This window comes from Ruditapes philippinarum, unplaced genomic scaffold (genome assembly GCF_026571515.1).
Source record: "Ruditapes philippinarum isolate M1 unplaced genomic scaffold, ASM2657151v2 ctg2624_1_1_1_1, whole genome shotgun sequence".
NCBI lineage: Eukaryota > Metazoa > Mollusca > Bivalvia > Venerida > Veneridae > Ruditapes > Ruditapes philippinarum.
In genome coordinates, this window is record NW_026856741.1 from 1 (window position 1) to 212,056 (window position 212,056).

The 212,056-nt window shown below is 32.5% G+C and overlaps 13 protein-coding genes across 16 annotated transcripts; 6 read left to right on the plus strand and 7 right to left on the minus strand.

The window, feature by feature from the left end:
- Positions 1–47: 47 nt before the first annotated feature.
- LOC132747564 (deoxyhypusine hydroxylase-like) lies at positions 48–1,037 on the minus strand (the record flags this gene model as incomplete). The annotated part of the gene is given in 2 exon segments (XM_060736979.1): positions 48–124; positions 641–1,037. Coding segments are annotated over 2 exon segments (348 nt in total), but the record flags the coding sequence as incomplete, so codon positions are not given.
- Positions 1,038–20,667: 19,630 nt separating this feature from the next.
- Positions 20,668–21,651, minus strand: LOC132747565 (uncharacterized). Its single transcript, XM_060736980.1, has one exon. The coding sequence runs from the start codon at positions 21,485–21,487 to the stop codon at positions 20,735–20,737; it is 753 nt and encodes a 250-aa protein (XP_060592963.1). The 5' UTR covers positions 21,488–21,651; the 3' UTR covers positions 20,668–20,734.
- A 6,171-nt stretch (positions 21,652–27,822) lies between these two features.
- LOC132747567 (uncharacterized) lies at positions 27,823–50,437 on the plus strand. The gene is made up of 10 exons (XM_060736983.1): positions 27,823–28,006; positions 38,527–38,586; positions 42,137–42,173; positions 43,771–44,027; positions 44,798–44,952; positions 45,715–45,857; positions 48,120–48,338; positions 48,598–49,155; positions 49,652–49,813; positions 50,187–50,437. Exons 1-10 carry the CDS (start codon positions 28,004–28,006, stop codon positions 50,420–50,422), a joined length of 1,830 nt encoding a protein of 609 aa, XP_060592966.1. The 5' UTR covers positions 27,823–28,003; the 3' UTR covers positions 50,423–50,437.
- A 3,278-nt stretch (positions 50,438–53,715) lies between these two features.
- Positions 53,716–64,418, plus strand: LOC132747568 (uncharacterized). Its single transcript, XM_060736984.1, has 6 exons — positions 53,716–53,793; positions 55,308–55,358; positions 57,735–57,834; positions 59,279–59,480; positions 60,012–60,132; positions 61,751–64,418. The coding sequence occupies exons 4-6, from the start codon at positions 59,307–59,309 to the stop codon at positions 61,948–61,950; spliced, it is 495 nt and encodes a 164-aa protein (XP_060592967.1). The 5' UTR covers positions 53,716–53,793; positions 55,308–55,358; positions 57,735–57,834; positions 59,279–59,306; the 3' UTR covers positions 61,951–64,418.
- Positions 64,419–69,215: 4,797 nt separating this feature from the next.
- On the minus strand, positions 69,216–105,720 carry LOC132747569 (hippocampus abundant transcript 1 protein-like). 3 transcript variants are annotated; one of them, XM_060736985.1, is made up of 14 exons: positions 105,543–105,720; positions 100,121–100,168; positions 89,466–89,561; positions 88,148–88,210; positions 87,590–87,717; positions 86,373–86,487; positions 84,759–84,977; positions 83,870–83,983; positions 83,295–83,366; positions 82,517–82,629; positions 82,087–82,184; positions 80,823–81,016; positions 80,189–80,336; positions 69,216–79,655 (listed from the first exon to the last, which is right to left on the minus strand). In XM_060736985.1, exons 1-14 carry the CDS (start codon positions 105,615–105,617, stop codon positions 79,594–79,596), a joined length of 1,545 nt encoding a protein of 514 aa, XP_060592968.1. In that variant the 5' UTR covers positions 105,618–105,720; the 3' UTR covers positions 69,216–79,593. The 3 variants fall into 3 exon arrangements, with proteins under 3 accessions (XP_060592968.1, XP_060592969.1, XP_060592970.1); XM_060736986.1 differs by lacking the exon at positions 100,121–100,168 and having other exon boundaries at positions 105,543–105,719; XM_060736987.1 differs by lacking the exons at positions 100,121–100,168; positions 105,543–105,720 and adding an exon at positions 95,738–96,325.
- A 1,772-nt stretch (positions 105,721–107,492) lies between these two features.
- On the plus strand, positions 107,493–108,797 carry LOC132747566 (neuronal acetylcholine receptor subunit beta-3-like). Its single transcript, XM_060736981.1, has one exon. The coding sequence runs from the start codon at positions 107,493–107,495 to the stop codon at positions 108,795–108,797; it is 1,305 nt and encodes a 434-aa protein (XP_060592964.1).
- A 4,028-nt stretch (positions 108,798–112,825) lies between these two features.
- Positions 112,826–122,466, minus strand: LOC132747572 (mutS protein homolog 5-like). The gene is made up of 5 exons (XM_060736991.1): positions 122,154–122,466; positions 119,259–119,401; positions 117,445–117,582; positions 117,074–117,147; positions 112,826–114,195 (listed from the first exon to the last, which is right to left on the minus strand). The coding sequence occupies exons 1-5, from the start codon at positions 122,464–122,466 to the stop codon at positions 114,090–114,092; spliced, it is 774 nt and encodes a 257-aa protein (XP_060592974.1). The 3' UTR covers positions 112,826–114,089.
- A 4,866-nt stretch (positions 122,467–127,332) lies between these two features.
- LOC132747573 (proton-gated ion channel subunit pbo-6-like) lies at positions 127,333–128,094 on the plus strand. The gene has a single exon (XM_060736992.1). It carries the CDS (start codon positions 127,333–127,335, stop codon positions 128,092–128,094), a length of 762 nt encoding a protein of 253 aa, XP_060592975.1.
- Positions 128,095–128,761: 667 nt separating this feature from the next.
- Positions 128,762–132,724, plus strand: LOC132747570 (uncharacterized). Of its 2 annotated transcripts, XR_009628142.1 has the most exons (5): positions 128,762–129,107; positions 129,528–129,808; positions 130,271–130,493; positions 131,031–131,189; positions 131,510–132,724. XR_009628142.1 is itself a non-coding variant. In XM_060736988.1 (3 exons), exons 2-3 carry the CDS (start codon positions 129,607–129,609, stop codon positions 130,444–130,446), a joined length of 378 nt encoding a protein of 125 aa, XP_060592971.1. In that variant the 5' UTR covers positions 128,762–129,107; positions 129,528–129,606; the 3' UTR covers positions 130,447–130,928. The 2 variants fall into 2 exon arrangements, 1 of the variants encoding a protein (XP_060592971.1); XM_060736988.1 differs by lacking the exons at positions 131,031–131,189; positions 131,510–132,724 and having other exon boundaries at positions 130,271–130,928.
- A 5,400-nt stretch (positions 132,725–138,124) lies between these two features.
- LOC132747574 (mutS protein homolog 5-like) lies at positions 138,125–185,908 on the minus strand. Its single transcript, XM_060736993.1, has 28 exons — positions 185,849–185,908; positions 181,342–181,464; positions 179,570–179,617; positions 178,406–178,505; positions 174,435–174,512; positions 172,027–172,148; positions 171,067–171,119; positions 169,707–169,795; positions 168,780–168,896; positions 167,861–167,874; positions 161,834–161,920; positions 161,481–161,543; positions 157,192–157,263; positions 156,544–156,600; positions 151,847–151,919; positions 150,594–150,703; positions 149,962–150,051; positions 149,442–149,487; positions 148,483–148,524; positions 147,611–147,707; positions 147,022–147,111; positions 146,529–146,655; positions 145,336–145,485; positions 143,939–144,013; positions 143,201–143,344; positions 140,809–140,946; positions 140,243–140,316; positions 138,125–139,636 (listed from the first exon to the last, which is right to left on the minus strand). The coding sequence occupies exons 1-28, from the start codon at positions 185,906–185,908 to the stop codon at positions 139,531–139,533; spliced, it is 2,445 nt and encodes an 814-aa protein (XP_060592976.1). The 3' UTR covers positions 138,125–139,530.
- Positions 185,909–189,976: 4,068 nt separating this feature from the next.
- On the minus strand, positions 189,977–195,188 carry LOC132747575 (uncharacterized). Its single transcript, XM_060736994.1, has 2 exons — positions 195,088–195,188; positions 189,977–190,715 (listed from the first exon to the last, which is right to left on the minus strand). Exon 2 carries the CDS (start codon positions 190,643–190,645, stop codon positions 189,977–189,979), a length of 669 nt encoding a protein of 222 aa, XP_060592977.1. The 5' UTR covers positions 190,646–190,715; positions 195,088–195,188.
- Positions 195,189–195,260: 72 nt separating this feature from the next.
- On the plus strand, positions 195,261–199,493 carry LOC132747571 (transcription factor Jun-like). Its single transcript, XM_060736989.1, has 2 exons — positions 195,261–195,401; positions 197,746–199,493. The coding sequence occupies exon 2, from the start codon at positions 198,004–198,006 to the stop codon at positions 198,826–198,828; it is 825 nt and encodes a 274-aa protein (XP_060592972.1). The 5' UTR covers positions 195,261–195,401; positions 197,746–198,003; the 3' UTR covers positions 198,829–199,493.
- A 3,763-nt stretch (positions 199,494–203,256) lies between these two features.
- Positions 203,257–208,099, minus strand: LOC132747576 (uncharacterized). The gene is made up of 4 exons (XM_060736995.1): positions 208,035–208,099; positions 206,097–206,215; positions 203,991–204,151; positions 203,257–203,517 (listed from the first exon to the last, which is right to left on the minus strand). Exons 1-4 carry the CDS (start codon positions 208,040–208,042, stop codon positions 203,257–203,259), a joined length of 549 nt encoding a protein of 182 aa, XP_060592978.1. The 5' UTR covers positions 208,043–208,099.
- Positions 208,100–212,056: the final 3,957 nt, after the last annotated feature.

Here is a 212,056-nt window from a genome sequence, read left to right on the forward strand (position 1 = left end):
CATACAACACAGTGTATATAATCAATATTTTATTGAAACATGAATACCTCTATTACAGGGTCTTTTGAATATTTCTCCAATATTGGTAAAACTTCTTTATTTCCTATAGCCCCAAGAGCTTCTCCTGTATAAGAAAAGTTAAATTTAGTGTTATCTGTCTTTAAAGTTTTCAATTTCTGTCATAATGGCAACAGTGAACTAATGCCATGAACATGACATGGACTAGAACACGACAGTATATAATATATTTTATTGTGTTTGATCTATGTTATGATATTATTGGACTGATGTGATGTTCCAGGATATTTTTAGGTAATTCAGTGGTAGGTTTGCATGTGTTATAATTGCTATGTTGCACCATGCCTTTCATCTGTCTAGACAGAAATGTTGTTCAGTCGTCTCCATCTTAATAAAAAATTCAGTTAAGTAACCAATGGTCACTGCAATGGACTGATTTTCTTCTTTTGATAATTTTAAAGAGAAAAACAGATACAAATTTATCATCTTCTTCAATTACTGATGTAATATTTTTTTGTTTTACCTTCATCATTAGCAAGTTTTAAAAAAAATAAAGCATGTGTATCTGAAATAAAAAAACATCCGACTACTATACCACTATCTATCGTGTTAACTTAAGTACCTGCTTCATGACGAACCATTGGTTCCTGTGATTTATCTTCGAGAACTTTAACCAACGTTGGAATAGCATAAGAATCTTGCATCTGTCCTAAACAGTACGCTAGTTCGTGTTTCAGCAATGCAGATTCATCGCAAAATGATTGCGCAATCAAATCTATTGCATCGTGTCCGCCGAGATTTTTGAGGGTAAATAGAGCTCTAAAACGTTCTTTTAGTGGCTGTGAACTATCATTCAAAACTTTTCCTATAACTTCTTTGTCTGACACCGACATTTTACTGAATAAATATATCAAAACCGTGAAAATGTAATGAATTTGTGCTTCAACAATAATTTTGTTTACAACATGCTTCAAGCGTACCTTAAAACCTGTCTAAAATACGTATTATTTCCGGATAAATTTTAAAATTCGTCCCATTAACAGCTCGCCACATAATGACACGCACTACGTTTATGACGATTTGCTATGCACAAGTGACTATTTTCCCAGCTTTATATTAATTCTCCTTTTTAAAATAATTTGTTAAGAAAGGAAGAGATAATTTTAGCTCTACTATACGAAGTATATGGAGAGCTGTCCTACTCGCCTCGGTGTCTGCGTTAAAGTTTTGGTGCAGTAAAATATTTTTCACTATGTATATGTTAGTGTTCATCCGTGCTGTTCTACAGAAATAAGAAACTTCAACGGGAGTGATCCATCTTATGTCAACTGCGGTGTGCCACATTTTGCATCGTCGGATACCTACGGCCGAACCATTTACATTTTTTAATGCGTTTATTTAAGATCGCCGCCGGAAAGCCCAAGTACACTCAAGTTGGGCATTCCTAGAGCGCCCCGCCGAGATTTTTCGTCGATTTTTTTCTAGCTTTAATTGGTGGAGGAAGACCCCAGGTGCCCCACCAGGCATTTTTTCAGGCACGAGCGGGCACCTGGGTAGAACCACCGACCTTCCGTAAGCCAGCTGGATGGCTTCCTCACATGAAAGATTTCGACCCGAGTGAGGATTGAATCTACAGCGTTGAGGGACCTGTGATCTCAAGTCAGCGACCTAAACCACTCGGCAATGGAGGCCCCCTGCATTTACATTTATCAGTTATGTCATGTTAGATGTTAATCAACCATGTGTATCCGACGATGACATTGAGTTGTTAACACTCTGCTGGTCATTTAGTTTGTTTACACTGTACTGGTCACACTTTTGCCCCAATTGTCACACAACATCGTAAGAATATGTGTGACAGGTTTTGCTCATGTTTGAACATGGATCACCTTGGTTGAAAATCAGAAGTAGATCACAGTAGCCAAAAAATAGAAAAAATGTTTTAGCTCAATATTGTAAATGGTTCATCTAAAGTTAAGCCTGATTATGGAAAAAAACTTGTTAACTTGCTGTCCAATATAAATTAATTTCTTGGAAAGGTTGTATATGAAGACTATATGTAACAATTAATGAATAATGAAACTATTACAGTACATTTGAATTGTTTTGATTATAGTTTTCATTTTTATTAATAAACGATAAAGTAATGCATTTGAAAATTAATGTGTAGAGATGAATAACAAAACACACCAGAATATATGTATTAATGCATCAAAGTTCAGTACATAGATCTGTAACATGACAAGCTATACAAAAGGATGTACTATAATTTGGTAATTAAGTCTTGTAGGATAATTTGAATTGACTTTGTATAGAGTTCAAGCCAGGTCATAGTCCAACTAATTAGACTTGTCAAAGAGACACCGAGATAATTTTGGACGGGCGCTGTCTTTTTCCAAGTCCAACCACGAACTGCATTTTTATGCACGGACGCTTCCCAATTAGAAGTTGTTGGGAGCGAAAACTAAAAAAGTTTCAAAGAAACGGTCATTTTATGCAAGGTTCCAAATTATCATACTTCAAAGTCGAACAGAAGTCTAAATATTCCACTTTAATTTTTTAATCGTTGAAAATTATTGAAAGCGGCCATATTTGAAAGCGGTGTCATGGTAAAATTGTAAATTCCATGGTGTAACACAGATATCGGCGGCAATCGATTGTATTTGCCAAGCTTTATTATACAATTTGTTTATGTTATTTGTAGGAATTATTGCAGGAATAACTCTTTTATTCACACACAAATATTTCAGCATTAAAAAGAGAATGTGGAAAGGAAATTCTGATAACCTTACTAAGAAATTAAATAGTTTATGATGTCCGATGTCAGATCATACTGCATTTAAGTCTGTTTAAATTGTCAAATTAGATATTATTAAGTTGGATTTTTTAAACATCTGTGATCATTAGGTGAAATTTCTGAACTACCTTTTTATTTTATAGCCCTGCCATGATTTCCCACATACGAAAATACAATGTAATTGTAGGTACATCTTAATGAATTATAATTATACTATACATGATGAAGCAAAGAAGAATTTCAATTTATATTACACTCCATATCAATTTCTAGTTGTTTTATCTTTAAAAGAAATTGAGGACGGTTGTGTAGGGGAAGAAGTTCAAAACAACCAAAATAACCTTAAAATTCTGAAGAAAAAAATCTTAAAATTTCAAACTATAAAATGGAATTTCAGACAGTCCTCAGTAGAATACAAATGTCGCACAGATATGACGGGTTTATGATAAAAACGCAGCAAGCGGAAAACTAGTGACCGTTATTTAGACGTTGAATAGCATAACAATGTAAGACAGATGGGAGAAATGTTAGAACGACTGTCGCAAAAAGACACCAAAACCTCTGATAAATTTAAAATTCCATGTTATCTAGTTCCCGCTTTTCATTGAACGGCACCTCGAATGTGTCACATTGAAAGTTCCATGATTACCGCCGTATTATGTACACATCTGTGGATGTTGATTAAAAATTTCAACATTATTATGTTTAAGTTATCAATTCTGTTTAAACCGGCGAAAGGGAGCACTTGCACCTATCAGAGCCGTCTTTGGCACTCATGTGTATTTATGTTTCGATTTTGCAGTTTCAGGCGTTTTTGGTGGGTTTTTTTTTTTGGAGGGTGGATACATGTATGTGGATAAGTTTTTTCTGGTTTCTGTTTAATTTACATTTCTTTGCTTGCTTGCCGAACCTTGTATTGATAATCATTATCTGTTACGGTTCGGAATACATGTATACAATATGATAAGCAAGATGAACAAGGAAAGGCGACGTTCAATGAACGCACCCCCACACGACCCAGGAAAAGAACCATTAGCAAGGAACCCAGGAGGATCCTAAATTAAAACGGGACAGGGCGCAAGGGAGAGCACGGTCAGGCTTATCACTAAAATGTAACCGAGAAGGAAATCAAAGAAAATAAATAAATGAATGATTAATAGGACCACTAAGTTAACGGGCACAGGGGAAGGGGATAGGAAATTCGGGGAAGGGGGAGGGGCGAAATAAAGAAATAAAACTAGGGGCAAAGGGAAGATACTTACCAAAGACGAGAAAACAACAAGGGACACAAACAAAAGTGTCACCAAAACAGTATGAAACAACAAGACATACACCTTATACATTTATAAGTCTCTTAATCTGTTCATTTGAAAATTCAATTTGAAAATTTATTAAAAAATAATGAATAGATTTGTTTCCCCGATATTTTTGCAAGTTAATCTTCCTCCGTTACCCACACTTACCTGCTAGACACACTGGTAGGTACTACCAGCTTTCACGGAATCGATTTTTTACGATGACGTCATAACTTGTCCGCCAAAGGTAGTGTAGACAGTACAAATTTGAAATAAATCGCATGTATGCGTTAAGACAGGTACAATCTAATATTTTTTGTGGAGAAGTTAGTACTAAAATTTATATTCTATTAATTTTTAGAGGACATTGAAGTTACTTTCAGGTTAAAGCAGTAAAAATCAGTCCAAACTATCGATAGTGTTGCCGGTAGATTTTCCGTGCGTAAAAATGACAGTTAAAATTAGGCGTAACGGTTTGACAGAAAGAAAAGAAAAGTCTGTAAAATGGGTCAAACCGTTCACGCCGAATTAATTAGCCTACCTTGTCTCATAAATAACTTTGGAAGAAAAAAGCCTTGGTGTGAGTCACTTGTTAGGGACATTGACCTTGGTCAGAAAATGACCCCTATTGTTTTTGAGGTCAGTAGCTTAAAATCAACTTGGCCTTGATGACAAAAATGGATTATATTATCAAGCAATGTATACTTCAGTACTTTCAGTGCTTTGATTCAATGTGATATCGGTATCGTAACGTACCGGTCATTGACCGAGATGACGGATTTTAGAGATATATTATTCTTCCGGGTACGAAAACAAACTGACGAACGGAAGCCGAAACTTAGTAAGTTACAGCGTAAAATCAATTGCTGAAAAAAGTTTGCAAGTTGATATTTGCAATTAATTGCATGACTGGTCAAATGAAATGAGTTTACCAGTTTGATCTTGAATAATATTTTGAGCAGGCAGAGATCGATATTTCGGTCTATTCGTCCCCTAGTTAACTCGTAACTACTTTCTCAATCAGATGGATATTATACATTCAAAATTTCAAATAACAGTCAGTTGATTAGTTTTTTTCTCAATTTTTTTCATCTTTACTGTATACATAATATATAGGTATCAGTCTAGTGCAATGATAGTGCAGTTCAAATTACCTACTGTCAGATTGACATGGCCACAAAATCGACTGGTCTCCAAGGAAACAAGACATCTAATCCCCAAACACTTCATCTCTCTATATTTAAATCCAGGCTATTGACCTTTTCGAAACCTAGCTAAACTCTGTTTTCCCGTACGTTTCGGATTTAGCTCTGGGGAATTACACATAATAAGGGGGCAGGGGACATATTCGAATGATGGCCCCGGTCAAATTTTTTAATAACTCAGACATGGTGTTTTGAAGGTACTGATAACTTCTGATATTTCTCTGTCATAGTAATTCTTTCTTGTTTGTGTGTAGGAAATGAGATATATTTTTGGGTTTTTACCAGAAACTAAGCATTTTGGTAGCTTTTTATGTATTTCTGACTCTCCGAATGGAGGTGAAAAAGTTAAAAATCAGGCTTTGACAGTTGGCGCCAAACAAGTAAGAAATTTCAGATAAATTTTGTGAAAAATCTAAACATATGACAGACACTTTATTTGTCATTTCTGAAAATGCCATAGCGTGCACTGCGTGTTACTGATATTTTTAAAGGAATCGGGCGGATTCTGGAGTATGCTGCACCTTCATGAAGATTGCCTATATTGGTATATTTTAGGTGTGATTTTGGCTGGGTGGGGGTAAATATAAATTGCTGTCAGTCATTTTTTGAAGGAGCAATGCATGCAAACTATTATTTTCTTCAATGTATGTCATATATCATTGAATAATGCTGTGCAACTGGTTATCTGCCTGTGAAACAGATTTTGAAATATTTGGAATTGTGTTTCTGGTCACACTGAAATACAAAATTTTTCATTTTTAGGTCCCCTGCCCCCTTAAGGAAATTTTCAAATTTATAAAATGTGTTGGAATTGACCCAAATGTGCCCATAAACATTCCTTCTACATTTGTTAGTCAAAATTGGATGTGATTGGTAGGATTTTTCAAGTTATGTAGAGTAAGTAGACTGTCAAGTCAAGGGAGGTAATAAAAATTTGGAATTTTGGCAAACACTGTACTTCACAGAATGTGCACATTTCTCCAGATTTAACAGTTTTATATTGTGCAAATTGACATAATAATGCATAATTGAGCACTTTTAATTGTTACAAATGTACATAATGTCATATAAGTCAAAAGTGGTATCTTTACTGCATTTTTAGGTGTATGCCAGAATAAATGGGGTCTGGTTTCCTGTGAAATTCATTTTGGGACATTAAATGTGGCTGTAACATTGTTTTTCTTGCTATAATCTCCTTCCAAAAGACTTTAAATACTCTGAAAATACTTTATGGTATTTAAATGAAGGTGGAATACAGAAAAATAACCATCTCACAGGTTCCTGGCACTTGATATTAAGTAAATCATATAACAGGCATGGTCATTGTACTAGTTACTTCCCCTGAAATAGGGTCTTTTTTAAATATTTGATTAAATACAAAGTAACCGCAGTATTCACTTTTCGAAGTTAACGTTTAATGCGAAATACTCCATATTTTAAGAAAATAAAAGGAAACGCTTTAATGCGGATCACATAAAAAATCTTAAGGGGGCAGGGGACATATTCGAATGATGGCCCCGGTCAAATTTTTTAATAACTCAGACATGGTGTTTTGAAGGTACTGATAACTTCTGATATTTCTCTGTCATAGTAATTCTTTCTTGTTTGTGTGTAGGAAATGAGATATATTTTTGGGTTTTTACCCGAAACTAAGCATTTTGGTAGCTTTTTATGTATTTCTGACTCTCCGAATGGAGGTGAAAAAGTTAAAAATCAGGCTTTGACAGTTGGCGCCAAACAAGTAAGAAATTTCAGATAAATTTTGTGAAAAATCTAAACGTATGACAGACACTTTATTTGTCATTTCTGAAAATGCCATAGCGTGCACTGCGTGTTACTGATATTTTTAAAGGAATCGGGCGGATTCTGGAGTATGCTGCACCTTCATGAAGATTGCCTATATTGGTATATTTTAGGTGTGATTTTGGCTGGGTGGGGGTAAATATAAATTGCTGTCAGTCATTTTTTGAAGGAGCAATGCATGCAAACTATTATTTTCTTCAATGTATGTCATATATCATTGAATAATGCTGTGCAACTGGTTATCTGCCTGTGAAACAGATTTTGAAATATTTGGAATTGTGTTTCTGGTCACACTGAAATACAAAATTTTTCATTTTTAGGTCCCCTGCCCCCTAATTCACGAATTCGAAAACCTAGCTAAACGCCGTTTTCCGGTACTTTCTGTACATAGCTCTGGGGAATTCACCTAATGGAGTGTCATAGCGAACTCGATGTTTTCGGCCTTTTTTAAAATTAAATTGAAATAAAAGAAAATAATTAAATATCATTGTATGAATAATTCCATACAAAAAATAAAGTAAATATACAAGTTTACGCAGAAAATAACTTTATTTATTATGGAGGATTCCACTACGTCTGTTTGAATTTTATTGATTTTCATTATAAATAATTTTTTTTTTTTTGAATTATTTGCAATAGATATTAAAGGAATATTGATAATTTTCAAAAACATCAATTTTATCACCTTAAACGCTTAAATAATATTAGAAAAATAGAAATATCACGTAACTGTGTTATGTACCTCATTTGGTGTAATTCCCCAGAGCTAAAACGGTAACATACCGGAAAACGGTGTTTAGCTAGGTTTTCGAAAAGGTCAATGAAGTACATAACACTCTAACATGATATTTCTGTTTTTCTATCATTATTTTACTGTATAAGGTGGAAAAACTTGATGTATTTGAAAATGATTAATGTTCCTTTAATATCTATTGCAAATTTTTCAAAAAATAAATTGTTTATAATGAAAATCAATAAAATTTAAACAGACGTAGAGGAATTTTCCGTAATAAATAAGGTTATTTTCTGCGTAAACTTGTGTATTTACTTTGTTTTTTGTATGGAATTATTCATACAATGATATTTAATTATTTTCTTATAAAGAAATAATTGTTTTTTTTCAATTTAATTTAAAAAAAGGCCGAAAACATCGAGTTGGCTATTACACTCCATTAGGTGAATTCCCCAGAGCTATGTACAGAAGGTACCGGAAAACGGCGTTTAGCCAGGTTTTCGAATTCGTGAATTTAACCCTTTCCCTCTTGAGCATATTGTGAAAAATGGCTGTTTTCATTGAAAAGCCTCCTGTTACAAATTCAAACTGCTATGAAACTATGAAAAATGCTTCAATACTAATCAAACTTTTCATAAATGCTGACTGGACCATTGCCTTTGTAACAAGATGCTCAGTCTTAAATTTCCTGTTACCATGGCAAGGACGGGACATCTCAAAATTGCCAAAAATCACTATTTTGCGTGGATTTTTTCCATCAAAATTGATGTCAAAGTGCTGCAACATCTCAATGGATTGAGATAGAGTAAAAGGCTTTTCAGCATTGGTGACACATTACCTTATGATCGACCTGGGGTCATTTTTAGCCTCTCACAAGTCTAAAATTTTCTTGGCGATGAGGGGGACTACCCCTCCCCCCCTTCAAACCCCCCAAACAGAAGGGGGCACGTCCCCTAGCAACATTTCCCAAACGAAAAACAGTGTTTGGGGCCTAAATAGTGTATTTTTCACTGTTTGAGGCCTCAAAAAGGGTGGGGGGTCGAAAAGGCGTCAAAACACGTCTATATGATGACAGGGTGGTCGTTGTCTGTGAAAATTCTAAAATGCACCCATTTGACCCGTCATATAATTACCTCACGTGTCATTTTTGACCTGTGATAATTTACGATAGATGTAAGGAAACTTACCTGTATGTGAATCAATATGTGCTGAAACAAGAATTTCGTATCAACAAGGCAATTAGCACCGCCTATCAGTATAATAGGCATTACAAATTATCTGCATGAAAGTGGTTTAAGCCAATCACTGATGGGTTCACTCGCAGTTTGCATCTGAAATCATAGCGAGAAATAGAACTGACTGTTGCCCGCTAGTTAATATACGTCATATGATGTGTAAATAATAATTTTCATTAATTGGTAAAGTTTAGTAATTATGTACGCATGCATGCCAATACGTCACACTTTCGCATGAAGATTGAACTGCGGAAATTGTAATTTTACTGATTAGTAGGAAAGGCTTTTGAAGTATTTTTTTTTGCGGGTGGCTAATTTTAGCCTACCATTATGGTCTGGATCCATACTGGTCGCAAATGCACTACATTGGTTTTGTCAACACACGGCTCATTTATGCATTTTAAACAATTTAGAGTTGTACTAATGATCTGAAATGTTGTGTAGCATAAAATCATTACAAAGCAACTTCTCAACCAATTGAATTCCCAGATAGTATGAGAAAGTACAAAATGTATCTGGTTCATACAGAGGTTAAGGATCATTATTTATAAATATAACAATCTTCATACTTTTTACAGTGATGTTGTTTTCTTTGTTAATAGTATTTTTTTCTGTAAAGGGATAAAAAATACTACATGATATGTTATGTAAATTGCATCCATACCTTAGTATTGATACTGCTGTTCAGTGGTGTTTTAGTGCTGTTCAGTGTACAGTCGTTAAGATCTCAGTCTTTTCCTTTTCTGTAAGACGTGTAAGTAAATGATGTAAATCAGTTTTGGACGGATTTAAACACTTTGTCCATCATAACATGATTACAGTTCAAATATAATTTTCATTTATTCTGTTTTCATATTTTATAGTGTAAATTGAATTAAAGTATTTTATATTGTTTCAGGTCATGGTGATCCATAAAGTAATTAAGAGGCTTCCCCAAGCCAAGGGCAGACATTCCTATTTTCCATGAACCATTTTTGGGGTTTTGACCTTTTCATAACCGTGGCAACTATTCTAAGCTTATTTAAAACGGATAAGGGTGCATGAATCAGGGCCCAACTGTTTGGTTGTGTTATCCATGGCAAGGTCATAAAATTTCGCAGATTTTAAATCATACAATGACCATGGATTCCCAAGTTGCTTTCCATCATATGATAATGTTTTCTGCATTTTGCAGCGCATTTTTCTAAAAAATCTGAATTTCCCTTAACTGTTTTTTCATAGACAGGGGGCTGGTATTTGGATTAGGTAGTAAAATTTATCCCTATTCTATGTACCACCTGTTTTAGTTACACGATCTGTTAAAGTTTTCCATGTACAGTATTCTATCCATTTTTGTTTGCTTTTTGGAATTTATTCAAAAACCAATTTTCCCCGTCCGTATCCTTTTACACGCAAGATCTGGCAGCTGTCATCGGTTGTGTCTATATATTCCTGGCTGATTATACCTATTGCACATAGAATGTACCTATATTATGTGCGGCAGGAACGTCCAGCAGACGGCACAGCTCGCTGGGACCAGAGTCTCGAGGACCACACAACGCAAATGATCTGGTTTTTTACAGCTGGGTTCTTTTTTGGATCTGATATACCTCAGCGATTTTTCCCAGGGAAATTTGATTTCCTTTTTCACAGTCATCAGATTTTTCATGTGTGCATCATGTTCATGAATTTAAAGCAGATTGACGGAATGTACACGGATATACACGAGCATCTAGAGAGCATTAAGAAGTTTGAAGACACGCCCACTTTATGGAACACGTTTGGAGCCGTGTTCTTTGCGATCATTGTCAATGCTTTTGTTATTTATATTTTTCATCATGTTGCAAAAGAAAGAATTCGTAGGGAATCAATGGAAAAAATGAACGGTCATTAACATAATAGAGTAGTCTGTTTGACTTCAGGAATAGCTTGATTTTTTCGCTTGTATGGGTGAAGAAAAGTTAAACTTAAATGATAAAGCAAAAATATATGTTTTGAATTTACTTAACACTTAAAAAAACCTTATATTTTCCATTGGTTGAAGTTTTCAATGCTTTTTACATAAATTAAGAAATCCCTATAATGTTTTATTACTTGTAGTGATGACTTAAGTAAAGTAAAATATGTATTTTCATATCAGGTAAAAGGTGTACCAATCTGTAGGTTTTTGCTCATTTACACAGACTGTAAATTTAAGATTGATAAGCTTCCAGGAAAAATCTGACAGTTTATGATGTTTTATAGTGTAATGTAAACAACAATTTAAATTTTATGAACCAGTGCTTTTAATGATGATGTTATTCTAGCTCTACTTTGAATACAAGTTAGTAATTATGATGACGTAAGTGTGATTTACTTGTTTGTTCATGAAAGCTGAAAGGATATGAACTGTGAAATGTTTTATCAAAAGTTTTGACACCCAACTGGCATGTTTTTTTTGCTGGATGTGTTATATATGTATATTGAATGATGATTTCTTCAGTCGTCACATATTGTATTTAATGTTAATGTTGGTACATTTTGTACTTAAAGTGTCACTTATGCGTTTAGTGTTTATACCGGTACTTTAGGTGTCACATATGTATTTAATGTTAATGTTTGATGTGTCACATATGTATTTAATATTTATTAGTTCATGTCTCACATATGTATCAAGTATTGTTTTTTATGTGTGACATATGAAGCAAATGTTGATCACATGATAGGTGACATATTTAGCAAATGTTGATCACATGATGGGTGACATATGTAGCAAATGTTGATCACATGATGGGTGACATATGTAGCAAATGTTGATCACATGATATGACACATACAAATGTATGTAGCAAATGCTTATCACATGATGTGTCACATGTGTAGCAAATGTTGATCACATGATGTCACATACAAATGTATGTAGCAAATGTTGATCACATGATGTGTCACATATATAGCAAATGTTCATCACATGATGTGGCACATATGTAGCAAATGTTGATCACATGATGTGTCACATATATGAACATGTTTATGAGTGTTAAACTTAAAGAAGACAAGAGTTTGTGTGTGAAAATCAAAACTTGTGCAATATTCTTTTAATTCAGTGAAATTTCAAACAAAGCAACAGTAATTGTTGGAATAGTTTTGTATGAAATATGTATAGATGCTTTATCACAAATTGTTTTTCTACATTTTGTACCACCAAGTTTGATTTATTTTCACATTTTTACCGTACATGTACATGCATGCTGGTATGTACTGGAGAAGATCATAAACACTAATATATATAAACAGCAATTTTAGATATACGGAGATTTGCACAGAGATTTGTACTTGTGCATAGCAAAATGAATCATAAATATCTAGTTATTAATTTAATTATATGTTGTTAAAGTCAAGATTCAAAAGTTTATTGTATAATCAGGTCACCAGCTCATACATATATTACAGACTACATATAATGTACAATCATGTGCAGCAATAGCATAATACTATATTTTGTCAAGTAACTAAACAATAAAGACATAGTCTGCAATACAATATCAATTTAAATTGGTATCCTAGTCTTACATGTAAGTTAGAAATTTTATTCTTTCTTTTGTTAAAGTAATAAGTACATTTTTTATGTACTTAAGCAGAATGTATGTGATAACTATTGTATTTAGTTTATTTAGACCAATATTAAAGCAGGCTTCAGCTTTTTTAAAGGTTAAATATGTTATTTTTAGATAAATCATTTCATATAATAGTCTAATCAAAAGAATTAAGACGGGAAAAGCAATTTGCCGACGATACCCCTTGATACCTCAAATCTACTGGTCTTTTTTCTCTATTTAAATTAGTAAAGCAGACAATTTGTTTCCTGATCTTCTATTTTTAATGTTATAAATAAATAGCTCTGGGAATGCTGTTTTGAGGAATGCTTAACAGTGTTATTTCACTTTTCCAAGATAAAATTACTAAAATACTTAGTTTGAAACAACATAGAATTGTTTGTCCATGTTCAAACAGAAAATAAAAGAAGCTTATATGTAATCTCACTGTTTATAGATCAGCTATTCTACTTAGTTAATGCTTTTTTTTATTCAGATAACATTATTATATATTTCAGAGCAATAATATAACTAGTTTTAGGCATTTGCCCATCGGTAAAATTAATTATACTACTAGATATCACAGATGGTTGATTTTTAGATATAGATTTATAACATTTAATTGTTAATGATACACCTTTGAAATAATAAACAACATAACAAAGAGTTTAAAGAGGCTAGAGGGAGTTTTTGTAAGCTGTCATGCTAAAATCTAGAGCCTACATTTGTGGATAAAACATAGTTCTGGACATTGCTACATATACATGGATGTATTTTAAATGGACTTGTCCACATACAGTTCATCTTTCTTAGTATGTTTTGAATGAATAGAGAACTGGGCAGATCATGTGCTGGATGATTATTGGTCCTCACAGATGAAATAGAAAGAACTGGTTTAAAGGGTTTAGTGAATAGAAGTATGATCTTGACCCCTAAATAACATATTCTTTACCTTTAAAGGGACTCCACTGTTTTTTTGTGTTTTTTTTACATGACAGGACGGAAAATACTTTCCCAAGATTTGTGTACTAATTGATTTATGTCTTATCCAATAACTTGTGTGCAATTTTTCAGCTCATTCCCCTATTTTTCCAGAATAATCATTTTTATTGTGAACAATTTTTGGCCTCAGTAGAGTTACTTTAACATCAAATTGTCAAAATTTAGAAATTTTTGGATTTTTTATTTATAAGCAGATATAGGCCAGTAGCATTATTATTTTCACCTATCGTTTAATTGGCACACAGTCGGACGGTCATGTACAGGTTACATGACTGACTAAGTGGGTAAAATGTGTGCTGTAACTGAAACTGTGTATGAGTGTGGATTGATGTGTTGTTTTTTTTTTTGCAGTTTTTTTGTACAAATTTAGACTGTAGCTTGTTTTATATTGTATTAATGTTGTAAACATATATATACATTATTTACATGGTACATGACTTCTTGCCTAGACAACAGCTGAAAATTTTTGAATTTTTTACCTTTTTTTTTTTACTTATTTTCTTCTCATATTGATTGCTGATACTGATTTTATAATGAAATTGTAAAATTGTTTTTGTTATATTGTTTATTTTATTTGTTTGTTATAGCTGATACATGCATATTAAGTTATTTGTTTGTTTCTATAGTTTTCAATTATTATTTTATATATAACTCAAGTCTGGCTGAGCCAGAAGTACAAATGTACCTCCACCTTTTTTTTATTGTATTGCATACAGTATACAGTGTATATTGGTAGATCTCATGTATACCACTATTATCCCCCACCCCCACCCACTACATAAGATGTTGAGGGCTGTACTGGAAATCACTTTGTTTGCTCTATAAATCTTTTCCTCATTGTATGATTTTCCTTCAAACTTGGCTCATATGTTCACCGCAGCAAGGCGATGTGTAGGAACTATGCCACCACTTTGTTGCCTCAAGGTCAAGGTTACACTTGAAGGTCAACTGTCAGACAGTTTCATGTCTATGTAAACCCAAACATTATGGATTTTTTTTCTTCAAACTTTGCTGAATTGTTCCACAACAAGGTAATGTGCAGAACTCTTCCCACCAATATATTGCTTCAAGATCAAGGTCAAATGTCAGACAATTTGGTACCAACTTTAAACTTGACACACTTGTTCACCTAAACAAGGTGATTTGTAGGACCCATGGTGCTGTGCAGGCTCAAAGACAAGGTTTCTTTTAGTAGTTATACTCTAGAAATTATAATGTGATGTTTGTACTGATATGATATATTTCAGTACTGGCTGCTGCTGTGAAAAAAATATTTATTTACTGCTGTGATGTACTAATATATGACTGTTTTAATCTGAACTTGTTTGCTGATTCTTAATACTTCTGACTTTTATGATATGATTGTTAGATTTATTTTTGAATTTAAAACTCTAATTGACTTTTGTGTATTTACACCAGATAAATTTGTAAGTTATTTTTTGTTTTGTTTCATATTTTATATTAGATACATGTTTGGGAGTAGTGATTAAACAAAAGTAAAAGTCTTCTAATTTAATTCAATTAAGTTAAGGGCATCTGAAAGTTTTTTTGTTTTTTTTTTGTTTAGTTTTTTTTAAAAATATGAATAGTTTTAAATCTAACTTGCTCTCAATAAAATTTATACAACTTTCATCCATGTAGTGAATGGGAAAGGAAAAGCATTTTTTTATGCCCTTTGTGTTTTTTTTACGGCTGAAACTTTGGTTTTTACAAATACATTATACAATAATGATTATGCTTTATGATATTACAGAGTTCAGCAAGTATATAACCATTTTTTTTTTTTTTTTTTTTAGCTGAGTAAATTAAATCGTTTCTCTTTTAAGGATGACGGCACTCCAGACTTCTTTTGTTATAAAATTATTGTGGTTAAGTTTAAGTTTATTTATTTTCTTATGGTAAAATTTATTGACAGATGCTCTTGATTACTTGTTACTATAGAAATAATGTGAATTTTTAAATAATGAAAAATATATGTATCTTTTTATATTTATCTAGAAATCCAGTAAACATGATATTGTGCTATTTCTTGGAAACAGAGTTAAAACTTAGATAATAATTATAAATGTTAGATTATAGTTATAAATGTTAAGTTGCAAATGATTGATTTCAGCCTGTATGTTTTTCTTTCATAGAATAATAGTATACTTATTTTATTTGCCACTCTTAAATACCAAAGAATACCATCTGTCTGATAATAAGTACATGTATTTACATGAGCAAAAGTAAAGGTGAAAGCAGAAATCAGATTTATGTCTTATTCAATCAAACTTTCAGTAAGACAGCTTCTAAAACAAATTATTCTAAAAATTCTTTTTATCTGAAATGTCAGAGTAACAGTAGTTAGAAAATTGGCTGAAATGAAATTGACCTAAATGAACAGCACTGTAAAAAGGTCAAGGTGACTGGAATAATTTGCTGAAATGAGATTGACCTAAATGAACTGAAGGGTAAAAGGTCAAAGTGACTAGAATAATTTGCTGAAGGTTTTTATCTCTCTCTCTCTGACAGACTATCCAGGTTTAATTATGTAATTCAGTATTTTTAATCAGACTTTTTTGTTATTTCTTTTCTTTTTTTTGTAGCATGTATTGCATACTTTTTAAGCTCACCTGGGTACAAAATTCTCAGAGCTGAGCTTTTGAGATAGCATGATGACCACCGTGTGAGTTATTAACAAAATATCCTTATCCATCCGAATTTTCAAAAAAAAATGTTCCCGCCCAAATGAAGTCCACTGAACTTCTACATTGAAGAATTATTAACTAAGCAATTGGTCTTAGGTGAGCGATTTAGGGTAATCATGGCCATCTTGTTTTATATATTATTTATTCAAACAAATATTAAGTTATTCGAATTAAGTGATAGTTTTTTTTTAGTATATAACATTTGTTACTTTTCTACATGTATTTTCTAATTTGTTATCAAGTTTGTAATATTGTTTAATCAAAGTGCTGCAGCACTGAATGCGACGGACATGCAACCGGAGAGACATTAAGGTTTCTTTTAAACAAAAACAAAACACAAAATATATAACAGAGAAAATTTGTTCCGTACAAGATCGAGATTTGTAGAGCAATTTATTGTGTCCCAAACTGATATAATTCAGATTTTCTACTTTCAAGCACTTAAATACAGAATGAAATTCATGCCTAAAAACTCTGGTCAAACTTGTAAATCAGTGTCCTTATCGATTTATTCTAAGAAATGATATGTAAATAGATAAAAAAACTGTCAACGAAATATTTCTAAAATAAATCCAGGCAAATAAACTTCAAACATAATACATTATACATTTGAGAATGCTGTTTAGAATTGCTTCGTGTTATATCATAGTGGGCATATAGACAATAAAATATAAGTCATTTGTATTTTTATTTCTCTTGGATAATGTCTCATTAAAAAAAAATTTGGTTAAAATCATCAGCAATTAATAGTGATTTTTTTAGATTTTTTTTTTTATTTACAAGGTAAAGATGTAGAGGCCAGAGCACATCGTTTTTATTTTAATTTAAATGTCACTTAAGCACTACAGTGTTTAGTTGTCCTTTTCAATATTTCACACTAAATTCCATTTTCAACTTGTTTGCTTCTTACAATTGTATAGAATTTCTAAAAGTATTGCATGTAATCCGCTGGTTTATAATGTGTACTCCCTCATCGCCTGTCCAAAAATCAGAACAGGTAAAGCAGAATCTATTTTTAGAATAGCGAAGGTTAATTCATATCATGACCTAGAAAAATATGTAAACAAACCACAAGAATCGGAAGTAGAAATGATATTATAACTTCCTTACCATGAAAGACTACATGGCGGTAAAGTTTTGAAAAAACTCTCTTCTTACATGCATTTTCAAAAATAGATATTTATACTAACTATTGTACTGCATCTAATATATTAATAACTGCTGAATATTCAGCTAAACCCGCGGTATGAGTCACGAAAATAGTTCTTCTTTTATTAATGCGCGAGTTATCCTAGAGAGACGAAAAACTTTTGATTTGTTAATAATAATGTTTTGTATAATGTAGAAATATTTATTTCCTACTAATAATGTCTTGGAACTCAGAGGTTACACCTTTATTGTAGTATAATTTGCTGTCCTACTTTTTCGACAGCGGTAAATCGTTTCAGCAGTAATTTGCATATTGCGCAATAATACTACGGGACTACAACGTTTTTATCAATAATATACGTTCATATTTTAACTTGGATGACTTAATTTGAAATTTAAAAGGCTAAATATGGAAGACATTAAGATATCCAGACAAAGTATGGGAGTTTTGAAGGATCAAATTCATGTACTATTTCTTGGGCTGTTAATCGGTTTAGGACACATTGCGCGAGTGTAGCCAACGAAATCCCATGTGTAGATGACTTAGCTCTGAACGCGCCTGAGGGCGCGTCCGTCGCAAAAATGTGTTAACTTTGTGCACATAATTAATGGTTATTGTGAAATTAAATACAGAAAATGATGAATGGTTTTGTTTCATTAAATTACCCATGTTTAGCAATTTTGGTCAATGTGGAGAATCAACTGGCGATAGCGAAATGAGTTGATAATTGAACAGGACATGGTTGTTTCTACTGTAAGATAAGTAATGTTGTACAATTAGCACAACAATGCCATTTAATAATCAACATTTGCACTTACAGTAGAAATATCAATGCTTTAGACATTAATGACCGAACATTGCTAGATGTACACGGGTCATATTTATTTGGAAAAAAAACATTGCATATTCCATGGCCGGATGGTTTAAGTCTCTAACTTCGAACCACTTGCCCCTCGCTGCTTTTGAATCAAAACCCGCGGGAGAATTTGGATTCTTTCAAGTGAGGAAACTCTCCAGCTAGCTTACGAAAGGTCAGTTGTACTACATAGATGCCCGCTAGTGTCTGCAATACTACACAGAGAGTCAAAGAGACACCTGAGGTCTTCCTCCTCCACCAAACATGTCAAAGCGCCGCATTACCTATATTTGTGCAAAGCATTGATTCGTTTAAATCCCAACCAGCCAAACCGAATTGTATTTCATTACGAAAGGCGAAAGAACAGTTAATAAAGAAGGTTCTGTACTGTTTTGAAAGTTCCTTGATTAGTGCACATCTAAATTATTAGATATTGACTGAGAAATACATTAATTAAATAGATGAACCATGTAGCAATTAATAAAACTTTCAATACTATTTGTTCAAAAAACACTTGAACAGTGGAATGGATAGCGCTAGAACTCAAACGGGATGCTGTTTGGGTTGAAGGGCAAACATCGTACCTATAATTAAGCTATGACATGCACTTCCCATTATCCTATTATCAATATCATCGGCAAATGATCATAATACTAGAGAGTTATTGAATAACATACAATTACCTTGTACTTCAAACTGAAGTATAAAACATCATCCCTCAAAATAACAATGCTGGACAGTGAGTTATAAACTGCCATCAACAAAATAACAATGCTGGACAGTGAGTTATAAACTGTCATCGACAAAATAACAATGCTGGACAGTGAGTTATAAACTGTCATCAACAAAATAACAATGCTGGACAGTGAGTTATAAACTGCCATCGACAAAATAATGCTGGACAGTGAATTATAAACTGCCATCAACAAAATAACAATGCTGGACAGTAAGTTATAATCTGTCATCGACAAAATAACAATGCTGGACAGTGAATTATAAACTGCCATCAACAAAATAACAATGCAGCTGGACAGTGAGTTATAAACTGCCATCGTTAAAATAACAATGCTGGACAGTGAGTTATATTCTATGCTGGACAGTGAGCTATAAACTGCCATCGACAAAATAACAATGCTGGATAGTGAGTTATATACCATGCTGGACAGTGAGCTATAAACTGTCATCGACAAAATAACAATGCTGCTGGACAGTGAGTTATATACAGCCATCGACAAAATAACAGTGCTGGACAGTGAGTTATATACCATGCTGGACAGTGAGCTATAAACTGCCATCGACAAAATAACAATGCTGCTGGACAGTGAGTTATATACCGCCATTGGTGAAATAACAATACTGGACAGTGAGTTATATACCGCCACCGGTAAAAAAATACAATGCTGGACAGTGAGTTATATACCGCCATCGGTAAAAAAATACAATGCTGGACAGTGAGTTATATACCGCCACCGGTAAAAAAATACAATGCTGGACAGTGAGTTATATACCGCCATCGGTAAAAAAATACAATGCTGGACAGTGAGTTATATACCGCCACCGGTAAAAAAATACAATGCTGGACAGTGAGTTATATACCGCCATCGGTGAAATAACAATGCTGGAGAGCGGGTTATATACCGTCATCGACAAAATAACAATGCTGGACAGTGAGTTATATACCGCCATCGACAAAATAACAGTGCTGGACAGTGAGTTATAAACTGCCATCGACAAAATAACAATGCTGGACAGTGAGTTATAACCCACCATCGGCAAAATAACAATTTTGGACAGTGAGTTATAAACTGCCATCGACAAAATAACAATGCTTGATAGTGACTTATAAACTGCCATCGACAAAATAACAATGCTGGACAGTGAGTTATAAGCCGCCATCGACAAAATAACAATGTTGGACAGTGAGTTATGAACTGCCATCGGCAAAATAACAATGCTGGACAGTGAGTTATATACATGTACTGTCATCGATAAAATAACAATGATGGACAGTGAGTTATAAACTGTCATTGGCAAAATAACAATGCTGGACAATGAATTATAAACTGTCGTCGGCAAAATAACACCATGTGAAAATTAGGCTATGTACACTGTGTACATTGATGTTTCTATAATAATTAAATTGCACGTATGTATTTACTTTCTGTATAACTGTAATTTAACGCTTGAACACACTATAGGGTCAGTTCACGTATTGAAATAATACGCAGTTCCGTCCCATTTTTCGACCTTTTTAGCACTCGCCTTCAAGGAGGAACTATCCCGAGCTCAAAATAAGCATATATTATATGATGTCCCTTTAATGTGATATACAGTGTATTTCTTTAATCATATAAAACATACTTTTTTCCCGTAATTCTAAATAAATATTTCCACTTTGTCTAGATGCAGAAATAAGTCATCACCATGTATATAACGCCCATGGTCGCAACGGAGGGACTGGCAGCCAAATCAGAAACGGGACAGTTAGATAAATCTGACCCGGCGTTCTCACAAACAACAAAACATGACAGTTGTTGCCACTGAGCATTTTCTGCATGCCAACATGGATCGTTGTCGAGCCCTGGCGGAATACCGGGAGGTGCTTGTCGACGATATACGTGGTTAGAGACATCCCGACGGCGCCTGCCATTTTCACCATTCTTGACATCCTGCCCATGAAAGCAACTCAAAATATATGGGAAATCGAATGTTGCTCTATAAATGTATGGTCCAAGGTAAGTGTGACCATGGCAAACATCAAGCTCCGCAGACGTCCATGTTTTACCAGTAGCATCCATAGGACCATAGATTGGATATCCGTCTAAAGCAACACCGAGGAATATGTCCTCGTAAGGTTCCGTATATAAACAGCTTGGTATTCTATGATAGTGATATGTACCATCGGGTGATGGATGTCCCCAGCAGTTGTCAAGTGTCTCCGCACATTCTCCTTCTACGGCGTTCCACCCAAAACCTGTGTACGGATTGTAAAAGGCTGCTCCGCTGATACCGAGTCCTATGAAGAGAAGTGGCACATCCCTCACTTGCTGCAACAGTTGCCTCCAGTGGTAAGTTGTATGAATGGTTGACCATGATGGCGGTGTTCGGATTGTCGCCCCAACCGCCATCAAACGTGTGATTCGGGTAGCCATGATGTTCTATAGTTATAGTACTGTCACTTTCATGTTTTGTTATAGTAAAACCATTTGCTTGCAATACGCTAAGTTCCGCATCTGATAGAGCATTTTCAGCTGTAATTACAGAAAAAATTGCACAACATACTAGTGCTATATCGAGGACCTTGATTAATGACGTCATAATCTGAAATAATTTATAAAAATGCGTATTATTTTTTTTTATCATTATTATATACATGTACTTATAAATGAAATATTGAGAAATATTGATGAAATAAAATGGGTATTTTCATTTTCCGTATTTTCACTGTAATATTTTTTTTTTCACTGCAGTGAAACATATTTTCCGTATTTTCACTGGTGTCTTTTCTTTTAAATTTTGCCAGTACACAAAATTTAAGTAAGTCTTTTAAAGTGTTATGTCAAAAAGGAGAAAAATGTTTATCATAAACAGAAATTCAAGTTTTTTTCTATAAATACATGATTTATTTTCATCTTGTTCCGTGAAAATTACGATATTTCACTCGTGGCTACCGCCACTCATGAAATATTTATTTTCATACCACCTGATGAAAATAAATCCTGTATTTATTTATAGAAAAAAACTTGAATATCCTCTATTTATAAAAATGCATATTTTTTATTTTATTTTTCAAATAAGCTGTTTATTTTTGATGTCCTGTTTCAGTTTCCAAAAGTGGCTCGGCGGTTATGTAGCTTAGACATGAGCCGCGTCACGACAAAACCAATTAACATAATAGGTTTGCGACCAGCATGGATCCAGACCAGCCTGCGCATACGCGCAGTCTGATCAGGATCAATGCTGTTCGCTATCAGTTTCTCTACTTGTAATAGGGTTTGGAAGCGAACAGCATGGATCCTGATCAGACTGCGCGGATGCGCAGGCTGGTCTGGATCCATGCTGGTCGCAAACGCACTATGTTGGTTTTGTCGTGACGCGGCTCAAATATTTTACTTCTTTTTGCGTTTTGATATATGCATAGTTTAACAATATCTTTATATGTAGTATTTTGTACTGTATTCAAATAACAACTTTATTTACATTTAAATACCTATATCACAGATTATTTCACTTTCAGTCCATTTTCGTTAGTTGATAAATATCTTACATTTTCTATATCCATTTTTGCAACATTATAAAACTGGTGTTTGCATTTTCTACAGAAAGACACAAACAATATTTCCGAGGATTAATGTGCCTATATTTATTATCAGTCCGTATTAATTCTAATAATTTTGAACATTCATTCAACTACTGAAAACGCTCAATTTATTCTACTTTCCCTATAAAATAATTGAATAATCAAAAGAAGTAATTGAAGTTGGTTCTACTATCTACATAATAAAAGTCGCAACTTACCTTTTGTGGACGGAGCCCGTTGAAAATTCTGCGAAAACCGTGAAACTTTTCCGTTTAATTAAAACGACCAATGAACCTACGGGTATACAAGTATTTAGATACATGTGTATAAGTTTAGAAATATTGTGATGCATCGATCGGATATCAAATTTCGTTTAATATTTAATCACTAAATATGTCAATATATGATGAATCGAATTCGTGACTTTGAAACAATAGCAAAGATAAAATCAATAAAATTATTTTACAATATCATATTTGCATAAAACGGTAGCCGGTTTCTATTATCTTAACTCTATTTGCTATGATTTGGTCTAAATTACGGTCATTCAAAACAGGATTAATAATGATTATTAATGATTAAATCACCCGTGGGATAAGTGAATTAAAGATAGAAACATTTTTCTTATAATATTTATTTCATTTTTCTTTTAAACCATTGGAAATAGAAAATAAATAAAAGGTCATTCAATTTTACATAAGTGTAAAAAACTTAAAACAGTACACATGTACTTCAACAACGGTCAAGTTTCTGAATGTATTCCATTTTTCCACGAAGATGAAATACCGCTTTGCATCAGTTTTATATAATAATAATAATAATAATAATAATAATAATAATAATAATAATAATAATGATAATGATAATGATAATGATAATGATGGTGATGGTGATGGTGATGGTGATGATGATGATGTAATGTGATGTGTTATGCTATGCTATGCTATATGCTATATGCTATTTGCTATGTTATGTTATGTTATGTTATATGTTATGTTATGTTATGTTATGTGTTATATGTTATGTTATGTTATATGTTATGTTATATGTTATGTTATGTTATTATGTTATGTTATGTTATTATGTTATGTTATGTTATTATGTTATGTTATATGTTATGTTATGTTATTATGTTATGTTATGTTATGTTATGTACTTTTCTTTTGTGTTCTGTTATATTATTTTGTGTTCTACTCTGTTCTGTTCTACTATGTTATGCATGCATGCAGTATGAATAAACAATTATGATTCAGCAGAAAAACAACAACACTTTATCTATCATGCACCTCTTACATCAACTTATTTAATCAACCCTACCTGTACCACATATACAGGGTGTGAAAGAAAAATTGTTTAACCAAATTGTATTTAAATTTTTATCTTAAAAAGATATCAACGATAGGGGACATTTGCAATAGAAAGCGAAATGATAAATAAGAAAAATATAATTGGAATGTCAATAAAAATCTGACGGTGACATTCATAAGACATTTGATAAACAATTTATTAACGATATGCATGCTTCTTAAATCGTAACACATTAGTTTAAAGGCACATTATGCCTTAGAAATCCTTTATTTTTGTGTAAATTCTTTAGTAATGTCAAACATGCGTTTTAAATGTATTAATAGTGGATTTAAAGCATGTTAGATGTTTAAATGTTTAACAACTGAAGAAAAAAACGCTGGGCATGCAGTAATGTGTGGTAAAAGTAGCAAATTGTAAATAATGTAGTATTGTAACTTCCATACAAAATATTAAATCACAATAATTGTATCAACAACAGAAGCAAAAGGTAGTTCATCTACATGGCGAATGAGTATTTGTTTGGAACTTGAAATACGATAGCAAAAACAAAATGTTTTAAAGAAATAAAAAATGATAGCATATCTGCGGCATAATGGGTCTTCAAAAATTAATTTTAAGCTTTTTTGTGAGAAAGCTTTCAGCATATTTAAACCATTTCTGACTGCGCTTCTTGGAAATAACTTTGTCCCTAGCACCGCTTGAACCCAATACCTACTATGTAATGCGAGCCTCTGGCGACCATAATACTATTATATTCAACGAGTTCAATAAATAAAGTAGTCAAGTTATATACGAATATAATATTCTATTTATCACATTCCTAAAAAGAAACTATTTTTTCCAGTTAAAACAATCAGTTTTTCATACGCCCGCTGACATTTAGTGCGCTTTACGCTGTGTAATGTCTGTAAGCAAGTGACCTGACGGCCGTGCCATACCATTTTTTTGGGAGTCGTAAAAGCGGCATTGGTATGTGATTCATTGCACATTTTATATGTGGCAATTTTTGGACTTATAGAATGATTATCTTCATCAGCATTTATAAAATGCTGATATATTGTAAGTTACTTTATAAGGATACGCATGCCTTTTTGTCAAGCTGTAAAAACAGTGTGTTGTTTGAATAGGTAGTAATCATGTTGAATAGGTAGTAATCATGTTGAATAGGTAGTAATCATGTTTATCTACAATAAAGCAATGGAAAAACTCGAAAATTATACTTCTGTGCACACAAATGTGGTGATTAAATGAACCATTTTAAAATAAAGTGTAAACCAATTAATCACTCTCTCGATAATTTCTCGGCATTAAAAAGGAGGCGGGTGATTCAAATTGCTTTATTGACGTGATTTATGACTTTACCTTTTAATTTCATCTGAGTTTTGTATGATTGAAAGTAAAAAATACGACCCAGAAAATGCTAATCATCAACAAAAGGTGAATAACTTTTCGAGGGATTGGAATTAACGACCCGAAAGCATTAAGTCTTTGCCATCAGTATAGAGCCAGACCAGTCTGCACATCCGTGCAGTCTGACCAGGCTCTATACTGTTGGCTGACAGATTTTAAATATTCAAATTGATATCCCTAAAACTGATAATGGACAGTCCCAAAAATGGAAGTGGGACAAGTCCATTTAAGATATTCAGCATGTTCAGGGTTAAAGTCACACTGATCGCTTTAAGGTCTCAACTGACGAGTTTACACTAGTGTGATATTTCATCGCGGGTTTTGTATTCCAACGAGCAATTATTGTAAACCTGATCAAGTTTAAAAAACTTTAAGACATCTTTATTTCATCATCTTATTTTTATCATGATGGAGTCTTGAGCTTAGTTGAACGGCTTTCGACTCTTTGTTAATTAGTATTGCTGCCATATGATCAAATAGTCTTGGACCCTCTAGGGTTTGGACCCACAATCTAAAGGTAATGAGAAAAACACAATAGCCTCTATATCACATTTTCTCTAACATGTTGAACGTTCTACAACTAAAGTGTTTTGCTTTTATATTCTGATTTAAAACGTTCTGTAATCCATATCTTCTTCAACTACAGACGAGTATTTTTAACATATTTTGCTTATGAAAAATTCCACTGTTTATATATGAGCCGCGTCACGACAAAACCAACATAATGGGTTTGCGAACAGCATGGATCCTGATCAGACTGCGCGTATACAAACATCTTTGGTCATATAACCTGACAAAACATCTTTGGTCATATAACCTGACAAAACATCTTTGGTCATATAACCTGACAAACATCTTTGGTCATTTGGTCATATAACCTGACAAACACATTTGGTCATATAATCTGACAAACACCTTGGTCATATCACCTGACAAACATCTTGGTCATATAACCTGACAAACATCTTGGTCATATCACCTGACAAACATCTTTGGTCATATCACCTGACAAACATCTTGGTCATATAACCTGACAAACGTCTTGGTCATATAACCTGACAAACATCTTGGTCATATAATCTGACAAACACCTTTGGTCATATAATCTGACAAACATCTTTGGTCATATAACCTGACAAACATCTTTATAAGTAATATGTGCAATTTTTAATAACATTGTACAGCTAGTGCGGTCTGCAACTAGAAAAAAATGAGTGAATTTCTTTAAACTTCTTTGATAATCCTCAATTCAGAAATTATTATAAACACATTTTGTAGTTTGATATTTTAATAAAATTTTCAATCTTTTGAATAAATCTAAATCGAGTGAAAATCACTGTTGAAAAAATAGTTTTTCATTCATACATCAAAACAATTTTTGAGTTAATCAAAACTAAGAAGGGAAAAAAACTTTTTTTGAAATGACTTCAAATTTATGAAATTACAAATTGGCATGAGGCGTTTCTATTTAATATTCATGTTTTCTCCGTATAAATGTTGTTTTTTTTACAAATTGTTGATATTCTAATGATAATTTAGCAGACGAACACAGAAGCAGTTAAGAATGAAATACGTCAAACACATTTTTCAATTTAAGATTTCCTTTGTTGCTTTCATTACATATGATGTGATGAAAACACCCGATAAAATCTAGCAATGTTAATTTCACGAACTTGAAAAGATGAAAACATACAGTCCTCGTGCTGTATAACTGAGCAAAATTGGGCATGGGTGGCTGACCGTACACTTATTAATGTAATATCAAACCTTGTTCACGCGACAACGATCTTAAGTATGAAACATCCCCAGTTTTCTAGTGAAACTTTGCTATTTAACAGAATATTTCGGAATGGTATATGGTTTAATATTGTGCATATCTTAATTTTGTATTGGATATAAAAAGTAGTTAAATACTACAATTCACTGGTTATCCATTGTGTTTAAATGTCAAACACTTTTCACGTGTATTTGTATTTAAAAAGTCGTTTGCCATGAGGTTTACAAATCACGTAATTTCAATTGTACAAGGCAAGACAAGACAATTTGTTTATTTAAGTCTCACTTTTGTACATACATTAAGAAAATATAACAAAATTATAAAACAAGTACGCGAACAAAACCACTCTAAAGAGTTATTAGAGACCACTCTAAAAGAACATGATCATGACATTTAAATGTCTGTGTAATTTACAATTCAAACAGTAAAATACAATCAATCAGTCAATCAATGAATCAATTAATTAATTAATTAATTAATTAATTCAATCAGTCAATCATACAAAAATCAATCAATCAATTAATCATACAAATATCAATCAATGAAATCAATTCAAATCAATCAATCAAGCATACAAAACCCAATTAATCATACAAAAACCAATCAATCAATCAATCAGTCAAACCAATGATTTCTTTATTGAGTCGTGTGTGAACGAGGCCTTGGTGTGAATTACTTTCAATTACATAGATTGCGCCTATTACAATGATGATGCTGTTTAATTTAGTGCCGCGGCTAATAAATATGTCGGTTTGTCAATCATCATACAAATGCAGCCCATTTTCTGTAGTGCTATAATTAACTAGGAGTAAACATTGAAATAATCATTTTTTATTTGGAAAACAGACACATAGGATGTAAAATAATATAAATATGGTATGTAAAATTATCTACTTTATTCTATCTATTTGAGAATTTTGATACAAATGTTATATCTATACCCTCGCAAATGACTTTTACATTCAAGTTAAGTTTATATGTTATTGTTTAAGTATTTAACCATAAAGTTTTGCAATCGCACAAAATTAGAATAATTATCTACAAATGAATCAACATATAGAAGAAAAGTCCTGTACTCCATTCTTATTTATATAGATATAATTATTGCGAACTATTATTTTGCACATAATATGTAAGGCTTTATATCAGTAGCAAGGTTTAAATTTTCGAAAATATAAAAAAAACACCAATCGAGTAGGACCATCTACCTATCTTCTTTTTTAGCACCGGAAATTGCAAACCTGATTTGAAGGAAAGTTCGAATATTTATATTTCTAAACTATTTATAAGTTTCTTGAAAGTTTTATTTTGTCCGTTCCTTTGTATACGTAAAGTTTTAAACTAAATGAAACCGTAGAGAAAAATAGTTTTTAACAAGATCATCTAATTGTGAACCAGACGTTAAAAGTTCATACGATGGGCTTTTTAAGCAAACAATGTACAATCTCAACTATAAATAGTAGTTCAGATTTTAATATCTTTTTACATGTACACGTAGAAATGAAAAAAAGGTTTTGAGATTGCAAAGGAAATAAGATTATTTAGTTTTATTTTATTTCCGAACAGTTACCCCTGTTTTTGTCCCTGTCGTACATGCTTATTTATTATTTAGATTCAGAGTGAATGTCTTGTGTTAACCAGTGTATGAAAACGAATTTAAATTACTAACATTATTATCATGTTTTTATAACGATGCTTTCAAAATATCATCTCATTTTTTTTTGGCTACAAACTTGGATAAAGTGCATCATTTATAACAACATTTCATCTCTCTCTCTCTCTCTCTCTCTCTCTCTCTACATAATATTATACATATACACATTCAATATATACATAATTTAGTTTTTAAAAGCCACATGCCTCCAGATAAGACAAAATATTTCAAGAAAATTAAACTTGAGAAAAATTAACTTAGATTTTAAGGAAAGCAGAAATATTTAAGATTCTTGTAACAATTTACATGTTATGTGTGTTTAATGACTTATTTTGCAGTACTTATAACCATATTTCAACTGTGTTACTAACGCAAAACGGGCTATTTTTTGCCTTTTTTACCTCTTTTTTTTGTTAATTAACACGGATTGCAAATGTTGTTTGCAATATGAAATTGTTTTCTTTGTTAACTTCTCAATATTTTACTTTTAAATACATTTTTGAAATTTACATGAAAATAAGCATTAATTAGCTTTAAAATGAAGAAAAAAAAAACTACACCAGAAAATAAAATAGCTTCGTTTTAGATACTTTGTTTCAGCTGTATATATTTAAACTACTAGTACATTGTAATAAAATTTTTAGGTAATGAAAAAATAACTCTTAAGAATTTCGCATTGAAATTTAGTTGATTAAAAGTTCAATTTCACTTCGTATTAGAACATTGCGTTTATGAGAAAAATAAAAATATTTGTAATTATTGTTTATGATTAAATTTGTAAAACTTTATAGCATTCTTTTCAGAAGAAAGTGAAATTATGTTCTGATAATTACACAGTGAAGTTATCGGATTACAGCTAATTTCACAGTAACCGAACTTTATTTGAATTCGGATGAAAGTAATAATTAAATAAATATCATAAATGAATAAAAAAAATGTCAGAAATGCGTCAATACATCGTGATAAATTTGCATTAAAATTAGGGAATTTTTACAGACTTATTTCTAATTATGACGTCATAGATGAAAGCACAAAAATAGTCAAATAATTTTAAACTTCTACAAAGCGTGAAATAAATATATTTTTTCTTAAATTTCATTTCACTCATGTTGTGATATTTCCATTCCTGAATATTACATCCGGGTAATATACTAGTAGAATTCTATCTAAAATAGACACAAGAAAATGAGAATGAAAAAAATCAAGTTTTAAGTATGTATTAGTTTTCTTGATCGATGCTTGTTGTTTTAAGTTTCAAAAACTATTTTTCTTGGACTATATTTGTATATTTGGGCCGCGTAACAACAAAACCAACATTGTGCGTTTGCGACCAGCATGGATCCAGACCAGCCTGCGCATCCGCGCAGTCTGATCAGGATCCATGCTGTTCGCTTTTAAACCTTTTAACAAGTAGAGAAACTGATAGCGAACAGCATGGATCCTGATCAGACTGCGCGGATGCGCAGGCTGGTCTGGATCCATGCTGGTCGCAAACGCACTTTGTTGGTTTTGTCGTGACGCGGCTCACTTATATCATACAAAAGAACGGTGCATTGACTGGACACAAAGCAAGATCGCAGGTTTGTTACATCTTAAGATATTAAACATATTAGAAATAGTTTCTTAAGATGTCAGAAATAGTGTCTTAATATTTGTGAAAAATATTTTATATCATACAAAATTTCGTTACTCTTTTTAAATTATCCCGTATCAGCCTTTGCTAATACTTTACCTAATATTAAAGCCCGTAAATTCCGATAGTTATTGACTAAAAAAAAGTTCAAATATTAATGGGCTTTAGGTTTAAGGAGTAATTCTTTATATACATAAACGACATGACATTATGAAGTAATGGTATCTCTTCTTTCACAAGTTGCAAATTGGACAAGATCTTTCTCATTCAGATGCTTGATATGATTCTACATAAAACATATTCAGTGTCATTAAGGCGCTTGACGTTTGTTATATCATATCATAAAGCACATATCTGTCGCTAAATAGAAAATGTATTTAATTTAATAATTCCGTAGCAAAAACCTAAACTGAAATTAAATACTTACAAACCCCGTTATGCTCCGGGGACTGAGAATATTATTCGACATTATATAAAAAATCTGAAAGATTCTATCTACTGTAAAATTAGTGAAATAAACCTAAAAAACATGTACACATGTAGCCTACGTTTGAATTTCACATATACGGAATATATTTTAACAAATTATTTTCGGTAAATTTTGACAAAATATGTATCTAACTATAACATGTGTGGGTTTCTGTCCTATTGATTTACAAAAAAAAGATTCATCAGAATAATTCACCAACAACAAATGGACGTGACGTCAAATGATATGTCACGCCCCAAAATCAAAACGTGACGTTTATTTAAGAAATAATACATCATCAACAGTGATTTCATCACTAAATAAAATCACTGTTCGAAGTTCGGATTCGAAGAATTATATCATTTCAAATCAATATGGAGGATTAATTATGTTTAAAACTAAGACGTATCTCAGATCTATATAATTTGAGAAAGTACTACATACAATGTTACGGTGCAGCATTGTTAGATAAAGATAAATTGAACATAACATTTTCTTTTTTTCCGGATACCAGTATATCAATAAATCTAAACATACTAAGTGATGTATAGTAGTATTGTTTTAATCTATATATTGTTTTTCTTTTTTAAATCAGCATAACAATGTCAAATTATAATAAAAAATGATATTCGTCTTCAATATCACGCAGATTACAATGCAAACAATATCTTTCAGATCTAACAGTTCTATTCATGGCATACATTTATTTATCCGCTTTTCATTTAAACTTTTATTTTCAGCAGTATATAACACTTTAAAAAAGAAGAAGTAATCAAAAATAACTCTATCACATTTCGGGGAAGCTTGAATATTGTAATGGACAAATTGCTGACATAATTTGGCTTGTCTTTTCACATTAGAGCACATTCAATGAATCACCAAAAACCTCTTTTGGTACACAACAAAGTGGGCACATTGTAGAAATTAGGCGAAACTTGATAAATTGATGTAAATTAAAGTGATCCATAGACCACCGAGAATGTTACATCGAATATCACAGGTATCTTGTTCCATAAATGAATATCAGATGTCATTTTTTTGTAAAGAATATGACTGCATTTTAACCAGATTAGTTTTAATGACGTACAAGTAATAGAAAGAGCATCGAAACACGAGGTTTAATATAAAATAATGTAGCATTAAGTCATAAAGTACCAATATGTAAACAAAGTATTATTTTGACTTCCATACAAAATACTAAATCACTATAAGTGTACTGATTGCCAAAAAGCAAACGAAGAAGGAGACAGTTAAAGGTACTTGGCCAGTGAGTAACTTGTAAGAAACTATAAAAGAATACTGAAAATTTTAAGATTTTGAGAGATGAAAGCACTTCTGGGGCTTTATGGGGCACTAACTTACTGTGCATGTATGGGTATACGATTTAACTCTGACACATTACAATAGTAAAATCCAAACTATGATACAATATGATAACCTCATAATTGTATGATTTTTGAGAATTTGACTTTGATAGTTATTGTCACTCTCGGTCAAAAGTCATATTTTGATTTCGCCAAAAATGGTAGTCTTTGTCCAAGAAACGAAAACGTGGGATTTAGTTTAAGCAATATTTATTTTATTGGCCCACAGGGAGACAGAAATACAGTATGTCCCGATCTTTGAATAGATATGTATACAGCAATTAAAGTAAATGATTTGCAAAAAAAGTCAAATGTAGGGAAATATTATTTAACAAAATGTCAAAACGGCGTTTTAGATTGACGCCTTTCCGCCATTTAACCAAAATCATAAATACCATTATTTTATGTTATCTAAGGCAATAAATTTTTATTGAAGAAATTATCTGTATAATGAGAAATATCGTTTATATCTCACAGTTCCCGTCGTCTGTTCCACGCCTAATGAACTTTTTAAACATTCCTTTTCAAAATGTGTTTGATATTAACATTAAGGGCATTAGTTGCTCCATTTAATTTATTACTTTACGATGAGAAATTACAATGACATCATTTCGCAATAAAACGAAAAGTCTTTTTAAAAGGAGTTTTAAGACGACGATTAGACACTTAAATTAGAATGAAAATTGCAATACGTTCTTTTTGTATCTTGTTGAGTTAAAGGCACATTATGCCTCAGAAAAAAATATTTACTTCTTTAGAAAGATTATTATAACGTTTTACAATGTTTAAATAATGGTTTTAGAGCATGTTAGATACTTGTTTATGGAAAGCCTTGACTGTCTTATTGTGTCACTCTTTCTTTATACAATGTGCACTCATGAATATATTATGTAGATGCATCCTTAGAACAATATATGATGTCAATGTGTCTTTATATGATGTCGACCAATCATTATACGATGTGCATTTATGAATATATGATGTGGTAGAATCATTATATACAGTCAACTTATCAATATATTATGTCAATCTTTCATTACACGATGTGCATCTATTACTTATACGACCGCTGCTTTATATGGTGCAAACATCATTATATCGTGTGCTTCATGGGGTTAAATCTACCGGGTTATATCTCACTATGCACCGTTCGGGAAAACTCAAAGTAAATTGTATCATAATTGTATTGTTAAGATGACTCTATATAAAGACAATTCTACATAATAAAGTGTTGTTTTGACTCTATATAAGAATGGTTCCACATAATATATTCGTAATTCCACATCATATAATGAAAGACTGACATCATATAATGATACATACACATCATATAATGTTAAGTTGACTCTATATAAAGATTGTTACACATAATATATTCATTAATGCACATCGTATAATGAAAGACTGACATCATATAAGGACGTGTTGACATCATATAATGTTAAGTTGACTCTATATAAAGATGGTTTCACATAATATATTCATTAATGCACATCATATAATGAAAGATTGGCATCATATAAGGACGTGTTGACATCATATATTGTTAAGTTGACTCTATATAAAGACGGTTCTACATAATATAATGTTATTTTGACTCTATATAAAGATGGTTCCACACAATATATTCATTAATGCACATCGTATAATGAAAGATTTACATCATATAAGGACACATTTACATCATATATTGTTAAGTTGACTCTATATAAAGACGATTCTACATAATATACTGAAAAATACACAGTGTATATTGATAGATTGACATAATATAAGGAGACATTGACATCATATAATGTTGACTCTATATAATTATTATTCCACATAATATATTCATAACTTCACATCATAAAATGACAGACTGACATCATATAAGGACAGACTGACATACTATATTGTTATTTTGACCTTATATAAGGGTGGTTCAACATAATATTTTCAAAAATGCACATCGTATAATGATATATTGACATCATATAAAGACACATTGACATCACATATTGTTCAGTTGACTATATATAAAGATGGATCCACATAATATATTGATGAGTGCACGTTGTATAAGGAAAGGTTGACTCAGTATATTGCTATTTGGACATAACAATGTTCAGGTTTATAATTATAAGACAGTCAAGGCTTTCCATACTTGTTACCTGAAGAAAATAGGGCTTAATGTAAAATAATATGTCATAAAGTCACGGAGTACCAAAATGTAAACAAAGGAGTATTTTGACATAAAAAACGCAGACAGTTTCAGGCAATCGGCCAATGAGTAAATTGTAAGAAACTTTAAAAAAAATACCAACAATAAAAAAAATTTGAAAACATTTCTGGGGCATAATGGGCCTTTAAGTATAATTATTTTAGATCGATTTATATGAAAGTTTGAATCTTAATTTAAAGATTCAAGGGTATTAGTCATAGGTGTTATCTGTACTTGACAAATAAGTAAACACGGTAGTACTCAAACCCACGATTTATCACACACCCGTGCCGATTTTGCGACTCCGTAAAAATGGTATTGCACGGCCGTGCATATATTTTGACGTGACGTCATTAGCGTTATACAAACATAGTGTAAAGACGCGCTAAATGTTATCGTTATACTATAGGCGCGTCAATGAAAAATGACTCTTTTTTCACTTTAAACGGTCTTTATTTTGGGTATGTGATAAATAGAATATTAAATTTGTGTAAGTTCATTACTGAATTTATTGCACTCGTTGAAAAAAATAATATCATGCTCGCCAAAGGCTCGCATGATATAATTTATTCAACTCGTGCAATAAATTCAGTATTGAACTTACACTCATTCAATGTCCTCTATATCTGGGTTTAAAGGGGATTGGTCTACAAAATGCAAATTTTTAAATCAGTATTTGAAATATTGATAAAAACAACAAAAATGTATCATTTGAATATTCTTAAAATATTTGTTGACAAAGGATTTTTTATTTAGTTCCAGTTGCTTAAGTATGGACATTTATATGATTAATAATTTTTGTTCTAGAACAGTTTATTATCTGCTATATATAGATATGTAATAGTAGGTCATGTATCTCACACTTACCAACAACATCTGCATATAATTATTTCATGAATACAAAATGCTATTAACATAATTATATGGTAAAACGAACCTTCTGTAACTGACCAATTCACTTTAAAGGTAAACAACTTTGCCACTAGACCACCGCTCCTTTCGTTTCTCATATTAAACAGTTTTACTTAACGTTACCATGATCTGTATTTATCTTGTGTATGTGTATAAAAATTGTTGAACGAAGATGGAATAATATAAGAGAAATCTGATCTATTATAGCAAATTGTTAAATGTAGATGGAAAAATATTAGAGAAGACTGACCTATTAAGTAGTGGGGACCATTTAACCAAATAGCTGATTCACACCAAAGAATAGGGTATTGTCATGTAAATGGTTAAATATACTTTTTATGCGATCATCTATATCCAATATGTCATTTCAGTTTAAAGCGAACAATAAAAGTAAAAACACCATCCCCTGTTATAGCTTGTATAGTAAAGACATCAATATATATACCATCCTTACAAACCATCTGATTTTATTTGACAACTTTTATGGCATATTATTCTCGTTATTGTATTGAATAAAGACGTCTAAAGAAACGAACATTTCTAAAGTACGTGATATACAACAATTGCCCAATATATGTGTGTATGTTCATATAAAATTGTACTATTAATATTATATACTAGAATTGTACTATTAATATAACTAGAATTGTACTATCAATCTGCAAACATGATGCAAACACGGCTTGAAATAGAGCTAAACTACAATGCTGATGTTACAAAAAATCATTTTATATAATGTATCTACTGTAATATATCTACTGTAACAAATCTACTATACATAATATATTTAATGTAACATATCGTACAAAATCAACTAAATGAACTGGTAAAATCGAAAAATATTGTTGACAACATAATTCTTTAATTTATTTCCCTAGACCAAGTCTGAAGATAATTAAGCCTTTGTAAGACTTTAAATGTACGTTTATATCTACATATTTCCCTTAAAATATATATTTTATTTATCAATGTGATGCAACTCTTTGAAGTAAATACATGTATTTTGAGTTACCAATTATTTTCAAAGTAAAATTCAAAATAAAAAGATATTTACTTCCACCATAACAACATAATGAATCTAAAAATAATAGATACAAAACTAATTAAATGACGATAATTGGTAATATATAAGTAGATAAGCTTGGCAGAAGGCAGAAAGAAAAATAAAAGAAGTTTGCTGTTGTTCAAACGATTTCTTACATGTAATATGGTCATGTGTAATTGGCTAGCGACGCGGGTTATATATACACCCGTTTACGAAACCATATAAACTTTGTCAAAATGAGCTTTATCATTATTAATATAACAGGCTGGTTTTATTCATTATAAATACTAATATTTTATACCAAAACTATTCTTCTTTTATTCATATTTTGAAATGACTTATTTCTATCCAGCTAGCTTACGGAACGTCGGTAGCCCGTTCGTGCTTGAAATAATGCACGGAGGGACACCTGAGGTCTTCCTCCACCAGTAGAGCTGGAACGTCGCCATATGACCTATACTGTGTCGGTCTGACGCAAAACCCAATTAATCAAACAAGAGACTTGCTTATTTTATTCCGGACTAAATAACTATTTAGGTGTAAAGCACATGCCTAAATGCATTTTCATGTTGCCCGCTTTCATTGACTTACATCATTTGAGGTTTTAATGTAACAGTAATGCATTTTCTTTGATATGGTGTTAGATAGAAACGCTCCAAGTGTTATCTTATTTGTAGTTTCACACTCTGTGAATAGTGATAGGCAAGTATTAACTGAAATGAGGCAGGTCATCAACGTTTGGTCAACCAAACCAAATTCACTACAAAATCTTCTTATTGTTATTTCTTTATGATTTAAAGGCAGTCTTAAATCTTAAAGTACAGCCATATCGTTTCACAAGCCAGTGGGTTAAAGATGAAAAATAAATTTAAAAAAAAAAGTTATTTTTTTATCTAAACATCATAGATCTTGCTCCATTTATTCGAGTAATTGGCAATCACCTATGACATCAGAATGACATTAGCAATCTTGATTTTTTTACATAAAATTTTGCTATCTCAAATTGATTAATAATGCGTGAAACATATACTACAAGGATAAATGAGCAATAAAAGCATGTGGGCATTTTACCCATTTAAAAATGCATGACAAATATAATTTCGTGCAAACCTTGCTTGTGAGGTCATCTAGTGTTATTGCCAATAAATTCAGAATAGTGAGAAAATAATATAGTATATTAACTGATTTCATTTTTTCAAGGTTTGCTTAATTTTTTTTATAATATCGCAAAACATCTTATTTATGTAAAATATGCCGATTCATATTGTTTTGTGAGCTGATGAAAACACAAATGCTTCAACGCCTGTTTTTTTTTGTTCTTCTTGTTGGATAGCAAAGAAAAAGAACAGGCTGATACAAGGGTTATACTATATATTTAGTCCACCATTTATTCAACAAAAATGAATGCCAGTAATTTATCAAAACATGACAACTAGCATATGTACGCATATTAATTCTATTTATTTCAGATGTGATTTTCCTTTTACTTTCTTGATTGAAATGAAATATTTGTAAAGACACGCCATTAATCATCAAGTTAAATAATGAATTTAAAACGAAGTTTTCTTCAAAAATTGCCTCCCAGTTATTGAAAGATTGATTGAATAATTACAAAACTATTTAGTCATATTAAATTAGCTCGACATCAATACATATCAATTTTAAAATTTTTAAATGGTAAACGTGCTGTACGCATTTTATAAACAGAAATTTGCTATCAAAATGTTTTTAAATAGTTTTTCTTTGATACATTAAGATATTATGCTTGCACGTGTAAATACGTGTAATTTTAGTAAAGCTCACGGGAGGTACATGTCTTTATTTTGTTTAAATTTATTCAATCTTAATAGACATTTCGCCGAAACGGTTCCCAAAATATTATGACAAACTACAATCTTTGCATGCTTAACTTTAATGTTCAAGAAATTGATTTGGCCTCTGAATTTCTGAATATAACTGATATGTTTTGCCGCCTTATAATACATGTATATGATTCTATTACTCAATGGTTAAAAATTATGGCATGTTAGTCATTGTAAATCTAGTTTTTATAAAGTGAAAATAAAATCTACAAATTATTATTATGGCATATTCATTTCTTTCTTTTTTTTTCTAGATATTTAGACAAATACAAATGCCGATGGTGCCTGTGTGGTTTCTGATTATCAGCAGTTTGGTGAGTTACTGTTCGTTTAGTAATGATTTTAACACTTATATTTATTTTTGTTCCTTTTCGAATGAATATGTGGCGCTATCCTTCAAGTAACAATAGCGTCTAAAACTGGTTTGATAATTACACCTTAACCTGCTGAATTTCTTAAATATTCTTGTCCTTGATTAATTTTGCTAAGTTTTAGAGATTTTAATTTACAAAAGACAAAGCTACTAATCCCAGCCGTATACAGCCAGGTTAGACTGCACATTCTACCAGGCTCTCTACTGGTCATAATCGTAGAACATCGGGTCTAACCGGTATACTTCGGATAAAGGTCTTGTGCGTAGAACACAAATACACCCATGCTATTCGCCCTTGTTATTATGCAGTGTTCGTTCGCGATAAAGTAATACAACTTCTGCAAACTTTATCAGGGAAATTGGCTGTTATCAAAGTTAAAATATCAGTGAATATCATTCTTTCTTCCATTATAAAAAGAAACATACATCATTTTTGCAATAAAGGTGGCTCATGGAGGTTTCCATTTTACCACGTGACTGCAAGTAGTTCCAATATTTCACCTTATTAAGTCAGCGGTCTGTTGCGAAGCTTACTAGCCAAGAGATGTTGGTTTTAGCGGAAAGCTACACGATTTAAACGAAAGCAAGCACGTATGTGTCCAAGGCAATTGATATGCAATTACAAAAGTATTTCAATATCTTCATGGAAAAATTATTTCAAAAAATAACTTGTTTATAACATCAGTAAGAAGAGTGAATCATAAAATATGGTAGATACTAAAAGCACCCAAACATATAAAAAAAGAGGCCAACGGATTTAGATAAAAAAAAATTTATGTACCCACATTAACATGAAAAGGATATTATATGCTTTTTAAGTTTCGTAATACATTATTTTCATCTAAAAAAAAACAAAATTTATAAAATTTCAAACCACTAGTCAGTCAAGCATGCATAGAAATAATTCAAAGCGTCTTTTATTTTATGACATGTTTATGTCATCGTTTTAAACTTTATCAAAGGCACTCTGACATATCCAAACAAAATAGTTTTCAGATCATATCTTCGTATCAGTTGATATAATCAAAGTCCAACCATTTATCATGTGGTATGAAAATATAGGATCTTGTCGCATTTAACATTTTAATGCATCATTTATTATTAACAGTTGTTCGTTATCAGTTATAGAAAAGTTGCCTCGTTATCAATTATGGAATAGATGACTTGATATCAATTATGGAATAGTTGACTCGTTATCAAATATAGAATTGTTACCTCATTATCAGTTATAAAATAGGTTCCTCGTTATCAATTATGAACTAGTTAACTCGTTATCAATTATAGAATTGTTGACTTGTTATTAATTATAGAATAGTTGCCTCGTTTCATATAATAAAAGTTGCCTCGTTATCACTTATGGGATAGATAATTTGTTATCAATTATAGAATAGTTCCATCGTATCAATTATAGAATAGTTGCCCCGTTATCAATTATAGAATAGTCACCTTATTATCAATGATTGAATAGTTGCCTCTTTATCAATTATGGAAAAGTGTCTCGTTATCAATTATAGAATAGTGTCTCGTTATCAATTATAGAATAGTGTCTCGTTATCAATTATGGTAAAGTGTCTCGTTATCAATTATGGAAGTGTCTCGTTATCAATTATGGTAAAGTGTCTCGTTATCAATTATGGAATAGTGTCTCGTTATCACTTATGGTAAAGTGTCTCGTTATCAATTATAGAATAGTGTCTCGTTATCAATTATGGTAAAGTGTCTCGTTATCAATTATAGAATAGTGTCTCGTTATCAATTATAGAATAGTGTCTCGTTATCAATTATGGTAAAGTGTCTCGTTATCAATTATGGAATAGTGTCTCGTTATCAATTATGGTAAAGTGTCTCGATATCAATTATGGAATAGTTGCCTCTTTATCAATTATGGTAAAGTGTCTCGTTATCAATTATAGAATAGTGTCTCGTTATCAATTATGGTAAAGTGTCTCGTTATCAATTATGGAATAGTGTCTCGTTATCAATTATGGAATAGTGTCTCGTTATCAATTATGGTAAAGTGTCTCGTTATCAATTATGGTAAAGTGTCTCGTTATCAATTATGGAATAGTGTCTCGTTATCAATTATAGAATAGTGTCTCGTTATCAATTATGGAATAGTGTCTCGTTATCAATTATGGAATATTTGCCTTGATTTTAATTATGGAGTAGTGCCTCGTTATCAATTATAGAATAGTCACCTTATTATCAATGATTGAATAGTTGCCTCTTTATCAATTATGGAATAGTGTCTCGTTATCAATTATGGTAAAGTGTCTCGTTATCAATTATGGAATAGTGTCTCGTTATCAATTATGGTAAAGTGTCTCGTTATCAATTATGGAATAGTGTCTCGTTATCAATTATGGAATAGTGTCTCGTTATCAATTATGGAATAGTGTCTCGTTATCAATTATGGAATAGTGTCTCGTTATCAATTATGGAATAGTGTCTCGTTATCAATTATGGAATATTTGCCTTGATTTTAATTATGGAGTAGTGCCTCGTTATCAATTATAGAATAGTCACCTTGTTATCAATGATTGAATAGTTGCCTCTTTATCAATTATGGAATAGTGTCTCGTTATCAATTATGGTAAAGTGTCTCGTTATCAATTATAGAATAGTTGCCTCGTTATCAATTATGGAATAGTGCCTCGTTATCAATTATGGAATAGTGTCTCGTTATCAATTATGGAATATTTGCCTTGATTTTAATTATGGAGTAGTGCCTCGTTATCAATTATAGAATAGTCACCTTATTATCAATGATTGAATAGTTGCCTCCTTATCAATTATGGAAAAGTGTCTCGTTATCAATTATGGAAAAGTGTCCTGTTATCAATTATGGAACAGTGCCTCGTTATCAATTATGGAATAGTTACCTCGTTTTCAATTATAGAGTAGTGGTAGTTTTGGAACATGGAACCAATAATTTCACGTGCTTTAACAAAATGACAATTATCTTTTATTGTTTTCTAAAGAAATGGGTCTTAAAGTTGGTATTCTTTAGTCTTTGTTATAAAAACACATGCAAAGTTAATCTGTACAATTTATTATTTGTCAATTATCATGCAAATATAATGATTATAAATAAAATATTGTTTAAAATAAAGTTTGCGTTTGTCATGCGAATTACGACTTTCAATGGTTTTCGGGAATTTGCCATTGCAAAAATTTTTTACCATGGCAAAAGATGTCTACCATGTCAAATATTTTCTTTATTTTCGATTGTAAGTATGCAATGTCGAACTTTTTAAAACTGTTTACTTAGTTTTTTAAAGATTAAAACAACTAGCACTCAAAGGGTTAGGGAACAATTTTGTAGGAAACAACTATCCGTTCGTGCGTCCGCACGTTCATCCATCTATAAATCGCCCATGCAATAATGACATTATTTCTAAAAGGAACTGTGGTACAAGATATATAAAAATAATTCAGTGACATTCAATATGATGCATCACTTGACTGTTAAATTTGATTTCTTATTTCAGGTTTCATTCAACAAGATGTATGGAGATGCAATAGATGGTAATTTATTAGTTCATTAATTCGTAAAAAATGCTTATTTGCACAGAAACAACCCTATTTCGGGATGAAATTGACCAATAGCAACAAAACAAATACAAAAAAAATCGGCTCAAAAAATGGATCAAATTTTGGATCAGGATCAATATTTGGATAAACTCTAAAATGCCCATATCTTGTTAAATGAAAATAAATTTATTCCAAGATTTCATAAACATGCTATTTTAAGTACAATTCTATCAAATTAATATTTAATATTAATTCTATGAGGATAAACAATGGAGAACATTTGAGTTTTTAAATTAGATGACGATCTTGGACATATTCCATAAATCTTAGTGAATACGGGGCTTCGATATTAGCCATGTCATTATGAAACACGAAATGTTCATTACCGAAGCACTTTGCATAATTGAGCCGCGTCACGACAAAACCAACATAGTGCGTTTGCGACCAGCATGGATCCAGACCAGCCTGCGCATCCGCGCAGTCTGATCAGGATCTATGCTGTTCGCTATCAGTTTCTCTACTTGTTATAGAGTTGGTAAGCGAACAGCATGGATCCTGATCAGACTGCGCGGATGCGCAGGCTGGTCTGGATCCATGCTAGTCGCAAACGCACTATGTTGGTTTTGTCGTGACGTGGCTCACATATGATTAATAGTAGAAAATGATATATCCTACGATAAATTTATCTTGATAGAATCTTAATGTTATGCTCATGCTTCTTTTAAAATTGTTTAATGAAATACACCATAGATGTCTTTTTTAGTCTATCACGTTCATCATTATATAAAACAGTGATTTATTACGACGAATAATTTATGTTTACTTATAATAAAACTGGCTAGAATGACTGAAATCAATTGAAGTTTGCTTGTTTTTCATAAAAGTTAGATGCTAATAAGAAGATAAATAAATAAACGGTTTCAACAGCTAAAAAGGAACGACGACGAAGCAACAGTAGCTGTTTCTTTTCTGATTAGTGTCTCGCTTACCTTTGCGTATGCACGCGCTTTTTTATTCAGATAGACGCGATGTTTAACTGAACGGTTAAATTAACTCTATTAAAAACAGTGTAAACGAAATAGACAACGTGAAATTTTAGATTTACATCTCTCATTGAACGAAAAAGTAGGGCATAGACTAAATATCAATGATTGTCCATAACTCTTGTGTTTTTTTTCAAAGGGAAGTAACTAATACAGCAAGTAGCCGTTGAGTAACGCAGCAGCAACAACAATAAAAACAATAAGGATATCCCAATTCTTCTCTATTTATAATTCTTTGTATTTCTTTGTTATTTTAGTTATTATTAATTTAAACAATCCGCCCGTCCATCCAGATATCCGGACATAAATCACCCATATCGAATAATGGCACCATTTGCCAATTTGTCTATTTCCGTTTTTAAGTAAATGCCACAAACGTTTTCAATTTGATTCACTGTAAGGTTCGAAATTATTAAATATTGTTAAAAAAAGAATACCTACTGCATTATATATTCGAAGGAAAAGATGATAATCTTGCTTCTACCAGTATCGTTATAAAATTTACATTGTAATCTTATAGTGAATCACAATCTTACATTCAATTTCAGTGACACATTTTTGCTATGAAGTAACAGGTCAACCGACCCAGGTGCGTTTAGTTGTCAATATTCTGGTAAAAACAGGGGAAAGCTTTGCTAAGGTTTATGCGTTCGATGCTTCATCTGGGGACACGACGCAATCCGCCAACCGGATTGCAGATGCAGCCTGTATCAAAGACGATACCGGTATATCAGATACCTTACCCATCACATACGATATGACTATCACGACAACAGACGCTAGTCACAGTTGTGGTATACAAGTGGTAATTATTATTATTATTATTATTATAATGATTATCATTATTGCATGTATTATGGTCATGATGATGAGTGTCATTATCATCATCAGCATCATTTTCATCATCATCATCATCATCATCATCACCATCATCATTATTATCATTATCATTACCACCACCATCATCATCGCCATCATCATCAGCATTGTCAACAACAACATCATCATCATCACCACCATCATCATCATCATCGTCAACAACAACATCATCATCATTCTCATCAACATTCTCAAGAGGCCGGACAATGTACATATAATTTTCTAAGTTTCTAACAAAGTGCTATAAATCCTTGCTAGGATTAAAGGTATTTGATTTTTACTTACAGTTTTGTTTATGACATGTGCAAATTTTATGTGAATACATTCAGTAGGGATGAGGACTGATCTCGCGAAGAAATTGTCTAAGTTTACAAAGGCTACAAATCAAGCAAAATCTGTGACAGAGTTATGGGCCCTGTAACAGTTACCTACAATTATGATTCCTATTCAGACATTATGAAGTTTCAAAAGAATTCATTCATTAGTAGTGGAATAAATGGACTGATGGTACAGGCAAAACTTTAATAAAGATTTGTTGCACATTCATAAAGGACTGTAATTCAAGCAAAACCTATGATGGAGTTATGAGTATTGAAATTTGATCTACACCTATCCCAAAGACACACAAGTTTCAAGATGTTATATCTAACATATATATTGTATAATAATTCAATAAGTTTGTTTCTTATTTAACAGGCAACCGAAGGCTCCGATACCGTCGTAAAGTTTGTATTTCGTATATATACGAATAGTGAAACAGTTAACCACCCAGACGATGTAACGTACGAGGCGACTTGTAAGATGAGTGACCTTACAGGGATTGAAATACCCACAGCTCAACTTGAAACTACGTCAGTATCTTAATTGCAGGTTTTTTTTAAATTTTTTGTAAATTTTTTCTATACAATATTAAACTACCTAGTATTATTTTAACACTTAAATAAAACATTATGAGTAAATTAATCATTTTTAACAACGGTTAATATGCATGTAGGTTATATGTGTAGCCAAATAAATACAAATGATGGCGGGATTTGGCTTTAAATATTTTTGGATTTAAGACCCGCCAGGAATCTGCACAGGTTATTGTTAAAAGAAGGTTACTTGATTCATACACACTGAAAGTGGTCTGTAAAAAAGAAAATCCCCGACCTTAGCAAACGTAATTAACCGTTGCTGGGTACAGTCGTGCCATACCATTTTTACGAAGTCGCAAAACCGGCACGTGTGTGTGATAAATGTACATTTGTATTTCAAGGTCTTCAACCGAAGATTGACGAAAAGGGCTAAAATGTTGGGATTGGAATAAGATTTGAATAATATATTAATGTTTTATGATATTTTGATGGGCAAACTAAAATCATTATTATATTAAACTAGTCATCAGTAAAATTTAAATTATATTCAATAATATCATTTATATAAATGGTACATAAAATGGCGTATTTCCCAACGTATATACCAGCAGAGCAAATTGAGCAAAAGATAGTTGATGTTTATAGCAAATTTAATTTCTATTTCAGTTTAAATTTGAAGTGTGATACTGCACATTTTACGTCACTTCCTTTTTTCAAAAGCTTTATAAATCTACATGTAGTGTTTACTTTATTCAGTAATCGTGCTAACACAGTTTCGCAAAGACAGGCGGATGGGGCTTTTCTCACTTTGGTCGATGATGAAAACAAAGTAGTGAATATTGCTAGGGTTGGTGATAAAGTCCGTCTGCAAGCGGAATACTATCCGAACCTTCAAAAGGGTATAAAACTTGTTAGATACGTTTCTTAAACTTTAAAGACTATTTACGGTTCAGTTTTTTGCTATTTGCTTAGAACGTTTGAAGTTTATTGATATTTACTAATTGAATTATGTTTTTTTTTATTTCATGCTTTTCAGTGGATTACAGATTTATCCGTGAAAATTATATTTGATAATTTCACAGTGAAAATTATCAAAATATAATTTCACACTTTTCAATGACGAAATTACTTTTTTAAGATTTTCCCCTTGTGATACCTCAATTTTATGTTTGCTGACAATTCTGACAATGTCAGGCTGTTTAAAGAAAAGCAAAGCTGAAATTGATAAATAACTTAAATGTCAAAGTAATAAAAAGAAGAAAACTTACTTCTATTCATTCAAATGAAAAATCACCAAATATCGTCTCTTTAATTTTTTTGTTTCATTTTTACAATCTTAAAATTACATTCCTTCCACATGCAAAACTGCTCTTGTTGACATTTGGGCATATTTAAGTATCCTACGAGCAACAACTGCCGTATGCTTTATGAAAAATTGAAAAGCAATGACAGCCATCAGCCCGAAGAATAAGTAAACAACCTAGCGTTCGTAACGCTTCCAAGTTTTCCAATTTCCTAGCCGATTTTTAAAGGTTTACACATCTGTCAACACTTATGTATTGTTTGTTACAATCCTCAAATAAGATTTCTTTCTTTTAAAAAGGTGTATGACTAACAAATCCAAATGATATCCCTCTGAATCAAACACAATTATTTTCCTCCGGTGAAATACACAACTTAGCGACCGTTTACATTTAACAAAGCCAGGTCTAATATAAATACGCAGTAAGTAACAGAAATATGGATGGATGGTTGGACTTTCTCTCCTATTTCCTACTAGAATTGTTTGTTTTTATTATTAAAACAAGAGATCATTCATATTTTTTAAATAAAATGAATTATATCACCGCCATTTAACGTTGATTGTCGGACTTATTTCCAGCCCAAGACTTCTTGTATTTAATGAGAAATTCGACTTTTCTGAGGCTCTCAATGGGGACAGATTTTAATATTTACGTTAATAATAAGGAAGTTCGTTTTAACTTGATTAAAGAATAAAATAAGAATAAAATTTGTTTGTTTGTTGTGTAAGATGTAATTTTATTTCATCTCGTGAACTTTAAAAACAGTATTCTCACTCGTGACTACGCCACTCGTGAGAATACTGTTTGATGAAATAAAATTTCATCCTACACACAAACAAACAAATATCCTCTATATGTTTTTTTTGTTGTTACAAGCTGTTTATGTGATAGTTTGGAGTTTATGAATTACCTCCCTGTAAAAGAAAGATGAAGAGAAAAAAATGACAAAGGCAAGTGCAAACTCCTCCAAATGATTTGATCAAATCACTGCATTCACAAACTTCAAGGACCATGGAAAACGGCACGTGATGTCAAAATGGAGGCTTCTGTGACACACGAAACTGTTTTATTTGAAATAAAAATGTGTTTTTTTTGACAAAAACAAACTAACGGTATATGTCAACTTTAACGAAAAGAAAGCGAATGGCACTTATTCATCGACCGGATACAATTTCAGGCAAACAGTATTAAGTGATTGCAGGCACCCAACTTTCATTTCAGAAGCACTTTATTCGCGAAAAGTTATTTTTCAATAACATCACTAACAAAATATGTTTTTTCTGTATCGTGTTTTATAAAAATTTTGATAAAAAGCTTTAGTTGGCAATGGTGACATATATGTTCCGTGACATATACGTCCAATAGAAGCATAGCAAAAGGATTGAAAGTAGCAAAAAGGTTGAAATGATATTATATTCAATCTTTTTGCTACTTATGTGCTATATTATGATAATATACTGTTATAAATGTGTACAAAAAATAAGCTAAATGAATAAAATAAAATAATAAACAAAAGTGACAAAGAAATGACAATAAATATGCTTTAGACATTACATAGTAATATATCATAATTCTATGCAATTTGTAAATTTTCATCTTTGAATTTATTTTTTCATAAAATATGTTGGTTCAACAATTTCTAACAATGAGGCATGATTACCTGTATTTTCAATTTGAAGCATAGATAGGAAATGTTTTTATGTGTCAATCGTATGAATTAGTGTTTATACGACTGTGTATTAATGGTAACTTAACCGACGAAAGACGGACATTAGTGAAATATAACAAATGCAATTGATATTATTATTGTTGTTGTTGTTGTTTTTGAATTGCAATGGTTTGTCTTTTGTAAAACAGGCCCAGACAATTGCGGAGACGACTTTTACGTGGGTTTTCTTGGAATCGACCCGTTAAGCGGAGTTTCTGCAAGTGAACTGTATGTCATAATAACTCCAAAGTATAACTTAGACACCGATGTCGTAGTGACAACCAAACATGGGACAGCAACATATAACTTTGTAGATGGCAATTCCCAGAAAATTGTGTTCCCCTCAGATCTCATGGGCTGCTCTGATGGTATGTTAGTGAATATTGTTGTAGTTTAAAAAGATAATACACCAGTCTGGCTAAATCAAACATTTATAAAGAAATGCTAAAAATATCATCAGTTTTCTTACATTTACCTAGAACCAGTGTTAACTTCGTGTATACAAACCATTAATTTGGAAAAGTAAAAAAAGAGCGGGAAAATAGAAACATATCGACTTGAATAAAATACAGTTTACAGCGTGTCCTAAGATAATGCAGAAATAAATATTACAAGTATCATTTGTAGGTGGAGTTTCAGAAATTGAAGATAAAGGCGTACACATTCAAGCACTGTCACAAGTTCGAGAAATCTGCGTGGTCGTCTGCAGTAAGGAGACAGGACTTGGAGACTGCTACGATGCGTTACCGAATGACGTCCTGGGAACTGATTATATCGCTGCTTCAATGCCGGCTGCAGACGAATCTTCCGAGTTTATGATAATATCCCACGCAGACGACAATGAGGTCACTGTTGACATTCCTGATGGCTATTCACATATAATTGAATTAAGCGGCCAAACTACAACTGCTGCCGGCGGGACCATAACATTTACATTAAATCAAAGACAGGCATTTCATCTTGCCCAAACGAGTGCCACTGCAAGCATGTCTAATGTAAATGGGTATCACATAACGTCTACGAAACAAGTGTCTGTGATCAGTGGTAACCGGCTTTACGGATCTAACCATGCTGTAACTCAACTTCCGCCGACGACTAAAGCCGGCGAAAAGTACGTTCTTATTCCCGTCGATATAGATTCGGATGGTAGACTTACAACTTATATCATCCAACCCGTGGAAGCTGGTGAGAACATTTTTAATCATCTTTATACACTTGTATGTTATTTTCTTGAATACTCATCATTTAAAATAAATGATAAACATCTTTGTGAAGACGAAAATGGTTATTATAAGCATTGCTTCTTTGCCGTACAATTATCAAATAAAGACACGGGTACATGTAGCAAAGGATAGAATATTTTTAAAATTTACGTGATGAAAATTGGGTATCACCACTTTATTCTTAATCTGTACCTGAAATAAAGTGACTTGTTCTTCTAGATTATTTTCAAAAGCAATAAAACATTTCAGAGGGCATCCATAAAAGTAACTACTATGTAGCAACCTTATTTGTACCCCTTGCAAAAAATATATAAAAAAAATCACCCTTGTTTGTGCGTGTGTGTAATGTAAAATATTTCTTATAAACTCTCTAGTATATAATATGCAATAATTGTAGCTTATGTTATATTAAAATGTGCCACGAATATCACTAAATATGCAAACCAATGACATTTTAGGTGATACTGAAGTGATAAGGTATTTGACGGAGACAACATCAGATTCTTATACTGTACCATACGGCGAGTATCTTTCTCTGGAAGTTGACACTACTCCTTTTGAAATAACGTCGGACAAACCGATTTCAGTCACTCAAATTGTAAACGGACCTATAAATTCAGGTATGGAAACAAATAAAATTTTCGTTTTTCTTCATATCTATTATCTGTGTCTGAAAAGTATTTCGAGCATTAAAATAGAATACAAACAAGATTATTTACCTGAACTATTGATTTACTGTATAATTTATGCCAGAGTGTGATCACCCAAGAGGGCTAAATCAATATACATGTACATGTTTATGTATGTATTCACTATTACACAATTTACACTTACATTTTTATTACGCTTCTTCTTATTGAGCTTTATAATAACGCACGTTTGTAAAGTCCCTTTTCATTGGATAATCGCGTCAGATGTTTGTATCCCCCAACCACAAAATAACAAAAACAAAATAAAGATAAAAAATTACATGCTATAATGATTTATGAACAGGTACTGCCGGTTCGTCAATGACATGGATACCTCCTGTGAATCGCTGGTCTTCAGTTTACACAATCAGTCATCCTGAATATGTCACCACTCCCCTGACTGTGTTTAAATCCCAGGAAGACGCCGATGCATACAGAGTAAAAGTCGGAGATGGCAACCCTATTGCTATTACTCCGCCTCGCGTAGATGTTGCAGGTTTGAAGTTCATTTTTCTAACATTCTCGGTAGAATTTAGATAAATTCCTCTAAATGCTGTCTTTATTTTGAGAAAAAGAAATAAGGAAAGAAAGAAAGAAAGAAAGAAAGAAAAAAAGAAAGAAAGAAAGAAAGAAAGACAGACAGACAGACAGACAGACAGACAGACAGACAAACAAACACAGAAAGAAACAAAGAAAGAAACAAAGAAAAGAAAATGGAACACTATCTAAAACATTACCACTGGTGTGTCTAACCATGTAGCTATACGACAAGATGTCTTTTATATGGTATTTTTATCCACAATGGTGTATTACTCAATTAAATTGTATCATAGTTTGGGGACCTTTCTAGAGTTAATTCGTATACATATACATGCACGTACGGTGCGTTAACTGATGGAGTTCATGTTTTAGTTACCCGCAATCCAAAGCATGCGGCCATTGATTTTTTCTGGGGTTTACTTATTTAATTACTCTATATTGTCAATATACCATGACGTTCCCATTGCTTATATAAACTCGCTTGAAATAAAAAAACCACAGACACACATTTTTGTCCCCCGCCTTTTCGAAGAAAAAAGGTCTCCGTCCGTCTGTCCATCCGTCCGTCCTTCCGTCACACTTTCGTGTCCGGTCCATAACTTTGTCGTTTATCAAAGGAATTTGAAACAAATATTTGTTATAAATATTTTTTTTATAATTAAAACGATGTGTCCCTACGCAAAAAAACCAAACCCCCACCTCCAAAGGTCAAAGGTCGCAAAGGGCCCCCATTTTTTATTTGAGGGTTTTATGTCCCTTTCCGGGGCCTTTAAAATTTTTTTATCTTTGGGAAAGGATTTTGTAAAACTTTCCACAATTTTTTCACCCAAAATTTAACCCATGTTTTCATGCGCAACAACCGGGCACACAAACCCCAAGGGTTTTACCTTTGAGGTTTTAAAAATTAAAATATGTTACAGGGGATATCTTGTGTCCCTTTAATTAAATGTATTTAAAAAATTTAAAAAGATTTTGAAAAATTTTCAAAAAATAGTCAAATATAATTTTAAAACCAAAGTTTCATGCGCAAAACCTTCATCCCCACACACACTTTTAAAGGGGAAAAAAAAACATGGGTTTTTTATAGGGTTTTTTATTTGTTTCCATTAGAACTTCTTCAAGTTAAGGGAAATTTAAAAAAACTTGGTACAAAATATCCAATATAAAATTATATGTTAAAGTTTCAACAAATTGAGGGCCCCACCCTTTTAAGGGGCATTGGGCACATTAAATAAAGATTTTTAAAGTTTTATAGGGTTTTATTTTTGTCCCCGCCCTTTAAAATTTTTATTTAGATTAAAGGGGGTTTTAAAAAAACTTTGCAAAAAATAAATCACAAAAATTAAGGGCGATAATTAAAGTAAGGGGCCCAAAAAATGGGTCCCTACCTCAAAGGGCAAATTAACAAATCAAAGATTAAAAAAATTTTTTTTGTAGGGGGTTTTATTTTGTTTTTTCCGGGCTTATTCTTTTCATAGTTTTTAAGGGATTTTTTAAAAAAAAATAGGGGCCCAAATAGTTACAATAATAAGACGATATGCCATGCACAACACCTGCACCCCTACCTCCAAGGTTTAGGTCACACTTAGAGGTCAAAGCTTAACATGATAGATTTTAAACTCCGGGTTTCATTTTATTTCTTTAACAATTTTTTTTGTAGATCTAGCATTGATCATAATTTTGGACCGAAAGTCTTGAACTCTTTACCTCAATCTTTTGAAATAGCACAATTTTATGCTTCATATAAAACTTGGGCGGGGGACGTTGGTAACTTTGTTACAAATTCTTTTTCTTGCTTTAAATAACGTGGTTGAAGTCTCAGCACAAAACAATGCCTCATTACTCTCTTAAATGTTATATAAATGAATTAAATGGCCGCCATTTAAATACAAGCAAAAAAAAACAACGAAAAAAAAAACGTTTTGTTTCTTCTACATTATTTAAAGGGCCCGGGGGGTTTCATTTTGGGGACACCCCCACTTCAACCGGGAAAAAAACACTTTTATTTTTTGGGTGGGGTTTGTGATTTCCCCTTTATTTATGGGATTTCTTTAAAAAAGATCCTTTCAAACCCCGGGTAACATTTTAAAAAGGAAACGGAATTAAGCTAAGTTTCTTTGGAGAGGAAAGTAACAGTTCCCATATGTAGGGAATTTTTGTTTTAGTGGGAGGTTTGTTTTTTAAAATGATTAGCGGAAAAAATTCTTGCCTCTTACAAGGGAAACACTTTCTTTATTATTTTATGATTTTTTTTTGTACCCCATTATGTTAATGTAAAGAAATTTCAAAAATTTTTTTAAACTAATCACTTTTTTGGAGTTAAAACCCCAATGGTGAAAATATCGAGAAACTGGTTTTCCCGCCCCGAGGTTTTGGGTTTGAACCATGATCCCTGGGTTTCCATTATTTCCCCGGGTTTGAGGAAGAACTTAACCACTAGGCCACCGCTCCCCTAATTTGAGGAGAAATTTAAAAAATAACCCATAACCTGGACCCTGTAATCAATATTAAAAACAATGTTTCGTTTTGAAAATTTTTTTAAAATCGACCCATTTTGTGACTTTGAAGCATATTTAAAACACATTAACCCGCCGGGTTTTTTTGAAACTTTACCCCGTGCTGGTTTAAAAAGTTTTCCTAGTAGACTTTCAAAACCAAGAATTCCCCGGGTTGAGGATAGGCGTTGGGCAAACCCAAAAAATTGTACCATTTTTAAAACAAAATTTTTAGAGGTTCCCGTCTCTAATTGACTAAAAAAGCCTAATTCTAAATTTTGAACTTAAAACCAGCCCAAACCAAAAAATAATTTCTCTTAAAGTTATAAGCTTCCAGGACAAAAGTCGAACTTAAAATAATAACGTTTAAAGTCAGCGCTGTAGCCAGTCCATTCAAAGTCTATTACGTCACGGGTCAACGTAAATCAAAACAATTTTACTAGATAACTCAAATTTGAAACAAAATATTAAAAATCTAGTAAGTCGAAGCTGTTATTATTTTGAAGTTCAAGAAACAGAAAAATATCCACTTCAATTTCAAAAGTGTATTTTTATTGTAATACTTCTTTCGCTGGCCAGATCAAAACCGATCAAATCTTTCAAGGGTGTTGACTCTAGGACAGGGACGAATTTAGGGCACCCGACGATATTTTACGTCATAATTATGGCGTGTAAGGAGTCGTTTCTTTGTTGTTGTTTTTTTCTTTGTGCGGTGCATATATCACTTGATAGCCCTATTTGTTTAATAAATGAATAGCGTAAAGCGTGTACGAATCTATCATTTATTATTTTAGTGCGTAAAACATGGCCGCCGAGCGGATTTATATGATAATGATTGTGATGGTGAAGTCGATGAGGAATTGTTAGATTCAATAGGTAAATATTCATACGTCCATAATAATGATATACGATCTTTTCATCTAATCACTTGTGTCCCTTTAAATGCTCGAAATGTTGCAAACATTCCTTTTGTTTATACACGTATATATTACTTTACTCAAAGGGATACGGCTCATTGAATGTTCACAAAGGTAGAAAACATTTAACCTAAGTCAGAAATGAATTCTAAGTCCATTCCCATTACACTATATACTAATATATAGTCTATATATTAGTATATAGTGTAATGGGAATGGACTCTGACTTAGGTTAAATGTTTTCTACCATCAAATACATATTTTGTGAACATTCAATGAGCCGTACCCCTTTGACTTTACTTGAATAAATTAGTAAGATGTTGGCATATGCCCATACTGACTTTCAAAATTTGACGAAAAGATATGTTTGCTACACTATCATGGTTTGCATTAAATAGAAATTTAATTATTATTTGAACTTTGGTTGAATGGAAACAGTTGATTATTGATGAGTGAATGTTGCAGAATTGTGCTTTTTGTAAATGCATTTTTGCCTATTGATACATAAATTTTTGATGGAACATTCAAACGTCATGTCAAGTCCATGCAGTCTCGAACACTTTCGTTGATCCGTAGATGGGATGGACGCAACAGATACTCAATAAATTTCATAACAAGACAGAAAAGGCTACAAAAATTAGTTCTGCAATTCCTACTTTTCATATTTTCGCTTTTTACACGAACCCGAAGTTCTGATAATTGACAAATTTCAACAAAAATGAAACAATCGTGTGGTCAATACATTTTTGCATTTTTTAAAACCGAAATTGCCACTATTTTGCTCAAGTAAGTATGTAAACAATAGCCATGCACTTTCTTTGCTACTGGGTTTATTTACTTGTAGTGGATTCTATTAGTCATAAACTTTAAAAAATTTAACATCGGCGTTATCATAGTTGTAAATTTTATGTAATGGTCTTTATTTATGATTGAACCTAGAAAGCATGTATGTCAATATTTTGGTAAATTTTACACAAATAATGACGACAAAGTGGAAAACACCATCTCACGATAAAAACTGCCGAACTAAGGAAGCAAAAGTTGCCAATTGCATTACGAACAAAAACGACTTTCTAAATCACGTTTTCGTTACATAGGGGCATCTTTTTATCGTGTTTATTGTAATCGTAAAGATCAATTGAAAATAGAAAAAAACATACCTATTCTAGACCGGAGACCTTTAAATAATAATGATAATAATAACTTACACATTAAATATATCGTGTTTTTTTTCTCTTATTTGTTTTTTTGTATTTAGCGCATTATTGTATACTTACTTTTCTTTTTCGCGTCTATGCATTGCTGTTTTTTCGCATCATTACTTACACGTAATCTACATTATTTGTTTTCGTTTGAATAATTTAAGATGAATGTTTTATTATATATACATATATGAATGTGTTTCATTAAAAATAAAACACTTGCAATTTTGTATTTTGAGATTCAACTAATCAATGTCTATCTTATTTACAGATAATGATGGCGATGGACTCGTTGACGAGGATGTAAGGGCATTTTTAGTAGGTAAATAATAAGTTTCCTCTTATTCTTTGAATTATCTAAAACGGTAGTTCATAGTACATGTACTTCACGTAATACTTATCTCGAAAAAATACATATAATCATATAAAATCTACTAGTATATATATTCATACATTTTTTTTCCTTCTTTTTTGCAGCGGCGGGTCTTTAAATAATACCATTTGCATGGTGATTGGGTGATATAATCTTATAAAAATGTTTAGAGTTTGGGTCTTCCTAGGCTCCTTGCCACTGGTTCTTGTTGCTGGGTCCTGTGGGGGTTGTGTTCATTGAACGCCGCCTTGTTGATTTTGTTTGACCTCGGTCACAAACTTTGAGTAGTTTAAGGTCATATTTTGTCTAAGCGGTCATTGCCAGAAGAGCGAAATTGTTGTTAACTTTTATTTAAAGAGAGAGAGAGAGAAAGAAATGAGCCGCGTCACGACAAAACCAACATAATGGGTTTGCGACCAGCATGGATCCGCGCAGTCTGATCAGGATCCATGCTGTTCGCTATCAGTTTCTTTACTTGTTATAGGGTCTGTAGGCGAACAGCATGGATCCTGATCAGACTGCGCGGATGCTGGTCGCAAACCCATTATGTTGGTTTTGTCGTGACACGGCTCAAATTTATCTCAATTTGACATCGTATGATACGCATTGTATAATACGCACAGTTGACTGTCGCATTGTAAAATATAAAGCAATATACTTAAAATGTAGTATTTCGTGACGTCATGAATATAAAAATGGGGAATCTATTGTCATTGACCGCATCGTTATCCTGGTTATGATGATGGATATTTTGCTTTCTGGCCCAAAAACGGTCTGTGTATAATCTCAAATGCCACCTTGAGACATCTTATTTCGTCATATCCACCCGTTGGAACGAATTTAACATTGTCGGTTAGACTAAACAAAATTTTAACAATATTATGTCATTGCACATTGCTCAAGAGAATTTGTTTAGTGATTATTTTGCTAATATTTTATTTTGACAACTGTAAAAAATTATATTATATAGAAAAGATAAGTCATAAAATCTTTTGAATTATATAATAAAAGTAATGTTACGACCTTGGCAACGAAATAAATGTTGCTAAATCAACTGAAATGATGATAAAGAAGTGGTAATGTAATGCAAGGTATATTTGCGTAATTGCCGTGTACAAAACGTATAGCATTTACAATGTAGCTATAATAAGTGATTATGTGTGCATTTGATTAATTGATATCATATAGGATATTGTGATGATTGTGATGAGTGCTTGATTGTAGTTAAAAAGTTGCATTGAGCTTAGCCGATGTAAGTTTGCGGAGTACGGAAGTTAGAATGCTGGCAATTTGCAGATGCTATTCAACAGTCGATCCAGGCAGAGTCCAGGCAGAGCCCCAGCAGAGCCCAGGACGATCCAGGCAGAGCCCCGGTAGAACCCCGGTGGATTGAAAACGCCCGAAAATGATAAACATTGATACATAATTTTTATTTAATATAATATCTATTGTTCCAGAATAGTAATTCATGATGATTTTCTGAAAAATTCTTATGCCTTACTGGATAGAAGGGAAATGGGAAGGGTTTACATACAAACAAGTGCAATCATCGCAAATTGTCGTTATTCTTTTAAATGATCCGGGCTTTGCCGGGGCTCTACCGGGATCAACCGTAGCTCTACCTTTATCCTCCGGGGCTCTGCCTGTAGTTAACGGGGATCTGCCGGCATATACCGGGGCTCTACCGTAGCCCTACCGGCTATATCATACCCCGGATCATCCCCGGTTTGTGCCGGCAGAGCTACGGTGCTTCCCCGATATAACCTCGGTCGTTCCCGGCAGAGCTAAGGATGAAGCCGGCAAAGCTATACCTTCCCTGATCATCCCGGACCACCCCGGTGATATTAAATATTTTATTCCATCCGGGGTCGAATGCCGGATGTTCCCGGATCATCCCGGACGTTGCCGGCAGAGTTACGGATGTACTCCGGTTGTTCCCCGGTCGTTCCCGGATCACCCCGGACGTCTACCAGGGCTCTGCCGGGGCTCTACCGGGATGTAAGTGAGACTGTAGCTTTAATGATGAAGTAGTGTTATTGTGTATGTGTAATTAATGTTATATAATGAATTAGTGATTTTTTATGATGTAATGTTATATTACAATGACGTAGATCTATTGTGACACAGCTAAAAGTTATGACATGTACTGATGTAGTTATACTATGTGATACAGTGTTGTAGTGTTATAATATGCTATAATTTATTAAAGAAAGTGAAGCAGTGAAGTGATGTAAAGTTATAATTTTACAATGTAAAATGAACATAAAGCTATGTCAGAGATGGTTTGTCCTACAATGAAGTCATTTTACGTGAATATATTCACAGAATACTCTGGTGCTGTTGCTATTTCTCCTAAAAATTGTTTTGTGTCACCGGAGTCTGGTTTTCCTGACAACAACAGAGTCCAAATAACGGGAGTCGACGGGTACGTACTGTTATTATATCGATTTAAGTAATAATGACTGAGTCCCTATGCTTTAAAAGCTTGAAACGCGGCATATAAAAATCGCACCGTCCGTCTGTCTGTCCGTATGTCACCACTTAGATTCGTGCTGGGCTGTAACTTTGTCCTGCATTAAAGGATTTTAAAATAATTTGGAATAAATATCTACAACATCAAGATGATGTGTCGAGTCCAAGATCAATGTCCCTGTCTCCAATGTCAAGGTGGTAAGTTTGCTATGAATAGCACTTCATTTCACAAGAACAATATTAAGCAATTAGTTACTTTTCTTCTCTTTTCTTTTCACGTTGCCTTTATACTTTTGAAACCTTTTTGGGGGCATTCGTCACTTTTATGTGACAGCTCTTGTTAGAATAAGATTCATGCTTGGACAAAATAACACCAAAGTTTGACTTTGACCTTAAAATGGCATTTACTTTTCAGGCAAAATGAATGAATTTGCTAAAATTGGCCATAACCTGTTACCGGATTATATTCTTTCTTGGGCATATTATTTTTGGTTAATATTTTCAAGTAGGTACAACTGAACTTAACCTTGATGTTTAAGGTAGAAAAATATATTTTTAAAAAAAAATGGCCATTGTTTTTATGCATTAGTATCTGATTACCAAGAATCGGTCTTGAGCTGCCGTCTTTACGCTTTGTCTGTGTCCGCCTTGTCTCTGAGCGGTTGTACCATACAGATGTTACCTGTGATAAAAGTGTGGTGTATGGTATGTGCCCCTCCCCGCTCCTGCCCCAGCCCCCTTTCTTCCAAAGCCCGCTGCAGCTCGGACTCACTCAAACGCCGTCTTATCATGCATGGTCATATCAAGTTGATCAATGTAAAAAACAGTATAACCATAAATTAATCTAACCAGAAATATCGGCGTACAGAACAGAGCATAAGGAAAAATATGTGTCTCTGTTTCCACTAATAACCAAGTGCATGCTTTCCGTTGACCACCTTGCGAGACATATCCCATAAAACCTTTTGCATTTAGGTTAGGGCTATCTAAAATTGCTGAATCCTTTTTATACTTTTTATGATATAGTGAGATACGTTCGGTGCTTAACAAAAATTGAGTTTGTACCTTTTTTACGAAAACAGGAAGTAGACATGTTTATTCACTGTGGACTTTGAAATATGTCGCCAAAAATAAAAAATAGTATTATAACAAAATTGAAATACAGCATGCATTTATGATTTTGAACAATTAACAAATCACCTGCTGAAACCTAGAGTGAATAACCTTTGGTATCGGTATAGAGCCAGACCAGCCTGCACATTCGTGACTTTGGTACATGTTAGTAGCCAAATTTTGGTATTCTGGTATAGAAATCTGCAGTGTTCAAGTTTCAATTCTAAGCAAATCCCATTTCACAAATTCAACATGTAAAAGACAATAGTTTCATTTACCTTCAGATGCGCTGTATCGGGGAGTATATTTGCTATGGCTGGAGAGTTTACGCCCTTTGATTCGGATAAAACAGGCTCGGATATCCAGCCTAAAATACTTCGCAGTGGACTATTCAGTGTTGCTCAGTATGTGGACCACCCTATGCTCTTTTTCAAGTGTGATATTGCAAAATACTGTATCTCAGCGTCCGATACAGACTGCACCACGGTTAGTAATTTGTAGGAGTAACTTACATAATTTATGTAATGCCTGTAATTTTCCATTGTCATTTTTATTAATTTATATATCGAGATTGCATGTCTCTGAATATAATGTATTTGTATTTAGATCTAGATACAGTTATGCAGCCTATTTTCGCAGCTGTACATGTATCTTTTTGCGTTTTGTTTTGGTATACACGTACAAATATATAATTTTATTGTAAACTGATATTTTTGTTTTTGATTTATGTATCTAGCATCTAGCAATTTCTAGCACTTCTGGTTTCTTTTTTATTTATTTGTTTAAAATAGTGTCTTATCATTAGATTTTTGAGGAACTGAGTTAAGTTCAACATTAAAACACATGTATTCTTTAATTAAGATTATGTATTATTAAAGGGTGTAACTAAATCATGCTCTTAATTACATTGTATTCATAGTTACCTACTGTGCTATATTCATGTTTATTCTAATCTTTCTAATGTACTCGTTTGTTACTATACACAAACTTTGTCATAATAAATTGAATTTCTTGTAGGCCATTTGTGACGGTGGCCGGAAGCGAAGACAAGTAAATTCGGAGAATTCCGTTGACAATATAACAACTTCTACTTGGGTGTTCCCCTATGACATATCACCAAGTAAACCAACGATTACAGGTTATTGAATAGTATATTATTATTATAAGTCATTTTATATAAAATCACAAATGAGCAAGTTATTGAAAGAATTTGTTACAAAATTTCATGCGTATCGTATTTTAAACTTGTAATACATACATGTATACAGTAGTTTTTAAAAAATGATCTTTGGTGGAGCTTAATTGGGCCAGACGGATGTCCCATATGTTAGGGAAGGAACCAGCATGTGGTCGAGTAGTCGTCCATTTTGCTAAACACTGCTTCTTTGTAAATTGAGCCTTGAAAATTAAATTGTAAAATGATTTTATGGGCCGGACTTTCTTTATCCCCTTCCAAAAAGCGGGGGGAAATGAAATAAGTTGGCATAAGTGATCACCATCATGAGAAAATATGCAGAGTGCACAAATTGGGTTGCTACCCCAAAGGTCCAGGTCACACTTAAAGGTCACGTGTTAAAATGTCTACATTTTGTGTCCGCTCTATAACATTTAAACCTCTGCAATGTTTTTAAAATAACTTGGCAGAAATGATAACCATTATAACACCATGTGCAGAGCACAATAATCAAGTCACAGCCCTCAAGGTTAGGGTCACACTCAAAGGTCCAATGTTAAAACATCTGCATTTGTATTTTTCATGTCCGTTCTTTAACTTGACAATTGAAGAGTTTTAAAATTACTTGGCACAAATTATCTAGATTGCTACCCACAAAGTACATCCAGGGTGCTACCCCAAGGTCAAGGTCACACTTAAAGGTCGACTGATAAAGTCCGCATTTTCCTTTCCGCTCCTAAACTTTTGAACTACTGAAAAGTTTTTTTAATGACTTTGCACAAATGGTCACCATAATAACATGATGTGTGGGGCGCATATTTCAGGGTACTACCCCCAAGGTTAAGGTCACACATAGAGGTCAAATGATTATGTTAAAGGTCAACAATTATGTGTCCTCTTCGTAACTTTTAACTACTAAAATTTTGCAATTATCTTGTCACAAATGATGACCATCATCACCTACAGAGGGCAACAACTTGGTGGCTACCTCCAAGGTCAAGGTTATAACATAACCAGTAGTCTTGTAATTCTCGTCTGAATGACTTTTAAAATATGGAAACTATAACAAATAGAACATTAGAGTCCCAATCAAAGTATTGTTAGTTTAAAAACAGGACATATCACTAAAGCCCACAGAACAGAAATTTTGCTAAACCAAATATGTAAAAAACACTATGTCTATAAGACCTTGACCTAACAATTCAAATTCAAATAAAATTAGAGGATCTACTTAGGTATCCTTCTGAATATGGAAGATTATTGGTCAATAACTGAAACAGACTTTTGTGATGAGCAAATGTGCTCAAAACATCAAGGTCATGGTTGGTTAGATAGGTCAAGTAGTACTCATTCAAGTCCGCTTCGGAAGGGGATTCAGCTGTCCTTCAGTTTAAAAATAATCATGTTGAGATGTGACTTTTGTAGTTTTTCTGTCAATAGTTCGTATAAAGTTGTTAAAATTTCGTATCTTTATTTCATCTGATCTTTGCAAAATACCACGGAATGTGGCGATATTTACCGAATATTCACGAATGATTTTTATGACAGTATATTATTTTAAAAGTAATGTCTGTATTCACAGAAACCGTGCAGGATCCCTCGAGCTTCAAGACTTGTTTGGACAACACGTACGTGCAGATATCTTACATACTTCTGCTTATTCTAATGTTAATCTCGTTCTTCACGGCGCTGTGTTTCTGCTGCCTCTTCAAACGTAACAGCAGGCGAGAAAAAGAAATCGACAAAAACTTTTACAAGCAGAGAACAAGACCAACGTTTTAATGAGTCTATTGAGGTATATTGCCAACAACAACAACGAAAACAACAACAATCACAGAAAATTTCTTAGAAACAGAGAGATTTTGTTCATTAATGTTCAAAACAAATATATTTATTATAGTAAGTTCGTTGTGAATAATTAAAATATGGTTATGTCGAAGATTCACATGTGATGATGATAATTTCTATATAAACTCAATGGCTACAACAATGGATTTTGACATACATTGACATACTATGTATAGTATGTCTGCGACTTAGAAGGTGCCAAATGTCAATATTCGACAACATTCGTGTGTTGTTTTAGTGCTGTATTTAGTAGTCAATATACAGTTTATTGTTGAAAGCTCAAGTTAAATGTTAACAAGTTAAAGATATGAATTTTGTATTTATTTTATACATATGGTTGAATTCATGGGATTATAATCTGTATCACTCAGTGTATACGTCTTTCACTTTATTATAATGACTACATGTGAGCCGCGTCACGACAAAACCAACATAATGCGTTTGCGACCAGCATGGATCCAGACCAGCCTGCGCATCCGCGCAGTCTGATCAGGATCCATTCTGTTCGCTATCAGTTGCTCTACTTGTAATAGGGTTTGTAAGCGAACTGCATGGATCCTGATCAGACTGCGCGGATGCACAGGCTGGTCTGGATCCATGCTGGTCGCAAACCCATCATGTTGGTTTTGTCGTGACGCGTCTCATATGTTTTTTGATGACCATAACTTAATTTTGTTGTTAAAAACCCATAGAATAACTCATCTTGCTTCATATTTAATCTATTGTTCCCCTCTAAATGAGCAGAAAAAAATGTTACTTTTTTGTTGTTTTTTTAAACATTAAAATCAGTGAATTTGTTTCCATAAAAAAATACCATAAAATATCTAAATTAAAAAAGCATAAAATTATTGTTAAACTGTAAAAAAAAAACTCATAGAATTCTTGTTAAACTTAAAAAAAATCTTTAAATTATTGTTTAAGTTTAACAAAAAAAAACACAAGAAATAACGTTTTGTTTATCTTCAATAAGCATGAAATAACCTCTTTTATTATATAAATGAAATATTGATGAAATAAAATGCGTTTTTTCATTTTTCGTATTTTCACTGTAGAAATTTATTTTTCACTGCAGTCAAACATATTTTTCTTATTTTCACTGATGTCTTGCCGAACTACTTTCTTCTAAATTCAGCCAAAACATAAAATTTAAGGGGGAAAAAAGAAGACAAAAATGTACATACATGTACTAAACAGAAAATTCAAGTTTTTTCCATTAATCTCATGGCTACCGCCGCTCATAAATAATAATAATTGTAATAATAATTATAATGAAAATAATAATAATAGATAAAGTTGTAATGATAATAAAAATAATAATGATAATAAAAACAAAATCTTTATTAAGAGAAGGTAATTAACTTCAGTTGACACAAAAAAGAGAGAACATGTATGCTTATTTCCAGTACGGCCTTTTGATTTAACAATAAAAAGTAAAAGGAAGACTTAGATAATCAAATATACATTTGCATGTTTATTTTATTATTAGTTAGTTTTGTACAAAGTTGGGAACACGCTTTTTTAGTAATAATCTGTTAAGGACATACCGTAATGGAGTAATGGAATTTTACAAAGATTGCCACTTTTTTTCTTTGTCCATTTTAAATTATTTCGTATGTTTAATCTAATTATGATAAGGCCTAAAATAAAATGTTGTTTCCCTCCTGCTACCAACCAACAAAAACCACTGCTTTCCGAAATATTGTATAGACCTTTTTACAACGCGGCCCGCTACTATGAAAAATTCACCGGAACTAGTATTTTCTCGCGCAAATGTTTTGCAAAAGACCTTTTTCCATAGTTACGGATGCGCATTATGCAAAGGGCAAAAAACGCAATAACGAGATTACATTTAATCATACTTAAAGACTTAAATCGACGTGACTTAAAGTTGTGTCACCCATAAAACAGTAATTTTGGGGTGACTTAAAGCGAATTTGTTCACTAAACATAATGGAAATAGCGTTTGTCAATAAGAATCACATTTATAAATCTGTCTCATGTTTTTTGTAATGTTAATATACAAACAGGGATAAATGTTGTATAAAATTTTGAAACTTAGGTTAAGCAGATGCTAAGCATTCACATTTTTTTTGAAATCCATATAACTCAGATATAAGTAAAATTAATGTTCAACAAAAAATATTTTGGACAAAAAACTAGTTCACCTAATTCAAAGACACCTGCAATGCGAATGCATTTTGTTTCGATGTATCTGGAAGATTTTACCTTTAACTTCAATTCAAATTCTGTGATTTTCAGCTATAATTAAATATACCTTTTATTTGTACAGTAGTTTATTATTGGTTGGATATATTATATTTGTTGATAACTGTACTGTTACATGTAGTAGGTTGTTTTAGTTTGTTGATATCTGCTGTTTATAAAATATATTTTAAACGAAATTGTCTTGTCTTTTCATCTAACACTGTATAAAAAATAATCTATCTGAGGCGAGGTATGGAGGTATAAAGGAATAGGTGCGGGAAGGGGCTTGAGCCGATTTCCCCAGTAATGCACTCCGCAAGTATGTGCCATTGATGTCAACGCCTTCAGATGGTCGTGCATTTATACAACTCAAAATTTTGCTAAGGATCACCTTTTTGACATTGCATATTTCAGTCCTATTATCATCATATTAAAATCATATTTCCGCAAACGATACACCTGTACGGGGACCTCATAATCGTGTATTTAAGTTAACGATTTGTACACCTTGCACGATAAGCACATGGAAAAGCATACCCATGGAAATTTGGTGTTTTATGGCCATGTGCTTTCACTTAAAAGTGTACAAGCAGCAAGACGCTCTCGTTTTATTGTAAAACTGTGTTCGAAATTAAAATTTGGCATATCGACATGTTAGTCGTCGTCTTAGAGAAGATGAGATGTTTGAGGCTGGCCGTTCACAAAGGAACGTTGCCCATGTCCTTTGGGTATCCCAGAACGTTGTCTTCAGGATGTGGAACCGATTCCAAATGACTGGAAATGTCTTGCAGAGCCATGCCGGAGCTCGGGAACGTTCACCGTCTCAAGCCCAGGACCGATTTATTGTCCTTCAGGCCTTCCTGCGCCTATTTTCACTTTGGACCCACTTACTGAAAACAAACATAACTGTCTGCGCTGAATCACCTTAATGGGGTGAAATGATAAATGATAATAATAAGTCTTAAACTATCTAAAGTTGTCTTATTTTTCTCCTTTCTCAACTGGGGATTTTATTATAAAGTAACAGCAGGTGGGCAATAATGGTCCTTTATCGCCCTCTGATATCCAGTAATAAATCAAGCTGTTAATAATTCAATACAGAAAAAACAGTTTTTCAAGAGCGTCAAATTCAAGAGCGATTTTTTATACAAAAATTTACGTGATTATAATGTGTCAATGTATAGATGGATCCAAATATATTGGTATTTCTACAATATTTTCATTACTTTTTGACTTAGCACAATGTTGGCATTTTAGCCATATATACGGAACAGACACCTCACCCTAAGACACTATACGTAGGAGTTTAAAAGTCCTACGTACAAACTCCTAATTAGGCTTTTGTATCTCCTACGTAGGAGTTTATTTTTTTTATAGAACATTATGAATTGGCACCAGGACGCTTCCGTAGGATCCAGTTTTTGCTAACAGATGGACGTTCTTCCTGAGATGACGGTATGGCGCGTTACTGGTGTTCAATTTTGAGATCCATATGTAGTTCACCCATTGTCACTTCTATATTTTGTATATTTTAAAAAAATATGTAAACCGTTAGATTTCGTTGCAGTTTGGCTCACAGGTAATTAAGCTAGGAGAGAAAATATAAAATTTAATAAAGTTTCCTTTTAAAAGGAAAGGCTTGCACAGTTGTGCCTTCATCCCAACCCTTTAAAAAAAATTTTTTTTTGGGGGGGGGGGGGTTCAATTTTCTATCACATTTTTTTTTGAATTACGGTATTTGTATATCATAAAGGGTTATTTAGTGGTTTTTTTTTGTTGTGGAAATACGAATATTTTTTGTCAAAACGATTTAGATCTATTCTCTATTGTATAAAACTAATAAAGAAAATGATCAATCGTAAAAATATTAACGTGATACTGAAGTAAAACAAGTGTGCACATCTCATTTCCCCTTTTTCGCAGCGAAATCATTCCTTTGCTTTATAGACAAGTAAATGCACTAAAATACTTCGTTACGTGGTACCAATTAATAAGCATGTATCAACTATGATACATAGATCAGCACGTGGCAAGGTTAATGATATGAATGGGCTATTTTTAGATTACCTCACCAAGAAGTTGAATTGCGTTCAGTAGATCTAAATATAACTCGATCATATAGGTGATTTGGTAAGCAGGACCACCCTTTGAAGACGGAATAATACTACAGTCACCATCCTCTATTGTATAAAACTAATACATACAAAAAACAATTATAAAAGAAACTAACTTTTGCGTCTTGAAAAACAAATGAAACGGAACAATTTCGTTTATAATTTATTACGGTTTAAACCGATAAATCAAGTAAAAATAGAAATCCTATTTATATACACAAACTGGGATTACCGAAGTAACTAAAATAGCTTAGATTTCCGTAATATTACTCCGCAGTATGACGGAATCACCCGAATTGTCACGATTGCAATCGGAACTACATCGGCTATTATCATTAATCCGAAGACTGACGGAAAAGGCCGAAAAGTTGCGATTGGCACGATTGCAGCTGGTTTCCCGTTCAATCATGCACCAACAGATGTAAGCAGGAAACCACCTAACCGGAACAAGTTTTCCAGATAAAATGGCTTGCAGCCGTGGCTGCAAGCCAAAAAGAAGGAAACTTCCCTGTCGCCTGCTTAATGACTTTGGCGCATTTCAAAAATGCTCGCAATGCTATAAATAGAATCGTCTGCTGCTTGAGAATAAAAGTTGTAATCATTTTAGCCAGTTCCGGTGAATATCACATGAGCCAGGTCCATATATCTTGGTATTCACGAGTCGGAAATCCGAGGTTTGAGCTAAAATGACAACATTTGATTCTAGGCTTAACGCCGTCAAAGTACCACAATATTCTCGCGCATACATTTATACCAGTCGGCACATACTGAGATAAAATGAACATTTACTTTGGCAAAATATCAGAATAGTCATAAATGTCATTAACCTTGCAGAAAACAAAAACCGGCAAGAGGACCATCATAGCCCTGGATCGCTCAAATGAGAAACATAGATAAAAAAGGTCAGTTTTTATTTTTCAATGATCAAAAGTCAGTAATCAGGTCAGACTTTGTCGTTTTTTAACCATAGCTGCATAATTTTTACAATACTTGCATTTGTATATGTCTGCTACGAAATGCTTCATAACAAATATCTAACCTCTTGGCATTGTAATTTCACAAATCTGTTTTTGACTTCAAGGCCATTAATTATATTTTTTGTAAAGGTCAACTAGACAATACTACATGCCAAATATCTAAGCTCTTGTCATTGTGGTTTCACAAGCGAATACTTAAGTTTGTGTTCCTTGACAAGTCTTTGTAAACTAAGTGGCCCAAAGGACAGGCCAGTTTTGACTCCAGGGAGCATGGCTTATGATTTTCTTCTAGATTACCAAGAGGTGTTGCTACATGCAAAATATCTCAGCTTTTGGCATTGTACTTTCAGAGAAAAAGATTTTATAGCATTTTAGTAGACTAGACTATATAAACTAAGAGACTCAAATTAAGGACAAGACCATTTTTGACGCACGGGAAACATATATTAAACCTTTTGAGATGTCCATCAGGCAATTTAAGGTGTTAAATAGCTAAGATACTTGAAAAATTGTTTCACAAAAGAAAACTGAATTGGATTTTCCTGTACAAGTCTATATAAACTAATTGACCCCACCCCCATACCCCTTCCTTAGGGCAATTTTGACCCAAAGAGCATGATTTATAGAAATACAAGTAGACTGGAAAGTGATGTTTTATGCCAAATATCGACACTCTGGGCATTGTACTTTCAGATAAGAAGATTTTTAAATATTTCGTATTTAAAGTCTGATCTATTTGTGAAGTTTGGTCAAAATCAATCAAGTAGTTAAGGAGAGGCTGTTGTTTATAGAAATAGTGGACAACAATGAATGATAAACTGCCATCACAAAACAACTCACTTCCGAGTACATAGTGCTCAGATGAGCTAATAATATAAAAAGATATGTTTGTAAAACATGAATGCCCCCCTATCGGCAGCCAATTAGTCATGTGATCAGGTTATTATGACTGACTTTTAACCTAGTGACCAAAAAATCAATAAGGGTTAATAACTGGTCATGACTAATCACTAGGTAATTGTGACCACAAAGGTTGTTTGCAGCAATTTTATGACAAAGTTATTACAAATATCAAATAATATATGCATAAATTTTATAAATCATGTAGGCCTCATTAATGACAGTCAAGTTGTTATATTACATAAGACCTTGAAATGTGTATACCAAAAGGAATTTAGTTAATAAAAAAATATCAAACAAGGCAACTTGAGTTGTAGAGTTATTGGTCAGAAACAGTTTTTACATACAATGTCAATATGACATTGACCTTTGACCCATAAATCAATAGGGGTTATCTACTGGCCAAGACCAATGCACCTGTGAAGTTTGAAGGTAAAGGGCCCATGAGTTGGGAGATTGATCAGAAAGTGTTGTTACCTATAAGGTCAATGTGATCTTGACCTCTGACCCCTTAATGCCAAAAATCCTTTGAGGTCATCTTCTGGCCAAAAACTGCATCTGTAAAGCTTGAAGGTTAAGGATCCATGGGTTATCCAGTTATTGATAGAAAACCATTTTGAAATAAAAGGTCAATGCAACCTTGACCTTTGACCCCAGACCCCAAAATCAGTAGGAGTCATCTACTGGCCAAAACAAATGCACCTACAAAATTTTAGGGCCAACAGCCCATAGCTTGTCAAAGCTATTGATCGGAAACCGTTTTTACCTACAAGGTCAATATGACCTTTGATCCATTGACCCCAAAATCAATAGTGGTCATCTGCTGGTCATAAACAATTATCATACCAAGTTTGATGTTCCTAGGCCTAAGCGTTCTTAAGTTATCACTCGGAAACCATTTGGTTTATGGACTGACAGACCAACAGACAAACAAATGCAAAGCATTATATACCCCCACTTCTTTGAAAGGGGGGGGGGGGGGAAAACATCAAAGACATAACAATTTGATATTGATATCAGATTTTAATTTATTACAAATTCAAAGAACATGTTAAAATAACAATAATTTACTACACTGTACAACATGTTAAAGACAGGGATGATATGAAAAAATAAAATCATATGTACATATTGATTAAAACACAATGATTTTTAACACACAATCATTATAAAGATCTAATTAACAATGGAGAAACTTAAGCAAATATCTGGCGAAGCATTTTTTTCCTTTTCTTAATTCTTACCACACTCAATATCTTAAATTGACTCATCCATCTTTCAATATGGAAACAAAAACATTCATTACCTTTAGAGTTATTTTAAAAATATATACAGACTGAAAAGTGCCGACCAAGATCAAAGGAAGCGTCAACTGATCATGGTCTGCACTGGTTGCATGGGTTGAATCTCTTGCTGCCAGCAGGCTTAGAGTTAAAGTCGCTGATAAAAGGAAACAATATAAAACATTTCTAAATATGACAAAAGAAAGGAAAAAAGAAAAGAAAAAAAAAGAAGAAAATTTGATTTCTTAACTAATAGATATACATCATTGTAATAACAGTAACTTATTCTAAAGCCATCACTCTCTATTGTTATCCAGTACTGAGAAAAAAAAAAAGATATTGCGCCCAACTATATTCAAATGACACCCCCACCCCACCACCCACTTCAAAAAATAAAATTAAAGTGCCTCTTTATGTATTTATGCTTAACAAGGCACCTGGGTCAAACATGGAGCAATTTTCTTGACAGATGGATAGCTACCTATCGTGAAAGAAACAAATTGTTCTTCCCTTTGTAAGAAATATATTTTCTCTAGTGCAGTTATGGGTTAACTGTAAGAAACATAATTACATGTATATCAAACTTGTCACCTTAGTGCAATAACTAGTTAAGTCCTAAATTTAAAAGGATATGACCAGTTATTGCACTAAGGTGACGATTTAGGGTTAGAAATACAAACATTTAAAGCATGATAATGCTTATTCATGAATTGATTTATTAGTTGTAACTTTTGAAATTTTAACTTTAAAGCAGCATGCCTCCAGATTCATGCTAACTTTCATGAAAAATTTGAAACTATACCCAGAGGTAAAATTTTGTGAAGTGAGCAAAGTAAGTAATGTTCACATTGCAAACGTCACTCACAATCCACGTAAATTACCCCAAAAAGAGGTCAAAATATGCAAAAATAGTCATTACTGCAATTAGTCAAGCAGGAGAAAAATTGGTGATAAATACTGCAAAATCAGTCAACACTTGCACAAAACATGTGAATTATAACTAGAATCTTGAGAATCTTTTTACTTTTCTTAAAACTTTACAATATTTTTCTCAAATTTCATTTTTCAATCATCTGGAGGCATGCAGCTTAATTTAAACAGGCATAAAAAATCAACTTTTAAAAATACATTTTACAACACATCAATAATATACCTAACAATACCAATGCAAACTATTCCACACTTTCTTTTACTGAAATATCATGACAAATTCTTTCCATTAAAAAAAAACAAGAAACATGGCAATGCAATGAAACCAGGTTTTCAATTATCAACATTGTAGATAAATATGTTGTATTTGAAATACAAATACAAGCAACAAACAATGTAACTATGTGCAATGTAAAACATGAATAATGTAGGAGGAATTGCCACTGAAGAAGTGTTCACTATATATTCTGTATAAGGAAAAAAAACAAAGGGCCATAATTAGGTAAAAAATTATCCAATCACAAAACCCCGACAATATGTGCCAGGGCACTTGATAACAAAGCTTCTGTGAAAGTTGGAACAAAATACGTTGAGAAATGTAGGACGAGTTCAGCACAGAAGAAATTGTTCACTATATATTCTGTATAAGTAAAAAAAACAAAGGGCCACAATTAGGTCAAATATTATCCAATCACAAAACCCTGACAATATGTGCCAGGGCACTTGATGACAAAGCTTCTGTGAAAGTTTAGTCAATATCCTTTGAGAAATGTAGAGAGAGTTCAACACAAAAGAAATTGTTCATTATATATTCTATATAAGGAAAAAAACAAACGGCCATAATTAGGTCAAATATTATTCAATCGCAAAACCCTGACAATATGCGCCAAGGCACTTGGTGACAAAGGTTCTGTGAAAGTTTGGTCAAAATCCGTTGAGAAATGTAGAAGGAGTTGCGCACAGAAGAAATTGTTCACTATATATTCTATATAAGGAAAAAAAACAAAGGGCCATAATTAGGTCAAATATTATCCAATCGCAAAACCCTGACAATATGCCCCAGGGCATTTGATGACAAAGCTTCTGTGAAAGTTTGGTCAAAATCCGTTGAGAAATGTAGAGGGACTTCAACACAAAAGAAATTGTTCACTATATATTCTATATAAGGAAAAAAAACAAACGGCCATAATAAGGTCAAATATTATTCAATGGCAAAACCCCGACAATATGCGCCAGGGCACTTGATGACAAAGCTCTTGTGAAAGTTTGGTCAAAATCCGTTGAGAAATGTAGGAGGAGTTGCGCACAGAAGAAATTGTTCACTATATATTCTTTATAAGGAAAAAAACAAAGGGCCATAATTAGGTCAAATATTATCCAATCGCAAAACCCTGACAATATGCGCCAGGGCACTTGATGACAAAGCTTCTGTGAAAGTTTGGTCAAAATCCGTTGAGAAATGTAGAAGGAGTTGCGCACAGAAGAAATTGTTTACGCCCGCCCGTCCATCCGCCCGCCCGCCGACATACCTCAATCTAATAACCAGTTTTTTCCTTCGGAAAACCTGGTTAAAAATGTCAACTTTGTCCAACATGATAAGATAGGTTAGATAAACCTTAGGTTATTCTGAAAAATTCTTTACATAAATTTATCAATCACTATCATATTCAATCATTAATGTAATAGAAATCAATTAAATGCTATTACTCAACACACACTGGGAAAAAATCAACTAAATGTTTACCCCAACAAAAAATGTGTAATGGATATATCTAATAATTTTTTTTTTTTTGCTGGTTTTTGGGTCGCTCTAACACAGTACAGGTCATATGGCAAATTTTCCAGCTTTACTGATGGAGGAAGACCTCAGGTGCCCCTAGTGCATTATCTCAGCTACAAACAGGCACCTGAATAGAACAACCGACATTCCTTAGTAATATAAATGCTCTTCATTTAATTTGAAACAGTACATTACGAGATAACAGGATTTCATTATCAAGTGGTTTGGATTCTCAGTACAGTCTAGTTTTATATGGAACTTGTCACCTAGACCTTTAATTGCCTAACATAATTTAAGTGGTATTAACATTAAAGACATACAGGCATTTTAGCAGCAACAATTAATAGCACTAGGAGAATAGGAAACAACTTGGAAGCCCAATATTGAAAGCTAACTGATATACTGAAAGCTAACTGTTACATAAAATTACAACATATTACAACACATATGCAGTCAACTATTGTGTGTAAAAGTTAACAATACTGGTTGATAAGCCAACAATAAATTCACATCTATATGAGATTTCTGTCAGTGTGTGACTGTCAACCTATGACAGAATTCCATGAGTACTATGGTAGATTTGCAATCAATCTTGCCAACCCCCACCACCACCAAAATGGCACTTTTTACAGTTCTATTTTTTTTGTGATGATGAAATCAAGTCAAGCTATCATGTTATAACATTCAAAATGTATGGTACAATAGAACTTTTCGGTACATTTAGAGTGATTTTTTTTTAATAATTTTTTTGATCATTTTACCTCTTTTCATCCCCAAGCCCCTGAAAGTATCAAATCTAAGAAAGAAAAAGTGTTAAAAATCTAAGACATCTGCTTATTTATCTAAAAGATTACCCAAAATTTTAAATTCGATATAAGCTTAAATGAATTAAATTACCGGTATATCATATTATGAAGTTTTATATTTTGGTATGGCATGATCTGATGAAAAATTTGAATTATTCGCCAATTTCTGAAACTTAAACCTTGACCTGCTGAACTTGTGTAATGGATTTGCCCAGCTTTGAATTTGGATCAGTTCAAAGTTTATGAGATTTTAATATCAACATAGATAATGGAGCCATTAACAGTATAGAGCCTGGTCAGACTGCATGGAGACCAACGCTAATCACACCTGGCTCCAGCAGGCGGAGGGTTTAACCCTTAACATGCTGAATATTTTAAATGGACTTGTCCCACTTCCATTTTTGGGACTGTCCATTATCAATTTTAGGGATATCAATTTGAATATCTAAAGTTTGTCAGCCAACAGTATAGAGCCAGGTCAGACTTTTTTCTCTCATTAATTGGCACCCGTATTACAACTAATATATGCAATAAATAATGAAGTATACACATTATAACATAATCAAATTCAATGATATCAATTCAAAACTAATTTTTCATTCAAAAGGGAGGTAACCTATATAAGATTTCCATCCTTTCAAAAACAAGTTCTCTCCCTTAGACAAAATCAAACTGGAGATAAATCACAAAAAAGACAATTACTATTGTTTTTTTCTCAATTTGAAACGCAAATTTTGATTCTAATTCAAAAATTCTTTAAATCTGTATTCTCTTTAACTTAAGTTTTACATTTATTCAAATCATTCACTTATACAAATATAGCAACTAAAAATCACTTTGAGCAAACACAGTTTCTAATCTCTCTTATCAATAATTTACTAAGCAATAAGGAAATAAACATTACAAAAATATCAGAGTTTTCTCAATCTGTGTGTAAATCTAAAAATAGCCAGATGTTGACATGATGCACCAGTCATTTGTACCCCCCCTCGACCCTATCCCCTTTCACATCCAGGACAATTCAAGGAAATCAGTTATTTTTTTGCAGATTTTGGGATACGACTTTCCTAGCAGGGTTGGGTTTATTTCTGGAATTTTTAAAAATCCAAAAGTCAAAGTCCTGGTTATTCTGTAGCGGGGAGACGGGTTGGAAGTTAGAGGGAGTGGCTGGGGTAACAATAAATGGCACATAAATATCACCAATTTTCATTATATTGGTATGGTATGAACTTTATACTTACACATAGTTCAAAAACCATGTGACATGAAATGGTCTACTGCTACAGAAATATCAGCCATGGACAAGATGATTCCTATCCTTGTATATAGTACAGTTTTTAACAGTATTACTTGTCTATCTCCCCTGACTTTCAGAAACTAACCAGCACTGTTTCCTCTTATAAGAAAATATGGTGTTGTGACCAAAGTTAGGCTCGAACCCATGATCACTGGGTTGAGAGGTGGCTTAATACTACTAGTATCTCAGAAAAACTTAAAAGGACATACAATAATAGAAACAAAATAAAAACTATTTTATGAACAAAGTATCAACATGTCATTTCAACACTGAAGAAATTGCACATTTTCAAGATAATAATACAGCAAAGAAAATTGACAAAAGAAAATACAAAGTTTTAAATTAATGAATACTGACAAATAAAAATAATTATGCCATGCACAGAATTTCTGCTAAAAATAGAAATGTATCCTATATACAAACTCTTATCAAAAGCAACAAGTTTTTGATTTTAAAAAAGAACAAGCTATGTAACAATTTACAACATATTTTAAAGAATTCACTTTGAACAGTAAAGTCAAGCACCGAGTTCTTTTCTGAAAGTGTAAGAAATATAGAGAAAAACATTCTAGCCTTTAAAGCGCTAAATACCTTAAGGGAACACCACTGAGGTCAATAAGCTTTGAATTTTTACACTGATAATCTGGGGCACCTAAATAGAAACATAATTAAAGAATTGAAAAGAAAATTTATTTTGTGCTTTGTTAGTCCGTCTTGAGTGAAAAGCATTGCAAAGCTTTTCAATTTTCGGTCATTTTTCACAATAAGAATAATTATTCTGAAAAAAAAAAAGGAGCGAGAGATTGATCTGAAATTTTGCACACAATTTAATGGTCTACACCTACATCAAATGGAACATTTATATCGAAAAATTATTTCCAGTCCCATTATGTCAAAAAACCTCCGTAGAGTGCCTATAAAATAGTTTTGACCATCTTTTAATTTGGCCAGAACAATTCATAATTTTCATGGAAAAATTCAAAATAAGTACTGACAAATAATGTTCTAATAATGTAAATTTATTCTTGTCTTGATTTCTTACACCATAAACAAGGCACACATCTCCTTCTTGCCAAATAATTTACTGCATACTTAAAGTTAAAAAATGAACTAAAAATATCATGAATACTGATAGCCCTAAATGGATGCTTATCAACAAAACTTTCACAAGGCTGAAAAAAAACAAAAACAAAAAAGAATGCTCATTATCATTCATTACAAAGACCTGTTTTAAGATTAAGTGACCTTGACTATGACACTCACACACAAGATAAGTTACCAAAACACCACATATCGAAGATATTAGTCTGGAAAAGATGGTTCTATAAAAAAAATGTGAGTAATAGAAAAAAGGTAAAACCAGGAATTATATGCTAAATCATTTCTTGAAGCAAAAGACACTGTCACATTTATTTCTTTATCTATTTTTTTTTTTTTTGAAAAAACTATGTTGTGAATACTTTCAGGAAAAAAAATCCTTAAAGCAGACAAAATTACTCAAAACTGTTTTCTATGTATAAAATACAAAACACTGTTGTATCTATATGACTACTTTTTCAATTCCAGCAGAAACATGTAAGCAGAATGAAACAGTTTGGGAAAACATCGCTGTTGCATATTTACTATATTAAAGTATTTCCAAATGACATTATACATGTATATCTATTGATACAAAAAAACTTCAACTTCTCTTTCTATAATAACACCAGATAACTTTCACTAATGACTAATAATTCTATAATTTTACTTAAGTACACAGCAATACAACGAAAAAAAACTAAATAAAAAAGGTGAAATAATTGTTCTTATTTTTTTAAAGCCAAATCAGTCTTGCATGCACAGAGACAAAGACTTAATGCTAGATTGTATATGCTATCATCAATTCATGCAATAATATAGGCCCTTTGTTGACCAATTAAGATATTTAAACATCATATAGGCCTAGAATTGCAATAGAAATAATTTAACCAAAGGCTTGCTAATGAACCCAAAGCTTGCTACTTTGCTGAACTTTGAACACTTTATAGAACTTTTTATAAGGTTTCTGTCAGTGTAATCATTATAATGTTTGTACGTTATTTATCATATTAATCAATATTATTTCTTTATTTTTTATTGGATTTTAGCTTTTAGTGCAGCCAGTATAAATGACTATGTTTTAGTTTTGTTGTTGTTTTTTGTTGACATAAAATATATGTAAATGAAGAAAACAAATGTTAACTTATGTACATGTATAGTAGTTAAACTGAATTGTACAAACAGAAAATAAAACGGACAAAAAAATTTGAAAGAAGTGAAATAAGGTAGCTGTAACCAAATCCCAAGGCATACCAGTAGATGTTGATGATATATCACTCATCCTTTTGGATGAAATACAAGAAAATATCTGTAAGATATAATTGTCCATTTCACCGGTTTTGATCTAGTGAAAATACAAAATTCATTTTTTTGTTGTCTTTCTTTGGTGAAAACCTATTTTTTTTATTGAAACCCTGTTTTTCTTCTGCTAATAAGGAAATGCCAACACAACAAATATCATGAAAAACATTAGCAGAAACACCAACACAACAAATATCATCAAAAAACAACATTTAGACATTAACTGACAGAAACAAATTTTCATAATCATGATTTGCAATTTAAAAAACTTATTCAATTTTTAAGTATAATGCAGAATGAACACCTACAAAATCAGAAAAAGCTCATTGTAAACTTATTGAGTATCTATTCACAAAAAAAGGCAAATCAGAGAGTAAACAAAATTAGTTTCAAATAATCAATGATGGATTCATGATGGCATATGATCACTCAAGAGCAAAAACTTGATTTCATGAACAAAAAATAAAATATATTTGTTTGTTTAATATAACTATGATATACATTTCATTTTCTATATGATTTTTTTTTTTTTGATTTTTGACTTAAAATACAAACTAATGAGATATTTTTAATATTTCACCCATCTGTGAAATATAATAAATATTCATTTAAATCCAGTAAATATACATATATCTATATAATGGAATAATGGATAGTAGAATGTTTAATAAATGTTTAAGAGACTAATTATGTATTGTGATATAATGAAATATACTGTACTTTTTTAATATTACATCATTTCACTCATTGTAATTTTTACCCTTTTAAATATGTAACAATATATGGACTATACCAAAAAAATGTATATTCAGAAATAGCCTATTCAACCCTTAACCAACTATTTTCTACACAGTTTTCATCAACTTCTATATTCATAAATGTCCATTACATTAGATGATTACAAACTTTGAAAATTTTATGTCAAGTATGTAAACCAGCCAAGTATATAGATTGGTCAGACAGCATGGACGTACAGCCGAACCCAGCTGTAAACTAGTAGAAAAACCTCCTATCAGTTTGGCTTCAAGCAGTTGGTTAAATTATACATGAACATTTAAAGCAGTTTGCCTCCAGATTCATGCTAATTTTCATGAAAATTTTATAAGCGTTTTTTTATAAAGTGAACAAAGTAAATAATCTACATATTGCAAACAGCACTTGCAATCCACATGTATTAACAAAAAGAGGTCAAAGTAAGCAAAAATAGCTTACTGCATTAGTAAAGCAGTAAAAATATGGGGAAAAAACCTGCAAAATCAGACATTAATCACATGTAACATGTTAAAACTTTGTTTACATTTCTTAGAATCTTAGTACAAATTTTCTCATGCTGAATTTTCTTGAAATATTTTGGCTCATCTGGAGGCATGCAGCTTAAAATGCAATGGCTACTTAATACTCACGAGATGGCTATTTCATACACCTTATAACCGATATTTTATAAACTGAAATTTATAACTTATATCAAAAGCTTACATGTACATATTTTATCATGATATATATGCATTACTTATTAACATTCAACATGGTAAAACAATACAGACGTTTACATCTTGATTCTTCCCACATTTGGATTTCAGAAAATTGAAAAAGAAAAGGATAACATAATTCCCCATGTACATAAAATCAATCAAGACATTTTAAGTTGTTTTTTTTTAATATCTAAATAATGCTTCATTGTATGTTTTTTTAACTGTCACATTCTTACAGGGACTCCACTGAGGTTTTCTTGACAAGATAGGACAAATTATTTTTAAAAAATTAATGTTCCATTTGATGTAGGTCTAGACCAGTATCTTGTGTGCAAAATTTAAGATCATTCCCTCACTTCCTTTTTCCAAAATCATTATTCAAATTGTTGAAAGTGACCTTAAATTGAACAATGTCTCAATCAAATTGAGCTAAAAAATAACATAAAAAATAGAACTTTTAATTTATTTCTGAGTTTATTTCATAATTATTTTTTGCTTATCTTTCTGTTTTAAGTTTATCTTTATAGGAACTTTTAAATTTTATGTTTTAAGGCTTTTGGACATCAGTGGAGTTCCTTTAAAATAACTTTTTATGTGTTACTTTGACAATGTTTTTATTATTTAAAACACAATCTTAATTTTTCATGAAAAAAATTAGTATAATTCTAGAGAATAGTTGCTTCAAGATTAAATCACTTATTTTCATTATTACTATCATTATTCAAAGGAAAAGTTTGATACATTTTTAAGATGAATTATGTCTCTCTATATACAGGAAAACACAAATATACATGCTACATAACATCTAATGCCTTAATATGAGCAACTAAAATAAAAATTATCACACTTAATAACAGACTAGGCTTTCAAGTTGAATTAATTAATAGGTAATCATTAATGATTTCAGTTCCCATTCCAATTACTTTTTTTTAAAGTAGAGCATTTGTTTCTCAAAAATGATACTAAAATTTGAGAACATAATGCTATATCTTGTCCAACTGTACACCAACTCATTACATCTCAAGCTTTAACAGACTGACATACCTTTTTTCAATAATTTAAATAGTAGTTTTTTTCCAATAAAACTAAGTCTGAAAACAAGTCTTACACTATCTTCAATGTTGCCAGACTGGCTTACAATATTTCAATGCTCCAGATTGTAATTCAATACAATAAAATTAATTTTGAAAACCAGTCTTACTTTCATAAAACATGATTGGTTGTTACAATTCTTTTCTTAGAAATCCACCAATCAAAATGCTTAATACACAGACTGGTCTCTATAAACATTCTGTATAATCTCTTTGTCAGTTATAATCATAATTTCTATCAAAACCAGTCTAGACTGATGAATGACTCATCAATCTCTGCTGTCTGTGAAATCAAAACAAGTTCATATCACTGAAAAACAAACTACACTCGTCTACAGAACTGCTACAACGTCTGCTCACTGTTTGACATTAAAGGTTCTGCAGCATCTTCATTCTTCTTCAAACCTGAAAAAATATATAATTAATCAACTAGAAGTATCAAAAGATAACAAAATGTAAACCAACCTTTAGCATTACAAGATAATAATGTAAACCCAACTTTTTGCATTACAAGATAACAATGTAAACCCAACTTTTTGCATTACAAGATAACAATGTAAACCAGTCTTTAGCATAACAAGATAACAATGCAAAAATCAATCTTTAGCCTTCATAGATAATTTATGTGCATCACCCTATAGAGTGACAAGATAATGAAAGCCAATAAACCTTTAGCATTATAAAATAATTAATGCCTTTTAATAGACAAAAATATTAACAAATCAACCTTCTTTACCATTTTACTTCTAATAATTTCTAAATCTGCCACTGCAGGAATGTAATATCACAGGAATGTAATATGACTGTTTTATAATGTACATTATTTATAACCTTTGGAAAAAAATCCAAGGGAAGTAACAAAGATTTTAAAATTTCTTCAAATAGCAACACTAAGAAAGTTTCAAGAAGAATAAAATTGCACACACACATACACATACCTTGCTCTATCTTGGATTGATGAATCTGTAAAGCTGATTTTGACATGGGCTTCTTGGCATGTGGATTGTCAGGTATATTTATAGCTACGAGCATTGCTATTATGACTAAAACTGTACCAAATGCAAACGGTGGACCTGGTATTATTGACTGAAATATACAAAATATTGAATCTATACAACAAATCATATACATTTACATGGCATTTTGTGTATTTTTATATAATTTGTGTATTACTATATGGCAAATTGGTTATTTTTATATGGCAATTGGTTTTTTTGGCAATTTTAGGTTGAAAGATTTAATTTTGCAATTTTTAGGGTGAATTTCCGAAATGTACAATTTTTCAAATTTTAGGCAGAAATTTACAAGTCAAATGTTAAAGATAAATTTATACAAATTAGACATAATACAAATTAATACATACAGTTTTTACTCATTGAGCACTGTACATACACATGCATGTTATAAAGACTGATAAAAAAAAAGTTTTTATACTTCCTAATATACCTTTATACTTCATGAAAAACATGATAAAACTTATATGCAATTATCCCTAACAGCACACATAGATTCAAAATAAATCCCACAGAGACAATTATCAAAACTTCTAATAAACAATAACTGTGTACTTACATCTTTGGAGGTGACCGTATGCCTCGACGCTGTTTGATTTACTTTATGACCTATATTGGGTGGTTTCTGGGTGTGATCTACATCTGTCGTATCATTTAGATCTACATGGAAGAGGTAAAATATAAACCCAAACAAGGCCGGGCCCAGCCCGTTACACAATCCTCTAATACCTGTAACCACTCCCTGTGCCACACCTGTAAAAATCAGATTTTAAATCTTGTAATACATTTGCTAAAAGAAACTTCATCAATATGTTATTAAAAACATTCATTCATCAATTTGTTTTTGTCTTTTATCAAACTGTTATAGTCATATAAACTTCCGTTAATAGAAACCTATTATTATTAAAATATATGAATTATTCTCATACTGTATTAATGGACATTTCTGCGTGGTATTTAAAATTCCAGATATTTCGCGCGAGGAAATATGAGGGAATCTTGCAAGGCTAGAATTTAATGACTTTGGTTGATATTTTACGCTAGAGAAAATTTTTACGATTTTCGTTAATTTGTGAAATTTGCCAATATTTACGCATGGCTAACAGTTATACAGTATGCATGTTATTGATCAGTAAATAGTCAGATTATTGTATTTGATTACAACATAGCATTAATTAATATTGACATTCTCTATGCTAATACTAAAGAAAGCAAAAAAAAAAGTTCTCTGAACAGCAAGTCTCAAATGGAAAGTTCTGTTAAGATAAAGTAAACTCCAGACAACCATAAAAAACCTAAAATATCTGGTTTGTTAAGTTGATTGAGTTTTAATTCACACCAACAGTATCATTGCTTCTAATGACCTGGGATGAACCATTTAAAAATATTAAGCAACCCAGACAAATTTGCAGGTCCTAAAACAACAATAGTAAAAAGCAAGTGACGATTAAGATTTACCAAAATGAATTTTTAGAAGTTAATAAGATGAAACGTAGAACAACACATCGAAACACTGGAGTAAGTTTAAGATACTTTATATATCACCTGCTCCGGACAAACAATGACCTTCATCAGGATAATACAATGAATTTTTGTATGAATATCTGAGCTGCATCACAACAAAACCAACATAGTGCGTTTGCGACCAGCATGGAATCAGACCAGCCTGCACATCTGCGCAGCCTGATCAGGATCCATGCTGTTCGCTATCAGTTTCTCTACTTGTAATAGGGTTGGTAAGCGAACAGTATGGTTCCTGACCAGACTGCGTGGATGCGCAGTTGCAAACACACTATGTTGTAGCGCGGCTTATTTAATCTTACCCTGTTGGTCAGCTTCAGCATGTGCTGAAACAAAAGCACTTATAGCCGGATACGTTATACTAGACATGGCAGCTATAGTGCCCGCAAACCACATCACCCTGAAATGTCATATACATATAGAAATAATATCTTGTCCATAAACACAGCAAACATTTTTAACTATATAAGAAAAAGAAAAGTATTGCTGGTGTTTTTGATAACATAAAACTCACAAAGTTTGTCTACTCGACTTGTTTTTCTTTAAATTCCCAAATGTAAAGCAATAGTTCAAGGGATTTTGATATCAAAATGCTAAATAAAGGAAAGTTTAAGAGAATTTAGTATCAAAATATTAACATTAATCTTCTAACTGTACACAGTCTTTCTAAAATGGCTGCATTTAGGTCTGTTATAGCAGCTACCACTTATCTGTTAAAACATCATTACTTACCAGTCTTCAGAACCAAAACCATAACATGCCAGTTGTATTGCTTCAAACAATAACCCAAATATAATGGCCTGTTTATGCCCTAAATACTTCATAAGTAATGCTAAAATAATAGTCTGAAATGATATAAAACAAGAAAACTTATAAATATACTTGTTAATATACATCGATTCAAAAACACATGGCAAGTTTTTGGCTTTTACCACAGTGCCCTCTCTGAGCAGTTTTTAAGTCTAAGTGGGTGCTGAGTAAAACCATTGATCTCTTGTTAATGTGCTAAATAGTTTTTTTCTATAAAAAGATCTAAGGTAGCTGGCAGAATTTGAATACATAGTGGTAAGAGGCAAGCACTATGAAGCCAGCGACCATTACCACTCTGCCACAAAGGCCTTTCAATAACTAACAATTCAATTGAAGTTCTTCACTAACTTAAGTAAAATCTCTTAAAAAGAACTTACAGGAGAGTGTAACAATATATCCTTAAAAATAATATGCAACTACAGGCCCTCAATTGTATTATGGTTCACTTAAAAAATTTCATGTCCTACATAAAATAGATGAATGAAACCCGAACAATACCCCTTTCAAATAATTTCTGTTATTCCTGACAGAAATTCTTTATGCAATTTTCTCACTCCTGACAGTTAAATTTGGTAAGGAGGTATTATTCTGACAGGGTGGACACAAACTCTTTCTTGTATTTTAAACAAAGGATAATTCCCCACTTTACAGAAAAAAATGCCATTTGTATAACCACATGCATATTACTATAGCCACTTACTTGTGCTATAACTGACAACACCCCAACAACTGCTATAAAGACAGCAACTTCTTCTGTGGTGAAGCCCATTATCTGAAAGGTATAAAAAATAATTAAACAAATGTAAAATTTATGTATTCACACGGTTGTCATAAGTGGCAGCTATAGGCCATAATGGTTGTCTCAAATGCAATTTGGGCCTCCTCAAAACTAAGAAAACACTTGTTGTTGTGTGTAATAAAACTAAAACTGATCGTCTCAAAATTGAAAACCAACATTCTCATAAAAAATTTAAATGACAACCCTGGTTCAACTTGGTTTAAATATCACCATTCCTCTGCAATTTTGTAAAAGAAAATCTTCTGAAAAAAAAAAGAAGATACCAACATATCATATAAAGAAAGTAGGCATCCGAGCATAGCAATTGACCTGCTGCTAATTAGATTCTCCACTGGGCAGAATTTAAAGTTCCTAAAAGGATTCAAACTGACAAACGAATATGATAAGAAATTTAAAATTCACAGTTTTAATCAATTAATCAATCACCTTTAAAAGCTATTTAAAACTTAATTAAAATATTATAAACTAGCACTTACTAATTTAAGATAAACAAAGAAACAGGAGTATTCGCCAGCCTCGGGCAAGTAGGACAGAAAGACTGTGATACATAATAACAATATAAGATAATCAGCACCCATTCTCCGTAATGCCTGAAATTAAACAAAATATGCTTCATATATGAGCCGCATCACAACAAAACCAACATAATGGGTTTGCGACCAGCACGGATTCAGACAAGCCTGCACATCCGCGCAGTCTGATCAAGATCCATGCTGTTCGCTATCAGTTTCTCTACTTGTAATAGTTTGAAAGCGAACAGCATGAACTCTGATCAGACTGCGTGGATGCGCAGGCTGGTCTGGATCCATGCTGGTCGCAAACGCACTATGTTGGTTTTGTCATGACGCGGCTCATATGTATATAACACACATCATTACATTCATCAATGGCTATTCAAACCTAAGTAAACTAACTTTTAAATTAGTGAAAATAGTTATTTAAGGACGTTAAAATAGGAAATTATAATATATAGAACTGTCAACAAATCTGGAAAAAATGCAAGGGGCCTAATTATATTGTTTGCATTGACCTGCCATTATTAATGCTAGATTTAAGATAGTCAAATAAAGGTATCAACTTTCAGAAACGCCAGTATTTCAACATGCTGCACTTTTTGATATCTTCTTAATGTAGAATAAAGTAATGAAAATGTGACTTCGAAAGAATTCACTAGACTTCTTTAACATAATATAAAGCCAATGAGCACAAGCACAAATATCTTTCCCCTAACATTATACTGTACGTTCATTGTGACACTCATGATTTTTGTAGCAAATAAACAGGAAAATTTTAAGTAAGTGCCTAAATTCCTTAACAAAATATTTGACCACAAAAAAAGTTTAAGATGGATGTATCAATACTTACAGAGAATGGATCTACTTTTTCCCAGGAGATAGGCGAGCCCCAGGTGGCAGGACGTACTTTCTCTGGTAATGATTCGGGTATAAAAACTAGTATAAATAATATATCTAATAACGCTATTGCAGTGGCTAACCACACAACAAAATTGTCACTATAAATATGTCCTAAATATGCCCCTATCGCAGGACTTGTCACTAAACTTGCAGCAAATGTCGCAGATACCTGAAAATTGAACAGGAACTATTCTTTAAGGTGTACATCAAATTCTATATAAAGTTAATCATCTTTTTTTCAGAAGAAATATTTCATAAAATATCTACATTTCTACTGATTGTATCAATATTTTGGAAAACTGATGGGAAATGTGCCCTTTGTATTTTGTAGACCAATCCATTGTAAAATATTGAAATTTACAGGTCTCTTTTAACAAGAGCTGTCCGTAAGACAGCGCGCTCGACTTTTTTATTGCTTGCCAATAAAAAAAGTTTTTGCAGTAAAAGGCAATACAAGAATCTCTGTATTTTTAAAGTGAACTAGTTGTTTGATACCCTTGAATATTACAGCAATGTTTATATGACATAATTTATGGTAAAGTGAACAAGTGGATAGGAATGAATTTTTTTAGATTTTTTAAGTTTTTTAGTGCTTGCCTATAATACAAAACATTGACAGTTAAGGGCCATAATTCAAATAAAATCTTTGACAGAATTACCTTCTCTTGGACATGTTTGGGAATCATGATTGTAAACAAGTATTCCAACTTTCAAATTAATATCTCAAACAGTTCAGTCAAAAAGTGGACTGGTACTAAAAACTTAACCAAGATTCTAAGTCGATAAAAGGCCTTAATTTTTAAAACAAATCCTTGACAGAGTTACCTTCTCTTGCGTACAGATGGGTAATGATGTGAAATAGCATTAAAGTTTCAAAGCAATATCTCAAAGGGTTAAGGCAATAAGTGGATTTTACCCATATTCAATGTAATTTTCTAAGTCAAAAAGGGGCATAATTCTGTCAAAAACCTTGACAGAGTTATGTCCTTGTCTGTTGATGAAGGTCGTGATGGTAAACAAGTATGGTCAGTTTCAAAGCAATACTCCAATGGTTTTGAAATAAAGTGAGGTGGTACAAAAAACTTAACCAAGCTCAATACACTTTCTAAGTCAAAAAAGGGCCATAATTCTGTCAAAAACCTTGACAGAGTTATGTACTCTTGTCTGTAGATGGAGGTTATGATGGTGAACAAGTATGGTAAGTTTCAAAGCCATACTTGTAATACTTCTGAAATAAAGTGGGGTGGTACGAAAAACTTAACCAAGGTGTGACGCCAACGCCGACGCCAACGCCGACGCCGGGGCGAGTAGGATAGCTCCCCTTTTCATAGAAAAGTCGAGCTAAAAATGACATCCTTTTTTAAGATTAGATTTTCTAACAGCAGTATATTGAACATAGCAACATTTTTTCCCAAAAACATCTGAATTAAAACTTAAAGCTAAATGTGTAATATGGGATTTAATGTGTCAATACACAGGTGTTTATCTGAATAAAAATCAATGGGTATCAAACACAGCAATTAATGATCAAATTCAGTCAATTGCCAAAGATGTATATGCTTACCAATCCATAAGCTTGACTTCTGTCTTCTTCTGTTGTGATATCAGCAACATAAGCAAACACTACACTAAATGTAACAGCAAATATACCAGACATGGAGATCATAGTGAAATACCACCTGAAAATAAAACAGACATTGATATACACATGTTAAAAACATTTAAGTCATGTATAAGGTAGTTTTTCAACTTTTTTAAAATATCTCAAATTTCCTAAAATATCAAATAATTTTTTCCCAATCTATGCCAGGGGCCTTTTCCCAAATTGGCTAGAAAAGGTCCTGGAATATAAGAAGCATTGAGATCATAGCGAAACTCCTCGTGAAAGAAAAAGCAACATCAAGGTTAATTCTTCAGTGTCCATTATAAAAAATCCTGCATATTTAAAATATCAATTTTCAATGGCAACCTCAAATTTATGAATAAATCTTTCATTTTTTTCTGTAAAGGAAATCAAACTTTTGACAAGTTAGATAACAATGAAAGAAAGAGGAAAATTAAGAAATATGACTTGTCAACACAGATGTAGTTTAAAGCTGTGTGCCTCCTTATGAGTAAAAAAAACATTTTTAAGATTTTAAGAAAAGTAATAGGGTACAAGATTAAAGTAATCCTTTAAATGTTATGTACGACTTAGGACTGATTTTACAATATTTATCACCATATTTCGACTGCGTGTCTAATGCAATTAGGGCTATTTTTGTGTATTTTTACCTTTTTTTGATTATACATGTATGTGTGTATTGTAAATGCTATTAGCAAATGTGTATCAGTTGTATGACTTTTTTTTTGTTCATTTCACAATATTTTACATTTAAAAACACTATAATTTTTCATGAAAATTAGCATGAATCTGGAAGCATGCTGCTTTAAAGTTATTTATCATCTATCAGTTTTGGTTCTACAATGGATCTTCATCAGGTAAGAAAGCTTTTAGCTAATACAACCTTTCATCTTGTTACTAAAGCTTATAACTGTTTAATCTATCTGGGTCATATAACCCTTTGAAAAATATTTTAAATCAAACTAATATTATAAGATTAACACACATTGTGATATTAATGAATCAAAACACAATCTTTATCATGGCAAAAGTAATAAATCAACATTTCACCATTCTATTCCTTTTTAAAAATCTTTCATTTTTACATCTGAAAGTATGAGATTTTATCCACAAGTATGAGATTATTATATCTGCAAGCAGAGTTTTTGGATACTTACATGGGACTAAGTTTCATCAGTGGTATAGGAGCACACGTGAAGGAGACAGTGAGCAGAAGGAAAGGTTTCCTCCCCCATACATCTGATAAAGCACCAATCAGTGGAGCACTTAGGAACGACAAAATCCCCTGAAATGTAAAATATAAACTTCAATGAATGACTTATTAGTTGACTAAGTACTGGGAACTTCCTACTGGGTAGTCCCCAACAGTTCACCATGCTACATACACAATAATTTTTTCACAGTTTATCATATCAGAAACACAAATTAAATACCAAACCAAAGGCAAACCAATGACGTTCCACTTTCTAGCAAAGTTGTGACATGTCACATAAAAAATGTCTCCTCTTTTATGCTTTGAGTCTAAAGTGCATTTACCTCATTTAAAGTCATAATTGTATAAATACCCAAGCATTGTGGGATTGGTTCCACCTTTCTTCAAATGACAGTGATACTTCTTTCTATTAAGGATGCAGACCAAAGTTATATTACAAGAATTTGTTTCATAAATGTTAAAAATAAGTATGTTTAAACTTACATGTAGGTACTGAACTTACCTTTACTCCTTGTATAAGACCATTCATCAGAAATGTATGGTTGGGAAATGTGTCATTCAGCACCTAAAATATTAACAAATATACCATTTTACTCAATATGTAATCATTCAAGAAACAAAAAGTAAATTTATCAACAAATTTCAAACTAACATTTAAGTTATTAACTACAGGTTCTCAAAACCATTTATTAGCCAATTCAAATATATTTGGAAAGTAAATACATTTAAGTCCATTAAATTGGTCCCAACTCTTACTCATTACATGTACATTACAAATGAATTAAAGCTATATATTTGCTATCTTTGGGTTATCGATCTTTTTTTACATCATCATTAAAATGATTACAGAAAACCTAAAAGAAAGAACTTTCTAACTAAATACACTTTACTCATAAAGAAACTGAACAATAAGGTATTCTGAGAGAAGTTTAAATTGGATGTTGTGATTTTTTTTAATAACATGTAATCAAATAATTATCTGCATGGAATTCAATATCTTTCAATATGTGAAGTTTCGAAGGAGAGTTCAACAATCAGCAATTTGGAAACTTTGACACAATAGCAAAGATACTCAAGAACTTGACAAATATGTTTTTTCCCCATCTCATCCCTGTGTACATACAAACTTTTATAATTATATTTTTATAATATGATAAATATATCAAAATTAAGAGATCAGTTGGCACTATGAAATTATATTGATCAAAGTTTGTTTATATCCTGGTGGGAAAAATGCACATTTGCACAGTTCTGGATAACATTTTCCAGTAAATTTTGACATATAGCAATTTGCATTTCTGACATACAGCAATTTGGAAAAAAAAGCATTTGTAAATTTTGACATAAAACAATTTGTAAAAAGTATAATAACAGCAATTTGCAAACTTTGAGGCTTTTAAAAGCAGTACAAGAATTTCTGGTGTAGTGTTTTTTTGTCTTGATAAGATTCACACAACTTTAATCCTTTCTAAATATATGCCAAAAAATGTAAATATGTGTTATAAAAACAAATCTGCAAATGTTTATATGAGCCGCATCACGACAAAACCAACATAATGGGTTTGCCCAGACCAGCCTGCGCATCCGTGCAGTCTGATCAGGATCCATGCTGTTCACTATCAGTTTCTCTACTTGTTATAGGGTTTGTAAGCGAACAGCATGGATCCTGATCAGACTGCGCGGATGAGCAGGCTGGTCTGGATCCATGCTGGTCGCAAACCCATTATGTTGGTTTTGTCATGACACTGCTCATATGCTACAACCAATAAGGTTAAATGCTGTTGCTGTGGGCATGCTGTAGCCAATGTATAAAATATTACCATGATCATAGGGTTGGTAAGGAGGCCCCATGCGAAGAACTCTAGGAAGATCACAATCAATGCATGATAAACACTTGGCTGGCTAACACCAGAATTCTGAAACATAAAGTATTACCACATATCAAAACATGATGCATATATATATACCCTTAAAGGCCCATTACGCTTCAGAAAATATATCAATTATATTTCTCAAAAACTTTATTTTTGCTATCTTGTTACACTTTCCCAAAAATTACTCATTTAGCATATATATGTACACGAACTACTTTGCTCTGTTGACAATTTCTTTAATTATAGTGAATTAGTTTTTTGTATGGAAGTCCTTTGTTTTCACATTGCTACCTTTACAGCACATTAAATACTGCATGTTCAATACTAGTATCTTCAGTTGTTAAACATCTAACATTCTCTAAATTCATTATTTAAACATTATTAAACACATGTTCAACATTTTTAAGAACTAGGAAACTTCTGAGGCATAATGTGCCTTTAACCTCCTTAACTTGTCTGCTTCAAGGGAATTCAATATAAAACTACAACAAAAGGGCCATGATGGCCCTGAAATCGCTCACCTGTATAATAGAACGCTCCATGACAAGGAACAAGTAATATTGTAAACTACAAACAAAAGCAGTATAAAATCTAAATCACTGATATCACAAAGTTCATATTAATTTTGTATCTGAAATAGTGCATGTGTAAAAACATTAGTTTTTAATATACATATAAAGAAAATCAATGGGCCAGGCTAAAAATTGGACCCAAGGGTTTTATTTAAACAAACTTAAGATTTTAGATTTAAGGTGACCACCAAAGGAACATTTCTGTGACGTTTGGGTTAAATTGGCCCAGCGGTTTATCTGGAGATGTCGTTTAAAATAAAATTTTGCGGACCCTGGATGGACGGAAGTCAGACAAAAAGCGATCATAAAAGCTCAACATGTCACTTTGTGACAGGTGAGCTTATAACTGCAAGTTTTTTAAGAATGGACCAACTTTATTTGACCTGTAATAGGTAATGAAGCTTTCATATATTCTTTTATTCCAGTAAGAGTTTCATAGATTTCAAAAATTTTCAGTGATTACAACATTTTACATAAGGGTGAGCATTATACTGACTATCTTTAAACTGATAAAAACTATTATACGACTATACCCCCAGCAGAGCTATTCAAAAAGTGTCTTCTTTTGAAGAAAAACTCGTACTGTATCCATTACATTCACTGACAATATATGACCAGGAAGTTATCTGTGTAACTTTCAAAACAGTGAACAGTGATTTTTAAAATCATTAAAAAATGGATAGATAAAAAGAAAACAATTGATAGCAAAAAAACTATAAGTATTTAAGTTATCAAAAAAACTAATTCAGAAACAAAAAAAACTAATTCAGAAAAGAGTTTTTGTGTAAACTATGGACATTTAGGTGTTCAGAAAATGCTAAACAATTTATCATTAAGATATAATGGATTTAATGATAAATTACTAACTTGATGTTTATCAAAGACCTGCTCATGGGTAACAAAAATCAGAATTTTATTCATGGAAATAATTGTGTTTATAAAATAACCAACTTTATATTAACTTGGATAGAATACAGTGATTATTTGCTAGAAATAAGGCATATTTCCTACCTATGCCCTAGTTCGATTTTCTAAGTTAATTATTAAAAAAACCTGTTCGTATTTATGTTTAGATAACATAAATATTTTGAAAATGGGTTTAAGGAACTCAAAACCAAAACATTCAAAAGGCAAAAAGATTGAAAAGTCAGTAAGAAACAAGCATGGACAACAAATGAATGAGTTTACAGAACAAACATCTAAGATCAGACACTCTGCTAAAAAATCTGGAAAAAAAAATAGTGATGTAGGATTCCAAACTAAGAAGTACAAAACCAAAAGCAAAATCAATGGGTCTGCACAAGAAACCGATGAATCTGATACTGACAATGAAGATCTTTCTAATCAGATCTACCGGTATATTAAATGCAGTACATCTTCAAGACCTTTCATAGATAATGTATATTGTACTACACGTAAAGAATTTAATTTTGGTGAGATATCATCTCCTCCATACAGATGTAGAAGTTCTGACAATTATGAGGCACAGATTTCAAGAATGGATAAAATCACAGCACAAGGTATCCCCTCTGTCCCTAGGAGACGTCCTCCTGCACCTCCACCTCCTGATGTTCTAGATTAAACTTTTACATTGAACTTCAACCTCTGGTATTATTCCAGAATAAAAAGTTATACATTGTATGATGCTAAAAACAATTAGCTTATACTTCAGTTTATTGATATTCCAGCATAGAGTGTTAATAATGTCAGACATTTTATGTTTTTTTATATAATACAAGATTGTGTATATTTCTCAACATCATTTTAGACTTCCATAAGCATAAATATCATGTTCATCACAACTTTTTAGCCTTTCATCATTTTGTATGAAGATGATAAAATTGTGATATTTTTATCTTATATTAAGCATAATGATATATTGGAAATGACTACTATGTGAAAAGCATCTTTTATTTTTCATAAAATAACCCTTTCCCTCATGAGCATATTGTGAAAAATGGCCGTTTTCATTGAAAAGCCTCCGCAACGGTTACAAGTTCAAACTGCTATGAAACTATGAAAAATGCTTCAATACTAATCAACCAAATCTAGTTTTTCCATGCTAACATGTGGCCTTTCACCTAATTTTGGTGAAAATTGTTGTTTTGTAACATTTTTAATTTTTTTAGTTAACCCTTTCCCTCATGAGCATATTGTGAAAAATGGCCGTTTTCATTGAAAAGCCTCCTGTTACAAGTTCAAACTGCTATGAAACAATGAAAAATGCTTCAATACTAATCAAACTTGGCACAAATGTTGACTGGACCATTGCCTTTGTAAGGACATGCTCAGTCTTAAATTTCAAAGTGTTGCAACTTCTCAAGGGATTGAGATAGAGTCAAAGGCTTTTCAGCGTTGGTTACACGCTACCTTATGATCGACCTGGGGTCATTTTTTGTGTCTCACAAGTTCAAAATTTTCTTGGCGATTAGGGGGACTACCAGCCCCCTTCAAACCCCCCAAACAGAAGGGGGCACATCCCCCTTCTGGCAACCCCCTGATGTATTATTTGGATGGGGGGAGTGGTGCCGAAAAAGTGCTCACTTTTTTTAGCATCATTTCTCAAACGCAAAAAATGTGTTTGGGGCATTTTTTCACTATTTGAGGCCTTAAGGAGGGGGGTCGAAAGTGCGTTGTTTCGCGTATATATGAGGTAAAGGGTTAAGATGGCTCAAATATGACTTTCCAGTACAGAAAAGCCATTATTTTGGTATTCAAAGAGAAAGTAGTGGTTACTTGGCCGAGTGGTTAACGCATAAAACTAGTATCACTAGCCACATGGGTTCAAACCCTGTCAGGGGCAAGTTGTTGTTTCCTTGAACAAGAAACTTTACACACATTGCTCAGTACCTGTTGGTTCCAGGAACAGATTTGAAAGTGTGTTTATAAGTTTAAAACTTCCTACACAAACTAAAACAACTTCTGTATAAACCAAAGAGAAAATAGAAAAAAAATCTGGAAACAAAGTGATCCCTCGGAAGCATTAATCACAACAAAATTACTTGAAAATTGCAGACTCAGTTTTATTGAGTCTGTACATGTGGGATAATGAATAAATGCAACATTCCTCACGCCTCCTAGCACCGGCTTGAGCGGTACTCAATTCTCAACACTTAATAGTGCCAGTATCAATGATCCCGAAGGACCAGAAAAATATAACAACACTGAAGTGAAGTACACAGCAACTTTTTACAGCTGCCACACAGCACTTGACATCAGATCTGCTGTTGTGAAGTATAAAAATCTGTAATTTGTAGTCATCAAGAATAGGTGATAAGTTTCTTTATATTTTTTTAATGTAGTTATTTTACACCATAAAAGACACAGTTATAATTATCAGTAATTATTATTCTAAGTTTCCTAATTGACACTAATTGTAAAGTGATAATAGAAAAACTTTCCTTCAACTAGCTATATTTGTTAAAGCAATAAGATGTTTTTCTATATATCATATTAGTTTTACATACAGTAATACATGTACTTACATGTATGTTAAGTGATTAATATTAAGATAAATGTCTTTCACATGCAAATAAATCTATATTAAAGCTTTTTTTTAAAGTGTATCTTAAACTCACAAGAATCTCTTAACCCTTAATTTCATTAAAGATTGTCTAGCTTTCATTTTTAAAAATAATTTTGGGGATATCAAGATAAACCTAAGTTTGTCATACAACAGTATAGAGCCTCATAGATGCTGGCTAATGGCTGTGAGGGTAATCATTTCTGATTTCAGCAGGGTAAAAGTGAATTATCAGTTGTGCATATAACCTGTATTGAACTATATTTACTAAAAGAAACTTGCCTTTGAAATAAGTGATCTTACAAAAAACCTGCCATAATAAATCAGTGTCCAGCAAAGGGTGATGACAGCTGATTGTTATAGAAAGTATAAATGAGCCGCGTCACGACAAAACCAACATAATGTGTTTGCGACCAGCATGGATCCAGACCAGCCTGCGCATCCGTGCAGTCTGATCAGGATCCATGCTGTTCGCTTGCCAACCCTATTACAAGTAGAGAAACTGATAGCGAACAGCATCGATCCTAATCAGACTGCGCGGATGTGCAGGCTGGTCTGAATCCATGCTGGTCACAAACTCACTATGTTGGTTTTGTCATGACAAAGCTCAAATGTATTAAAGAACACTGATAGAAAGTAGAAAATGAATAAAAAGAACCATATATTTATTGACAATTTTTTAAGTCAATTATCAAAAACACACTATTGTTTTTTATTTCTTGAAAATCTTTATTTCTTAATGTATTCGTTTTTCTGAGAACAACAAAAAACAAGTCATGTTAGAAACACTTGTATAATGCATGTATATAGTAAATAAATTAATTGAACCATGTTATTTTTTTTTTAAACTGACTTATCTAAAATGTTTTTATTCTTAATTAATTGACAGGATACAGTGCTTCAGATCAAAAGTCTTAGAAGTTATCTTTAATTCACTTAAGGGTTGAACTCTACTTAACAAAAAAAAATGCCTTAAGCTTATGTAAAAATGCACAATCATTGTTGAAAAAGAAATGTACTTCAAATATTTTCATGGATTTTCTTCCTCCTGTATTTACTTAAGTATTTAGGATCACAATAATTATTGCCCAGACAAAAAGTAAACAGTGACACTTAAGTAGTATAAAAGTATAAAATGTTTAGGCATGTACATGTCCAATGTACTACTATAAAGAATCAAAACGAAAATATAATAATTTCATAAGTTCTGTTAAAATGGAAGATTCATAATCATAGCAACAATCTCATGAATAGATCTTTCTGTTTTTGTTTTGTTTTTTGTTGTTGTTTTTTTTTGTCAGTCAAACACTGGTCATTTTAACTGATTCTATTTATTTATTATGTGGGTTTCACCTCATTCTGAAAATCATAAGGCATTTGCAAGCTTTATTAGTGAAAGAAGAATACAGGCACACCTTTATACATTATTTCAGGCTAAATCAGGCATCTGAGTTTAACCTCTGATCTCCTGTAAGCTAGTTGGGTAGCTTCTAGAAAACTCATAAGGAAGGAATCCAAGGTCATGCACGACCTTTATCTAAAGCAGTAAGATGCAAGTGATTTAATCCTTACCATGCTAAATAGACGTGTCCATCTTCCAATCAAGACAAAACATTTCATCATTTTTAATCAGGGACAATTTTGAAATATGTCCTGACTGAATAACAAATAGTGCCGACGATGATCTTTGTCTGCACTGGGCAAATGGGTAGAATCAGTTGCCACTAGCATGGTACAGGTTAAGTTGGCAACCTTATAATCAGTTACAGAGGCCCTCTGGCCTTAAAGCTTGAACTCTCAAATATGAGACCAGTAAACGTAATGAGGCTTCATTTTGTCTTATTCTATTATTGCACTAAATCCTTGATTTATAACACTCTTTTTGTATAAATACATGTGTATAGTGCATTGACTTGGTGCAAAATTGTTGCATCTCCTTGATATAAAAATATGATTAAGCAATTACTGATGTAAAATATCCAATTAGTGATACAAAATATTAATAAATGCTGTTTGTAATTGATTCATGTACAGTTACTTACTAACTTTGTTTCTACTTTCTGCAGAAAAATAAATCATAATGTAAATATCTATTTATATATTATCAAAACAATGATTCTTACCATGATAGGATTATCTTTAACACAATAAGAAAATTAATCATATTAGTTTGTAATCTACGTTTAATGTATTAAAATATTCAATGAATAAGAAATATGGTAGCACGTCACTAGGCTTAAAGCAAACATGTGCTGAAAATAAGGGTTTAAAACTTCCTAATTTTACGTCATTTATATGCTAGTAGTACATGTACAAATGAAGTTTCTGTTTATAAATTGACTCTAGATTAATCTACGTATACTTTGTGCTTGCTTGACTTGTAAATATACCGGTATATATGAACATTATGGTGTAGATTTATTTCCCTTGATAATATTATGCTACAATTTCATCTGGAAAAATGTCATTTTATAATGCCACCATTCTCTGTATAGGTGCTTTATTTAGCACTGTGAGCTAATAACACTTTATCGAGAGAACTTATAAAATGTGTCTATATCTCCCTAAAGGCATGTTCATGTAATATTATTGCAATCTTTAAATGTCAGTGAACATGGAGAGAAGTACAATGTAACTTGTTTGTTATATAATAATGGTATATGGGTTTGTTTATATTCCATATAACCTGTCTGACTAAATCAACAGAGATAAAGCTGCTGAGACAAACAGATTGTGTTATATAAGGCGTAAGAATATTACAATACTGATAAAGTAATATTTGGAGATGACTTTATGTACTGATATATATGTAGCACATTTCATTCCTTGAAATATCAATATTCATATGACATATATATAAAGTAAAAAAGCTGGTTTAAGTTAAGATTTTTGGGAAAACTGCATGATTTTAAAGAAAACTTTAATTTTGGGAAGAGGCCTTTTTTTCGGAGTCTGTTATCTAAGTAGGAAAATCACTGCATCTCTTGAATAATCAATATTCATATGACATTATATAAATACCTTATGACATTATATAAATACCTTATGATTTTATATAATTACCTATTACAATGTACATGTATAGTGAACATGTCAATAACCACAATGTCTAAGTAGTTAGTAGAAGGCAGCCCCCTTATCAGTTTGTAAAAGACGATGACTTGTATGGTACATTTATTGCATGCAGATTTCAAATTAGGTCACAGTAGCCTTTGTAAAAAGCTTGGTACTAGATGGTATGACCAGTTGCTGAGCACCATAACATTTTGTCATGAACCAATCTGTTTATCTGTCATTCTTAACTTTATTTTTGGGAATTAGATCATAAGCAGGCAACATTTCTAGCAACCTTTATTGCAAAGGGTTAAGCATTTCCTAAAAGAGATCTTGGACAAATCATTTAATGTCATAAAGTAAGCCTTCATGGTAATAAATATTATTATTTCTACTCTCAATTTTATCTTGACTAGTTACATATTACAACAGGCTCCTGCTGTGTGTGAGAGGAACTTGTCCTCTTACACATTTGATTCAAATAAGATTGTATTTAATATATAAAGCTTTATATTTATGAATAATACTATATTAATAGTACCAGTTTTAACAAGGAATTCTCCATCATAAAAAAATTCTCCCCACTCCCTATCCATACTTACACCCCCTATCAACCCCACCCCTGTACATCCTGCTCCTTGGCAATGAATATCCTTCCACTGGTCCTATATCATGAATTTTTAGGGAAAACAATGTTTTGGTGACATCATTGTTTTATAAAATTCTTACACATCCTGCTTTGGTTACTGTATAATTAATGTATTCATCACTCCAGGGACAAACTAAATTAATGATTGTGGTTATGTATCTACACAATTTATATAACTTCTATTTTTAGCCTAATAAGATGGCATGATATGTTTGAAATAACTGTCAGAAATTTTATAGATTTTTTTTTCATTTAAACACTGTGACACTATAAAGAAGGAAAACAGAGTCCATGATATTAAATGGCTAAAAATAAGTAGAAATATCATTAAATTTTTTTTTTAAATAAATGAAATGAATAGATAATTTGTCAGTTGCTCTTTTTTCAGTATGTAAGATCAAATTTTATCATATCATTATGTGTTTGATTATCCATGAAAATATTCCACCTGCGTTACTTCTGTAAAATATATTTTACATACAAAGCACACATTTCTTTTTAAAAACCTAAATACATCCAACATAATATTACAACTCTTGCCATCTTTCCTAGATGAAACAAAACTGAAATGCTCCAATGAAAAGACGATTAAAATAAATACAATCTTATTAAAATAAATATTACAAATACATGTATATTCAAGAATGTAGAAATGTATTTTAAATGCAACAATGAAATATTCATGTAACTGTTCAAAATACAATATTCATGTAAATGTTCAAAATAAAACCAAAAATAAGTATTAATTTCATATTCTGTTTTAATTTAAGTTATCATCATATTTCATATGAAATAATCATAAAATAATCGTTACAAAAAAATAACGCCTTTTAAATAAAACAAAACGTTACATATATAAAGTGTAACTGTCAATCAACAAAACAAAATGTTTCATGCTTAATTTCTAAGCTCTAGCTCTTTGGGTTTTTAAAAGAAGATTATTTAATTTTTTACCATATACAATTATACATATAAGAAAAAGCAATGATCCCCCGGGGCAGGGCCAATTTTGACCCCAGGGCTTTTAAAATTTATAAGAACAAACTTGGTAAACACCTGCTAGAAGATGTTTCATGCAAATATCTAAGCTCTAGCTCTGGGTTTTTTAAAAGAAGATTCTAAAAAAAAAATTCTTTCAGTTGCCATGGCAACCAGAGTTCTGCATGGAATTACATTCTTTGAACAAATTTTAAAGGTGACCACCAAAAGAACATTCCTGTGAAGTTTGGATAAATATGGCTTAGTGGTTTATAAGGGATGTCATTTAAAGTAAAAGTTTAAGGCCGGACAAAATGGGATCACAAAAGCTCACATTGTCACCTAGTGACAGGTGAGCTAAAAAACAAATCTAGAAAAATAGGTGGTACAAATAACAAAACATGTACATGTTGGTCTGTGAAAATATGCTGAAACCACTTTTTATAATCAATAAGTATACATGTACATCAAATCCCTGTAGAGTTACATTGCATTGCCATCTTTGTTAAAATTTGTGTTTATTAAGGAAAGCTGAAGCTTTTATTAAATCGAAATTAATATCTGAAATTCAAAATATGCATTAATCCAGTGCTTCTGGAACATGACAGTTATAAATTTAACACTGCTGCTAAATGTAACTCAACTACATTTGAGCCGAGTCATGACAAAACCAACATAATGGGTTTGCGACCAGCATGGATCCAGACCAGCCTGCACATCCGCGCAGTCAGATCAGGATCCATGCTGTTCGCTTCCAAACCCTATAGCAAGTAGAGAAACTGATAGCGAACAGCATGGCTCCTGATCAGACTGCACCGATGTGTAGGCTGGTCTGGATCCATGCTGGTTGCAAACCCATTATGTTGGTTTTGTCATGGCGCGGCTCATTTGCAAATGTGATTAGAATAATATTAACACTGGTCATCTGTCAGTGATAGTTCTTGTGTTTGACATATGATATACATGTAGGTAATGGTATTTTCCCCAACTGTCAAAACTGTGAAATTCTATTTGCCATTCAATCTTGAAAATTCACAAACATTTTGTTAAAATTTCATCCAACCAGTTCAATGAAGTTACTTTAAGGTGTATTTCAATTTTTTTTTGTAAAACACCATAATAAATATCATCAGCTGAAAATTAAGTAGATATTGATTTAGTTTTTTTTTCAATTTTGACAAATTACATACTGTTACAATATTTATGCTAAATTTCATGGGTTGTTGCAAAAAAATAAGAACAAAAATCACTGTCAAATCTCCAGTAGTGGCAGTACCTGAATTTCTATTATGTCTTTTGTGAACTTATTGGAAATCAAAACAAGTACAAGTAAGACTAACAATAACATGCATATATCCCAGCAATGTTCATTAATAGTCTTACTTTCAACACTTGAACACTACAGATGACCAGAGTTTAAAATAAAAGATGAAATGATAATGACAATGGGTTTTGGTGATATTGAACCAATGATTAAATATTTCATATAGAGTGATTATCCCTCGGTTATTAGAGGCTTGTTTCATCTAAAAATCAGCTTGATAAGAAAACAATAAAGCTGAAATGGACATAAGATGGCTTCTGAACTTTCTGCTGAAAACTTGATTCAAGTATGAATGAGTATATCAAACTGGCACACACACACAAGAAAATAAAACATTGTCTATTACTACCATAAAAAAAGAAGTATCATGTTGTCTAATTTTGTACTAATTGTATAACAGCTTTATTAATACTGATAGTAATCCATTTTCAATTCAGCTCTCAAGGTGAAAAATAGATCGATGTTTACAAGCCTCTAATGTGATTAAACAAAATATCATACCAAATACATGGTAACTTTTTCTTCAATAATTTCTACACAATGAAGAAACTGTAAGAGAACAAAAATTAAAAGTAAACAATTTATTTCATTTTTTTACTTAAACCAATTTCATCATGGTAGTTACATGTACACCTTCCCTTTCCTAGATGAATGAGATAAAATTGTGCTTATCCTACAAATATAACAAATAGTACTTGTGAAAAATTGAGCCGCGCCACGACAAAACCAACATAATGGGCTTGCGACCAGCATGGATCCAGACAAACCTGCGCATCCGCGCAGTCTGATCAGGATCCATGCTGTTCGCTTACAAACCCTATAACAAGTAGAGAAACTGATAGCGAACAGCATGGCTCCTGATCAGACTGCACGGATGTGCAGGCTGGTCTGGATCCATGCTGGTCGCAAACCCATTATGTTGGTTTTGTTGTGACGCGGCTCATTATTATTAATCAAATGTAAGGTTCCTATGGCCATCATATATACAGTGGAAACTCTCTTATAGGTAGACCTCCCAAGACTATTGGTACCTTAGGATTTTCAAGCTTTTATAAACAGTCTGTATTACCGGTAACTTTAAGTATTCATTCTTTATGGAAGCCAGTGTGCTTTAACAAACATGAGATCTAAATATATTTAGATCACTGTCAACTATTCTTGTGTATAAATTAATATCAAAAGATTAATAAGAACTCCATTCAATTTCTTATTGTCAAGGAACAAATGTCACTGATAGTTCAACACATTTTAGATTTTTAAATTTTTCATTGACAAGTTTAGTGAAATTCATAATCTTTGTTTGGATATATTATATATGCAGTATTTTTTGACATATTAACAGATTGGAATATATGATATTTAGCAATTGGTCCAGATCAGAGTATAACTGGACAAGCTTGTCTCCAGTTGCTCTACATAATACATTAATTACCCTTTGGTCCAATCACTGAATAGGGTGAAAGCACAGGGGCATCACCTGTCCTCACTAATGTGGGTTCAAATGCCAACAGGGACTTTGTATTCTTTTGATGAGAGGAAACTATCCAGCAATGTAACACTACAGAATGTTGGTGTTTAAACACAGGTGCTATTAAAGGGGAACAAAGCACTTCACCCCATAGACACTTCACCCATCAAATTAATTAATAACAAGAGCTGTCGGTAGGACAGCAACGCTCGACTATTCTTAGTGCTTGATAGTAAAAAAAGCCTTGATTAAAAGGTAAAATTTTCTAAGTAAAGAAAAAGGCAAAATTTTTCTTTAAATCCATATTACAGTTATAGGCCTTGGAGAGAGTCCTATTATGCTCTCAAAGAAGAGTATAAAATTTCAACATGTTTCAAAGCCTTATGTCAATGAATTTTGAAAATATTTGAGGTATTACAAAAACTTTAATGTAAGTCAAAACAGGGGCATAATTCTGTCAAAATGCTTGATAGAGTTACCTCCTTCTGTCTACATGTTGGGGTCATGATGGTGATTAAGTGTGCAAAGTTTCAAAGCCATATGTCAATGGACTTTGAAAATATTTGAGGTATTACAAAAACTTTAACGTAAATTCTAAGTCGAAAAAGGGGCATAATTCTGTCAAAATGCTTGATAGAGTTACCTCCTCCTGTCTACAGGTTGGGGTAATGATGGTGAACAAGTGTGCAAAGTTTTAAAGCCATATGTCAATGAACTTTGTAAATATCTAAACTATTACAAAAACTTTAACATAAGTGGTTACGCCGACGCTCAGGTGACTACAATAGCTCTACTTATTCTTATCGAATAGTCGAGCTAAAAAGTAAATAATTTGGTGCCTGAAATAATGCATACATGTATGTCTGCGGTCCAACAGTTAACTTGTTAAGTGGCGATCACAGGGAAATCTGTCCTTATTTTATTAAAAATCTCTCTATATATAATATAAACAAAGGATAAAAGTTGTGGCCGCTCGTCATCAGCATGGGTTTGTAAAAGGCATTCACACATGTAAACTATATAAAATACCATCTATTCCATCAAAATTATTGTAGAAATTAATATATGAACCCAACATTACCAAAGTTCTACTACAAACTCTTCATTAAAACCGGTTAATAACTAACATTTCAATATTTACTTTGGTTGTCAACTTATTGCCCATTATGCAGGTGGGTTTATGTTGGGCATATTTTCATTGACTGATGAAAAAAAAACACTATGAGGCGCCACTTTACGCGGTTATTATCTGGATAATTATTATTGGTAAGCAAGTGAAAATGGCAGCTACTTACAGAAGATGGGTTTACGCATGGAACATATGGGCCATATTCAAAATGGAAGCCGATGATAGAAATTATTAAAACAAACAAATAGTTTTAGAATAATTTGTACCAGCAGTTCATGATTGCATCGTTGATGGTAGTTGATGATTGATATTTAACCAATTACATGATTAAACTTTCTCATATGAGCATACACTTGCAATAGATATCCTTTTACAGGTGTAATTTTACAAATCAGTTATTTTACGAACGTGTGTAAAAATGAAACACAAAAGGTTATTTGTTGGTAATATCTTTTGACCATGTATCAAAGTGAGACATTTTTTTTAAATTATCGTTCTTTCATGAATGTCCAACAATCAAAAGAAGAAGAAACAAGAGCTGTCGGTAGGACAGCAACGCTCGACTATTCTTAGTGCTGATAGTAAAAAAAATTGCTTGATACAGTTACCTCCTCCTGTTTACAGGTTGGGGTAATGATGGTGAACAAGTGTGCAAAGTTTCAAAGCCATATGTCAATGAACTTTGAAAATATTTGAGGTATTACAAAAACTTTAACATAAATTCTAAGTCGAAAAAGGGGCATAATTCTGTCAAAATGCTTGATAGAGTTACCTCCTCCTGTCTACAAGTTGGGGTCATGATGGTGAACAAGTGTGCAAAGTTTCAAAGCCATATGTCAATGGACATATGTCAATTACAAAAACTTTAACATAAGTGGTTACGCCGACGCTGACGCTCGGGTGACTGCAATAGCTCTACTTATTCTTATCGAATAGTTGAGCTAAAAATATATAATCGAACACGCTTACGGTACATGGGCAAATCTTACATAAAAAAATATTCCGTTAACTTTTGACTCATTTACATGTCAACGCTTGCATTTGCATTAGTCAATCAGATTTCCCACACTGTATCCCGGCCACTTGTTTATCAGCTGTAAAAGGAATTTAATTTAATGAGAAAATTTAATCAAGATTTTTTGGATGTGACAATTTAATAATTTTGTTAAAAGGCATTTGTTTACTTTTGTTCATAGAATTTATAGCGAGCTCGACGAGCTGGCCCGAAGGGCCTGCTCGCAAAGCGAGCTTTACGGTAACGCGAGTACTTGCTAAGTGATGGTTTTGAAAACTTTCGTTCGAAGTACCGAATTGGACACATGCAACCTTTTGAATTTAAAGATAACGATAAAAACTCAGGAATTCTGACTGAAAACGGATGTGTAGACTGGTCACCCGCGCACGTCTATGGGAACCATAATTGGACAGGAAACCAGAATAACGGAAGCTGTCGATAAAATATCGAACGGAAATGTAAAATGAAAATTGAAGGCGCGCCATTTTGTTTGAAAAATCAGATAAATTAAAACAATTTTTTGTCGAATTTTGTTGTGAAAACTATCTAGAATGAAAGAAAATGGTCTAACTAAGAAAATGAATCCGAACACCAATATCTTTTATTCAGTCGTTAACTCTGTACAGACGTTTAAAGTATTGTTTAAGTGACGTCACAATCTAGCGCCAAACAGCACGTGCAAAACAAACAAATCAAGTACGCTATTTTAATGTCGCAAACGTTTTAAGTTTTACATTTATTTCACTTTTAATAATCTTTATTTCGCTTGAAAAATTATAGAGTGAAATAAAATAAACAAAGTTTTATCAACGTTTTCAAAACTCGTTATTCAGTTAACGACAGGGGCGGAGCCATATTTAACACAGTACGTGTAACCTCACACGCACTCGTCAATGCATTTGAAATAAAATGCGCGATTATTTAATACTATTTCACGTTAAAAGTACATCGAGCTCGCTTTGAGGCTTTGCCTTTTTCATATTATAAAATAGGTTAAAATTAATGTAAATATACACTGTCTTATTGAGTCTTATTGTTTTTTCATTCTACCAGATTTTCTCCTGGAATGTGCTATGGGCTTTTAGCAATTTTGATATGACGTTGCTTTGCCCTGAAGCAAAGATATCTCAAAGCGATGTCATATTTATAGGACTAACAGAAGCCCCATGTGGTCTCGATGTGATTATGACATTTCGACAATGATGATAATTGTGAAATGGTTTTATTTATTTGCAATAAAGAGGAGAAACATATGCAAAGTGAATCATGCCTTGGAAATTTATCTGGTTTTGTCAAATTTTGGGAATTATTAATAGCGAGCACGACGAGCTGGCCCGAAGGGCCTGCTCGCAAAGCGAGCTTTACGGTAACGCGAGTACCTGCTAAGTGATGGTTTTGAAAACTTTCGTCCAAAGTACCGAATTGGACACATCGCAACCTTTCGAATTTAAAGATAACGATAAAAACTGAGGAATTCTGACTGAAAACGGATGTGTAGACTGGTCACCCGCGCACGTCTATAGGAACCATAATTGGACAGGGAACCAGAATAACGGAAGCTGTGCATAAAAATGAAAATTGAAGGCGCCATTTTGTTTGAAATCTGATAAATAAAAACAATTTTTTTTTGTCGAATTTTGTTGTGAAAACTATCTAGAATGAAAGAAAATGGTCTAACTAAGAAAATGAATCCGAACACCAATATCTTTTATTCAGTCGTTAACGCTGTACAGACGTTTAAAGTATTGTTTACATGACGTCACAATGTAGCGCCAAACAGCACGTGCAAAACAAACAAATCAAGTACGCTATTTTAATGTCGCAAACGTTATAAGTTTTACATTTATTACACTTTAAATAATCTTTATTTCGCTTGAAAAATTATAGAGTAAAATAAAATAAACAAAGTTTTATCAACGTTTTCAAAACTCGTTATTCATTTCACGACAGGGGCGGAGCCATATTTAACACAGTACGTGTGACGTCACACGCACTCGTTACTGCATTTGAAATAAAAATGAGCGATTATTTCATACTATTTCACGTAAAAAGTACATCGAGCTCGCTTTGAGGCTTTGCCTTTTTCATATTAAAAATTATGTGTTTCCACTGTAGATATTAATCAGAAAACGATATTGCCAAAACATATAAACATAACAAACATTTAGACTAATTCTTTACAATAAAAGATGTTCAAGAGCAAAAGAGTTGCATAATATTAATACCATAATTGATAATGAAAATGTAAAAATCGTAATTTGACACAAAAAATGTGAAAGTAACTTGGAAAGCGGGCAATCTTGACACTTACAACACCGTTTTCGTGGCTCTTTCTAGGGCCCCAAATAATTTTCCCTACAATTCTTTTCTTCTTCCTTCCTATCATTCTCTAAGTCTTTCAAAATTTATTATTATCATCAAGGAAATTTCATATTTTGTCAACATTGGAGTGACCGATTTGCAGGAGAGGAGTAGTTTCGAATAAATGACACCCTGACTTCCGGTTTACTTTCAAAATCAAAATTTGACATATCTTTGAAAACTCAGTAACAAATGATAAGTGTATGAGAAAATAACAACCGTATTTATTCAAAACTATGACAATATTTAAAACAATAGTTTTTTTCGATCGATAGTTTCGGATTAATTGCTTCTGTAAATACCGTTCTCATACCGTACCTTTGACGTGTGCGGAACAACTTTAGACGGTGCTGGGGGTGCAGTTTTTTATTGAGGGATGTTGCAGTTTGCATTTACTCTTATTAACGGTCTTAATCAAATCATACCGCCCATTTTCATGAAATTTTGTTGTTTTCTTTGTTTCCGAGGGATTTCCCCTTTTCAAGATTTTTATAAATTATATTTTTATATTATTTATAGATATTTTCAAAACGGGTGGTGGATACTAGAATTTTGTTCTTCGTTATCAATTTGACTATCATCGGCGTAAAAGCGTAGAGGTTGGCTTCGTCAGTGTAGAAATCCTGGTTCGATTCCTGGAAAAGGCATTTTTCTTTTCTTATAGTTTTTGTTTTAGATATATTAATTTCCACGGACTGGATTTTAGTTCCTCGTGAATTTATTTCACACAATACTATTTGCTATATAATACTTATTATTATACTCTTAGTATTGGAAAAATTTAATCATTTTAAAAGAAATTCCATCGGTAATTACTATACTACTTATGCATTTAGTTAAATAAAAAGACATTAACATTAAAGTAGCAAATAATTTTTTTTAGAGATCTAGTCTTTTTGAAATGCCATGTTAATACCTTTTTCAATATTTACTATTTAGTCTTCCAACAGAAAAAACCCTTCATTTATTGATAATTAAAGGAACCCCGCTAAAGTCCAAACCCTTAAAACATATAATTTTAAAATCTTACATTGCATGTACTTTCAACAGATATTTTACTATCATTTACATTTCACTGTATCTTCCTTGTTTCGGTCACAGACTGGCGCAGGCAGGCTTGATAACGGGGGGAAACTATGCATGCTTGTTCAGAAAGCTCTTACGAATCCAGCGTTACCGGTCTCGGAACCGCGTGCTATTATTTGCTTTTATTTGTATCTATATTACAGTATACTCATTTATCTGTTCTTTGTTAAATACTGTAAGTACAAAAAGATTGTTTCATAGGATTAGAGAATACCAAATATAACGTTCACGTTAAAGGAACTCAAATGAGGGTTGTTTTTTACATTACAAGGCTGTTTTGTCCTCGAAATTTTAATATTTGATGTTGGTCTATATGTTTGTATTTTTGTTGCAAGTGTTCAAGATGATTTATGTAATTAAGATTTTAAAATTATATGTTTTAAGGGTTTGGACTTCAGCGGAGTTCCTTTAATTATCAATAAATGAAGGTTGTAAACTAAATAGTAAATATTGAAAAAGGTATTAACATTGAAAAATACAGCCATTTCAGAAAGACTAGATCTCTAAAAAAAATGTTGTTGTTTTTTCATTTGCTACATCAATAATGTCTTTTAAGTAAAGTAAATACCAATGGAATTTTTTTTAATAGGATTAAACTTTTCCATTACTGAGAGTATAATAGTAACACTCGTAGGTGACACGTGGATATAACAACTTTCGGTCCACTACTAAAAATGTGCAACTCGTTTTAATAAAATGGATATTTCATTCCTGAATTCATATTGAATAATTCATTAATCAGTTTAACTTAAAACACAACTTGTGATAACAGATTTAAAAGGAAGTCTTTAAAAAGAGGATTTTTTTTCAAACAATGGCTAAAGAAATTCTGGTACTACTGAAGGTTATACCACTACTCCTGTTTATATTAATTGAATGTGGGCAGATAAACAGCCAGTCGTATGAAAATGCAACAGATCTAAAAACTTCACTTTTGACATCATATGATGCTGACATCATTCCTTTAAACAACCAGAGTGAAGTTATAAACATTGGTGTCACATTATTACTCTACAGTCAACCGGATGTGGACCCTATACGTGGATCCATATCAACAGCTTTGGTTCTTTCATCATACTGGATTGATGAGCGCATCACATGGACGCCGGCCCAGTATAATGGAATTGAAAATTTGAATATCAAAAGTAGTGCTGTTTGGTTACCAGCAATTAGTATAGCTCAATCAATGACATTTGAACCTTTGTCTGGATCAGGGATGCGTATAAAATTCACCTCCGCAGGATTTGCAGAATTTTCTCCCGGAGATGTTTACGAGACTTCGTGTAAATTCAATATGAAATACTGGCCTTTTGACAAGCATGCATGTTATTTAACATTCGTTTCTGTCGACTATACCATGGACAAGATGAAGATTGTTGCTAACAACATTTCTGTTTCAACTCAATACTATATTCAAAATGGTGGATGGTTCTTGAAAACAGACTCGATTCAGTACAGAATTGGTGTAAATGATCCGCCAACCATAACATACAGACTGATTTATGAAAGACAACCTACTTTTTATCTTCTAACTATCATCATTCCAATGAACGGAATTGGAGCCTTAAACTGTTTTGCTTTTCTTATACCAACAACGGCACGCATGGGGTTTTCTTTAACAATTATGCTGTCTTTAAGTGTGTTTTTGACCGTCATCACTGATGAATTACCAAAACAAGCTGACCCTGCAGCAATTATGTGTGTTTATATTCTTTTTGCTACACTTTTTAGCATGGTATCAACTTTAATTGTCATTTTCAATAACTTTCTTTATGAAAGAGATACGGCTATTCCAATCTCATCGCCTTACAAATTAATATTAAAAATTTCCCGAATTGGTAGAAACAAGATAGAGAGCAAACAAGACGGTATTGAAAACGCACAAAAAGACAAAAAGATAACAGAACTGCAGGAAATCAAGGAGGAAAAGAGTGATAATACTATTATTTCTGACGCAGGCGATACTGAAAATTTAACATGGCAGGAAGTTGGCAAGGCAGTTGATAAGATAATGTTCTGTGCATTGTTTGTAGTGATAACAATTACACCCGCTATTATACTTATCTGTTTGGCAGTTGTTTCAGAGCATGAGGAAGACTCTATTTTCTGGACTTTCTAGATGAACTGTTTAAACTATCAATATATCATATATATATGGTATAACACAACCCTTGAGTCGTATCAGTATATATATTATATATAGCATAATATATATTATATATAGAGAGGATCTTGAATGAGTGTAAGTTCAACACTGATTTATTGAACGAATAGAATAAAATTACATTATGCGAGCATAATATTATTTTATTCAACGAGTTTAACAAATTCAGTAATGAACTTACACGAATTTAATATTCTATTTATCACATAACAAAAATGAATTTATTGACGCGCCTATAGTGCTAACATTTAGCGCGTCGTGACGCTATGTTTATATAACGCAAATGAAGTTACGTCAAAATATATGCAAGGTCGTGCAATACCATTTTTACTGAGTCGCAAAAGCTGCACGGGTATGCGATAAATTAGCAATAGAATGTTCAGAACTGCAAAAAGGTTCCCATTACTCACTTACTAAGTCTTCGATCATAAACAAAGGGCATATACCAAAATGTTCGGCTAAGTCTCTAGATTACGAAATGGGATTTCGTCTTTTTCGTGAAGTTCTCGGGGGACTGAAAAATCCAAGATGGCGACAAATCTATGGAAATTATCATTTCAATTCAAAATCACTCGCATTCGTAGCAGTTAAAAAAACGGTACAAATGTGATTGCCCAAAACATAAGTATCAAATTTGTAACAGACGGTGTTCTTTACAAACACTCATCACTAGTACATCACCAATTGATTTTAATCATCATCACCATCGTTATAGTATTAGTTTGGCATATTGGTTAGCTGAGTCGCGTAGATTTTTTGGTTTATGTAGTGGTATAAGTACTTGGTACTAGAAACTATTTAAATATGTGTCTTATTTTTCGCCCTTTATACAAGTTTCAAGTATTTTAAGGTATTACATACGTAACATGGTTCAGCTGGAATCTACTGTGTTTTGAAAGACCATCGTTGTAATTTTGCAAGATTATAAAGAATATTTTCAACAAAAAAACTTTTGTGACATTTAAATATCCTTTTTTATTACACGTTCAACTATTGTATTAAGAAATGTTATTAGTTATTACCTGTTCAACTATCATATTCTACGTTCGACGATCTTTAGAAACACTATCATATGTTTTCATTAATTACCTTCAACACATATTTCATGTCAAAATACTAACATTGAGAAACATAATTACAAAGTCATATTTCAACCATTTTTGTGAACCATAATTTCAGGTTTTTTCCCCAAACATTATAACATTCTTAACTCTTTAGACAAGTGTGGAAAAAGACCGTTTTATGTAGTATTTTCTTTCTTATCTTTTTAAATATCCTATTTCATTTCATTATATAAGCTCATTTTAATTGGGAAAATCAGTTTTGTTTCCGCGTTTGAAATTCTGACTGTTCATGTTATTTAAAGGCGTTTTCAATTTACATAAAGAAATACAGGTTTCCAAGGTTCTTTTAATTTATTGCTCAACAGAATAAGTGGGTTTTGCACTTCATTTCTAGGAAAGCAATAGATTAATAAAAAAGTTAACAAAAATGTAACTTTGGATAGACAAGACATGTATTTATTACATGTAAGAAATCTATTTTATGATGCCAGCCTTATTCTTTATAAATATTACGTATAGATAAGTAGTTGTTGTGTCAAAGTTATAACTTTAACATTGGAAATATACTAACAGTCTCATTGCTTTTAATTAAAGGACTTTACTTTCTTCAATGTTATTTTTCATTAATAAATCAATTTTCACGTTTATTTGTTTTCCAGTGTCTTTAATTGAGTGGAATCATATTACAAGAAAGCGGTACATACGGCTTTTGTTCTCTATAACAAAAATACTATTTATCATCAACGGAAGAAACATACAATCTTACCGAAACTAAATTCATTAACTTTTATTACGATATATATATGTCTATGGACCACTTTCTTAGTGTCATAAAGCCAGGTTTTAGAGCAATAATAATGGGTTGAAAGCTTTGTGCAAAAGCTTTGTGCAAAAGCATTCCTATAACTCGCATATGAAATAAACAACAAAGAGCCATTACCCATTATTCACCCCGTTCCCTTAAAAAATTCTCAAAACCATGAGAGTAGGGATGGGAGAGGCACTTGGTGACAATAGTTCTTGAAATTGTTTATGAAACGAAAGGTAGATTGCACTTTCCTTGAGTAGGCTCAATCAAACCAAGCCTGCATTTTCAATTTCAATGTTCTTCAGGGACTACATGTACTTTTCCCCCTATGTGCACACAGAAGAATTTTCTCTTGTAAATCACATATGAACACAGGCAGCAAAGGGTCATACTTTACTTGAATCAACTTTCCAGCCGCCTCCGTGGTCGAGGGGTTTGAGTCGATGACTTCTAATCCAGTTACCTCTCTGGCGAGGGTTCGATCCCCGGGAGATGCTTTGGTAGTTTAGCTCGGAGGAAGGTAGTCTAGTACAATGTACTGGTTTAACTCTCCAGGAACGATGGTTAGGAAACTACCCGCCTATATGACTGAAATACTGTTGGAAAAAGGTGTAAAATGAAACAAACAAACAAACAATCAACTTTCAAGTGAAAACAATCATTAGCCTTTTTAAGATTAATTTAAAATCGTAATATACTAAAGGTCTATATAACTTAGTAAAAAATCAAGTGAAAACCTCAGTAGGTTTATAGATTGCTGTTGCATCAAGAATTTTCTAATGTCAAAAAGGGTCAAGAGTCTGTCAAAATCCATGTCAAGAGACTTGGGCAGACTTTACCTCCTAATTTGTACTTTGATCTCAAGTGTGTGACGTTTCAGGGCACATATATATACATGTATATATATATATATCATTACTGGTTGATAAGATACAACGTTTACTAAAATATTAATGAGCACCAATTCGTACAGTATAGGTCATATGGCGCCTTTCCAGCTTGACTGGTGGCCCCTATCTGTACATTATTTTTAAGGCACAAACAGGAACTTGAGTAGAACCACAGAGATTTTGCAAGCTGTTAGCTTTCTTGCATGTACAATCCGACGATGCTTGCACGGCTGGAACCTACATCTGAGGCAAGAGGTTTAAAGTGGAAGACCTTAACCACTCCGCCACCGACACACCTAGATAATGAGATCTTTTCGACTATGAATTTTCAAGTTTATATCTTACTTTTCAAGTTTTGCTGCAAACGAAAATAAAGCATCAAGAACAACAAAGGGAACCAACTCAAAAATTATGAAAGGTAGTTCTCATTCCTATGCACTGCACTCCTTCTCAGTGAAACAGAAGGAAGGACAAAGTGAAACTTTAACCATATATCTAGCTACATTTTTGGTGTGGGATAGTAAAAATAAAATGCAGTGTAATATAACTGAATTTAACTCACCTTTATATTGTCTAAAACTCAACAATTTTAACAAGTTATCTCGTAAAATTAAATAAATTTTCATGATAAATAACAAAAAATAACATACATAATAGATGTAAAATTCATAAACAAAGTGAACACACTATGGCACTGATAGTGGTTTTATGTGTAATCACACTAAAAAAACTACGTTAAAGAAATTAAAAACAACTTTTGATATTAAATACCTGACAGTATTTTTGTAAGAATATGAAAGATACATGTATATCAAAGGCTATATATTTGTAAAAGACTTTCGATAATGGATGCTTTAACTATATGCTTAAATCCTACTGGGTCATAACAATGTTTCTTTATATGGCACTTTAGAAATGGGTTGTTAAGGACGATGAATCAAATGTGATATACCTTCATCATAAATGGACTTGCCCCTCTTTCAATGTTGACAATATTTTGAATTTCATCATTTTAAGAAAATATTTCAAAAACTGATAAATAGCAAACAATACAGACTATGATCACACACAGTCTGCATTGGTCACATGGGTAGAATGCTTCATTGGTCACATGGACAGAATGCTGTATTGGTTTGCATTGGTCACATGGGCAGAATGCTTCATTGGTCACATGGGTAGAATGCTGCATTGGTCACATGGGTAGAAATGCTGCATTGGACACATGGGCAGAATGCTTCATTGGTCACATGGACAGAATGCTGTATTGGTCTGCATTGGTCACATGGGTAGAATGCTGTATTGGTCTGCATTGGTAGAATGATATTGGTCACATGGGTAGAATGCTGCATTGGTTTGCATTGGTCACATGGGTAGAATGCTGCATTGGTTTGCATTGGTCACATGGACAGAATGCTGCATTGGTTTGCATTGGTCACATGGACAGAATGCTGCATTGGTTTGCATTGGTCACATGGGTAGAATGCTGCATTGGACACATCGGCAGAATGCTTCATTGGTTCACATGGATAGAATGCTGCATTGGTTTGCATTGGTCACATGGGCAGAATGCTGCATTGGTCACATGGACAGAATGCTGCATTGGTTTTGCATTGATCACATGGACAGAATGCTGCATTGGTCACATGTACAGAATGCTGCATTGGTTTGCATTGGTCACATGGGCAGAATGCTGCATTGGTTTGCATTGGTCACATGGGCAGAATGCTTCTTTGGTCACATGGACAGAATGCTGCATTGGTTTGCATTGATCACATGGGCAGAATGCTTCATTGGTCACATGGACAGAATGCTGCATTGGTCACATGTACAGAACGCTGCATTGGTTTGCATTGATCACACGGGCAGAATGCTGCATTGGTCACATGGACAGAATGCTGCATTGGTCACAAGTACAGAATGCTGCATTGGTCACATGTACAGAATGGTGCATTGGTTTGCATTGGTCACATGGGTAGTAGAATGCTTCTTTGGTCACATGGACAGAATGCTGCATTGGTTTGCATTGATCACATGGGCAGAATGCTTAATTGGTCACATGGACAGAATGCTGCATTGGTTTGCATTGATCACATGGCCAGAATGCTTCATTGGTCACATGGGCAGGATCAGCTGCTGTCAGCAAAGACATGCAAGGAACAGGAAAACAAATCTAGATGTCAATGTACACAATGAGCGTTACCCTGATTTTATCAGTAAAAATTAGTTTCCTTTACTATCCAGATGAATAAATCTAAATTTAAATATTCCATGAAATGTTTAGAAAACAACAACAAAATTGTAATGTTTACAATTTTCCATAAATGAATGGAAGAATAAATCCAAAGTCAGCAATTTCTTGAAACCAATGTACAGGCACATGTCAGTTCATTCATGTTTACAATTTTTCATCAAAACCAGGAAGAGTGAATGTAATTTAAGCAATTTCATGAAATGGACTTAATAGAACATTCCAGGCTGTTCATGTTCACATTTTTCCATCAATGGTTGGCAGAACAAAACCGGTCAGGAAAGATTTGAGGTCTGCAGTTTCAAGATCCAGGTCCATAAATCTGTTAACAATTGTCTGGCATCTGAAAATTATCACAAAAGTTATGTTAAAAACTCACATTCTATATATTTTAATGAAATAACAAGCAATTTAATAAAATAACTTGGAACTGATTAGCATGGTTGCATGCTTTATAGGTAGGGTTGTTTTAAAGTTTCTTTTACTTTCAACACATTTGCCATCAATGTTATGCCAAAAGTAAAGTTAAGTGAAACTGTATTAAACTATTAATATGATATTTTGATACAAAAATCACTCAAACTGATGAAGTTAAATTTATTTCACACCTTAAAAATGTAACCATTTTGAATTTTGAACTTTTGCATAATGGGATCTCATAATAAATCATCATTGGATCCAATTTGATTAATTTACCCTTGTTTTCTTTTTGCCACTCCAAACAAGAGCTGTCGGTAGGACAGCAACGCTCGACTATTCTTAGTGCTTGATAGTAAAAAAAATGCTTGATACAGTTACCTCCTCCTGTTTACAGGTTGGGGTAATGATGGTGAACAAGTGTGCAAAGTTTCAAAGCCATATGTCAATGGACTTTGAAAATATTTGAGGTATTACAAAACCTTTAACGTAAATTCTAAGTCGAAAAAGGGGCATAATTCTGTCAAAATGCTTGATACAGTTACATCTTCCTGTTTACAGGTTGGGGTAATGATGTTAAACAAGTGTGCAAAGTTTCAAAGCCATATGTCAATGGACTTTGAAAATATTTGAGGTATTACAAAAACTTTAACATAAATGCTAAGTCGAAAAAGGGGCATAATTCTGTCAAAATGCTTAATACAGTTACCACCCTCTGTTTACAGGTTGGGGTAATGATGGTAACAAGTGTGCAAAGTTTCAAAGCCATATGTCAATGGACTTTGAAATTATTTCAGGTATTGCAAAATTTTAACGTAAATTCTAAGTCAAAAAAGGGGCATAATTCTGTCAAAATGCTTGATACAGTTATCTCCTCCTGTCTACAGGTTGGGGTCATGATGGTGAACAAGTGTGCAAAGTTTCAAACCCATATGTCAATGGACTTTGAAAATATTTGAGGTATTACAAAAACTTTAACATAAGTGGTTAGGCGGACGCTGACGCTCGGGTGACTACAATAGCTCTACTAATTCCAGGCTGTCCAGCACCTTCTGACATAAAATTAGGGCAAATTTTAGGGCAATATTTTAGAAATTTTAGGGATAAAATTAGGAATTTTAGGGTACATAATAGAAATGTTAGGGCTACAATCTGGAATTTTATAACTAAACTAAGGCCCAGAAGAACCATGATGAGGGCAAACCTTTGCATATTTGACACAAAAGTAACTCACAAATAATGCTTTAGTTTAGTTAGAGCAAAGGTGTCTACCAGTGTTGACTCACTTGTCAACTGCCTCCCCTGCGGAAATGGTCATAGTCAAACCATGTTCAAACCATATTTGAAATATGTTTTTTCAATGGCTGAACATGTCAAAAAGAACATGCTCTACCTATGTTTTGGGAATGTTATAACCACAAGTGTCTAAAAGGAATTCTTATACAGTGAAATTCATGCACAATGCAGCTTTTGAATATGGACAAATGAATTTTTTTGAATAAGTAGGAAGTAAAAAGGCATTAGCCTTAGTACAATTATTTAAACAAATTTGAAGCATCAAAATCAACACACAGAATTGCACATCAAAAAAGTTCATCACACAGACCATTCAATTGCAGTTTATCTAGATCACATAATTGCAAAATGTGTGTACATGGTAACTGGAAATGAGCTTTATATTAGTGAACTTCCAAATTATTTTGAGTGTGATTAATTAAATTATATGAGCCTGCATTTTCCTTCATTGCACCATATGAATGAAAAGAACAAGAATTGAATAAAATTGATAACTTTGTGGCCAAAAAACAATTTCTCCTACTGAGGCATCAGAAAGGATAAATAAGTATGAGGGAAAGAGTTAATTTTACAAAGTCTATGTTAACACATTTAGTACTTTACAATGTTGTTTTGAAATTATGCAGATTTAAATATAAGAGTTGTGAGTAAACAAATTTTATATTAATTTTTAACAACTATTTATACATGTTTTTAATTAAGATTGTGTTACAACAGCTTCATAATGATCATTTTAAAATATGATATGATATAAATGGACCACTTCAGCCATTTGGAAAAAAAGAACAAACATAAAATTCAAGATATCTGGAGTTGGCAAAACAGTGTCAAAATATTCCAGAATAAGTGGACCTCTTATTGTTATGATTTAAGTTTCAGGACCATGATATGGTATTGTTTTTGCTGTTAACTGTCAACATGATTATTAACAACTGCTTTGATTATATGATAGCAATGTTACGGACATAGTCAAAGTAACTTTTAGTTGAAACGAAACCATTTCAATGTCACCAATTTTGAGTTGGCAAATCATGGCAAATCATATTTAACCATGTTCAAAACATGGTCAACTTTGTTATGTCACAGGGTTACAAGTTATAAGTATGTTTATAACAAAAGATAAATTTTTTTAGGAATTTCAGTGAAAAAATAGGGCATTTTTAGGAATTCCCTTTGAATTTTTCACTTTTTTAGGAATTTTAGCCAAACTGAAAAAAATTAGGATTTTTTAGGAATTTTAGGGACGCTGGACAGCCTGTAATTCTTATCGAATAGTCGAGCTAAAAATCCATATCCAATCACTATTGTACTCCATAACTTCAAGTAAAAAAATTCATATAAAATCAATATTGTACTAGCCTGGTTTTCATTTTCAGAGGCAAAACAAATCAAATGACTTCCTTATTGAACTTGATGTTACAAATTTTGTAAAAATGTCAAAAATTTGATGCTGTGACATAAAGATGTCATTATATTATATATTATTCAATATTGAACTGAGTGCTTACCTTTTAAATTGAGTTTCAGTTGCCACGGTATCTCGTCTCTGCACGGGTTTACATTGTCTTATCAATTGAGATACCTTGAAAAGGAAGATGGAAAGAATTTAAATGAGGGATTTTCAGACATTAGTGTTAAGTTATGGTATAATGCAATTTTTATAGACAATACCTTAAGACAATAAGACAATACCTTAAGATCCAGCAAAAAATACCATTATTGTTTTTCTTCAATTTTCACTTCAATAGATTGCCGGTACCCAAAATTTTATTCAATAAAATTTCATTTTTAAAATTAATAATGAATCAAAATTCAGGCAATGTTGCAAGTTTCTGCCAATGAAATTAAATGCTTGTATGTAATAGAAATATCTTACTACCTCTGTCTCTCTCTTGACGATCGTACTTGGAAGTCCTGCTTGTGTTGCAACATGGCAAGCGTAACTTGAAGAAGTATGACCTTCCACTAGCTGGTACAAGAAAACTAATTCTTCACCATTATGTAATGTCTCAAGTGTCTGAATAAATTCATGAATGTATTCATAAACTGTACATTTATATATATATATATATATATATATATATATATATATATATATATATATATATATATATATATATATATATATATATATATATATATATATATATATATACATACACATTCCTCCATTTACGGGGCATCGGTCTATTTGAGACCATACTTGTGGGGTGTATATTTAATGTGGGGCATACATAAGGCCTCGCAACTCTGGCATGTTTAAAACGATGTATGGGGGCGTAGGCTACCCTTCTAACATAGTGCCCGTAGGCTCAGCTATAAGCATGTATATTTATAAAGAATCAAAGGGCTGTAAGCTCTGTGGTATTTTCTGATCTTTGCAATTTAAATCGTGCTGTATATCTGTATGTATTTTCCTGTATAAGTTTATTTTTATGTACTATAATTCATCTTGAAAAGCACCAGATTTTGATACATACGGAATTTTGTATAACTAGAGTTGCATCAAAAAATCATTTATGTTCATTTTTATGACAGCCACACTTTATCCTTGCATATCATGGCTACTTCCTTAACAAAGACAATTAAAAAAGAATTAAAAAAAAAAAGTTTCCTCTACTGGGATTTGAACTCCAGACCTCTCACTCACTCAGCGAGCGCGTTACCCCTGCACCACGGAGAAGTTGTACATACAATGCCTGAATAAAATCAAGCCATTCTAAATTTAGAACTTCCATTGCATTTCGGGTTTGTAATCCTTATTGATTTCGAGGTATTTTGTTCACGATAAACCTGTTGTTTAAAATCGAAGTAAATAATTTAGAGAAATAATTGTCGCCCAAACAGTCCGACATGTAGAATCTATATATTCCACTACTCGGCAGTCAGATTTCTTTGTGAAGTATTTGGAAATCGACATCGCCAGAATCTTTATATTCCACTACTCGGTTTGTGTAGTATTCGGTAATCGACATCGCTAAAAATAGTATTTTCATTGATAAAATCATATTCATCCGCGTAATTTGTGATTGTGCATTTATTGACAATTCTATAAGCCAACGCTATTTTTAAACTTTGAATGCGTTGTAATTTGTTGGATACTTGTAACAAAATAAAAATATTTCTTTCTTTTAAATCGCTAGTTTAAGCTGTTTTGAGAACTACTTGTTGTTAAGTTTGTCGTGAAACTTCTGTGTCAGAGATTGAATGTCCGCTTTGTATTTACTTATTTTCGATCAGAAAATACAATAAAACAATATAAGAAATCTTCGACCATTCGTGAATTATTTTGCTTGAAAATTAATGCGCCTGCCTTTGACCATCTTTACGCAGTGATATCCCCTGAATTTTTCATCGTTAGTGTACATATAAAGGGAAGTAACCGCTTCAAAAAAGTGGACTACTTTCGGCATTTGCAATTAACAGCATTAGACTCTGAAATTTCGCTACCATTATTTGTTTGGTCTGACGACCCAAACAAATAAAAATAGTTTCAACTTCTTACTTAGTTTTATTACTGGTATCTTATATCATACAGTAAAAAAATTGTTTATAACACAAAGTGTTACTTCATGTATGTAAAACCGAATTTATCACCAACTGTCAAGACGAGCTCAAGCTTTTGAATACTCTTGCACAAAATTTATGATACATACAAATTTACAAAATAACACCTATAATTTAATAACATACCAGATATTTGACATTTGGAACTCTTGGAATTAGACTTTGTTGTATAATGCCATGGTAATGTGTACTGAGGAAAATATGAGGGGACTGACATCCTGGTCTATCCAGTGCTTCAGACAAGAACACAGTAATGATAGGCCATCCACCTGTTACATATAAAATGTTCATAAGTAAAAGAAAGACAATGTTAGAATAAAAACTTGATTTCAGAAAAAGAATACTAGAAATAAAAAAATCTGCAAATTTTCTGCCGCCAAATAATAATATTAAACGAATGATAACAAAATTTAAATCGCTAAATCACCGGCCATGTTTGTGTATTGGCCGTATAAAAACAGGTGCGCGTGATGTCATTTCCCCACATCTTTAGATTTATGACAAGTAAAATGGTTTCCTGCGGAGAACATTTTTGATGATATGAAGATATTTCATTTAACTGTCTTCAACATTGTTTGGGTTGGTGGATAAATAAACGTTTGTATCAGGAATATAGTTGACAATAATCGATCAATATATAGAACAAGGTCTTTGAATGGAAACTGGTGACCGTTAATGACCGGAGAAGGTCGAACATAAAACAATTATTTCTTTTTAAGAAAATGATTAAATAAGCCTACCATTTTATGAATAATTCCGAGCCAAAAAAAAGCAAACACACAAGTTTTCGCAGAAAACATCTCTATTTATTATGGCAGATGCCACTACGAATATTTTAATTTTGTAGATTTTCAGTATAAACAATTTATTGTTTTTAACATTTTGAGATACATATTAAAGAAACATTGATAATTTTCAAACACATCATTCAAGTTTTTCCACCTTAAACTTTATTATAATTATAGAAAATTAAAAATATCACGTAATAGTTTTTTGTTCTTAATTAGGTGTAATTCTGACTTATTCCCTAGAGGATTATCCGTAACGTACCGGCAAACGGTATTTAGCCAGGTTTTCGTAAAGGTCGATTAACTAATCATGTACGGTTTAGGTCTCAACCCGGTACGGAATTAGACCCAACCCGTTGTATTCTAGAAAGTAGTTCTTTAAAATTTTGAAGTGGCCCAATTTAAGTCATCCCTAGTTAGATTGGTCATAATTAAAGTGTATTTATTGCATGTGTGTAGTTTTTGTGTGTTATATGATGTGTTTAAAAGTTGTTTTTTGTGTATTCTCCAGGAACTCATTTGTTGGCGGAAGGATTAAAGATGTACCACCCACCAGCAGTCAGGAGTTTTCAAAGTGGTGAATTTAAACTGTGTTACAACAGAGTGAAGATTTCTGAAAAAAGTAGATGGCTAACCTATTGTATTTTGGGCCTCATTTGACTTAAATAGTGCTGATGTTTAAAGTTGAAGATAGTATATAATTCATCAAGAACAGTGGAATCCAAAATTAAGCCTCAAATGTGACTGATTTACTATAGAACAAAGAACACGAAAATTCACCAGGCCGTAACCTTTACAGATAACATGCTCCTCCATGTACCTAAAACAGGTCACGTGCTCCTCTATGCCTCAAAAGTTAAACGCGTACCAATACCCTGACCGCAGGGAATAAATCTAGTTGAATCGTAGCGAAATATTAATATTCATTCACCCATATGTCAACCCCCCCCCCCCACAGGAAACCATGTTCTGTATCCGCCCCTGGTTTAAGGTAAAGAAAAATGATGTTTTTGAAAATTATCAATATTCCTTTAATATCTATTGAAAATTATTCAAAAAAATAAATTATTTATAATGAAAATCAATAAAATTCAAACAGACGTAGTGGAATCACCCATAATAAATAAAGTTTTTTTCTGCGTAAACTTGTGTAATAACTTTATTTTTTGTATGGAATTATTCATACAATGATATTTAATTATTTTCTTATAAAAAATAACTGTTTTATTTCAATTTAATTTTAAAAAGGCCGAAAACATCGAGTTCGCTATTACACTCCATTAGAGCTATGTACAGAAAGTACCGGAAAACGGCGTTTTGCTAGGTTTTCGAATTCGTGAATAAAGTATTGACCAGACAATTTATTTCTCACAGGAGGTGTAGAGGAGATTTTTTATGGTTCAAAGTACGTAACGATATCAAAAAAAAAAAAAAAAAAAAAAAAAATCAACGTCTACCGGTCGCACCACTTAAGCCCAGTGATGCCCGTTACTCCAAACAATTAATGCTATGTTAATTAAAGTCTCGTCTTAATGTAATTAAACAATATTTCACAGATTTAATTAATGCACATGTTATTATTTAACATAGTTTCACAATCAAATAATGCAATGAAATAAACAAACGCACCAACGAATAATTGGCTGTTTATTATTTAACGGCGATAATTATCATTATTATAAAAATCCTACGAACACGTGTTCTTATTAGTACATGTAATTAAATTTTTGCAGTTTGATTTGACTTTCAAATTAAAAGGTGTGAACATATGTTATAATTGATGAACACATTTCAAAAATATAAGTAAGTAAGTAAGTAAGTAAGTAAATGGTTTATTATAGTGACATTGTGCATTTATCATTTCACATACATTATAAGAATACATACAAAGACACCCGGCCCATTGGACCTATTTGCCGTAATGACTGCTTTGATGCGCAACTGCGTGTTGTTGTAGTGAGTAGCTCGTGTTTTTCGCTTACAGCTTACAGCCTCACCGCTGGCTACCACCTAGTGGGAACCGGGGAGCCACTTGTAAGCCTTCCCTGCCAGTTATAGCCTCTCATGCAGTAAGACCGCTGTGGCCCATTTATGGGACCTCCCCGAGGTGGCAAACGGAAACTGGGCACCTTGCGGCCCCAGGCTAAACCACTCGGTCTTGGAGGATCTAGGCCCCTAAAGGCATGGCTTGCATGACCCACCGGTGTGAGGATATGCCCTGAAGCCTGCTAACCTAGAACCCAGCTATGGGTCAAAATAGCTCCACAGCCTCGTGGATTAACAAATGGCCTGTCACAACCTGGGTGACAGTAGCTAGAACGACGAGCACCATCATAACCGGTGTAACGGCAATCCAGCAGTGGTCTCTGAGCACAACAGCCCGAGTTAGATGGGAACGGTGGAGAAGGACAACTCTTATACCAAACCAAGGGAGACAACCCTTTCAAAATCACCACTGCCTTGTGGTCAGTAGTTGGGTCGGCAAGGGCTTTGGGTGAGGTAACCCTAACCAACCTAGAGAGTTGAAATCGGAGATGCTGGGCCATTGGCACTCTCTAACAAACCACTGCATCACGTAACCAACGCTATGACTACACGAAACAATGATATTCATCGATGTGGTGCTGGATCTTTGGAATCCCTCCAGGAAGATACAGTGCCGGGCTCTGAGCCTCGACAGAGTCCACCCAAAGCTACTGGGGGTCACTCCTTCCATCATGCCAAGAGGAGACCAAAGGGCTACAACAAGCCAAGGAGGAGGAAAGTCCAACAGCAACACTTCAAAGTGATGCATTGGAACGCAGAAGGAGTCTTCAACAAAAAGACTGAACTTCAGCTCTTCCTTCATGAGAATGGCATCAATGTCTGTTGCATTCAGGAAACACACCTGCAACCAGCTAAATCCTTTAAGATCAGAGGATACCAGTGCTTCCGAAGTGACAGGGTTGGCAGAAAGAAAGGAGGCATCATGACATTAGTCAGGAACAACATCAATGTTATCCAGACTAAAATGCATATGGATGACTTCGGAATTCCAAGTGCTGAGCCTCAGATTGAACGGCTTTCAAATGACTCTTGTGAATATGTACTCTCCAAATGACAACGCTCTTTCCCTAGACAGTATCCCAATGGAAGCAACAAACCTCGTGGTTGTTGGAGACTTCAACAGTCACTCACAAAGCTGGGGATATGACCACATGGACAACCGAGGAGAGGAAGTGGAGACCTGGCAGGATGACAACAGGCTGAACCTCATCAATCAGCCGGAGGATCCTCCAACTTTTTACTCGAGAAGATGGCACTCGACATCAACGCCTGACCTTGCCTTCTGTACTGACGACATACACGGACATGTCCAATGGAAAGTCACTGATCAACTTGGAGGCAGTGATCACCGTCCAGTCCTCATCATACTGGACCGCTCTGTCTCTATGTCATCTAGCTTACCCAGATGGAACTACAAAAAGGCTGATTGGCCCCTTTTCCAGTCTGTGAGTGATGAACTCTGCAAAGACATCAGAGTTGAAAGCAGAGACATTAACAACATAGTCAGGGACTTCAACCAATGCATCCTCAAGTCAGCACAGCAGTCCATCCCTAGAGGTGCGAGGAAAGACTACAAGCCCTACTGGAGTGAACAGTTAGAGGAGCTGCAAACCAAGGTGTCCGAAGCCAGAGTTGAAGCCGAAAACAATCCCTCACAGGAGGCAAACCACAACTTACAGCATGCCAAGGCCAAATTCCTAAGGCACAAGCTAGAGGCCCAAAGAAAGAGCTGGAGACACAAGACAGCTTCATTGAACCTCGAGAGAGATGGCCGAAAGTTGTGGAGATTGACAAAACAGCTGAACGACGACCAAGACAAAGCGAGAGGCTCAGTTACCTTGGAAGAGGAGGGAGAGCTGTTGGTGGGCAAACAAGCAGCAAACGTCTTTGCCCAAAACTACAAAGATGTCAGCGACATCCCCATCAACAGTGAACGACTGAGGGAAGCAAGAAGAGAACAAAGGGACAGGAAAACACCTAAGGTCACGTCAGAGTGCATGGACTCGCGCCTGACGCTTCATGAGGTTCAGGCAGCTTTCAGGCAGCTAAAGACCAAAAAATCTCCCGGTCCTGACGGAATCACAAATGAGATGCTGACACACCTGGGCAATACAGCAATGTGCAAACTCCTGGACATATACAACTACAGCTGGAAACAAGGGCAGCTACCACAGATTTGGAGAGAGGCAACGATGATCCCTATACTGAAGAAAGGGAAGGACCCAAAAAAGGCAGCCAGCTACCGTCCAATCAGCCTCACCAGCTGTGTTGTTAAGACAATGGAGAGGATTGTGAACGCACGCCTGAAGTGGTACCTGGAGACCAATGACCTGCTGGCATCTGAACAGGCTGGTTTCCGGCAATTCTGTTCCACAGAAGACCAGACTACATACCTAGCGCAGGAAGTCGAAGACGCACTCCAAGAGCAAAAGGTGGTCCTTACAGCATGCATTGACCTACAAAGAGCGTTCGACAAAGTCTGGACAGAAGGGCTACAAGTAAAGCTCATTAGGAATGGAGTTGGAGGGGCTATGCAATGGATCAACTCTTATCTGTTTAATAGAAGAGCCAGAGTCAGCCTGAACCAATCCAACAGTAGGAAGTTCCTGCTACGCCATGGCGTCCCACAGGGTGGAGTCCTATCCCCGACACTCTTTCTGGTCTTCATCAACGACCTGGTGTCTGAACTGCCTAAGGGAGTTCATGCTGTTCTTTATGCTGACGACCTGGTGCTATGGTGCAAAGAAGAACATGCCTCTACGGCCACATACAGAATGCAAAGAGCTATGGACAAACTCGCAGCATGGGCCGAAGACTGGTGTGTCACGATCAACAAAGAGAAGTCGTCCACCACATTGTTCACCTTGTCAACAAAGCAGAGAGCTGGGAGGTTCATGTTGGCTGGAACTCCACTGAAGGAGGAAGACGAAGCCACATACCTTGGGGTCACCTTTGACAAGCGGCAGACTTGGAAAGCACACATCAGCCGTGTAGAAGGGACGGCACGAAGGAAACTTTGGATGATGCGAAAATTTGCTGGGACAACCTGGGGTGCAAATGAGCAAATACTGAATACTGTATATCAGGGCACAGTAAGACCCACCATGGAGTACAGCTCAGCCACATGGTCCACAACAGCCAAGACAAACCAGCAAGCCCTGGATAAAGTACAGAACCAGGCACTTCGTATCATCACAGGGGCCACCAAGTCTACACCAATCGCCTTCATGGAGAAACTGACCGGAATTAAAACACTTCATGAAAGAAGACAAACCAAGGTCCTTCTCCAGGCAAACAAGTACCAGTCCCTCCCAGACCACCCCATGAACAGCAAACTTGAGGGATTCGCCAAGAACCGCCTCAAGCGATGCAGCTTTGTACATCAAGCAAAGAAGCTGAGTAGAGAGCATGCAGCTGAACTAAACACTCAGTCAATTCCCTTGGGCCGAGCAGACATCACCAACCCTTCAGCAAATGACCTGTCTGCAGTCAAAGTGGCACTTGCTATTCCTGGACTAGACATGGGCAAACAGGAAAATGAAACCATCCGTAGAAGTCTGACACTTGCGGCTATCTACGCAGACTATCCTTCGGACACATGGACCAATGTATACACAGATGGGTCAGCCACTAGAGCCGTTAAAGATGGAGGCGGTGGTATTCACATAACGTACCCGTCAGGCCAGAAAACAGCCCATTACATCGCCACTGGGAAGCACTGCAGCAATTACAGAGCAGAGACTGAGGCACTCATGAAGGCAGTCTTTTTGATAGAAAACTCGCCAGAAGAGATCACCTCTGTAGTCTTCCTCACAGATGAAAAAAAAAAGAGAAACAATGAAAGAGCTCGGGACACAACAGACTGAATGCACACATGTGCAGGAAGTACAAAATGGTGCCGTCCCCCATATGTCCCTGTGGAGAAGAGGACCAGACTACAGAGCATATCCTCCAAAGATGCAAAAGACACGACCAGGAGCGAGGAGCAACGTGGCCCCGAGGTGCAACACTCAAGCAGAAGCTGTTCGGAGACGTTGAGGACCTGCGGAGGACCACAACCTTCATCGCGGATACTGGCGTGATCGTGTAGAGCGAACGCCAGTAAGTAAGTAAGTATTGGGCCTATAAGTAACCTTATTATATATATACAAATACAGTACATATCTTTTAAAATGGAACATTTAAATGAGATCAAAGTTGCTGTTCAGAAAATGGACAGTCAATATATCATCATGCTGTCACTATTGGCTCGTTAAAAGTCAATTACATATTATACAGAAAATTTCTCCTTAACACATATGCTTTAACAAGAAATTTTATCATTTTTTTCTGGTGATTTTTAATGAGAAATACTATTTTTTCCGTGTTTGTCATGTTGTTATATACATCATTTATAATAATGTCATTAAATGTCGATGCGTTTATTTAAAGTCGCCGCCGATCTTATATCATTATATACCGGGCACACAATTATAAGCAACTCTTTTGAAAAGTAAATTGTTAACACGCCTGAATGCATAAGTAGTATAGCAATTACCTGTAATAGGAATACTAAGAGTATAATAGAAATACTCGTAGGTGACACATGGATATAACAATTTTCGGACCACTACAACTTAAATATAAACTTTGGATAAGATACAAAATTTAATACTCTTGAATTGTATCTAGAATAACTAAAAATGTGCAACTCGTTTTAATAAAATGGATATTTCATTCCTGAATTCATATTGAATAATTCATTAATCAGTTTAACTTAAAACACAACTTGTGATAACAGATTAAAAAGGAAGTCTTTAAAAAGAGGATATTTTTTTCAAACAATGGCTAAAGAAATTCTGGTACTACTGAAGGTTATACCACTACTCCTGTTTATATTAATTGAATGTGGGCAGGTAAACAGCCAGTCGTATGAAAATGCAACAGATCTAAAAACTTCACTTTTGACATCATATGATGCTGACATCATTCCATTAAACAATCAGAGTGAAGTTATAAACGTTGTTGTCACATTATTACTCTACAGTCAACCGGATGTGGACCCTATACGTGGATCCATATCAACAGCTTTGGTTCTTTCATCATACTGGATTGATGAGCGCATCACATGGACGCCGGCCCAGTATAATGGAATTGAAAATTTGAATATCAAAAGTAGTGCTGTTTGGTCACCAGCGATTTCTATAGCTCAATCAATGACATTTGAACCTTTATCTGGGTCAGGGATGCGTATAAAATTCACCTCCGCATGATTTGCCGAATTTACTCCCGGAGATGTTTATGAGACTTCGTGTAAATTCAATATGAAATACTGGCCTTTTGACAAGCATGCATGTTATTTAACATTCGTTTCTGTCGACTACACCATGGACAAGATGAAGATTGTTGCTAACAACATTTCTGTTTCAACTCAATACTATATTCAAAATAGTGGATGGTTCTTGAAAACAGACTCGATTCAGTACAGGATTGGTGTTAATGATCCGCCAACCATAACATACAGACTGATTTATGAAAGACAACCTACTTTTTATCTTCTAACTATCATCATTCCAATGAACGGAATTGGAGCCTTAAACTGTTTTGCTTTTCTTATACCAACAACGGCACGCATGGGGTTTTCTTTAACAATTATGCTGTCTTTAAGTGTGTTTTTGACCGTCATCACTGATGAATTACCAAAACAAGCTGACCCTGTAGCAATTATGTGTGTTTATATTCTTTTTGCTACACTTTTTAGCATTGTATCAACTTTAATTGTCATTTTCAACAACTTTCTTTATGAAAGAGATACGGCTATTCCAATCTCATCGCCTTACAAATTAATATTAAAAATTTCCCGATTTGGTAGAAACAAGCTAAAGAGCAAACAAGACAGTATTGTAAACGCACAAAATGACAAAAAGATAACAGAACTGCAGGAAATCAAGGAGGAAAAGAGTGATAATACTATTATTTCTGACACAGACGACACTGAAAATTTAACATGGCAGGACGTCGGCAAGGCAGTTGATAAGATAATGTTCTGTGCATTGTTTGTAGTGATAACAATTACACCCGCTATTATACTTATCTGTTTGGCAGCTGTTTCAGAGCATGAGGAAGACTCTATTTTCTGGACTTTCTAGATGAACTGTTTAAACTATCAATATATGGTGTAACACCTCCCTAAAGTCGTATCAGTATATATATCGACGCCAATAATATGAGCCGCGTCACGACAAAACCAACAAAGTGCGTTTGCGACCAGCATGGATCCATCCCAGCCTGCGCATCCGCGCAGTCTAATCAGGATCCATGCTGTTCGCTATTAGTTTCTCTACTTGTTATAGGGTTGGTAAACGAATAGCATGGATCCTGATCAGACTGCGCGGATGCGCAGGCTGGTCTGGATCCATGCTGGTCGCAAACCCAGTATGTTGGTTTTGTCGTGACGCGGCTCATATATTATAATATATATAGGATATTGATTGAGTGCAAGTTTAATACTGAATTTATTGAACGAATTGAATAAAAAAATATATTATGCGAGCATATTATTTTATTCAACGAGTTTAACAAATTCAGTAATGAACTTACACGAATTTAATATTCTATTTATCACATAACAAAAATAAATACCGTTTGAAGTAAAAAAAAACAACATTTTTTTATTGACGCGCCTGTAGTGCTAACATTTAGCGCGTCGTGACGCTATGTTTATATAACGCAAATGAAGTTACGTCAAAATATATGCACGGTCGTGCAATACCATTTTTACTGAATCGCAAAAGCTGCACGGGTATGTGATAACCCAGCAAACATTCCCATATCGGGCCGATATCGGCTACATGTCGGAATATAGATGTCGGTTACCGATATCGGGCCGATATCGGGCCGATATATATAATTGCACTGTGAAGTATTTTTTCCAACTATTGAGTATTCAATGGATTATTAATGTTAATCCATTTAGTATTTCATATTGTAAACATATTACAAAGTGTGCCAGTCGATAGATCAAAATTTAATCGATTTCGTTTGCGATTTGCACAATAGCGTATTTTACCGCCGCACCGTTCATCCGGGTCTTTTAAAGTCTGGCGCGATTTGGAATCCAACGGCGAAACAAGAGATCTGAAAAAAATCAACCTTTTATCTGGTGATTTCATGTATTTATTAAATACAATTATTTTGGTTGTATTAAAGAAATGAGTGCTGTTGATATTTAAATATAATCTTGACAATATCGTAACAAAAACGTGATTTAACTTTTTGAAATGTATTTTCGCGACTAGCCTTCTTTAGTATGTTCCATTATATGGCATTTTAGCATGCAATCTGTTTTTTATTCACTTTCAGTTTTTTAAAAATCATTTTAATAATGTTCTATCAAACTTTTTATAATCCCAATGTGATTTTATAAGCCCCATGCTTCAGGCTTTATGTATTAGTGTGAAGACTGAGGATGCTGTAATTGTTAAAAGTAAATGTTAAAAATAATAAAAATATATTTCAGACTTTACTTTGTTTTTGACACATGAATAAATAACTTATAGAATGGCATTTATTAATAATTCAGGCTTCCTGCAAGACTGTACTCGTCATCTGAGGATGAGCCAGAGGTGCCAATATCCCCAGCATCCCCGTGTCAGAATAACATGTGCAGCCTTCCACAGAGGTCATCCCCATTGAAGGCTGGCTGCTTTGAAACAAGTCTGGCTGGGTCCCACTCCCAGCAACCTGTTCCTGCCACTGTACATACAAGTACAGCGCCTGCCATGAGTACGAGTACCCCTTCTGTGAGAGACTGCGCGTCAGCTACCAGTACCAGTGTTACCGGGACTCCACGTTCTGGAGTGGGTATGTGTATATTCTTATGCTGAAAACTTAAACAAGCTGTTTATACTATTTGTTTGCTGGTCGATATTACAGAAACACCATGTACCAAGACTATATATTGCTAAGAATTTCACTTTTCCCATGAAGAGTTATTTATTAATAAAATATATACTGGTCCATAAGTAAAAGATATGATGAAGGTATAATTTTTAGTTTCTTGAAAATGTAAAACTCTAATACGCAGTGAATATATAATGACAAATATTTTAATATTAATTCCATTATCAAATTTCAGTAAATAATGACAAATATTTTATATTATTTTCATTATAAGATTGTTTACATCCTTAATAACTGAAATACTGTTGAAAACTAGCTAATCTAAAAAAATATTTGTGTAAACTATTTAGATAAACTAATCCCTACAATTATGGTGCTATGAAATGTGTATGCTATTCAGTGTCTTACATTTTTACTTTTAAGCCCGGGATATCATAATGTTTACACTAATGGAAGCCATGTCCAGACGTCGGGTTGAGCTCCTGGAAACCATGAACCAGGTGCTGGGCATTGTTTCGAAGATGGCCACGGTGGGGGTGTTAGGTTGTCAGAGAAACCCGAAAACCTCAACTTACCTGCATCCACCAGCGAGGAGCTAGAGGCCCTTGAGGCGGAACTAGAGGAGGGAGAATGTTTTAATGGCTTGGTGAGTTATTATTTTAAAGGACTAAAGGAATCCAGATTAGCAGATATTCAGTAGCTATTGATGCATGTTTCTTAGCTGTGTTGAAGAAGTGTATTTGTGTACATAAATCATAGTTTTTGCTTTTCTATAGTCAGAGTGCTGGATGATTGATATTGCCTCGATTCAAACTATAAAAAAGTTTTTTTCTTGTGACATTTATTTTGTTAATAAAAGCTATCCTTTCAAATACAACTTGAAGTAAGTTTCCATACATGCTGTACAGCACTTTTAATAAGAACTGGTATAAAGGACATATTTTTATATCTTTTCAAAATAAAAGCTTAAATCTAAGACACTGAGTTTAATTCCTGCTTATATATGATGAAGGATGTTTGTTACTTACAAAGTATGCAATCACCAAAGTCCAATACTAAGACTAAATTTAAGAAAAACTCGATTTTTATTGAGTTAAAAATGTTAAATATGGCTAGAGTGAATAAATGATAAATAATCATAAATTGCTATCGATTAAATATTTTGTTGGAAATTTTATTGCAGGTTTCGTATCTATCAGCGCAAGGCGGGGTCTTTAAGGCAGACATGTTGAGGCGATAATGAGGCAATTCTTGACAAACCAGTTGGCAGTCCAGTTCAACTGGTTTGGAAAGAAGGGGAAAAGAACCTTTGGAAAACTCAAGCTGGCCCAGGCAGTGACAAGTAAGCAAATGCTTCTTGATTAAATGGTCAATTAGTAGAACATGTGTTTATAACAGTACTTAAGTCGCATACAGTGGGACAGACCTTACACAGACTCTACATAGTACATTATTTATATAAAACTGTAAGTTTTGAATGTAGAATAGAAGTTTGTAATTTATCACTGCGGAAAATTTAAGTAATTTAATAGGCATATTATAGTCAAACTTTTGTGTTAGAATGCAGACATGATGCGTAGCACCTTGCCCACCCCATAAAAACGTGGAGGCATGCGTTAAATGATTAACTCATTGTTTTATTTGCTCTCATTTTTATTTCAGAAGCAGTTATGAAGTGCAAGAAGTGCACAGCAGTCGAGGTGGAACTTTAACTAGGATGGCGAGTGACAGGGACAGGGGCGTAAGAAGCGCAAAAGACCACCATCCATGGGTGAAAGTTTTCAGGCTTAATCCTGATTTGACACATAGAAAATTCAATATTTTTCTTGTTAGTTTCTTTTGAAACTGCTTGTCTAAATGCTGTTTAGGATTTTCAAAATTTTCCACTTTCATCCATCTTTCACACATCTGAAATGACGCAAAATTAAACAACTCTCTAAATGACTTTGGGGATTAACATTTGCAATCACCTTTTTTTGTTTTTTTGCTAGCAGAATACTCTTCTAGTATTGTACATTTTTTTGGCTATATAAAAACAAGTTGATCAGTCTACACATATCAATTCACATATGTATGTGCAATTTTTTTTTATATGATTTTTGTTATAATGCTAGATCTCAAAACAAAGCTTTATTTGTTAATTGGTATTGTTTCAGTATAAAGTTTGTGTTCTCCTTTGTTAATTAACTTTTGTAGGATAGACATTTAATGTTTTTGTTGTGTATAACCTATTTTTTTATTGTGTATGGTTATCAATATTGAATTCATACATAAATCTTATATGATTTTTACTGTACCTCAATCATATTATTTTATTATCAGTAATATATTATTCAAATACTCTAGTCATTTACATAAATTTGTTGTTTTCTAACCATGCATAATTGTTAAACTAAATCATGTAAATAGCCTTAGTTCTGTGATTTTACATATTTAATGATGTGTTTTTCATGTTTGCATAATACATGTACATTTTCATTTACTTTTGTTTAAACTTTTATTTACTGTATTGTTTTTGTTGTCAGTTGTGTATGAATCTATTAAACATTTAGTGATAGCTAATAGTCTGGAAAGAGATTTGCATATCTTTATTTCAATTTAAAAACTGCAGGTTATTTTAAGGTTGTTTATTGCTATTGTGATTTTCAAATATGTGAATATGGTTGTGATGTGCTGCAATCCAAGTCGTTTTTGTAGAAAGTTGTTACAGTATTACCTAGTCATTTTATGTTGGTAAAGATGTATATCTGCATTTATATTTTTGTGTTGTTTTTATCAGAAACATGAGTTCCTTCTAGTCAGAAACAATGTGTTGCAAAATAAGCCCTATTATAGTTCTCTTATATTTTGTTTTGTTTTTTTGTATTGTGACTTGGGATATTGGTATTTTTAATAGTAATTATAACTTTGAGTTATATAACATTTTTACATGTATGTGAGTTCTAGTCGTTTTCACATAAAGTAACTGTATATATTATTTGTTTGTATAGTTCCTGAACATTAAGGGACAAACTAATATATTTTAATGACATTTTGCTGTTATTAAAGCGGATGCAAGTTCTTACAACACTCTGTATTCTACAATTTCCAGTAAATTTGATTAGTTTACTACAATCTTTTTATATCTTAACCATACATTATGGGTTAATTTTTTAATAAAATCCTCTTAAGAAGAAATTGTTTAGCAACAGATGAATATGAATTTCCTCATATATATTCTATTTGTGCATTTTAGTGAACAGAACATTGTGTTTTATATAAATAATCTAGATTTTACCATGTAAATTGTTTACTGACAGTGAAATAGAGAATACAGCGATCGTGTTTGTTAATTCCATAGTCTCTTTATAATTCTTTATTATTAGAATGATCCCATGAGCTCAAACGTAGCCTTAAATTTATTGGTTTAAATAAATTTGTTGAAATGGATGCATTCTTCTGTTTTTCTTTTGCCTATCTTATTTGCATTGGGGTTTAACTATCAAGAAAAAGGAGTTTTAGCAAGAAAAAGCGATGACCTGTGAATGTCGGCACAATATCGGCTGCATGTCGGCAGCTGATATCGGTTGCCGATATCGGCCCGATGTGTAGCCGAGTTGCACATCCGACATCGGGCCGATATCGGCAGCCGATGTCGGGCCGATATAGAATCCAATATCGGGCCGATGTCGGGCCGATATAAAATGTTTGCTGGGAATTAGCAATAGAATGTAAAGAACTGCAAAACGGTTCCCATTACTCACTTTAAGTCCTCGATCATAAACAAAGGACATATACCAAAATGTTCGGCTAAGTCTCTAGATTACGAAATGGGATTTCATAGATCTTTTCCGTGAAATTCTCGGGGGACTGAAAAATCCAAGATGGCGGCAAATGTATGAAAATTTTCATTTCAATTTAAAATCATGTTTAAAAAAACGCATTCGTAGCAGTTAAAACGGTAAAAATGTGATTGCCCAAAATATAAGTATCAAATTTGTAACAGATGCTGTTCTTTACAAACACTCATCACTAGTACATCACCAATTGATTTTAATCATCATCATCATCGTTAAATAGTATTAGTTTGACATATTGGTTAGCTGAGTCCGCGTAGATTTTTGGTTTGTGTAGTGGTAAAAGTACTTGGTTTAGAGAAACTATTTAAATGTGTCTTATTTTATCGCCTTTATACAAGTTTCAAAGTAATTTAAGGTATTACATACGTAACATGGTTCAGCTGGAATCTACTGTGTTTTGAAAGACCATCGTTGTAATTTTGCAAGATTATAAAGAATATTTTCAACAAAAAACTTTTGTGACATTTAAATATCCTTTTTTATTACACGTTCAACTATTATCTTAAGAAATGTTATTAGTTATTACCTGTTCAACTATCATATTCTACGTTCGACGATCTTTAGAAACACTATCATATGTTTTCATTAATTACCTTCAACTATTATCTTTAGAAACATATTTCATGTCAAAATATTACATTGAGAAACATTATTACAAAGTCATATTTAAACCATTTTGTGAACCATAATTGCGAGTCTTTTTTCCCCAAAGCATCATTATAACATTCTTAACTCTTTTCTTAAGAAACATTTAGATAAGTGTGGAAAAAAAGACCGTTTTATGTAGTATTTTCTTTCTTATCTTTTTAAATATCTTATTACTTTTTATTATATTAAGGCAAGCACCCGCTCATTCTAATTGGGAAAATCAGTTTTGTTTTCGTGAAATGAATCCGCGTTTGAAATTCGGACTGTTCATGTTATTTAAAGGCGTTTTCAATTTACATAAAAAATACAGGTTTCCAAGGTTCTTTTAATTTATTGCTCACCAGAATAAGCGGGTTTTACACTTCATTCCTAGGAAAGAAATAAATTAATAAAAAGGTTAACAAAAATGTAACTTTGGATAGACAAGACATGTATTTATGACATGTAAGAAATCTATTTTATGATACCAGCCTTATTCTTTATTAAATATACGTATAGATAAGTAGTTGTTGTGTCAAAGTTATAACTTTAACATTGGAAATATACTAACAGTCTCATTGCTTTTAATTAAAGGACTTTACTTTCTTAAATGTTATTTTTCATTAATAAATCAATTTTCACGTTTATTTGTTTTCCAGTGTCTTTGATTGGAATCATATTAAAAGAAAGCGGTACATACGGCCTTTGTTCTCTATTACAAAAACACTATTTATCATCAACGGAAGAAGCATACAATCTTACCGAAACTAAATTCATTAACTTTTATTACGATATATATATTTATTACCCTTCCAGATTTTTTCCGCCTTTTTGATTGGATAGTGATCACCCGAAAGAAATTGATATAACCGAGCCAGACGGGTAATATACACACTGAATTTCCCCGTTGGGTACCCAACGTTGTAAACAAGATGCGCTGAGGTGATGCGCGTACGGTTCGATTTTACGCGGTGTAAATTCCGATTTAAAAGCACTTTTTAACTGTCAAATGATAAATATTTACCAAAGTAGAGTAATGATACATATTACCATCAGTATCGAAAACAAATATGACCTTGTGAAAGCTTGATATTAATTACATAAAAGTGCGTTCAATAGACTACTCCTTTTCTCTTGTTTACATTTATTAGGTACGGGAAAAATACGTCATGTATTTATGTGACGTCATGTTGTGACGAAGAGGTACCCTAAAGGGAATCTTATTTCGACGTTTCATTTGAAACAGCAATGATTTTTTAAAAAATCGTCTAAACTCGGCAGGGGAAGGGTAATAAAATTATTATTTTGGTTTTGGAGTGATATATGTGTATATATTACCTGCCAAGATAAAATATCACCCTCGCCTGACGGCTCGGGTGATATAAAATCTTAACAGGTAATATATCCACATATATCACTCCAAAACCAAAATAACATATATTATTACCCTTCCAGATTTTTTCCGCCTTTTTGATTGGATATTGATCACCCGAAAGAAATTGATATAACCGAGCCAGACGGGTAATATACACACTAAATTTCCCCGTTTGGTACCCAACGTTGTAAACAACATGCGCTGAGGTGATGCGCGTACGGTTCGATTATACGCGTTGTAAATTCCGATTTAAAAGCACTTTTTTACTGTCAAATGATAAATATTTACCAAAGTAGAGTAATGATACATATAACCATCAGTATCGAAAACAAATATGACCTTGTGAAAGCTTGATATTAATTACAAAAAAGTGCGTTCAACAGACTACTCCTTTTCTCTTGTTTACTTTCGTAAGGTACGGGAAAAATACGTCATGTATTTATGTGACGTCATGTTGTGACGAAGAGGTATCCTAAAGGGAATCTTATTTCGACGTTTCATTTGAAACAGCAATGATTTTTTAAAAAATCGTCTAAACTCGGCAGGGGAAGGGTAATAAAATTATCATTTTGGTTTTGGAGTGATATATGTGGATATATTACCTGCCAAGATAAAATATCACCCTCGCCTAACGGCTCGGGTGATATAAAATCTTAACAGGTAATATATCCACATATATCACTCCAAAACCAAAATAACATATAATATATATATATATGTCTATGGACCACTTTCTTAGTGTCATAAAGCCAGGTTTTAGAGCAATAATAATGGGTTGAAAACCTTTTAGAATCGTCACAAGCTTTGTGCAAAAGCATTCCTATAACTCGCATATGAAATAAACATTCTAACACTATCGGATTTGTTTCTATATAAACAAAGAAGGCCCGAAGCGTGCATTATTCTACAACAATGCACTCGCCGTTCTTATTACCTCCCTGTGTATTTTCACATTGAGGGCGCCATTTTGTTTAAAAAATCTAATAAATAAAAACATTTTTTGTCGAATTTTGTTGTGAAAGCTATCTAGAATGAAAGAAAATGGTCTAACTAAGAAAATGAATCCGAACACCAATATCTTTAATGCAGTCGTTAACGCTGTACAGACGTTTAAAGTGTTGTTTACGTGACGTCACAATATAGCGCCAAACAGCACGTGCAAAACAATCAAATCAAGTACGCTATTTTAATGTCGCAAACAAGTTAAGTTTTACATTTATTTCACTTTAAAAATTTGTATTTCGCTTGAAAAATTATAGAGTGAAATAAAATAAAAAAACAAAGTTTTACCAACGTTTTCAAAATTTGTTATTCTCAAAATGTTTCTACACACGGTATATTTATCGACAGTTTTTTTTCAACCCACTGGAATATCCTTTAAAGAACGTTTTTATGGGAAACTCTGAGGCGAAAACAAATTTAACCACCAAACATAGAGTCCAACTTTATAATAATAATTATATTTTTTCTTGACGTGTTAGAATGGAAATAGATATTAATTCTTCGTGCATTATTATTATTGTATAATAATGCACGTTTTTCATTCAAATGCTTTGTAATTATATTACTACGCATTTGAACTCAAACCGTGCATTATTCTACAACAATGCACTCAGAATTGATATCTATTTCCTAAACAAAGAGCGTTTACCCATTATTCACCCCCTTCCCTTTAAAAATACTCGAAACCATGAGAGTAGGGATGGGAGGGGCACTTGGTGACAATAGTTCTTGAAATCGTTTATGAAACGAAAAGTAGATTGCACTTTCCATGAGCAGGCTCAATCAAACCAAGCCTGCATTTTCAATTTCGATGTTCTTCAGGGATTACATGTACTTTTCCCCCTATGTGCACACAGAAGAATTTTCTCTTGTAAATCACATATGAACACAGGCAGCAAAGGGTCATACTTTACTTAAATCAACTTTCAAGTGAAAACAATCATTAGCCTTTTTAAGATTAATTTAAAATCATAATATACTAAAGGTCTATATAACTTAGTAAAAAATTCAAGTGCTGTTGCATCAAGAATTTTCTAATTTCAAAAAGGGTCACGAGTCTGTCAAAAATCAATGTCAAGAGACTTGGGCAGACTTTACCTCCTACGGTTGCACGGTTGGAACCTACATCTGAGGCAAGAGGTTTAAAGTCAAAGACCTTAACCACTCCGCCACGGACAGCCCTAGTTAATGAGATCTTTTCGACTATGAATTTTCAAGTTTATATCTTACTTTTCAAGTTTTGCTGCAGACAAAAATAAAGCATCAAGAACAACAAAGGGCAACAACTCAAAAATTATGAAAGGTTGTTCTCATTCTTGTGCACTGCACTCCCCCTCAGTGAAACAGAAGGAAGGACAAAGGGAAACTTTTACCATATATCCCTCTACATTTTTTGTGGGGGATAGTAAAAAATAAAATGCAGTTTAATATAACTAAATTTAACTAACCTTTATTTATGTAAAACTTAACAATTTTAACAAGATATCTCATAAAATCAATAAACTTCTCATGATAAATAACAAAAATAGCATAATACATGTATCATTTATAAACAACGTGAACACACTATGGCACTGATAATGGTTTTATGTGTAATCACACTTAAAAACTATGTAAAAGAAATTAGAACAATTTTTGATATTAAATACCTGACAGTAATTGTGTAAGAATATTAAAGATATATCAAAGGCTACATGTATGTATGTGTAAAAGACTTTGGATGATGAATGCTTAAACTATATGCTTAAATCCTACTGGGTAATAACAATGTTTCTCTACATGGCACTTTAGAAATGGTTTGTTAAGGATGATGAATCAAATGTGATATACCTTCATCTTAAATGGACTTGCCCCTCTTTCAATGTTGACAATATTTTTGAATTTCATCATTTTAAGAAAATATTTCAAAAACTAAAAGAATAGCAAACCACAGACCATGATCAGACCGCATTGGTCACACGGGTAGAATATGCATTAGTCACATGGACAGAATGCTGCATTGGTCACATGGACAGAATACTATTGGTTTCATGGACATAATACTATTGGCTACATGGGCAGAATGCTATTGGTTTCATGGACAAAATGCTATTGGCCACATGGGTAGAATACTGCATTGGTCACATTGACAGAATGATATCAGTCACATGGGAAAAATGCTGCATTGGTCACATGGGCAGAATGCTGCATTGGTCACATGGACAGAATGCTATTGGTCACATGGTCGGAATGATATTGGTTTCATGGGGAAAATGCTATTGACCACATGGGCAGAATGCTATTGGTCACATCGACAGAATGCTATTGGTCACATGGGCAGAATGCTGCATTGGTTTCATGGACAGAATGCTATTGGTCACATGGACAAAATGCTATTAGCCACATGGGCAGAATGCTGCATTGGTTTCATGGACAGAATGCTATTGGTCACATGGACAAAATGCTATTGGCCACATGGGCAGAATGCTGCATTGGTTTCATGGACAAAATGCTACTGGTCACATGGACAAAATGCTGCATTGGTTTGCATTGATCACATGGCCAGAATGCTTCATTGGTCACATGGGCAAGATCAGCTGCTGTCAGCAAAGACATACAAGGAACAGGAAAACAAATCTAGATGTCAATGTATACAATGAGCGTTACCCTGATTTTATCAGTAAAAAATTTGTTTCCTTTACTAGCTAGATAAATCTAAATTCAAATATTCCATGAAATGGTTAGAAAACAACAACAACAACAACTAGACTGTAAATGTTTACAATTTTCCATAAATGAATGGAAGAATAAATCCAAAGTCTGCAATTTCTTGAAACCAATGTAAAGACACATGTTCATGTTCACATTTTCCCATCAATGGTTGGCAGAACAAAACCGGTCAGGAAAGATTTGAGGTTTGCAGTTTCAAGATCCAGGTCCATAAATCTGTTAACAATTGTCTGGCATCTGAAAAATATCACAAAAGTTATGTTGAAAACTCAAATTCTATATATTTTAATGAAATAACAAGCAATTTAATAAAATAACTTGGAACTGAGGAGTGTGGTTACATGCTTTATAGATAGGGTTGTTTTAAAGTTTCTTTTACTTTCAACACATTTGTCATCAATGTAGTGCCAAGAGCAAAGTTAAGTGAAAATGTATTAAACTATTAAAAATTATATTTTTGTACAAAAATCACTCAAACTGATGGAGTTAAATTTATTATACACCTTATAAAATGTAACCATTTTGAACTTCCAACTTTTGCATAATGTGATCTCATAATAAATCATCATTGGATCCAATTTGATTAATTTACCATTGTTTTCTTTATGCAAGTCCAAAAAATTCGTATCAAATCACTATTGTACTCCATAACTTCAAGTAAAAAAAATCCATATAAAATCAATATTGTACAAGCCTGGTTTTCATTTTCAGAGACCAAACAAATCAAATGAATTCCTTCTTGAACTAGATGTTACAAATTTTGTCAAAATGTCAAAAATTTTATGCTGTGAAATAAAGATGTCATTATATTATATATTATTCATTATTGAACTGAGTGCTTACCTTTTAAATTGAGTTTCAGTTGCCACGGTATCTCGTCTCTGCACGGGTTTACATTGTCTTATTAATTGAGATACCTAGAAAAAGGAAGATGGATTTTCAGAAATTAGTGTTAACAGTGTTCGAAATTAGCAGTAGTCCTATAGCCCCTGACTACTAAATTTTTAAAGTAACAAGCCCGGCCAGGCTACTGTATTTTCAGAGACAATATAAATATTTGTTTTGAACAAATGAATTGTGCTAGTGAAATGTCTTTTGGGCTAGTGAATATTCCAATCTGGTAGTCCGACTAGACTAGTGGCTTCAAATCCGAATTTCTTACACTGTGTTAAGTTATGGTAATAATGCGATTTTCATAGACAGTACCTTAAGATCAAGCAAAAATTGCTATGAATTTGTATTCTTAAATTCATACCTCAACTGATCATCCAAAATTTTATTTAAAAAAAATTTCACAATCTTAACTTCATTCTTCAAATTAATACTGAATACAAATCAGAATTCAAACAATGTTGCAAGTTTCTGCCAATGAAATTAAATGCTTGTATGTAATAGAAATATCTTACTACCTCTGTCCCTCTCTTGACGATCGTACTTGGAAGTCCTGCTTGTGTTGCAACATGGCAAGCGTAACTGGAAGAAGTATGACCTTCTACTAGCTGGTACAAGAAAACTAATTCTTCACCATTATGTAATGTCTCAAGTGTCTGAATAAATTCATGAATGTATTCATAAACTGTACATTTATATATATATACATGTAATATCAACATCAAAAGACACAAGTATTTCATGAATAGTTGTATATTTCACATAACAAAATGATGTCAAAATATAAATCAAAGCACAGAAGGCGCTGAATTTGTTTGGGTCTCAGAATGTAAGAAAGGTACAGGTTGTGAGATTATATGTATAGTGCCACCAATGCTTTCAAGCGTTTTAATTGTAGTAAATTGGCTATAAGACTAATTGCAACACTGATATTCAATCCAATGTTTATTTGACTTAAACAATTTGGAAAAAAAAGAGTTGCCTTTACTGGGATTTGAACTCCAGACCTCTCGCTTCCTAAGCGAGCGCGAAAACCCCTCAGCCACGGTGAATTTATATGTGAACGGCCTGAAGAAAACCATATTATTCTAAATTAGGACTTGTAACGACTTTAACTGTTGTTTAACAAAGATGTAAATAATCCTGGAGCTTACTATAAGCATGTATATTTATAAAGAATCAAAGGGCTGCAAGCTCCGTGGTATTTTCTGATCTTTGCAATCTAAATCGTGCTGTATATCTGTATGTATTTTCCTGTATAAGTTTATTTTTATGTACTATAATTCATCTTGCAAGGCACCAGAGTTTGATACATACGGAATTTTGCATAACTAGAGTTGCATCAAAAAATCATTTATGTTCATTTTTTATGACAGCCACACTTTATCCTTGCATATCATGGCTACTTCCTTAACAAAGACACTTAAAAAAGAATTTTGAAAAAAAAAAGTTTCCTCGACTAGGATTTGAACTCCAGACCTCTCACTCACTAAGCGAGCGCGTGACCACTGCACCACGGAGAAGTTGTACAAATTATGTCTGAATAAAATCAAGCGATTCTCAATTTAGAACTTCCATTGCATTTTGGGTTTGTAATCCTTATTAATTTCGAGGTATTTTGTTCATGATAAACCTGTTGTTTAAAATTGAAGTAAATAATTTAGTGAAAATCTTCTCGCCCAAACAGTCCGACATGTAGAATCTATATATTCCACTACTCGGCAGTCAGATTTCTTTGTGAAGTATTCGGTAATCGACATCGCTAGAATCTATATATTCCACTACTCGGTTTGTGTAGTATTCGGTAATCGACATCGCTAAAAATAGTATTTTCATTGATAAAATCATATTCATCCGCGTAATTTGTGATTGTGCATTTATTGACAATTCTATAAGCCAACGCTATTTTTAAACTTTGAATGCGTTGTAATTTGTTGGATACTTGTAACAAAATAAAAATATTTCTTTCTTTTAAATCGCTAGTTTTAAGCTGTTTTGAGAACTACTTGTTGTTAGGTTTGTCGTGAAACTTCTGTGTCAGAGATTGAATGTCCGCTTTGTATTTACTTATTTTCGATCAGAAAATACAATAAAACAATATTAGAAATCTTCGACCATTCGTGAATTATTTTGCTTGAAAATTAATGCGCCTGCCTTTGACCATCTTTACGCAGTGATCTCCCCTGAATTTTTCATCGTTAGTGTACATATAAAGGGAAGTAACCGCTTCAAAAAAGTGGACTACTTTCGGCATTTGCAATTAACAGCATTAGACTCTGAAATTTCGCTACCATTATTTGTTTGGTCTGACGACCCAAACAAATAAAAATAGTTTCAACTTCTTACTTAGTTTTATTACTGGTATCTTATATCATACAGTACAAAAATTGTTTATAACACAAAGTGTTACTTCATGTATGTAAAACTGAATTTTTCACCAACTGTCAAGACAAGCTCAAGATTAATATGTTAGTCAGATTCTTTTGAGTCAATATCTACAAACAGGTGATTGTTTTTAATATACCATTGCAATGTGTTCCAAAGATGTGTGTGTTTGGGTTTGTTTACCCTTGCCACCGGAAAGAGACCATATGGGCGACCAAAGATAGAGCACATCATAAGTTTATATACTCTCATTTTTAGCATTTTAAATTATAAACTTATCTTTAAATGAGCTGTATAGGACTAAAGTACATGTATTCGATAATAAAACATTCTAATGTATTATTCAATAAATCTTGTTACACTAGAGTCCATACACTTAACTGTATACTTGCTTACTTCATATAGCTTATCATTAAAGGACGGTTTACAGTTTCACTTTGACATTTTAAACTTTTGAATACCCTTGCACAAAATTTATGATACATACAAATTAAAAAAAATAACCCCTATAATTTAATAACATACCAGATATTTGACATTTGGAACTCTTGGAATTAGACTTTGTTGTATAATGCCATGGTAATGTGTACTGAGGAAAATATGAGGGGACCTACTTCCCTGGTCTATCCAGTGCTTCAGACAAGAACACAGTAATGATAGGCCATCCACCTGTTATATATGAAACATTCATAAGATATGATAATTCAATACTCAAATTTAGTTTATTTTATACAACATTTAATTTGTAAACACCATATAAAATTAGTTTTTGTTCTATTTTATGATCCTTCTTGTAAGATTATAACAGAAGTATAGGTTTTAAATATGCAGGAGTTCTTATGTAGCAACATGAAAATAAAGTTTAAGTTATAAAGAGCTTCCATAGGTTATATGGCTCTATATAAAGGGGTGGTTGTAAATTTAACCCAAGCTGCTAGGCAAGAGTTATATTTCAACAATCGTTATATTTTGACAATATCACCTGTCAGAAATATTAATAACAAATATATAATGCAGCAAACTTCTTTTTTTAGAAAAAATGAGATTTTTGCATAAATTGACAGTATATAAAACTATACAAACATCACCATTATCCAATGAAAAGCAATGTTACAAACAGGCAGTACTTTAATATAAGCAATATCTGAGTAAACACTATTCATTAGTTGTTAAAAATTCTGTTTATTATATGTAATATTGCATTGTATTTACAACTTTTAATGAAAGTGAACATGTATAAAAATCTTAAAAACAAGAACTTACCATATCTGTCCCTTTTCCAAATTCATCAACAATACATAATGACTTTTCGCCTGCACTTCTCAAGGCCTCTGCCATCTAAATCACACAAATTTGTTCATAAACATATGATAATCAATACATAAACCTAACAATAATCAATACATAAACCTAACAATAATCAATACATAAACCTAACAATAATCAATACATAAACCTAACAATAATCAAAACATAAACCTAACAATAATCAATACATAAACCTAACAATAATTAATACATAAACCTAACAATAATCAATACATAAACCTAACAATAATCAATACATAAACCTAACAATAATCAATACATAAACCTAACAATAATTAATACATAAACCTAACAATAATCAATACATAAACCTAACAATAATTAATACATAAACCTAACAATAATCAATACATAAACCTAACAATAATCAATACATAAACCTATCAATACATAAACCTAACAATAATCAATACATAAACCTAACAATAATCAATACATAAACCTAACAATAATCAATACATAAACCTAACAATAATCAATACATAAACCTAACAATAATCAATACATAAACCTAACAATAATTAATACATAAACCTAACAATAATCAATACATAAACCTAACAATAATCAATACATAAACCTATCAATACATAAACCTAACAATAATCAATACATAAACCTAACAATAATCAATACATAAACCTAACAATAATCAATACATAAACCTAACAATAATTAATACATAAACCTAACAATAATCAATACATAAACCTAACAATAATTAATACATAAACCTAACAATAATCAATACATAAACCTAACAATAATCAATACATAAACCTAACAATAATCAATACATAAACCTAACAATAATCAATACATAAACCTAACAATAATCAATACATAAACCTAACAATAATCAATACATAAACCTAACAATAATCAATACATAAACCTAACAATAATCAATACATAAACCTAACAGTTCCATTAGTCAACATTCAGTTCTGATGTGTGGTTTATTCACATGTGTTTGTAATTCTTTTACACATCAAAAAAGCATCAAGGTATTTTCTTCTGGCAATCAAATAGAATGATACAGTGTATAAGAAATACATCGTTTCTTTTACTTTCTTAGTTGCATCAAAAGCAAATATTTTTACAATGTTACAACAAAAGCAATCTCCGTACATTTTAAATGTAAGTTAGTAACATAAAATACTACTGTACACTTTTTTTCTCCTCTTAAGTAACAGAGCATAATACATTGTATTATTCTTTTATTTTTTCCACACTAAAATTTGAGAAAATATAAAAGGCATACAATACATATAATCATTTCATTTTTTCACCATCAAATAATACATAGCCATACTCATGATAAATGTTACCTGATTTATGTCAATCATAAATGTAGAAAGCCCAACAGAAACACTTTCCATGGATCTGATCCTTGTGAAGATTCTATCCACAAGTCCTAGCTTAGCTTCCTCGGCGGGCACAAAACTACCAATCTGTGCCAAAAATACTATAAGAGCCACCTGAAAAAATGAATGAGCCGTGTCACGACAAAACCAACATAGTGCGTTTGCGACCAGCATGGATCCAGACCAGCCTGCGCATCCGCACAGTCTGATCAGGATCCATGCTGTTCGCTATCAGTTTTCCTACTTGTAATAGAGTTGGTAAGCGAACAGCATGGATCCTGATCAGACTGCGCGAATGCGCAGGCTGGTCTGGATCCATGCTGGTCACAAACCCAATATGTTGGTTTTGTCATGACGCGGCTCATATGTTCTTAGTGACTCTGACGTTTTCATATGCTGACTCATTTAATCATGTGTTTTTATTGAATTTTAAGTAACACTACTATGATTAAGGCCCAATGGTTATTTCCTTGCCATAGTCCTAAAGTATGAAGAATATCATTAAACAGACAAAAATTGGTTTTAGTTTTTGCTTAGAGTTAAGACAATTTGGACAATAAAAAGAACAAAAGAAAGAATTAAAGAGAATATATACTGATGCCAGGTCTATTAAAAGCGTGTTAACATTGCAAATATATGACAATGTACCAATATATTTTTATACAAACAAATACAGGGTTTATTATTTATATATGCTGTAAAAACAATTATTTAAACTCTTTGAAGCTACATGTAGTTTAATGAACTGAGAAGCAACGTATTTGCTTTGCCTATTTCTTTTTTTATTTTTTTTTTGCTTTTGTTTGTTTGTTCCATTTTACGCCTTTCCCAACAGTATTTCATTCATATAGGCGGATAGTTTCCTAACCATCGTTCCTGGAGAGTTACACCAGTACTAGACTACCTTCCTCTGCGCTAAACTACCAAAGCATCTCCCAGGGAACGAACCCATGCCAGAGAGGTAACTGGATTAGAAGTCATCCACTCTAACCCCTCGACCACGGAGGCGGTTTTTTGCAAAAGGTGCGATTTCTCTATTTAATTTCAGTAAGAGTGATCAATTTTTGGTAAATTTTTACTTCATTTCCAGTAACTGTACAAACAGTTACATAAAGAAGAGTTCCAAAAATATATTATTCATAAAGTACTATTCAAACCTGTTTGAGGTAGACAGATTTTCCACATGCATTAGGTCCTGTTAATATTTTTATTTTTCCATATTCTGCATTACTTTGAACATCATTTGGTACAAATGTACTGCAGCATACCTCCTGAATCGGATGTCTGAAATAAATCTAACATTTTATTGTGTTTTTCCATGATGTAATTATAAATTTAAGAATGCTATTAATGGTAATGACTTTATTTCGTTACATTATTTAGATTTTAAATATAACATTTCCTCTACTTATACTTCATGTCACAAATCAAACTATTCAACAAAAATATATGCTAAAAAGGACAGAAAACAACATAATGAATAAAGGGAATGCAATAAAGTTGGGAAAAAATTTAGGATTAAGCCGAGATCAGTTACCACTGTGGCAGGATTGCCAATTTGTTAAAATATCAAAATATCAATCTAACGATTGCTAGCTGCATGGGTTGTGGAGGATTGCAAGGATGACATAGAAGTAAGCCATAAAATACCTTCCATTTGTCACCTCTATAACATTATCATCTGTAATACAAGGTCTGCTATAACCATATTCTCTCGCACACGCTGCTAGTGATAACAAACTGTAAAGATTTTATGGTCAAAACATATTGTGATAAATGAAATTCAAGCTATATGTTACAATCTAAATTTGAATTATTTTGACAAAAGAAGAAAACTTATTCAGTAACTGCAAGATCTATTTCACTGAGTCTCTGCAATCAAAAGGTGAGCATTACACTGACGTTCTGTAAGGTTTGCGTATCTTTTACGTAAATTTGGACATTACGTTAGTTGAATTTCACTAAACAAAATGTAGCGTAATTTATGTCTATCTGATCATTATAATAATTGTTAGAGATACTTTTTTTGCCTTTGATAGCAAATTGACATTTAAAAAGTTACTACAGTAATCTAACCTCAGTGGACTATCTATATGTTTATCATCAAACGAAAATCACTTAACATAAGAATCTCGGTTGAACTGTAACATGGAAAATGCATGCATTACAAGTGTTCACAGCTATAGCCTTTTGCAAGATTGATTTACGAATATAAACATGTACAGTAAGGAAGATTTACCAGTCTAGTTCTGCACAGATGTCCAACACTGTCAATAAAACCTTGGAATGTTTCAAAATGTTGTTCTGTAATTTATGCATGATGGCTGTCTCAATGTCTGAAAAATAGTTTTTGAAATTTTGATGTTAACAAATTTTCTATGGAGACACCAATACAGATGACAGAGTGCTGTGACAGCTTTCAGTTATTTTAATTATTTTCATGTAATCTGATTAAAGCTCAAACTATAACTTAACCAAGTCTATGTATACACAATCTGACTAGACCCTGATGTTTTACTTATGCAGATAAGTTCTCACAAAAATAAATCTTTAACCAACTAAATTTTTTAAATGGACATATCAAGCTTTCATATTTTTTAAAGTGACATTATGCCTATCCAAGTATATATAGTGAGTGAACGGGTGATGATCAAAATAACTTTTCATACACCTCATACATGTACTGTTAAGTGGAAGATCAAAACCTAACCCCATAATGTCTCATTCCATATATAGGCTAGCCTGGCTCTATACTGATGGCATAGGCTTATCAATTTGGGTCTCAAGTTAAAGAGTTAAAATGAGCAATAAAAAGACAGCCAGATACATTTAATTAATGCACTGTAATTGATTATGTTCCGTCATTCCCACATCTAAAATTAAAGTGTCTTCTTAATGAAGGTAATCTTTCATTCATAGTAAAATTAGCTTCAGAGTTGCAACTATTGTAAAACAATTATATATTATGACTGCATATATATACTGTGTCTTAAAAAAATGTCAGGTTTTAATTTCTGACTTCAAAATTCTTCTTTTCTTCTAAACATCTCTGTAAAAGTTTCGACTATCCTCATATTTTGAAAATCATTGTTACCATGGTTTCGATCTTACCTGTGATATCACAACGAGTGTCGCCTAGCAATCTATCCAACTCTGAAATGTGTAAATTATACATGACATTAACAGTTAGTGAAACTTGGTTATAGAAAATTATTTTTGCACAAAATGCTTTCATATACACTATATGCTGTAAATGACTGTATTAATACTTATAAGAACAAAAAGGTTTTCTTAAGAAACTAACAAGTTTTGCAAGTACTAATTGGACCAGGAAATTAGCAGATACTACTATAGTGGTATAGATCTTATTATCATCCCCTCCTTAGAGAGTTGTGTTAGAACTGAGATAATACAATACTGAAGTTACAAAAAAAGCTGATTCAACAAAAATTTCAAAAAATTTCAAGTATATCTATATCTTAACTTTTATAAATAAAATGAAGTCACCTAAAAAACAACAACAGCAAATCTTAAACTAATAGTTAAAAGGGATATAACTTTATCAACGTCTAACAAAAAATATGAACATCTAAACTGGCATATAGAAACATAAACAGTAAATTCAAGTTCAGCTGAGCCTTTAACCTGCTGAATTTCTTGAATGAACTTGTCCTACTTCCATTTTTTGAAACTGTCCATTATCAATTTTGGGGATATCAAGATAGAAATTTGAGCCGTGTCACAACAAAACCAAAATAATGGGTTTGCGACCAACATGGATCCAGACCAGCCTGCGCATCCGCGCAGTCTGATCAGGATCCATGCTGTTCGCTATCAGTTTCTCTACTTGAAATAGGGTTTGTAAGCGAACAGCATGGATCCCGATCAGCCTGCATAGATGCCCAGGCTGGTCTTGATCCAAGCTGGTCGCAAACGCACTATGTTGGTTTTGTCATGACGCGGCTCATTTGTTGTCACAAAACAGTATAGAGCTTTGTCAGACTGGGCAGGCGCAGGCTAATCTCTTAAAGTTCCAGCAGGTTAAGGGTTGAATTCATGCAAACTTTTACCTCTAGTGCGAGCACTTCGATAATGTAGGAAATTGTTTGACTGAAACTAAGGTACATACAACACAAAGAATAAGAATTTGTTATCTTTTTGATAGAGGTTGCATTTCTTTATTTAAAAAAAAGATCGCATAAAATTATGTAAATGATTCTGACACAGTTGCGTTTAAAGAAAAAGAGAAAAAACACTACTGAAATTACAAAGGTTCAAAGATCAACACCAACTTCTACTATAAATTACCTAGGGAGTGTGATGTCACTCTCCACAAAATATGAGTCTTTTAATGTGAGTCTATGAATAAACTTTTTTTTTGGGGGGGGAAAAAATCAATAACTATTACAGAACCAAATTAATATATGAATTGGTAGTATTGTATATTACGGATCATGATAATGTCAATTGTACATTTGGTATACAGTGCTCAGTGACATTTCTGCCAATTTTATAACACTTAAAAAATACAAAAATTTTGACAACACCAATATAAATCTGTAAAAAGAATCAAGAAAAAACAAAATTTACCACAAATTCGAGTCCATGTATTTCATTTCTACTTCTGTCTTCAGACTGGTTAATCAAAGCTGCCTCTGGTATAGCAAGTAGGTAACCAATCTGTCACCATAAATGAAAATGATGTTTGAAATAAAACAAAAATTCATTTAGACAAAATTTGTAAATGTGGTGAGATTTGCATGCATCATTCTCTTAGAGCAGTGCTATATTTTTAGCATTGAATGAGAAACACACTTTTTTTAAAAGCCAATATATACCAGTGATTTGTAACCTTTGAAACCCATGCCTATTCCGGGTAGGAAGAGTCAGTGAGTCATGTTTCAACCATTCGGCTGTCCCCATATTACCAAGTTAATGTGATGGTTTTGTTTTCAAAACTTATGTAATCTGCAGTAAATTGGGCATTTCATCCGATTGCTAGACTAGGACTTTTCTAGGAATTAGCTTGGCCCTGGCTAGTCTCCTAAATATACAAATAACTGCTGCATTACCCTCTAAGGTAGTAATTCCCTAAAATTATGAAAATTATTGTGTGAGATGATTATTGTGTGAAACAACAATCTAAACTTCTGGAAAATGCAAGCAGAACATTCACAATTTAACTACTCAACATATTAATATAATTTAACACTTTGTTATACCTGAGGTATGTACACAATTGAGCACAGTGTTACATCATTATCTAAGTCGTTCAACTCTTGGTAAGCCACTTCTGTCAAATATTCTGGCAAGCTACTGTACAAATGTTTCTCTGTTAAGTATAAATAAACTCTTTACGCCAAATGATATAGAGTAGATGCCATACCATGGTACATCCAACAAGTCATATAATTACAACTTGGTATCTGATTTATCTTTATATCTTCATATGAAATATCATGTGACAATCTTTATCACTAATCTATTTTAAAGGGTGTTGGATGTTAACATCTCCCATGGCAATTTTAAAATAAATACATACAGGTGGCAGGGTCAACCTGAATAGTGTGCATGAATGTTAAGCACTGATTCAGGTGTGTGTATTTGAGCCACCAGTTGCCTATATACATGTAGTTGAGTCCACCAGAAGTGTATTAGTCATTTTAGATTTTGGAGGAAGGTGCAAGATACAGATACAGAAAAATGCCCCAATTTCAGCAGCATCTAGTTCTTTGGCGTGCTTTCAGCAGCATCTCCTAGTTCTTTGGCATGCTTTCAGCAGCATCTCCTAGTTCTTTGGCATGCCATGTAATACATGGGACCTCGATTAAAAGTCTCATCAGAAAAACTGTTTTAGTAATATAAGTTTGCCAGCCTAGGAATTAACCCACAAAGTCGAGATTACAACTACAACCGATTGAGCTATGAGGGCTGGGTACTGTCATCATTCAGGAAGATGTCAGTGTCACTTTTGTAATGGTCTTATGATGTAGCCTTCCTACCATCAGCTGTTATTCTTCTACAGGACACTTTACCAACAAGCTACAACCCCAGTAGATTTTGTGAAATACAATATCAAACACAATTATACCTGTACAACTTTGAAATAATGCCATGGGTGTTGCACTGTAAACTTTGAATGTACATGTAGTTTACTTGAAAAATAATATCTTGACAATTTTCACTTCATTTAAAATCACAAGTATAAAACTACTAATGTCTGACACATATGCTAGTGACATATTTGCGATGTTAAACTTCACTTTCATTACACATAACACTTTTAGTGCTGACAGCCATATGGACAGACTTATGCAGGAAGGATAAAGTCAGCTGGGTCTTGCAATCTAAGCAGACTATGGGTTGGTTTATCTTTGCACTTTGATTTTGAAATCCCAAAACTTCTCAATGGAAATTTCCACAATATCCATTTAGCAAAAGCAGTTGGGTAACCAAAGGTACAAACTATTCTTACTTTTGTCTAAGTTTTCATTGACATTTGGCTTCACCACAAATCTGTTCTGTAAGGAGCACTCCTGAAAATCTACCTGAAATAGAATACAATTACAGTTTGTTTTACAGGGTTCAGTGATATAGTAGGGTGGTATGATTAGTTGACCAAACATATGATAATGATTATCAGATATAGTAGAATAGTTCTCCATAATATATACCTTGACCAATATATACGGTAATTGTGATATTTGCAACCAAATTTTGATGTCACTGCAAATATTATTAGAAAGTAATTAAGCACTTTGCTTATCACTCATTCTCACTTGATGTGTGTATTTACAGTATACAGTACATGTACTTGTCTTAAAATTCAACAACATTTATGAGTCTTTACTGCAAAGCAAGGTAAGTCACAGATGATTATATATTGAAGAGTCTTTCTATACATGTAAATGATTAATAGTATTATAGTTAACATAAAATTACTGTTAAGAACAAGAGTTTCTGCAGAACCATTATGTTGCGGATTGACGGCAAATGCTGCTTTTGCGAGCGTAATTTTTACAAAACCATTTACGAGGCTGCTCGAAAATTGATAAATTTTCAAAAGGAACAATAGAGAGCTGTTCATTTATGGTACAAATAATGAGTGAAGGTGTTTGTCTTGCCAACTGAACCACATTTGAGAAGACTATAGGAGAATTTCTTGTAAAAAAATCAACCCAGAACAAAAATTACCACCATTTATGAGTCCACATTTTAAGGGACAATGTCTCTCTTTCTGCTCTATGCAACCCATCTTGTTTGTTTATATAGCTTCCATTAGCTGCATATAGAGCCTTTGGATTAATAAATTGTAAGACTTCAAGAAATGTAAAGAGCAGTCATTTTTTCGAAAATAATGTTTGTCTTTGTATACAATCAGGTAGAATGCAGCACCCCTCCAGATTTCATGTTGATTTTCATGAAAATTTTGAAAATGTATTATTATAAGTAAAATATTGTGAGGTGAACAAATAATTTAAAAGTAATATATTGTGAGGTGAACAAATAAAGTAATTTACATATATACATAGTTTATAAAACCTGGTACTTGTTGAATTATTATTTATGTTAAGATATTATAGCTAATTGTAGCATATATTTGGTATCTGAAGTAAATGAAACATGTATTTAATTCATGCATGCCATAATTTTAAGGCTAATTTCCAGGAGACTTTTTTATTTGGGGGCGGGCAACCATATTGTTTCTATAATTTACATAGTGGCAAACAACCGGTAATATGTAGGACCCCAGCAAAAGCAGATGTGTCAGACTTCCGACTTTGACAATGATAAGAGTAACAGAAATACCCTGGACTTGATTGAATTGCCAAAAAACAGCAAAAATGAAGACATAAGAAGAGATGGCAAAAATTGGTGACTTTGCTATCACAGTATATGAAAATGAGAACTATGTCGGCAAAGTGGTTGACATTGACAAAGAAGATGGAGAGGTAGAAGTGGTATGTATGGAGAAAAGTAGAAAAGTAGAATGTTAATTTAAGTGGCTGAGAAGGGAAGATAGAATTTGGATTAGCAAGAACAATGTGCTAAAGATTATCGAAGAACCTAAAGGAATGGGCAAAACATGTAGAATTTTTAGTATAGATAATGAAATCGTGACGAAATTAGGATTGTAAGTCTCCTGATACTTTATCATGGAAAACAAAGGCAATGACACTTGATAAAGTATTATGGACCATTATAACTTTATTTATATATTGTTAAAACAATTTACAATGGCAAGAACAAAGTACCAGTCACTCATGCATTTTGTACATTTGATTCATACTAGGTTTAGAAATCTGACACAATAGGTAATAATTAAATTTTCGCATAACATTTAATTGTTTCATAAAAGTTTTATTTATGCTATATGATGTTATGTTAAAATGTTATGTTGACAGCAGTTTACTTTGTTTTATTAATGTTTATACTGTTTCTGTGTTTCATTTAGGCAAAACTATATGGTATATAGTTTTTAGATAATCAAACCTGAATTGATAGCCTGGGTTTCAGTCTGTCTATTTTTTATGTGCTTCTGTTTGGCAAATCAACATTGATATCAAAACATGATCAAGTATGAAATAGCGCGTATGTTATGACTAAGCAAAAAATATCAACTCCTGAATCCCAGACTACTGAATTGATCATTTACGGGACGATTTTCTGCTGTTAAAATTTTATTCTTAAAACGCAGATGTGGTTAAAAGCTCATGCCATAACATTTCCTTTAATTCATGCTAGTTTGTTCAGTTATGGAATCCCTTATTTGACAGGTTTTTTTCTTATTTTTCCATAAATAATAAAACTGTTAATATAAGTTTGATAATCTGCGAATTTTCATTTTTAAAGCGTTATTTTGATTTCATATTGCTATAAACATTATAATTCTTTTGGCATAACTAACAGTTCTTTGCACTTATTCCGTAAATATGCATATATCAAAGTTTTATTTCTTAGTTGTGTCAATTAATCATTCAAGAGATTGTGTCACTTACGGAACAATCTCAAACCATTTACGAGTCATTGATACATATTTTTAACATTTACATACCATTGACTCTAAACATCAATTCAATTGCATCGTACAACTAAGCAACATTTATAGAATAAATCGGGAAAACCTTGTTATCCTGCTTATGCTTATTCTAAATATATAGCTTTTGTCAATTATGAGTTATAGAAAATAAAATTATGAACTGTTTGATGTGAGTTGTTTTGACCAATCATATTTTCAAATTGACTGACAAAATGAAAGTTTAATAATTGATTCTGATTTTCAGAAGTTCATGTAGTAAGTTGAAAAAAAGTTCATTTAGATGTGAAATAACAAAAAGTGGTAATGTAAGATTAACTGAAAATGCCTGTCTCGAAAATGACGTTTAATTTTTACAGGTCAATCTAGAAAACATCATTGCTGAGCAGAAAAAAAAGACACTTGTACTGTTAATATTTTATATTTTAATTGTTAAGATGATGAAAAACAAATCTTTGAAGAAGTTAATTTTTCAGTTTTGGAATATTTCAGATGTCATACTGAAGTGAGAATGAGTGTTATTTGAATTTATAGCATAAAAATATTGCAATCTCAGAATGTAAATAGCAGTGCCTTGCTATTAAGTACTGGGTTTAGACTTTGTTTACACCGGTACAAACATTAAAGTTCATTACGAGTGCTGAGAATTCTCAAAATGTATCAACATCATTGGTAATTAAGTGGCATAATTGGTATTTAAGTGGCATAATTGGTAGTTAAGTGATGTTATCACTTTGCTGATGGCAGAGGTCTACATAATTTTTATGACAGGATTTAGCACCAATACATTCTACAGCCTTCTTAAAACTGAAAATCAGTTTGAAAACCACTCAACGAAATTTTATAAAATGAAAATGGAGATGCACATTTTCTTAAGATCATGTGAAGATAGCTGATGGTATGATATATTGTTTAAACGGGTACTAGATACACACAGAAAATGCAGCACACATGGGGATGAGTATTGTAGCTTATGCTATGTGAGAGTATAACAAGAGCTGTCGGTAGGACAGCAACGCTCGACTATTCTAAGTGCTTGATAGTAAAAAAAAATGCTTGATACAGTTACCTCCTCCTGTTTACAGGTTGGGGTAATGATGGTGAACAAGTGTGCAAAGTTTCAAAGCCATATGTCAATGAACTTTGAAAATTTTTGAGGTATTACAAAAACTTTAACATAAATTCTAAGTCGAAAAAGGGGCATAATTTTGTCAAAATGCTTGATAGAGTTACCTTCTCCTGTCTACAAGTTGGGGTCATGATGGTGAACAAGTGTGCAAAGTTTCAAAGCCATATGTCAATGGACTTTGAAAATATTTGAGGTATTACAAAAACTTTAACGTAAATTCTAAGTCGAAAAAGGGGCATAATTCTGTCAAAATGCTTGATAGAGTTACCTCCTCCTGTCTACAAGTTGGGGTCATGATGGTGAACAAGTGTGCAAAGTTTCAAAGCCATATGTCAATGGACTTTGAAAATATTTGAATTATTACAAAAACTTTAACGTAAGTGGTTACGCCGACGCAAACGCCGACACCGACGCCGACGCCCAGGTGACTGCAATAGCTCTACTTATTCTTATCGAATAGTCGAGCTAAAAATCATAAAACCCAACAATGTAAATTACCTTGAGGTGCTCTGTTCTTCTGTATGTTTGTTTGATCTAGGGAGCTTAAGGGAGCTTACATTTTTATATGTCAATATTTTGATTTAATATTTTCCATTTACTCTGTCAATATGTTACATATATACCTAAAAATGTATTCACGTAAATAGCACAGTCTATGATATCAACAGAAAATGCATGTTTTATGTACTTTAGCTAACCAATCACATTATATTACAACACTGGTTTGAAATGCCACTATGACTAAGAAAGTTCAAATAATTATCAATATAAGTTGAACAAATTATCAATATATCATATCTAAAACATTGATTTGTAATGTCACTCAGGAAATGGGTCATATACTTTAGCAAACCAATCACATGTTAACAACACAGGTTTGAAATGTCATTTAAAACATTTCATCATTTAAAACATTTATTTGTAATGTCAATGGGTCGCTGATTGTCTTAAAGTACTTCATATCCTCATAGTTAAGTTCAAGGAAATAAGCAAAAGGTCAACTTACAACTTTATAGATGTACTTTGTAACTTGATGAAGATCATCTGTAAATTGCTCGGTCACCTTGTGAAAAAAGGGAAAATGTACTAGTTTAATTTTTTTTCTTTTTCTGGCCATTATATAAAGCAGTATGTTCATTTTAAACAAGTCATTCAACAACCATGATATAAAGCAAACAGTATCAATATATTTTTAGGCTTTTAGAGTTAGCTCACATGAAACATTCCCCAAAGTCCCTGGAAGGATTCATACGCACAATGGTGAGGGGCAAATGATTTGAAGTGAACAACCTTAACCACTCAGCCCCAGGTGCCCGCACATGTTAGGAAATAAAAAACATTTCAAATTGAAATATACAAAATACATCAATAAATATCTCGTCTTCCATGGAATTCGAAGTCATGACCTACAGCTTACAAATAAACACAACATGTTGTAGACCACTGAGCCAACCAATCAATTACCTGACATAGAGGTTGTTTTTATAGTAACTGAGGTATGGTAGGCCTGCACTCATATGTAATGAACTATACTAAACCGATACAACAAATATTTCTGAAACTGATGAACACTTAGTTTATCAACAAAAAATGTATTTATAAAGGTATTTATGGATAGCACCGTATTATGTATGCAATCTATATGGTCCCCTACCTTTCTTATGATCTCTATAGACTGAGACTGGGCCCTACACAGCTCCTTTATTGAAGTAGCATTATACACTGTCTGTAAAGGTACATTTAAAAATATGTTAATGATTTCTGAAAAAATTAACAAAATATTATCTTATATTTCTTTGTGTACACAGAAGACCCATTCTTATATAGAATTGCCAAATAGGGTATAAATATCACATTTTTTCAAGTATAACAAGTTATGTTTTAGTTTTCATCACCAACTTGTATTGCTTGTATCTGACTGTAATCCATATCAGATTTTATTTTACGTTACTGTTATTATTGCATTTATGTATTTGAATGTACAATGGCACATGCCAAATTATGATATATTTAGAGGGGCCTATACCTTTCTGTAGACACTAACCAGTGCTCAGCATTGTCGTGTTCATATGTAAAATTCATGTTATACATTTGTTATGATATTAGCTTTCATGAATCAATCATTTTTACAAGTATATAATACCATTTGCATTGGAAATAGTAAAAACAAAATGAAAAACGTTTCAGAAAAAAAAGTTTAATTTGAAGTATCTGCTTCTTCACAATTAAATGATAGAACAAATATGCGCGATATGCGCTCAAATAAAGGGTTAAATTCATTGCTTACGCTCATGTCAAACACATAATTTTTGTATTGTTCTTTAAACATATCGAGAAATGTTTTATCTTAAAAAAATCATTTGTCCCGTAAATTAGGAAATAATGTCTCGTAAATTACATTCTTTTATTATAATGTTTTAAGTTCACACTAAACATAGAAAATCTGTTTCTTCTTTAAAACCAGTCACTACATGAAAGCACACACTAAAATATTTCTTGTCAATGATCAGAAACTAGTCAAATATTTTACTTTCATGACTGAAATTAATAACACATACTGTTTTAATCTTTTATCTTAAACACCAATAAACTTTCAGCCATATAAATAGCTATTTTGAGTGACACATGACCGATTGAATTTGGCAATATCTGAAAACGTCAACCTGTTACATTTTTAAATCTCTCTCTATTTAAAATTTTAAGTAAAAAGCTGTTAATTGCTGTGTCTCGTAAATTAGAAAATTACGCATGAGCGAATTTCATCAATTCATTTTTTTCCTCCATGAACTGAAGAATATCATCAGGCACAACAAAGATTCCATATTTTCCAGTAGCCTCTGACATCTTTATCTTACGCAGAACATTATTATTTTCAACCCAAATTCGATCCATCTTTGTAGGCCACTTAAACCTTTGTATAGCTTTACCACTTTGTCATTAAATTTATATGTACATTGAATCATCATTTTAATCAACTTCTAGAACTTGGCCGATATAACAGTTACCATCATTTTCTGCAACAACAAAGTTAGGCACTTCAACATTATCTTTACTTTCACCATCACTATGTATAGCCTTAGATTCACCTTCACCACTACTTCCTTTTGCCTTATCATCAACTGATGCTTGATTGGAAGTATCAGATACATTGCTCGTATCATTCCTTTGTTTGACTTCCCTTAATGCTACGAAGTCCCATTTACAACTGGACTCTGAATTAAATCCTTGTTCACTAAAGCATTTTTGACATGCACATGTTACATGTTTCTCATCAACAATAGGTTGGGCCTACCTTGATGTAATTGCATGCACTGACATTGTACCTTTAATAGGTTTTATCTCATGCTGTCTTTTCTCAGTTTCTTTACTTTTGTCATTGTATTCTTCTTGTGTAAAAAGCTGATAAACTTATCTCGCTCTGGTTAGCTTTCGCCCATGCATAAAAATCGTCGGGCATCTTGTATTGACAGCTTTGGACTGTTTAACAGCTATATCAGCATTTCGTTTTGCGGTGCACCCACACCGTCACACGCGCTTTTTTCCATGTCCACTCTCGAAATAGTGCCAGCTTGTCTTACAACCATGTATACCGTTCGAAATTGCACACCAAATCAAAAATTGACCGATTCCTATACTGTGAAGAAGCTGAATCTGTCCAAAAATGATTATACAGTTTGTACTTTTGTTCAGGTACAAGTTCCCGCTCTTTTTTAACCACTTTCAAAATAGTTGCTCTTTTTTTGGCACGGTACTCTTTCATGCGTTCTGATTTTGACTTAGCCATCCTGGAATAGGAAGATAATTATATCTATCAGGGTACTTTAAACTGGGTTTAAACTTAATATTTTTATTTTATTTTTAATGGAAATAATACAAAAATTCCCCTTGAAATTAAAATTTTTATTGTGATCGCTACAAATAATTCAACACAGTTTCTTCAAAATACATTTAGGAACTGTAGAAACATATTTCTAATTTACACTGGACAAAAAATCTAATTTTACGGGACAGAAACATAAAAGGATATATCAGAACATATTTTTTTTTTTTTGTAATATATACTAGAAAAATTAATCAAAGTTGGGAAGATATTACATTGTGCATAAATCGAATCTAAACACATCTAACAAACAGTTAGCTCAATAGTGACGTGTGAAATGTAAATACACAATGAAAATGTGAAGATGTAAAACTCCGTTCCCTTTTAAACGACTTATTTCCAAAAAGGACAACATTCAAACTGATATTGTGTTACTTAATCAACATAAATACATACAACATTATTTTTTGTATAAGTCTTGCACTTGCTATTTTGTACTTTTTTAAATAATTTACCCCGTCAGGCCGGGGATTCATTATTTCTAATTTACGAGACTTTTTTTCTAATATACGGGACGAAATGTTTTTAAGCAGAATAAATGCCCGGTGTTTATTATGACACCTAATCTTGACATATATTTATCAATAAGGAATGGGGGTAATGAATTCTGTACTAATATATAATAACACAAATCGCTATCAAAAATGAACATATGTTTTCAAATATCTACCTAGTTTAAGTTTTCCGCAAGTCAACTTTCTTTTCAAAATTTGGCGGCGAACATGTGACGTTTACTTTCGATTGTCTATTAAAAGGAACAAATAGGGGTTAAAATAGCGAAACGTGCATAAAATACACGAATTAAAAACGGGTTTAATGGTGGTTTTTGTCCCGTAAATTAGGACTCGTAAATTACAAATTCTACGAATAAGTGCTTATTAAATCACCAACATAACTATATTTCTAAAATGAATATAACAAACTTACATTCTAGGGCTTATGCAGCATTGCAGTTACAACTTGTGAAGACAATATCTGTTCTGTCATATTAAATGAACAGACAATCAGCTTGAAATCAAATGTCCCGTAGATTATAAAGCTTATTTTCCGTTTTGATCAACTCAAAAGCAACTCTTTTCATATATTTACAGAAAGAGACATTGAATTAAACTTACTTTATTTATTTTGGATGACATATAAGACATTTAAAAAATGTTAATTGTAGTAAATACAAATATATTTCCCAAGTCTGATATGGTTTTTAAGTTTGGACTCGTAAATTATATCCAATTTAGCGACAGAAATAATGTGGAGATGAAAAACACAAATCTAGAAAAAACAAATATTTCTATTACTGTAGTTAAATAAGGTCATTGAATATTGTAAATGAATGCATTTTTTGATTCAAAATACTCGTCAATCTATATTTAAACAACCTAAAAGTATAAAAGAATTGTTTGGCGACATAGGAAAATGCGGATCCTAGGGCTATTCCAGAAATCGCATTTTTCGTGAAAGTTTTCATAATCATTATAAAAAATGATTTTTCTTATTTGAAATTGACCTTTCTATCGCAAAGGAAATGCTTTTTACAGACAAACGTATTTCAACGTGTGTTATGGACCTTTAAAGGCTGGCGACACATATTGGCAATTCTATATGAGAATGGGTCAGAAAAATAAAGATGTTGCAATTAAAACAGCTTTTAGGAAAAAAATAATACAAAATCTATTACAGTCTAATTCATCAGAATCTGTCAGTTTTTTTTCTTTTCATTTTGCTCTAGAAACAAAATGATTGACTGCAAAAGTACAATCATCTTTGACATTATACTCAATCTTATGATTCCTTCATTAGATATAAATCTTCCTATGTTGTTTAAATGTCATAAATTACTGCCAGTTTCATTCTTCCAAATCAGAATGTATGTGAAAGATAGTGTTTCAAACTTCTATATTTTTTAATTGTAACTGTGGTTCATAGAAAATATAAATGCTAAGGGGCTTTTGGAGAGTGTCGATCATGTACAAATGGCAGAGTTAACGGTTTCATTTTGACTTTTTAAACTTTACTTTACCACAAAGCCTAATCAGACTTATATAAAAGATAAATACAGGACATACCTTATAAAGAACCTGCCAGTCTCCAACTGATGCCTGAGATGTCATCATTCTAGTGAGGACTTTCTGTAATGTATACACACAATACAGTCAAATTTTATACACACAATACAGTCAAATTTGTATACACACAATAAAGTCCAACTTGCAAACACACAATACAGCCAAACTTGTATTACGAATTATGCAACTTCAAAAATGGTTGCTAATGACAATATAAAGAGGCTGTTCAATTTTACACCTGACCTTGAATCTTTCCTAATTAGCAGAAAACTTTGTATGATACCATTCCAGTCATTTCTTTTATTGGAAGAGAAGTCAAAAGTTACAAAAGAAATAAAACCAATTAATCTTACTGAAATATTTTTCACATTCTTGACTGATTCTTCAAGGGAGGTAATCAGTTCAAAGTTTCTCGGATTGTTGAAGTAAGGCCCAAAAAGCTGCATGGGGATTAAACAATTTGTGTCTTGTCCTTAATGGTCTCTGGGAAAACCCGTCCCCCGAAAAAAATCAAATCTAGCATTTAGGCCCTTTTTGAGGGGGATAAAGAAAAACTTATTTATTATCAAACTTTTACATTAACAAAGGGTTAAAAAATTTAACTTTCTGCCCCAATGCTTAAATTTTTTTGGGGAACAAAAAAATTTCAAACTCAAAGAAAACCAAAAAAAAAAAATACCTTTTTCAAAAAAAAACAACTTTTCATGATTTTATCTTTGTTAATTTAATCCAAATATTCAGTCTAATTAAAAACAACTTTTAATCTTTTTTTATTTTTTTAAAATTTATTTATTGGATTCTTACATATTTCTTTTTTTCATTTTCCCCAAAAATTTTGCAAGTAATACCAAAGTGCCATTATCAAGACTTTAAACTAAAGAGATTGCATTTTGAAAGAATGTGGATGTTAACTTCAAGTCATTGTTAATTCTTCATAATAAATTATACCTGTAGCTCATGTACCTGAACTAGTTCTTCAGTGGTAACATATTGTTTCAATCAAGATATTTCATTTATGTATAATTAAAAATATGTTGCAATGAATCTTATTACTTTATCATAAAAATTGGGATACAACATTGCATTTAAAGAGAAAAGTAAAGATAGATACACTCTTGGATTTATCGCAGCCTTATTGTAAAATCACATATAACATCACCTTAGTGCAGAAATAGGCTAACTCCTATTACATTGTATAAGGAGTTAAACGGTACTGCACTGAGGTGACAAATTAGAATTATCTTATATCTGCTTTATGGACAAAACAGTAGTGGTGTCAAATTAACCCTTACCACTATAAATATCTTAAATGGACATGTCCATCTTTCAATCTGGACATCACCATTCATAATTTTTAGGGAATTTCCAAAATATGTCCGACTGAAAAAAGGGGGGGAAAAGTGAGCCATATCAATGGTTTGTTTGGTTTTACATCAATGCACAGTAAAATCTATGGCCCCTTTTCCCGCTTAACTGTTGGGGGGGAAAAGGACTCAGGTGCCCCTTCCCGGCATATTTAGACAAGAAGGGAACAAATAGAACCAAGATGTTTTGTAACTAGCTGGATAGAATCCTCACATAAAATAATCCAAAGTCCTTATTAGATTTGAACCCACAGTGGTGATGGGAAAGAGGTTTGAAGTCAATGACCTAACCACTCGGCCACCAACCCCCCTATGATCAGATGGCACAGATACACTGGTGGCAATTGGCTGAATTCAATTAACCTCATCAGACGACTGGTTAAGAAACATGGATTGGACCAAAGACAGGTATAACCCTATTATCCCTGGGTCCAATGTCAGACATGTTAATGACCTAGCAACTACTTTGATTAATGAACACCATGCATGCAGTGAAGGTTAAAAACCAACCATTCTTAAAGCCAAAACTTTTAATAGTACATAAATACTAAATCGTATTCTTTTCATTAATAATTTCACATATTTTCCTATTCTCAATCAATCCTTCATTTACTTATCAATTTATCAAAATCGAAATTAAAACACATTAATAAAATGTGAATTCTTCAATGTAAACTTAAAGACATTACATTTAAAATTAGAAAACAATCTAGTGACTTTAAAGGCAGCATGATTTTTACTTCATTTCTTAATATCAAGGTTTATAAATCAATTAATCCATAAAAAAATTATCTTTATATCACTTTGTATAAATATATTGATAAAACTTTATCTGTGGGTTTTAAAAGAGTTCATTTATTTAAATTTTGTAAGAAGCTGTCAAATTTAAATGAATGCCTCTCTGACACAATGTAATGTCTTGACTAATCATATAAAACTATATGCAAAAAAATATTTCATGATGTATTCTGTATAGGTGATCAATTGTTGTCTAACAAAGATCTGATATACTATGATACAATTTAAACCCAGCTTTAAAATTATTAAAACAAAAGAAAATATTGGCTTCCCTAAGCACAATGAACAGTTGATTTAAAACTTGGTAACACAGTGTTTAATTACAAACATTTAAGGAGATTTATTTTGTGAATTATTTTAAATATGTCCACTTTAACAGGGATGGGCTGAAAAAGAAAATAGCAACTGTGTGTAAAACTGTTACAACAGTGAAGAAATATAGTCTGGAGATTCATTTAAGGAAGCATAAGGACTTATTTTCAAATAATTTGTTGATTCAGAACAAGTTGTAGCATGTTATAAAGCATTTAAATACAGAGAGTCAAAATAAAAGAAACAAAGCTTTATTCAAAACCATCATTCGGAGTGACCTAGATAGATGTTGAACATAAGATGAAACCAAAAATGACTTTAAAAGATATATTAATGGTAATATACTTCTTGTGACAATAATAACAATCAATGTAAGTGGAGAGAGTGGAAGTTGCCTAGTTAAGAGGATGCTATTGTTGAGATGGGATGTTTATGTGGCAAAGAATCGAGCGATCAACGACAAAATGAAAGCCGGACAGGCATATGTATGTCGACATGTGGAAGCACAAGGGTCATCCCCGATAAGAAAATTAGAATTACAGGCTGTACGTTTATGGACACCGGATATCTAGTCACTGTGGATTTTAATAATAGACGTGTAAAGCTTTATGACACAGATTTAAAGTGTTGCTCCGTGATACAGTCCGAGTATCGCCCATATGATATATGTGCCTTCAAAGAATACCTATATGTTACATTTCCTAAACGGAAACTCATTCAAAAGTTTAAAGTCTCGTGTAAAATGGGATGCGTTAGACGGAAACTACTGAACAAACAAACGTTTCCAACGGAAGGCGAGTGTCGAGGAATAGTTTCATACGAAAAAGATCTCATAATTAGCCTTAAATTTCCAACACATGCAAATATGAGACTGACTGATTCAACATGGCAAATTCAAATTATAACAAGCGAAGGTGAAGTGAAACGCAGATTCATGCATGACTCTGAAGGGTCTGCCCTATTCCAAGATGCAAGATACATTGCACTAACACCAAGCAAGCGGGAACTTGTCATTTCTGAAGCCGAAGATAATCGTATAAAGTGTTTAGACATGAGAACAGGGGAGTTAACTTTTAATCACCAAATGGAAGATCCAAAAGGCGTAGCTTGTGATAAGAGTGGTAATATATATGTTCTCGGCAGACAAGGTGTAATTAGATGGATCTTAGCAGACAGGGAATACTCAAAGGTTTTACTTAAAGGCACGAAAGGAATGAATTATTCTGAATGTATCACTTATTTCAAGAAACTTAGCACCCTGGCTGTACCTAGAAATGAAAATAGGATAGAAATGTATAAAATAAAGAATTCAATCCATGATGGATGATATAAGGATTTTAAAAAAGACAAAAAGTTCTAGATTACTTATAATATATTACCAGATTAGCAGGATGTGACTGCTACTTACAACTATGCATATAAAAAGTTTTCAAACAGGATTATTTATACTCCCAACAAAATCAACAAATTTTTATGTTCCCTGTATACAACTGTATAATGTAATGAATAAGATTGCGAAATTATTGCCAAGATAAATATGTAAATGCTATGATCTGTAACTGTAAAATCTAAATTTTTCGAAAATACTTTGGTATTCAAAGAATTAAATTAGTATCTAAATATGAAATATTGTCCAAAGATAAGGACAATCGTCTTTATTTTGTTTTTAATAGATCAATAGATCAGCTAAGTTAAATGTTTGTAATCATTGCACTTGAATGTTAATAGTGTAAGGTATGTATGAAAGATTGAATCTTTGTATAATTTTATTATAATAATTATGCACCAGTCATTTGTAACCCTGTCCCCCTTACTCCCCGTGGAATATTTAGTGTGGACTTTGACCAGACATTGTTAAGTACAGTTTGTAGCAACCCATTTGGGGCAGAGCCTCCCAGATGGTTAAATCCCTGTGAAATGCCCCTAGATTACAAGTAAGAAATATTTTCCCTTATTTTGGTGCCAAATGAAACCTCAACATTGACTGGGCAATGCCAGGACAGGTGGAAGGTATATTTTTTATTTATTTCTCCTGCTACCCAACCCCCACCCTGCTTCCAAGCTGGGGGTGGGGGGGGGTGGGGCAAGGTTTCAAATGACTGATGCAAGAATGCTCTTCATATGTGTATGTTAAACAATGTTATTATGTAAAAAAATATAATTATACATAGTATTTACAAGATATATAGTTACATAGAAATTTTGCTATTTATTCAAAATAAAATATAAAAACATTAACAGAGAGCTGTTCAGAAATTCATTTTTTTATGTAACACAAGAGATATACAGAGGGATGGTTTAGTGGTTTAGAAGCTATAAAATATAAAGTTTCCAATCGTGACCCACAATCTATTGCGCGAGATTCATTGGCCCTTGGAGTTGTTTAATTTCCGCTTTTTTATTTCACGTAACCCAATGTGTTTGTATTTTAATCAATTACTGATCTACACAATCTTTAATGCTTTTTTTTTTTTTACATTTTTGCAACTTCTTTTTTGTTACTTCTTTAGATTACCGTAACAAATTTTTGATAACATGGCGGCCTACATATGAGTAAATTTTCTTGTGTCAAACATGGTCTTGGGGAAATCTTGCAAAAATGTAAATATGCGGGATAATAAAATCCCTACAGATTTTAAGTGTATGACGTCATAGCTACCTCTCCAAATATAGCTCTGTGATTAAATTCAGCAATTTTGTAAATATAAAAAAATCTTTGAATGCTTTTCAAAGGACAGAACGTTCATCAAATAGGAAATACTGGTAATTGCTATGGTAAGCCAGCAGGATCATAAATCTGATGATGAGGAAGCCTTGTGGCATTACACAGTTGACATCTATCAGTTAAAAACCTTGCTGTGATGGGTAGACGTTTTTCATGAAACTTCCTGAAATTATTTTTCTTCAAAATTTGGCGAGTGAATTTTCATCAAGAAACATATAAAGTGACTACCAGTAAAATAATTTGCAAAACACCTGAAATTTGAGACATTAAAATCCATAAAATGTTATTTAAGTTACAATAAACTACTGGTTTATTTATGTGTCCCCTCCTATGACTATAAATTTGATAAACCCACCTTTTGTTGTTGTCTTTTAGAAATTTTGTGTCTATTGGCTTATTTCTTGACAGTTTGGTAAAATTACTTTCACAAAATCAGACAATTTCATATCCAGTAATTTAGTAGTCGATTATGGTTGCAATAGGTTAAATGGTGGCTACAATTCTGATTCCACAACCCGTGAAGGCAACCAAAAGGGGTAGAAAAACTATGACTAAATTGGTAAAATTTTCATGAGCTATCTATAAATGAAATACAATTAAGGCAAAAGTGTATAATGTACTGTTTAGTTCAAGAAGTTTTATTGCCCACATTCCTTTCTGAAGAATACAAAATATTTCAGTTTAAGAATTTAACTTTATATAGTAACACTGTTTAAAAAGGTTCAAACAATAGGTATTTTAAAATTGTCTTCAAACAATAGTTATTTTAAAATTTTCTTATGTATATATCAAATCACATTTAAATTCGTGATATCTGTTTCATTTCTTGTTTCCATTGCTAAACCGATTTAAAAAAAAAAAATTGATTTGTTGCTTATACACATGACCTAGAGTATTCATCAAATGTATGCAATACTTGATCCCAACAATTAATGTAATGTCTCTATACCCTCTACCAATTATTGAGTACATAGGTGGTATGAGACTAGTACAAAAAGATGGCTATCATTAATTGTTTAAATACCATATACATGTATATATAATGAACAGATATATCACTACTGCTTTACTGTCAGATACCGATATTTTAAAATGTCATAAGATATTTTGTATTGTTGGTTATGTTTTTTTTCAAGGGATTGTTGACAAATTAATGGAATACAGTTTTCAGATCAACAAACTATGCCATTTGTATCTGAGAAATAAAGAAAAGAACAATAAAATAATAAAAATAACAAACAAATAAAAAGTCCCCCAAAACAAGGCAACAAATGCACAAAACAAGGCAACAAATGCACAACATAATACTTGCATTGTCTTAAAAAATGCAGTTAAAAAAATCAAACTTATAGCAATGTAAAACAACAGATACAGAAATAATTGCATTCCAGTAAAAAAAAAAAACTGGTTTTTTTTCATCTGTGAGATATAAATTTACTATAACACAGAACCTCCGGTTTTAAAAACTTATCTGAAAAACTTGTAAGTGCATGTTAATTCTATTGGGAGAACCTTTGGATCACCTTCCCTCACAGATTGTTACCATTGAACCACTGTGTCCAATTCAATTTGCTACAACATTAAGATATTTTTATCTTGATAAACAACGGACTGTCCCAATCGTAACTCAAGACAACTAAATTTCTATATTATGCACAATAATTTGGGAAAGCTTAAAATTTCTAAGTATATGTGACTTCCTTAGCAGTGCTATTATAACCAAAACAAAACAAAAACAAACAGAAACAAAACAAAAAAACAAACAAACACAAAACACACCAAAACAACAATCGTCTGACTCCTTGGTTTTAGGCAGCGTTTGTAACTTTGTAGTGTCTTATATTGCATCATTAAACATAACACTTTATACATTATTAACAAGCAACTATCAAAGTATTTAACAGGATGAACATGTATAACTTATGTTTCAACTTTTTTCTATTTTTAGTAAATTTGTTGGAAAAGATTCAAGTTCTTTTAACAGTGATCTCAGAGAACAGATCTTAGGGACTGACAGGAAGACAGATGGACTGACTGACAGACGGACATGGTAAACCTTAGGTCCCCTCCGGTTAAATCGGTAAGGGAATTATAACAAACAGAACACAACAAGTAATGCAAATAAAGAATAGTGAAAACATAAAGTATATAAGTAACAGGAATACACAGACCTAAGTAGTTTACTTCCTATTTGAGACTTTGTTCTGTTCATAATCCCTTAAAATGAAACAAAGATCAAAAATAACAGAAAAATAACTACATGTTATTGAAAATTATTTACAAAACAAATGTATAATGCTCATATTTGACAAGTGAAATGCAACCTTCATCTCTGAGTTACAAGCATGAGTTTTATTTCAGGAAAGAGTTTGTTTGCGATAAGGATAACTTAGCCTTTGTTTTGTACTAGTACGAAGACTGATCCAGGTGTATGATAGAAAGTTTCATTTATTTTCCTTTCTGCTAGAATATAAAAATCTTGGTACAGTTTAAAAAAAACTCATCATTTTTTTCATTTTTGTTTAATAACTTCTATGAAAAATATTATCAAATACATGTAACATGCATTTACACTGCCAAAGTAACATGGCATCCTCCCTGTCAACATTTTTGTTAGATGCTCGCATTGCTCGGTGAAATATGTCTTTCTAAATAATATTAATAAGTTCATGTTTTAACTTAAAGCTTTCATATGCACAAGAACTTCAATGTGATGATGTCTGCTAGACTGCTAAAATGGCGTCTTTGGCCGTTAGAATTAACTGAAGAAACAACATTTAAAGCTAGACATTTGTTACGACTGCAACTTCATTATGAACGAACAAAATGAAATGCATGTGAAATACTTGTGAAGAAAATGTTCTGCCAGAATAGAGGTGATTTGCCTACACAAACTTTTAAAACTATTGAAGCACGTCTGGGGCAAAGAATCAGACAAAAGCACCACAACAGGAAAACATTTATCAGAGTTGAGTTGACCTCCTTTTAAACTGTTCACAAAAAACTCTAAAAATAGACAAATCTTACCAAATAAACTGAGTCCCTCCTTTGCACTGTTATTTGTTCCTGTCTTATACACTGATGGGTGGGACTCCTTTTGAAATATCTGCAGGGCACTGAAATAAACCAAATATTATTTTTCCGAAGAAATAAGTGTTTTCCTTATATCAGTAGCTTATTTGAATTCTGCCAAAGTTGTAGCCTGGGATTCAGGCGTTGATATTTTTTGCTTATTCATAACATAAGCGCTATTTCATTCTTGTTTGTGTTTTCGATTTGCCAAACAGAAGCACATAAAAAAAATCTTCAGTCTGGAACCCAGGCTACCTATGTTGCAATATACAAGTTTTTATAATTACATGTAAGCACCAACAAAATAAACTACTATTATTTTGTCCTAGCACTGTTGTTTCACTATTGACACTATGTAAATAAAATATGAATAAATATAAGCAATCTTGTGTGAAGTAAATGTTAAAGAGTAAAATCTTTTTTTCAAAGTGATTGTTTTTTTAATATGCTTATAAGTTAAAAAGTTTTATGATAAATAGAATTAATTTAACTTTGTATGGTCTTAGAATATGATAACAGATACATTTCAAGTTAAACAAAATGGTGGTTATTGACCTCATTTTTGAGTTGCCTGCCCTTAAATTTCAAAATTTTGCTTATTTCAAGGATAGATAAACAACAATAATGAGGTCTTGTTCTATTTGCTACTTTTTGTCACTGATATCCTTTTAAGTTATTGTGTAGATTCAATTATACATGTATCTTTTTTTTTTAATTCTGCATCATATAACTGTAGCATACCCTTTTAAATAAAAAATGTTTGATCACATTGGTTTCTTTCTTTTAATAGTTATACAAATCTGAATTGATTAAACACAAGGGCCATGATGGCCTAACTCTCACCTGGGGGGATAGTTTACAGGGACAAAATTTTCAATTTTGCAGTCCTAAAAAGTTTATCAAAATAAACCAACCAATTAAAGGGAGCATCATTAATTTTTATCTCAAATTTTTAGCAGCACAACGTTCAGCAGATTAAAAGATTTAGCTTTTTAAAAAGGGACCCCCTATTCCTGTAAATTTCATCAGCAACGCAGCAATTTTGAATTTTTGTTACAGCTATTTTTTTATTTCTGGGGGTCATTTTGTTCAACTGAAAAAAATAATTTAATAATTTTTAAAGGCCACCTTATCCCACCCTTTTGATTTTCTTCTAAAAGTGTCTGGTGAAAGGAATGTTGTTTGAAGTTAAGATTTGAAGTTTTAGCATTGGCAACTATCTAATTTTTGCAGACCAAAAATATTCTAGCAATTTTTTGGGAGACAGTAAAAAAATACCTTCACCGTATAAATACCTCCACAGTACAGTACTCACCAATAGGCTGTATCATCTAAAATCATCTGGCTTTCTCTGAAATCAGGACAATGTTTATTGCATTATGTATTGAGTGAATATAAATCAATGGCTATAATTTGTGAAATTTTCTATGTTAAAACTATATTTTAACCTTGCAGGAAATGATAATTTGCATAGTCAAGCCATAAATATTGGAAATATATGATATAGAAACACTTAATATTAAACTGTATTTTTTTATTGAAATGTCATTTTTAATATGATCAATACAATTCATCAAGCTCATTGCAGGAGCATCTGTGGAAATCAAAATATTAAGCTTCATCAACTCCAAGACTTGCAAGTCAGAATCCCAACCTTATATTTTTTTGCATATCTAGGCTTTTGCTTTTATAGGCTTAAGCTTTATATATCAGATGTTATTTAATACCGTAAAATATTTTCAGTTAGAATTTATGACTGTCCGATTAGTATTTGAAAAAAAAAGGAAATATTATATTATATATTATAGTATATTCAAAGTTAATACTTACAGAGTGACAATTTTGAAACAAGGACAGGAATCTTTCCAGCTTCTTTTATTCATACCATCCTTCTTCTCCAGATTTTCAATAATCCCCATTCTCGAACCACAGATATCAAAGTGGGGATAGTTTAAACTTTTACTTAGCTTTATTCAATCCAAAAAAAAAGTTCTTTGAAATTACATTATCACTTTGAGTCTGCTTCCTGGAACAAACCAGTACTGGTGTCATTATTATGAGGAAACATTGTTGTGACCTGAGTAAGGCTTGAACCTATCATCCCTTGGTTGAGAGGCAGACTCCTTAACCACTAGGCCACCATATAACGTTCCATTATTTTCAATTGATTCCTTTCCAGATCATAAACTATTCTGTTATATTATTGCAAAATTATTAATGTTTTGCTTCAAGTCTGAAATCTATAAATCTATAATGTACTAGTATATAATCATACCATGCAAACATTTTCAAAAGGTATCAGTGAAGAGATGTACAAGGTCCTTTCTGTATCCACATAATGTTCGGGTATAGAGGGGAGATCCATGGATATCAGGCGCCTTTTACAAATCTCTATAGCTGGAATAATATACCATAGTGAAAAAATTTTCTCCTACACACTTATGATGATTATGACTTGCTTAGGCTTGCCTTAAATCATATTTGTTTCCCTGCCTAGACCCATGCCAATTTGGGTAGGGTAGGTAGGTATGGTAGGTAAAATACTATTTTTTTACGAAAAATATAAAAATATTATTCATTGACCATATTTATTTTTTATATCTGAATTATATGGACTTTAATAAAAAATTTAAGAATGCTTAGCATTTTATCGAACTAAAGTGTTATTCAACATGTATAATCCAGTTTGTATATTCACGAGAAAGATTTGAAGATAGGATTCTGACTGACAGACTGCTTTCATGTTTATAACGAAAAAAAATATTTGATTGGCAATAACAATTTTTGGGGTAGCAATAGGTAGAGATCGGGAGGGAAACAATGTTTTATTTTAGGCTCATATTGCATTCAGTACAAAGCCAGGCAAGTTAGCAATTTAATTTTGTGCAATTTGACCTGGCTAAATACTATATTAATAGCAAACCAGTTCTTACACTGCTAGAACCCATCTAACTAAACTCTAATGTAAACTAAAGTGTATTTAACTAAACATATTACTTAGCCTTACAATACATGTATACCCATTTTTATATTTAAGCCAAATATTATCAACCTTTTCCTTTCAGATAAGACTTGGCGAAGCTCTTTTGCTAACATTACAATTTAAACCTAAACTATACAGTGTTAAAATTTCAGTTTTTAAAAACATTTTTATTTTTCATCAATTCTTCATCAACAACTTGTATTATTGTTCTACCATCATAAGTGTTATTTACTGTATAATATTGAAAAACTCAAACAAGTGATTTGAAACTCATAGATATACATATTTTACATTATATATAATTATATTATTAAGCTCTAGTATTTCCTATATTTGATATAATACAATGTATTAGACTTTTCAATACTTGTGTTTGTAGCTGTGAACGAATATTAACAACTTGGTCAGAAATTTTAATATAAAAGAAATTAAAAAAAAAAATTAACTTGCAAAAACCATAATAAATTTGCACTTTTATCAGCAACATACATGAATAATTAATAATACAGACTTATAGGGGATATTCAGTGTTTTTTTTCACCAAAATATTCGGCGAAATTCTCCCTATTCCCCCCTCAAAATAGTATGTTTTTTTCCCCCCTCAAAGCTGAAATTTCCCCTTATAATATGGCAGCCCAAATCTGTCTGCAATGAATATCATTTTTTTGCAAGTAACTGTCGAAAAATGCTTTATTTTATGCCTGTAAGACTTACTGTTAAGCAAGGTTTTTCATATAGGTAAGGGGAGCTACTCCTGGTATCCCAACAAGTTTATCATGTGACACATCAATATTTTAGATCCGTATAAAAATCCCCCTCCTGTTGCATTTTTCCCCCTCCAATGGGCACTGACCCCCTTCCCCCAAAAGTGAAAAAAAACACTGATATTTGAGCCGCGTCATGACAAAACCAACATAATGGGTTTGCGACCAGCATGAATCCAGACCAGGATCCATGCTGTTCGCTTACCAACTCTATTACAAGTAGAGAAACTGATAGGGAACAGCATGGATCCTGATCAGACAGCGCGAATGCGCAGGCTGTTCTGGATCCATGCTGGTTGCAAACCCATTATGTTGGTTTTGTCGTAATGCGACTCATTTTTTCTCACAAATACTGGATTCATACAAGATGAAAATAAATCCTGTATTTATAGAAAAAAATTTATCTAAGAGTAACCTTTTTATCATCCCTATGTTTATTAAAAGAATCAATTACTCTACAACACTCAGCTGTGAATAAATATTAACAACTTTGTCAAAAATATCTCTCTGAAATTTAATATAGAAGACAGGGAAAAAAACATTACCTTGAATTTGCACTTTTATCAGCCACATATTAATAATAGAGATTTTACATAATTTTTTTCTTTTTATATTTTCATGCATCATCCATTATCATTTTAACTTTAATACAAATTTTATTTCCTTTAAATCATCAATTTATGTATACCTACACGATTTTGCACTTGCAAGCGTTAGCAAGGTATTTTGAAATAACTACTATATTTTAATTTTTAACTTAAGTTTTATAAGTTAGCAAGTTTTAAATTTATACAAATGATCAAATAGCACACTTGTCCAGTATGAACTTAAACAGCCAAGGGCAGACTACTATGCCCTAAAGTAAAACAAAACAAATTGTAGTTACCTCCCCTTAACCTGATATGACAAGTTTAGCGTATATTTAATACAACTTACAAAAATCTATGCTTGGTAGAAACTGTAGCACAGAACAGCTGCTGTCTTCAGATACATTACCATTGTTTCTCTCTGATGCTGAAAATAAATGAAAACAACACATTAACAATATATAATACATTTATACAATAGCAATGTACCTTACATCTAAAGTAATCAATAGCAACAGATATAATCTTATTTAAAATTTTGCTCAGTTGTTAGTAAATTTTCATATAGCAAAAAAATATAAAAATTATGTATTTATGCAAACACTTGCAGGACTTATAAAAAATAGTTTTCATGAAAAAGATTTTTTTGGCAAAACAGTTATATAGAAGAAAAGGCTTATTTTTCCATTCTGGGTTGGTTTTCAAAAGGTTTTTCATAGAAAAAAGTTTACATTTCCAATAAACAGAGCAATGTCAAAAATATACACCTCTCTCAAATTAAGTACCCTGTACAATTCATGAACTTGAATTTATTTTCCTTTTATCAATCTTAAGGTTACTAATTTTGTTTTCTTGGTGGTGCTAATTGTGGCATTGGGAAAAGGGGTGCTTGATTAATAAGGGACAGGAAAGTTGGGGGAAGCACGGAACAGTTTAAGAGTTGAGTATATTTTGGGAAAAAAAACAAATATAGAGAAGGAATTAAAATCATAAAAATAGATAACATCCTTTCATTGTCATAACTATCAGAATATCCAGACATTTATTTTCAATGTCTCAAATATCAAGGACTTTTGAAGATTTTTTGGTAAAAGGACCCTTGGTTACCTTTGGAGAAAACCAGAGTATTTTTGAAACTTGAGAATTTTTTATGGTTTATTCATGCATACAACCTGTCTTGTTATTAAAGAAAATGAAACAGTTTGATTTTTTTTTATTGCCGAGGTAGAGAATATTGGACAGATTATTTTGAAAATCATCTGAATATGTACCTTTAAAAATTCAACATGACAAATATGTCTGAAAACTACATTCTCTAACTTTAACAAAACAGCCATACTGGTCCTTTGATCACTCACTTGAGTAAAGATTGTCACCGAGTCAATCTCATGCTTGATAGAGTGTTGATCTAACTGGGTGACCTATTTTTTTTTTATCGAAGATTAAGCTTGTCTGATAATTAGTTCCTCTGAATGATTAAGCCTCTGAATGATTAAGATCAGCATTCCCCCTCCCCCCTTCGGAGTGAATTACTGATTTCCCTTATATTATAATGTGATTTTAATGTGATGTGATTTTAATCAGACTGGAGTTAATACTTCCTAAATGTGGGTTTTTCCAAAATTATCCACCCACTACAAACAAACTTTTACCTTTGCAGTTTCAAGGTGCGCTACTGCTCAGAATAGATCAGTCAATCTAATCAGTTTATTTTTTTTCAAAGTTGTTACTGTAAATGTTTGTTTGTACCCTGGGATTAGCTGGGAAAAAAAATAAAAAATTCTTAACTGCTGAACCTCTAAACTAGACACTTATAATTACTTGTCTACTATGAAATAAAACCTGATGTGAACGGATAGTATATTTATGGCTTTAAACACAAAAAGGATTCAAACAGAGTTACATCTGAAACAAGTTTCACAAGAATTCCTCTTCACTTTGGTGAATTCTTGGTGATTTCACTTGTGGTATTAATTATTTTCCAAAACCATAGAAGGAAATGAAAACAGTAATTCAAACGCAAGGACATTAAAGGGACTCCACTGAGGTTTTTTGACGTGACATGACATGATTTTTCTAGATAAATGATCAATTACATGTAGATCTTGATCTATAACTTGTGTGCAAAATCTAAGATCATTCGCTCACTCTGTTTTTCCAAAATTATTATTCTAATTGGAATATTGACTGTTGAATTGATTTCCACTCAAATTGGACTAAGCACAAAGATATTATTTCAATGAAATGAGTAAATTTTTTAATTATTATCTTTTTTAATTATCATACTGTTTTAAAAGCCCCAGCTGGTCTATGTAAGAAATTTATTTTTTTTATTTTTGACCTAATTTTGAACTTCAATGGAATTCCTTTGAGAATAATTTCACTATATGACTTTTTTTTTTGTGTTTTTTTTTTTTTTTTTTGTGATTTTTTTAAGTGTCACATTTAACTAACAGTGATTTTTGATAAATGGTACATTTATTTCTTAATAGAATATTAAACATTAAATGTATTCATTGATTGTTCTAAACATTTTGGGAGAGTTCACCAAATTCTCATGACTTTCCTACAATAATATCAACTTTTCTTGGATATTTTTAATTTAATTTTTAAGCTACAACAAAAATAAAACTAAATCAAATCACCTCACTGTCATGAATTTTATTTCATGCATTAACAAAAACAAGACTATAAAAATCTCCCCAATCAGTTATTAATGATTTCTAAACAGACAGTATCTATTCATTATCATTTTATGTTTTCTGATATACTTGATAAATATAATTATCTATACAGCTAACAGGCAGGTAAATATTTATGTCAACATTCTTGATTTCAAAATATTTTGGTATTTTTCCTGTCTAATTTTGTCCTGTATTATCAAAACAAGGAAGTAACTTTTGACATAAAGATGTAAAAAAAATTTCAAAACTATTTCAAAAGGAACTACAAAACGTAACTTAATTGATTTTTTTTTCAATTTTCATGTATGAAACCTACTCAGTCATTCAAGCACATCATTTGACAGTCGAGATTTCAATCAGTTTTCCGATCCTGTGACAAACCTATTTCAAATATCAATACACCAACAAACCCTCCAGCAAAATGTAACTGAAAATTGCCAAAAAAATGATAGATATGCACTATTAATCAAACAAAACTGATACACACGCATGTAATAACAGATTACATCTGTCACGTAAACATGTAAAAGATTCTGCCTATTGACGACTAAACGAGATTTTAGTCCTCAGGCTATAAGAATTCAATGTGAACGAACAGCTAGATTATGTAAATCAACCTTTCGTCCCACATAATCAATAAATTCTTGAAAAAAAACAACATTTGAACTGACAGAACAAGGAAACTACTGTCAAGGGAGAGAACTCTAGTGGACTTCAGAGTTCATGACCAAGAAGAAAATTTTCACATGAGGGTTTTCCAAAAAAAGATTTGCCAAATACCCCCTTTGGCTTTTTAAAAAAATGAATTTGTTTCCTTGAAATCCTTGTGTTTTAAATCTGTTTTTTTCCTTTATTAATGACAAAAAAAAGAACAGCTTATTTGTTTTGACTCCACTTACAAAGATAAGAGATTTCTTCATTGAAGTCACTTGAAACATAATGTATATATCTTCTGAATTCCACTTACAGAATAATTTATTTCTTATCAAATTTAATTTCGATTCCCTGCTTAAATATTTGGAAAATAAAAATTTTTTTTCAATAACCAATTCCCCGGGTAAAAAAAACCCTAGTAGCTGTAAAAGGTTAAAGTAAAAAAAATTTTTAAATCATTATTTTTACTTAAATTGGAAGATCTAAAACCCTCAAATGTTATTTTATTTTTCAATAAAAAATGAGTGAAAAAAATTTTTATGTAAGTGTATATTTAAAACGTACCTTTTAAAGGGAAAAAGAAAAGGTTTTTGAAAAAAGGGGGTTCATTAAAAAAGTTATTTTTAATTTTTTAAAATGTAGGTTTCCCAAATTGGTTTATGTAGAATTTTGATATTTTTTGGTAAACTTTTTTTCTGAGATGTATCTTTACTGTTACTCAAAACCTATTTGTTATTTGACCCTTGCCCAAACAAACCAAATATGTGGGTTTCGCCCAGCATGGATCCAGACCAGGCCTGCGCATCCGCACAGTCTGATCAGGATCCATGCTGTTCGCTATCAGTTTCTCTACTTGTTATAGAGTATATAAGTGAGCATGGATCCTGATCAGACTGCGCAGATGTGCAGGCTGGTCTGGATCCATGCTGGTTGCAAACCCATTATGTTGGTTTTGTCGTGACAAGGCTCATATAATACCTACCATAGCTTCTCAAGATTTTCAATGTTCTTTCATCTTGTTTGGAGCTTACAACAATCTGAACTGGATGGACTTCCTTCAATACTGAAACAAAACAAGAGGGCTGTAATGGCCCTTATTCACTTATCTTATTCACTCATCTGAGTCTAAATGCTCTTTATTATAATGTATATAAACAGTGACTTTTAGAAATATTGCAATGTTTTTAATGGAGTTTACATTGTGACTTAGATTTGACCAAATGTTACCAAAATTTAATCTTGTCAAAACTGAAAATGAGACTCAAATTTGAAAAAAAATGAAGAACAATAAAAGAAAACTGTGATCATGGATATTCGTTTTGTTTGATTTATGATCTTTATTTTTATCCCAAGATGACCCATATTTTAGCTTGATCAATGTATCATGGAGAAAAAAAATTACCTCTAGGACGTTAACAAGGTTTTTATGTAAATAATCATTTAATTTGAATAAAATGGCCTATATTCATTATCAAACTCATCATGAGGGACCACTAATACAATCATTCTGAAAAAGTTTGGTATCCAAGCAAAACTGTGACCTTAAAGTGGTGATCATCAGGTGAGCTTAAAACCAACTTTTACCTTAAACTACTTAAAGGGACTCCACTGAGGTTTTTTGACATGATGGGACTGAAAATATTTTTTCCAGATAAATTTACCATTTGATGTAGGTTTAGACCACTAATCTTTGTGCAAAATTTCAGATCATTCGCGCACCTTCGTTTTTCAGACCCAGAATAATTATTCACATATTGTAAAAATAGACTCAAAATGAAAAGCGTTTTAAACCCTTTTTTTTTACTCAATTTTTCGGGCTAAGAAAGCATAAAAAATAGGATTTTCCCCATTTATTTCAAAGTATATATTTCTTAATTATCTTTGCATACATTTCTGTTTAAAAGTGCCCCAGCTCATTTATGTAAGAAATTCAAATGTTATGTTTTTAGGCTTTTTTTAAACGTCGGTTTAAATTAAAAAGAAGATCCTGCCTTGAATCTAAGACTGATTTCAATAACAAGATCAAAAATACTGAAATTTCAGCAGCAACAGTAAGGGTGCAAACACACGATTAGCTTGGCTGGAATCATTGAATGTTAATTTGCAGGATTTAAACCTCCAAATTTAGGCTGGTAGTGTAGGTTACCTGTACCTGCTGGCCTAGCTCTAAATACATGTATACTGCCGACACAACCTGTTATTATAACATCAAATTTCACAGCTATTTAAACAGACAACTTTGCCAAAATAGATTATAATTTTATTCAGTAGTACGATACAAAGTAGGTTAAAGTATGCATTTAAATAATCTCAGTAAGGAAAATCTTGTTAAAAAAATTCACGGCTTTAAAGTCAAGTGTGTATAGAAGGAATGTTAAGATATTTAAACATACTACTTGAAAACTATCGTTAAAAAAATGATGTAGGACTTAACTTGCTAATTTATTAATCTATAAAAGAATAATTCAGACTTTTCAAACACATACATGATTCAAATTATTATTCTTTATTATGATAACTTATGAAAAATCCCCTTTAAAATATAGTCATACAGGCCTTTCGCTGCCACAGCTTATAAATCAATGTAACTCTAAGTGCCAAATTTATTTACTGAAATCCCTGTAATCAGCTGCCCTTATGAAAGTTTGTATATCTTTGTATATATTGAAACCATTGCAGTCAAAGGGTTTTAAAATAGAATTTGCTAAAAATTGTATATGAACATCTGACTGTTTTCATGTCTATGTTTTAAGAAATTATACAAATGATGCCTTTAACTTATGTAAATTTGTGTTGTTTTTTATAACAGTCTGAATAGAATACTTTATTCAAAGTTGACAGATATCTTACCAGAGTAGCTTTAAGTGTACAAAAACAGTGAAGTTAAAGGATGTAAACAAATGTAACATTAGCATATCAGGGTTGAGCTTGACAGCAGTAATTTGCATTTTATACACATAAAAAATAAACTTTGCAACAATGGAGAACTGTAAAGGTTTTCAAATCGTATACTTCACTGAAATAGAAAAGCAAATTTTCTGGAAGGATAGATTTTTAAAGAGATTTCTAGCAATAATTTATGACAATTAAGTACAATGTACTAATATAGGTTAAACGGTTGCAGTATATGCTTTCAAATTAAAAACCCTTAAAAGATGGACTGGTTCAGCTTTAAGACTTACTGTTACTATAAAGATCGTTAGGGTTTTTATTTTTATCTAAGGCAACAGATGCGCCAAAGAAAACAACCAATTTTGCAAAGGGTCAAGGGTGGTATTTTAATATACAGTCTGAAAATACTATGGATTTTAACCGATTATATGGTGCTACTCTGTTAAGAATGAAAAACCTGGATCATATTGCATCTTTTCAACTTAACTGGGAAAGGAAGACCTAGTAGAACCAGTGATGTTTCGTAAGCTAGCTGGATAGCTTCCTCACATGAAAGAATCCAAAATCACTTGCAGGATTTGAATCCACAGTGGTAAGAGGCAAGTAGTTTGAAGTCAACTACCTAATAACCATTTGGCTATGTTCACCCCAAAACATTATCCCTCAAAGAATTTTTATTTTAATTATTAAGAATCTCGCTGTATTTTGGGGGTAAATATTGTTATGGTCAAAGATGAAAACATAACACATGATACCAAACATTCAAAAACTTGATGACAAAGACATAAAAGTAAAATAAATTAAAATTATAAAATCTTGCGTCTCCATACATTTGCATTTTAACCAACATACTTTTTGTTTTTCGTCTTATATTTTGCCTTTGCACTTGTGGTTTAATGTTTTTCAGATTACTTCACAGGCCATGCATATTAACATGCATATTGATGATAGCTCTAACAGAACAGTGTAGGATACAGAGCAACCACAATAAAGCTTTTCATTACTTCATAGCTAACGTTGATTTACCTTTTTGTCACACAGTTGACTCATCTCGGTTCTGTGTATCCAGCATAATATTTGACGTTGTCGTGTCAGGTCATAGTACGCTACACCCAAAATTTTCCCCCATGCCACAAACACCCATATAATCTGAAAATTTAAAAGCAATAGCAAGTTTATTTCATATGTAAGGGGTATATATTATGTAAAGCACAATTGATAGGGTTGTGCCGATTAATGATGAAATTTTGCCGAGTATCAATCATATATTTCTGCCGTTACGTAAACAGTTTAGTTATTTTTGTAGTTTTTGAACCCTTGTTTGGTTTAATTAGGGTGATATGTAAGTTCCGTTTGCAATGTGTAAAAGTACTTCTCTTGTTCCACTTGCAAATTCTATACGTTTTAAACAACATCTTACAAAAATTTCATGAATATTAGCATGGAATCTGGAGTCATGCTGTTGGTGGTGCCTCAATGATGCGGTGAAAAATTGGGTTTCCTTTTTAACAAATAAATGAAAAAATAAGTTTTTGTTTAGTTTTTTGTTTCTTAAAGGATGAACATATTTTTATATTTTAAATGGAGGGGTTAGAAAAAGAGTCTTACCCAATTTAAAAATTAGGGTGATTTTAAAATTTCTGTAAATTTAAAAATGCTATTTGTTGACAAAACAAGCTCAATGTAAAACCCTTTTTAAAACTGGTGTCATAATCATTTTTTCAATGCAAAAATTTTTTTCCCCAAATTGCCAATTTAAAACCAATTTGGTTTTTCCCAAAGACATTGTAAAAATCATTAACCTTTTATTATGAGCAATTTTGTATTAGTGAGAATGTTTTCAAAGAAACTCCCCTTTCCCATGAATAAAAAAAAATTCACCAGTTATTCTCAGAAAGAAACAAAATTAAAAAGTAAAATTTACTCTGTTTAAAATTAAACAGGAGGGGTTTTTTTTTTATCACGGGAGTTTACAGAAACAAAATTTTTAGCCCCTAGTCCTTAAGGAAAAAATAAGCCTTTTCTAATGAAAAAACCAGGATGCTTGGGGTGTAGTATTGCTCTTTTGTTCCCGGGAACACCCCCTTTTGGAAAAAAGCAGTTCCCAAAAAAAAAGGGGAAACTGGACAAAAACCACAGGTTTTATCTTCCCCAAAGACTTTAATGTATTGAAATAACTCCCTTAATTTGAAAATTTCTAAAAAGTATTATCAAAACGTCATGCTATAAGTAAAAAATATCAATTTTTGGGGCTTATTGAACAGTTATATGTAACGTAAATGTAATTAAAGTTGTTTTTTAGAATTTTGGAACATTTCAAAAGGTTTAACCCGTTTTATAAAAATTTTTCAAAGCAAAACAAAAAAAATCAAAAGTGGTGTAGGATAAAATTAATGGGAAAACTATACGTACTATAAAATTTTTTTTCCCCCAGGCTCCCCTTAATTTAATCTCCCAAAGGGTCCACTTAATTTTAATTTTCTTCTTTTTAAAAGGGCTGTTTTTAAAAAATTTTTTTATTCTGAAAAAAAATGGCTTAAAAAGGGTTTTTAAAACTTTTTTTCATTTTACTAGTATAAGAATTTTTAGATTCGATTAAAAATTTTAAAATTTGGGGGTCAAAATGCATGGCTAAAAATTGTCAAATGATTTAAATGTAGGTCAAACGAAACCATTATTTCTTTTGACTCAATCTAACAAACCCAAAATTTTAAACAACACTTAAAAAACCACTTGAGTCAGTTTCCTGATATCTTAACAAAATCGTCATCTACATTTACGTCTTGAGATATATATTCATTTGTTTACTAAAAATAACCAGCGAACAATACCCTGTATGACATATTTACGGCATTCTTAATTGTTTCTGTTAAAATAACGTTTGAACTTTGTACCTTATTGAAGAATAAATCTATCAATAAGAACACAGTCATCTAATTGTTTCATCATTAAACAATGACAGAAAAAAATAAAATTAATTTCCTAATTGATTACATATAAAGAAAGAAAAAGAGATGAATCAGGCTCAATTGTGTTTTAAATTTTATCTGAATGAAGCTAAATTCTGCTTCCGTCTACCAATTAAGGAATTAAAATCACTAGGGTGAAGCATTGTTACTTTGGTCTCCTTCAACAATTTAGATTAATATCACAATTAACAGTAGCATTTTCATATTTTCCTTCTTGAAGTAGACTTAATGAAATGGGTTTATTCATAAAATAGGACTAAAGTACCTGTCACCTTTTGAAACCTAGAACTTTTGATTGACATGAATTATAACCCCACCAATGTCCTAATGATAGATGCTGACTTAGATAGGTGGAAAAAGGAATGTTTTTGGGGGGTAAAAAAACAACACTTGGATAGTGCAAAATAAAAAAAGAAAAACAATATTGTAAAGAAAGGAGCATGACTATGCCAAAATGCAATTAAGAGTTTCAAAACTTGGCCTCCTGAGCTTGCTTGTAACCCATTTAAAGTAAATATAAAATTTAGAATTATTCTTCTATGTAAAAAGGCATTTAAATACAATTTAAGTAAAAAGAGGCATAACTCAAAAAAACAAGAGCCACCGCCGGGCGGGGGCAACGCTCGACTTTTTACTTTCTCTAAAAGCAAACAAAGAAATGTTTGAACAAAATATTAACGTTTCCTTTTTTATAAAATTAATCATTCTGTTTTGTCACATTAGTTTTGTCTATATATTTTATATATCGAGGGTTCAAAGGTAAAAGGTAATAACTGCCATTTTCAAGATTTCGAGAAAAACGCAAAAAACATATTTTTTTAATACAACTTTATTTTCCGTAATATTGTTATAACAATTTTGATTCTCCCATATTTGTTGACTACATTAGATCATATTTTGTTTAGTTTACATTGCTTGGTGCTGATAAAACACTGTAATTATAGTTTGTTTTAAAGTTCTAAGATCAAAATAATATCATTTTACAGAAGTAAAAGGTAATAAATGTACTTAGATCCTGTCAAGACTACAAGTTTGAGCGGTAAAAGGTATTAACTGCACTTACGACCTTTTACTTCTGCAGGTTTAGCAATAAAAGTTAGAGATAAACTGTGGTAAAAGGTTATAAGTGCAGTTATAGCCTTGTTCCTCTGAAAAATTTAGATGTTGCAGTAATTGTTACTGTTGCAAATTTATCAATTATGTCCTTACTTTGAAGAACCTTACGTAATGTAATTAACACAATGCACATTAATATTCGTACACAAAATTAACACTTTTCATTCATAGAAATATGAAATATGTACCTGCTCAATATTTAGATTCTACAGAAATAAATTAATAACTAAAAAGTTTACGAAAATACGCACTCAAATCTAAGTTTACAAATTTCATTTATTTTGAATGTTCTCTGGTATATAATCGAACTGAAGTCAAACAGACCCCAGACATCAGCAATTAAGGATATTAGTGACCCATATCATAGTTAAGTAAATAAAGACTACTGTTTCATGTCACAAAATGTGAATGTTTGTCATTAATTATTCTATGACCTCCACTCATCTTCTTCACTCTCACTAACAGAAGGCACTGAAAGTTTGTCTTTTATAGATTTGCTGCATGGCAATGACTCATAGTATGATTCGCACTCCTTCGGAATTGTTCCAGAGGCAACAAGTGACATCAAATCAGCTTTTGCAGCAGATATTGGAAGCTTCTCTGTATAAGCCTTTCGTGGAGCCTTAAGAGACTTTTCTTTGCTTCTGTTCTTCTTCTGCATTAACCTAACTGCCTTGAACTCACTAACCACAAAACCATAGCTCACAACAATACTGTATTTTTGTCTTTATCTATCTCCAGTCATTACGTCATTTGATAACGTCACATGTTTAGCAGCAAAACAAAACTACATATAGATGTTATTTTATCGGGGAAAAAGAAGAATGAAACCATTTAATTATTCTAAAAACATTATTAAAAGCAGGATAAAACAAATACATGGTTGATGTCGGGCTGGAGAAGGTTTATCCGGTTCACTGCGAAAGTGAATCTTGGCTTGCTAAAGCTCGCCAAGATACACTTTCTAGCTCACCGGATAAGCCTTATCCATCCCTAAATCAACCATGTATTTTATATATACATGTATTCAGCCAATTAACACGTTCACCATCAACATCGATTTTCATTGAGCCAAAGTTTTGTTCTTTGTACAACTTGTAATCTAGTATGTCATTGTATTTTATTAGAACGACAATATATGGTTGCTTCCGGCGTTGGTATGATATAACTGTTTCCCACTGCGATGGAACATGAACTATTGTAAGGCTTTTTGCATGCTTGATAGATGCATGTATGGAATTTGCATTCCATTAATGAATGGCCAATTTCAAGAAATGTGTGGTTTTACCATTGATGTGAGGTATATCTTGGACACAGTGAACTAAGCAACTTGCAACAAACTGATTGCAATTCTGTCCTCCACATGCATTACTATATAATGTCACTTCTTCAATACCAGATGTCTTACTTGCAACAGAGGTTACATACAAGTACACAAAAGTTCCTACTTTGCACGAGCCTGGTTTCCCCATGTGTCTCATCCAACAGATAACAAGTCCCGTTACCATTTCCCAGTTCATAGAATGACAAATTGCAACAACACAGTTTTCTTTTGTAAAGAAGATCACCAATTAAACTGAGTGGTGTTTTCAAAATAGCCTGGATATCAAATGCCGACACAGAAAACTTTGGATCTTTCTTTGTGCGTTTTTTTTTTTTGGCTGATTTTTCCATTCTAGCACTGTTTTTTTTCTTTTTGGTCACTTGGTGTACTTGATATTTTGCTTTTGTTGCCTCATCTAGTCTATCTTCTATTCTCAAAGTGTCATACAGATGGCAGAGTGGACATTGATCTTTCTTAGGACGGAAGAAAAAAGTTATATTCTGTACTAAAAATGATTCTGTACACAGCCTCTGAAACACACTTTCTATTTTCTCCTTTGCATTTTTCTACATACAGTGAGTATATTCGTTTTATATTTAAATCTTGCGTTAGATACTTCCTGTTGGGGTCTTCGTGTGTAGTGTGATTCAACAGTCGGAAAGCTTTCGTTGTGTTTCTTTACAAATGATCTGTGATATTCCGTGGTTTTATTTCCAGGCACAGCTTTCCCTCTCTTGTCATTTCCAACATATAACCCTGCCACTTTGTGCTTAACTGCGTTTGCAACTGTTTTGGAACCGACATCGATAGTTTTTAGTAAAAAATTCTGGAAACAAAGTGATCCCTCGGAAGCATTAATCACAACAAAATTACATAAAAATTGCAGAGTCAGTTTGATTGAGTCTGTACATGAGAGATAATGAATAAGTGCAACATCCCTCACGCCCTCTTTTCTACCTGTGTGAAAAACGAATTCGAAATAGTTCTTTGTTTTGTTCTCTGTTTAGATACATTCTCTGGTTCTTTATTGGCAACATGGAAACAAATGAATTGCCTCTGACTTATGTAATCACCCATTGACCAGTATGTACTGAATATTTTCTGTCTTTCATATTCGGTTATATTCTCGCTGCATTTAATTCTAAAAGATAAATTTCGTGGGAAAAGAGATAACAGATAGTGCCTGTGAACTGTATGAATGCAGCATTCTGTCAGGGGAAAAAGGTGATAAAATCAGTTATAACCTTTTTCCACTACAGATTCTTCACAACATGTGGAACAACAAGCAAACAACAGGTAATAAGTACACTTAGAACCTTTTACCCCTAAATAATTTGTAGAAAAGAAGTTATTACAAAATACTTTTTAATTTTTTGCCCTTATAAGGATTGAATATTCATATAATATTTTCGTCAGACATGAAGGACAATAAGTACATTATAAAAAACGTAAAAAGTCAATTTCGGCAAAAGTGGCAGTTATAACCTTTTACCTTTGAACCCTCGATATTTACTAATTTATATATATATAAATAGAGACACCCAATTCAAAGTCACATGGTGGTGTCACGTGGTGGTGTCACGTGGTGAAGTCTTGTGGTGGTGTCACGTGGTGGAGTCACGCGGTGAAGTCACGCGGCGGAGTCACGTGGCGTAGTCACGCGGCAGAGTCACGCGGCAGAGTCATGCGGTGGAGTCACGCGGTGGAGTCAAGGGTGGAGTCACGTGGTGTAGTCATGTGGTGGAGTCATGTGGTGGAGTAATGTGGTGGAGTCATGTGGTGGAGTCACGTGGTGGAGTCACGTGGAAGTCACATGGTGGTGTCACATGGTGGAGTCAAGTGGTGGAGTCACGTGGTGTAGTCACGTGGTGGAGACATGTGGTGGAGTCATGTGACGTGGTGGAGTCACGTGGTGGAGTCACGTTGTGGATTCACGTGGTGAAGTCATGATAAACAACAAAGTCTTGTCTTTAAGTATGTTCTGTTATAATATGAAGTTGATCCCTTCAATAATAGCAAAGTAACAGCCAGTTACAGTCAAAACAAAGTCAAGGTCATTCATGAGTGAAGGTCAAGGTCTGTCGGGTTATTTTTAAGGGTTATCCTTGCAGATTATTATGTTCAAGTTTGAAGACAATCCATTCAAAAATAACAAAGTTACAGCCAATAATAGCCAAAAACATGAAAATTTCAATAATTTGACCTTCAAAGTCAAGGTCATTTATGAGTGAAGGTCAAGGTCTGTCGGGTTATTTTTAAGGGTTATCCTTGAAGATTATTATGTTCAAGTTTGAAGACAATCCATTCAAAAACAACAAAGTTACAGCCAATAAAAGCCAAAAACATGAAAATTTCAATAATTTGACCTTCAAAGTCAAGGTCATTTATGAGTGAAGGTCAAGTTCTGTCAGGTTATTTTTAAGGGTTATCCTTGAAGATTACTATGTTCAAGTTTGAAGACAATCCATTCAAAAATAACAAAGTTACAGCCAATAATAGCCAAAAACATGAAAATTTCAATAATTTGACCTTCAAAGTCAAGGTCATTTATGAGTGAAGGTCAAGGTCTGTCAGGTTATTTTTAAGGGTTATCCTTGAAGATTATTATGTTCAAGTTTGAAGACAATCTATTCAAAAATAACAAAGTTACAGCCAATAACAGCATGAACAAGCAAAATTTGGACTTTTAACCTTGAAGGTCAAGGTCATTTATGGATGAAGGTCAATGTTAGTGTGGTCTACTGAAAGGTCTTGTCCCAAGGGTTGTTGTGGCCCAGTATGAAGACAATACACCAAGAAATAAAAAAGTTATGATCCAGGTACAAGTTTGCGGATGGCAACGGCAACAGCAACGGCAACGCCGCAGCGACTATAACAATACCTCTACTTTTTTTTTTCAAAAAAAAAAAAAAAGTCGAGCTAAAAAGGAAAGAAAATATACTTAGTGTGATGAACTTGAATATGAACCTCAAGTTAATATCTTTTCTTGTGCCAGAGATTTTCAAATAAATATTTCATTCAATAAAGGGGCATAACTTTGTCAAAAAGCTATGATGAATTATAAAACTTGGCCTCCAAAAGAACTCTTATGACTAAATATATATCATTCAAATGTTAACAAGGTTAATTTCTAAATTGATTCAAAAGATACAACAGAAAAACAAATGACCAGCAGATTCTGTAACAACATAAATTATATCAGTAAAAAGATATCATACATTATTGATAATATAAAGAATGTTAGCTCAATTTTTTACTTGATAATAATATTTTACTCAATACTGATATTTTGTTTCAAATGATTTATTGAAATAGATTAATTTTTTGGGGTTTAAGAGGGGTCTTGGGGTGGGTATACTAGTCACTGACCTTTCTAACCTGTGTAAAGTACAGTAACAATCTTAACAAAATGAATATATTTGTAACTTAGTCTTTATGAAAAACCATCTTTATTAATGTAGATACTGGGTAATACTGGAATTTTTCAGTAATCAACAAGAAAGTTATTGAGTTTTAAATTAATGGAGACAAAGCTAGGAAGACATAATTTATGTCAGAAAATGTATGTTGTGTATGCAGACGAAAAACTTTAATTTAATTTTAATAATGTATTATTTTGTTTATCCATTTTGCATTGTTTTGGTCCACTAAAAAAGAAAAGCAAATTATTATCTACAAGCAAAATAAACATTATGACAGGAATTTAAAGATAATACCTCTAACTTAAAGTACAGAATTTACCTGTAAGTTGTTAGATAGGAAGATATGCGCTATGAGAGGTATAAACTTTTCATTTCATACAACTGGTATGTTTCTCATTTCCATGTTATATAGTGAAAACGTTTTATAGTGAAAAATGCAGCCTGTACGATAAAAGATTTGTATCATTCAACATATGCTTATAAACAAACAAGAATATTTTATTCAAATACAATATTATTTCAAACTTCAGGTGCATGAACTGTGTATATAACAAATGGGAGAACTAGAATTTACCTTATAAGGAGTGGTATAAAATGTAGGTCAAGGTGGCATACCGAGAAAGAAAAACTATTGAAATGGTTTTGGCAAGCCCAATATTTAAGTTTATGACCCAGTTTTAAATGTACCATGATACACAGTACACAATTTAAATCTAAATAAGGAAAATGTAAGTCATGTTACTGCATACATAATCATTTACTAAAAGGTCAGTGATATTCTTTCAAACAAGGATTTAAATTTTTATACACAACTGAAAGTAGTGTAAATTTTAGTTACACACCTGAGATTCATTTGATGACAATGAGCTATTTTCTATCTGTCTTACATGCCGAACATCAGTATTGCTCAGGTCGTCATCTTCTTCTTCCCCTGTGTCAAGCCCTGAGGAAGTAGCCAATGTTGAGGTAACTGACCTGCTCTGGGGCCCTGGAAGGGTTCTACTAGAAGGAGTCCTCTGAAAATATTCTGAAGTACGGCTACTGGTTACCCTATCTGTGTAAGGGTTCTGAAGTTGCCTGATGGAGTCAGTGTTACATGATGCTGTTATTGAAGACCCTGTCTGTCGCGCTGTAGCAAGAATCAGTGGAGTCTCTTTATTTAAATACGGAGTTTCCACAGAGAACGGCCCTTTACAAGATGGCTGCTTAAAAGAACTAAAGCCAGTACCACCAGTCACTACTCCTGTTGCAATATATTTTCCATCAGAGCTGTTATTAAAGGATGACAGAGAATTTGAATTTGATGTGAGCTTTGGCCTTTGTGTTGATCCAGAGAAACTGCTTGATGTAGCATTGATATTGCAAGGATTTTCGCTAGAATAGTGGCCTTGACCTCTGGATGACAAGGGTAGTTGTAGAGACCCGGTTGAATCACTTGAGACAAACCCTTGGTCTGAATGCATTGTTGAATGTTTTCTTTTACCAAGCGTAGAATCCATCCTTAATGTTCAATCCCTTTGAAAAGGTTTGCGGAAGTCGATTAATGAAGGAGAAGCTCTTCAATACAAACTGTAATGAAAGTGATAGACAGATGAATTGTTTTTAAAGTCACATGTCAATGTCTCTCTACATACATCAGGTAACATTTTAAGTAGGCGACTTAACAAGATGATAATACAAAATGTAATTAAATATTCTGGTTTGTATGTGTCTCAAGTTTAACAGAATAAAAAGTCATTGTTAAAAGAAAAAAAGTTAAGAGCTGAGCTTTAAACAAGTATAGTGCTGTCATTTTACAAATTCAAGCATTTTTTTCAAATTTATAAAGCAGTGACTTCTTTTAGCATAAAAATAGTCAAAGAATTTAGGACTAAAAAACCATAAGACATCTTCTACCCTGATTACTATTACTATTACATTAGGTTTTTACTTACATTTTAAAGTAAAAGTAAAATCAAGAATAATGACTTATATACAGTTATTCATTAATTCTATTCTCCTAATTGGATATAAATTAGTAATTGTTGCACATGAAATTCAGTCATTCCATTTATGTAACAAGGGTGATTGACTGCTTATTTTTCCGCTAGTTACTCAGAAAGTTTTACAGGCCTGATCCAAATTCTACTAGCCATTCTACTAGTGCCATAATTGCAGACTGTGAAAAGAAAGCCTTTTTTTTCTAACTGAAATACAAACTGTTGAAAATTCCCAATGAATAAACCTTAAATCCACCCAAAAATGAGATTTTCCCTACCAGCCAAACATTTAGGTAAATAAACTAACTTTAATATAAAACACCATTTACAAAATGTGCATAATCATCTAAACAAAAGGAAATGGTTAATCGAGTTTCCTAAATTTTCTTAATATTCCTTCAGTAAACCCACTAAAATACAGTCATGTTTGTATTTCCCATTGCAAAGAAGTAAAAAAAAAAAAAACAACTGAAAAAAATGTTTAAAATATGTATCTTGTTGTCACATTTGCATCTCCTTTTTTGTAAGGAAAGATTCAATGTTAGCTTGTTCAAAATCTTTTAACAGCTTAAGTAGCTTAAATTTCAAGTATGACATTTCCTTAACATTAGATATATATATAACAAAATGAATGTCCTCATACATATATCATTACAATTTGAATTATTTAAGAACTAGGTTTTAAGAGCATAATAAGGAAATCATCAGAAGTTATATTGTATGGTGTTCCATTAAGGCCATTCTCTATGCATGCAAGTGTAATCTGGAATGCTAGAACACTAAAGGAAGAAAATGAAAGAGTAAAAGTACGAGAGGAAAACTCAAAAGTACCGTGAAGAACAAACATTTAAAAACGACCCACAAAACTAGAACATTAAATGACAAAGGAATGAGAAAATACAATGATGAAGTTACATGTACAATGTCCAAATACGAAAACTTGTGCCTTGTACTTTCATGTTTTTGCATTTTCACCACAAATGTGTAATGATGAAATCACAAAAACATAAAGATTGCAATCAAATATTTGCGAATAATTTCAATTCACAAATATTTCCATGTCACAAAATTAACCACTTTATATAGTCTGATTTTATTGACCTGTCAATAATGAATACATTAGAGCACATATTTAAATATTCGATCTCACTTCGGTTTTGTCCGTTTATTTTACGAGAATTAATGTGGAGTATATAACTAACGTTTGAAAAACTCCCACTAGCTAAATGTAGGTTCTCGTAACATCCGCAATAGCACAGTCGGTTAAGTGATTACCTAATGTATGAGAGGTTCGAGGTTCGTTCCCTTCTTTTGACATTCTTTTTAGACTTATTCTGTCCTTATTTTTAGGTATATTTTAAAGAAAATGGTCACGCGCTTGCAAAATTGTCTACACGGACATGAAACAACTAAGAAACACTGAATTGTCACATAATTTTGTATTGTATTTTACGGTACTGAAATTACATTTATTGATTATAATCCAAATGAATTTTCAATATCAATTATATACAAAAATATAGTATTTACAAAGAGTGCAAAACATATTAAAAAAAGAACAACCATAATTTCAAAATTTTTGGAAATATTTATGAATAAGAAAAAACATGGACCATACACTGTCTCGATCTTATAACATGTAGGACATTTCGATATTATATACCCGTGGTTTACCCTATTGCGCTATAACGGTCAGTGTAAACTGGATGCATTTAATTAATAACATCTTATTGCGTACCTCTCACGGAATTTACCGAACATTTATCGAATATTAATATATTCTGTGCATTGACCGTATAATGAGTATGGAAGTGACAGGTTAATAAAATCAAACAATACAGTAACTAAACCAGTCATGTTAAATGGCAAAATGTGACAAATCAGATTAGTATCTAAACCAAGATAACTCTATCAATGCTGAAAATGCAGGAAAAATAATTTTCTTTGACTTCTGAATACTGTTAATGTTATAATCTAGCCACAGACTTTATGCCTGAAATCATAAATGTAATAGACGAACATTATGCAGTAACTTATAACTATGTCTTTCTCTATTTTTGAGTGTGTGATTTTTTAGTCCTAGATAATTATTACACAACTTTGAACCTTTACAGATGCTGCTTCTCACTGTCAATAATAGAAAAATAACCTTTGATACCATTGTCCTTCTTCTAAAACAATGTCAGGGTATAAAATCATGTAGACTATTGTTTGGGTAATAGCAACAGTTAGTCACCGATAATAGCGCCACCAATAAGTTCAAAGGTAAATCTTGTTTTGTTCTGATATAACTTCTGATTTGAAGACCCTGCGGTAAAATTTTAAGTTGGCAATTTTTTATTTGAACCTGTGGTAATAGTGAGGATCAAATTAGAAAATGACCAATAACAAACAAGTTAACTGGTTTTAAGCACCAAAAACATACTTGTAGCATATAATAATTATATTATATAATTAGCATTCCCCTGATTGTCAGTCTGCCTGTACACAATAGGTCTGTGAAAGTTTTGTTGATATCCAATGAGGCATATTGGAGTTGCACACATAACAGAAGAGTTTTTCCCCATAACGTATATTACATCATAATGTGAAAAAATGAAGGGCCATAACTCAGTCAACAAGAGCCACCGCCTAGCATGGAACATGCTGGACTTCTTATTTCTTAAGTCGGACACATTAGAGCATAATTTACTTTTAAAAAATAAAATTCAAATTTCATAATTGACCTTGACAGTCATGTTCATTCAAGAGTCAAGGCTGTATTTGAATTAATCATCATTTCAGTTTGTTGTAAGTGCTCTTTTGCTGAAGAATGAATAAAATCCATAATAAATAACAAAGTTAAATTTGAGCAAATTTCAATAATTTGACCTTGAAGGTAAAATTCAGTTAAAGGTCAAAGCTAATATCAAACTAATTCAACATGTTGGTTTGGTCATGTGTGTTCGTTTGTCCAAGTAGATCTATGGATCAAATCTGTAAATTAACAAAGTTATGTCAATTAATGCAAATTTAATAAAATTGACTTTGAAGGTCAAGGTCAATGAAAATTCAAGGTCATATCAGAATAGGTCATCATGTCAATTTTGTCATGTTTTCTTTTGTCCAAATATGAAACAACTTAACAAATGACAATTTAAGCAAATTCAATGTTTTATCACAAGTATGAAGACAATCCATTCATTAATACCAAAGTTATAGCAAAAATAGCTAAAAACTGTAAACTTGCAACAATGTCATCTTCAAGGTCATTCAAGTCATTTAAGAGTAAAGGTCAAATTGAGTTTGATTTTCTTTTAGACATTGTGCTCAAGTAGAAGATAATCCATTCATAAATAACAAAGTTACAGCCAGTTAGAGAAAAAAACTTTGACCTTCAATGTCAAGGTCATTGATGAGTCATGGTCAACATAAAGTCTTATAAACCCATTATTGTTGTGTCCAAGAATAAACACAATCCATCGTGAATAAAAATATAATGGGCAATGTTCAAGTATCTGGAGAATGAAAACCTGACAGTAGCAGCTATGCACACAAAAATCTTTTTTTCCAGATGTCCAAAAAATAGAAAGAAATAAGAATCCCTAAAGAAAGTCCAACAGGGCAAAATTGAAAATGTTGCAGTCTGGGTCACAAACCCTGATAATACATGTATGTATCAAGACAGGAGTTCAATGATAATAATTTTAATAAGTTTAGGTGATTTCCTTTATGCGAAGTGTATTGGGGGTGGGGGCGCAGAAAAAAATATTTGGACTTAAAAAAGGTCAAAATAAGGTCAAGATATACATTTGTAATACCAGCAATACATGTAATGTCCATTGTACTGAGTATCATACTTTTCCATTCAGCAACGATGTTAAGGCAATAATTTTAGTACTGACTTTTTTTCCTTCGAAAAATGTATTTCAGAAGATCTATAAGCAGACAATTTCAATTTATAACCTAAACCAAACCCTTACTTTACTATGGAATGTCCCAGATGTTTTCCACCCACGACAGTGACTCATGATCACATTGTAAACAAGATCAGGCTATTTTCTAAAAATAGACTACGGAATCCCTGCTAAAAATAGCCAGAACATATTTATATGTATTAAAAATCTTTAAAACAAGTAAACCATTATAATATTGACCAATTGTTAAATGGAAGCAAAATTTCTTCTTAATATAATGATTCAAAATACCATTCTAAGGTAATCAATTACTGGACAGACTGAAAAGTACAATTGAGGCTCTTCTGTGGTACTTCATTTAAACAAGGAATATACATCAGGTAAATTTAATTTTGTAATTACACATCATTCCTGTCAATTTTTCTGTACACTTTTTAGGAAAATAAAATATCAGACATTCCACATTTAAATTCATTGGTTCATATCTTTAAATTTGAAAGTTTCTTTTTATTTTTTATTTATTATTGAATTGTATAAATTAATGTTGATTTTGATTAATACATAATTATGTATTAATTATACACCTACATATATTAATAATTGAAATTACATCTTTCAACATCTGATAAAGGGGTATTTATGCAATGCAAAACTGATATTGTGCTTAAAAGTTAACCACACTGATCTAAATTTTGATTCTTCATGATTAATTATAATATCCTCATTCTGGTCTCAATGCATGTGATAGATATTATACATCTAAAAAATGTCACATAAAAATTTCATAATATTTAAAAAAGTTTCATTTTATGTTAAGTATTATAAAGTGCCCTTATAGAGCTGTTAGGTGTTTAATTCCCCTTTTCAAAAATGATAAAATTTCTCCCAGTTCTGAAAAAACTTCTGACCAGATCCATGTTATTAAACCATCAGAGCAGGACATTTCTTTGTCTGATTTTAAAATGAATGAATTAACTGAAAGTGAAAGGACTGAACTTTTCCCCTGTCTCTAAACTGTCCTCTACGTTACAAAATTGTCTCTTGGACTATCAATGGACCTTCAAGGCCCTTGCAACCATTATACAGTGGGGAAAAAAAGACTATAATATCAGCCTTGTGATGATGTACATTCATATTTTTAAAAACAGAATTTTTGCAGTAATGGACCATTTACATGTAATTTTAACTTTTGATTATTATGCCTGGTACAAAGTACATACAAACTAAGAAGTTTTCCTTTTAAATGACATTCTTAACAGAATTATTTTTTGAACGTAGCAATAAGTAATAACTTTATTAAAAAAGAATGGTTATTTTCATCTATTAATGCTAGCTTCTTCAACAGAAATTGAAGTCATTTCAAAGGAGAAAATATTAAAATTGCAAATGGCAACCTCTTGTCAAACGGGTACGGCTCATCGAATGTTCACAAAATAAGTGTTTGATGGTAGAAAGCATTTATCCCAAGTCAGAAATAAATTCTAAGTCCATTCCAATTACACTACATTAATTGTATATACTAAAATATAGTTTATATATTTAAGAAATAATATATCCCAAACTGTTATTTTATCGCTCAATAACATCACTGTTTGGAGTTCAGATGCGAGGAATTATATCACGAGGGCGTAGCCCGAGTGATATAATGATGCGCATCCGAACGACAAACAGTGATGTTATCCAGCGATAAAATCACCGATTTGGATATATTATTTCGATTCTAACACAACGTAAAAAAATTAATGCTGCCGTACCTGCTATTAAACAAAATTGCGCCTGATTTGTTTCCGTACTTATTGTTTGCGCGTCTGATTTTATAGTGGTTACGTCACATGTATAATGATTACGTCACATGTCTAAATATAGAACGTCAAACAGTGACTATATTGCATAATAACACACACTTTCGGTTCTTCTATGTTCAATAGGGAAAAATGTGGGTCGTGTTAGAATAGTATATAGTGTAATGGGAATGGACTTAAAATTCATTTCTGACTTGGATACCATCAAACACTTATTTTGTGAACATTCAATGAGCCGTACCCCTTTGCCTTGTGTTGATTGGCAAAAGTAAATAGGACTTGAACAGCTTATTTAATTAAATATTTGATTGTCTATTAAACCTATTTAATTGAAGAGGATACATATAAGGATCGTTTATTTTGTACATAAAGTATTTACAAAAAAACGAAAACAAAATACAGAAAAAAATAACTTATGCAAGCTATGATAAAGAAACCTCATTGTCAAAGAAATCAAACATAGAAAGATAAACCACTTCATGGGCCTCATTAACTTTACAATTGACCCAATTATTTCACACTTAATTTTTAGACTGTACTGTACAGTGACAGAATTACATATTTAAAAATAGTGGTACAGAATTGATGTGTTAAAATATTTTTTAGTACAAATCTATAGATGGGCTATCGTAAAATGACATCAAATAAATAACTCTTTACAAGTTTTGTACTGGATATCGTCCATTTTGCGGATCGTCTGGCTTTCGTGTCTGCCTCGGTTTCGCTGTCGGGGAATTCCAATTTACGTCAAAAAACGTCATTGATAAAAATAGATTTTCCTTATTTGGATAAAATAGTATCCCATAATCCAACTCGTCTCTATAACAACCATCAAATCAGAGCATAGTATTTCGGTCACGTGAAATATGATGTAAAAATGAACCAATGAAAATATCTAAATCTGATGTCATTCTATTTTCAGCTACTTGAGTCATTTCATATAAATTGCTAGCAAGTTGTGTATTGGGCCTTAGTCTACGCACTGCTAACAAAGTCTACAGACAAAACGAAGAAAACCTGTGACTCACATCGTAAATTTTGACTCATCGGATTGAAAATAGTTTGTTGGAGTGACACTGAAAGCAGGAAAACACTGTGAGTCAGGCGATACTGAAATAATAAGACAAAATTTTGAAGATTTAAACCAGAAAAGGTGGCGGCGAAATTTAAACACAGGACAATGGAGACGACTATGTACAACGATGACGGGGCGGGAAGGGAAAATAACACGTTCGGAAGTAAACTTAACAGCATGAAGAGGGCAATGACTTTGGACTTTAACTCAGGAAACGGAATTTCCAGTGCTAAGAGACAAAAAATTCAAACAGCTCTGTTACAATCGCCGGATTTGAACATGTTAAAGTTAGCTTCCCCAGAGCTTGAGAAAATGATCATTCAAGCAAACGGAATGGTGACAACAACACCTACACCGACACAAATTTTATTTCCTAAGTTTGTGACGGATGAGCAGGAGGCATATGCACAAGGTTTCGTGGCAGCTTTAGCAGAACTACATTCTAAACCTGAAGAAGAATGTGTTGACATCCCGAACAGTTCATCTATAAGTATCAATGATGCATTAAAAAACATTTTTACAACAACTACATCACTTCCCGGAGGAATTGTGCCAAGTAGTTCTCTACCATCAAAATCATTACTAAACCCAGGGACATATCCAATGGTGACAGTTAAAGAGGAACCTCAAACTGTTCCTTGTGGACTTAATTCACCTCCGCCATCTCCAATAGATATGGCTAATCAGGAAGTGATCAAACTAGAACGCAAGAGGGCTCGCAACCGAGTGGCAGCTAGGAAGTGTCGCACTAGAAAACTTGAAAGAATTGCGCGACTGGAAGACAAAGTCGCTGACCTTAAAGGACAAAATAATGACTTGTCATCGCAAGCTTCAAAACTTAGAGATGAAGTGTGTAAATTAAAACAAACAATTATTGAACATGTGAACAGTGGTTGCCAAATTATGATGTCACAAAATATCAACTTTTAATTTAAGCGCAATAATTGTTTTTAGGATTTTTAATAAATTGGAATTGTAAACTAAACGGGTGACGGACAAATATTTGTGTCAGTATGTGATATTTGAATGGCATAGCCAAGCCCTGAGCTAGCATAATAAATTAGTAAAACAATAGTTTTCAGTTGATATTGTAAAATATGTTTTTGTATCTTCTAAAAGCTACTTTCAATTTGCTTAATAACTGAGTAACAATCTTAAAAGGAATATTGTAAAATTCTATTTTGTAAGGAACTTGTTTAATTCTTTTATTTTTGGTTAAAGCGATATTATGATAATTCATTATTTGTGCTTGAAAATGCTTGAAACAAAGTACATAGTTCATGTTTGTTTTGGACTGTACTGCAATGTATTATGGGTATTTTATGTTTCAAATCATTCAGTTAGAACTGAATTGTTTTAGATCTGAAAGAATGTATCGATGAGTGTGCCTGTCATTTTATTCATTTAATTCATTTCACTGGACCAATTATCGTTCATCACAAATTCATTATTTTGCCATAATTTTACCATGTACAAATGTTAATGGTGCTGCTATTTAAATGTGGATTATCTTGTTAATATTTTTTATGCTTCATTATTAAATGTTTTTTCATATTTTGTTAAAGACTTTGAAATATTAAAATTTAGAAAACCTTTATCATGTGTTGGTGTGAATTTTCCATCTTGTTAGCCGTATGTCTTGTATGTAATTACTAGGATTTATGATAGTCATTTTATTAAGTCCCAGGTAATAAGTATTGTATCCCAAGATGAAATATTTATCAATTAAATTTGAATTTTATTAAGTGTGAAAATTACAATTATTCAGTAGATCTAAGACTTTAACTGTTCAGTAACTGGCTATGTGTAACTTTTGACCACAGAGCTATTATATAATAAAAGTCTCTGTTTTTGACCCATTAAATTTTCATGCGAAAATCTGCAGAAAACAACTACAGTAGAATCCCTCCTTAAGACCACCCCGGAATTAAGACCACCCCGCTATTAAGACCATTTTTTAAAAGAACGGAATTTTCTGTTCTTTATGTCAATAGTTACATTATCCAGAATTAAGACCACCTCGCTTATCCACTTTTAAGACCACCAGATTCAGTCCCAATTCTTTATTTTGTTCTTTATTTGACCCCAATATTGAGACCACTGATTTAAAGCCAACACCTACCTAGATCTTCAATTTGTTGAAATGTTGTTATTTTCTGCTTAAATGCTCTTAGTCATGACACTTCATTTCACAAGGTGTCAAAAACACCTTATATTATTGTGATATTGTATGAAATAAGGTGAGAAAGTAAATGTTAGAGTGGTTTAATGTTGCTTTAAGCACATTGATTTTGCTATGAATTTATCTCTTATTTGTTGGGTTATTATGTACAGGATACTACATCATATAAGAATTTATATTGAAATCATATCAAATAGAATTTGATATCAAATTTCTTCAGAAATATATTTTCTTCCCATCAGATGTAACATTATAACATACTTTAATATTTGCAGGTTAAGATACATATTGTTTATTTGCACAAAATGACTAAAATAGACCATGGCCATAAAGTGTGTAAGCAATTAGAATACTCACAATTAAGACCACCCCGCAATTAAGACCACTTTGGTCCAGTCCCGGTGGTGGTCTTAATTGAGGTTTTTTACTGTAAATAGAAAAGTTCTGTTATTTTGTAAAACTCTGGATTGGGTTCATTTAAGATGACATTGGTACAGAGCATTATGTCCAGACATTTAGCTGTTTAAACTGAATTTAAGGGTTGTTTAATTTAGATTGTCAGTTTTCATTCTAGTGTAAAACTGTTCAGAATTAAGGGAAGGTGCCTTTAATGATAATCCAAATATTGATTGATTGATTGATTGATTGATTGATTGATCAGTCTACAGAAGTCTAATAGTACCGTCTAGAAGTCTTTAAACTTTTAAAATGGCTATTTTTTTAAATTTTAATTTGTTTTTGTTCACTTATCTTAAAATTTTAAAAAGGAAGAACAAAATCTAAATTTGATTTGACAAATCAATGTATAATTTTAAAATTTGGTTTAAAAAGATCCTTAAGGTTTAAACCAAATTCTTAAAGGGGTGTAATTTTAAAAAATAATTAAATAAACCCTGTTTATAATGCTTTAATTTAAATTCCCTTTCAATCTAAGTTTTTATGTTTGTAAAACATTGTTTAATTAAATAATATTTTTAAATGGTTAATTAAAAAATTTAAAACAAAAAGGAAATTTATAAACCAAAAAGTTTTGTAACTTAAAAGTGATAATCTTTTTCAAAAACTATAAATTTTAAAAATATTATTTAAAAATTTTTCCGGGAAATTTTAAAAATTGTTTAGTCAAAAAATTTTTTTATTCACCAAATGTATATTGTTTATAAGCCCTTGGGTTTTTATTTTATATACAAAACAAAAAGTTTTGGAGGGAAAACCAAAGGGGGTTTTTTAAACGCAGAGGAAAAAGGAGGGGTTAAAAAGGCCAAACACCCCTTTTCGACAGCCAACCACAATAATTATATTGTTACCAGGAAATGTATGTAAAAATATGCTTAAGGCTTCATACACAAGAATATGCACGTAAATAACACCTTGTTACACTTTCAGCTGTCATAAAACCTTTACACGTGTAGAATTTATTTACATTATTGTAAAGTTTCTGTTATGTAGCCGAAAGCGCGCGAAACGTAGAAAAAACGTAACCTTGGAAAGTCCCTTATCAATTTGTCCGATATATATTTAGATGACATCATAGACGTTTTTCCACCTATATAAAAATAGACAGTGCGTCATTACTACACGTATATTTACTATTTCACAATGGCAATTGCCGAACATCTGGCACGAGTTCAAAAAGGTATGATAAATATTTTGGCATAGTTTCATAAGATTATAAAAGCCTGTAAAAACTTGAGGTGAAACTAACAACTTTGATTTATTGTTATGTTTATTTCTCGTTTCGCTCCTTCGCTTTGAATATTTATCTGCTATATACTGTGAAAGTACAATTTCAAATAAACACTTTTACAAGTCGGTTTAAAATGTTGAAAAATACATTTTTTTAAATTTCAATTGGCACATATACGTGCTATTATGTAGGCCAATTTGCACGGCAGTAGCCGGGCTACTGTACTGAGTATAGTGTGTTTTGAGTAAATTGTGGCTGTGTGATATGTGGCATAGAGCTCCCCTTGCATATATATGAGTTCGAGCCCATTTAGTGGCAAGATCGAGAATCTATGACAGCGAAAAAATAACCCTTACTGTAAACCACGTACAGTTTCTTCAAACATGTACGTAAATGTACATTCGGTCAGGAATAAATTGACATTTTTACTGGATTTTACGTGACACCAAAGGGTCACTGATGACTTCCTGTTGTTTGTTTTTGTTTTGTTTTTTTGTGGTTTAGGAAGACTTCAGGTGTCCCTTCGTACATTATTTCAGGCACGAACGGGCGGAGACACTTAAAGCTTATTAAAATATTCTACAACAGTACATCTATATATAATTCAAAAAGTAAACGACTTTGAAAACATTTTAGAAAGTGATATACTTTATCAAAGTATTATAAATGATAGAATGAGAGAAACATGACAAAATTGAAGCTATCTTTATTATCTATTTACGTCACGAACAATCCTTTAATCATCACAGTGGTAAACCACAACACAAACTATACACGGGCGGTCAGTAAACCTATCTACATGTCAAGTTGGACAACGTCAAAGCAACGAAACGATCCGGATAATTTCGAATATCCCTTAAGTTGCTTTGAGTTTATTATTTATGTTTGGTTTTTAAAAAACTGAGACGTAACATTTCTTAATTTAAATATTTTCATTTGTTGTATACAAATTTAAAGTTATCAGAGCGAAACGATCGTAATATTTGTCTAAAGGGAGAAAAATCGTACAATGATTTAAAACAGTTTAGTGTGCGTATTGTCTCCCTTTAACAATTTCTCGCAGGCAAACTAAAATTTACACAGAAACTTTCAATTTTAAATATTTCAACTAATTTCCCGGCACACTTTGTTAGTGAGTTGTCACTCCTTTTCGGCTCCTTGACGTAACACTTTAATGATACCGAAAACAGGAGGGGTGGGGCGGGGCAATGACTGAAAGATCCTGTTACACAATTTTTTATGGATTTTTTTTATCTTTTCGGGGACTTTTTTATGTTGATTGTAGCATTAGAATATTAGCAGGGTCGCAAGTGACTTGAAATACATTTTACTATGGTTTTACTTACATGGTAATAACGTACATGTTCGTATTTCACTATTTTGTGAATGGAATAAGTTATTACAACCACGTATGGAATAATAAAAATCTAGAATTGCACTTTTTCAAGAATCATAAATTTATATGATTTTTTTTTATTCAATGATAAAATCATTTGACTTTTTCCTCAAGAAAGTATTCTTCGACTAAAAAATCCTCATTGTCTTCGTCATCGTCTGCTCCGCTAGTGTCAACAAATTCCCTCACTTCACCGCCAACACCACCATATGCCATTGAGAGTAAAGGCGAAAAGGACGGATTCTCATCCTCCATGTCAAGGACTGGTACGAACTTTTCCCGCCAATTCTTCACCTCGCTCTCGTCTGGTATGCTAGGGTTTCGTTGCAAAATATCGTCAATGGTATCTGTGCCCTAGAAAGAAAAAAAGAACAACTTTATTTAATGTTTAAAATATGATTATAAAACTTTTGAATACTGAAAGTTGTCTTATTGCCTGGTTACACGTATCCCCTGAAAAATTAGGCTTCCCCTACTAAGAGGACTTGATAGTAAAGAATGAATGCAATTTTGTGAAAGATAATTCTCATGCCAAATGTTGCGCAATACGAATTTTTTTATACAGCCGTATTTGATAAGCTTTCACCTGCTTCAATCTGGCCTTTTCAATCTTAGCACACATTGTAATGTATCTGTTAGTTTTATACCCTGTCCAACATCCCCGAAAAAATGGCGAATTAAGGAGCAATAGTATATACGACCAAATGGCAAATGATTACATTATCGTATATATATAAAAAGTAGTTCAATTAACGGAAGCAAATAAATTAAAAGAAGTTTACTTAACGAAATATTTCATATATGGTCTTCCATTAAAATGAACTTACCGGCACAGATGGAGGTGCAGGCTCAACCTGGGCTCCTCCAAGTTCATCCCAAGATGCCCCGGCATGAAACCTGGCCTCCCCTGCTGGTCCGATGAACATCACTGCAGGAAACGGGTACCTTCCACCATCAAGCATTGTTAATCTATCTCCATTTACTGTTGCTGAAAACCAAGAAATGTAACTTATTTAATATATATTATTATTAAAAATGTATTTTGGTTAAGGTTCAATTTGCATTAATGCTGTATGGAGACATTTTCCAGTTTTATCTGTGACGGAAGACCTCATGTCCAGAGTAAAACCATCGACGTTACGTAAGGTAGCTGGATAGCTTCCTTTAATGAAAGTATCCCAAGTCCTGGCGGGATTCAAAACCACATCGGTAAGGGGCAAGTGGTTTGAAGTGAATGACTTTAACCATTCGGTCACGAAAGCCCCTACATAAGGTTTATTTGGTATCCAACTTTTTTTAGAAAATGACTTCCTCTGCTTTCTCTTAAATATAACCATTACATATTTCTTGTTATTTCACACCTCACAAAATGTAACCCTTACAAATAAGCGACCAGTGTTTGCAGTGTTTGGTCCACTAGAAATCATATCAATTTAGCATTGTTTTCATTTCTCGAGTTTCTAGCCTCGTTTTCATTTTCCGAGTCAAGAAAATCAGTACCAAAGCTATATTGTACTTGAAGTAATAGAACTATAAAACAATTAGAAATTGATGATGTAAAATAAAGAAATCCAATTATACATTGTTGAATACATTCTGATTCTATTTGAAGCATTTTGTTTACAGTAAAATCTTTTAATTATAATGAATGCTGGAATTTTGCTTTGCTATTGCTTTTAATTTGAATTTTTGTTGGCTTGTACTTTTGCACTTAAAACTGCTTAATCCCTCAGAGTAATGATATTTTTTGTAAATCTTCTTGATGGTAGCTCTGAGTTTACTTACATTTCTGATGCTTGTATTTTTATGCTTTTTGTATATAATTTTGTTCTGCTTTATGTTTTTGTTCCTATTCATTCTGTGTTATTCATGAATAGATCACTCTATCTTTGACTTGTTAATTAAATTACATTTACTTTCATTGATGTTATAAAGTGTTTATGTGTAGTCCTGCATAACACTGATATATAATTTCAACTTGTGATTTGTATTTGACTTATTGTTGTTTACGTGTCTGCTAGCTCTAATAAATTATATTATTATTTGAAATTGCCTTTTTGGTTTTGACATAATTTGAAGCATTTTGTTTACAGTAAAATCTTTTAATTATGGATAAAACAGTCTTTCTCATTGGTTGTTATTTTGGATAGGTCAGAGGTCATTTTTGTACTATTACTCCATAACATTTGTTGTATTTTAATGATTGGTTGTTCATCAGTTAGGTCAAGGGTCACTTTTGTATCATTACGCCAAACTGTATTTAGGTTCGGTTTTGGCGCCTATTAGTTACAGTTATTCAGTCGGTTGTTTCTTCAAATTTGCCACTCCTTCCCGCCCTTTGTTTTTTGTGTTTTTTATTGTTTAGCTTGTTTAGTTCTGTATTGCATGTTTTTAATGTGTTTTTGTTGCATTTTAAAATGAATTCCGCTTATATATTCTATAACATTTTAAAGCGGTTTTGTTCCTATTCATTCTGTGTTATTCATGAATAGATCACTCTATCTTTGACTTGTTAATTAAATTACATTTACTTTCATTGATGTTATAAAGTGTTTATGTGTAGTCCTGCATAACACTGATATATAATTTCAACTTGTGATTTGTATTTGACTTATTATTGTTTACGTGTCTGCTAGCTCTAATAAATGGTATTATTATTTGAAATTGCCTTTTTTCATGCACAGTTGCTCAAGCTATATTGGACTCGACTTGCACCTGTCTAAAATAGGTTTGAAAGGTGTGTGTCTTCGTCCAATGAATTAAGTACTGTACTGAACAATGTACAATAACCTCACAATATCAATGTGACTTTACTTCTTATCAAATTTTCTACTTTGACATCTTATACGAATATTGTTAAATCACCATCGATATATATTCGTTGTCTCAATCTTTGAAATGAATATAACTGGATTTTATCTTAAAATACTCACTATCTTTTTCTGGAAGTCTCCACATCAGCGCAGCAAACTGTTCCATTCTGTAAGGAATCTCGAGCGAGTGTCTTGTATCAATAACCCCTGGGTGGTTGATCCACGACTGAACTGTAGATCTAAAATATATCATGATATATATCATTTTTTTGTACTTTGTTGTATTAAAGTACGCTTTATGCAGTAATTTATTAAGTTTTGTACAACAATTCGTTGTTTTGATACTTTAATGAAAAAAATATGACGACTTAATGAATGAATGCATGAATGAATGAATGAGCGGGCGAGCGAGCGAACGAACGAACGAATGAACGAAGAAATGAAACAGATAAATACAATAAGCATTATACGGAATTTATTACAAGGGAGACAACCTTTGTATGTCATTATGTTAATATTTTATACTAGTCATCTCCCTTTACACTGAAAGGTTATGTTTTTTTTAAATTTTGTTTTGAGTTTATTTCCATCATAAAGTTTAATTTAAAAACTTATTAACCCGTCCTTTCCCACCCAGAATATTTTCCTTCTGCTTTTGTTGTGTTTTCTCATTTCTAATTTCAGCTTTATTTAAGATGGATGTCATCAATAGTGTTCAAACGAAACGTCATGGCTAGATTTCATAATGCGTCTGTACTTACAAGTGCCTTATGTTTGTATCATTTTTTACGAGATCTGCATAAGTTTTATAGTATTGATATTATTAAATTCTTCTTTGAATTTATTAAGATTTAACATTATATATTTTGTTACATAGTTACATTTTTTCTCTTTCTTACATCTATTTAATTCACATAATATCGTTTTCTTATTTACTCATATTTTTGTTACCAAATTTAACGTTAACGTTTGTCGCGGCTTAACACGCCGCGTTACGTCATATTTTTATGTAAGCGGAAACGCAATGATCAAAACAAATTTAAAAACGTTCATACAGTTTATAAGCATCACGACGATACATTTAAAACGCCGCAATAGTATTTTATGTAATGATTTATTTTTATTCTCTTTTGTACAGAGAATCGTTTCACGTTTGACGTTTCACGTTTCCCGTTAATAAACGCATTCTCACTAACACTGGCGTCGTGTGTTTACAATTCTCAACTATTGCGGCGTTTTAAATGTATCGTCGTGATGCTTATAAACTGTATGAACGTTTTTAAATTTGTTTTGATCATTGCGTTTCCGCTTACATAAAAATATGACGTAACGCGGCGTGTTAAGCCGCGCCAAACGTTAACGTTAAATTTGGTAACAAAAATATGAGTAAATAAGAAAACGATATTATGTGAATTAAATAGATGTAAGAAAGAGAAAAAATGTAACTATGTAACAAAATATATAATGTTAAATCTTAATAAATTCAAAGAAGAATTTAATAGATATAATGGTGGTTATTATTACATTGTTATACATAACAGCCATGGACAAAAAATACTGCCAAACCTAATTTACCTCGGTAAAATGTTGTTTTTTATTGTTCCCTCTGCTAATAATTCGTTGTTTTGATACATTTATAAAAAAATACGAATGAATGAATTTATGAATGAATGAATGAATTACTGAATAAATTACTGAATGAATGAATGAATGAATGAATGAATGAATAAATGAACACTTAAGTTTAACCATATCGCATTTGTTTTATAAGTTTCAATCTGCTTCAATAAATTGAAGGATGATGTTATTATCCTTGGTGGTGGTAGTGGTGATATGTAAAAACACTTTTATTATAGAAAAAGAAACCATATTATAGCATTGCAAAATGAGTACCATTTCTTTTACTTGCATCTGAATAAAAGCTGCACACATTGACGTGAATGATAGAAGTTGAACTTGGCAATATCTTATAAATATATCAAATCTACGTGTTAAATATGAATAACCATGTGTAGACTCGTTGTTACTGATAAATAAAAATTGAATTTTAGTACTTACCCATTCATTTTTTATGAATTTTTATTCTCGTAAACGCTTTGTAGATAACGCTATGCAATGACTATAGCAACGACGTTACGTTATATGCTTATGACGTATACGGTGTTGGCGTTTTAAAACTGTTCGCTTCAAAGGACCGTCTCCTAGTAATTGATATGATTTGAATAGCTTTAGAAGAAGAAAAAATATATAATAAATCGTAAGATGTGAATATAGTCATACTAAATTCCGTGATAGCAAAGTAAGTAACATATTTATGTATGTTATTTCTATCTTTACTTCTTTTTTTATATGTATATTCCGTTGAACACGCTTTTGTTTAACCTTAATATGATTTTGTCATGGCAAATTTATCGAATACCCTGTAGATAATATTGCTATGTATGGCAATCTAAAGCTGCGTTCTCAATTACTCCCGGCAGAGCCCAGGACCATCCCGGTAAATAATGCAATGTATATATAATAAAATTAGTCAATTGAGTCGTCTCTTTAGATCGGAAATGTTGGGTGGGGTAGGCAACTGTAACTCTTGAAGGAATGTATTTCATTGAAAGAATTTCCTTTGTTACTTTATTATGTACGGAAGCCCTGGAGGGACATTTATTATTTTTAAATTATTACTTATTACCTATTACTTATTATTTACAGGTTATTACTATATTTAGTATTGAAATGCGCCATGTTTGGCAAGAAAAAACTCTGTTTACATCATAACAATTAGCGAAAAAGATGATTTGAGCCGCGTCATGACAAAACCAACATACTGGGTTTGCAACCAGCATGGATCCAGACCAGCCTGCACATCCGCGCAGTCTGATCAGGATCCATGCTGTTCACTATCAGTTTCTCTACTTGCTATAGAGTTTGTAAGCGAACAGCATGGATCCTGATCAGACTGCGCGGATGCACAGGCTGGTCTGGATCCATGCTGGTCGCAAACCCATTATGTTGGTTTTGTCATGCCGCGGCTCATTTATTAAATGATGAGACAATGATAATTGATTATTTATTACTTAATAGGTTTATCATAATAATCAATTATAATATATTACTTATTATATATAACTTATTATTTATCACTAATAACTTATTTCAGTCGTATATGTCTTTTAAAATCTGTGTATGTTGTAGTCTGATTATATAATGTATGCAATAAATATGTTTAAACTATATTAAATACTTCTTAGATTATTATGTAACTAAGATATATTCGACTGAAATGAGTAATAAGTTATAAATAATAAGTTTTTTGATGTTCTCCTTCATCTTTTTCGCTAACTGCTTGATGTAAACAGAGTTTTTTCTGCCAAACATGGCGCGTTTCAAAACTAAATATAGTTTTAATCTGTAAATTAAAAATAATAAGTTATAAATTATAGGTAATAAGTAATATTTTTTAAATAATAAATGTCCCTCAAGGGCTTCCGTAATATAATTATGAGCAACCATTTAAGAAATTAAATGAAATAAATTAAAAGTATATCAAAAGTAGATCTATAAACCAATTCAATTCATATATACAAATCGTTACTATAGGTGAAATTGAACCAGCTGGTAAACTTTTAACTAAATATAACGCTGATAGAATCTATGAAAAAAGCTAGTTTATTCGCTGTTCATTAACATTACATTATCAGTATTTATAGAGACATTTAACAATAAAATATTTGTGGACTTTTTCCTTGTCTTGTCTTGATTAAATGCAATGTCACAAAGTATTTGTTTTAATGTACGAGTGAACATTTGAGCCGCGTCACGACAAAACCAACATAGTGCGTTTGCGACCAGCATGGATCAAGACCAGCCTGCGCATCCGCGCAGTCTGACATGGTCAGGGTCCATGCTGTTCGCTATGAGTTTCTCTACTTGTAATAGGGTTGGTAAGCGAACAGCGTGGATCCTGATCGTGCAGGCTGGTCTGGATCCATGCTGGTCGCAAACCCATTATGTTGGTTTTGTCGTGAAGCGGCTCAATTTTTTCCTTATCGTATTAAAGTTTAAATTTTTTGGTTTCTTTCTATCAAAACTGAAATATTGATTTGAACTGCGTATATACTGACCAAGCCTGTTATTTTTTTACCTTTATGTTTTACGTTATGACGCAACAAAATTAATGAGGAGTGGTTTGTCTTAGTCTTGTTTTATCATGAATATCTTATATACAATAGTTATACAATAATTGTGTTTTTATGTTGTTAAAATTATTGAATAAGATAATTGTTTAAACAATTATTTACTTAAATTTAAAAAAAAAACAGCAATAACAAAAAAAAACAGCAATAACAAAAACAACAATGAAATAAGAAAAGAAAGAAAGAAAGAGAAAAAAGGAGTAAGAAAGAAAAAAAAAAGAAACTTAAAAAACAACAAAAAAGAGAAATAAAGATCAATATAATTCCGTGTAGATAAGATATAAGAAGTCTGAAAAGAAGAAAAACTGGATATTACCTGAATAGATTGACCAGGTATTTTTTTCTTTCTTCTTTTTTTTCTTATTTCTATTTCTTACAATCAGTCTTAATAAAAAAATTGTACATGTATATTATTTCTATGGTATATAATGGTGTTCCAGGTAGGACGGAGTAACTTTATTTTATTTTAACGAGTTGATATCATTTTCAAGTGTATTCTTTCTAATTCCTTTTTCGTTCCTGAAAAAAAAACAACCCTTTTTCAGGCTTTTTATAACGTTGCCTATTTGATTGAAACATTATATTATGTTTGTTTTGTTTTGTTTTTTCATTTATGAGGATTTTTGGTATTATTATATCATTAGATAAGTTATATGACTCAATATGAACGGCTGTAAGGTTATATAGCCCAATATAGGAGAGCTTATAATACATTGAAAATGAAAATCACTTAAAATCAAAAGTGATACAAACATGCAGTATTATTTTATAAAACTTCTATATTCACTTTTCGATAATTATATAAAAATCATTAAAACGACCAAAAGTCTATAATTTTATAAAGAATTCACAAAAAAACTGCACAACTGCCTTATTTGGAAAATATAAAAGTTTTGGCACGAACAAAATTTGCAGGAGTATTACAGGAAAGGCGTCCAACGAAGACCCCATGGATATAGATGTTTAGCTAGCTTCCGTATTTAAACTGCTAATTACCAATTTTGGGAAAATCAAGATGTAAATTTATTTAGTCAGCTAACACCAGACCGCACGGGAGTGCCGGAAGTGCAAGGCCGGTGCCTGGCTTTATTCTGGTGACAGAGGCTTATCGGCAGTGTAATACACTGAGAAGAATAGGCGAAACAAAGGGGGGCCACTGCGTCGGAGTTTGACTTCGGATAAGGAAGATAATTATTGTTATTTTGCGAGATATATCAAAAATTAGATAAAACTAGAACATGTTTAATGTATATCTTTTTTAAAAATGAACTTAAAGACGAGACATGCTATGACTCATGTATAGAACATTGATTTATACGTTTTCAAGGGTCGAATTGCGGTGCTGTATATTCTATCATAGACTATAACAATTATAAATATTAACTTGAACCCAGAATTTTAAAATCAACTAAACGGCTGGAACAATAAGAATTTTAAAATGTTCACTATTAAAATGCATTGTAGAAAATAAATATGTGTCGACCTATCCTACACGTTCGCTACATGTATATTAAATTTGTATAAGATAGGTAACCCAAAATATTTGAAAGCTCCATTGTTAAACTATTACGTGTCAGGGTAATCAATACATGTAGTACTTTCATATCTATAATTAGTAACTTTATAAATAATGAACAACTCATTCTGTAAACATTATGTATTTCGTAATACGCCATATTTATTATAAAAAACACCCACATAAAAAACCATTTAATACTGAAAAAAATGAATTAAAAAAATAAATAATAAAAAAATAAAAAAGCATAACATAAGCGTTCTATAACCTGTACTTTATACCAGCATATTTTTCCTTTAAATATATGAGCTAGGATTCATGTTCGTCGTATTTTTTTTTTAATAAGAACATTTTTATAAATCTTGATAATTCGC

Excerpts from the sequence above, each read along its gene's own strand:
- LOC132747570 (XM_060736988.1), top strand. The coding sequence starts at position 129,607 with ATGTGCAGCCTTCCACAGAGGTCATCCCCATTGAAGGCTGGCTGCTTT. Across the intron at positions 129,809-130,270 it reads GACTCCACGTTCTGGAGTGG|CCCGGGATATCATAATGTTT; the intron begins GTATGTGTATAT and ends TTTACTTTTAAG.
- LOC132747567 (XM_060736983.1), top strand. Across the intron at positions 38,587-42,136 it reads TTCTGATTATCAGCAGTTTG|GTTTCATTCAACAAGATGTA; the intron begins GTGAGTTACTGT and ends TTCTTATTTCAG. Across the intron at positions 48,339-48,597 it reads TCTCATGGGCTGCTCTGATG|GTGGAGTTTCAGAAATTGAA; the intron begins GTATGTTAGTGA and ends TATCATTTGTAG.
- LOC132747574 (XM_060736993.1), bottom strand. The coding sequence starts at position 185,908 with ATGGTAACGGGACTTGTTATCTGTTGGATGAGACACATGGGGAAACCA. Across the intron at positions 174,513-178,405 it reads GAAAATCTTGAGAAGCTATG|CATCAGAGAGAAACAATGGT; the intron begins GTAGGTATTATA and ends ATTTATTTTCAG. Across the intron at positions 161,544-161,833 it reads AGAATGTGAAAAATATTTCA|AAAGTCCTCACTAGAATGAT; the intron begins GTAAGATTAATT and ends TATACATTACAG.
- LOC132747575 (XM_060736994.1), bottom strand. The coding sequence starts at position 190,645 with ATGGATTCTACGCTTGGTAAAAGAAAACATTCAACAATGCATTCAGAC.
- LOC132747572 (XM_060736991.1), bottom strand. The coding sequence starts at position 122,466 with ATGGCCCAGCATCTCCGATTTCAACTCTCTAGGTTGGTTAGGGTTACC. Across the intron at positions 117,583-119,258 it reads TTCCAAATGTCAAATATCTG|ACACTTGAGACATTACATAA; the intron begins GTATGTTATTAA and ends GAATTTATTCAG. Across the intron at positions 114,196-117,073 it reads ACTGAAACTCAATTTAAAAG|ATGCCAGACAATTGTTAACA; the intron begins GTAAGCACTCAG and ends GATAATTTTCAG.
- LOC132747568 (XM_060736984.1), top strand. The coding sequence starts at position 59,307 with ATGGCTGGAGAGTTTACGCCCTTTGATTCGGATAAAACAGGCTCGGAT. Across the intron at positions 59,481-60,011 it reads CCGATACAGACTGCACCACG|GCCATTTGTGACGGTGGCCG; the intron begins GTTAGTAATTTG and ends AATTTCTTGTAG. Across the intron at positions 60,133-61,750 it reads AAGTAAACCAACGATTACAG|AAACCGTGCAGGATCCCTCG; the intron begins GTTATTGAATAG and ends CTGTATTCACAG.
- LOC132747573 (XM_060736992.1), top strand. The coding sequence starts at position 127,333 with ATGGACAAGATGAAGATTGTTGCTAACAACATTTCTGTTTCAACTCAA.
- LOC132747576 (XM_060736995.1), bottom strand. Across the intron at positions 204,152-206,096 it reads GAGACTTCCAGAAAAAGATA|CAACAGTAAATGGAGATAGA; the intron begins GTGAGTATTTTA and ends CTTGGTTTTCAG. Across the intron at positions 203,518-203,990 it reads CTGCACCTCCATCTGTGCCG|GGCACAGATACCATTGACGA; the intron begins GTAAGTTCATTT and ends TTTTCTTTCTAG.
- LOC132747566 (XM_060736981.1), top strand. The coding sequence starts at position 107,493 with ATGGCTAAAGAAATTCTGGTACTACTGAAGGTTATACCACTACTCCTG.
- LOC132747569 (XM_060736985.1), bottom strand. The coding sequence starts at position 105,617 with ATGATAGGAAGGAAGAAGAAAAGAATTGTAGGGAAAATTATTTGGGGC. Across the intron at positions 87,718-88,147 it reads GTCTTATACAAGGAGTAAAG|GGGATTTTGTCGTTCCTAAG; the intron begins GTAAGTTCAGTA and ends TTTACATTTCAG. Across the intron at positions 84,978-86,372 it reads GAAGTCAAGCTTATGGATTG|GTATCTGCGACATTTGCTGC; the intron begins GTAAGCATATAC and ends TTCAATTTTCAG.
- LOC132747565 (XM_060736980.1), bottom strand. The coding sequence starts at position 21,487 with ATGGCTACCCGAATCACACGTTTGATGGCGGTTGGGGCGACAATCCGA.
- LOC132747571 (XM_060736989.1), top strand. The coding sequence starts at position 198,004 with ATGGAGACGACTATGTACAACGATGACGGGGCGGGAAGGGAAAATAAC.